Raw genomic sequence first — 286,995 nt, 5'->3', positions numbered from 1 at the left:
ACAATGGTTCCTGCTATATTCTTTGGAAAAATGGCTCCTGACAGTTCCTCAGTTCTCGGAGAATGCGTCTGTGTTGCTTTCCTATTATACAAACATTTGCTGATGAGGGAGTGACTTTTTATAAAATCTAACAGTGGATCAGCCTATATACAGTAAGGAATGGAATGTTAATTATGTTACAGGCATTGTTGTGCTTTCCTGTCCCTTAAAGGGACAAGCCACGCCCACTCCCATTACCTCTGACCTGCCCACACCATCTTGCCCCTTCCCTCTTCTGTTTCTTCGGCGTGTGCACGCGTTTTCTCTGGCTCTTTCCCTCTTTCTCTTCTCCCTCTCTCTCTGCCTCTCTCCCCCAATAAAATGCTTTATGCCTATCTTTGTGTTTATGTATCTGGTACCCACCGCCACCGGCCGCACGGCGCGTGCCCTCCCGCTGGTGGGAAACTGTCGCCGCTTGTCGCTGGCTCCACCAGCCCGCCTCAGGGAACGTTTTAAGAATAAGAGGCATTCCTTATAATCCTCAAGGAGCATGTAAAACATTAAAACAATTATTGAAAAATAAAAGAGCTGGGCAGTGATAGTGTGGGCCTTTAGTCCCAGAAGTTGGGAGGCAAAGGCCAGCCTACAGAGAATGTTCCAGAATAGCCAGAGTTGTCAGAACCAGCTGGCCTGTTGAATGTGTCTGAAAAGGGGAGTGAGGATTGAGAAAAGGAAACGATACGAGAAAGAAGGTAGAAGACAGAGTCAGGAGGGCTCTCAGTGAATACTGTAGCAGCCTCGAGTTTATGGCTCATCATTCTTTTATACCCAAAGCAAAGGAGGGGGAATAGTTCCCATGATACAAGGAAAAAAAAAGTGTAGTTACCTCCTTAATACTTGAAACATCTAATACCACACCCTTAGTCAAACATCCTGTTATTTGACCTTGACAAACTTGAACTCTCTGACCTAAAATCAAGATGGAAATAGAGTAGCTGTGGGCTCCCACACAGAGAGAAACCCTGTCTCAAAAAACTGAAGAAAAGTAAATTAAAAAAAAAAGGAGCACCAAAAGGCATTCCCGCACTTATTTACTCTTCTTTGCGGCGGGGGGGGGGGTCAAGACAGGGTTTCTCTATGTCACTTTGGAGCCTGTGTAGGCATGGCTGGCCTTGAACTCATAGAGACCCACCTGCCTCTGCCTTCCAAGTGCTGGGATTAAAGGAGTATGCTACCACTACGTGACTTACTCTTGATTTTTGATTTTTAAAATCTGCCTTCAGGTGATATATGTTTGAGACCTAAAAATCATTTCTTTACAGAGCATTCTGAGCTGCCTTTAAATTGCCCTGTGTGGTTTAAACAATTTGAGATGTGGAATCTCAGTTGGCTGAAGAAAATTGGGAAGTGGATGCATCTGTCATTAGCAATTTATGCACTGAATCATTACAGATTCCTCTTCAGCTACTCTGGCTCCTGGCCATCAAGGACAATGGTAGAGGGTGAGAAGATAGTGGAAGTCACCAGAAAGATAGCCAACCTCCATCTAAAGGGCAAAGCAGACATTGAACATACCATCAGTATTCATATCTACCCACCAGAGGCCAATTTAAGGCCCTATACACAAATGGAGTAGTTAGCAGGGAGGTGGTGGCGCACGCCTTTAATCCCAGCACTCGGGAGGCAGAGGCAGGCGGATCTCTGTGAGTTCGAGGCCAGCCTGGTCTACAAGAGCTAGTTCCAGGACAGGCTCCAAAATCACAGAGAAACCCTGTCTCGAAAAACCAAAAAAACAAACAAACAAAAAACAAACAAACAAAAAAAAAAAAAACAAATGGAGTAGTTATTCCATGAAATACACAGAACCCATGTCACCTGAGAATCTTTTCTGGCGATATGACCTGCTTCAACCTGTGCATCTGTGGTGAGTGCCTCTGAACAGGTGTGTTGAGCTTATGTTCCTGTACTTCAGCTTGTAGGTTGGATGGATCCAGCTCCTGTTATCTTTACTAAAGTGTTTACGGTTCAACCTTGGGTCCATAATAGACTCATTCATCCATCTGAAGAAGGGATTGTATTTAATCCTTTGGATTCAAATCTCTTCCCATTTGCGTAAGGCATCATTACATTAGTAGTCCTATTAAAAACACGTATAAGCTTATAAGGTAGCAGAACTGCTAATCATATGGGTCTCATTCAAGTTGTTCCCTAGAATGATCTCTAGGTCATATGTTAATAGTCTCCTCTGAAACCCCTTGAGCCAGTAACTCATAGTCCAAATCACCCTTAGCACTCTCTTCCATGTTCCTACTAGAATCAGCACTTAAAGCAGTCAGCTGCTTTTTAACCCAAAGTTCCAAGGTCTTCATTCCTCCAAACAAAAGCAAGGTTTGTCCTATTATAGGAATACCCAGTCCTTAGTACCAACTTCTGTCTTAGTTAATTAAGTTCCTATTGCTGTGAAGAGGAACCATGACCATGCCAACTCTTAGAAAGGAAACATTTAGTTGTGGCCAGTTTACAGTCCAGAGGTTTAGTCCTTTATCATCATGGAGGTTGGCATGTGGGCAGACATGGTGCAGAGAGGCACCTGAGAGTTCTAAATCCAGATCAGCAGGCAGCAGGAAGACATAGTGACACACTGGCCAGGAATGACCATCTGAGACCTCAGAACCCACCCTCAGTAACACACTTCCTCCAGCACAGTCACATTTCCCAATAATGCCACTCCCCGTGAGCCTATGGGGGCCATTTTTATTCAAATCACCATGGTATGCACAGATCTGAGGCTATGAAAGCCCAAGTGTACAAATTACAAAGGCAACAAATGGTTTCAGATTTCTTTCCCCCTCTATGCTATGCTCATACTAAAACTTGTTTAAAATTCAACATCGACCAATGGAGTTCTGACAAACTGGGAAAGCACAGAGCACTCTTATCAGTCAGAAGCTCAAGATGTTAAATTTGCTTTGGTTGTCTCCTGTGTGTAGACGTAAAAGTGCTTGTCACTTGTGTTAAAAGATGAAGGCGCAAGTCATAAACAATCCCACACCAGTTTGGAATTGTGATTAATAGGGTGGTATTTATTTAAAAGGGAATAAACTTACAGATCACCGTCCCAGACAACAGCCCTCTGCGCACGCAATTAGGAAGACGTCTAGTCGCCGAACCGGAGCAGGAAGTAAAGAGAGAGAGGAGGGAAGTAGCCGCTTTTTTTAAAGGGAAAGATACCACGCCCCAATGGGCTGGTATCTCGGCTGCTATTGGCTGGAGGAGCGGAAGGACCTCCCGCAACACCTCCCCGTTTTATTTAAGTAAGAGAGTTCTAAACCTACTATGAAATTATATACAATAAGTACAAATATCCTATTCTAACTAGCTTAGGTCTTATATAATAAATAGCTTGGCTAAGTCATGAGTCGAAAGTAACTACATTTATATAGTCTTCAACCCCATCGAAGATCTGAGAAGGGAAATAATGTTACCTGAGTAATTAGGAAGTGCAATCAAACAACTTCTAAAACATGCAACAAATCACAGAGACAACTAGCTACCTGGGCAATCACCCAAGGTCACGTTTGCAGCGTTGAAGCAACCAAATTTGGCTAAGGCCTAACATAACTGACACACCATTTTCAAAGGCAAGAAACTTGTCAAAACTATCTTACCCTGTCTTGGCAGGATATGACAGTACTGTTTTTTCCATTCACAGATACTCTGTATTTCTGTCAGTGGTTGAGATATGGGCATTTCTTTACCCAAAGGCCAGTTCAGCCAAGAAGAAAGGCTCCAGGTGGAGTGTCTTTGGTGCTCAACATTCTCTCAGGAATAGAGCGGTGTTGCCAGGAGCAATTGTGTCTCACTACCACAAAACTCTGAGTTAGATTAAAGGCCATTTTCTACAGCTCTTTGAAGAGGTTGAAGATTATCTATCTATACTGAGTATAATCTCTATGTATCTAAAGAACCTGATTAGTCTAATTATAAATGACAAACTTAGAATACTATTGATCTATATAATTCTCAATACCTATCTAACTTAAAGACTCAGACAATAAACAACTGTGAAACAAATGAGGACAATGACCTCCAAATATAAACAATGTACAAGTATACATTGCAGTATGGTAAATATATATCAATACACAAGCAATATGTAAGTATCTTAATCAGAGGTAGAAATGTACACTGCAATATGGTAAATATATACAATATATATCAATACAATATATGTCAATACATAAAAATGTTTTTAAACAGAGGTAGAAACATGCATGCATACAATAGTCAATATAATTTCACTTTGTATCAATATATAAGAATCGATACCAATACATTTGTCTCAAAACAATAACTCACAAGTACCAACAAGTACCAATCTATTATTCCTCTTTTTTTTTTAAATTATCCCTGAGCTTATAAAATTCCTTCCCCAACCCTCAACCATATACCAATTTATAATCAACCCCTAAATGATGTCCCTAAACCCAAGGGCAAACTTTATTGGGAGAGGGGACGTCGTCCTCTAGAGTTACTTCCAGCTGTCATGGGGGTGACGTTCTTTCTGGGGGGATCCTGTGAAAGTAAAATGATGGTTAAATTTCAAGATCGATGTCTTTTAAAATTGCAAATAGTCTCTGAGTATTTTGTGCAGGTCTGGCCAGAATGTTGTATAAGAGGTGCAACATTTCAGCTAACCAAGTTGGGATCATCTTGTGCAGCTGGTACCCAAAACAGGTCTTGTAGTAGTGCTATCAGTATCATGACGTCATATCAACCAGGTGGAGTCGTTGTTATGGGGCCCCATCTTCTTCCCGGAAACTTTAAATGTCACTTCAGGAAAAACTCATTGTTCATTGTGAAAAACTTAAACATTAATCATATAGACATATATACACACACACACACATATATATATATATATATATATATATATATATATATATATATTCAATGAAAGGAATGATAGATATATTCAATGAAAAGTATGATAGATATGAAGAAAAGCAAAGATGTTTTCTAAACTCATATTTCTTTCTGTCCCCTATCATGGCTTTTGACATGAGACAGAAACTCCAGAAACTCTGGGTTTTTCTCTTACCAACAGGCTTGGAATTGGAGAGGGACTGAGCCAGAGTCCAACTTCAAAACCAGCTCTATAAATTTAGAAATATGGTTTAGTATATTTTACTTACACAACTTATTCAGTTTTCTTGATAGTTCCTATTGGGCAGGTATTTTTCCATCTGTCAGTATCCAAACATCCAGGATCCCTTGAATTTTTCAAAGATGAGTGTTTTCCTGTAGAGATAAGAACAGAACCCTGCCCCCATTCTATATGTTTTTCTTACCACCTGTAGGAATATCATCATTGTGGATGAGTTGTCATTTCTCCTTTCCAAGAGGTTTCTCCTCTTCAAATCGAACCTTTATTAATTTTGATGGTATCCACAATTTTTCTTCTCCTGTGGAAACAAGAGCAAAACCCCTTCCCCAACGTAGCACATCTCCTGGCTTCCATTGAGAGGTCAGCACATCTTTGAAATAAATTGGTTGATTTAGTTCAGCAGACTTTTCTATTATCCAATGTCTTTCTGCTGCTGTCGTTCCTTTCTCATTAGCGTTAAGAAAATTCAAGGTCAATAAAGCATTATGTAATCTATTTCTGGGGGTATTTTTGGTCCCTTTCTGTTTGTTCAGCATATCTTTTATAGTACGATTTGATCTTTCTATAACTGCCTGACCTGTGGGATTATGTGGTATACCTGTAATGTGTTTTATATTATAATAAGCAAAAAAGCGTTTCATTTTCTTAGATACATATGCTGGACCATTGTCTGTCTTTATTTGTGCAGGTATTCCCATGATGGCCATAACTTCCAATAGATGTGTGATTACTGAATCAGCCTTTTCTGAGCTCAGGGCAGTAGCCCATTGAAAACCTGAATACGTATCTATGGTGTGGTGTACATATTTTAATTTACCAAATTCCATAAAGTGGAACACATCCATCTGCCAGATTTCATTTCTCTTAGTACCCTTTGGGTTACTCCCTGCAGGCAACGGTGTTTGATTATAGAAAGAACAAGTAGGACATCTCTTTATAATGTCCTTAGCTTGTTGCCATGTAATGGAAAATTCTTTCTTTAGGCCTTTACTATTGACATGATGCTTCTTATGAAATTCTGAGGCCTGCAACATGCTTCCAATCAATAATTGATCAATCTCAGCGTTGCCTTGTGCTAGAGGACCAGGCAGACCTGTATGGGACCGGATGTGTGTTATGTACATCGGACAAAGCCTGTTCCTGATTATGTCTTGTACCTGAATAAACAATGAAGTCAACTCTGTGTCATCTGGTATAAATTCAGCGGTTTCAATATGCAAGATAACTCTTTCTGCATATTGTGAATCTGTAACTATATTAAGAGGTTCTTTAAAATCCCTTAGCACCATAAGAATGGCATATAATTCTGCCTTCTGGACAGAATTATAAGGGCTTTGTTCCACCTTACTCAATTCATCTGACTTATAACCTGCTTTCCCTGATTTATTTGCATCAGTATAGAATGTACGGGCTCCAGTTTTTGGAGCATCACGTACAATTCTAGGAAGAATCAAAGAAGTTCTCTTTATGAGGTTAAGTCTACCACTTTTGGGATAGTTGCTATTAATTTCTCCCAAAAAAATTAGCACAAGCTCTTTGCCATGGTTCATTGTCTTCCCATAATTTTTTATTTCTTCAGTAGTAAAAGGCACTATAATTTCTGCTGGGTCTATACCTGCTAGTTGACGAAGTCTCAGTTTACCTTTTATAATTAATTCAGAGACTTTTTCCACATAAGTTTTTAATTTTTTACTTGGTTTATTAGGTATAAATATCCACTCTAAAATAATATCTTCCCTCTGCATTAGAATCCCTGTAGGAGAAATTCTGGAAGGCAATATGACTAGGATGCAGCTAAGATTTGGGTTCACCCTATCCACATGTGCCTCCTGTAATTTTTCCCCAATCATTGTCAGTTCCTTTTCTGCTTCAGCTGTCAGTTTTCTTGGACTATTCAAATCTTTATCACCATCTAAGGTTTTGTTTAAATGAACTATTAGATCAGGTGTTATCCCAACAGCTGGTTGTAGACTGGAAATGTCTCCTAACAATCTTTGGAAGTCATTAAGAGTCTTTAACTGGTCTCGCCTAATTTGTGCCTTTTGTGTTTTAATTTTCTCTAACCCTATTCTGTAACCTAGGTAATTAATAGAATTTCCTCTTTGAATCTTTTCGGGGGCAATTTGTAATCCCCACCTAGGCAAGACTTTCTTTACTTCTTCAAACATCCTTTCTAAAGTATCTTTATTTGAATCAGATAACAAGATGTCATCCATGTAATGGTAAATTATGGACTTGGGGAATTGTTTACGAATTATTTCCAATGGCTTACTTACAAAATATTGGCACAATGTAGGACTATTGAGCATACCCTGTGGGAGGATAGTCCATTGATATCTCCTATTAGGCTGAGAATTATTATAAGTAGGCACTGTGATGGCAAATTTTTCTCTATCCTTTTCTTGTAACGGTATGGTGAAAAAACAATCTTTCAAATCAATAACTATAAGAGGCCATCCTTTTGATAATAGAGAAGGCAAAGGAATTCCAGATTGTAGTGGGCCCATAGGTTGAATTACCTTGTTGACAGCTCTTAAATCTGTCACCATTCTCCATTTACCGGATTTCTTTTTTACAACAAACACAGGAGAATTCCAAGGGCTGGTTGATTCTTCAATATGGTGAGCATCTAGTTGCTTTTGCACCAGCTGTTCCAATGCCTGTAATTTATCTTCAGCTAGAGGCCACTGTTTGATCCATATTGGCTTCTCAGTTAGCCATTTTAAAGGTAGGGCTGTTGGTACCTCTAAAGGTTTGGTATTTGCTGTATGTTCTTGTACAGCCTGAATGGCTGGTGACCTTTTCCCATAATATCTCATCATGTCCTTCCCAGAATTATGAGTTCCTGGAACTACAGGAATGTTAATCTGGGTATTCCATTGCTGTAGCAGGTCACGGCCCCATAAATTTATTGCGATATTGGCAATATATGGCCTTAGTCTTCCTATTTGCCCTTCAGGCCCTATGCATTCAACCCATCTTGTGCTTTGTTTTACACGAGATAGGGTTCCAATTCCCAGGAACTGAACATCTACCTCTTGAAGAGGCCAATTCGGATGCCAAGATTCTGGAGTAATGATACTTACATCCGCACCTGTGTCTAATAAGCCTTCAATAAAAGTGCCATTTATACAGACTCTTAGCTTTGGTCTTTGATCATTAATAGAAGTCTGCCAAAATATACGTTTACTCTGTCCTACTGGGTTTTTTGACTCATCCTCCATGCATAATTCATCATTTAGACCAGTAATATTTTTTACAGCAGAAATTGGAGCTTTTAATTTTCTTGGTGAGGCACGTTCTCTACTGTGACTGGGAATGACTGAGCCACTGTTGGCTTGGGGGCATGCAAGAGGCCCCTCAAGGAGTTTCCCGATGGTATCGGGTTGCCTTGTCTGTCTGTTGTTGACCTGCATTCGTTGGACCAATGTCGGCCTTTACCGCATCTCCTACATATACCTGAAGGCCGAGGTCTCCTATTTTTGTCATTCCCAGAAGGGATATTATTCCTAGAAATCCTTTGCCTGCAATCCCTTTTCAGATGTCCTAATTTACCACAATTAAAACACCTGGCAGTTTGATGTCTCCTCGTTGCTTTGGAAATCGCTTCTCCTACCTAAGATTCATCATTATAGCTAAACGTCTCAACATTCATTGTATGCTGAATCCATTCATCCATAGGTGCTGATCTAAACTTTAAAGGCCCAATTATCTTTTTGCATTCTATGTTTGCATTCTCAAAAGCGAGAGATTCAAGAAGTAGTCGTCTAGCTTCTGGGTCTGTTACCCCTATGTCCAGAGCCTTAATTAATCTTTGCAAAAAGTCAATAAAGGGTTCTCTCTGTCCCTGCCTAATTCTGGTATATGATTCAACCCTTTTTGCTGGATCTTGTAGCCTATTCCAAGCATTTAAAGCTGCTTGGTGACATAAACACAGTACTTCATCATCATAAAGAGCTTGGACCTGTGGATCAGCATATTCTCCTACACCAAGAATTTGATCTTGGGAAACCTCCACACCTTTTGCTCTTCCTTGCTGTTCCATATGTTTGGATTCTTCTCTGAAATAGATTCCAAACATCAAGGAAGGTCCATTATCTAAAACTGCAGACACTAACTGATGGAAATCGTGGGGGGTAGCTCTAGCATTAGAAGCCCAAGTCCTTATCATTTCCTTAACATATGCAGAGTGCAAGCCAAAGGTAACAATAGCTTGCTTAATTTCTTTTGGATCATTCATTGCTATTGACATCCATCTAGCTTCTCTGACTCCCTTTGAGCCTTTAGAAGTTGACGCTTTGTCAGAATGAATTACAGGGTATGTCGCTAAAACCCTGGGTAAGCCAGATCTAATAGCTGGTGGTGGCATTGTATCCTGTCCTTGTGCCTTCTTACTCTGTTCACCAGCTCCAATAATTTCTTCAATCATTTCAAGTCTTTTTATCATTGTCTCTCTTAAATCCTGAATCTCCTGAGCTACATGTGTTTCTAGTGATTTCACTGAGGTATCAATTTTTTGGTCCTCATTCTGCACCTGTGATTTCAAAGCTTTTGAATCCTGAATCTCCTGACCTGTATTAGTTTCTGGTAAAGATTGTATGGTTCTTAGGACCATATTTTTCCTAAATAATAGAATATTCAAAAGAATACTGAAACCTAGTAACCAGTAAATTAAGTTATCTCCATAGTCATATAAACCTTGCATGAAAAAAACCCATTGTTTTGGTAGTCAAAACAGTAAAATTCATGTTGGAAACGAAAACTGCCATATTACCTATTATCCAGCAGGTGGCGCTGTTCCCAAGTCGCGATGAAAACGGGGTCCTGTTTCAGTGTCCGCCTAGTATTTGTTAAAAACTGGGAAATGCAAGTTGCTCAACAAAGTAAATGTAATTAAATCAATTCCGTACACGGAACCATAAACCCAGAATCCAGGGGTAGAGAAGAGTAACCGGGAAGCCATGTATGCCTCCACATGACAGAGTCGTCCCAAGGGGTTGCAGCTTTCCGCAACCGGTAACCGCGTGCTCTGGTTCGCTCCGCTTAAGAGCTGCGCTTGCAAGGGAGATTTGAAAACGATTCAGAAAAGAGCAAACCACATGGGCAGAGACTACGCGGGCCTGTGGAATTTAAATCCACGTAGCGAGGCAAACGATAGGCTGCGTGGGGACTTGAAGTCAATCTGAGGTGTCTAAAGGGAAAATATAAAGAACTGCAGCAAGAAAAGCCACTGCGTGATGATTTATGTTAAACTGCTGGCTCCACGCACAAGGCACAGGCCGCAAGGCACAGGCCGCGGCCGAACTGGCGGCCGGCAGCCGAGCGGGGGGAAGGAGGGGTCCTAAAACCAAACGTTGGGTGCCAGATGAAGGCGCAAGTCATAAACAATCCCACACCAGTTTGGAATTGTGATTAATAGGGTGGTATTTATTTAAAGGGGAATAAACTTACAGATCACCGTCCCAGACAACAGCCCTCTGCGCACGCAATTAGGAAGAAGTCTAGTCGCCGGAACGGGAGCAGGAAGTAAAGAGAGAGAGGAGGGAAGTAGCTGCTTTTTTTAAAGGGAAAGATACCACGCCCCAATGGGCTGGTATCTCGGCGGCTATTGGCTGGAGGAGCGAAAGGACCTCCCGCAACAGAAACTCCCTTGTTTCTGACAAGCAGGGGTGCGGTCACAGGGCATGCATAGAACTGTAAACTCTGTATTTCTGTCTGAAAAGATAAACCCCCATATCTTTCCTTTCTCTAATACAACCCGACATTTGAAGTGGGCATCAGCGAGCAGATGTCAGAGTGAAAATGGGCTGTTGGTCTATAGTACAGTAGGTAATACCTGTCAGGGGTCACAGAGATGCAGCAGGTGACAACTGGTGTTTAACAGGCTGACCTACCAGATGAGTTATTCTCAGATAGGGAGCCCCACCTTGCAAGACCTACCAGACGAGTGATTCTCTGATAGGGAGCCCCACCTTGCAAGGCCATGGAGTTACTGGCTGTGGAAACCAGTTGCTCCTGTGTAATTTATCTCATGAGTCACTTCATTTCTTCCCTAAGAATATCCTTGGGTGCGTTCCCAATGCTTGTATGTGTATCTCATGAAAATATTCTATCTGTTGGGCCTATGTATCTGTGAGTGGTCAGAAAGATGACTTTTCAGTTGACTGTGTAATTTTGATATGTAGTGTTGTCTGAAGTTTTCTGTCCTGCCTGGTTCCCGCAGTTGTTAATTCCTTAAAGAAATCACACAGAGTCTACATTAGTTATAAACTGATTGGCCTAGTAGCTCAGACTTCTTATTTACTAATTCTTTTAACTTATATTAGCCCATTATTCATGTCTATGTTAGCCACGTGGCTTGCTACCTTATTCGGCGAGGCAGTCACTTCTTGCTTCTGTGGCTGGGTCGCAACTGAAGACTAGGACTTCCTTCTTCCAGAATTCTCCTGTTCTCATTGACCCACCTCTACTCCTGTCTGGCTATCCCGCCTATACTTCCTGCCTGGCTAATGACCAATCAGTGTTTATTTAAAATATAATTGACAGAATGCAGATCATTGTCCCACACCAATGTAGTATATGTCCTGGAACATGCTTCATAACTGGATCTATTTATCCCAAAAGGACTGGACACTTAAAAACCTGCTTTGTTATTTTGCTCGGACTAGCTGCACACAAGTAGCACACATTTAACTCAGAGCAAGTTCAAACTGGACTGAAGACTTTTTGGAAATAGATCATAAGCTTAAAACATACAGCTTGCACAAGGTCTGGGTTGCAGATAAATAGCCAGGTTGCTGTGCAGAGCACCCTATGAAGTGCATGCCGGGTTTTTCACTTGCCAGGCTATTACCAGTGGATCTGTATCTCACAGTTGTCTTTGGGCAAATGTGACTTCTGCTTTCTTTATCTGGCTGTTGTAATTTCGTTTTGTAGTGCCAGCTCTCTTCATTGCTTTAGGAGTGGAGAGAATCACCTTTTAGGGTCCTTTTCAGGTTACTTCCATTGTTATTTGATTCCTTGCTTGACACAGACAGTATCATTTACCTTGTTTTGTTTTTTTTTTTTGAAAAAAAAATTTTCAGCCTCCTCCCCGCCTCCCATTTCCCTCCCCCTCCTCCCACCTCTCTCCCCCTCCCCCCACTCCTCTTCTACTCCCTCTCCAGTCCCAGGAGCAGTCAGGGTTCCCTGCCCTGTGGAAAGTCCAAGGTCCTCCCCCCTTCATCCAGATCTAGGAAGTTGAACATCCAAACTGTCTAGGCTCCCACAAAGCCAGAACCTGAAGTAGGATCAACACCCCGTGCGATTGTCCTTGGCCTCTTGTCAGGTCTCATTGTCCGCCATGTTCAGAGAGTCCGGTTTTATCCCATGCCTTTTCAGTCACAGTCCAGCTGGCCTTGGTGAGCTCCCAATAGATCGGTCTGACTGTCTCAGTGGGTGGGTGCACCCCTCGTGGTCCTGACTTTGTTGTACATGTTCTCCCTCCTTCTGCTCCTCATTAGGAACTTGGGAGCTCAGTCCGGTGCTCCAGTGTGGGTCTCTGTCTCTATCTCCATCCATCGCTAGATGAAGTTTCTATGGTGATATGCAAGATATTCATCAGTATGGCTATAGGATATGTTCATTTCAGGTTCCCTATCCTCAGGTGTCCAAGGAACTAACTGGGGACATTTCCCTGGGCATCTGGTAGCCACCCCAAGTTCAAGTCTCTTGCCAACCCTTAGGTGGTTCCCTTAACTAAGATGTGAGTTTCCCTGCTCCCCTATCCAACCTTCCTATATCCCCAATCATCCCGTTTCCCCAAGTTCTCCTCATCCTCTCCTTCACACTTTTCTTTCTCCATCTCCCCTTACCCCCATCCCACCCTACCCCCAAGATTCCAATTTTTTGCCCGGCACTCTTGTCTACTTCCCATAGCCAGGAGGATAACTATATGTTTTTCCTTGGGTTTGCCCTCTTGTTTAGCTTCTTTGGGACCACATATTATAGACTCAGAGGCCCCCTATCCATAGCTAGAAACCAATTATGAGTGAGTACATCCCATGATCTTCTTTTTGGGTCTGAGTTACCTCACTCAGGATAGTATTTTCTATTTCCATCCATTTGCATGCAAAATTCGAGAAGTCATTGTTTTTTACTGCAGAGTAGTACTCTAATGTGTATATATTCCACACTTTCTTCATCCATTCTTCCATTGAAGGACACATAGGATGCTTCCAAGTTCTGGCTATTACAAATAATGCTGCTATGGAACATAGTTGAACAAATGCTTTTGTCATATGATAAGGAATATCTTGGGTATATTCCCAGGAGTGGTATTGCTGGGTCCAGGGGTAGGTTGATCCCAATTTTTCTGAGAAACTGCCAGACTGATATCCAAAGTGGTTGCACAAGTTTGCAGTCCCACCAGCAATGGATGAGGGTACCCCTGTCTTCACAACCTCTCCAGCAAAGGCTATCCTTGGTGTTTTTGATTTTAGCCATTCTGACAGGTGTAAGATGATATCTCAAAGTTGTTTTGATTTGCATTTCTCTGATCGCTAAGGAGGTTGAGCATGACCTTAAGTATCTTTTGGCCATTTGAACTTCTTCTGTTGAGTATTCTCTGTTCAGTTCAGTGCCCCATTTTTTAATTGGGTTAATTATCCTTTTAAAATCTAGTTTCTTGAGTTCTTTATATATTTTGGAGATCAGACCTTTGTCTGTTGCGGGGTTGGTGAAGATCTTCTCCCAGTCAGTAGGGTACCTTTTTGTCTTCGTGACAGTGTCCTTTGCTTTACAGAAGCTTCTCAGTTTCAGGAGGTCCCATTTATTCAATGTTGCCCTTAATGTCTGTGCTGCTGGGGTTATACATAGGAAGCGATCTCCTGTGCCCATATCTTGTAGGGTACTCCCCATTTTCTCTTCTATCAGGTTGAGTGTGTTCAGATTGATATTGAGGTCTTTGATCCATTTGGACTTGAGTTTTGTGCATGGTGATAGATATGGGTCTATTTTCATTCTTCTACAGGTTGACATCCAGTTGTGCCAGCACCATTCGTTGAAGATGCTTACTTTCTTCCATTGTACACTTTTAGCTCCTTTATCGAAAATGAGGTGTTCATAGGTTTGTGGGTTAAAATCCGGGTCTTCTATATGATTCCATTGGTCGACTTCTCTGTTTTTATGCCAGTACCACGCTGTTTTCATTACTGTAGCTCTGTAAAAGAGTTTGAATTCAGGGATGGTAATGCCTCCAGATGTTCCTTTATTGTATAAGATTGTTTTGGCTATCCTGGGTTTTTTGTTTTTCCATATAAAGTTGATTATTGTCCTCTCAAGATCTGTGAAGAATTTTGATGGGACCTTGATGGGGATTGCATTGAATCTATAGATTGCCTTTGGTAGAATTGCCATTTTTACTATGTTGATCCTCCCAATCCAAGAGCAAGGGAGATCCTTCCATTTTCTGGTATCCTCTTCAATTTCTTTCTTCAAAGACTTAAAGTTCTTGTCAAACAGATCTTTCACCTCCTTGGTTAGAGTTACCCCAAGATATTTTAAGCTGTTTGTGGCTATCGTGAAAGGTGATGATTCTCTTATTTCCCTCTCTGCTTCCTTATCCTTTGTGTATAAGATGGCAACTGATTTTTTGGAGTTGATCTTGTATTCTGCCACATTACTAAAGGTATTTAATAGCTGTAGAAGTTCTTTGGTGGAGTTTTTGGGGTCGCTTAAGTACACTATCATATCATCTGCAAATAATGCAAGTTTAACTTCTTCCTTTCCAATTCGAATCCCCTTGATCCCCTTATGTTGTCTTATTGCTATTGCTAAAACTTCGAGAACTATATTGAAGAGGTATGGGGAGAGTGGACAGCCTTGGCGTGTTCCTGATTTTAGTGGGATGGCTTTAAGTTTCTCTCCATTTAATTTGATGTTAGCTGTTGGCTTGCTGTAAATAGCTTTAATTATATTTAGGTATGGCCCTTGTATCCCTAATCTCTCCAAGACTTTTATCATAAAGGGATGTTGAATTTTGTCAAATGCTTTTTCAGCATCTAATGAAACTATCATATGGTTTTTTTTCTTTCAGTTGATTTATATGATGGATTACATTGATAGATTTGCGTATGTTAAACAAGCCCTGCATCTCTGGGATGAAGCCTACTTAATCATAATGGATAATTTTTCTAATGTGTTCTTGGATTCGGTTTGCCAGTATTTTGTTGAGGATTTTTGCGTCGATGTTCGTGAGTGAGATTGGCCTGTAATTCTCTTTCTTGGTTGAGTCTTTGTGTGGTTTTGGTATCAGAGTTACTGTAGCTTCATAGAAGGAATTTGGCAATGACTCTTCTGTTTTTATATTGTGAAATACATTTAGGAGTATAGGTATTAGGTCTTCTTGGAAGTTCTGGTAGAATTCCGCATTGAAACCATCTGGTCCTGGACTTTTTTTGGAAGGGAGGTTTTTGATAACAGCTTCTAATTCTTCACGACTCACAGGTCTATTTAGGTTGTTTACCTGGTCCTGGTTTAACTTTGGTAAATGGTATTCATCTAAAAAAGTGTCTATTTCTTTTACATTTTCCAGTTTTGTGGCATACAGGCTTTTGTAGTAAGATCTAATGATTGTCTGAATTTCCTTTGTGTCTGTGGTTATGTCCCCCTTTTCAATCTGATTTTATTAATGTGCAAATTCTCTCTCTGCCGTTTGATTAGTTTGGATAGGGGTTTATCAATCTTGTTTATTTTCTCCAGGAACCAGCTTTTTGTTTCATTGATTCTTTCAATTGTTTTCTGTGTTTCTATTTTGTTGATTTCAGCCCTTAGTTTGATTATTTCCAGTCTTCCACTCCTTCTAGGTGAGTCTGCTTCTTTTTTTTTCTAGAGCTTTCAGGTTGGCTGTTAAGTCTCCAATGTGTGCTTTCTCTGTTTTCTTTAAGTGTGCAGTTAGTGCTATGAACTTTCCTCTCAGGACTGCTTTCATAGTGTCCCATAGGTTTGAGTATGTTGTTTCTTTTTTTTCATTGAATTCAAGGAAGACTTTAATTTCTTTCTTTATTTCTTCCTTAATCCAGGTATGGTTCAGTAGTTGACTGTTCAGTTTCCCTGAGTTTGTAGGCTTTCTGGAGATAGCATTGTTGTTGAATTCTAGCTTTAATCCATGGTGATCTGATAAGATACAGGTGGTTACAGATATTTTTTTGTAACTCTGGATGTTAGCTTTGTTACCGAGTATGTGGTCAATTTTTGAGAAGGTTCCATGAGCTGCAGAGAAGAAGGTATATTCTTTCCTATTTGGGTGGAATATTCTATACATGTCTGTTAAGTCCATTTGATTCATTACCTCCAATAATTCTCTTATTTCACTGTTAGGTTTCTGTCTAATTGACCTGTCCATTGGTGAGAGAGGAGTGTTAAAGTCTCCTACTATTAATGTGTGTGATTTGATTGCTGCCTTGAGTTTTAGCAATGTTTCTTTTACGTACGTGGGTGCTTTTGTATTAGGGGCATAGATATTCAGGATTGAGACTTCATCCTATGAATTGTTCCTGTTATGAGTAGAAAATGTCCCTCTCCATCTCTTCTGATTGATTTAAGTTTGAAGTCAACTTTGTTAGAAATTAGTATGGCCACACCTGCTTGTTTCTTAGGTCCATTTACTTGATACACCTTATCCCAACCCTTTACTCTGAGTAGGTGTCTGTCTTTGTAGTTGAGGTGTGTTTCTTGTGAACAGCAGAATGTTGGATCCTGTTTTCGTATCCAATCTCTTAGTCTGTGCCTTTTTATAGGTGAGTTGAGTCCATTGACATTAAGTGATATTAATGACCAGTGGTTGTTAACTCCGTTCATTTTTTTAGTAGTAAATTTTGTGTGTTTCCCTTCTTTGTGTTGCGCTGGTGAAGGGTCTCTAGTTGTCTGAGATATTGTGGTCATTGGTGGACTCCTTGGTTAGTGATTTTCCTTCTATTACTTTCTGTAAGGCTGGATTTGTGGCTGCATATTGTTTAAATTTGTTTTTATTCTGGAAAATTTTGTTTTCTCCATTTATAGTGAACGAAAGTTTGGCTGGGTATAGTAGTCTGGGCTTGCATCCACCGTCTCTTAGTTTCTGCAGTACATCTATCCAGGACCTTCTGGCTTTCATTGTTTCCATAGAGAAGTCAGGTGTAAGTCTGATAGGTTTACCTTTATAAGTAACTTGGCTTTTTTCCTTTGCAGCTCTTAATATTCTTTCTTTGTTCTGTATGCTTTGTGTTTTGATTATTATATGGCGAGGGGATGTTTTTTTTTTTTTTTGATCCAGCCTATTCGGTGTTCTGTATGCTTCTTGAACCTTCGTAGGTATATCTTTCTTTAGGTTGGGAAAGTTTTCTTCTATAATTTTATTAAATATATTTTCTGGACCATTGAGATGCGCTTCTTCCCCTTCTTCTACTCCTATTATTCTTAGGTTTGGTCTTTTTATTGTGTCCCATATTTCCTGAATGTTTTGTGATGAGAGTTTCTTGGCCTTGCTGTTTTCTTTGATCAGCGTGTTTATTTTCTCTATGGTATCTTCAGAATCTGAGATTCTTTCTTCTATCTCTTGTATTCTGTTGGTTATGCTTGTTTCTGTAGACTCTATTCATTTACCTAGATTTTCCATGTCCAGCCAGCCTTCTGTTTGTGTTTTCTTCTTTGCCTCCAATTCAGTTTTCAAGACTTGAACTGTTTCCATTATCTGTTTGATTGTTTTTCCTTGGTTTCCTAGGGTATCATTCACTGATTTACTCAATTCTTCAAACTTTCTGTTATACTTCTCATCCATTTCTATAAGGGCATTTTTTACATGCTGTTTAAGGGCGTCAATCACTTTCATAAAGTTAATTTTTTCTACTTCTTCATGATTAAGGTGTTCATGTCCTCCTTTTGTGAGGTCGCTGGGTTCTGGTGGTTTCATATTATTTTTCAGATTGTTGGGTGAATTCTTGCATTGGCGCCTGCCCATCTCTTCCTCCGAATGCTCTCCTATGGATCTTCTTTTACAGGATCAGGTCTCCTTGCCTACTGTTGTACCTTCCCAGTGATGGTACTCCCCAGTGATGGTTCTCCTGGTGCTCCAGTGATGTCTCTCCTGGTGACAATATCAGATCTCCGTGCCCAATGATGGCTCTCCTGGTGCCAAGATCAGCTCTCCTTGCTGGTTGGGTAGTTCGTAAACAAAGCGCCTACCTTGCTTGGTGCAGGCAGGCCAGTGAAACAAAGGAACTCCCGCCCGCCTGTTTGCCCTGAGGATTCGCCCCCAGAGCCCAGACAGGCCAGTGAAACAAAGGAACTCCTGCCCAGCTGTTTGCCCTGAGGATTCGCCCCCAGCGCCCAGACAGGCTGAGCTAGGTGGTGTTATGTGCCCAAAGAAGGAAGGGGGCAGAAGGAAGAAGGGTTCTGGATGCAAGCTGGGTGGGATAGGAACAGAGAGGCAGTCTGCAGGGAGTAGAGTCTCTGCAGGGAGCCCAGGAGGGATGGGGGTGGGTGAGGAACTTCTGAGTTCCCTGTCCGGGGCTGCTGCCGCGTCACAAACTCACCCCAATGATGTCTCTCCTGGTACCGAGTTCAGATCTCCGTGCTGGTTGGGTAGTTCGTAAACAAAGCGCCTACCTTGCTTGGTGCAGGCAGGCCAGTGAAACAAAGGAACTCCCGCCCGCCTGTTTGCCCTGAGGATTCGCCCCCAGTGCCCAGACAGGCTGAGCTAGGTTGTGTTATGTGCCCAAAGAAGGAAGGGGGCAGAAGGAAGAAGGGTTCTGGATGCTAGGTGGGTGTGATAGGAACAGAGAGGCAGTCTGCAGGGAGTAGAGTCTCTGCAGGGAGCCCAGGAGGGGTGGGGGGTGTGAGGAACTTCTGAGTTCCCTGTCTGGGGCTGCTTCCGCGTCACAAACTCACCCCAATGATGTCTCTCCTGGTACCGAGCTCAGATCTCTGTGCTGGTTGGGTAGTTCGTAAACATAGCGCCTACCTTGCTTGGTGCAGGCAGGCCAGTAAAACAGAGGAACTCCCGCCCGCCTGTTTGCCCTGAGGATTTGCCCCCAGCGCCCAGACAGGCTGAGCTAGGTGGTGTTATGTGCCCAAAGAAGGAAGGGGGCAGAAGGAAGAAGGGTTCTGGATGCAAGCTGGGTGGGATAGGAACAGAGAGGCAGTCTGCAGGGAGTAGAGTCTCTGCAGGGAGCCCAGGAGGGATGGGGGGGGTGTGAGGAACTTCTGAGTTCCCTGTCCGGGGCTGCTGCCACGTCACAAACTCACCCCAATGATGTCTCTCCTGGTACCAAGCTCAGATCTCCGTGCTGGTCTATCATTTACCTTGTAGAAGGGGAAATGGGTGCTAGACTCAGGTCAGCTGGGTCTCTAGGATAGCCCAATGGATGGTCATTATGGAGGACTGGAGTTGCCTGTAGTGACTTGAGGGTTAGACTGTTCTGCCAACTGTACATCTCTGAGCCTGGGAAGCAGATAAACCTGGGGGAGATTTATCAAACATAAACTCATAGGGGGTAAATATCTCATTATGTGTTGTGCAGCTGGCAGAATCAAAGCAAAGGAAGGAGGTCTCTCCATTCTTTGGTAGACTCTTTTTAAGGTGTTTGTTAAAGGTCTATTTTATTTTATTTTATTTGTTCTGTTTATTCTTATCTCACCAGAACTCTGAGGTTTGTAAGTACAATGAGATTTTCAATCTCTATGTAAAGCTTTGACTATTAATTGAGAGATTTTTGGCTAAGAAAGCTAGGCCATTGTTGGACTCCATTGCTGGGGAAGGGGTTCCCAAATCATGAGACCAGTTCCTGGAGAAGCCTTTTAAGTTACTATTTGAGTTGTTTTAGACAGTTTTATCAACCAAAAAGCGGTATCTATAAAAACTTGCAAGTACGGTTATCCTCCCTGGGTAGCACAGGTCTTTGTGAAGTTTCTTTTCCCAGAGTTCTTGGGGGTCTTGCTCTGTCATTTGGACACTTTCCTGTGTAAGGGCTCTCTGTTTTGGATTCACTTGAGTAAAAGCCTGATATCTGGTTGAGACACGCCTTGCTAGGCTGTCCAGTCTATGGTCTACACATACTAAACCCTGGTCTGAACAACTCAGAATGCTTTGTGAGCCCCAGATGAGTATCCTGGTGAAGGTTACTTGTTTCTGGGAGCGTGACCCTTCCCTCTGGTGTCTGTTGCAAGGAGAGGGCCCTCTTGTCCACCTCGGCCAACTTAGCCCCGACATAACCACATAGAAATTGTATTAATTAAATCACTGTTTGGTCCATTAGCTCTAACCTCTTATTGGTTAACTCTTACATCTTAGTTTAACCCATTTCTATTAATCTGTGTATTGCTACATGGCAGTGGCTTACAAGGAAAGATTGGCATGTCTGTCTCAGGCAGCTCTATGGTCTCTCTCCTACTCCGCCTTTCTTCCTCCCAGCATTCAGTTCTGTCTTCCCCGCCTACCTAAGTTCTGCCCTATCAACTAGGCCAAGGAAGTTTCTTTATTCATTAACCAATGAAAGCAACACACGGACAGCAGGAGCTCCTACACCAGGTCCTCCATCATCCTGTGGATTTGGACTTTTTTTTAAGCATAATAATGTCTCAGGCAGTAAGGGGTCATGATATGTCATGAGACATTTACTTGACAACCCCCTACCCCTGCCCTGGTTTCAAAATATTAACAGGCCCCACTGGTTTAGAGAGCTGGGCCAGAAGCCCAGCAGTGGAGGACAACTATTTGTAGGGGAAGCCAAATAGCCTGTAGGAGGGCCAAGATTATAAGTCCTTTTCCCAGTGCTGTGAAGCCCTCTTTCTAGATCACACTGTAGACACAGCAGACAGTATGAGTGTAGTGACTGTCCATGTGGATGGTGGAGGGTGGGCTTTCCTTTGTCCTTATCCGAGAGCCTAGTTCAGATGGATCAGTGCTGCTCTCTGGGCTGAGGTTCCTGGTGTGCGTCCTTATTTTTCCAGTCAATGGAACTGCTACGGCTCCCATGTACCTGGTTTTGTCTTTCATTCTTGACAGTCATGGACAACCACCTGTGTCATCAGAAGAGGGCAGCCTCAGGCATGCCGTGGTGTGCTGTGAGTACAAGATCTTGACCCAGAATTTTTTGTTGTTTTTCTCTCATTAATCTAGCACTAGCTGTCACTGTGCTTAGACAGATGGGCCAACCTCTGGCTACAGGGTCCAGTCATTTGGACAAGGACTTCACAGGACATTTCCATGCCTAAAGCTTAGATGAAAACCCCTTTTGTTAGACCCATGGCCTGGGTCTGAAAAGGCATGGAATAAAACCGGACTTGCTGAACATAATGGACAATGAGGACTACTGAGAACTCAAGAACAATGGCAATGGGTTTTTGATCCTACTGCATGTACTGGCTTTGTGGGAGCCTAGGCAGCTTGGATGCTCACCTTACTAGACCTGGATGGAGGTGGGTGGTCCTTGGACTTCCCACAGGGCAGGGAACCCGGATTACTCTTAGGGATGATGAGGGAGGGGGACTTGATGGGGGATGGGGAGGGAAATGGGAAGTGGTGGCGGGGAGAAGGCAGAAATCTTTAATAAATAAAAAAAGAGACACTGAAAAAAAAACCTTTTGTCTTGTGTTTTGTGGACAAACAGGTTTTGAGACATCTGGAAATTCTCTGGCTGGAGTGGAAATCACTGCTGTTTTTAAAGTCGTGCATGGCTTTTGTTTAGTCTCAGTCCACATTAGGTGCCCAGGGCCCAGTTTGTGCTGGTGTATAGAGGCCTCACCATTTCCAGAAACTCTGGTATCCAGACACAGCATTATTCTGCTGCACCTAAAAACTTCTGTACCCATTTCTTAGTCTTTGGAGTTGGGATCTGAAGGATGGCAGCAGTCCTCTGAGACAGGCTCCTTTTGTTTCCCCCTTTGGTTGGCAGCCAGATATGCAGCTTCTACAAAGTTGGGCTTTCTTAGCTAACATTTTGTAGGCAAAGGTCTGTAAACTCTCAGGAGTCCCTCTGTGGTCTTTCTAATCTGTTTTCCCAGGTTAGTTGCCGACTATGACCTCCCACTGGATCTGTCCAGTTACAGACAAAGATGGTTGACGAATCACTGCCAATGGGGGGATGACGAGTGCATCTTCCAGGTCCAAGCCAGTACACATGCTTCTCTGGAAGCAGGCTCACGAGAATTAGCAGTACCAGGACTCCTCGTAGGCAGGAGCCACATGATCCAGTGTGACTGGCAGGCCAGGATGCTTGCCTCATCAACCAGGCAATATGAACTTCATTTACCCGTTTTGTTTCCAGGGTATTTGATATTATTTATCTTTTAATTGGAGGCCTAACTTCCAGCTAGGAGATAGTCTTCTGACAGAGGGTAGGATACCAAAATTTTTGCTGGGTATCCCTAAGTCTAACCTTGTGCAGAAGTGGGAAGCCAGGGAAGGCACACAGTGCAAATCCTGCCCACGTGGTTTCTGTCCTGGGATCATGGTCGCTCTGCCATGACCCCATGGGAAACTCCTTGGGTGACTTCTGTTAATGAGACCAGCTACTGAGCCGCTCTACCATGCTTCACTCTGGCCCCACCTTAGACCTCCCTCGGGCTGACTCAGCACCAGCAGCCACAGCCTCTACACACCATACTGAAGAACAATGGCTCCTTCCCATCTCATTCCAGACCCTGATGAGCTACCCATGGGGTCACTGGTGCTCTTCATGGCTCCTGCCACCTTAGCGACAGTTGGCTCGACTGCTCCGTCTGCATAGGAACACCAAGGTGCCTGACCTAATAATTCATGTAAACAAAGCATTAGATGGTGATAAAGATTCGAATAGTCCCAGAGAATCACAGCTGAAGCAGAAAAGGAACTGACGATGGTTGAGAAAAAATTTCAGGAGGCACATGTGGATAGGGTGAGTCGAAATCCTAGTGGTGCTCTTGTCATACTGCCTTCCAGAATTTCTCCTGTGGGGATTTTAATGAAGAGGGGAGATATTATTTTAGAATTGATCTTTTTACACATAAACCAAGTAAAGAATTAAAAACTTATGTGGAAAAAATCTTTGAACTAATTATAAAAGGTAAATTGAGACTTTGTCAGCTAGCAGGTGTAGACCTAGCAGAAATTATAGTGCCTTTCACTACTGATGAAATAAGAAAGTTATGGGATGAAAATGAACCATGGCAAAGAGCTTGTGCTAAATTTTTGGAGAAATTAATAGCAACTATCCCCAAAGCGATTGGCTTAACCCCAGAAAGAGGAATTCTTGGATTCTTCCTCATATCATATGTGATGCTCTGATAACTGGAGCCCATACATTTCATACTGATGCTAATAAATCAAGGAAGGCAGATTACAAATCAGATGAATTGAGCAAGGTGGAAAAAAGCCCTTATAATTCTGTCCAGAAGGTGAAATTATTTGCCATTCTTATGGTGATAAGGGATTTTATAGAATCTCTTAATATAATTACCAATTCACAATATGCAGAAAGAGTTATCTTGCATATTGGAACCGCTGAATTTCTACCTGTTAATAGAGAATTGACTTCATTGTTTATCCAGGTGCAAGACATGATGAGGAATAGGCTTTGTCCTATGTACATGACACACATCTGATCCCATACGGGTCTGCTAGGTCCTCTAGCACAAGGTAATGCAGAAATTGATCAATTATTGATTGGAAGCCTGTTGCAGGCCTCTGAAATTTATAATAAAAAATCACGTCAATAGAAAAGGTTTAAAGAAAGAGTTTTCTATCACATGGCAACAAGCTAACAAGATTATAAAGAGATGTCCTACCTGCTCTTTCTATAATCTGCTGACAGAAGGAAAAATGATTATCCACTAAGAGGCATCTAGAAAACAAAATATGGTTTATGAATCCAGGTACTGTTTATACTTACAATTTATACACACACACACATATGTGTGTATACCTGGTTTTGAAGTGGCTTTGTACCTCTCTAAATCCAAGCTTGTTAAAATGAACATTCATAGTTTCTGTCTCATATCAGGAGCCATCTGTTATAAAACAGAAGGAAGACTTTAGAAAAAAATCTACTTTCTCCATGATTATTTTGTCTATATCATATTCTTCATTGTATATATGTTTATATGAATGATGTTTAAGTTTTCCATGATGAACAATAGATTTTCCTACAGATCCTTTTCCTGCTGTAAACTTTGAAGTTTCCAGGAAGAAGATGAGGCCCTACAGCAACCACTGTACCTAATTGAGATGACATCGTGATATAGACAGTGCTACTCTAAGACCGCTTTTTTGGGTACCAGCTCCTGAAATGGTGCACCTTCTTATATTCTGGCAGAACTCCAAATGAGAACTTTGAAAACAAAAACAAAAATTGCTCAGAAATTTTTGCAACTATGCTAGACAGTAATTTTGGTACTTAACCACCACTTAATTTTTGCAGGATTCTATTTAGAGAATATCGCTCCCATGACAGCAGGAAGTAATTCTAGAAGATGATGTCCCCTATACCCAAAAAGTTTGTCCTTAGGGTTGGGAACACTGTTTAGGGGTTGTTATTATTACTCATACTAGATAGACGGTTGGGGTGAAATCTATGTTTGTTCAAAGAAAAGAGGGGGGCAGTAATAGTGGGTAATAGAGTGAATACTTGTGAGCTATTATTTATGGATAATTTACATTGCTATAGTTTTTGTATATTGATACAAGTTCAAATTATATTTGTTACTTTTGTTTACATTATTTATACATCTATACAAAGTTCTTTTGTCAGATTGTATGTATGTGTGTTTCTGTCTCAGTTTAGGACATTTTGTATACTGATACAACCTTTAGGGTATATATTCATATTGTATTATATATTACTGCTACCTCTGATCAAGATACTTATAGACTGTTTATATTTTGAGGCCATTATTCTCATTTGTTACAGATTTGCTTACAGATTATTTAATATTCTGTCATGAAGTTTTAGTCTTTAAGTTATACAGGCATTAATTATTATAGGTCAATAGTTGTTCATGTTTGGTGTACATACAGTCAGATAAATTAGGTTCTTTAGATAAATAGAGATTATATTCTATCCAGTTAGGTAATCTTCAACCACTTCAAGGATCTGTGGAACATGGCATTTTAATAATTTAGGGTTCTTTTTTTTTTTTTTTTTTTTTTTTTTTTTTTTGATATTCACACATTCCATTTTTTTTTTTCTTTTATTTATTTTTTTATTCTTTTTTAATTAAAATTTCCACCTGCTCCCCGTTTCCCATTTCCCTCCCCTCCTCCCAAATATTGCCCCCTCCCCCCACTCCCCTCCCCCTATCCCCACTCCTCTTCTCCTCCCCCCACACCATTCCCCCTCCCTCTCGATACTGAAGAGCAGTCCAAATTCTCTGCCCTGCGGGAAGACGAAGGTCTTCTATCTACGTCCAGGAAGGTGAGCTTCTAAACAGGCTAAGCTCCCACAAAGCCAGTTCATGTATTAGGATCGAAACCTAGTGCCATTGTCCTTGGCTTCTCATCAGTCTTCATTGACCGCCATGCTCAGAGAGTCCGGAATCAACCCATGCTTATTCAGTCCCAGACCAGCTGGCCTTGGTGGGCTCCTAATAAATCAGTTCCACTGTCACAGTGGGTGGGTGCATCCCTTGTGGTCCTGATTTTTTGCTCTTGTTCTCCCTCCTTCTGCTCCTCATTTGGACCTTAAGAGCTCAGACCGTTGCTCCAAATTGAGAATCTGTCTCTACCTCGATCCATCGCCAGATGAAGGTTCTAAGGTGATATGCAAGAAATTCATCAGTATAGGATAGGGTCATTTCAGGTTCCCTCTCCTTAGTTGCCCAAGGTACCAGCTGGGGACATATTCCTGGACACCTGCGAACCCCTCTAGAGTCAAGTCTCTTGCCAGCCCTAAGATGGCTCCCTTAGATAGGATATATACTTCGCTGCTCCCGTATCCATCCTTCCTATATCCCAACCATCCCAATCCCCCGAGCTCCTCCCATCCTCCCCTTCTCATATTTCTCATCCCATTTCCCCTTTGCCCCATGCCACCTCACCCGCAAGTTCCCAGTTTTTGCCCTGCAATCTTGTCTACTTCCCCCTCTCCATGCGGATGACTATATGATTTTCTTTGGGTTCACTTTCTTATTTAACTTCTATAGGATCACACATTATATGCTTAATGTCTTTTATTTATGGCTAGAAACCGATTATGAGTGAGTACATCCCATGTTCCTCTTTTTGGGTCTGGGATACCTCACTCAGGATAGTGTTTTCTATTTCCATCCATTTGCATGCAAAATTCGAGAAGTCATTGTTTTTTACTGCTGAGTAGTACTCTAATATGTATATATTCCACACTTTCTTTATCCATTCCTCCATTGAAGGGCATCTAGGTTGTTTCCAGGTTTTGGCTATTACAAACAATGCTGCTATGAACATAGTTGAACAGATACTTTTGTCATTTGATGTGGCATCTCTTGGGTATATTCCCAATAGTGGTATTACTGGATCTTGGGGTAGGTTGATCCCAAATTTCCTGAGAAATCGCCACACTGATTTCCAAAGTGGTTGCACAAGTTTGCATTCCCACCAGCAATGAATGAGTGTGCCTCTTTCTCCACAACCTCTCCAGCAAAGGCTATCATTGGTGTTCTTGATTTTAGCCATTCTGACAGGTGTAAGATGGTATCTCAAAGTTGTTTTAATTTGCATTTCCCTTATCGCTAAGGAGGTTGAGCATGACCTTAGGTGTCTTTTGGCCATTTGAATTTCTTCTGTTGAGAATTCTCTGTTCAGATCAGTGCCCCATTTTTTTATTGGGTTCATTAGCATTTTAAAGTTTAGTTTCTTGAGTTCTTTATATATTTTGGTGATCAGACCTTTGTCTGTTGCAGGGTTGGTGAAGATCTTCTCCCAGTCAGTGGGTTGCCTTTTTGTCTTAGTGACAGTGTCCTTTGCTTTACAGAAGCTACTCAGTTTCAGGAGGTCCCATTTATTCAATGTTGCCCTTAATGTCTGTGCTGCTGGGGATAAACGTAGGAAGTGATCTCCTGTACCCATATGTTGTAGAGTACTTCCAACTTTTTCTTCTATCAGGTTCAGTGTGTTCAGACTAATATTGAGGTCTTTAATCCATTTGGACTTGAGTTTTGTGCATGGTGATAGATATGGATCTATTTTCATTCTTCTACACGTTGACAACCAGTTCTGCCAGCACCATTTGTTGAAGATGCTCTCTTTTTTCCATTGAATACTTTTAGCTCCTTTATCAAAAATTAGGTGTTCATAAGTTTGTGGGTTGAAATCAGGGTCTTCTACTCGGTTCCATTGATCAACTTCTCTGTTTTTATACCAATACCAAGCTGTTTTCAATACTGAGGCTCTGTAATAGAGTTTGAGGTCAGGGATGGTAATGCCTCCAGACGATCCTTTATTATATAAGATTGTTTTGGCTATCCTGGGTTTTTTGTTTCTCCATATAAAGTTGATTATTGTCCTCTCAAGATCTGTGAAGAATTTTGATGGGATTTTAATGGGGATTGCATTGAATCTATAAATTGCCCTTGGTAGAATTGCCATTTTTACTATGTTGATCCTCCCTATCCAAGAGCAAGGGAGATCCTTCCATTTTCTGGTATCCTCCTCAATTTCTTTCTTCATTGACTTAAAGTTCTTGTCAAATAGATCCTTTACTTCCTTGGTTAGGGTTACCCCAAGATATTTTATGCTATTTGTGGCTATCGTGAAGGGTGATGCTTCTCTGATTTCCATCTCTGCTTCCTTATCCTTTGTGTATAGGAGGGCAACTGATTTTTTGGAATTGATCTTGTATCCTGCAACGCTACTAAAGGTGTTTATCAGCTGAAGGAGTTCTTTGCTGGAGTTTTTGGGGTCGCTTATGTACACTATCATATCGTCTGCAAATAATGAAAGTTTAACTTCTTCCTTTCCGATTTGAATCCCTTTGATCCCCTTATGTTGTCTTATTGCTATTGCTAGAATTTCAAGCACTATATTAAAGAGGTATGGAGAGAGTGGACAACCTTGTCGTGTTCCTGATTTTAGTGGAATAGCTTTGAGTTTCTCTCCATTTAATTTGATGTTAGCTGACGGCTTGCTATAAATTGCTTTTATTATATTTAGGAACGACCCTTGTATTCCTAATCTCTCTAAGACCTTTATCATAAAGGGATGTTGAATTTTGTCAAATGCTTTTTCCGCATCTAATGAAATGATCATATGGTTTTTTTCTTTCAGATTATTTATATGATGGATTACATTGATAGATTTTCGTATGTTGAACCAGCCCTGCATCTCTGGGATGAAGCCTACTTGATCATAATGGATAATTTTTCTAATGTGTTCTTGGATTCGGTTTGCCAGTATTTTATTGAGTATTTTTGCGTCGATGTTCATGAGTGAGATTGGCCTGTAGTTCTCTTTCTTGGTTGTGTCTTTGTGTGGTTTTGGTATCAGAGTAACTTCAGCTTCATAAAAGGAATTTGGCAATGACTTCTCTGTTTCAATATTGTGAAATACATTAAGGAGTATAGGTATTAGGTCTTCTTGGAAGTTCTGGTAGAATTCTGCATTAAAGCCGTCTGGACCTGGGCTTTTTTTGGTGGGAAGGTTTTTTATAACAACTTCTAATTCTTCGCGACTAACAGGTCTATTTAGATTGTTCACCTGGTCCTGGTTTAACTTTGGTATATGGTACTTATCTAAAAAAGTGTCCATTTCTTTTACATTTTCCAATTTTGTGGCATACAGGTTTTTGTAGTAAGATCTAATGATTCTCTGAATTTCGTCTGTGTCTGTGGTTATGTCTCCCTTTTCGTTTCTGATTTTGTTAATTTGCGTATTCTCTCTCCGCCGTTTGATTAGTTTGGATAGGGGTTTATCAATCTTATTGATTTTCTCCAAGAACCAGCTTTTTGTTTCATTGATTCTTTGGATTGTTTTCTGTGTTTCTATTTTGTTGATTTCAGCCCTCAATTTGATTATTTCCAGTCTTCTACTTCTCCTAGGTGAGTCTGCTTCTTTTCTTTCTAAAGCTTTAAGGTGGGCTATTAGGTCTCCAATGTGTGCTTTCTCCGTTTTCTTTATGTGGGCACTTAATGCTATGAACTTTCCTCTTAGCACTGCTTTCATAGTGTCCCATAGGTTTGAGTATGTTGAGTCTTCGTTTTCATTGAATTCAAGAAAGACTTTAATTTCTTTCTTTATTTCTTCCTTGATCCAGGTGTGGTTCAGTAGTTGACTGTCCAATTTCCATGAGTTCATAGGCTTTCTGGGGATAGCATTGTTGTTGAATTCTAACTTTAATCCATGGTGATCTGATAAGACACAGGTGGTTACCGATATTTTTTTGTAACTGTGTAAGTTTGCTTTGTTACCGAGTATGTGGTCTATTTTCGAGAAGGTTCCATGAGCTGCAGAGAAGAAGGTATATTCTTTCTTATTTGAGTGGAATGTTCTATAGATGTCTGTTAAGTCCATTTGATTCATTACCTCCCTTAATCCTCTTATTTCTCTGTTAGGTTTCTGTCTGATTGACCTGTCCATTGGTGAGAGAGGAGTGTTGAAATCTCCTACTATTAGTGTGTGTGGTTTGATGACTGCCTTGAGTTTTAGTAACGTTTCTTTTACATAAGTGGGTGCTTTTATATTAGGGGCATAGATATTCAGGATTGAGACTTCATCCTGGTGAATTGTTCCTGTTATGAGTAAAAAATGTCCATCTCCATCTCTTTTGATTGATTTTAGTTTGAAGTCAACTTTCTTAGAAATTAGTATGGCCACACCTGCTTGTTTCTTAGGTCCATTTGCTTGATAAACCTTTTCCCAGCCCTTTACTTTGAGTAGATGTCTGTCTTTGTGGTTGAGGTGTGTTTCTTGTAAGCAACAGAATGTTGGATCCTGTTTTCGTATCCAATCTCTTAGCCTGTGCCTCTTTATAGGTGAGTTGAGTCCATTGATATTAAGTGATATTAATGACCAGTGGTTGTTAACTCCGGTCATTTTTCCTTTCTTTCTTTCTTTCCTTCTTTTGGTAGTAGAGTTTGTGTGTTTCCCTTCTTCAAGTTGTGCTGGTGAAGGGTCATTAGATGTCTGAGTTATTGTGGGCATTGTTGGACTCCTTGGTTTGTGATTTTCCTTCAATTACTTTCTGAAGGGCTGGATTTGTGGCTACGTATTGTTTAAATTTGTTTTTATCCTGGAAAATTTTGTTTTCTCCATTTATAGTGAATGAAAGCTTGGCTGGGTATAGTAGTCTGGGCTTGCATCCATGGTCTCGTAGTTTCTGCAGTATATCTATCCAGGACCTTCTGGCTTTCATGGTTTCCATAGAGAAATCAGGTGTAAGTCTGATAGGTTTACCTTTATAGGTAACTTGACCTTTTTCCTTTGTAGCTCTTAATATTCTTTCTTTATTCTGTATGTTTTGTGATTTGATTATTATATGACGAGGAGATGTTTTTTTTTGATCCAGTCGATTTGGTGTTCTGTATGCTTCTTGGACCTTCAAAGGAATATCTTTCTTAAGGCTGGGAAAGTTTTCTTCTATAATTTTATTAAATATATTTTCTGGACCATTGAGCTGTACTTCTTCTCCTTCTTCTATCCCTATTATTCTTAGGTTTGGTCTTTTTATTGTGTCCCAGATTTCCTGAATGTTTTGTGATGAGAATTTGTTGGTTATGCTGTTTTCTTTGATGAGAGTGTTTATTTTCTCTATGGTATCTTCAGTGTCTGAGATTCTTTCTTCTATCTCTTGTAATCTGTTGGTGGTACTTGTCTCTGTAGTTCCTGTTCGTTTATTCAAATTTTCCATCTCCATCCTTCCCTCGGTTTGTGTTTTCTTTATTACTTCCACTTCATTCTTCAAGTCTTGAACCGTTTCCCTTACCTGTTTGATTACTTTTTCTTGTTTCTCTTGGTTTTCTTGGGTATCTTTGAGAGATTTATTCATTTCCTCTACCTTTTTGTTTGTAATCTCTAATTGGTTGTGGCAGTTTTTCACCTCCTGTTTAAGGTCCTCTATTATTTTCATAAAATTCACTTTTGAGTCGAATTCTTCTAATTCTTCTGGATTAGGGTGTACACTTCTCATTTCGGTATTCCTGGATCCTGGTGATGTCACGTTGCCTTTCAAGTTGTTGGGGGAATTCTTGCATTGGCGCCTGCCCATCTTTTCCTTCAAATGGAGCCAGGAGAGGCCTGATGTCTTGGACCAGTCTTTGCTGTGACGAACTCTCTAGGTGTATCTCCTCAGTGTAGGGGCAGGAACCGTTCCCTTCCAGATGAACTCCTCAACACCAAAACATGGATGCGTGGTATTCCAATGACCCGCGTAAAGAAGGCCGAATGCAAGGGGTCGGGCGGGGTCGAGTAGAACACAGGCGACACTGCAGTACAAGCTGGAGGTGCCTGCACTCCCTTTCGGGGGTTGCTGAGGCCTGCCCGCTAGGCAGGCACTCACTGCTCTGGTTGGGTAGCCTTAGTGTAGGGGCGTTTGTGCTCTCTACCGGGACCGTCCGCCCCAGGATAGTACACACTCACCCGTCCCGATGAAACTTCTCGGCACCTACACAGGAACTCCTGGATGCCCCAATGAGCCAGGGACAAAGGGAAGTAGGGCGCAGGCAGAGCAGGTCCAGGAGATCACAGCAGAGACTGCAGCCCCAGCAGCAGGGGCCCGCTTTCCCTGGCGGGGACCTTGAGGCCTGCCCTCTAGTCAGGCACTCACTGCTCTGGGCTGGTAGCCTTAGTGAAAGGGCAGGAAACTGTTCCACAGCTAAGGACCTTGCAGACAAGGCAGGCTTGGGGGTGGGGGTGGGGGGCGGGTGTGTAGGAAAGAAAGCCTTGCAGCAGGAGCTGGGGGGGGGCGTTTGTGCTCTCTACCGGGACAGTGCGCCCCAGGATAGCACACACTCACCCATCCAGATGGGACTTCTCAGCACCTATGCAGGGATTCCTGGTGGCCCCAATGAGCCCGGGACCAAGGGAAATAGGGGGCAGGGAGAGCAGGTCCAGGAGATCACAAGCAGAGACTGCAACCCCAGCAGCAGGGGCCTGCTTCCCCTGGTGGGGACCTTGAGGCCTGCCCTCTAGTCAGGCACTCACTGGTCTGGGCTGGTAGCCTTAGTGAAAGGGCAGGAAACTGTTCCACAGCTAAGGACCTTGCAGACAAGGCAGGCTTGGGGGTGGGGGTGGGGGCGGGTGTGTAGGAGAGAAAGCCCTGCAGCAGGAGCTGGGGGAGGGGCGTTTGTGCTCTCTACCGGGACCGTCCGCCCCAGGATAGCACACACTCACCCGTCCCGATGAAACTTCTCGGCACCTACACAGGAACTCCTGGATGCCCCAATGAGCCAGGGACAAAGGGAAGTAGGGCGCAGGCAGAGCAGGTCCAGGAGATCACAGCAGAGACTGCAGCCCCAGCAGCGGGGGCCCGCTTTCCCTGGCGGGGACCTTGAGGCCTGCCCTCTAGTCAGGCCCTCACTGCTCTGGGTTGGTAGCCTTAGTGAAAGGGCAGGAAACTGTTCCACAGCTAAGGACCTTGCAGACAAGGCAGGCTTGGGGGTGGGGGTGGGGGGGCTAATTTAGGGTTCTGTTGATATGAGACATGATTGCTTCTGACAGCACCAATCTATTCCCGAGAGGATGATGAACACCGAAGACACTCTACTTGGAATTTGTGTTCTTCTTGGCAAAATTGAACAAGGAACTGACAATCCCTCAACTACTGACAAGTTACATAGTATCCGGAAATGGATAAGCAGAACTGTCAAACCTTACTAAGACAGGGTAAGACGGTTTTGAAAAATTTCCTGCCTCTTAAATGGTCTGTCAGTTAAGCTAGGCCTTAGCCAAATTTGATTGCTTCAACGTTGCAAAATGAGACTTTGGGTGATTGCCTAGTAGGCTATTTGTGTCCCTTATATATTGCTTGCTTTGGAAGCTACTTGATTGTACTTCCTGCCTGCTCAAGTAATATTATCTCCCTTCTCAGACCTTCGATGAGGTTGAAGATTAGATAGTTGTAGTTACTGTACTCTTATGATCTAGCCAAGCCATTTCCTATAGAAGACTTAGACTCCATAAGATAGACTGTTTATTAAAACACTTAGCAAATGTTCTTTGCTTAATATTGTTTATGCTGGGTGTAATTCTATTTATTCTTGATATCTTTTCCTAGTGTATATAGTTTTGTATTGGGTTTGGAACTCTCTTATTTAAATAAAAAGGGGAGGTAATGTGGGAGCACATTCTGCTCCTTCAGCCAGTAGCCTTGAAGATACCAGCCCATTTGGGCATGCCCTCTTATACGATAAAAGCAGCAGTAACCGCGAGCCTGCTCTCTCTTCTGGCTCTGTTACTCTTCACTCAGAGGGCTGTAGTCAAGGTCAGTGATCTGTAAGTTTTACCCTTAAAAATAACCCTTTTATTATCCCTAATTCTGAATTGGTGTGGCATTATTTTCTGAATTATGCCTTCAAAGAATGAAGAAAATGTGGTGCGTTTACACGGTGGAGAATTGCTCAGCCAATGCAGTATGTATCAACTTATATGTGGATGTTACATATGAAGTCAGCGATAACCATGCTATAATCCATAGAAATACAGAGGGTAGGTATAGAATAAGGGACTAAAGGGAACAGATACACTTTATAATGAATGGAAAACAGGATAGATATGGATGGGCAGGTGGCTGAAATGGGGTGAGCAGATGAGGCAGAGGAGGTGACAAGGGGTTGTAAGAGGGAATACAGGAAGAGACAGCTAAAATTAATGGATCTTTGAGGGATAGTATGGAAAGCTAATACAGAAGAAACTTCCTAAAATATATGCATATATGAAGTCAATCTAAATGAAATATCCAAATAATGGGGATGGGGAAACAGAGTCACCACTGGTAATTTCCTGTTACACAATGAAGCTTTCAGAATTGGTTACAACTCATTGAACTGTCAGAGAAAAGCGTCCATGGGAATCCCCAAACAACTCAGGCTGTTGCCAAGACTGTAGCTTGCTCTCCACATACTAACAGCAAAGGCTCTTGCTGAAGCCAACACATACATTGAACAAGGAAATATTGAGTCTTCACTCCTATGTTCCAGCATATTTTATGCAAAAAGATCCTCTGCATGCTATCAAAAGAAAATATAAATACCAGGCCAGTCACAAACTCTTTAATAGTGCCCTACCTGCAAGATGGGTCAGGACAATGGTGGGCAAAGCTTGTGGGAGTTATCAAACAACTGATCTGATAATCACCTACATCATATAATTCAGCACAAAAATAAGATTCCTTGGGATCCATCATGGTGACTGGCATGCATTTCTCAATTGAGTATGCAGGACAACAGTGAGAATTTTTTTTATTTTATTACTTTAAAAAAATTCCAATCCAAATTCCCACTTCCTCCCTTCCTCCCACGTCCCGCCCTCTCCCTCCATAACCCGCCTCTCACCACCTAAATTATCACAATATCATGTATAATAGAGAGAAGCAGCTAAGGGTTCAGACATGGAGAAAGTGATGACACCCAAGGTAGAGAGTTTATTTCATAGGAGCTTTGAACATTTTCTGGCATCAACAGGCTTTTGTTTAATTCCACGAGTTGGTTTCACTGCATGTTAGAAAAGGTGCATTCTGGCAGGTGGATAAGCAAACATTAAATCCTGTCATTTTTTTGTGCCTGGTTGCATTTATACCAGACACTTTATGTCAGAGTTTTATTTTGTTTTTAAAAAAATTTTAACTAGTTGTTTGAGAGTTTTGAGCTTTGTAAGATGTGTTTTGACCATATTTACCCCATTCAACTCTTCCAAGACCCACTTTCTCTTTATCATCCAAGTCACTTAACAACAAAATTTTAAAGTAACTATTATTTAAGAATATATAATGATGCCTGAAAGTGTCTTAATTTCTTTCTTGATTTTTCATCTCCAAGGGTTTTTGAAGATGTTGAGGAGCCTGATCAAATGTCAAAATCTACAAGAACAAAATTAAACTATGCATAATTTAAAATACATATTTAGAACAGATAATGAAATACATGGTGGGAGTTAATGGAATCTTAATATAAAGTCTTTGATGTGGTGATAAAGATGCTTCTAAGAGAATAGTGTTGGACTGATCTATATACTTCATGGATCAGGCCCTAGATACTTTCCTTTGGCTCTTTATAATCTCATACACACATAATCTTTTTGCTTTAAGATAACTGGCCCTAAAACTTTTGCCTATGTACTTACTTAAAGATTACAGCTTATTTTTCACAACTGAATAACATATATTCTTTACTATTATTATTATTTTATTTATTTATTTATTTTATTCTTTTTTAATTAAAATTTCCAACTGCTCCCCGTTTCCCATTTCCCTCCCCCTCCTCCCACATATTGCCCCCTCCCCCCACTCCCCTCCCCCATCCCCACTCCTCTTCTCCTCCCCCCAGTCCATTCCCCCTCCCTCTCGATACTGAAGAGCAGTCCAAATTCCCAGCCCTACAGGAAGACCAAGGTCCTCCCACTTCTATCTAGGTCCAGGAAGGTGAACACCCAAACAGGCTAAGCTCCCACAAAGCCAATTCATGTATTAGGATCGAAACCTAGTGCCATTGTCCTTGGCTTCTCATCAGCCTTCATTGTCCACCATGTTCAGAGAGTCCAGTTTCAACCCATGCTTATTCAGTCCCAGTCCAGCTGGCCTTGGAGAGCTCCCAATAGATCAGTTCCACTGTCACAGTGGGTGGGTGCACGCCTCGTGGTCCTGATTTCCTTGCTCATGTTCTCCCTCCTTCTGCTCCTCATTTGGACCTTAAGAGCTCAGACCGTTGCTCCAAATTGGGTCTCTGTCTCTCTCTTGATCTATTGCCAGATGAAAGTTCTTGTGCCATTCTCCTTGGCCTCTCGTCAGCTCTCATTGCCCGCCACATTCAGAGAGTCCGGTTTTATCCCATGTTTTTTCAGTAGCAGTCGAGCTGGCCTTGGTGAGCTCCCAATAGATCGGCCACACTGTCTCAGTGGTTGGCTGCACCCCTCATGGTCCTGACTTCCTTGTTCATGTTCTCTCTCCTTCTGCTCCTCATTATAACCTTGGGAGCTCAGTCCGGTGCTCCAGTGTGGGTCTCTGTCTCTATCTCCATCCATCGCTAGATGAAGGTTCTATGGCGATATGCAAGATATTCATCAGTATGATTATAGGATAGGTTCATTTCAGGTTCCCTATCCTCAGGTGCCCCAATGAACTAACTGGGGACATTGCCCTGGGCATCTGGTAGCCATTCCAGGTTCAAGTCTCCTGCCAACACTTAGGTGGCTCCCTTACCTAAGGTATGAGTTTCCCTGCTCCCCTATCCAACCTTCCTTTATCTCCAATCACCCCGATTCCCCCAGTTCCCCTCATCTTCTCCTTCACACTTTTCTCTCCCAATCACCCCTCATCCCCATCCCACCCCACCCCCAAGATTCCAATTTTTTGCCCATCAATCATGTCTATTTCCCATAGCTGGTAAGATATCTATATGTTTTTCCTTGGGATTACCCTCTTGTTTAGCTTCTTTAGGATCACAAATTATAGACTCAGTGGCCCCTATCCATGGCTAGAAACCAATTATGAGTGAGTACATCCCATGTTCTTCTTTTTGGGTCTGGGTTACCTCACTCAGGATCATATTTTCTATTTCCATCATTTTGCATGCAAAATTCGAGAAGTCATTGTTTTTTACTGCAGAGTAGTACTCTAATGTGTATATATTCCACACTTTCTTCATCCATTCTTCCATTGAAGGGCATCTAGGTTGCTTCCAGGTTCTGGCTATTACAAATAATGCTGCTATGAAAATAGTTGGACAAATGCTTTTGTCATATGCTAGGGCATCTCTTGGGTATATTCCCAAGAGTGCTATTGCTGGGTCCAGGGGTAGGTTGATCCCAATTTTTCTGAGAAACCGCCACACTGATTTCCAAAGTGGTTGCACAAGTTTGCAGTCCCACCAGCAATGGATGAGGGTACCCCTTTCTCCACAACCTCTCCAGCAAAGGCTATCCTTGGTGTTTTTGATTTTAGCCATTCTGACAGGTGTAAGATGATATCTCAAAGTTGTTTTGATTTGCATTTCTCTGATCGCTAAGGAGGTTGAGCATGACCTTAAGTATCTTTTGGCCATTTGAACTTCTTCTGTTGAGAATTCTCTGTTCAGTTCAGTGCCCCATTTTTTAATTGGGTTAATTATCCTTTTAAAGTCTAGTTTCTTGAGTTCTTTATATATTTTGGAGATCAGACCTTTGTCTGTTGCGGGGTTGGTGAAGATCTTCTCCCAGTCAGTAGGCTGCCTTTTTGTCTTAATGACAGTGTCCTTTGCTTTACAGAAGCTTCTCAGTTTCAGGAGGTCCCATTTATTCAATGTTGCCCTTAATGTCTGTGCTGCTGGGGTTATACATAGGAAGCGATCTCCTGTGCCCATATGTTGTAGGGTACTTCCCATTTTCTCTTCTGTCAGGTTCAGTGTGTTCAGATTGATATTGAGGTCTTTGATCCATTTGGACTTGAATTTTGTGCATGATGATAGATATGGGTCTATTTTCATTCTTCTACAGGTTGACATCCAATTGTGCCAGCACCATTTGTTGAAGATGCTTTCTTTCTTCCATTGTATACTTTTAGCTCCTTTATCGAAAATCAGTTGTTCATAGGTTTGTGGGTTAAAATCCGGGTCTTCTATACGATCCCATTGGTTGACTTCTCTGTTTTTATGCCAGTACCACGATGTTTTCATTACTGTAGCTTTGTAATAGGATTTGAAGTCAGGGATGGTAATGCCTCCTGAAGTTCCTTTATTGTATAAGATTGTTTTGGCTATCCTAGGTTTTTTGTTTCTCCATATAAAGTTGATTATTGTCCTTTCAAGATCTGTGAAGAATTTTGATGGGATTTTAATGGGGATTGCATTGAATCTATAAATTGCCCTTGGTAGAATTGCCATTTTTACTATGTTGATCCTCCCAATCCAAGAGCAAGGCAGATCCTTCCATTTTCTGGTATCCTCTTCAATTTCTTTCTTCAATGCCTTAAAGTTCTTGTCAAATAGATCTTTCACTTCCTTGGTTAGAGTTACCCCAAGATATTTTATGCTTTTTGTGGCTATCGTGAAAGGTGATGATTCGCTAATTTCCCTCTCTGCTTCCATATCATTTGTGTATAAGAGGGCGACTGATTTTTTGGAGTTGATCTTGTATCCGGCCACATTACTAAAGCTATTTATCAGCTGTAGGAGTTCTTTGGTGGAGTTTTTGGGGTCGCTCATGTACACTATCATATCATCTGCAAATAATGCAAGTTTAACTTCTTCCTTTCCAATTTGAATCCCCTTTATCCCCTTATGTTGTCTTATTGCTATTGCTAAAACCTCGAGAACTATGTTGAAGAGGTATGGGGAGAGTGGACAATCTTGGCGTGTTCCTGATTTTAGTGGGATGGCTTTAAGTTTCTCTCCATTTAATTTGATGTTAGCTGTCGGCTTGCTGTAAATAGCTTTAATTATATTTAGGTATGGCCCTTGTATCCCTAATTTATCATAAAGGGATATTGAATTTTGTCAAATGCTTTTTCAGCATCTAATGAAACTATCATATGGTTTTTTTCTTTCAGTTTATTTATATGATGGATTACATTGATGGATTTGCGTATGTTAAACAAGCCCTGCATCTCTGATATGAAGCCTAATTCATCATAATGGATAATTTTTTAATGTGTTCTTGGATTCGGTTTGGCAGAATTTTGTTGAGGATTTTTGCGTCGATGTTCATGAGTGAGATTGGCCTGTAATTCTCTTTCTTGGTTGGGTCTTTGTGTGGTTTTGGTATCAGAGTTACTGTAGCTTCATAAAAGGAAGTTGGCAATGACTCTTCTGTTTCTATATTGTAAAATACATTAAGGAGTATAGGTATTAGGTCTTCTTGGAAGCTCTCGTTGAATTCCGCATTGAAACCATCTGTTCCTGGACTTTTTTTGGAAGGGAGGTTTTTGTTAACAGCTTCTAATTCTTCATGACTAACAGGTCTATTTAGGTTGTTCACCTGGTCCTGGTTTAACTTTGGTATATGGTATTTATCTAAAAGAGTGTCCATTTCTTTTACATTTTCCAGTTTTGTGGCATACAGGCTTTTGTAGTAAGATCTAATGATTCTCTGAATTTCCTCTGTGTCTGTGGTTAGGTCCCCCTTTTCATTTCTGATCTTATTAATTTGCAAATTCTCTCTCTGCCGTTTGATTAGTTTGGATAGGGGTTTATCAATCTTGTTGATTTTCTCCAGGAACCAGCTTTTTGATTCATTGATTCTTTCAATTGTTTTCTGTGTTGCTATTTTGTTGATTTCAGCCCTCAGTTTGATTATTTCCAGTCTTCTACCCCTTCTAGGTGAGTCTGCTTCTTTTTTTTCTGGAGCTTTCAGGTGGGCTGTTAATTCTCCAATGTGTGCTTTCTCTGTTTTCTTTAAGTGGGCAGTTAGTGCTATGAACTTTCCTCTCAGGACTACTTTCATAGTGTCCCATAGGTTTGAGTATGTTGTTTCTTTATTTTCATTGTCTTCAAGGAAGACTTAATTTCTTTCTTTATTTCTTCCTTAATCCAGGTATGGTTCAGTAGTTGACTATTCAGTTTCCATGAGTTTGTAGGCTTTCTGGGGGTAGCATTGTTGCTGAATTCTAGCTTTAATCCATGGTGATTTGATAAGATACAGGTGGTTATTAATTTTTTTTGTAACTGTGGATGTTTGCTTTGTTACCGAGTATGTGGTCGATTTTTGAGAAGGTTCCATGAGCTGCAGAGAAGAGGGTGTATTCTTTCCTATTTGGGTGGAATATTCTATGGATGTCTATTAAGTCCATTTGATTCATTACCTCCATTAATTCTCTTATTTCTCTGTTAGGTTTCTGTCTAATTGACCTGTCCATTGGTGAGAGAAGAGTATTAAAGTCTCCTACTATTAATGTGTGTGGTTTGATGGCTGCCTTGAGTTTTAACAATGTTTTTTTTTACGTACGTGGGTGCTTTTATATTAGGGGCATAGATATTCAGGATTGAGACTTCATCCTGATGAATTGTTCCTGTTATGAGTAGAAAATGTCCCTCTCCATCTCTTCTGATTGATTTAAGTTTGAAGTCAACTTTCTTAGAAATTAGTATGGCCACACCTGCTTGTTTCTTAGGTCCATTTACTTGATAAGCCTTATCCCAACCCTTTACTCTGAGTAGGTGCCTGTCTTTGTGGTTGAGGTGTGTTTCTTGTAAACAGCAGAATGTTGGATCCTGTTTTCGTATCCAATCTCTTAGTCTGTACCTTTTTATAGGTGAGTTGAGTCCATTGATATTCAGTGATATTAATGACCAGTGGGTGTTAACTCCGGTCACTTTTTTAGTAGTAAATTTTGTGTGTTTCCCTTCTTTGAGTTGCGCTGGTAAAGGGTCTCTAGATGTCTGAGTTACTGTGGTCATTGTTGGACTCCTTGATTATTGATTTTCCTTCTATTACTTTCTGTAAGGCTGGATTTGTGGCTACGTATTGTTTAAATTTGTTTTTATCCTGGAAAATTTTGTTTTCTCCATTTATAGTGAACGAAAGCTTGGCTGGGTATAGTAGTCTGGGCTTGCATCCACAGTCTCTTAGTTTCTGCAGTACATCTATCCAGGACCTTCTGGCTTTCATGGTTTCCATAGAGAAGTCAGGTGTAAGTCTGATAGGTTTACCTTTATAAGTAACTTGACCTTTTTCCTTTGCTGCTCTTAGTATTCTTTCTTTATTCTGTATGCTTTGTGTTTTGATTATTATATGGCGAGAGGATGTTTTTTTTTTGATCCAGCCTATTCGGTGTTCTGTATGCTTCTTGAACCTTCATAGGTATATCTTTCTTTAGGTTGGGAAAGTTTTCTTCTATAATTTTATTAAATATATTTTCTGGACCGTTGAGCTGCGCTTCTTCCCCTTCTTCTATTCCTATTATTCTTAGGTTTGGTCTTTTTATTGTGTCCCATATTTCCTGAATGTTTTGTGATGAGAGTTTCTTGGCCTTGCTGTTTTCTTTGATCAGCGTGTTTATTTTCTCTATGGTATCTTCAGAATCTGAGATTCTTTCTTCTATCTCTTGTATTCTGTTGGTTATGCTTGCTTCTATAGTCTCTATTCGTTTACCTAGATTTTCCCTGTCCAGCCGGCCTTCTGTTTGTGTTTTCTTCTTTGCCTCCATTTCAGTTTTTAAGTCTGAACTGTTTCCATTATCTGTTTGATTGTTTTTCCTTGGTTTCCTAGGGTATCATTCACTGATTTACTCAATTCTTCAAACTTTCTGTTATACTTCTCATCCATTTGTATAAGGGCATTTTTTTACATGCTGTTTAAGGGCGTCAATCACTTTCATAAAGTCAATTTTTTTCTATTTCTTCATGATTAAGGTGTTCATGTCCTCCTGTTGTGAGGTCGCTGGGTTCTGGTGGTTTCATATTATTTTTCAGATTGTTAGGTGAATTCTTGCATTGGTGCCTGCCCATCTCTTCTTCCGAATGCTCTCCTATGGATCTTCTTTTACAGGATCAGGTCTCCTTGCCTACTGTTGTACCTTCCCAGTGATGGTACTCCCCAGTGATGGTTCTCCTGGTGCTCCAGTGATGTCTCTCCTGGTGACAATATCAGATCTCCGTGCCCAATGATGGCTCTCCTGGTGCCAAGATCAGCTCTCCTTGCTGGTTGGGTAGTTCGTAAACAAAGCGCCTACCTTGCTTGGTGCAGGCAGGCCAGTGAAACAAAGTAACTCCCGCCCGCCTGTTTGCCCTGAGGATTCGCCCCCAAAGCCCAGACAGGCCAGTGAAACAAAGGAACTCCTGCCCAGCTGTTTGCCCTGATTATTCACCCCCAGCGCCCAGACAGGCTGAGCTAGGTGGTGTTATGTGCCCAAAGAAGGAAGGGGGCAGAAGGAAGAAGGGTTCTGGATGCAAGCTGGGTGGGCTAGGAATAGAGAGGCAGTCTGCAGGGAGTAGAGTCTCTGCAGGGAGCCCAGGAGGGATGGGGGGGTGAGGAACTTCTGAGTTCCCTGTCCGGGGTTGCCTCCGCAGGTCACAAACTCATCCCAATGATGGCTCTCCTGGTACCGAGATCAGATCTCCGTGCTGGTTGGGTAGTTCATAAACAAAGCGCCTACCTTGCTTGGTGCAGGAAGGCCAGTGAAACAAAGGAACTCCTGCCCGCCTGTTTGCCCTGAGGATTCGCCCCCAGTGCCCAGACAGGCCAGTGAAACAAAGGAACTCCTGCCAGCCTGTTTTCCCTGAGGATTCGCCCCCAGCGCCCAGACAGGCTGAGCCAGGTGGTGTTATGTACCCAAAGAAGGAAGGGGGCAAAAGGAAGAAGGCTTCTGGATGCAAGCTGGGTGGGATAGGAACAGAGAGGCAGTCTGCAGAAAGTAGAGTCTCTGCAGGGAGCCCAGGAGGGATGGGGAGGTGAGGAACTTCTGAGTTCCCTCTCTGGGGCTGCTGCCGCGTCACAACTCACCCCAATTATGGCTCTCGTGGTACCAAGCTCAGATCTCCATGCTGGTTGGGTAGTTCGTAAACAAAGCACCTACCTTGCTTGGTGCAGGCAGGCCAGTGAAACAAAGGAACTCCCTCCTGCCTGTTTGCCGTGAGGATTTGCCCCCAGAGCCCAGACAGGCCAGTGAAACAAAGGAACTCCCACCAGCCTGTTTGCCCTGAGGATCGGGAAAGTTTTCTTCTGTAATTTTATTAAATATATTTTCTGGACTGTTGAGCTGCACTTCTTCTCCTCTTCTACTCCTATTATTCTTAGGTTTGGTCTTTTTATTGTGTCCCAGATTTCCTGAATATTTTGTGATGAGAATTTGTTGGATTTGCTGTTTTCTTTGAGCAGTGTGTTTATTTTCTCTATGGTATCTTCAGAATCTGAGACTCTTTCTTCTATCTCTTGTATTCTGTTGGTTATGGTTATTTCTGTAGACTCTATTCATTTACCTAGATTTTCCATGTCCAGTCGGCCCTCTGTTTGTGCTTTCTTCCTTCCCTCCATTTCATTTTTCAAGTTTCCATTATCTGTTTGATTGTTTTTCCTTGGTTTCCTAGGGTATCATTCATTGATTTACTCAAATCTTCAAACTTTCTGTTATACTTCTCATCCATTTCTATAAGGGCATTTTTTACATGTTATTTAAGGGTCTCTATCCCTTTCATAAAGTCAGTTTTTTCTACTTCTTCTTGTTTAATGTGTTCATGTCCTCCTGATGTAAGGTTGCTGGGTTCTGGTGGTTTCATGTTGTTTTTTGGATTGTTGGGTGAATTCTTGCATTGGTGCCTGCCCATCTCTTCCTCCGAATGCTCCCCTATAGATCTTCTTTCACAGGATCAGATCTACATGCCCACTGTTGTACCTTCCCTGTGATGGCAATCCCCAATGATGGCTCTCCTGGTGCCTAGATTGGATCTCCATGCTTGTTGGGTAGCTCATAAACAAAGGGCCTCCTTGCTTGCTGCAGGCAGGCTATTGAGACAAAGGAACTACCGCCCACCCTCTTGCCCTCACGATTCAGTCCCAGAGCCCAAACAGGCTGAGCTGGGTGATGTTATGTGCCCGAAGAGGGGAGCGGGCATAAGTAATTTTATAGTTAAACATGGAACGTGTAAGGTTAAGTAGTGTTCTGGGAACTTTTCTTGTGGCATCATAGGGGGATGAATGGATCTACAAATGTTTAAAGAAACTGGAGACTTAGGATAAGTTTATATTAAAAATAAATATGTCATTACACCTGTATTATAGAGTTTTAAGGAATTTTATACTCTTTTTTATTATACTTCCCTCAAATTAATGATTAGGCCTATTGCTCGAATTTAAAGGTACTTCTGAAAAGTGTTTGGAGACAGATGAACATTGAGTGTATAATTGGCTTAAAAATAACTTTGTCGGGGGTGAGTTTGTGACCTGTGGCGGAAGCAGCCCTAGACAGGGAACTCTGAAGTTCCTCATCCCCCACCCTACACTCCCTGGGCTCCCTGCAGAGGCTCTACACCCTGCATACTGCCTCTCTCTTCTTGTCCCACCCAGCTTGCATCCAGAACCCTTCTCCCTTCTGCCCCCTTTTCTCTTTGGGCACATAACACCATCCAGCTCAGTCTGTCTGGCACTGGGGGCAAATCCTCAGAGCAAGTAGGCAGGCAAGACTTCCTTTGTTTCACTGGCCTGCCTGCACCAAGCAAGGTAGGCGCTTTGTTTACGAACTACCCAACCTGCACGGAGATCTGATCTCAGCACCAGGAGAGACAGCAGTGGGGTGAGTTTGTGACCGGCGGTGGAAGCAGCCCTGGACAGGGAACTCTGAAGTTCCTCATCCTCCACCCTATACTCCCTGGGCTCCCTGCAGGGGCTCTACACCCCACATACTGCCTCTCTCTTCTTGTCCCACCCAGCTTCATCCAGAACCCTTCTTCCTTCTGCCCCCTTTCCTCTTTGGGCACATAACACCATCCAGCTCAGTCTGTCTGGCGCTGGGGGCAAATCCTCAGGGCAAGTAGGCAGGTGAGACTTCCTTTGTTTCACTGGCCTGCCTGCAACAAGCAAGGTAGGGGCTTTGTTTACGAACTACCAAACCTGCAGGGAGATTTGATCTTGGCACCAGGAGAGCCATCAGTGGGAGAGCTAATCTGGGTACCAGGAGAGCCGTCTTTGGGCACGGAGATCTGATATTGGTACCAGGAGAGACATCACTGGAGCACCAGGAGAGCTATCACTGCAGAGTGCCATCACTGGGAAGGTACATCAGTAGGCAAGGAGACCTGATCCGGTAAAAGAAGATCCATAGGGGAGCATTCGGAGAAAGAGATGGGCAGGCGCCAATGCAAGAATTCACCCAACAATCTGAAAAACTATATGAAACCACCAGAACACAGCGACCTCACAACAGGAGGACATGAACACCTTAATCATGAAGAAGTAGATAAAATTGACTTTATGAAAGTGATTGATACCCTTAAACAGTATGTAAAAAATGCCCTTATAGAAATGGATGATAACTATATGATTTTCCTAGGGTTTGTCCTCTTGTTTAGCTTCTTTAGGACCATAAATTATAGACTCAGTGGCCCCTATCCATGGCTAGAAACTAATTATAAGTGAGTACATCCCAAGATCTTCCTTTTGTGTCTGGGTTACCTCACTCAGGATAGTATTTTCTATTTCCATCCATTTGCATGCAAAATTCGAGAAGTCACTGCTTTTTACTGCAGAGTAATACTCTAATGTGTATATATTCCACAGTTTCTTCATCCATTCTTCTATTGAAGGACACCTAGGATGCTTCCAGGTTCTGGCTATTACAAATAATGCTGCTATGAACATAGTTGAACAAATGCTTTTGTCATATGGTAAGGAATCTCTTGGCTATATTCCCAAGAGTGGTATTGCTGGGTCCAGGGGTAGGTTGATCCCAATTTTTCTGAGAAACCGCCACACTGATTTCCAAAGTGGTTGCACAAGTTTGCAGTCCCACCAGCAATGGATAAGGGTACCCCTTTCTCCACAACCTCTCCAGCAAAGGCTATCCTTGGTGTTTTTGATTTTAGCCATTCTGACAGGTGTAAGATGATATCTCAAAGTTGTTTTGATTTGCATTTCTCTGATCTCTAAGGAGGTTGAGCATGACCTTAAGTATCTTTTGGCCATTTGAACTTCATCTGTTGAGAATTCTCTGTTCAGTTCAGTGCCCCATTTTTTAATTGGGTTAATTATCATTTTAACGTCTAGTTTCTTGAGTTCTTTATATATTTTGGAGATCAGACATTTGTCTGTTGCCTGGTTGGTGAAGATCTTCTCCCAGTCAGTAGGCTGCCTTTTTGTCTTAGTGACAGTGTCCTTTGATTTACAGAAGCTTCTCAGTTTCAGGAGGTCCTATTTATTCAATGTTGCCCTTAATGTCTGTGCTGCTGGGGTTATACATAGGAAGCGATCTCCTGTGCCCATATGTTGTAGGGTACTTCCCATTTTCTCTTCTGTCAGGTTCAGTGTGTTCAGATTGATATTGAGGTCTTTGATCCAATTGGACTTGAGTTTTGTGCATGGTGATAGATATGGGTCTACTTTCATTCTTCTACAGGTTGACATCCAGTTCTGCCAGCACCATTTGTTGAAGATGCTTTCTTTCTTCCATTGTACACTTTTAGCTCCTTTATCGAAAATGAGGTGTTCATAGGTTTGTGGGTTAAAATCCGGGTCTTCTATATGATTCCATTGGTCGACTTCTCTGCTTTTATGCCAGTACCATGCTGTTTTCATTACTGTAGCTCTGTAATAGAGTTTGAAGTAAGGGATGGTAATGCCTCCTGAAGTTCCTTTATTGTATAAGATTGTTTTGGCTATCCTGGGTTTTTTGTTTTTCCATATAAGGTTGATTATTGTCCTTTCAAGATCAGTGAAGAATTTTGATGGGGCCTTGATGGGGATTGCATTGAATCTATAGATTGCCTTTGGTAGAATTGCCATTTTTACTATGTTGATCCTCCCAATCCAAGAGCAAGGCAGATCCTTCCATTTTCTGGTATCCTCTTCAATTTCTTTCTTCAAAGACTTATAGTTCTTGTCAAATAGATCTTTCACTTCCTTGGTTGGAGTTACCCCAAGATATTTTATGCTGTTTGTGGCTATCGTGAAAGGTGATGATTCTCTTATTTCCCTCTCTGCTTCCATATCCTTTGTGTATAAGAGGGCGACTGATTTTTTGGAGTTGATCTTGTATCCAGCCACTTTACTAAAGGTATTTATCAGCTGTAGAAGTTCTTTGGTGGAGTTTTTGGGGTCGCTGAAGTACACCATCATATCATCTGCAAATAATGCAAGTTTAACTTCTTCCTTTCCAATTCGAATCCCCTTGATCCCTTTATGTTATCTTATTGCTATTGCTAAAACTTCAAGAACTATATTGAAGAGGTATGGGAAGAGTGGACAGCCTCTGTGTGTTCCTGATTTTAGTGGGATGGCTTTAAGTTTCTCTCCATTTAATTTGATGTTAGCTGTCGGCTTGCTGTAAATAGCTTTAATTATATTTAGGTATGACCCTTGTATCCCTAATCTCTCCAAGACTTTTATCATAAAGGAATGTTGAATTTTGTCAAATGCTTTTTCAGCATCTAATGAAGCTATCATATGGTTTTTTTCTTTCAGTTTATTTATATGATGGATTACATTGATAGATTTGCGTATGTTAAACCAGCCCTGCATCTCTGGGATGAAGCCTACTTGATCATAATGGATAATTTTTTAATGTGTTCTTGGATTCCGTTTGCCAGTATTTTGTTGAGGATTTTTGCGTCGATATTCATGAGTGAGATTGGCCTGTAATTCTCTTTCTTGGTTGAGTCTTTGTGTGGTTTTGGTACCAGAGTTACTGTAGCTTCATAAAAGGAATTTGGCAATGACTCTTCTGTTTCTATATTGTGAAATACATTTAGGACTATAGGTATTAGGTCTTCTTGGAAGCTCTCGTCGAATTCCGCATTGAAACCATCTGGTCCTGGACTTTTTTTGGAAGGGAGGTTTTTGATAACAGCTTCTAATTCTTCACGACTCACAGGTCTATTTAGGTTGTTCACCTGGTCCTGCTTTAACTTTGGTATATGGTATTGATCTAAAAAAGTGTCCATTTCTTTAACATTTTCCGGTTTTGTGGCATACAGGCTTTTGTAATAAGATCTAATGATTCTCTGAATTTCCTCTGTGTCTGTGATTATGTCCCCCTTTTCATTTCTGATTTTATTAATTTGCAAATTCTCTCTCTGCCGTTTGATTAGTTTGGATAGGGGTTTATCAATCTTGTTGATTTTCTCCAGGAACCAGCTTTTTGATTCATTGATTCTTTCAATTGTTTTCTGTGTTTCTATTTTGTTGATTTCAGCCCTCAGTTTGATTATTTCCAGTCTTCTACTCCTTCTAGGTGAGTCTGCTTCTTCTTTTTCTAGAGCTTTCAGGTGGGCTGTTAAGTCTCCACTGTGTGCTTTCTCTGTTTTCTCTAAGTGTTCACTTAGTGCTATGAACTTTCCTCTCAGGACTGCTTTCATAGTGTCCCATAGGTTTGAGTATGTTGTTTTTTTATTTTCATTGAATTTAAGGAAGACTTTAATTTCTTTCCTTATTTCTTCTTAATCCAGGTATGTTTCAGTAGTTGATTGTTCAGTTTCCATGGGTTTGTAGGCTTTCTGTGGGTAGCATTTTTGTTGAATTTTACCTCTAATCCATAGTGATCTGATAAGATGCAGGTGGGGAAACGGGATGATTGGGCATATAGGAAGGTTGGATAGGGGAGCAGGGAAACTCATATCTTATTTAAGGGAACCACCTAAGTGTTGGCAAGAGACTTGAACTTGGGGTGGCTACCAGATGCCCAGGGCAATGTCCCCAGTTAGTTCCTTGGGCACCTGAGTATAGGGAACCTAAAAGGAACCTATCCTATACCCATACTAATGAATATCTTGCATATCACCATAGAACTTTCATCTATTGATGGATGGAGATAGATACAGAGACCCACACTGGAGCACCGGACTGAGCTCCCAAGGTCCTAATGAAGAGCAGAAGGAGGGAGAACATGTACAACGAAGTCAGGACCACGAGGGGTATACCCACCCACTGAGACATTGGGGCCGATCTATTGGGAGCTCACCAAGGCCAGCTGGACTGTGACTGAAAAAGCATGGGATAAAACTGGGCTCTCTGAACTTGTCTGACAATGAGAGCTGACCAGAGGCCAAGGACAATGGCACAGGGTTTTGATCCTACTTCAGGTTCTGGCTTTGTGGGAGCCTAGAGAGTTTGGATGTTCAGCTTCCTAGATCTGGATGGAGGGGGGAGGACCTTGTACTTTCCACAGGGCAGTAAACCCTGACTGCTCCTGTGACTGAAGAGGGAGGAGAAGAGGAGTGGGGTGAAAGGGAGAGGGGCGGGAGGAGGGGGAGGGAAATGGGAGGCGGGGAGGACGTGGGAAATTTTTTTTCAATAAAAAAAAAAAGAAAACTTTCCCAACCTAAAGAAAGATATACCTATGAAGGTTCAAGAAGCATACAGAACACACACACAAAAAACATCCCTTCATCCATATAATAATCAAAACACAAAGCATACAGAATAAAGAAAGAATCTTAAGAACTGCAAAGGAAAAAGACCAAGTTACTTATAAAGGTAAACCTATCAGACTTACACCTGACTTCTCTATGGAAACCTTGAAAGCCAGAAGGTCCTGGATAGAGGTACTGCAGAAACTAAGAGACCATGGATGCAAGCCCAGACTAATATACCCAGCCAAGCTTTCATTCACTATAAATGGAGAAAACAAAATTTTCCAGGATAAAAACAAATTTAAACAATACAAAGCAACAAATCCAGCCTTACAGAAAGTAATAGAAGGAAAATCACAAACCAAGGAGTCCAAAAATGTCCACAATAACTCAGAGATCTAGAGACCCTTCACCAGCACAACCCTAAGAAGGGAAACACACAAACTCTACTACCAAAAAAGTGACCAGAGTTAACAACCACTGGTCATTAATATCACTTAATGTCAATGGACTCAACTCACCTATGAAAAGACAAAGGCTAAGAGATTGGATACGAAAACAGGATCCAACATTCTGCTGTTTACAAGAAACACAACTCAACCACAAAGACAGGCACCTACTCAGAGTAAATGGCAGGAAAAGGCTTTTCAAGCAATGGACCTAAGAAAGAAGCAGGTGTGGCCATACTAATTTCTTTTTTTTTTATTCTTTTTTAATTAAAATTTCCACCTGCTCCCCGTTTCCCATTTCCCTCCCCTCCTCCCAAATATTCCCCCCTCCCCTTACTCCCCTCCCCCATCCCCACTTTTCTTATCCTCCCCCCACACCATTCCCCCTCCCTCTGGATACTGAAGAGCAGTCCAAATTCTCTGCCCTGCGGGAAGACAAAGGTCTTCTATCTACGTCCAGGAAGGTGAGCATCTAAACAGGCTAAGCTCCCACAAAGCCAGTTCATTTATTAGGATCGAAACCTAGTGCCATTGTCCTTGGCTTCTCATCAGCCTTCATTGTCCGCCATGCTCAGAGAGTCCAGTTTCAACCCATGCTTATTCAGTCCCAGACCAGCTGGCCTTTGTGGGCTCCCAATAAATCAGTTCCACTGTCACAATGGGTGGGTGCATCCCTCGTGGTCCTGATTTCCTTGCTCATGTTCTCCCTCCTTCTGCTCCTCATTTGGGCCTTAAGAACTCAGACCTTTGCTCCAAATTGAGTCTCTGTCACTACCTCGATCCATCGCCAGATGAAGGTTCTAAGGTGATATGTAAGATATTCATCAGTATAGGATAGGGTCATTTCAGGTTCCCTCTCCTCAGTTGCCCAAGGTACCAGCTGGGGACATCTCCCTGAACACCTGCGAACCCCTCTAGAGTCAAGTCTCTTGCCAACTCTAAGATGGCTCCCTTAGTTAGGATATATACTTCGCTGCTCCCGTATCTACCCTTCCTATATCACAACCATCCCAATCCCCGAGCTCCTCCCATCCTCCCCTTCTCACGTTTCTCATCCCATTTCCCCTTTGCCCCATGCCACCTCACCCGCAAGTTCCCAGTTTTTGCCCTGCAATCTTGTCTACTTCCCCTCTCCAGGCAGATGACCATACGATTTTCTTTGGGTTCACTTTCTTATTTAGCTTCTCTAGGATCACAAATTATATGCTCAATGTCCTTTATTTATGGCTAGAAACCAATTATGAGTGAGTACATCCCATATTCCTCTTTTGGAGTCTGGGATACGTCACTCAGGATATTGTTTTCTATTTCCATCCATTTGCATGCAAAATTCGAGAAGTCATTGTTTTTTACCGCTGAGTAGTACACTAATGTGTTTATATTCCACACTATCTTCATCCATTCCTCCATTGAAGGGCATCTAGGTTGTTTCCGGGTTTTGGCTATTACAAACAATGCTGCTATGAACATAGTTGAACAGATACTTTTGTCATTTGATGGGGCATCTCTTGGGTATATTCCCAATAGTGGTATTACTGGATCTTGGGGTAGGTTGATCCCAAATTTCCTGAGAAATCACCACACTGATTTCCAAAGTGGTTGCACAAGTTTGCATTCCCACCAGCAATGGATGAGTTTGCCCCTTTCTCCACAACCTCTCCAGCAAAGGCTATCATTGGTGTTTTTGATTTTAGCCATTCTGACAGGTGTAAGATGATATCTCAAAGTTGTTTTAATTTGCATTCCCCTTATCGCTAAGGAGGTTGAGCATGACCTTAAGTGTCTTTTGGCCATTTGAATTTCTTCTGTTGATTCTCTGTTCAGTTCAGTGCCCCATTTTTTTTATTGGGTTAATTAGCATTTTAAAGTCTAGTTTCTTGAGTTCTTTATATATTTTGGAGATCAGACCTTTGTCTGTTGCGGGGTTGGTGAAGATCTTCTCCCAGTCAGTGGGTTGCCTTTTTGTCTTAGTGACAGTGTCCTTTGATTTACAGAAGCTACTCAGTTTCAGGAGGTCCCATTTATTCAATGTTGTCCTTAATGTCTGTGCTCCTTGGGATAAACGTAGGAAGTGATCTCCTGTACCCATCTGTTGTAGAGTACTTCCCACTTTTTCTTCTATCAGGTTCAGTGTGTTCAGACTAATATTGAGGTCTTTAATCCATTTGGACTTGAGTTTTGTGCATGGTGATAGATATGGATCTATTTTCATTCTTCTACACGTTGACAACCAGTTCTGCCAGCACCATTTGTTGAAGATGCTCTCTTTTTTCCATTGAATACTTTTAGCTCCTTTATCAAAAATTAGGTGTTCATATGTTTGTGGGTTAAAATCAGGGTCTTCTACTCGGTTCCATTGATCGACTTCTCTGTTTTTATGCCAATACCAAGCTGTTTTCAATACTGAGGCTCTGTAATAGAGTTTGAGGTCAGGGAGGGTAATGCCTCCAGACGATCCTTTATTATATAAGATTGTTTTGGCTATCCTGGGATTTTTGTTTCTCCATATAAATTTGATTAATGTCCTCTCAAGATCTGTGAAGAATTTTGATGTGATTTTAATGGGGATTGCATTGAATCTATAAATTGCCCTTGGTAGAATTGCCATTTTTACTACGTTGATCCTCCCAATCCAAGAGCAAGGCAGATCCTTCCATTTTCTGGTATCCTCCTCAATTTCTTTCTTCATAGACTTAAAGTTCTTGTCAAACAGATCCTTCACTTCCTTGGCTAGAGTTACCCCAAGATATTTTATGCTATTTGTGGCTATCGTGAAGGGTGATGCTTCTCTGATTTCCATCTCTGCTTCCTTATCCTTTGTGTATAGGAGGGCAACTGATTTTTGGAATTGATCTTGTATCCTGCAACGCTACTAAAGGTTTTGATCAGCTGAAGGAGTTCTTTGCTGCAGTTTTTGGGGTCGCTTATATACACTATCATATCGTCTGCAAATAATGAAAGTTTAACTTCTTCCTTTCCAACTTGAATCCCTTTGATCCCCTTATGTTGTCTTATTGCTATTGCTAGAATTTCAAGCACTATATTAAAGAGGTATGGAGAGAGTGGACAACCTTGTCGTGTTCCTGATTTTAGTGGAATAGCTTTGAGTTTCTCTCCATTTAATTTGATGCTAGCTGACGGCTTCCTATAAATAGCTTTTATTATACTTAGGTACGACCCTTGTATTCCTAATCTCTCTAAGACCTTTATCATAAAGGGATGTTGAATTTTGTCAAATGCTTTTTCAGCATCTAATGAAATGATCATATGGTTTTTTCTTTCAGTTTATTTATATGATGGATTACATTGATAGATATGTGTATGTTGAACCAGCCCTGCATCTCTGGGATGAAGCCTACTTGATCATAATGGATAATTTTTCTAATGTGTTCTTGGATTCGGTTTGCCAGTATTTTATTGAGTATTTTTGCGTCGATGTTCATGAGTGAGATTGGCCTGTAGTTCTCTTTTTTGGTTGTGTCTTTGTGTGGATTTGGTATCAGAGTAACTGTAGCTTCATAGAAGGAATTTGGCAATGACTCTTCTGTTTCTATATTGTGAAATACATTAAGGAGTGTAGGTATTAGGTCTTCTTGGAAGTTCTGGTAGAATTCTGCATTGAAGCTGTCTGGACCTGGGCTTTTTTTGGTGGGGAGGTTTTTTATAATAACTTCTAATTCTTCACGACTAACAGGTCTATTTAGGTTGTTCACCTGGTCCTGGTTTAACTTTGGTATATGGTACTTATCTAAAAAAGTGTCCATTTCTTTTACATTTTCCAATTTTGTGGCATACAGGTTTTTGTAGTAAGATCTAATGATTCTCTGAATTTCCTCTGTGTCTGTGGTTATGTCTCCCTTTTCGTTTCTGATTTTATTAATTTGTGTATTCTCTCTCCACCATTTGATTAGTTTGGATAGGGGTTTATCAATCTTATTGATTTTCTCCAAGAACCAGCTTTTTGTTTCATTGATTCTTTGGATTGTTTTCTGTGTTTCTATTTTGTTGATTTCAGCCCTCAATTTGATTATTTCCAGTCTTCTACTTCTCCTAGGCGAGTCTGCTTCTTTTCTTTCTAAAGCTTTCAGGTGGGCTATTAAGTCTCCAATGTGTGCTTTCTCTGTTTTCTTTAAGTGGGCACTTAGTGCTATGAACTTTCCTCTTAGCACTGCTTTCATAGTGTCCCATAGGTTTGAGTATGTTGAGTCTTCGTTTTCATTGAATTCAAGAAAGACTTTAATTTCTTTCTTTCTTTCCTCCTTGATCCAGGTGTGGTTCAGTAGTTGACTGTCCAGTTTCCATGAGTTCATAGGCTTTCTGGGGGTAGCATTGTTGTTGAATTCTAACTTTAATCCATGGTGATCTGATAAGACACAGGTGGTTACCGATATTTTTTTGTACTGTGTAAGTTTGCTTTGTTACCGAGTATGTGGTCTATTTTCGAGAAGGTTCCATGAGCTGCAGAGAAGAAGGTATATTCTTTCTTATTTGAGTGGAATGTTCTATAGATGTCTGTTAAGTCCATTTTATTCATTACCTCCCTTAATCCTCTTATTTCTCTGTTAGATTTCTGTCTGATTGATCTGTCCATTGGTGAGAGAGGGTTGTTGAAATCTCCTACTATTATTGTGTGTGGTTTGATGACTGCCTTGAGTTTTAATAACGTTTCTTTTACATAAGTGGGTGCTTTTATATTAGGGTCATATATATTCAGGATTGAGACTTCATCCTGGTGAATTGTTCCTGTTATGAGTAAAAAATGTCCCTCTTCATCTCTTTTGATTGATTTTAGTTTGAAGTCAACTTTCTTAGAAATTAGTATGGCCACACCTACTTGTTTCTTAGTTCCGTTTGCTTGATAAACCTTTTCCCAGTCCTTTACTCTGAGTAGATGTCTGTCTTTGTGGTTGAGGTGTGTTTCTTGTAAGCAGCAGAATGTTGGATCCTGTTTTCATATCCAATCTCTTAGCCTGTGCCTCTTTATAGGTGAGTTGAGTCCATTGATATTAAGTGATATTAATGACCAGTGGTTGTTGACTCCGGTCATTTTTCCTTTCTTTCTTTCTTTCTTTCTTTCTTTCTTTCTTTCTTTCTTTCTTTCTTTCTTTCTTTCTCTCTCTCTCTCTTTCTTTCTTTCTTTCTTTCTTTTGTTAGTAGAGTTTGTGTGTTTCCCTTCTTCAAGTTGTGCTGGTGAAGGGTCATTAGATGTCTGAGTTATTGTGGGCATTGTTGGACTCCTTGGTTTGTGATTTTCCTTCTTTTACTTTCTGTAAGGCTGGATTTGTGGCTACGTATTGTTTAAATTTGTTTTTATCTTGGAAAATTTTGTTTTCTCCATTTATAGTGAACGAAAGCTTGGCTGGGTATAGTAGTCTGGGCTTACATCCGTGGTCTCTTAGTTTCTGCAGTACCTCTATACAGGATCTTCTGGCTTTCAAGGTTTCCATAGAGAAGTCAGGTGCAAGTCTGATAGGTTTACCTTTATAAGTAACTTGGCCTTTTTCCTTTGCAGCTCTTAATATTCTTGCTTTATTCTGTATGCTTTGTGTTTTGATTATTACATGGTGAGGGGATTTTTTTTTGATCCAGTCTATTCGGTGTTCTGTATGCTTCTTGAACCTTCATAGGTATATCTTTCTTTAGGTTGGGAAAGTTTTCTTCTGTAATTTTATTAAATATATTTTCTGGACTGTTGAGATGCACTTCTCCTTCTTCTATTCCTATTATTCTTATGTTTGGTCTTTTTATTGTGTCCCAGATTTCCTGAATGTTTTGTGATGAGAGTTTGTTGAATTTTCTGTTTCCTTTGATCAGTGTGTTTATTTTCTCTATGGTATCTTCAGAATCTGAGACTCTTTCTTCTATCTCTTGTATTCTGTTGGTTATGGTTATTTCTGTAGTCTCTATTCATGTACCTAGATTTTCCATGTCCAGTCGGCCCTCTGTTTGTGCTTTCTTTTTTCTCTCCATTTCAGTTTCAAGTTTCCATTATCTGTTTGATTGTTTTACCTTGGTTTCCTAGGGTATCATTCACTGATTTACTCAAATCTTCAAACTTTCTGTTATACTTCTTATCCATTTCTGTAAGGGCATTTTTTACATGTTGTTTAAGGGTCTCTATCCCTTTCATAAAGTCAGTTTTTTCTACTTCTTCTTGTTTAATGTGTTCATGTCCTCCTGATGTAAGGTTGCTGGGTTCTGGTGGTTTCATGTTGTTTTTTGGATTGTTGGGTGAATTCTTGCATTGGTGCCTGCCCATCTCTTCCTCCGAATGCTCCCCTATAGATCTTCTTTTACAGGATCAGATTTCCTTGCCCAATGATATACCTTCCCAGTGATGGGACTCCCCAATGATGGCTCTCCTGGTGACTAGATCGGATTTCCATGCTGGTTGGGTAGTTCTTAAACAAAGGGCCTACCTTGCTTACTGCAGGCAGGATATTGAGACAAAGGAACTACCGCCCACCCTCTTGCCCTCACGATTCAGTCCCAGAGCCCAAACAGGCTGAGCTGGGTGATGTTATGTGCCCGAAGAGGGGAGCGGGCATAAGTAATTTTATAGTTAAACTTGGAACGTGTAAGTTTAAGCAGTGTTCTGGGAACTTTTCTTGTGGCATCATAGGGGGATGAATGGATCTACAAATGTTTGTAGAAACTGGAGATTTAGGATAAGTTTATATTAACAATAAATATGTCATTACACCTGTATTATAGAGTTTTAAGGAATTTTATACTCTTTTTTTTTATACTTCCCTCAAATTAATGATTAGGCCTATTGCTCGAATTTAAAGGTACTTCTGAAAAGTGTTTGGAGACAGATGAACATTGAGTGTATAATTTGCTTAAAAACAACTTTGTCCTAAACCTAGATTTTTCCAGGCTTGTATACACTATAAGTTTTTTTCAGTTTTATTTTTTTAAAAGCATCAGATAATTCTTTTCTTTCTGAGACAGGGTCTCAATATGCAGCCCTGACTTACCTGGAATTTGCTAAGTAGACCAGGCTGGCTTCAACTCGCAGAGATCCAACTGCCTCTGCTTTTCAAGTGTTGGGATTAAAGGTATAAGCTTCCACAGTGTCAAGTTTTAGATGTCTTAAGAAGTAGTTGTTCTCACATGAATTTAGTTTAGACATTTTGTATATATTTGATTTAAAAATCTTGTTCTTCTCTAGATTCCATATTATAATTATTGAAAATATTTCAAAGTTTATATTTTTATAAATAATATAATGCCAAGTTCATTATTCTTTTTAAATTTGACATTATGAACATTAAAAAATATAAGCTTATAACTCAAAATTAGTTCTTGATGGCTGTAATATAGTATGCTTATCTACCTGATTTTTTGTGTTGAATATTTAGTTCATTTCTCGTGTCTGCTTTAGAGAATACTGATAATAACTTTTCTACAAATGGACTGAAATTTACTTTGAATCTTTTCGACAAATTTCCCAAGATTATATTACGGAATAAAAAGACTGAAGGTTTTAATATATATTTTAATACATATATATATATATATATACATGTATATGTATAAATACATAGATATTCTTCATATTTATTAGTATAAGCATATTTAAATATGTATAAATATATTTAGATAATAAAATGTATTTATTACAAATGTAGTATTTTATTTATTTTCATAAATACTCAATAGTGGCAGACAAGTAAAATAACTCAGAGTCACAAAGCTAGGTGGCTCCAGGGTCCAAGTTTTCTTTGTAATCCTACCTGTTTTGATGATATTGCCAAGTGGCTCTTTCAAATGAGTATCACACCTGTTTTCAGTCAATTTCATTGTAACAATTAGTATCCAATAATCTTTTTTAACACTAAATTTAATAGATAAAAATGATACATGTTTATTCCCTAGACGTACTTGATAAGAAAGATTAACTTATAAGTTAAACTATGTTCATTGGAAATGCTTTCCTGTGTGATAGGTATGGTTCATGACCACATACAAAACAGTGAAAATTGGCTATGGCTACATATCATGGAGGTTTCTAGAATGAATTAATCTTTGGGACAAGCAATGATTATTGTATTAGAAAACTGGAAAGAAATACATGTAGGTTCAGATTTACACAATTTAGAATAAGTCAAATAACTGTTTCTTAAACAATGATTTTTATTGAATAAAATTTGGAGTAAAAAGAAAAAATTCTTTGGGGACTTGCCATGTTGTTTATTAATTTTAAAAATAGCTTTTAACTTTAACATAATAAAATTACATATAACAAAATAGGTATTAGGCAAAAATTACAATATTTCTATTTACTTTACCTTTTATCATAACTAAGGAAAACTATAACTATTTTTTTTCAACGATATCAAAGACTCCAGAAAGATAAAATATTACCTACGAAAAAAGGAAGTACCTTGTAAGCAACTTTCAAAACTCTAGAAATGACAGAGACATCTCTCTGTCTGGACAGTTACCAAAGTTCTTCTCTACCATTATGGCATCCATCTTCAGCCTACAGGCCGATAGTATCCAGCAGACTTTTTCATGAAGCATGAAATTTCAAAGACAATTCTGCCTGTATTGGTAGTTTGCCAGTCACCTTCTTCTGTATTCTGCAGAATATCTTGCAGATTCTTTCATGAAACAGGAACCCCAAAGGATCGTCTCACCTTTAGGCAAGTTCAGCAGTCATTTCTCTGTGGGTTCTGCATGTCCAGTTCAACTAGCAAACTCCATAAGGAGCCTTTTCGATGCCCATCATTTTCTTAAAGAAGCTGATGCTGCCAGGAGAAGATGTGTCTCACTGTTATGAAAAGTCTTAAGTCCGTTTACATTTTAAATGTCTCTGAAAGATCTGAAGAATACCCATCTAACAGAAATACATCTCTGTACATCTAGAAAGTCTAACATGACTACAAGCTTATCTATTATAGATAAGTATCTATTAACATATATTTCTTAATTATACATTACATTTTTAAATGAGCTATACAAAACAATACCTTAATCAAGATCATATATATATGTGTGTGTGTGTGTGTGTGTGTGTGTGTATAACAATATTTACCTTAAATTTGTATCAATATAGCTAGATCCATACCAATGCAAACTACCCCCCTCTATAGCTTATCCCCCTCTAAGTGTAAAGAGGCATTTACAAACAATATTTGAGAATATGGGCACAGTACTGTCCGAACTCCTTTCTGCTTTTTATAGGGAAAAGAATTTTTTTTGAGGCGGTCTTTACAGCAACCTTTCAGGAGGTCTTGATCCATTAAACCATATTGGTCTGGGAGCAATCCACAGGTTCTCATCTTCTTTGAAAACTTAAGAAGAACCTCCTTTCAAAAGAAACATATCCTCAGACTCAGATTTTGGAATCAAGATACCTTTATATTGGTTTAACTTAGCAGTCCATACAATGAAATGTCTCTCTGTACTTAGCTCTTTCACAGCCAAAAAATTCAAAGAAAACACAATAATATACATAATCTAAACTCTTCTGTGAATTTTCCAACTTTACATGGCTTATTTTTCTTTACTCCTTTTAATCTATTACTGTCTATACTCTGTATCTTTAAAGACTTTTTTCACTTCTTTTTCAACTCTCTTTTTTCTCTCTTCCAAGCCTACATACATTTATCCAACACTGTGAGCCATTTAGAGTTCTATTTGTCTGAATCTTTCCTTATTGCCTTATCTGTAATTCTTTACTGTCTGGAAGAGCTTTTCAAATGGTAAGCAGATCAGTTGCACCTGCTCTGGATGCTGGCTCTGCCCCTCTCCACTTTCAAAGTGGTAGACATGCCATTACTGCCAGATCTCAGAAGAGCTGCGCTTAGCACTTTAACTCTGAGAATGAATGTGCAGCAAATGAACCCTTTTTATCTGAGTGACAGCTAAATCTGCAATACAACACACTGCGCCGCCTGGAAATATCTCTGTGTATGGTGGCTGGAATCTGCCATGCTCTCCTGCTTGTGTGCACACCTAGTAGAACTGATCCCACCAACTGCCTAGGAGGAGAGCGCTGAGCCATGGGCATGGTTGCAGTTTCTTTCCTCCAGACCCTGAGTAGACACACAAACACCTGGGCCCACAAATGCCATTAAAAAGCTCCATAGCTAGAGTTTGCTCTGGCAGCATGGAATAACCACACAGAAACTATATTAATAAAATCACTGTTTGGCCCATTAGCTCTCACTTGTTATTGGCTAACTCTTACATATTAATTTAACCTTTCTCCATTAATCTCTGTATCACCATGAGGTCGTGGCCTACCAGTGAAGATTCAGCACATCTATGGTGGCAGACCCATAGCATCTCCCTGACTCTATCCTTCTTTCTACCAGCATTCAGTTTAGTCCTCCCTGCCCTATCAACAGGCCAAGCCAGTTTCTTTATTCCTTAATTGTAATCACATTCCCACAGAGGAGACTCCCACATCACCCTCCTGAAGGAAAGGGCATTTTCATGAGGTTCACAGAACTCACTACCCTTCAATAGCTCCACTCAAGACTCTTCCCCTCCCAAAAATAACATAAGAGGTAAATCATCAACTCCAGTAGAATGTCACTAGTAAAGATGTGAATAATTAGACGAAAAAATATTCCAAAGGATTTAGCTGCCTTGGAGCGCCCATACTCCTAGTTGTAACACAAATAATATTACCAGTCTATCAAGCTATACTTGGTTGAAATTCTTTCTTTGGTCACTCAGTACCCTTCTGTTTAGGAAGAAAATTCACACAATAATTATAACTTTAAAAAGACGTTTCCTGTTAATTTCATTGGACTAAAAGAACTACATTTATTTTGAGCAGGTCAAATAATCAGCCAACCTGTTCTCAAAATCCCAGTGCTGTATCCATGTTATATCGTGTTCAGTATGACATTTACACTCAGTGAGATCTGCCTTAGAGAAATCCATTCCATTGTGTACTTTGTTTCAAGTAGAAGTGATGTTTAGCTCAAAGTGGGTTTTCCATATCGCTGGTGATGACTTATAGAAAATTGATAAGCCTCTTACAGATAAAATGATGCAAAGAAAGAAGATCCAGATCATGTGATGATGCCCTCATTATACTGAACCCCTGGATTTCAACAAAACCCTGTAGTGAATATGTGTAATAATAATAGTAAAGAATATGTGTTACTCAGTTGTGAAAAATAAGCTGTAATCTTAAAGTAAGTACATAGGCAAAAGTTTTAGGGCCAGTTATCTTAAAGCAAAAAGATTATGTGTGTATGAGATTATAAAGAGTCAAAGGAATGTCTTTAGGGTCTGATCCATGAAGTATATAGATCAGTCCAACACTATTCTCTTAGAAGCACCTTTATCACCACATCAAAGACTTTATATTAAGATTCCATCAACTCCCGCCATGTATTTCTTTATCGGATCTAAATATATATTTTAAATTATGCATAGTTTAATTTTGTTCTTGTAGTTTTTGGCATTTGATCAGGCTCCTCAACATCTTCAAAAACCCTTGGAGATGAAAAATCAAGAAAGAAATTAAGACACTTTCAGGCATCATTATATATTCTTAAATAATAGTCACTTTAAAATTTTGTTGTTAAGTGACTTGGATGATAAAGAGAAAGTGGGTCTTGGAAGAGTTGAATGGGGTAAATATGGTCAAAACACATCTTACAAAGCTCAAAACTCTCAAACAACTAGTTAAAATTATTTTAAAAACAAAATAAAACTCTGACATAAAGTGTCTGGTATAAATGCAACCAGGCACAAAAAAATGACAGGATTTAATGTTTGCTTATCCACCTGCCAGAACGCACCTTTTCTAACATGCAGTGAAACCAGCTCGTGGAATTAAACAAAAGCCTGTTGATGCCAGAAAATGTTCAAAGCTCCTATGAAATAAACTCTCTACCTTGGGTGTCATCACTTTCTCCATGTCTGAACCCTTAGCTGCTTCTCTCTATTATACATGATATTGTGATAATTTAGGTGGTGAGAGGCGGGTTATGGAGGGAGAGGGCGGGACGTGGGAGGAAGGGAGGAAGTGGGAATTTGGATTGGAATTTTTTTAAAGTAATAAAATAAAAAAAATTCTCACTGTTGTCCTGCATACTCAATTGAGAAATGCATGCCAGTCACCATGATGGATCCCAAGGAATCTTATTTTTGTGCTGAATTATATGATGTAGGTGATTATCAGATTAGTTGTTTGATAACTCCCACAAGCTTTGCCCACCATTGTCCTGACCCATCTTGCAGGTAGGGCACTATTAAAGAGTTAGTGACTGGCCTGGTATTTATATTTTCTTTTGATAGCATGCAGAGGATCTTTTTGCATAAAATATGCTGGAACATAGGAGTGAAGACTCTTTGTAGACATCGGCTCAATATTTCCTTGTTCAATGTATGTGTTGGCTTCAGCAAGAGCCTTTGCTGTCAGTATGTGGAGAGCAAGCTACAGTCTTGCCAACAGCCTGAGTTGTTTGGGGAGTCCCATGGACGCTTTTCTCTGACAGTTCAATGAGTTGTAACCAATTCTGAAAGCTTCATTGGGTAACAGGATATTACCAGTGGTGACTCTGTTTCCCCATCCCCATTATTTGGATATTTCATTTAGATTGACTTCACATATGCATATATTTTAGGAAGTTTCTTCTGTATTAGCTTTCCATACTATCCCTCAAAGATCCATTAATTTTAGCTGTCTCTCCCTGTGTTCCCTCTTACAACCCCTTGTCACCTCCTCTGCCTCATCTGCTCACCCCATTTCAGCCACCTGCCCATCCATATCTATCCTGTTTCCCATTCATTATAAAGTGTATCTGTTCCCTTTAGTCCCTTATTCTATACCTACCCTCTGTATTTCTTTGGATTATAGCATGGTTATCACTGACTTCATATGTAACATCCACATATAAGTTGATACATACTGCATTGGCTGAGCAATTCTCCACCGTGTAAACGCACCACATTTTCTTCATTCTTTGAAGGCATAATTCAGAAAATAATGCCACACCAATTCAGAATTAGGGATAATAAAAGGGTTATTTTTAAGGGTAAAACTTACAGATCACTGACCTTGACTACAGCCCTCTGAGTGAAGAGTAACAGAGCCAGAAGAGAGAGCAGGCTCACGGTTACTGCTGCTTTTATCGTATAAGAGGACATGCCCAAATGGGCTGGCATCTTCAAGGCTACTGGCTGAAGGAGCAGAATGTGCTCCCACATTACCTCCCCTTTTTATTTAAATAAGAGATTTCCAAACCCAATACAAAACTATATACACTAGGAAAAGATATCAAGAATAAACAGAATTACACCCAGCATAAACAATATTAAGCAAAGAACATATGCTAAATGTTTTAATAAACAGTCTATCTTATGGAGTCTAAGTCTTCTATAGGAAATGGCTTGGCTAGATCATAAGAGTACAGTAACTACAACTGTCTAATCTTCAACCTAATCGAAGGTCTGAGAAGGGAGATAATATTACTTGAGCAGGCAGGAAGTACAATCAAGTAGCTTCCAAAGCAAGCAATATATAAGGGACACAAATAGCCTACTAGGCAATCACCCAAAGTCTCATTTTGCAACGTTGAAGCAATCAAATTTGGCTAAGGCCTAGCTTAAGTGACAGACCATTTCAGAGGCAGGAAAATTTTCAAAACAGTCTTACACTGTCTTAGTAAGGTTTGACAGTTCTGCTTATCCATTTCCGGATACTATGTAACTTGTCAGTAGTTGAGGCATTGTCAGTTCCTTGTTCAAAGGTCAGTTTTGCCAAGAAGAACACAAATTCCAAGTAGAGTGTCTTCGGTGTTCATCATCCTCTCGGGAATAGATTGGTGCTGTCAGAAGCAATCATGTCTCATATCAACAGAACCCTAAATTATTAAAATGCCATGTTCCACAGATCCTTGAAGTGGTTGAAGATTACCTAACTGGATAGAATATAATCTCTGTGTATCTAAAGAACCTAATTTATCTGACTGTATGTACACCAAACATGAACAACTATTGACCTATAATAATTAATGCCTGTATAACTTAAAGACTAAAACTTCATGACAGAATATTAAATAATCTGTAAGCAAATCTGTAACAAATGAGAATAATGGCCTCAAAATATAAACATCTATAAGGATCTTGATCAGAGGTAGCAGTAATATATAATACAATATGAATATGTACCCTAAAAGTTGTATCAGTATACAAAATGTCCTAAACCGAGACACAAACACACATACATACAATCTGACAAAAGAACTTTGTATAGATGTATAAATAATGTAAACAAAAGTAACAAATATAATTTGAACTTGTATCAATATACAAAAACATAGCAATGTAAATTATCCATAAATAATAGCTCACAAGTATTCAATCTATTACCCACTATTACTGCCCCCCTCTTTTCTTTGAACAAACATAGATTTCACCCCAACCCTCTATCTAGTATGAGTAATAATAACAACCCCTAAACAGTGTTTCCAACCCTAAGGACAAACTTTTTGGGTATAGGGGACATCATCTTCTAGAATTACTTCCTGCTGTCATGGGAGCGATATTGTCTAAATAGAATCCTGCAAAAATTAAGTGGTGGTTAAGTTCCAAAATTACTGTATAGCATAGTTGCAAAAATTTCTGAGCAATTTTTGTTTTTGTTTTCAACGTTCTCCTTTGGAGTTCTTCCAGAATATAAGAAGGTGCACCATTTCAGGAGCTGGTACCCAAAAAAGCGGTCTTAGAGTAGCACTGTCTATATCACGATGTCATCTCAATTAGGTACAGTGGTTGCTGTGGGGCCTCATCTTCTTCCTGGAAACTTCAAAGTTTACAGCAGGAAAAGGATCTGTAGGAAAATCTATTGTTCATTATGGAAAACTTAAACATCATTCATATAAACATATATACAATGAAGAATATGATATAGACAAAATAATCATGGAGAAAGTAGATTTTTTTCTAAAGTCTTCCTTCTGTTTTATGACAGATGGCTCCTGATATGAGACAGAAACTCTGAATGTTCATTTTACCAAGCTTGGATTTAGAGAGGTACAAAGCCACTTCAAAACCAGGTATACACACGTATGTGTGTGTGTATAAATTGTAAGTGTAAACAGTACCTGGATTCATAAATAATAGTTTGTTTTCTAGATGCCTCTTAGTGGATAATCATTTTTCCTTCTGTCAGCAGATTATAGAAAGAGCAGGTAGGACATCTCTTTATAATCTCTTTAGCTTGTTGCCATGTGATAGAAAACTCTTTCTTTAAACCTTTTCCATTGACGTGATTTTTTTATATAAATTTCAGAGGCCTGCAACAGGCTTCCAATCAATAATTGATCAATTTCTGCATTACCTTGTGCTAGAGGACCTAGCAGACCCGTATGGGATCAGATGTGTCATGTACATAGGACAAAGCCTATTCCTGATCATGTCTTGCACCTGGATAAACAATGAAGTCAATTTTCTATGAACGGGTATAAATTCAGCGGTTTCAATATGCAAGATAACTCTTTCTGCATATTGTGAATTGGTAGTTATATTAAGAGATTCTATAAAATCCCTTATCACCATAAGAATGGCAAATAATTTCACCTTCTGGACAGAATTATAAGGGCTTTTTTCCACCTTGCTCAATTCATCTGATTTGTAATCTGCCTTCCCTGATTTATTAGCATCAGTATGAAATATATGGGCTCCAGTTATCTAAGCATCACATATGATATGAGGAATAATCCAAGAAGTCCTCTTTCTGTGGTTAAGTCACTCGCTTTGGGGATAGTTGCTATTAATTTCTCCAAAAATTTAGCACAAGCTCTTTGCCATGGTTCATTGTCTTCCCATAACTTTCTTATTTCATCAGTAGTGAAAGGCACTACAATCTCTGGTGGTTCTATACCTGCTAGCTGACAAAGTCTCAATTTACCTTTTATTAATTCAATTCAAAAACTTTTTCCACACAAGTTTTTAATTGTTTACTTGGTTTATGTGGTAAAAAGATCCATTCTAAAATAATATCTTCCCTCTTCATTAAAATTCCCACAGGAGAAATTCTGGAAGGCAGTATGACAAGAAAGACACTAGGATTTCGACTCACCCTATCCACATGTGCCTCCTGCAACTTTTTCTCAACCATCGTCAGTTCCTTTTCTGCTTCAGCTGTGATTCTCTGGGACTATTCGAATCATTATCACCATCTAATGCTTTGTTTACATGAATTATTAGATCAGGCACCTTGGTGTTCCTATGCAGACGGAGCAGTCCAGCCAACTGTCGCTAAGGCGGCAGGAGCCATGAAGAACACCAGTGACATCATGGGTGCTCATCAGGGGCTGGAATGAGATGGGAAGGAGACATTGTACTTCAGTATGGTGTGTAGAGGCTGTGGCTGCTGGTGCTGAGTCAGCCCGAGGGAGGTCTAAGGTGGGGCCAGAGTGCAGCATGGTAGAGCAGCTCTGTAGCTGGGCTCATTAACAGAAGTCACCCGAGGCGTTTCCCATGGGGTCATGGCACAGCGACCAAGATCCCAGGACAGAAACCATGTGGGCAGGATTTGCACTGTGTGCCTTCCCTGGCTTCCCACAGCCTCTCTGCCCTTCGTCATCCTGACTCTGGTGAACACACCATACAAACGAAGGTTCTACTGCAGAGATGACTCTATCCGGTACCCCTACCGTCCAGACACGATCACCCAAGGACTCATGGCTGGGGTCATCATCACAGCCACCATCATCCTTGTAAGGCGGAAAAGTGCTCAGGTGGGGGCCAGCTGAGCCCTGTCCTGAGGTAGGTAGGGCCCAGCTCCCTAGCAGGATGCACCCTGGGAGCGGTGTCTGCCGCGCACTCTGCAGCTGTTCCATTGGCAGGTCTCATCAGGGGAGGCCTACCTGGTGTACACAGACCGTCTCTATTCACGATCCGACTTCAACAACTACGTGGCCGCCATCTACAAGGTGCTGGGGACCTTCCTGTTCGGGGCCGCCGTGAGCCAGTCTTGGACCGACCTGGCCAAGTACATGATTGGCCGGCTGAGACCCAGCTTCTTGGCTGTCTGTGACCCTGACTGGAGCCAGGTCAACTGCTCTGACTATGTGCAGCTGGAGGTGTGCAGGGGCAGCCCTGCCAACGTCACTGAGGCCAGGTGGGTACTGACTGCAGCCCAGGCAAGGCTCTGAAGGACAGAAAATCTGGGGCTTGGTGAATGGAGAAAAACTGTCAGCAGAGGCAGGTGGAGAAGCTGGTCATGGGTTTTCCTCTGTGCTGTGTGCAGGCACATAGTGGGCAGGTAGTCTCAGGATTCAGTTGTCTGGGAGGCAGTGGCCTGCCCTGCAGGGGTGGACTGGCTGCTGTTTGTGCCTCAAGGTTTGTGACTGAGTTCTTTCCTCTTCAGGGTCCTCTGTGGTGAGCTTGTTTGCTCTTGGCACCATTTCCCTGCCCATCCTGCTCTTCTGAGCTCTGCTTTTCATGCCTGGTGTGGCCTGTGTGTCCGTACCCACACTCTGTCATCTCCGCTGACCCCTCTCTGTCTGTTGGCTCCCATCAGCCATAAGTCCTTCCAGTGCTTTTTCTCCTTCAATACTACGGGCATTTTCACACCTATAATGCCATTTTAGATTTTTGAGACAGGATCTCACTGTGTAGCCCAGAATGACCTCAAACTTCTCAGCTTCCTGCCTTAGTCTCCTGAGTGCTGGGGTGACAGGCTTGTGTCACTATGGCTGGCGTAGACTGTCTCCTCAGCTTCTGTTTCTTCCTTCCGTCCTCACAGATGTTCTCATCTCTGGATATTTCCGGTGACTGGTTGAAGTGTCTGTCCCCTAAGCTTGGCAATTGTGTTTCCGTATGGACTGCTTTATATGCGTGTGTTAGTGTGTCCACATGTGTGTTTAGGCCAGTAGTCAGCCAATAGCAAGTGTCTTCCTCAATTGCTCTCCACCATACGTAAATGTGTGTTTTCCTGCATGTATGTGTGTACACCACATTTGTGCAGGAGTCCATGAAGGTCTGAAGAGGACATCAGATCCCCTTGAACTGGAGTTACAAGAGGTTGTTACCAGCTGTGTGGGTGCTGGGAACTGTACCCTGGTCCTCTGCAAGGGCAGGAAGTGCTCTTAACTCCAGAGCCACCTCTCCAGTCCCTCTCCACATTTTATTTTAAGACAAGGTCTCTTACTGACGCTGGAGCTGTACAATTCTAGACTGGCCAGCAAGCTCCAGGGAGCCATGTGTCTCCAGCTCCCCAGGCCAGGGATTACGGGCGTGCTCCACACCTCACTTTCCCCATGAGTGCTAGGATGGAGTCTGTGGTCTGGGATTACGGGCGTGCTCCACACCTCACTTTCCCCATGAGTGCTAGGATGGAGCTCAGGTCCTCATTCAAACAGAGCAGCCTCCTCACTGACCATCATCCCAGCTCCTTAGACAGCTTGTGTATTAGTCATGTTATGTGTGTGTGCATGTGTGTTTTCTCCGCATGTGCCCTTTCTCTCTCTCTCTCTCTCTCTCTCTCTCTCTCTCTCTCTCTCTTTGTCTCTCTCTCTCTCTGTATGTATGAATATATCTATGTATATATCTAACTCTACCTATTTTCCTATAAAACAGTGATTTTTGTCTCTTTATGGCCATACTGATGTTCAAATCAATGGCTTGACTCACACATGCCAGGCAAGTCTCTCTAACACCAAGTTCCAGGGGGGAATGGACAGTGCTCCCCATCTACTTAGTGACCCCCCTGAGGGAACAATGTGGACGGCCATGTCGTGAGGGTCTGTTGTCAGCGTAGGGATTGACAGGATTGACATACATTTCTCTGTTTTCTGGGTGCTAGGGTGGAGCTAGGGGCTCTGTCTTAGCCCTACTTTGTCTGCCAAGGTTGTGGAGTGGCTCTGGGGGTGCACTGGGGGTGCCTGGTCCTTCTGAGCCTCCAAAGCATAGCCCCCAGGTTCCTGCTTGAGCTCTGAGGCAGCGGTGACTGATATCTTTATAAGTTGAGGTGATATCAGTACCCCGGACCACCAGCTGTCGCAACAGTGGCCGTGACAGTATTGGGTGACAGTACTGGGTTACAGTGGCCGTATTGGGTGATTGCCACCCTCAGTGTGGTCTTGCTGGCCAGGCCTGCTCCAGGAGCAGGTAGGAGCAGGTCGGGGAGTTGGAGTTGGTGAAGTGAGAGTGAGGAGGGGAGATGTTCACTCCATGGTGAGTGTCCTGTGTGTGTAAGCCTTCCCTCAGGCTAAGAGACCAGAGAGATGGCTCAGTGCTTAGGACCCCTGGCTGCTCTTCAGAGGACCTCAGTTAGATTCTCAGAACCCACAAGGCAGCTCACAACCATTTGTAGCCTCAGTTCCAGGGAATATGATGCGCCCTTGTGGCCACTTTCAGGCACTGCAGGAATGTGGCAGACATAGATGTAATTTAAACACCATATACATAAAGATATATAAATCTTAAAGATGATTTATTTTTGGTCTCTCTCTCTCCCTCCCTCCGTCCTACCCTCCCCCCTCCCTCCCTCCCTCCATTTGTGCACGTGCATGTAAGTGCTGGTGCCCTCAGAGCATCAGATCTTGTGGTAGTTGTGAGCAGCTGGTGTAGGTACTGGATGATGTAGGTACTGGGAACTGAACTTGGGTCATCTGCAAATGCAGTCAGGACTCGTAGCTGCTGAGTCATCTCTCCAGTCCTGCTTCCCATAGTTTAGAGTTGCACCCCTCTGTGGCTGCCAGCCCCTCAAGGAGCCCTTAGCTCTGCCTTCTGGGTTCCACTCACCAGCTTGCCCTCCCTCCCAGGCTCTCCTTTTACTCCGGACACTCCTCCTTCGGCATGTATTGCATGTTGTTCCTGGCGGTGAGTGTCTCCCTTCCTCCCAGGGAACCTTGCCCAGCCTCCCCTCCCCTGGGCCTGGGTCTTCCCGCTGCACAATGGAGTACGTTGAAGAGGCCCTGAGTGTAGGGGGTTTACGACTCTTGCGTTGGGCTGGGCAGGGAGAGGACGCCCATGGGCCCAGCTAATGCAGGCTGATGCCCCCACAGCTCTATGTGCAGGCCCGCCTCTACTAGAAGTGGGCACGGCTGCTGAGGCCCACGGTTCAGTTCTTCTTGGTGGCCTTTGCAATCTATGTGGGCTACACCTGTGTGTCAGACCACAAGCACCACTGGAGTGATGTCCTCGCCGGCCTCCTGCAGGGAGCCCTGGTAGCGTGCCTCATGGTGAGCCCTGTCTGCCTCATCCTATAGGACCTGTTCAGCCTGAGCCCAATGTTCCTGTGACCTCTGCCTGCTTATCTGTGTCCCAGAGCTTGCTCCTCACCACTGGCCCGGTTTTCTTTACTACCCTCATTGGCTCCTCCCTCATTGGGTCCTCCCTCTGGTCTTCTGCCTTGGCTTTATGCACTGCTTTCCCCTCCCCCACTTGTCCACTATGTCTCAGACTTCTTCAAATCCTGGCCGCCCCAGCCCTGCCAGGAGGACCAGGAACCAGAGCACAAACCCAGTCTGTCCCTGATGCTGACTCTCAGCGATGGACCTTAGCCACTATGAGTACCCAGTCTCTTCCCGGAAGTCACCTGTGGGTCAGTCACGTGTTGACCCCTTGGCCCTGGTCAGGCACTACTGACTTTGGGGCTGCCCTAGGGTCCCAGATGGTGACCATTGATCAGGGTCTTGGGTACCTGACTGGCCCTGAGTGTGGGCAGGATCCATCCTCATTGCTCTCTGAGTGCCCCAGAAAGATAAGATTAGGTCCTGCTCCGAGGGCTGTCTCCAACCACAAAGGGCTTTTCGTTGAGAGTCATCCCTGCATGGCCCCAGGAATGGACCGGTCTATGATGGTTTATGAAGTCGGCATCCTCCCTGTGGGTCCTGCGGGGACAGACCGCTTGTTTGCCTGGGTGGAGCAGTTCTCCTTGGCCTGGGTCAGGGATCACAAGTGTGAAAAGGGTTGCTAAACCTTGGGCTGCCTAGGAACAGACACACGTGACTTTTGTCTGAATCCTGTTCTCAAGCCTGCAGAAGATTCCTGCCTGAGCCCTCCAAGGCCCTCCCTCAAAGCTTGCTGTCCAGTCCGGCCTCCACTACCCAGCATGGACCGGATGTGTAGCCAGGCTTTGGGAGTGGTCCTAGGTCTGCCGTTCCCATCTATTTCAGAACACTTAAAGTTACCTTCATGGGAGGGTGAGCTATAAACTTTGTACCAAAGGTCTTGGCCATGAGTGTTGATTTTAAGCTCTCCTGGTGAGATGGCCCTGCTGCACCTACCTTCTTGCCCAGTGCACTGTGTTGGACCTGCCCAGTCTCAGCATTGACTTAGGGGACAGAGACCTGGCCTGGTTGTTCTGTATACAGCCCAAGATGGAGGCCTTATAGCCACTGTGGCCTTCCTTGGTGTTTGGTGGGCGCTTATGCTAAGTCCACTTTAGAACACAGAGGCCCTTCATGGACCATGTTACTATATGCCCAAAGATGCTCCCATGGTGCCTTGCTGGTCATCCAGGGGCAGCAGGAGTGGTGGCAGGCCTTGCTGTATCCCAGGACAAGGTGTGTGTCTGTCTGGGAATGGGCAGGCTCCTTGGGCCAGAGAGCATGGCGGGACAGTTAGGGACACCCCATCTCACTCCTCTCCTTAGAGACCGGGTCAGGATTGAGTCTAAGTCCTGTACACCAGATTCCTATAGGGATCAGGTGCCCCTGCTCACTGCTAGCAAACAGAGCCCATTAAAAAAAATGCAGCTACCAAGAAGCTACACTAAACTCTGTTTTAAGTCTAGAATTTCTTTTTTTTCTTTTTTTCTTTTTTTTATTACTTAAAATATCAATCCAAATTTCAAATCCCTATCCTCCTCCCAGGCCCCTCCATCTCCCTCTACAGATTATCCCCCCTCCAACACTAAGTGAGTACCAGGAACCCTGCTCTGTGGATAGTCCAAGGCCCTCCCTACTACGTCTAGGTTGAGCAAGGCTTACATCCAAAGAGAATAGGGTCCCATGAATCCAGTATATGCAGTAAAGACACATCCCAGTGTCACTATCAGTGGCCCCTCAGTCTGCCCCAGCTGTCAACCCCCTTCAGAGGGGCTGGGTTGTTCCCATGCTCGTTCATTCCCAGTCCAGATGGAGTTGGTGAGCTCCCATTTGCTCAGGCAAACTGTCTCAGTTGATGATCCCCTCATGATCTTGAATTCCTTGTTCATACTCACTCCCTCCGTGCTTCAGCTGGATCTTGGGAACTCAGTCCAGTACTCAGATGTGGGTCATTGCCTCTGTTCCCATCTGTTGTTGGATGAAGGTTCTATGGTGATATTTTAGATAATCATCAGTCTGACTACAGGATAAGGTCAGTTCAGACACCTTCTCCTCTATTCCTTAGGGTCTCAGCTGGGTTCATCCCTGTGGGTTCTTAGGCCTTTTCCTAGAGACTGGCTTCTTGTTAACTCCATAGTGGCTCCCTCAATCAAGATATCTCTTTCCTTGCTCTCATATCTGTCCTTCTTCCATCTCGACTATCCCATTCCCTCAAGTTCTCCTCAATCTCCCTTTCTCCCCCATCTACTCCTCACCACCCTGCTCCCAAATTTTTGTCTGATTCTAATTTCCAAGTGGGTGTATATATGTTTTTCTTTGGGTTCACCTTATTACTTAGTTTCTCTAGGATCCTGAACTATAGGCTCGTTGCCCTTTGTTTATGACTAGTATCCACTTATGAGTGAGTACATACCATACTCATTTTTGGGGGAGTGGGTTACCTCACTCAGGATGATGTTTTCTAATTACGTCCATTTGCCTGCAAAATTCAAGCTGTCATTAATTTTTACTGCTGAGTAGAACTCTAATGTGCAAATGTGCCACACTTTCTTTACCCATTCTTCCATTGAGGGGCATCTAGGTTGTTTCCAGGTTCTGGCTATTATGAATAATGCTGCTATGAACATAGTTGAACAAATGCTCTTGTAATATGATTGAACATCTTTTGGGTGTATTCCCAAGAGTGGAATTGCTGGATCCTGAGGTAGGTTGATTCCCAGTTTTCTAGAATTTCTTTTTTAACCTCTCTTAGGTTTTATGTGGATGCAGTCAGCCCACTTTGGTACTCCAATTTGTAGCATATTCCTGGCTAATCCTTAATATTATTTATTAATATTAATATTTAATATAACAATAATTTAATACATAAATTAACCCATTTCTATTATTTTATATAGGCTTGTGGTTTACTTTTAAGGTTCTGGGGCCTCTGTCTCTTTCAGCAACTACATGGCATCTCCCCGACTCTGCCTACTTTCTCTCTACATCTCTGTTCAGATTTTCCTCCTGGCTTTACTCTGTTAATCCATTGGCTAAAAGTAGCTTCTTTATTAACTACTGGCAGTAAAAGATAGTCAATACCATACAAAGGAAAATCCCCCATCCTACCAACACCATTTTGGTGCAGGACAATTGTATTCTATCAATTATGCTTTAAATAAACGCTGATTGGCCAGTAGTCAGGCAGGAAGTATATGTGGGACAACCAGACAAGAAGAGGAGGGGCAATGAGAAAAGGAGTATTCATGGAAGAAGGAAGCTCTTCCCACAGTCCTGTCCAGACACTGAAAAAGTAGGATGTGACCTGCTCCACTGAAAAAGGTACTGAGTGATGTGGCTAACATAGATAAAAATAATGGGTTAATATAAGTTATAAGAGTTAAGAAGAAGCCTGAGCTAATGGGTCAATCAGTTTATAATTAATATAGAACTCTGTGTGATTTTCTTTGGAACTTGATTGCAGAAACCTGGTAGGACAGAAATCCTTCAAGAAAGCCATCATTTACACTATTTGTAGAAGATTGTCTTTTTTCCATTGTATAATTTTGGCTTCGTTTTTGTACTGGCTGGTTTTGTATGTCAACTTGACACAAGCTAGAGTTACCAGAGAAAGGAGCTTCAGTTTAGGAAACACCTCGATGAGATCCAGCTGTAAGGCATTTTCTCACTTAGTGATCAGTTGGAGAAGGACCAGTCTATGGTGGATGGTGCCATACCTGGGCTAGTGGTCCTTGGTTCTATAAGAACATGGGGTGAACAAGCCATGGAGAGCAAGCCAGTAAACAGCACTCCTCCATGGCCTGTGTGTCTTACCTCCTGCCTCTGGGATCCTTCCCTGTTTGAGATCCTGTCTTGACTTCAGGGATGAAGAGCAATGCTGAGGAAAAGCCTATTAAACCCTTTCCTCCACCCACCTTCCTTTTGGTCAGGGTGTTTCATCACAGCAATAGAAACCCTAACTAAGACATTTATAAAAAATATCACGTGTCCATAAGTGTTTGGATTTATGTCTAGGTCATTGATTCAACTGCATTGATCAATATGTCTGCATTTATGCCAATACCATGTGACTTTTTTTTACTGCAGCTCTGTAGTAGAGCTTGAAGTCAGGAATGGTGATACCTCTGGAAGTTGTTTTATTCGTTAGGATTGTTTTGGCTATCCTTGGTTTTTAATTTTTCTATATGAAGTTGAGTACTGTTCTTTAAAAGTCTGTAAAGAATTGTGTTGGAATCTTGATGGGGATTTTACTGAATATATAGATTATTTGCAGTGGAATGGCCATTTTTACTGTTAATTCTACTGATCCATGAGCATAGGAGATCTTTCCATCTTCTGCTATCTTCTTCAACTTTTTTGTTCAAAGACGTGAGGTTTTTATCACCAAATCTTTTAATTGCTTGGACAGAGTTATCCCAAATTATTTTGGATAAGTTGAAGCTATTGTGAAAAGTGCTGATTCTATGATTCCTTTCTCAGTCTGTTTGTTTTTTTTATATAGGAGGGCTACTAATTTTTATGAGTTAATTTTGTATTAAGCTACTTGGCTGAAAGTCTTTATCAACTGTAGAATTTCACCAGTGGAATTTTTAGGGACATTTGTGTGTACTATAAATCCATCTGAAATAATAATACTTTGACTTCTTCATTTCTGATTTGTATATTCTTTTTTTTAGTTTTTTTAAAATTTTATTTCTTTTTATTACTTTATAAATGATACCAATCAAATACCCACTTTCTCCCCTCCTCCCACTTCCATCCCGCTACCCCACACACTCTTCCCAAACCCCTCCAGTCCTAAGAGAGGGCATGATACCCTGCCCTGTGGGAAGTACAAGGCCCTCCCCCCACATCCAGGCTTAGGAAGGTTTGCATTTAATGAGAATAGGATCACCCCCAAAAAACTAGTACGTGCAGTAGAGACAAATCCCAGTGCCATTATCATTGGCTTCAAAGTCTGCTCCAATTGTTAACCACATTTAGAGTGTCCAGTTTGATCCCATGCTCGTTCATTCCCAGTCCAGTTGAAGTTAGTGAGCTCCCATTAGCTCAGGCACACTGTCTCATTGAATCAAACAGCCCCTCATGGTCCCGACTTCCTTGTTCATATTCTATCTTCTTCTGCTCTTCAACTGGACCTTGGGATCTCAGTCTAGTGCTCTGATGTAGGTTACTGTCTCTACCTCCATCCATTTGTGGATGAAGGTTCTATGGTGACATTCAAGATAGTCATCAGTCTGACTAGAGGAAAAGGCCAGTTCAGGTACCCTTTCCTCCAGTGCCCAGAGCCAAGCCTCTTGCCAAATCCAAAATGGCTCCCTTAGTTAAGATATCTTCTCCCCTGCTCCCATATCCATCCTTCATCCATCTCAACCATCCCAATTCCCCAAGCTCTCCCCAATCCTCCCCTTCTCCCTTCTCTCTCCCCATCTTCCTTTACCCCCTCCCCACCTACCCCCACCCCCATGCTCCCAGCTTTTGCCTGGTGATCTTGTCTGCTTCTGACTTCCAGGAGGTACTATATATGTTTTTCTTTGGTTTCACCTTATTACTTGGCTTCTCTAGGATCATGAACTATAGGCTCAATGTCCTTTGTTTATGGCAAGAATCAACTACTAATAAGTGAGTACAAACCATATTCATCTTTGGGGTTTGGGTTATCTCACTCAAGACAGTGTTATCTACTTCCATCCATTTGCATGCAAAATTCAAGATGTCATTTTTTTTTTTACCACTGTGTAGAACTCTAATGTGTAGATGTGTCACACTTTATCCATTTGTCCATTGAGGGGCATCTAGGTTGTTTCCAGGTTCTGGATATTACAAGTAATGCTGCTATGAATATACTTGAACAAATGCTTTTGTAGTATAAATTGTCATCACTTGGGTATATTCCCAAGAGTGGTATTGCTAGATTCTGAGGTAGGTTGAAACCCAATTTTCTAAAAAACTGCCACACTGATTTCCAAAGTGGTTGCACAAGTTTGCATTACCACCAGGAATGGATGAGTGTTCCCCTTACACCACATCCTCTCTAGCATAGGTTATCATTGGTATTTTTGATCTTGGCAATTATGACAGGTTTAAGATGGTATCTCAAAGTTGTTTTGATTTGCATTTTCCTGATACCTAATTTAATATGTCCTTAAGTGTCTTTTGGCCATTTGAAATTCTTCTCTTCAGAATTCTCTGTTCAGTTACGTACCCCATTTTTAATTGGGCTATTTAGAAATTTAGTGCCTAGTTTCTTAAGTTCTTCATATATTTTGGAGATCAGACCTTTGTCTGCTGTGGGGTTGGTGAAGATCTTCTCCCATTCAATAGGCTGCCTTTTTGTCTTAGTGACTGTGTCCTTTGCTTTATAGAAGCTTCTCAGTTTCAGGAGGTCTCATTTATTAATTGTTGCTCTTATTGTCTGTGCTATTAGGGTTATATTTAGGAAGTGGTCTCCTGTGCCCATGCATTGCAGGCTACTTCCCACTTTCTCTTCTATCAGGTTCAGTATTTTCAGATTTATATTGAGGTCTTTAATCCATTTGGATTTGTGTTTTGTGCATGGTGATAGATATGGATCTATTTTCATTCTTCTACAGGTTGACATCCAGTTATGCCAATACCATTTGTTAAATATGCTTTCTTTCTTCCATTGTATACTTTTAGCTTCTTTTTCAAAAATCAGTTGTTCATAGCTGTGTGGTTTAATCCGGGTCTTCGATTTGATTCCATTGGTCAATATCTCTGTTTTTATGCCAATACCAAGCTATTTTCATTACTGTAGCTCTGTAATAGAGTTTGATGTCAGGGATTGAAATGCTCCCGGAAATTCACTTATTGTATAGGATTGTTTTGGTTATCCTGGGGTTTTTGTTTTTCCAAATATAGTTGATCATTGTTGTTTCAAGGGCTGTGAAGAATTTGTTGGGATTTTGGTAGGGATTGCATTGAATCTATAGATTGCTGTGGTAGAGTTGCCATTTTTACTATTTTGATCCTGCCAATCCAAGATCATGGGAGATCTTTCCACTTTCTGGTATCCTCTTCAATATCTGTCTTGAAAGCCTTAGTGTTATTGTCAAATACGTCTTTCACTTCTTTGGTTAGTGTTAAACCCAGAAATTTTATGTTATTTGTGGTTATTGTGAAAGGTGATGCTTCTCTGGTTTTCCTCTAAGCTTCTTTATCCTGTTTTTAATTGGAGGTCTACTGATATTTTGGAATTGATCTTGTTGTATCCTGCCACGCTACTAAAGGTGTTTATCAGCTGTAGGAGTTCTTTGGTGGAGGTTTTGGGGTCGCTTATATACACTATCATATCATCTGCAAATAATGAAAGTTGGACTTCTTCCTTTCCAATTTGAATCCCCTTGATCTTCTTATGTTTTCTTATTGTTATTGCTAAAACTTCAAACACTATGTTGCGGAGATATGAAGAGAGTGGACAGCCTTGCCTTGTTCCTGATTTTAGTAGAATCACTTTGAGTTTCTCTCACTTTAATTGATATTAGCTCTTGGCTTGCTGTAGATTGCTTTTATTATATGTAGATTTGATTCTTGTATCTCTAATATTTTTAAGACCTTCATCATGAGGGGTGTTGAATTTTGTCAAATGCTTTTTCAGCATCTAATGAAATGAGCATATGTATTTTTTTCTTTCAGTTTATTTATATGATGGGTTACATTGATAGATATTCATATGTTAAACCAACCCTGAACTCTGGAATGAAGTATACTTGATCATTATGGATGATTTTTAATGTGTTCTTGGATTCAGTATTTGCCAGAATTTTATTGAGAATTTTTGCATTGATGTTCATGAGTGAGGCTGGTCTATAACTCTCTTTCTTGGTTGAGTCTTTGTGTGGTTTTGGTATCAGGGTAATTGTAGCATAATATAAAGATTTTGGGAGTGATCTTTAGGTTTCTATTATGTGTAATGCTTTGAGGAGTATGGTCTTCTTGTAAGTTCTGGTAGAATTCTGCACTAAAACCTTATAGCCCTGGGCTTTTTTTGGTTGGAGGTTTTTGATGACAGCTCCTATTTCCTCACAGCTTACAGGTCTATTTAAATTGTTCAATTGGTCTTGATTTAATTATGGTATTTGTTATCTATCTAAAAATTGTCAATTTCTTTTACATTTTTCAATTTTGTGGAGTACAGGGTTTTGTAGTATAACCTAACAATTCTCTGAATTTACTTCATGTCTGTGGTTATGCCTCTTTTTTGTTTCTGATTTTGTTAATTTGGGTGTTCTCTCTGTGCCTTTTGATTAGTTTGGATAAGGGATTGTCAATCATGTTGATTTTCTCAAAGAACCAGCTCTTTGTTTCATTGATTCTTTTTTTCTAGAGCTGTTAGGTGTGCTGTTAAGTCTCTGATGTGAGCTTTCTCCATTTTCTTTATGTGGGCACTTAGTGCTATAAACTTTCCTCTTAGCACTGCTTTCATAGTGTCCCATAGGTATGGGTATGTTGTGTCTTCATTTTTGTTGAATGCAAGGAAGAGTTTAATTTCTTTCTTTATTTTTTCCTTGACCCAGGGGTGGTTCAGTAGATGAGTGTTCAGTTTCCATGATCTTGTAGGCTTTCTGGGGGTGGAATTGTTGTTAAATTCTAGCTTTACTCCATGGTGATCCATTGATTACTCCATTTTTTTGATTCTGTGGATGTTTGCTTTGTTACCAAGTATGTGATCAATTTTTGAGAAGGGCCCATGAGGTGCTGAGAAGAAAGTATATTCTTTCATGTTTGGGTGAAACGTTCTAAAGATGTTTGTTAAGTCCATTTGATTCATGGCTTCTGTTAGTTCTCTTATTTCTGTTAAGTTTCTGTCTGATTGATCTGTCTATTGGTGAGAGAGGAGTGCTGAAATCTAATATTAGTGTGTGGGTTTTGATGTGTGATATGAGTTTTAGCAATGTTTCTTTTACATAAGTGGGTGATTTATATTAGGGGCGTAGATATTCAGGATTGAGACTTCATCCTGATGAACTGTTCCTGTCATGAGTATAAAGTGTCCCTCTCCATCTCTTTGGATTGATTTTAGTTTGAAATCAATTTTGTTAGATATTAGTACAGCCACACCCGCTTGTTTCTTTGGATGATTTGATTGGAAAACCTTTTCCCAACCTTTTCCTCTGAGGTTGTGTCTGTCTTTGAGGTTAAGGTGTCTTTCTTGTAAACAACAGAAGGCTGGATCCTGTTTTCATAGCCATTCTCTTAACCTTTGTCTTTTTATATGTGAATTGAGTCCACTGATATTAAGCAATATTAATGATCAGTGGTTGTTAGCTCCAGTTATTTTTTGGTGGTAGTGTTTGTGTGTTTTCTTTCTTTGGGTTATGCTGTTGGGGGTTATCAGATGTCTGTTTTACTGTAGGTGTAGCTAGCTTCCTTGGGTTGAGGTTTTCCTTCTAGTGCTTTTTGTAAGGCTGAGTTTGTGGATACATATTTTTTAGATCTGTTTTTGTCCTGGAATATCTTGTTTTCTCCATCGATGGTGAATGAAAGCTTTTCCAGGTACAGTAGTCTGGGCTTCATCCATGGTCTCTTAGTGTTTGCAGCACATCTATCCAGGACCTTCTGGCTTTCATGGTTTACACAGAGAAGTCAGGTGTAATACTGATAGATAGTTCTTTCTTCTATCTCTTGTATTCTGTTGGTTATACTTGTCTCTGTAGTTCCTGTTAATTTACCCAGATTTTCCATATTTAGCCATCTCTTGGTTTGTGTTTTCTTCATTACCTCCATTTTGGTTTTCAAGTCTTGTACTGTTTCCTTTACCAGTTTGATTGCTTTTTCTCGATTTTCTTGGGAATCATTGAGGGATTTATTAATCTTTTAACTGTTTTTTTGTCTTCTCTTCAATTTCTTCAAGGGAGTTTTTCACCTCCTTTTTAAGGGTCTCGATCATTTTCATAAGGTTATTTTTAAAGTTGATTTCTTCTACTTCTTCTGGGTTAGGATTTTCAAGTCTTCCTGTTGCATGTTTGCTGGATTCTGGTGTTATGTTGCTTTTCAGGTTGTTGGAAAAATTCTTGCATTGGCGGCTGCCCATCTCTTTTTGTCTGGATACTCTCAGCACAGGAGCAGGGACCTCTTGCCTGGCTCTAAGGACCTCAAGGACAAAAGGATGGGCTTGGGATGCTGGGTAGGGTGGTACAAAGAAACGTTAGTGGCAAGGATACTCCCACTGGCTCCCCAACCTCTCAGCACCGGAGCAGGCTGAGTTAGGGGATCCAAAGACCTCACAGATGAAAAGGGGTACTTGGGGGCAGGCTGGAATGTGCTAAAGAGAGCCAACAGCCAAGAAACACCCCACTGGATGGGCAGAAAAGCTTAGGGAGTTGGAGGAGGCCTGTACTCACTTTCATGGGGATCTTCCGGCCATGGGATCACTTACTCACCTATCTGGATCCTCTCAGCATAGGAGCAGGGACCTCTTGCCTTTTATAGTATTTTCATCTGTCAAGGTATAAAATTAATTGTCATTTAACAGTTTATTTTATTTACTTAATAACTTATTATTATGTTATTACTTAAAAAATACCAGTACAAATTCCCACTTCCTCCCATCCTTCAACTTCCCTCTCACCCTCCACAGACCCTTCTCCCCAACCCCTCCAATCATAAGAAAGGGCAAGGTACCCTGCCCTGTGGAAAGTCCAAGGCCCTCCCCATTATATCCAGGTTGAGCAAGGTATACATCCAAAGAGAATCGGATCCCAAAAAGCCAGGAAATGCAGAAGAGACAAATCCCAGTGTCACTGTCATTGTCCCCTCTGTCTTCCAGAACTGTCAACCACATTCAGACAGACTATTTTGGTCCCATACTTGTTCATTCCCAATTAAGTTGGAGTTGGGCATCTCCCATTATTCAGGAACACTATCTCAGTGGGTGAACCCCTCATGGTTTGACTTCCTTGATCACACTGTCCATCCTTCTGCTCTTCAACTGGACCTTGGGAACTCAGTCCCAACCTAAAGAAGGATATCCCTATGAAGGATCAAGAAGATAACAGAACAGCAAATAGACTGGATCAAAAAAAAGCCCTCAACATGAAATAACCAAAACAAAAAACATACAGAAAAAATAAAGAATATTGCCGGGCGGTGGTGGCACATGCCTTTAATCCCAGCACTCGGGAGACAGAGGCAGGTGGATCTCTGTGAGTTCAAGGCCAGCCTGGTCTACAAGAGGTAGTTCCAGGACAGGAACCAAAAGCTATGGAGAAACCCTGTCTCGAAAAGTCCGAAAAAAAAAAAAAAAGAATACTAAGAGCAGCAAAGAAAAAAGTTCAAGTAACATATAAAGGGAAACATATCAGAATTACACCTGACTTTTCAATGTAAACCATGAAAGCCAGAAGGCCTTGGATAGATGTGCTGCAGACACCAAGAGACCAGGGATGAAGCCCAGACGACTATACCCAGAAAAGCTTTCATTCACCATCGTTGGAGAAAACAAGATATTCCAGAACAAAAACAGATTTAAACAATACGTAACCACAAAGCCAGCCTTACAGAAAATACTAGAAGGAAAACCACAAACCAAGGAAGCCAACAACACCCATAATAACACAGTCATCTGACAATCCTCCACCAGCACAACTCAAAGAAGGGAAACACACAAACACTACCACCAGAAAGATAGCCAGAGTTAACAACTGCTGGTCATTAATATTGCTTAATATCAATGGACTCAATTCACATATAAAAAGACACAGCTTAAGAGAATGGATACGAAAACAGGATCAACATTCTGTTATTTACAAGAAACACACTTCAACCTCAAAGACAGACACTACCTCAGAGTAAAGGGCTGGGAAAAGGTTTTCCAAGCAAACAGAAGCATGTGAGTGTGGCTATACTAATATCTAACAAAATTGATTTCAAACTAAAATCAATCAGAAAAGATGGAGAAGGACACTTTATATACATAACAGGAACAATTCATCAAGATGAAGTCTCCATCCTGAATATCTATGCTCCTAATATAAAAGCACCCACATATGTAAAAGAAACTTTACTAGGACTCAAAGCACACATCAAACCCTAAATATTAATAGTAGGAGATTTCAGCACTCTTCTCTTACCAATGGACAGGTCAACCAGACAGAAACTTAACAGAGAAATAAGAGAACTAACAGAAGCCATGGATCAAATGGAATTAACAGACATCTATAGAACATTTTACCCAAACAGGAAAGAATATACCTTCTTCTCAGCATCTCATGGAACCTTCTCAAAAATTGATCACATAACCAGTAACAAAGCAAAATCCACAGATACAAAAAAATTGTAGTAACCACCTGTGTACTATCGGATCACCATGGAATAAAGTTAGAATTCAACAACAATTCTACCCCCAGAAAACCTACAAGCTACTGAACAGTCAACTACTGAAACACCCATGGGTCAAGGAAGAAAGAAAGAAAGAAAGAAAGAAAGAAAGAAAGAAAGAAAGAAAGAAAGAAAGAAGTGAAAGCCTTTTTTGAATTCAACAAAAATAGACATGACATCCCCAAACCTATGGGACACTATGAAAGCAGTGCTAAGAGGAAAGTTCATAGCATAAGTGCCCACATAAAGAAAACGGAGATAGCTCACATTAGAGATTTAACAGCACACCTGAAAACTCTAGAACAAAAGAAGCAGACTCACCAGGAGGAGTAGAAGACTGGAAATAATCAAACTGAGGGCTGAAATCAACAAAATACAAACAGACAACAATCCAAAGAATCAATTAAACAAAGTGCTGATTCTTTGAGAAAATCAACAAAATTAACAAATCCCTATTTAAACTAATCAAAGGGTGGAGAGAGAACACGCAAATTAGCAAGATCAGAAATTAAAAGGGGGATGTAACAACAGACACTGAGGAAATTCAGAAAATCATTAGGTCTTACTACAAAGACCTATATGCCACAAAGTTGGAAAATGTAAAAGAAATGGACATGTTTTTAGATAAATATCACATACCAAAACTGAATCAAGACCAGGTGAACAATTTAAAGAGACCTATAAGTCACGAGGAAATAGAAGCTGTCGTGAAAAACCTCCCAACAACAACAAAAAAAAGCCCAGGACCAGACGGTTTTAGGGAAGAATTCTACCAGACCTTCCAAGAAGAGCTAATACCTATACTCCTTAATGTGTTCCACATAATAAAGCAGAAGAGTCATTGCCAAATTCTTATTATGAAGCTACAGTTACCCTGATACCAAAACTGCACAAAGACTCAACCAAGAAAGAGAATTACAGAACATCGATGCAAAAATTCTCAATACAATACTGGCAAACAGAATCCAAGAACACATCAAAAAAAAATCATCCATTATGATCAAGTAGGCTTTATCTCAGAGATGCAGGGCCGGTTCAACATACGAAAATCTATTAATGTAATTCATGATATAAATAAACTGAAAGAATAAAACCATATGATCATTTCATTAGATGCTGAAAAAGCATTTGAAAAATTCAACACCCCTTTATGATAAAGGTCTTAGAGAGATTAGGGATACAAGGTTCATATCTAAATATAAGAAAAGCAATATACAGCAAGCCGACAGCCAACATCAAATTAAATATAAGGAAACTCAAAGCTATTCCACTAAATTAGGTACAAGACAAGGCTGTCCACTCTCTCCATATCTCTTCAACAAGGTGCTTGAAGTTCTAGCAATAGCAATAAGACAACATAAGGAGATCAAGGGGATTTGAATTGGAAAGGAAGAAGTCAAACTTTCATTACTTGCAGATGATATGATAGTGTATATAAGTGACCCCAAAAACTCTATTAGAGAACTCCTACAGGTGATACATACCTTCAGTGATGTGGCAGGATACAGGATCAACTCAAAAATGACAGTAGCCCTCCTATATGCAAAGGATAAAGAAGTGGAGAGGGAAATCAGAGAAACGTCATCTTTCATGATAGCCATAAATAACATAAAGTATCTTTGGGTTACACTAACCAAGGAAGTGAAAGATCAATTTGACAAGAACTTTAAGTCTTTGAAGACAGAAATTGAAGAGGATATCAGAAAATGGAAGGATCTCCCATGCTCTTGGATGGGTAGGAACAACATAGTAAAGGTGATCTTTAATTTTAATACCAATCCCTACCAAAATCCCAACAAAATTCTTCACAGACCTTAAGAGAAAAATAATCAACTTTATATGGAAAAGCAAAAAACCCAGGATAGCCAAAACAATTCTGTACAATTAAAGGAACTTCCAGGGGCATTACCATTCCTGACATCAAACTCTGTTACAGAGCTACAGTAATGAAAACAGCTTGGTATTGGCATGAAAACAGAGAATTCGACCAATGGAATTGAATAGAAAACATGGATATTAACCCACAAACCTATGAACACCTGATTTTTGACAAAGGAGCTAAAAATGTACAATGAAAGAGAGAAATAATCTTCAACAAATGGAGCTGTCATAACTGGATGTAAACCTGTAGAAGAATGAAAATAGATCCATATCTATCACTGTGTACAAAACTCAAGTTCAAAAGGATTAAAGACCTCAATATAAATCTGACCACACTGAACCTGATAGAAGAGAAAGTGGGAAGTAGATGTAACACATGAGCACAGGAGACCACTTCCTAAATATAACCCCAGTAGCACAGACAATAAGAGCAACACTGAATAAATGGGACCTCATGAAACTGAGAAGCTTCTTTAAAGCAAAGGACATTGTCATTAAGACAAAAAGGCATCCTACTGAATGGGATAAGATCTTCACCAACCCCACATCAGACAAAGGCTTGATCTCCAAAATACATAAAGAACTCAAAAAACTGGACATTAAAATTCCAATTATCTCAATTAAAAAATAGGGTACTGTACTGAAAAGAGAATTCTCATCAAAAGAAGTTCAAATGGCCAAAAGACACTTAAGATCATGTTCAACCTCTTTAGCGATCAAGGAAAGGCAAATCAAAACAACTTTGAGATACAATCTTACACCTGTCAGAAAGGCTAAAATCAATGATAGCCTACGCTGGAGACGATGTGGAATAAGGGGAACATTCATCCATTGTTGGTGAGAATGCAAACTTGTGCAACCACTTTGGAAATCAGTGTGGCAGTTTCTCAGTAAATTGGGAATCAATCAACCTTGGGATCCAGCAATACCACTCTTGGGAATATGCTCAAGAGATGCCCAATCATACTACAAAAGGATCTGTTCAACTATGTTCATAGCAGTATTATTTATAATAACTAGAACCTGGAAACAGCCTAGATGCCCCTCAATGGAAGAATGGATAAAGAAATTGATGGAAATAGAAAACACTATCCTGAGTGAGATAACCCAGACCCAAAAAGATGAACACGGTATGTACTCACTCATTAGTGGACTCTAGCCATAAACAAAGGACATTAAGCCTATAGTTCGCCAGCCTAGAGAAGCCAAATATCAAGGTGCACACAAAGAAAAACATATATAGATACTCCTGGAAATTGGAAGCAATCAAGATCGCCAGGCAAAACTTGGGATCATGGGGTGGGGGTAAGGGTGGGTACTGGGAGGGGGGAATGAGAGAGGGGGAGAGGGAAGGGACAAGGGAAAGACTGGAGATAGCTTGGGGGAGTGGGAGGGTGGAGATGGAGGAAGGGCAAATATAGGAGCAGGGAAGAAGATATCCACATTAAGGGAGCCATTTTAACGTTGGCAAGAGACTTGCCTCTAGAGAGGATCCCAGGTGTCCACAGGGATGTCCCCAGCTAGGTCCTTGGGCAGCAGAGGAGAGGATGCCTGAACTGTCCTTGCCCCACTATCACACTGATGATTATCTTGAATATCACCATAGAATCTTTGTCTGGCAATGGATGGAGATAGAGACCCTCATCAGAGCAACGGACTGAGCTCTCAAGGTCCAGTTGAAGAGCAGAAGGAGGGAGAAGATGAGCAAGGAAGTCAGGACTGCAAGGGGTTGGTCCACCAACTGAGACAGTGTGCCTGTTCTAATGGGAGCTCACCAAATCCAGTTGGACTGGGACTGAAGGAGCTTCTGATCAAACCAGACTCCCTGAATGTGGCTGACAATGGGGCTGATTGAGAACCCATTGATAAAGGCACTAGGACCTGTTTCTACTGCATGTACTGACTTTTTGAGACCCTAGTCTATTTGGACGCAAAGCTTCCTAGGCCTGGATGTAGGGGGAAAGGCCTTAGACTTCCCACAGGTAGGGTTCTCTGCCCTCTCTTAAGGAGGGAAGGGGAGAGAGGAGGATGAGTGGGGGAGCGGGAGGGGAGTGGGAAGAGGGGAGAAAGTGTAAATTTTTGAATGGAAAAAAAATAAAGAATTAAATAAAGATACCATCTTACACCTGACAGAATGGCTAAAATAAAAAACACCAATGATAACCTATGGTGGAGAGGATGTTGAGTAAGGGGAACACTCATCCATTGCTAGTGTGAATGCAAACTTGTGCAACCACTTGGAGATCAGTGTGGTGGTTTCTCAGAATATTGAGAATCAACCTACCTCAGGACCCAGCAATACCAATCTTGGAAATATACCCAAGACATGCCCAATCATACTACACACATTTGTTCAACTATGTTCATAGCAGCATTATTTGTAATAGTCAGAACCTGGAAGAATGGATAAAGAAAGTGTGGCACATCTACACATTAGAGTTCTACTCAGCAGTAAAAATCAATGACATCTTGAATTTTGCATGCAAATGGATGGAAGTGGAAAACACCATCCTGAGTGAGGTAATCCAGACCCAAAAAGATGAATATGGTTTGTACTCACTCATTAGTTAATTCTAGCCACAAACAAAGGACACTGAGCCTATGGTTCACAATCCTAGAAAACCTAAGTAAGAAGATGAAACCAAACAAAAACATATATAGATCCTCTTGGAAATTTGAAGCAGACAAGATCACTAGGCAAAAGTTGGGAGCATGGGTGTGGATGTGGGGTGGGGGAAGTGGAGATGGGTGAGAGAGGGAGAAAGGAAGGGTTGGGGAGAGCCTGGGGGAGTGGGATGGTTGAGATGGAGGAAGGACAGATATGGGAGCAGGGAAGAAGATATCTTAATTAAGGGAGGCATTGTGGGGTTGGCAAGAGGTTTTACTCTAGAAGGGGTCCCAGATGTCCACTGGGATGTCCCCAGCTAGGACCCTGGGCAGCAGAGGAGAGGGTGCCTGAACTGACCTTGTCCCATAGCCAGACTGATGACTATCTTTAATGTCACCATAGAACCCTCATCCGGTGACAGATGGAGATAGAAACAGAGAACCACATGGGCGTACTGGAATTGCTTCCCATGGTCCAGTTGAAGAGCAGAAGGAGGGAGAATATGAGCAAGGAAGTCAGGACTGCGAGGGGTTGGTCCACCCACTGAGACAGTGTGCCTGAGCTAATGGGAGCTCACCAAAGCCAACTGGACTGGGACTGAACAAGCATGGGATCAAACTGGACCCTCTGAATGTGGTTGACAATTGGTGCAGGCTGAGAAGCCAATGATAATGGCACTGGGATTTGTGTCTACTGCATGGACTGGCTTTTTGGGATCCTAGTATTTGGATGCACACCTTCCTAAGCCTGGATGGAGGGTGGAGTGCCTTGGACTTCCCACAGGGCAGGGTACCCTAAACTCTCTTAGGACTGGAGGGGAGGAAGAAGGGTTAGTGGGGAACTGGGAGAGAAGTGGGAGGAGAGGAGGAAGTGGAAATTTTGATTCCTAGTATTAATAAAGTAAAAAAAATCCAAGTTGATTGTAGTGATTACAGGGGAAAAAGAAAGAAAAAGAAGCTGCTAGCCAACCATAAGAAGGTGCCATCGAGCCTCTTTCAGTTTTGATTATATCCTACAGACCTTTCTAACTAATCCCCAAGGCTGAGGGACTTGATCATGTCCATACAGGGATGATGAGATAACAGAACAATCTATTTGGGTTGAAGTTTCAGTTGTTCAAACAATTTTTCCATAATAGCTCAATTTGGGGGTCATGATTTTACATGAATTCCACTCCCTGTCTCCTCTTCATTGTCAACATAGACTAAATGACCTGATAATTTTTATAATTTCCAAAGTGAGGGTGTTTTCTACACGGTGGTTTGAAATATGAGAAAGAGGGAAACAAGTATTGTTTATGATTTAGAAAATGTCACAAGCTAATGCTGCCTTTAATCCTTGTGTAAGTGTAGTCCCAGAGGTATGAATTTTTATTTCTGTATTTCAACTGAGAACATTTTCAGCGCCCCTTTTCCACACCTCATCAGATAATCACAGCCTGGGCAGAATGGTTTCTACCCACCAGTGTGTTGACTTTATTTTTTATTTTTTTTAAATTATTTTTATTCTTTTTTAATTAAAATTTTACCTGTCCCCGTTCCCCATTTCCCTCCTCCCAAATATTGCCCCTCCCCCCACTCCCCTTTCCCTATCCCCACTCCTCTTCTCCTCCCCCCACTCCATTCCCCATCCTTCTCCATACTGAAGAGCAGTACAAATTCCCTGCCCTGCGGGAAGACCAAGGTCCTCCCACTTCTATCTAGGTCCGGGAAGGTGATCGTCCAAACAGGCTAAGCTCCCACAAAGCCAGTTCATGTATTAGGATCGAAACCTAGTGTCATTGTCCTTGGCTTCTCATCAGCCTTCATTGTCCGCCATGTTCAGAGAGTCCAGTTTCAACCCATGCTTATTCAGTCCCAATTGTTACTCTTGTCCTGCAACTCTGAAGCCACCAGAGAGCGCACATCTGTAATGCTCCTAAATTTTTACTCTTGTCTTGCACCTCTGACGCCACCAGAGGGGGCACATCTGTAACTCTCCTTGCCAGACACAAATCCTTTGTGCACTCCAGGGTTGGTCTTCTGGAGTTGATCCAGCACCAAGTTTAAAGAAACACTTAAAGGCCATTGCTAACAGATCCAAGTTTTCCTGGTGGCTGCCTTGACTTACCCCTGAACACCAAGAACAGAAAGGAAAGGAGGTAACTCTGGAGAAAGTCGCCTCAGGAGATTTAAAAAGCTTTGTCTTAACAGTTGTAAGCAATCAGCCCAGCATCTGCTTGTTCTTGCTGACCTGTCATTGTGTTTGGCTACAGACAGAGTGCCTTCAAAGCCAACGGAGTGAGCTGGACTGAACCTGCTTGCAAAAGGCAAGATGCAGAGCACCATGTAATTGCAGAACAGTTTGGGTGGTGGTGGTGGCAGGGCGGGGGGTGTCAACAAGTCCACGTCTTTGCCAAATCAGTGAAGTCACCTGTAAAGAATATTGTTAAGAGCACATTTTTATTGTTAAAACATTGTCTCATAATGTGTGTGTGTGTGTGTTTGTGTAGACCAGGAGAACACCTTGCAGGTATTGGTTCTCTCTCTGTGTCATATGGGTCCCAGGGTTCAAACACAGGGCTTAAGGACGCTAGATTACTTTTCTTTACTCTGAGTCATCTCACCAGCCCCAATGTTTTTTATTATGAATGAAATTTTCACATTTATTCTTTTTTTTCTTTTTATACTTTTTTAATTAAAATTTCCAACTGCTCCCCGTTTCCCAATTCCCTCCCCTCCTCCCAAATATTGCCCCCTCCCCTCACTCCCCTCCCCCTATCCCCACTCCTCTTCTCCTCCCCCAACACCATTCCCCCTCCCTCTCGATACTGAAGAGCAGTCCAAATTCCCTGCACAGCAGGAAGACAAAGGTCTTCTATCTAGGTCCAGGAAGGTGAGCGTCCAAACAGGCTAAGCTCCCACAAAGCCAGTTCATGTATTAGGATCGAAACCTAGTGCCATTGTCCTTGGCTTCTCATCACCCTTCATTGTCCACCATGCTCAGAGAGTCCAGTTTCAACCCATGCTTATTCAGTCCCAGACCAGCTGGCCTTGGTGGGCTCCCAATAAATCAGTTCCACTGTCACAGTGGGTGGGTGCACCCCTCGTGGTCCTGACTTCCTTGCTCATGTTCTCGCTCCTTCTGCTCCTCATATGGACCTTAAGAGCTCAGACCGCTGCTCCAAATTGAGTCTCTGTCTCTACCTCGATCCATCGCCAGATGAAGGTTCAAAGGTGATATGTAAGATATTCATCAGTATAAGGGTCATTTCAGGTTCCCTCTCCTCAATTGCCCAAGGTACCAGCTGGGGACTTCGCCCTGGACACCTGCGAGCCCCTCTAGAGTCAAGTCTCTTGCCAAACCTAAAATGGCTCCCTTAGTTAGGATATATACTTCGCTGCTCCCGTATCTACCCTTCCTATATCACAACCATCCCAATCCCCAGGCTCCTCCCATCCTCCCCTTCTCACGTTTCTCATCCTATTTCCCCTTTGCCCCATGCCACCTCACCCGCAAGTTCCCAGTTTTTGCCTGGCAATCTTGTCTACTTCCCCTATCCAGGCGGATGACTATACGATTTTCTTTGGGTTCACTTTCTTATTTAGCTTCTCTAGGTTCACAAGTTATATGCTCAATGTCCTTTATTTATGGCTAGAAACCGATTATGAGTGAGCATATCCCATGTTCCTCTTTTTGGGTCTGGGATACCTCACTCAGGATAGTGTTTTCTATTTCCATCCATTTGCATGCAAAATTCGAGAAGTCATTGTTTTTTTTACCGCTGAGTAGTGCTCTAATATGTATATATTCCACACTTTCTTCATCCATTCCTCCATTGAAGGGCATCTAGGTTGTTTCCAGGTTCTGGCTATTACAAACAATGCTGCTATGAACATAGTTGAACAGATACTTTTGTCATATGATAGGGCATCTCTTGGGTATATTCCCAAGAGTGGTATTACTGGATCTTGGGGTAGGTTGATCACAAATTTCCTGAGAAATCGCCACACTGATTTCCAAAGTGATTGCACAAGTTTGCATTCCCACCAGCAATGGATGAGTGTGCCCCTTTCTCCACAACCTCTCCAGCAAAGGCTATCATTGGTGTTTTTGATTTTAGCCATTCTGACAGGTGTAAGATGGTATCTCACAGTTGCTTTAATTTGCATTTCCCTTATTGCTAAGGAGGTTTAGCATGACCTTAAGTGTCTTTTGGCCATTTGAATTTCTTCTGTTGAAAATTCTCTGTTCAGTTCAGTGCCCCATTTTTAATTGGGTTAATTAGCATTTTAAAGTCTAGTTTCTTGAGTTCTTTGTATATTTTGGAGATCAGACCTTTGTCTGTTGCAGGGTTGGTGAAGATCTTCTCCCAGTCAGTGGGTTGCCTTTTTGTCTTAGTGACAGTGTCCTTTGCTTTACAGAAGCTACTCAGTTTCAGGAGGTCCCATTTATTCAATGTTGTCCTTAATGTCTGTGCTACTGGGGATAAACGTAGGAAGTGATATCCTGTACCCATATGTTGTAGAGTACTTCCCACTTTTTCTTCTATCAGGTTCAGTGTGTTCAGACTGATATTGAGGTCTTTAATCCATTTGGACTTGAGTTTTGTGCATGGTGATAGATATGGATCTATTTTTATTCTTCTACAGGTTGCCAACCAGTTCTGCCAGCACCATTTGTTGAAGATGCTTTCTTCCATTGAATACTTTTAGCTCCTTTATCAAAAATTAGGTGTTCATATTTTTGTGGGTTAAATTCAGGGTCTTCTACTCAGTTCCATTGTTCGACTTCTCTGTTTCTATGCCAATACCAAGCTGTTTTCAATACTGAAGCTCTGTAATAGAGTGTGAAGTCAGGGATGGTAATGCCTCCAGACGATCCTTTATTATATAAGATTGTTTTGGCTATCCTGGGTTTTTTGATTTTCCATATAAAGTTGAGTATTGTCCTCTCAAGATCTGTGAAGAATTTTGATGTGATTTTAATGGGGATTGCATTGAATCTATAAATTGCCCTTGGTAGAACTGCCATTTTTACTATGTTTATCCTCCCAAATCAAGAGCAAGGGACCTTACATGCTGCCAAATTACATCCCTATATCCTGAATAGATCACAACCACATAACTTGACAAATGACAACCCTACACTTGGAGAGATGACAAACAACATTATACTCTGACAAATGACAACCAACCTTATACCCTGAAAGATGAAAACTCTATACCTTGACAGATTGCAAACCTATACCCTGACAGATGACCACATTATACCTAACAGATGACAAACAATTCAACACCTGATAATTGAAAACAAACCCTATATCCTGACCATTTACAACCCTATACCCTGATGTAAGACAACCCAATACCTTGACAGATGACAATCCAATCAATCCTATACACGTACAGATTACAACACTATACCTTGACAGATGACATCCAACCCTATACCCTGACATAAGACAACCCTATAATGTGAAAGACAACAAAGAAACCTATAGCCTCATAGATGACAACCTGATACCTTGACAGATGACAACAAACCCTATACCCGAGGGATGATAATCCTATACCCTTTCAGATTGCAAACCTAACCCCTGTCAGATGATAACCCTATATCCCAACAAATAACTACCAACTCTGTACCCTGACAGATGACAACCATATACCATGATGGATGACAACAAAATATTCTGATAAAAGATAATCCTATAACCTGATAGATTACAACCATATACCGTGACTACAGATGACATCCAACCCTATACCATGACAGAAGCCAATTCCATGTCCTGACAGATGGCAAAAACATCCCTTTACCCTGACAGATGACATCCAATCCTATACCATGACAGATGCAAACTATATTCTGACAGATGACAACTTTATACAGTGACAGATGATGAACTTATACCCTGACATATGACAATCAAACCTGTACTCTGATAGATGGCAACCCTATACCCTGAAAGGAGACAACCAACTTTATACCCTCAGAGATAACAACCTTATACCCTGTCAGATGCTGACACTATACCCTGACAGATGACAACCAAACTTATACCCTGCCAGATAACAACCTTATACCTTGACAGAATACAAGCAACCCTATACCCTGAATGATGACATACCTATACCCTGACAGATGACAACTTACCCTATACCTGAGGTATTATAAGACTATACCCTGTCGATTACAAATCTAAACCCCTGACAGATAACTCTATACCCTGACAGATGACTACCAACCATATATTCTGACATTATGACAACCAACTATATTCCCTGACAGATGACAACTATATCAACACTCTACCCAGACAGATGACCACCAACTCTATACCCTGACAGTTGACAAACATATACCTTTACAAATGCCAACTATATACCCTGACAGATGACAACCGACACTCTACCCAGACAGATGACCACCAACTCTATACCCTGACAGTTGACAAACATATACCTTTAAAAATGCCAACTATATACCCTGACAGATGACAACCAACATTCTACCCAGACAGATGACCACCAACTCTATACCCTGACCGTTGACAAACATATACCTTTAAAAATGCCAACAATAGACCCTGACAGATGACAACCAACCCTATACCATGAAAGATGACAATGCTATACCCTGACAGATGACAACTTTATTTCATGACAGATGACAACTTTCTTCCCTGACAGATGACAACCTTAAACCCATACAGAGAACAATCAACCTTATATCTAATGGATGAAAAACAACCCTATAACCTGATAGATGACAACCAAACACACTCTGAAAGATGACAGTCTTATACCCTGACATTTTACAACCAGCCCTATACCATGACAGATGACAAACAACCTGATACCCTGACAGAAAATAACCATATACTCTGACAAATGACAACCCTATAACCTTACAGATGTCAACCCTTTATCCTGATATATGACAGACCAATCAACCCTATACACTTACAGATGACAACACTATACCTTGACAGATGACATCCAACACTATAACCTGACAATTTACAACTATAAACCCTCAGAGATAATATGTCTATACTCTGACAGATGACAACCTTATACCCTTACAGATGCCACTTCTATTCCTTGACATATGACAACTTTATACCCTGACAGATGACAACCCTAAACAGAGACAGATGTCAAGTAACATTATACCATGACTGATGACAACTAATCATATAGCCTGCCAGATGGCAACCAAACCTATTACCCAACAGATGACAACCAAACTTAGACCTTGACAGAAGACCATCCTATTCCCTGACAGATGACAACCAACCCTATCCCTGACAGATGAGAACCCTATACCCTGAAAATGACAATCCTATACCCCTCACAAATGACAAACCTAAACTTTGACAGATGATACCCAGCTCTATACACAGATAAATGACAACCAAATCTATACCCTGACAGATGACAACAATCCCTATACTCTGAAAGATGACAACCCAATACCCTGTAGAACACAACCAACTCTATACCCTGACAGATAACAAACAACACTATACCCTGAGAGATGACAATCCTATTCCCTGACAGATGACAATTATCCCTATACCCTGTCAAATGGCAACCCTATATCCTTTGACAACCCTATACAGATGACATCTCTATACCCTGTCATATGACAACTTTATACCCAGAAAGATGACCACCAACATTAAGAGACGAAAATCCTACCCATCTCTACCCACATATACTATAATCAGCACTGATGGTGGCTGTCACTATCCTGACCATCTCTACCCAAGAACGCTATGATCAGCCCTGATTTGTAGTGTCACTGTCCTGACCCATCTCTACCCATAGAATCTATGGTCAGTATCAATAGGGGTTGTCACTGTCCTGACCCATCTCTACCCATAGAATCTATGATCAGTATTGATAGGGGCTGTCACTGTCCTGACCCATCTCTACCCAGAGAATCTATGGTCAGGCCGGGCACTGGTGGCACACGCCTTTAATCCCAGCACTAGGGAGGCAGAGTCAGGTGGATCTCTGTGAGTTTGAGACCAGCCTGGTCTACAAGAGCTAGTTCCAGGACAGGCTCCAAAACCACAGAGAAACCCTGTCTTGAAAAAACAAAAACAAAACAAAACAAAAAAAAATCTATGGTCAGTTTTGATAGGGGCTGTCCCTGTCCTGACCATTTCTACCCACATATACTAGGGTCAGCATTGATTGGTACTGTCACTATCCTGACCCATCTCTACCCATGGAATCTATGGTCAGTATTGATAGGGGCTGTCATTATCCATACCTGTATGGACTGTGTAAGTCATCTGTGGAAGAGGTTGCAATGAAACTCTTGCCAGGCTCCCCATTCCTGTCCAAACTCAGAAAGTTCATCTGTAGAAGAGGGGGATAGAGCTTTCCTAGCAAGGCTTCCCGGAACTGTCCAGACCTGCAGTGGCCATAAAAGGGCGTCACAGCGTCCGTGGCCTGGGTCCCCAGGTCATTTCCAGAACTGCAGAGGCCAGACATAGAAGAAGGGTGGCACAGCTACCCCAGGCGAGCTCATGAGGTCCTGACTCTCCCTGAGGAGTCCAACCGTGTAAGAATGGTGCAGATTCACAGACTGGTTCCCCAGGGCCTATTGGGCCATGTGAAGGACAGCTATGGAAGAGGGTTGTACAACATTTCTGCCATGGCTGTGCAATGCCTGTCCTGTCTTGGGGAGGCCATCCATGGTTGAGGGGGGCTCAGATTCCTTGGTATGGATCCCCAGGGCCTGTCCTGTCCTGGGAGTTTAGTCGTTGAAATGGAGACAGATTCCCTTGCCTGGTAGTCCTTGGGAATACTAGCCGTGGAAGAGAGTCACAGCTTACCCAATCTTGCAGATCTTAGGGATATCAGTAATGGAAGAGAAAGCACAGGTCAGACATGGAAAAGGGGGTGATATTTCCATGCTCTGTCTCCCTAGGGATTGTCTGACCTAAGGAGCCAGAAGTGGAAGAGGGGATGCAGCCTTTTCCAGCAGACTACCCATGGCCTGTCTGACCTGCAGAGGCCGACCTTGAAAGAGGTGGACATAGTGTGCCCAGTCTGAGACTCCCAGGTTTGTATGGCACTACGGAGCTCAGCCATGGAAAAGGGGTCTGCAGCTCCCCCTGCCTGTCTCCCCAGTGCATGTCTGAACCTGCAGAGGCCAGCCTTGGCAGAGGTGGATGCAACTTTATGGCCTGGCTCCTCAGGGCCCTACAGCCCTGCAGACTGCAGCCACAGAATTGGAGAGTGCTCCTGCCCCAGCATGGCTCCCCAGGCCATGTATGGCAAGTCATAGTACATCTGTGGAAGAGGGGACACAGACCCCCTGCCAGGCTCCTATTTCTGTCTGCACCTGAAGAGACGAGCTCTGGAAGGGGTAGGGCAAAGCTTTCCAAGATGGGCTTCTCAGGGCCTGTCTCAGCCTGCCAGGATCAGTGGTTGGCTTCTCTGGACTGGCTTCCCAGGTCCTTTTAGGATATGCAAAGTCCAGCCATAGAAGAGAGGAGCACAGAGTCATGGAAGTTCAGGCTATGTGGTCCTTGCCCTGGCAGGCCCTGGGGAGGCCATTTGTTAAAGATGGGACAGTGGATGGCCATGGAAGAGGTAGCACAGCTCCCCTGGCTTGGTACCCTAGGGCTTAGGCTGTCTTTGGGAGGCCAGTCATAAAATTGGGGGTACAGCTTCTCCAGCATGGCTTTGGGGAATGTCCAGGTCTGTGGTGGGCAGCCACAGAAGTGGGTGGCACAGCAACATCCCCAGTCTGGTTCCCCGGGGCTTGTACAGCACTGCCTAGGCCAGTAATTGAAGAAGGGGTGCAGATTCCCCAGTCAGACTCCCCATTCCTGTCCACACCTGAAGGGACCAGTCACAGAAGTGGTATACACAGCTTCTTGGGCATGGCTCACCAGAGACTGCCAAGCACTGTGGAAGACAGCTGTGGAAAAGGGAGCACAGTTTTCCTGGCCAGGCTTCCCAGGGCCTGGCCAGCTCCGTGACAGTCGTGGAAGAGAGGCAGCGATTTCCCCAGCCTGGCTTCCCAGGGTGTGTCTGGCACTGAAGAAGCCAACCATGGAAGAGGAGACACAACTTATGCAACTGTCTCCCCAGCATCTACCTGGCCTTGCAGAGGCCATCTGCAGAAGAGGATGGTGCAGCTTCCCCCACTTGTTTCCCCATGGCCTGTCTGGCCCAACAGAGGCCAGACATGGAAGACAAGGACGCAGTAACACTGTCTGACTACCCATGGTCTGTCCAGCACTGCATAGTGTGGACATAGAAGAGGGCTGTGCAGATTCCCTGGCCTCACTCCCCAAGGAATGACCAGCCCTGGGCATGACAGCCTTGGAAGAGGGGGTTGCAGCTTACATGGCCTGACACCCCAGGGTTTGACCGACCCTGGTGAGGCCAGATAAGGAATAGTGTGTGCACCTTCCCTGGCCTGGCTCCCCATGCCCTGTCCAGTCCTGCAGAGGCCAACTGTGGAAGGGGAACACAGATTCTCCAGCCTGGTTTCCCATGGCCTGAACTGCACTGCAGAGGCCACTTCCTTCCACAGAGAGGAGGAGGGGGAAGCAACTAGCTTGGACAGACTCCCCAGGTCTTGTCCTGTCCTGGGGACACCAGCCATGGAAGAGGTGTGTGCAGCTTCTCTGTCCTGAGAGTCCCCGAGGAGGCTAGCCATAGAAGACAGGGTACAGTTCCCTTGTTATTATTATTTTTTTCTTACTTTAAAAATAATGCCAATCAAAATTTCCACTTCCTCCCCTTCTCCCACTTCCATCCCACTCCCCCCCACACCCATCCCCTCCAGTCCTAAGAGAGGGTAAGCTGCCCTGCCCTGTGGAAGAAAGTCCAAGGCCCTCCCCACTACATCCAGGCTGAGCAAAGTATGCATCCAAAGAGAATAGGATCCCAAAAAGCCAGTCCATGTAGCAGAGACAAATCCCAGTGTTATTGTCATTAGCCCCTCAGTCTGCCCAACTGTAAGTCATATTCAGAGGGTCCAGTTAGATCCCATGTTCCTTCATTCCCAGTCCAGCCTGAGTTGGTGAGGTCCCATTAGTTCAGTTACAGTGTCTCAGTGGTTGGACCCACCCCTCGTGATCCTGACTTCCTTGCTCATGTTCTCCCTCCTTCTGCTTTGCAACTGGACCTTGAGAGCTCAGTCCAGTGCTCTGATGTGGGTCTCTGTCTCGATCCGTTGCTAGACAAAGGTTCTATGGTGACATTCATGATTGTCATCAGTCTGACTATGTGACAAGGCCAGTTCAGGCAACCTTTCCTCCACTGCCCATGGTCCTAGCTGGTGTCATCCCCGTGGACTCCTCGGAACCCCCCCAGAGTCAAGAATCTTGTCAACCCCAAAATGGCTCCCTCGATTGAGGTGTCTTCTTCCCTGCACACATATCTGTCCTTCATATTCCTCCATCTCTACCATCCCAGTCCCACAAGCTTCTCCCAAACCTCTCCTTCTCCCCTATTCACCTCACTCTCCCCCTGCCACCCATCCTCCCAACTTTTGCCTGGCAATCTTGTCTGCTTCCAATTTTCAGGAAGATCTATATATGTTTTGCTTTGGGTTCACCTTATTACTTAGTTTCTCTAGGATCATGACTACAGGCTCAATGTCTTTTGTTTATGGCTAGAATTCCCTAATGAGTGAGTACATACCATATTCATATTTTTGGGTCTGGGTTATCTCCCTCAGGACGGTGTTTTCTATTTCCATCCATTTGCATGCAAAATTCAAGATGTAATTGTTCTTTTTACTGCTGAGTAGTACTCTAATTTGTATATGTGCCACACCTTCTTTATACATTCTTTCATTAAGGGGCACCTAGGTTGTTTCCAGGTTCTGGTTATTAAAAATAATTTTGCTATAAACATAGTTGAACAAATGCTTTTGTAATATGATTGGGTATCTCCTGGGTATCCCAAGAATGGATCCCGAGGTAGGTTGACTCCCAGTTTTCTGAGAAACAGCCACACTGATTTCCAAAGTAGTTGCATATTAGTAATGGATGAGTGTTCCCTTACTCCACATCCTCTCCAGCATAAACCGTCACTAATGTTTTTGACTTTAGCCATTCTGACAGGTGTAAGATGGTATCTCAGTGTTGTTTTGATTTGCTTTTCCCTGGTAGTTGAGTAAGTTGAACATGTCCTTAAGTATCTTTTGGCCATTTGAAATTTTCTGTTTAGTTCAGTACCCCATTGTTAAATTGGGTTATTTAGAATTTTAATGTCTACTTTCTTGAGTCTTTTTATGTATTTTGGAGATCAGGCCTTTGTCTGATGTGGGGTTGGTGGAGATCTCCCATTTAGTAGGTTGCCTTTTTGTCTTAATGACTGTGTCCTTTGCTTTACAGAAGCTTCTCAGTTTAAGGAGGTCCCATTTATTCACTGTTGCAGCTTCCTTGGTGTTATTGGGCCTTAAGGATGCCAGTTGTAGAAGAGGGGGTGCATCTTCAATGGCCTGAATCCTTGGGACTTATGCAGTCCTGTGGAGGCCAACCTTTAAAGAGGGAGGTGACTGCCCTGTCATGACTTCCCAGGACCTGTAGGTCTGTCGTGGAAAGGAGGCATACCTTACCTGGCTTGTCCTGTCCTGGTGAGGCCAGCTGTGTAACAGAGGGCACGGCTTCCAGAGACCAGCTGTGGAAGAGGGGATGCAGCATTCACAACCTTACACCCAAGGGCATGGCTGGTCCAGGGAGAGGTATGCAGCTTACCCCACCTGGCTTCCCAGGGCCTGCCCTGTCTTGGTGATGTCAGCTGCAGAAGAGGAAGCACACCTTTCCCAGTTTTGTGGGCCCTGTGGAGGCTTGCTGTGGAAGAGAGGCCAGCTTCAACTGGCTTGCAGGCCCCAGGGGAACAGTAATGGAAAATGCATTTCAGGGAAATCCTGGGAGAAGGGGAACAACTTACATGGTCTTGCACCCCAGAACATGGCTGGTCCAGAGGATGCTCACATGGTCTGGCTCCTTCATTTAGGCTGGTATTTGGGAGGCCAGCCATGGTAGTATGGTTGTGGCTTAAATGGCCAGGGAACCTCACACAGCATTGCCAGGCCTGATGAGGCCAGACATTAAAGGGGGGGCACAGTTTCCATGGCCTGGTTCCCCAGGGCATATCCTATACTAGGGAATTCAGCCGTAGAAGAGGGGGCACAGATTCCGCAGGCTATCTCCTCAGGGTCCGTCCTGTCCCAGGAGAAAAGCCATGGAAGAGGTAGCACAGCTTCCCTCTCCTGGCAGGCCCTGGGGAGGCTAGCCATGGAAGGTGTGGCACAGGCCAGCCATGGAAGAAGGTCCCAACATTGCAGTCCTGGCTCCACAGGGCTTGTGCAGCATGCCAGAAGCCAGCTATGGAAGAGAGGGCTCAAGTTGCCCCAGCCAAGCTCACAGGAAATTGCACAGCCCTGGGTAGACCAGCTGTGGAAAAGGAGGTTACATCTTACATTACCTGGAACCCGAGGTCTTGGACAGCCCTTGTGAGGCCAGTCATGGAACGGGGTGCAGCTTCCCTTGCCTGGATCCCCAGGGCCTGTTCCGTCTCAGGGAAGCAAGCTGCAGAAGATGGGGCACACCTTCCCTGAGGAGGCTAGCTGTGGAGAGGGTGCAGCTTCCATGAGCCTGCAGGCTGTGGGGAGGGTAGTAGTGGAAGAGGGGGCTCAGGCCATTCGTGGAAGAGCAGATGCAGATTCCATGGCATTGCAGCCCAGGACATTCCAGCATAGGTGATGCCAGCCATGGAAAATTTGGGAACAGCTGACCAAGCTTGGCTCCCATGTTTGTGTGTCCCTGTGAAGGTCAGCTGTGGAAGAGGGAAGCACAGCTCCCCACTTGTTTCCAAAGGTTCTTTCCAGCCCTGCAGTGGCCATCTGTGAAAGAACTGGGTGGACTTTTCCCCACTTGGTTCCCCAGGGCCTGTTTGGCTTTGCAGAGGGCAGTCATGGAAGATGGGGGTCCAGCATCCACATTCAGGTTCTCCAGGGAATGCCTGGCCCAGCATTGGCCAGCTGTGGAAGAGGGGTACAGCTGCTCTGGCCTGATCCCACAGGACATGACTGCCACTGGGGAGGCAAGACATGGAAGAGTCGGGTGCATATTACATGGGTTGGCCCCCAGGTCGTGGTGGCCCTGATGACTCCAGTGGGTGAAGAGCAGGCTCAGCTTCCCCAGTCGGCAAGACGCTGAGGACGCTAGACGTGGAGGAGGAGGCACAACTTCCACAGGCTTGCAGGCCCTGGTTAGGACAGATGTGGACGTGGGAGGCACAGCTTTCCCCAGCATGGCTCCCTAGTCCATGGCTTGCCCTGGGGAACCCAGCAGAGGAAGAGAGGTCAGAACTTAACTGGCCTGGAATCACAGGGCACAGGTGGCCCCGGTGAGTACAGCCATTGAAAGAGGAGTCCACAGCTTCCCTGGCCTTGTTCCCCAGAGCCTGTCCTACCCCACAGAGGACAGCCATAGAAGAGTGGGGTGCAGCTTCCCTTGCTTGGCTCTCTAGTAACTGGCTTATCCCGGGAGGTCAGCCATCAAAGAGGGGGCGCAGCTTCTCGGGCTTGCCAGGAGGCTAGCTGTGGATGAAGAGGCACAGCTTCCCCAATTTTAAAGTTCCTGGTGATGCCAGTAATGGAAGAGGGGCACAGCTGCCATGGCCTAGCTTCTGGGGGCTTGTCCAACCCTGCGGAGGTGAGCTGAGCACTGGCCTAAATCCCCATAGTCTACGTGGCCCTGTGGAGCTCAGCTATGGAAGACAGGTCATAGATTTTCCAGAAGGACTCTCTAGGGACTGTCTGGTCCCGAGGAAGCCATAAGGGTGTGGTTCAGCTTATATGGCATGGTATCCCAGGGTTTGGTCAAGCTGGGAAAGGCCAGCTGTGAAAGAGGTGGGCACAGTTTCCCCTGTCTCACTCTCCAGGACATGTCCTGTGTTAGGGAGGCACACCATGGAAGAGGCCATGCACCTTCCTCAGCTTGGTAGGCCCTGTGGAGGCAAGCATTGGAAGAAGGGGTGCAGTATCCTTGTCCTGATCCCCAAAATTTATCTAGCCTTGTGAATACCCGTCATGGAAAGTGAAGTGAAGATTCCCCCATAGGGTTCCTCAGGGCCTCTCTGGAAAGGCAGAGGCTATCCTTGGAAGAGGCTGAGGCCTGATGCCCTGCAGAAGCTATCCATGGAAGAGCAGGGTGCAGCATCCCTGGTCTGGCTCCCCAGGACCTGTCTGGCCCTGCTGACCCCAGACGTAGTAGAGGGGGGTGCAGGTGACCCAGCATGGCTCCTCCTTAGGCATTGCAGAGGTGATCTGTGGAAAAGGAGGACACAGTTTCCCCAGCCAGCCTTCCCATTACTGTCTGCTTTTGAGGAGGGCAGCTGTGGAAGAGGGTGTCACTTCTTCTCTGGCCTGCATCCCTACAGTCTGTTCAGTGCTACAGAGGCTATCCATGGTAGATCGGGCTGCAGCCTCCCTCGCCTGGCTCTCCAGGGCCTGTTCATCCTTTCAGAGGTGATCCATGGGTGAGGTGTTGGAGCTTCCCCCGACTGGCTCCAAGGTCTGTCTGGACCTGAAGATGCCAGCCATGGAAGATGGGGGTTAAGCTACCCTGCCGTTGCTCTCCAGGCCCTGTATGGCACTGAGGGGACCCATCGTGGAAGGGAAGAGGAGAGCACAGCATCCCTGTCGTGGCATCCCAGGGCCTCTCTTTTCCTGTGGAGGCCATCTGTAGAAAAGGTGAGCCCAACGTCCCCAGCCTGGTTCCTCAGAACCTGACTAATCCTGGGGAAGTCAGCCAAGGACAAGCAGGGCATAGTGTTCCATGCTTGTCTTCCCAGAGCTTGTCCAGGCCTGCTGAGGCCAGCCATGAAAGGGGCATGCACCTTTGGTAGCCTGGCACCACAGGCAGTGGCTGGCTCCTGGGAGGCCATCCATGGAAGAGTGGCTGGCTCAGCTTCCCAGGCCAAGCACCCCAGGGCCTGCTGTTCTGGAGAGATGGAAGAGGTGGTACAAATCCCCAGCCTGGCAGGCACTATGGAGGATAGACATGGACAGGTGGGTGCAGATTTACCAAGCTTGCATATGCTGGCGTGGCCAGTTGTGGAAGGGTTGACACAGGCCAGCCATGGAAAAGGGAGTACAGCTTTTACAGCCTGGCAGCCCAGGGCCTAACCTGTCCTGGGGAGGCCAGGACACAGCTTCCCCAGCATAGATCCCCAGGGCATCTACAGTCTTTTAGGGGACAGCTATGGAAGATGATGGCATAGATTTCCCCACCTGGTCCCCATATTCTGTGTGCCACTGCAGAAGCCAGCTGTGGAAGACGGTAGCACAGCATCTGCATCCCTAGGGCCAATCCTGCCCTGAGAGGACCAGCTGAGGAAGAGGGGAGTACAGTGTCCCTGGCCTGACTCCTGGTAAGAAGGGTTGCTACTTACATGGCCTGGCCCCAGGCAATGGCCGGCCCTAATGAGGACAATTGAGTAAGAGGGGGACACAACTTCCCTGGCACTGCTTCCCAGGGCCTGCGCTTTCCTGGAGAGGCCAGTCATGGAAGAGGTTGGCACAGATTCCCAGGGATGTCTCCCCAGGAGCTGTTCTGTCCTGGGAGGCAAGCCTTTGAAGAAATTTAACAGAGAAATAAGAGAACTAACCGATGTAATGAATCAAATGGACTTAACAGACATCTATAAAACATTCCACCCAAATAGGACAGAATATATCTTCTTCTCAGCATCTCATGGAACCTTCTCGAAAATTGTTCACATAATTGGTAACAAAGTAAACATCCACACATACAAAAAAATATTAGTAACCACCTGTGTCTTACCAGATCACCTTGGAAGGAAGTTAGAATTTAACAACAATTCTACCCCCAGAAAGCCTACAAACTCATGGAAACTGAACAGTAAACTACTGAACCATTGTTGGGTCAAGGAGAAATAAAGGAAAAAATTAAAGTCTTCCTTGAATTCAACAAAAATAAAGACACAACATACCCAAACCTAGGGGACACTATGAAAGCAGTGCTAAGAGGAAGGTTCATAGCACCAAGTGCCCACATAAAGAAAACGGAGAAAGCTCACATTAGAGACTTAACAGTACAGCTGAACACTCTAGAGAAAAAAGAAGCAGACTCACCTAGGAGGAGTAGAAGATTGGAAATAATCAAACCGAGGGCTGAAATCAACAAAACAGAAACACAGAAAACAATCCAAAGAATCAATGAAACAAAGAGCTGGTTCTTTGAGAAAACCAACAAGATTGACAAACCCCTATCCAAACTTATCAAAAGGCAGAGAGTGAACACTCAAATTAACAAGATCAGAAATAAAAAGGGGGACGTAACAACAGATACTGAGGAAATTCAGAGAATCATTAGGTCTTACTACAAAAGCCTGTATGCCACAATATTGAAAAATGTGAAAGAAATGGACATTTTTTTAGATAAGTACCATATACCAAAATTAAATCAAGACTAGGTGAATAATATAAATAAACCTATAAGTCACAAGGAAATAGAAGCTGTCATCAAAAACCTTCCAATCAAAAAAAAAAAGAGCCCAGGACCAGATGGTTTAAGGCAAAAAAACTACCAGAACTTCCAAGAAGAGCCGATACCTATACTCCTTAAGGTGTTTCACAAAATAGAAACAAAAGAGTCATTGCCAAATTCTTTTTATGAAGTTACAAAACTACACAAAGACTCAACTAAGAAAGAATTACAGACCAATCTCACTCATGAACATCGATGTAAAAATTCTCAATAAAATACTGGCAAACCGAACCAAGAACATATTTTAAAAAATGATCCATTATGAACCAGAGAGGCAGAGCTGTTTCAACATACAAAAATCCATCAATGTAATCCATCATATAAATAAACTGAAAGAAAAAATATGATCAGTTTATTTGATGCTGAAAAAGCATTTGACAAAATTTAACACTGCTTTATGATAAAGGTCTTGGAGAGATTAGGGATACAAGGATCATACTTAATATATACAGTAAGCCGACAGCCAACATCAAATTAAGTGGAGGGAAACTCAAAGCCATTCTACTAGATTCAGGAACAAAACAAGGCTGTCCACTGTCTCCATATCTCTTCAACATAGTGCTTGAAGTTCTAGCAATAGCAATAAGACAACATAAGGAGATCAAGGAGATTTGAATTGGAAAGGAAGAAGTCAAACTTTCATTATTTGCAGATGATATGATAGTGTACATAAGTGACCCCAATAACTCTGCCAAAGAACTCCTACAGCTGATAAATACCTTCAGTGATGAGGCAGGATACAAGATCAACTAAAAAAAAAATCAGTAGCCCTTTTATACACAAAGGATAAAGAAGCAGAGAGGGAAATCAGAGAAACATCACCTTTCACAATAACCACAAATAGCATAAAGCATCTTGAGGTAACACTAACCAAGGAAGTGATAAATATATTTGACAAGAACTTTAAGACTTTGAAGTAAGAAATTAAAGAGGATACCAGAAAATGGAAGGATCTCCTATTCTCTTGGATTGGTAGGCTCAACATTGTAAAAATGGCAATTCTACCAAAGGCAATCTATAGATTCAATGCAATCCCTATCATAATCCCAACAAAATTCTTCAGTCATTGAGAGAAGAATAACCAACTTCATATGGAAAAACAAAAAACCCAGGATAGCCAAAACAATCCTATATAATAAAAGTACTTCTGGAGGCATTACCATTCCTGATTTCAAACTCTATTACAGAGCTACAGTAATTCAAACAGTTTGGTACTGGCATAAAAACAAAGATGTTGATCAATGGAATTGAATTGAAGACCTGGATACTAATCCACAAAACTATGATCACTTGATTTTCGAAAAACTAGCTAAAATTATACAATGGAAGAAAGAAAACATTTTTAACAAATGGTGCTGGCATAATTGGATGTCAACCTGTAGAAGAATGAAAATAGATCTATGTCTATCACCATACATAAAACTCAAGTCCAAATTGATTAAAGACATCAATATAAATCTGTCTGCACTGAACGTGATAGAAGAGAAAGTGGGAAGTAGTCTGCAACACATGGGCACAGGAGACCACTTCCTACATATAACCCCAGTAGCACAGACAACAAGTGAATAAATGGGACCTCCTAAAACTGAGAAGCTTCTGTAAAGCAAAGGACACAGTCATTAAGACAAAAAGACAACCTACTGAATGGGAGAAGATCTTCACCAACCCCGCATCAGACAAAGGTCTGATCTCCAAAATATATAAAGAACTCAAGAAACTAGACATTATTTTTTTTTTTGCATTTCAACTTTTATTTGAAAACAACTTAAATTTTTAGACAAATGATTTTAGTATATAAATTTGATTTTGATTTTATACAGAATATAAATATTTCCCTCATTAATCTTCCATGCGTAGGGAATTACAGGCCAGAAGAAAGATGCACTCTGCACACAAAGTACACCTCATATGTGTGGCACTGGAGACAAACAGTGTCGTGCTCCTGCACATAAATTAGGACCAAGTGGTGACATCACACATTAAGGGGGAGGAGAAAGATTCTAGCCAATCAGATTCAAGAAGCGAACAGGACACAGAATCTGCAAATAAGACCAAGTCAGCAACTTTTGTCAGGACAGTGCAGGTCTATGGGGTTTGTGAGGCTACCATGTGTATATGGATGCAACACGGAGAGTTAGGTAGAGAGGCTCAACGAGGGAGTTTTCACTAAAGCAAATAAAAAACTTCTTGTCAACTGTCAAAACAAAACAAAATGAAAGGGAGCCTGTGAGTGTTAGAACACCCAGGGAGTGTTAGAACAGCGCCCGTGCAGCATGCTAAGTGAGTTACAGCTTCTTCATTGGTGTGGAGCAATCATTAATGGTCTTGTTTTGCCTCTTCTTTCCAAACTCAGGCATGTCTTATTTTAGATGGAGTATAGCTTTTATCTATTATTTCATCCTGTAAAAAAATGTTTAGACAATGTTCATTCTGGGCCAGAGAATGACCAGCGACCTTGTTTATAAACTGTTCCAGCCCTTGCTTCCTTTCCTCGATGAAATTGTCATCAAATATTCCATCATCTCCTCTAAAAGGAAGCTGCCACAAAAACGCTTTCCCAGGGAGTGGGGGAACTACAACCTTGCTCTCTCTTTCTAGTTCACTTGGAAGCCACTCAAAGTCACTGTATCTTCTTCTAACAGTAGATTCCTTCAGCTTGAAGATAGGAAGATTTGTCTTGACCCTGATCTCGTAGATGGTGAACCGGCCCCAGCCGACCCCCATGGTCTGCAGGTAGCTCACATTGATCTCGAGGAAGTTGCTGGGCGGCCCGTAGGCATCATTCAGGTTCTGTGGCTTGGTGATCTGCCGCCGGGTGTCCGCTACGGTCTCCACCATTTTGCTGTGTGACATTAAAATTTTAAATAACCCAATTAATAAATAGGGTACTGAACTGAACAAAGAATTGTCAACAGAAAAAGTCCAAATGGCCAACAGATACTTAAGGACATGTTTAACTTCCTTAGCTATCAGGGAAATACAAATCAAAACAATCATCTTACATCTGTCAGAATGGCTAAAATCAAAAACACCAATGATAGCCTATGCTGTAGAGAATTGGAGTAAGGGGAACACTCATCCATTGCTGGTGGGAATGCAAACTTGTGCAACCACTTTGGAAATCAGTGTGGCGGTTTCTCAGGAAACTGGGAATCAACCTACCTCAGGATCCAGCAATTCTACTCTTGGGAATATACCCAAGAGATGCCCAATCATACTACAAAAGCATTTGTTCAACTATGTTCATAGCAGCACTTTTTGTAATAGCCAAAACCTGGAAACAACCTAGATACCCCTCAATGGAAGAATGGATACAGAAGGTGTGGGACATTTACACATTAGAGTTCTACTCAGCAGTAAAAAACAATGGCATCTTGAATTTTGCATGCAAATGGATGGAAGTAGAAAACAGTATCCTGAGTGAGATAACTCAGACCCAAAAAGAGGAATATGGTTTGTACTCACTCATTAGTGGACTCTCGCCATAAACAAAAACATTGATCCTAGAGAAGCTAAGTAATAAGGTGAATCCAAAGAAAAACATATATAGATCCACCTGCAAATAGGAAGTAGACAAGTTTGCCGGGTGAAAGTTGGGATCATTGGGGTGGACGGTTGGGTAGGGGGTAAAAGAGAGGAGGAGAGAGAAGGGAAAAGGGAAGGATAGGGGAGAGCTTGTTGGAGTGGGATGGTTGAGATGGAGTGAGGGCAGGTACGGGAGCAGGGAAGAAGATATCTTAATTAAGGGAGCAATTTTAGGGTTGGCGAGAGACTTGGCTCTGGAGGGGTTCCTCAGAGTCCATAGGTATGACCCCAGCTAGGATCCTGGGCCATGAAGGAGAGGGTGCCTGAACTGGCCTTGTCCTGTAGTCAGACTGATGACTACCTTGAATGTCACCATAGAACCTTTGTTCTGCAACAGATGGAGACAGAGACCCACTCCAGAGCACTGGACTGAGCTCCCAAGGTCCAGTTGAAGAGCAGAAGGAGGGAGAACATGAGCAAGGAAGTCAGGACCACGAGTGGTTGGTCTACCCACTGAGAAAGTGTGCCTGAGCTAATGGGAGCTCACTAAAGCCAGCTGAACTGGGACTGAATGAGCATGGGATCAAACTGGACTTCTGAATGTGGATGACAATGGGGGCTGACTGAGAAGCCAATGATAATAGCACTGGGATTCTATTCTACTGCATGTACTGGCTTTTTGGGATCCTAGTCTGTTTGTGTGCATACCTTCCTAGGCCTGGATGTAGTGGGGAGGGCCTTGGACTTCCCTCAGTGCAGGGTACGCTGCCTGGACTGGAGGGGGTGGTTAGTGGGGGAGCGAGAGAGAAGAAGGAGAAGGGGAAGAAGTGGAAATTTTGAATGGTATTATTTATAAAGTAATAAAAATTAAAAAAATAGAAAATTGTATTATATTAGGACTTTGGGAGCTCAGTCCGGTGCTCCAGTGTGGGCCTCTGTCTCTATCTCCATCCATCGCTAGATGAAGGTTCTATGGTGATATGCAAGATATTTATCAGTATGGCTATAGGATAGGGTCATTTCAGGTTCCCTATCCTCAGCTGACCAAGGAAATAACTGGGGACATTGCCCTGGCACCTGGTAGCCACTCCAGGTTTAAGTCTCTTGCCAACCCTTAGGTGGTTCCCTTAACTAAGATATGTGCTTCCCTGCTTCCCTATCCAACCTTCCTGTATCTCCAATCATCCCGTTTCCCCAAGTTCCCCCATCCTCTCCTTCACACTTTTCTGTCCCCATCTCCCCTTACCCCCATCCAACCCCACCCCAAGATTCCAATTTTTTGCCCAGCAATCTTGTCTACTTCCCATATCCAGGAGGATAACTATATGTTTTTCCTTGGGCTCTTATTTAGCTTCTTTAGGATCACAAATTATAGACTCAGTGGCCCCTATCCATGGCTAGAAACCAATGAGTGATTACATCCCATGATCTTCTTTTTGGGTCTGGGTTACCTCACTCAGGATAGTATTTTCTATTTCCATCCATTTGCATGCAAAATTCAAGAAGTCATTGTTTTTTACCGCAGAGTAGTACTCTAATGTATATATATTCCACACTTTCTTCATCCATTCTTCCATTGAAGGACATCTAGGTTGCTTCCAGGTTCTGCCTATTACAAATAATGCTGTTATGAACATAGTTGAACAAATGCTTTTGTCATATGATAGGGCATCTCTTGGGTATATTCCCAAATGAGGAGAAGAAGGAGGGAGAACATGAGCAAGGAAGGCAGGACCACGAGGGGTGCACCCACCCACTGAGACAGTGGGTCTGATCTATTGGGAGCTCACCAAGGCCAGCTGGACTGTGACTGAAAAAGCATGGGATAAAACTGGACTCTCTGAACATGGCGGACAATGAGAGCTGATGAGAGGCCAATGACAATGGCATGGGGTTTTGTTTTTTTTTTTATTTTTTTATATTAATTAATTTATTTAATTATTAAAGATTTCTGCCTCTTCCCCGCCACCACCTCCCATGGGGACTGGTAGGATCGCGTTTCTTGAGCTTGGAATGAGCTCAGAGATTGGTTGGATTTCATGCTTTGGGTTTGGTTTTCATGCTTAGGGATTGGTTGGATTTCAATTTCTGAATGGGTTAGCGGCAGGGTGTGTTTCCTTGGCTCTGGTCTCAGGTCTAGGGTGTTCTTTCACCAGCCTCTTTTACCATACATCCCCCCATTTTTTGTTTATAATTAATCAACAAGGGCTTGGAATGGGCTTTCATTATCATTAGACTTCTTCCTGTTGAACGGGGCCATTTAGGTTCCTGGGCAATCGTTATTTTTTGTCAGGATGTAACTGGATAGTTCAGGTCTCTGTCTCCATTCCTATGGATTGGTAAACCTGTAATAGAAACTGGTTAAAAGTCTGGTTTATAAATCTTTTGGATCTGATGTTGAAGAAATTTAGACAAGAAGTTTATGAGGCAGAGTACAATCAGTGGGATTAAGAAATAGAAGAGAAGAGGGGTTAAGATGGGTAGCATCCAGTCCCATATCTGACTATCAGTGAGCCACTTGCCAGAGGTTTCAAGCTGTTTGTTTTTGAAGATCCATCTGGAGTTGTTGGATCTTGTGCTTCACTCTACCTAGTTGGTTAACATAGAAACAACATCCCTCCCTGAGGAAGAGACAAAGACCATCTCTCTCTACTGTGAGTTAATCTAATTCTCTCCTATTTTGTAGTACTATGCTGGCTAGAGAGTCTACTTAACCTAAAGGGTAAGGATACTTTGAGCCATGTTTATAAACCTGGGTGAATTGCAAGGAAAACTGATGGTAAATAGCTAGGAAGTAGCAAGTCCCACTGCTCAGTGGTGACCCCATCAGTTATTCCCAGGGTTGCTAGAACGGGTCTGACCTGAATTTGTTATACCACGCTGCTATGAACCTAGTGATGAGAACTGGCAAGGGCTCTTTACTGGGTACCACACCTAATTCAGGAAAAAGGAATACCAGGGCATACATCCCAGACCACTTAGCAGGTAGGTTCCAACAAACATGAATGTCACAGCAAATCGAGTCATTGTGAATGTTTGGACAGAGGGGCTGGGTGGTAGTACTATGGGTTATGGTATTATTGCAGTCTGTGGAATCCGGGGTCCACAGGTGTGTTCCTGAGGAGTTAAAGCAGTCTGTGGAACTGAATAGAGAGATATGAAAGAGATAAGGTGGTAGTGATATTTGGCTCCAGGCAGTAAGGTGAAGTAATCTAGTAAAATAATGGAGGCCACAACTGGTGGTTTTGTGTTTGACATTGGAGGGACACACAGCCAGCATTCTCCAAAGTGGTCACTGTCAATATTATTCAATAGCTGATATGCAAAGATTAAGGTCTCAAACAAGAGATGGTGTGGCAAGGAGGTGGGGATCAATATTGTCAAAGAGGGTGATATTAGAGATGCAAGAACTTTCGAGAAGCTATGAACCATTTCTACTGTGTCTATATGTAGGGTTTGAGAGAGTAGCACGTGCACCTATCACTCTTGTGACGACCAGCTTCAGCAGCCCAGAGATAGAAGGAAAGCCACAGAGTCAATGGATTAATCACTCAATTTGATTTTGTATCTGAGCGAGTAAAAGTTGATTATCTGGGTCTTGTTCAAAAGGGGAAATGAACACACAGACATAAACACACACACCATCATCTTTTTTATCTCTTATTTCTTTTCTTATATATATCCAGGTATATCCAGATGTTTCTCTTCTTTCACTCTTGATGTTTTCCTTCTAACCAATTTAATTTTTTTCCTTTACAGCTTATATATCCCAGCAATTTTTTTCAATCAGTTAAAAAATTATCATGTGGTTACAAGAAATGTCTAAGTGAATGATTATCCTGAATTCAAATAAAAAGCAACATGTTTTCCATATCCCTTACAGGGTTGAACCTTTTCTGTATTAAAGGTGAAAAACAAGTTGTCCCAAGTGACCACATACATTGGTACCCAAGCAAATTGTTATAGATTATCAGAGTCTAAGCAAGCTTTCTCAGCTAGTTCTTTTGTTGGCAGGATGCATTTTGTGCTTACAATGGCAGGATCGATTATTATTTTAGCATTCATCTCAAAAGCTAATCTTATAAAAAATGATCCTACAAGTTTTTTATCTATTTATTTATTTATTTATTTATTTTTATTCTTTTTTTAATTAAAATTTCCAACTGCTCCCCGTTTCCCATTTCCCTCCCCCTCCTCCCACATATTGCCCCCTCCCCCCGTTCCCCTCCCCCTATCCCCACTCCTCTTCTCCTCCCCCCAGTCCATTCCCCCTCCCTCTCGATACTGAAGAGCAGTCCAAATTCCCTGCCCTACAGGGAGACCAAGGTCCTCCCACTTCTATCTATGTCCAGGAAGGTGAGCATCCAAGCAGGCTAAGCTCCCACAAAGCCAGTTCATGTATTAGGATCGAAATCTAGTGCCATTGTCCTTGGCTTCTCATCAGCCTTCATTGTCCGCCATGTTCAGAGAGTCCAGTTTCAACCCATGCTTATTCAGTCCCAGTCCAGCTGGCCTTGGAGAGCTCCCAATAGATCAGTTCCACTGTCACAGTGGGTGGGTGCACGCCTCGTGGTCCTGATTTCCTTGCTCATGTTCTCCCTCCTTCTGCTCCTCATTTGGACCTTAAGATCTCAGACCGTTGCTCCAAATTGGGTCTCTGTCTCTCTCTCGATCCATCGCCAGATGAAAGTTCCCGTGCCATTCTCCTTGGCCTCTGGTCAGCTCTCATTGTCCGCCACATTCAGAGAGTCCGGTTTTATCCCATGTTTTTTTAGTAGCAGTCCAGCTGGCCTTGGTGAGCTCCCAATATATCGGCCCCCCTGTCTCAGTGGTTGGGTGCACCCCTCATGGTCCTGACTTCCTTGTTCATGCTCTCTCTCCTTCTGCTCCTCATTATAACCTTGGGAGCTCAGTCCGGTGCTCCAGTGTGGGTCTCTGGCTCTATCTCCATCCATTGCTAGACGAAGGTTCTATGGCGATATGCAAGATATTCATCAGTATGATTATAGGATAGGTTCATTTCAGGTTCTATAAATTGCCCTTGGTAGAATTGCCATTTTTACTATGTTGATCCTCCCAATCCAGGAGCAAGGGAGATCCTTCCATTTTCTGGTATCCTCTTCAATTTCTTTCTTCAATGCCTTAAAGTTCTTGTCAAACAGATCTTTCACTTCCTTGGTTAGAGTTATCCCAAGATATTTTATGCTTTTTGTGGCTATCGTGAAAGGTGATGATTCTCTTATTTCCCTCTCTGCTTCCATATCCTTTGTGTATGAGAGGGCGACTGATTTTTTGGAGTTGATCTTGTATCCGGCCACATTACTAAAGGTATTTATCAGCTGTAGGAGTTCTTTGGTGGAGTTTTTGGGGTCGCTCATGTACACTATCATATCATCAGCAAATAATGCAAGTTTAACTTCTTCCTTTCCAATTTGAATCCCCTTTACCCCTTATGTTGTCTTATTGCTATTGCTAAAACTTCGAGAACTATATTGAAGAGGTATGGAGAGAGTGGACAGCCTTGGCTTGTTCCTGATTTTAGTGGGATGACTTTAAGTTTCTCTCCATTTAATTTGATATTAGCTGTCGGCTTGCTGTATATAGCTTTAATTAAATTTAGGTATGACCCTTGTATCCCTAATCTCTCCAAGACTTTTATCATAAAGGGATGTTGAATTTTGTCAAATGCTTTTTCAGCATCTAATGAAACGACCATATGGTTGTTTTTTTCAGTTTATTTATATGATGGATTACATTGATAGATTTGCGTATGTTAAACCAGCCCTGCATCTCTGGTATGAAGCTTACTTGATCATAATGGATAATTTTTCTAATGTGTTCTTGGATTCGGTTTGGCAGAATTTTGTTGAGGATTTTTGCGTCGATGTTCATGAGTGAGATTGGCCTGTAATTCTCTTTCTTGGTTGGGTCTTTGTGTGGTTTTGGTATCAGAGTTACTGTAGCTTCATAAAAGGAATTTGGCAATGACTCTTCTGTTTCTATGTTGTGAAATACATTAAGAAGTATAGGTATTAGGTCTTCTTGGAAGTTCTGGTAGAATTCCGCATTGAAACCATCTGGTCCTGGACTTTTTTTTTGGAAGGGAGGTTTTTGATAACAGCTTCTAATTCTTCACGACTAACAGGTCTATTTAGGTTGTTCACCTGGTCCTGGTTTAACTTTGGTATATGGTATTTATCTAAAAAAGTGTCCATTTCTTTTACATTTTCCAGTTTTGTGGCATACAGGCTTTTGTAGTAAGATCTAATGATTCTCTGAATTTCCTCTGTGTCTGTGGTTATGACCCCCTTTTCATTTCTGATCTTATTAATTTCCAAATTCTCTCTCTGCCATTTGATTAGTTTGGATAGAGGTTTATCAATCTTGTTGGTTTTCTCCAGGAACCAGCTTTTTGATTCATTGATTCTTTCAATTGTTTTCTGTGTTTCTATTTCGTTGATTTCAGCCCTCAGTTTGATTATTTCCAGTCTTCTACCCCTTCTAGGTGAGTCTGGTTCTTTTTTTTTCTAGAGCTTTCAGGTGGGCTGTTAAGTCTCCAATGTGTGCTTTCTCTGTTTTCTTTAAGTGGGCAGTTAGTGCTATTAACTTTTCTCTCAGGACTGCTTTCATAGTGTCCCATAGGACTCACCCTACTGCTGTCTCTCCTGGTGCCGAGATCAGATCTCCGTGCAGGTTGGGTAGTTCGTAAACAAAGCGCCTACCTTGCTTGTTGCAGGCAGGCCAGTGAAACAAAGGAAGTCTCGCCTGCCTACTTGCCCTGAGGATTTGCCCCCAGCGCCAGACAGACTGAGCTGGATGGTGTTATGTGCCCAAAGAGGAAAGGGGGCAGAAGGGAGAAGGCTCATTTATTTTTTAAATTGAAAAAATTTCCGCCTACTCCCTCCCCCCCCATTTCCCTCCCCCTCCTCCCACTCCTCTCCCCTACCCCACTCCTCTCCTCCTCTCCCCCTCCCCCCCGCTCCTCTCCCCCTCCCCCACTCCATTCCCCCTCCCTCTCCAGTCTGAAGAGCAGTCCTGGTTCCCTGCCCTGTGGGAAGTCCAAGGTCCTCCCCCCTCCATCCAGGTGCAGTAAGGTGAGTATTCAAACAGGCTAGGCTTCCACAAAGCCCGTTCTTTCAGTAGGGTCAAAACCCAGTGCCACTGTCCTTGGCTTCTCATCAGCCCTCATTGTCCGCCATGTACAGAGAGTCCGGTTTTATCTCATGCTTTTTCAGTCCCAGTCCAGCTGGCCTTGGTTTGCTCCCAATAGATCAGAACCACTGTCACAGTGGGTGGGTTCACCCCTCGTGGTCCTGACTTCCTTGCTCATGTTATCCCTCCTTCTGCTTTTCATCTTGGCCTTGGGAGCTCAGTCCGGTGCTCCAATGTCCAAAGGACATTGAGCATATAATTTGTGATCCTAGAGAAGCTAAATAAGAAGGTGAACCTAAATCTATGAGGCAATTTGAAGCTCACTAAGAATGATTTTGCTGGTCACCGGCAGGCAGGCCTAGGCGGCGGAAGCACCGGTGCACAGACAGTTCCGGGCGGCGGAGGCACCGGCAGGCAGGCCCTGGTGGCGGAGGCACCGGCAGGCACCCCTAGGCGGCGGAAGCACCGGCGCGCAGGCAGGCCCGGGCGGCGGAGGCATCGGCAGGCAGGCCTAGGCGGCGGAAGCACCGGCGCGCAGGCAGGCCCGGGCGGCGGAGGCACCGGCAGGCAGGCCCGGGTGGCGGAGGCACCGGCAGGCAGGCCCGGGCAGCGGAGGCACCAGCACGCAGGCAAGTCCAGGCGGCGGAGGCACCGGCGTGCAGGCGGGCCCGGGTGGCGGAGGCATCGGCAGTCAGGCCCAGCAGGCAGGCCTAGGCGGCGGAAGCTCCTGCGCGCAGGCAGGCCCAGGTGGCGGAGGCACCGGCAGGCAGGCCTAGGTGGCGTAAGCACTGGCGCGCAGGCATGCCCGGCAGGCGGAGGCACCGGCAGGCAGGCCCGGGTGGCGGAGGCACCGGCAGGCAGGCCTAGGCGGCGGAAGCATCGGCGCGCAGGCAGACCCGGGCGGCGGAGGCACCAGCACGCAGGCAAGTCCAGGCGGTGGAGGCACCGCCGTGCAGGCGGGCCCGGGTGGCGGAGGCACCGGCAGGCAGGCCCGGCAGGCAGGCCTAGGCGGCGGAAGCTCCGGCGCGCAGGCAGGCCCAGGTGGCGGAGGCACCGGCAGGCAGGCCTAGGCGGCGGAAGCACCGGCGCACAGACAGTTCCGGGCGTCGGAGGCACCGGCAGGCAGGCCCGGGCGGTGGAGGCACTGGATGCAGGATAGTGCGGGCAAGAAACAGTGAAGCCTGCACTGAGAGCAGATTGCCCCGCTACAATTAAATCAAACCCAATAGATAGCATCGGTAAGAGGAGATGGGCAGACGCCAAGGCAAGAATTCACCCAACAATCTGAAAAACAACATGAAAACACCAGAACCCAATGATCTTACAACACAAGGACTTGAACACCCTAACACAGGAGAAGAGGAAAAAACTGACTTTTTGAAAGCAATAGAGTCCCTTAAACAACATGTAAAAAACGCCCTCATAGAAATGGATGAGAAGTATAACAAAAAGTTTGAAGAAATGAGTAAATACGTAAATGATACCCTGGGAAGCCAAGAAAAAACGATCAAACAGGTCATGGAAACAGTCCAAGAATTGAAAACTGAAATGGAAGCAAGGAAGAAAACACAAAGTGAGGACCAGCTGGATATGGCAAATATAGGTCAATGAGCAGAGACTACAGAAACAAGCATAATCAATAGAATACAAGAGATAGAAGAAAGAATCTCAGATTCTGAAGACAACATAGAGAAAATAAACAGACTGATCAAAGAAAACACCAAAACCAACAAATTCTCATCACAAAACATTCAGGAAATATGGGACACAATAAAAAGGCCAAACCTAAGAATAATAGGGATAGAAGAAGGAGAAGAGGCACAGCTCAAAGGTCCAGAAAACATTTTTAACAAAATTACGGAAGAAACCTCCCCAACATAAAGAAAGATATTCCTTTGAATATTCAAGAAGCATACAGAACACCAAACAGACTGGATCAAAAAAAAAAAACGTCCCCTCGCCATATAATAAACAAAACACAAAATATACAGATTAAAGAAAGAATATTAAGAGCTGCAAAGGAAAAAGGCCAAGTAACTTATAAAGGTAAACCTATCAGACTTAAACCTGACTTCTCTATGGAAACCATGAAAGCCAGAAGGTCCTGGATAGAGGTACTACAGAAACTAAGAGACCATGGATGCAAACCCAAACTACTATACCCAGCCAAGATATCATTCACTATCAATGGAGAAAACAAGACATTCCAGGATAAGAACAAATTTAAACAATACGTTGCCACAAATCCAGCCCTACAGAAAGCAATAGAAGGAAAATCACAACCCAAGGAATCCAACATTGCCAACACTGCCTACAATAACCCAGGCATCTAGCGACCCTTCAACAGCACAACTCAAAGAAGGGAGACACACAAACTCTTCTACCAAAAGCAATAAGAATAACCGGAGTTAACAACCACTGGTCATTAATATCACTTAATATTAATGGTCTCAATTCACCAATAAAAAGGCACAGGCTAAGAGATTGGATACGAAAACAGGATCCAACAGTCTGCTGTTTGCAAGAAACTCATCTCAACCACAAAGACAGGCATCTACTCAGAGTAAAGGGTTGGGGAAAGGTTTTTCAAGCAAATGGTGCTAAGAAAAAAGCAGGTGTGGCCATACTAATTTCTAACAAAACTGACTTCAAACTAAAATCAATCAGAAGAGATTGACAAGGACACTTTATACTCATAACAGGAACGATTCAGCAGGATGAAGTCTCAATCCTGAATATCTATGCCCCTAATATAAAAGCACCCACTTATGTAAAAGAAATACTGCTAAAACTCAAGGCAGACATCAAATCACACACACTAGTAGTAGGAGAATTCAACACACCTCTCTCACCAATGGACAGGTCAATCAGACAGAAAACTAATAGAGAATTAAGAGAATTGTTGGAGGTAATGAATCAAATGGACTTAACAGACATCTATAGAACACTCCACCCAAATAGGAAAGAATACACCTTCTTCTCTGCAGCTCATGGAACCTTCTCAAAAATTGACCACATACTTGGAAACAAAGGAAAACTCCACAGATACAAAAAAATATCAGTGTCCACCTGTGTCTTATCAGATCACCACGGATTAAAGTTAGAAGCCACCAACAAAGCTACCCCCCGAAAGCTGACAAACTCATGGAAACTGAACAGTCAACTACTGAACCACACCTGGGTCAAGGAAGAAATTAAGAAAGAAATTAAAGTCTTCCTTGAATTTAATGAAAACAAAGAGACAACATACTCAAACCTATGGGACACGATGAAAGCAGTGCTAAGAGGAAAGTTCATAGCACTAAGTGCCCACTTAAAGAAAACGGAGAAAGCATACATTGGGGACTTAACAGCACACCTGAAAGCTCTAGAAAAAAAAGAAGCAGACGCGCCCAGGAGGAGTAGAAGACTGGAAATAATCAAATTGAGGGCAGAAATCAACAAAATAGAAACACAGAAAACAGTCCAAAGAATCAATGAAACAAAAAGTTGGTTCTTGGAGAAAATCAACAAGATTGACAAACCCCTATCCAAACTAATTAAACGACAGAGAGAGAACACGCAAATAAATAAGATCAGAAATGAAAAGGGGGACATAACCACAGACACAGAGGAAATTCAGAGAATCATTAGATCTTACTACAAAAGCCTGTATGCCACAAAACTGGAAAATGCAAAAGAAATGGACACTTTTTTAGATAAGTACCATATACCAAACCAAAACCAAGACCAGGTGAACGATCTAAATATACCTGTTAGTCGTGAAGAATTAGAAACAGTTATCAAAAATCTCCCTTCCAAAAAAAGCCCAGGGCCAGATGGTTTCAATGCAGAATTCTACCAGAACTTCCAAGAAGAGCTAATACCTATACTTTTTAATGTATTTCACAATATAGAAACAGAAGAGTCATTGCCAAATTCCTTTTATGAAGCTACAGTTACCCTGATACCAAAACCACACAAAGACCCAACCAAGAAAGAGAATTACAGGCCTATCTCACTCATGAACATCGATGCAAAAATTCTCAATAAAATACTGGCAAACCGAATCCAAGAACACATTAGAAAAGTTATTCATTATGATCAAGTAGGCTTCATTCCAGAGATGCAGGGCTGGTTCAACATACGCAAATCTATCAATGTAATCAACCATATAAATAAACTGAAAGAAAAAAACCATATGATCATTTCATTAGATGCTGAAAAAGCATTCGACAAAATTCAACACTCCTTTATGATAAAGGTCTTGGAGAGATTAGGGATAAAAGGGTCATACCTAAATATAATAAAAGCTATTTACAGCAAGCCGACAGCTAACATTAAATTAAATGGAGAAAAACTCAAAGCCATCCCACTAAAATCAGGAACACGACAAGGATGTCCACTCTCTCCATACCTCTTCAATATAGTGCTTGAAGTTCTAGCAATAGCAATAAGACAACATAAGGGGGTCAAGGGGATCCATATTGGAAAGGAAGAAGTTAAGCTTTCATTATTTGCAGATGATATGATAGTATACATAAGCGACCCCAAAAACTCTACCAAAGAACTCCTACAGCTGATAAACACCTTTGGTAATGTGGCAGGATACAAAATCAACTCCAAAAAATCAGTTGCCTTCCTATACACTAAGGATAAGGAAGCAGAGAGGGAAATCAGAGAAGCATCACCTTTCACGATAGCCACAAATAGCATAAAATACCTTGGGGTAACTCTGACCAAGGAAGTGAAAGATCTATTTGGCAAGAACTTTAAGTCTTTGAAGAAAGAAATTGAAGAGGACACCAGAAAATGGAAGGACCTCCCTTGCTCTTGGATTGGGAGGATCAACATAGTAAAAATGGCAATTCTACCAAAAGAAATCTATAGATTCAACGCAATCCCCATCAAAATTCTTCACAGATCTGGAGAAGGCAATAATCAACTTTATATGGAAAAACAAAAAACCCAGGATAGCCAAAACAATCTTATACAATAAAGGATCGTCTGGAGGCATTACCATCCCTGACTTCAAACTCTATTACAGAGCTACAGTACTGAAAACAGCTTGGTACTGGCATAAAAACAGAGAAGTCGACCAATGGAACAGAATAGAAGACCCTGACTTTAGCCCACAAACCTATGAACACCTGATTTTCGATAAAGGAGCTAAAAGTATACAATGCAAAAAAGAGAGCATCTTCAACAAATTGTGCTGGCAAAACTGGAAGTCAATCTGTAGAAGAATGAAAATAGATCCATATCTATCACCATGCACAAAACTCAAGTCCAAATGGATTAAAGACCTCAATATCAGTCCAAACACACTGAACCTGATAGAAGAGAAAGTGGGAAGTACTCTACAACACATGGGCACAGGAGACCACTTCCTACGTATAACCCCAGCAGCACAAACACTAAGGACATCATTGAATAAATGGGACCTCCTGAGACTGAGAAGCTTCTGTAAAGCAAAGGACACTGTCACTAAGACAGAAAGGCAACCCAATGACTGGGAGAAGATCTTCACCAACCCCACAACTGACAAAGGTCTGATATCCAAAATATACAAAGAACTCAAGAAATTAGACTGTAAAAGGTTAATCAATCCAATTATAAAATGGGGCACTGAGCTGAACAGAGACTTTTCAACAGAAGAAGTTCAAATGGCCAAAAGACACTTAAGATCGTGCTCAACTTCCTTAGCAATCAGGGAAATGCAAATCAAGACAACATTAAGATACCATCTTACACCGGTCAGAATGGCTAAAATCAAAAACACCAATGATAGCCTCTGCTGGAGAGGTTGTGGAGAAAGGGGCACTCTCATCCATTGCTGGTGGGAATGCAAACTTGTGCAACCACTTTGGAAAGCAGTGTGGCGGTTTCTCAGGAAAGTCAGGTTCAACCTACCTCTCGACCCAGCAATACCACTATTGGGTATATACCCAAGAGATGCCCTAACATACAACAAAAGTATATGCTCAACTATGTTCATAGCAGCATTGTTTGTAATAGCCAGAACCTGGAAACAACCTAGATGTCCTTCAATGGAATAATGGATGAAGAAAGTATGGAATATATACATATTAGAGTACTACTCAGCAGTAAAAAACAATGACTTCTTGAATTTTGCATACAAATGGACGGAAATTGAAAACACTATCCTGAGTGAGGTAAGCCAGACCCAAAAAGAGGAACATGGGATGTACTCACTAATATTTGGTTTCTAACCATAAATAAAGGACATTGAGACTATAATTCGTGATTCTAGAGAAGCTAAATAAGAAGGTGAACCCAAAGAAAAACATATAAGCATCCCCCTGAATATTAACCTTCATCAGGCGATGAAAGAAGAGAGAGACAGAGACCAACATTGGAGCACTGGACTGAAGTCTCACGATCCAAAGGAGGAACAGAAGGAGAGTGAGCACGAGCAAGGAACTCAGGACTGCGAGGGGTGCACCCACACACTGAGGCAAAGGGGATGTTCTATCGGGAACTCACCAAGGCCAGCTGGCCGGGGACTGAAAAAGCATGGGACAAAACCGGTCTCGCTGAACATAATGGACAATGAGGACTACTGAGAACTGAAGAACAATGGCAATGGGTTCTTGATCCTATTGCATGTAATGGCTTTGTGGGAGCCCAGGTAGTTTGGATGCTCACCTTAATAGACCTGGATGGAGGTGGGTGGTCCTTGGACCTCCCACAGGGCAGAGAAACCTGCTTGCTCTTTGGGCTGAGGGGGAAGGAAGACTTGATTGGGGGAGGGGGAGGGAATGGGAGGTGGTGGCGGGGAAGAGGCAGAAATCTTTAATAATTAAATAAATTAATTAATAAAAAAAAGAAAAAAGAAAAAAAAGAATGATTTTGCTTTTTTTTAGTTTTTTTGTATTCTGTAATGCATAATGTGACATGCCCCCTACCTCTCTATCTCCTGTGCTCCAGTCTATGACAGTTGTTCACCCAGTGGAAAACATGGGGAAAACGTTCCTACTTTCACTTTATAACCAAGACCTTGTGGAAAATCCAGAAGTTCAGAATGTCAGAATCTACATGCAATTTTTCTAAATGATTCTAGGTTCCTGATTCTCCACTAGGATTTGAATTGCATGTTCTTCAGTATGTGGTTCAGCTAAGAAGGATGCATGTCTGATTATGGACATGACCATTTGTTAAAAGAAAGAAAAATGGAATTATGTCATGTTCACTTTTTCATTAATGTGTTTTTCAACATGAAACATGGTTATATGCTGGTAAGAGTAAAAAATGAACGATTACAGTGAATTAACCAAACTATCCTTGCATTATGTGAACAGAGTGTTCAGATAAGTCTCTGGTTCACTATGCATTCAAATGGTTTTCAGTGTGATCACCAAAGTTTGTGATGATTCTTTTCAACTATGCACCTGACACAATCTAAAATATCCTGGGAGAGAAGTCCAGTGAAGAGTTACCTAGATTAATTTGGCCTCTGAGAGATTATGTAACTTGGGTTAACTGGGGCAGAAAGACCCACCATGACTTTAAATAGAATCATTTAATGAACTGGGCCTGGACAGAATATATTGGAATGAGCCACTTGATCAATAGGATCTATGGAATAACCCACTGGTCTCTTCTCTTCACTGTTGATGGTGATGTAACAAGCTGTTTCAATCAGTTCTGGCTGCCTGGAGTTCCTTGGGATAATGGACTGTAAACTGGAAATGTGAGCCACATAATTCTTTTCTCACTTAAGTAGCTTCAATCCACATATTTTATTTTAGAAAAAGGAAATAAACAGTGTTTATAGCAGATATCGTGCTGTGAGATAATTTAAATACTCTACATTATTTAGGATCCTGAAATGACAGGTTCTCCTCGTTCATATTTAGAAACTTTGTGGGAAGAGTTTAGGGTTTTTCTGTTGAGAACATTACAAGGGCAGGATACTGATGGCTTTTTGAACAAATTTTTTTGCCCTTGGTTCTTAAGTATTTCCTATTATGACATTGGCACCTAAATTATGATTTTCACCCAGGTCTACATGCTTGAGTCAAATAGTAAAACAGTCTATAAAATTTCTCTTTAGAAGAAGAATCCCAAGACTCCTTTTTAGAGTACTTGTAGGGCCATTTAATTACATTCCCTTGGTAACAATTTGTACCATCTCAACAAAAAGTTATTACCTTCCAGGGAGGTAATTTCATTTCCCTACATTTTTTATTGCTTGCATGTCTCTGTGTTACATAAGCAGCATGCACAGCATTGTGTACATGGTAACTGGCTTTGCTCATGGTTGTATCAACATGGTACCAAGGTAACCAACCATTTCAAGGAACCTCTTAATGAACAATTTTCTACTGGAAGCATCAGAGAGTGGACAGATAAAATAAATCTCCCACGATCTTGCAAGGAAAATATCTTCTGGAATTTTGGAAGGGGTGACTGTCTTTACAAAATCTTTGAAAGTACAAAATCTTGTCACGGTGTTGTGATAAAATGAGAGTCCCTTGAAATGAGTCAAGAACGAAATGTCTCATAAAAATAATGATTTCCCATTGAGAAGTGGTGACTAAGATTCTCCATGTGAGTATCTATTCTAAAATGTTGAAGTATGTACTTAGTGTTGAATCAGTGTTACCATACATGATCATAATCTCTGCTGAGTTCTTCACAACTGGGCTAATGTAGACATGCTCGTCTTTTGTGGAGGATATCCAAATAACTGGAATCATTTCCAATAAGACAACACAAGCTCTTTTTCTTTCCTTCTCTGGTGTCAGTTCAGAGGCAAACTAAGCACCATTCCCTTCTTCTGAGATGACCAGCCCCACCCAATTCCATCTAAAATAGACCATCAATGAGATCATACATAAGGCCAGAGAAGAGTCCTTGGTGGCCATCTGATACAGAGAAGAAAACTTCAAAGGGTCATTCAAATTTGTGTCAAAAGTTCGAAAACCATCTAAAGAAAAGAGAACAGGGAGTGACACGAAGGAGGAGGTTCCAGAATTTGCAGACTCGAAGAATTGGAAATAGTAGCTTAAAGCTCTAGAAAGTCAGACTTGTATTTAAAGCTAACTCCAACATCTTGAGCTCATTCCAGAAACTGACATGAAATATTCACTTCTGTCATAAATAATTGTCTGCATGTCTTGCCATTCAGGTATACTTCACAAAAGATATGTGGATATCCCAATAAATCCCAGAGTATGTAGCTTTAAAGACAATGTATTTCTTAGTTTCTGCAGCACATCTATCCAAGTCCTCTGGCTTTCATGATTTCCATAGAGAAGTCAGGAGTAATTCTGATAGGCTTCCCTTTATATGTTACTTGACCTTTGATCTTTGCAGCTCTTAATATTCTTTCTTTATTCTGTATGTTTCATGTTTTGATTATTATATGGCGAGGGGATTTTTTTTAGTCCAGTCTATTTGGTGTTCTGTATGCTTCTTGTACCTTCATAGGAATAGCCTTCTTTAGGTTGGGAAAGCTTTCTTCTATGATTTTGTTGAATATATTTTCTGAGCCTTTGAGCTGTAATTCTTCTCCTGCTTCTACCCCTATTATTCTTATGTTTGGTCTTTTCATGGTGTCCCAGATTTCCTGGATGTTTTGTGTTAAGAATTTGTTGCATTTGCTGTTTTCTTTGATCAGTGAGTTTATTTCGTCTATAGTATCTTCAGTCTGAGATTATTTCTTCTATCTCTTGTATTCTGTTGGTTATACTAGTATCTGTAGTTTCTGTTCATATACCCAGATTATTCATATCCTGCCATCTCTCGGTTTGTGTTTTCTTCATTGCCTCCATTTCAGTTTTCAAGTCTTGAACTGTTTCCATTACATGTTTGATTGCTTTCTCTTGGGTATCTTTGAGGGATTTATTTATTTTTTTCTAACTTTTTGTTAGTCTTCTCATCCATTTTAAAGGAGTTTTCTACATCCTGTTTAATGGTCTTTAACATTTTCATAATGTTACATTTAAAGTCTATTTCTTCTACGTCTTCTGGATTAGGGTATTCACATCTTCATGTTGTATGTTCGCTGGATTCTGATGTTATCATGTTGCTCTTCATATTGTTGGAGGAATTCTTGTATTGGCACCTCCCCATTGCTTCCTTCAAATGCTGTTAGGAGAGTCTTGGAGGCTTGGTCCAATCTTTGCTGTGGCTAACTGTGTACTTGGTGGTTTTCCTTGGTCTTCCCTCTCTTAGGTCCCCTCACACTGGAGTTGTCTCTCAGATCCTCTCCACCCTAAAGAAGGCTGTGGTGGTGGATCTAAGGACCCACCAAATGGGTAGAAGTGCTTTGGGGCAAGCTGGGATGGGATAAATAGAGAAAGGCAGTAGCCAGGGAGATGCACTGCAGAATGGCCAGGAAGTTTAAGGGATTGGGGGGTACCTGTGCTCCATTCCTAGGGTGTCCAGCCGGCCAGTCCGGTACTCACTTACCCATCACGATGGAACTTCTGCTACAGGAGCAGGGCCACTTGCTTACCAGGGACCTTGCAGACAAAAGGGAGGGCTTTCTGGGTGCAGGCTCAGTGGAACAAAGAAACTCCTGCAGCAGTTTCACTCACTACTTCGTCCCCAGACGCTTAGCCCCTAATCAGACTGAGTTGGGGGATCCTATGACCCTGCAGATGGAAAGGGGTGCTTGGGGGGAAGCTAGGGTGGGATAAGAAAAGAAAGGAAGTAGCTGGGGAAAATCCCCAATTGAATGGCCAGAAAGTTTAGGGGATTGGAAGGTGCCTGTGCTCCCTTTCCGGGGCATCAGGGTGGCCGGTCAGGCACACCCTCATCCCTCAGGAAGGATCTTCTGGTACAGGATCAGGGTCACTTGCTGACCAGGGACTCCACAGACAAGCAAACTGAAAAATAAAAATCACATGATCATCTCATTAGATGTTGAAAAAGTATTTGACAAAATTCAACACCCCTTTATGATAAAGGTCTTGGAGAGGTTAGGGATACAAAGGCCATATCTAAATATAATAAAAGCAATATACAGCAAGCCAACAGCTAATATCAAATTAAATGGAGAGAAACTCAAAGCCATTCCACTAAAATCAGGAACAAGACAAGGCTGTCCACTCTCTCCATATCTCTTCAACATAGTGCCTGAAGTTCTAGCAATAGCAATAAGACAACATAAGAAGATCGGGAAGATCAGGGAGATTCGAATCGGAAGGGAAAAAGTCAAACTTCATTATTTGCAGATGATATGATAGTGTACATCAGTGACCCCAAATCTCTACCAGAGAACTCCTACAGCTGATAAACACCTTTGGTAATGTGGCAGGATACAAGATCAACTCAAAAAAATCAGTAGCCCTTTTATACACGAAGGATAGAGAAGCAGAGAGGGAAATTGGAGCAACATCACCTTTCACAATAGCCACAAATCACATAAAATATCTTGGGGTAACTCTAACTAAGGAAGTGAAAGATCTATTTGACAAGAACTTTAAGACTTTGAAAAAAGAAATTGAAGAAGACCCCAGGAAATGGAAGGATCTCCCATGCTCTTAGGTGGGTAGGATCAACATAGTAAAAATTGCAATTCTACCAAAGGCAATCTATAAATTCAATGCAATCCCAATCAAAATCCCAAAAAAATTCTTCACAGACCTTGAGAGAACAATAATCAACTTTGTAGGGACATAGCCCCACCCATTGGGGGCGTGTTCACCTCGGGCTAATGTTTACGTATAAATCTGCCGGGCGTGAGCCCAGCAGCCCTTTTCTTTTGCTCCGCTTTTCCTGTTCTCCGCGGGAACCTGTGGTCCTGTAAGTCTATTTCCTTATTAAAGCTGTATATATCTATATAATCTGTCTACATTCATTTACGCCACCACACAACTTTATTTGGAAAAACAAAAAAAAAATTCTAGGATAGCCCAGAACAATCCTATACAATAAAGGAACTTCCAGAGGCATTACCATCCCTGACTTCAAACTCTATTACAGAGCTACAGTAATGAAAACAGCTTGATATTGGCATAAAAACAGAGATGTCGACCAATGGAATCAAATTGAAGACCCAGATATTAACCCACAAACCTATTAACACCTGATTTTCGACAAACGAGCTAAAAGCATACAATGGAAAAAAGAAAGCATCTTCAACAAACGGTGCCGGAATAACTGGATGTCAACTTGTAGACGAATGAAAATAGATCCATATCTATCACCATGCACAAAACTCAAGTCCAAATGGATTAAAGACCTCAATATAAAACTGACCACACTGAACCGATAGAAGAGAAAGTGGGAAGTAGACTGCAACACATGGGTGCATGAGACCACTACCTACGTATAACCCCAGTAGCGCAGACAATAAGAGCAACACTGAATAAATGGGACCTCCTGAAACTGAGAAGCTTCTGTGAAGATGGAGGAAGGGCAGATATAGGAGCAAGGAAGAAGATAAATACATTAAGGGATACATTTTAGGGTTGGCAAGAGACTTTTCTCTAGAGGGGATCACAGGTGTCCATGGGGATTGCCCCAGCTAGGTCCTTGGTCAGCAGAGGAGAGGGTGCCTGAACTGTCCTTGCCCCACTATCACAGTGATGATTAACTCGAATATCACCATAAAATCTTTATCCGGCGACTGATGGAGATAGAGATAGAGACCCTCATCAGAGCAACAGACTGAGATCCCAAGTCCGGTTGAAGAGCAGAAGGAGGGAGAAGATGAGAATGGAAGTCAGGACCATGAGGGGTTGGTCTACCCACTGAGACAGCGGGACTGATCTAATGGGAGCTACCAGATCCAGCTGGACCAGGACTGAAAGAGTATGTGATCAAACCGGACTCTCTGAACGAGGCTGACAATGGGGGCTGACTGAGAATGCACTGGGACTGGTTTCTATTGCATATACTGGCTTTTGGGGACCCTAGTCTATTTGGATGCACAGCTTCCTAGGCCTGGATGTAGGAAGTAGGGCCTTGGACTCCCCACAGGGCAGGGTTCCCTGCCTGCTCTTAACTCCTTAAAGGGGAGGGAGGAGGGTAAGTGGGGGAGAAGGAGGGGAATGGGAGGAGGGGAGGAAGTGTAAATTTTTGAAAGGAAAAATAAACAGCAACAACAACATAAAAACTACATATTTCCAAAGATTGTTTAGTTGCTCGTGTGGATGTGTGTTCATGAAATGTATCTGGAAAAGTTTGTATATGTGTACACTTGTGTATATGCCTATGAAGGCTATAAGAGGAAAATGTGTGTTCTCTATATTTCTCAATGTATTCTTCTTGAGGCAAGTCTTCATTCTTTATCTGCTGTGATGTCATGAGGACATGTGTGGTGCTTTCAATCCCCTACTGTCATGATGCACAGCATGCATGCTTGCCTCCTGCATCATAATCTAGACACAGACTATATAATTTGAATTATGTGCAAATGGAGTCTTCTCCTTTGTACTTTTTCTTGATAATCAAATGTTGGCATTAAGGAGAATTTTTTATTTGTTCCCATTTATACAATATCACCTGTGGTTATTTATAAAGTGCCAGAAATGTGCCAATTAGGGAAGAAATTTCCAATGTTGCTCGTGTAATTGCAGCCATAGATTTTTCCTGTTTTCTGCAGGTGTAGTTCAGGATGGTTTGTTCTCTGTGAGCCAGAAGTGAAAAGTAAAATATGTCCCTTGATGATCTGGCCCAGAAGTGTAGATACCATATCCCAGAGACACATTAGGTAAAAGAAAGACATTCCTTTTGATCTCCTCAATGGCAAAATTCAAGGCTACTGTAAATTGGTAGTGGTTGGTATTGATTCTGTGTAGGATAACTAGCTATCATTACAAAACAATCTTCAATTACCATTGTCTTACAAATGAATACAGTAACTGTCACACACTAAATGAAAGCTTACCCTTACATTTCCCATGTTGAAACCACATCTTGTTATTTGATGGTGTTACAATATAAGATCAATTGGAGGTCAGTAGAATGGGTCGTGATCATATTTAACAGTTTATTTGGAGATTACTGCATTTTAATATTAGAAAAATTATTCATAAATTTCCTGTATGAGTATAGAGCAAGAAGACCATCTTCTATTCATGAAGCAGGCAGTCACTACATGATTGTCACAAGGCTTTATCTTGCAATGCCTATCCTTCTTAAAAGTGATAAATGTATTTTGTGTGATTCTAGGGATGGGGAATATTTTTGCTATGGGGAGTCAGAGTGAACTAAGACTTTCTAAGAAACCCTTATGAAAGGAGAGAAGGACATACAGTTCTACATCCTTGTCCAAGGTTGCACTTGGCTGGAGCCAGTGCAACAGGTAAGTCAAACTTGAGTTTCCTGGCCAGGTCTTCTGCATGAATTGTGGTTACCATTCCCAAGGCTTCTGGTTCTGAGACTTCCTGTGTTTTCTTTGGCAACATTGTCTACCTTAGTTCTCTGCTTTCTGTGATCCCTTTTCCACTTCAGAAAGACTATAGGATTCTGTACTTTTTCACAGATTTGTTAGGCTTAAGTCGTCAGTTTATTCAAAAATTTCAGCTCCCAGTTATTGCTTTTGTCATTTGTATTTCTCATCCTCATCCCTTGACACCTTGCCATTTTTGACCATTTTTGTTTCTAATTTTTTTCTGGTTCATGTCAATATGTTGTATTGTATATGATACATGCGCATATATATGCACATGTGTGTATGTGTGTGTTGTGTGTATATATGTGGTGTGTACATGTGAATGTGGTATATGTATGCATATACAGTGTATAAGTGTGAATGTATTAGTGTGAGTTTGTGTATGTATGCATGTGTGAAATATCCAGATATGTTCAAAGCAGAGGCCAGAGGTGAAAGCAAGGCATCTTTTTCTATCAGTGTCTTAAAATAAGGTTGGTCCCTCAGTGAACTTGAAGCTTGTATTTTCAGCTACCCTGTTTACCCAGGAAATTCTTGGTTTGCTCTGCTTTCAAAGCACAGGCGCATGCAATTGTACAGTGTTTTACAGTGGGCTTTAGAGACTCTAACTCATGCTTTTCCAGAGTATGTTCCCCACTGACCCATTTTTCCAGCTTGAAGACAAGGTTGAACAAGGATCAACTCAGGATCAAGTTACTCTACTTGTGGAGATGTCTGGCTCACAAATACTTCATATTATAAATAAGGAAAATAACACAAATTTTCTCTCACTCTTTTTGTCTCTTTAACTTGTTTTTAAGTTATGTCACGGCATAGCATTCAATATAGAAATGATCAGATTTTTGCTTTGTTTTATAATAAGTATGCCATTCAGATTATAATTTGGAGTTTTAGGTGTATTCTAACTTCCTTACATCCTTTCGCCCACATGTGTTTTGTTGGCATCTGCAATATACTATCTGACTCTCACATATAATTTGGCATTTCATGTGGTCAGGATATACTCAGATCTGGCATTCCCATGTTATTCTATAGTCTATAGGTAGCCAAGGTATTTATTTGCACTAACTGTGATTTTGAATGTACTTGTTTACCATATTTTACTTTGAGATTTTCATATATTTAATTGTGTATTTAAATTAATTTATTATTATATATGTACATGGAATGTATAATGTATGCCCACATATATACTGGATGCACACCTGTGAATATTCATGAAGAGGATAGAGGGGGTCATCTTGTGCCCTGTTTGCTCACTCTGCACCTTATTCCCATGACATAGACTCCAGCTGAACCTGGACCTCCTCTGGCATCCAGTCAGACTCAGCCACCTTGACTCTCTGTCTCACAGTGCGGGAGTTGCAGGTGCATATCAAGGACACCAAACTTTAACCTGGGTGCAGGGGATAGGAACTCAGGTCTCATAACTGATGGAGAAGTGGAAGCCATGGAACCAGCTGTGCCATCCACTTGTAGTGTAGCTTCACTAGCCCTCTGCCATCCACATGCGGTCGCACTGCCAGTCTGGATAAATGACACCGTCTGCAGCATGCTCAGTGGTTGTTTCATTTTTTTCTCTCCTCGAATGACTTAGTTTTCTTTTTTTTAATATTTATATATTATTATGTATACAATAATCTGTCTGCATGTATGTTTGCAGGCCAGAAGAGGGCACCAGATCTCATTACAGATGGTTGTGAGCCACCATGTGGTTTCTGGGAATTGAACTCAGGACCTTTGGAAGAGCAGGCAATGCTCTTAACCACTGAGCCATCTCTCCAGCCCCTGACTTAGTTTTCATGTTCCATATATCATTTTATATTTCTCATTCTAGCCTTTTTAAATAGTTTACCTTTTGTGGATTCCTAGTCTTAATATTCTAGATCTATATTTTCTTGTCTGTTAAACTTTGGTTGTCATCATTCACTTCTGATTTAGTATCCAACACTGAAATACTTTTGTTTCCTTTAATTTTGAATTAGATATAACTACAGCATTCCCCCTTTTCTTTTTTCCCCAGATTTCCCTCTATTCCCCTCCTTGTTCTTTTAATGTATTGCCTTTTATTTATCTTTTAATCTAAGTTTTTAAAAGAAAACAAACTATCATATTTCATTTTACATACCAATCCTAGTTCCTATTCCCTCCCCTTGTCCCATTCCGACCACCTACACTGTGAAAACATCACCTCATCCACTCCTCAGAGAGGGTAAGGAACATTGCTTTGTGGAAGGTCCAAGACCCTCTCCCTACTCTATCTAGGCTGAGCAAGGTATCCATCCAAAGAGAATGGGTTCCCAAAAAGCCAGTACATGCAACAGGGATAAATCCTGGTGCCACTGCCAGTGGCCCCACAATCTGGCCCAGCCATACAATTATCACCCACATTCAGAGGGTCTACTTTTGTCATATGCTTGTTTCTTTCCTGTCTGGCTGGAATTGGTGTGCTCCCATTAGCTCAGCTGAACTGTTTCAGTGGATGTACCCATCATGGTCTTGACCTCTTTGTTCATATTCTCACGTCTCACCTTCTTAAGCTGGTCTTTGGGAGCTCAGCCCAGTGCTCCGCTGTGGGTCTCCACCTGTTTCCATCAGTTGTTGGATGAAGGTTCTATGATGACACTGAAGATATTCATCAATCTGACTACAAAGCAAGGCCAGATCAGGCACCCTCTCCTCTATTACTTAGGGTCATCGCTGGGGTCATCTTGTGGATTCCTGGGAATTTCCCTAGTGTCAGGTTTCTTGTTATTCCCACAATGGCTCCCTGAATCAAAATATTCCTTTCCTTGCTCTCATCTTTGTCTTCCTCCTTCTCAACTATCACATTCCTTCAAGTTCTCCTCCCTGTTCCATTCTTCCCTCCTCTTCCCCTTCCATTCTCCTTTCTCCCTACACCCCATACTCCCAATTTTGTGAGGTGATCCTATCTATTTCCCCTTTCTAAGGTGGATCTATGTATGTTTTTCTTAGAATTCACCTTGTTTCTTAGCTTCTCTGGGATCATGGACTATAGACACATTATCCTTTGCTTTACAGTTAATATCCACTTATGAGTATATACCATGTCCATCTTTCTGAGTATGGGTTACCTCACTCAGGATGGTTTTTTCCAGTTCCATATATTTGCTTGCTAATATCAAGATGTGGTTACTTTTTACCCTTGAGTAGTACTCCATGGTGTGAATGTACCACATTTTTCTTACCCATTCTTTGGTTGAGGGGCATCTGATTTTTTCCAGGTTTTGGAAATAAACAAATAATGTGGCTATGAATATAGTTGAACAAATGTCCTTATAGTATGGTTGAGCATCCTTTGGGTATATGCCCAAGAGTGGTATTGTTGTGTCTTGAGGTATGTTGATTCCCAATTTTCTGATAAACCACCATACTGATTTCCAATGTGGTTGTACAGGATTGCATTCCCACAATCAATGGAGGAATGGTCCCCTGAGTCCATATCCTCTCCAGCATAATCTATCATTAGTGTGTTTGATCTTAGCCATTCTTACAGGTGTAAGATGGTATCTCAGAGTTGTTTTGATTTGCATTTCTCTCATGGCTAAGGATGTTGAACCTTTCCTTAAATGTCTTACAGCCATTTGAGATTCTTCTGAGAATTCTGTGTAGTTCTGTACCCCATTTTTAATTGAATTATTTATCTTACATGTGGTTCCAAGCTTTGAATTTTCAGATAAATGTTTTTAATTTGGAGTGTCTGTAAAACTCAAAGCATGAAATGGATCATAGTGGAGAACAGGCCTGGAGGGAAGTGGGATAGCAGAGGAAATGCACTGTGGAAGGGGTAAGGAAACCTTGCAAGTGGAAAGTTTTCATCAGCGATGGGAGAAGCGTGGTGGTGGGGAAAGTGTTAACCAAAATTAAGCATGGAGGAAAAATCCTTTTGGAAAAATACTACATTTGAAGTCCTTTAAAACCATTTTAGGGGCTGGTTAAATAGTTTAGCATGTAAAGGTGCTTGCTGCCAGCCATATGCTGTTGAGTTTGATGTTGGGAAACCACACAGTAGAAGGTAAGAAAATGATCCATAAAATGATGCTCTGACCTCTATGCATGGACCATGGCTTACCACCAAGCCTAATGAATGGAGTTGCATCCCTGGAAGCCTAAGTAAAGCAACTGAATGAAGGAGCCCTGCACGCATGGGTAAAGTTAGTCCCAAAGATTAAGTTGACTAAACAAATGTTCCAATACTCTGAGATAGTGTAATCTGATGTGAAGAAAGGGGGCTCCTGTCAAACATTACAGGTTGCTGCCAATGTCCTCACTATACATGAGAAATAGATTGTTGGACGATTCTGAACACACTAAACACTTGGGATATAGGACATTTAAAGGTCATGTTATATTTGTGCTGGCCAGTTTCTATGCAAGCTACTGGATGAGGAAAGTTCGCCATGATTCTACCCATCTGTAAATGGAGCAGCGGGCTAATTCCTGCCACCCGGCTAGCTTTACACCTGAAATAATTACATGGAAACTGTATTCTTTTTTTTTGTATTGAAGCTTTTAATTATTCTTTTATCAATAAAAAACTCAGGAGTCAGATACGGGGTGAAAACATGACTGATCAGAGAAGTGTTGGAGAAATAACCAATGACCTCTTCTCTCTCTCCTTCCTTAAGGGCCTGGCTTCTTTCTAAGCCACTCGCTACTACTTCCTGTATCTCTACATGTCCTGGGTCTTCCAAAACATCTATGGCTAATTTTGGTCAGCTAGTAGCCAGCTCTGCCCTCTGACTCAAGGTAAACTTTATAGTCAGTCTCAGGAGTTTCAGAGTGCAATCAAAATATTTCATACCGTTTCCCCCTTTTTGTCTAAATAAAAAGGAGAGGTTTTACCTCTAACACAGTAAAACAATATACAATAAGTACAGTTATCATAACTGAATTACATTCACAATGTTCAGTCCATTTACATTTGGCAAATTTAGAGAAAATGCTCTATTATCTATCCTATCTTGGTGAGTCCTAAGTTTTTGTTTTGTTTTGTTTTGTTTTTTATTTTTTTATTTATTATTATTATTTTTTATTTTATATTAATTAATTTATTTAATTATTAAAGATTTCTGCCTCTTCCCCGACACCACCTACCATTCCCTCCCCCTCCCCCAATCAAGTCTTCCTCCCTCCTCAGCCCAAAGAGCAAGCAGGTTTCTCTGCCCTGTGGGAGGTTCAAGGACAAGAACTTTAAGGCATTGAAGAAAGAAATTGAAGAGGATACCAGAAAATGGAAGGATCTCCCTTGCTCCTGGATTGGGAGGATCAACATAGTAAAAATGGCAATTCTACCAAGGGCAATTTATAGATTCAATGCAATCCCCATTAAAATCCCATCAAAATTTTTCACAGATCTTGAAAGGACAATAATCAACTTTATATGGAGAAACAAAAAACCCAGGATAGCCAAAACAATCTTATATAATAAAGGAACTTCTGGAGGCATTACCATCCCTGACTTCAAACTCTATTACAGAGCTACAGTAATGAAAACAGCGTGGTACTGGCATAAAAACAGAGCAGTCGACAAATGGAATTGTATAGAAGACCCGGATTTTAACCCACAAACCTATGAACAACTAATTTTCGATAAAGGAGCTAAAAGTATACAACGGAAGAAAGAAAGCATCTTCAACAAATGGTGCTGGCACAATTGGATGTCAACCTGTAGAAGAATGAAAATAGACCCAAATCTATCACCATGCACAAAACTCAAGTCCAAATGGATCAAAGACCTCAATATCAATCTGAACACACTGAACCTGATAGAAGAGAAAATGGGAAGTACCCTACAACATATGGGCACAGGAGATCGCTTCCTATGTATAACCCCAGCAGCACAGACATTAAGGGCAACATTGAATAAATGGGACCTCCTGAAACTGAGAAGCTTCTGTAAAGCAAAGGACACTGTCATTAAGACAAAAAGGCAGCCTACTGACTGGGAGAAGATCTTCACCAACCCCGCTACAGACAAAGGTCTGATCTCCAAAATTTATAAAGAACTCAAGAAACTAGACTTTAAAAGGATAATTAACCCAATTAAAAAATGGGGCACTGAACTGAACAGAGAATTCTCACCAGAAGAAGTTCAAAGGGCCAAAAGATACTTAAGGTCATGCTCAACCTCCTTAGCGATCAGAGAAATGCAAATCAAAACAACTTTGAGATATCATCTTACACCTGTCAGAATGGCTAAAATCAAAAACACCAAGGATAGCCTTTGCTGGAGAGGTTGTGGAGAAAGGGGTACCCTCATCCATTGCTGGTGGGACTGCAAACTTGTGCAACCACTTTGGAAATCAGTGTGGCGGTTTCTCAGAAAAATTGGGATCAACCTACCCCTGGACCCAGCAATAGCACTCTTGGGAATATACCCAAGAGATGCCCTATCATATGACAAAAGCATTTGTCCAACTATGTTCATAGCAGCATTATTTGTAATAGCCAGAACCTGGAAGCAACCTAGATGCCCTTCAATAGAAGAATGGATGAAGAAAGTGTGGAATATATATACATTAGAGTACTACTCTGCGGTAAAAAACAATGACTTCTCGAATTTTGCATGCAAATGGATGGAAATAGAAAATACGATCCTGAGTGAGGTAACCCAGACCCAAAAAGAAGATCATGGGATGTACTCACTCATAATTGGTTTCTAGCCATGGATATGGGCCTCTGAGCCTATAATTTGTGATCCTAAAGAAGCTAAACAAGAGGGTAAACCCAAGGAAAAACATATAGATATCCACCCAGCTATGGGAAATAGACAAGATTGATGGGCAAAAAATTGGAATCTTGGGGGGTGGGGTGGGATGGGGATGAGGAGTTATGGGGAGAGAAAAGTGTGAAGGAGAGGATGAGGGGATCTGGGGGAATCGGGGTGATTGGGGTTAAAGGAAGGTTGGATTGGGGAGCAGGGAAACTCATACCTTAGGTAAGGGAGCCACCTAAGGGTTGGCAGGAGACTTGAACCTGGAATGGCTACCAGATGCCCAGGGCAATGTCCCCAGTTAGTTCATTGGGGCACCTGAGGATAGGGAACCTGAAATGAACCTATCCTATAATCATACTGATGAATATCTTGCATATCGCCATAGAACCTTCATCTAGCGATGGATGGAGATAGAGACAGAGACCCACACTGGAGCACCGGACTGAGCTCCCAAGGTTATAATGAGGAGCAGATGGAGAGAGAACATGAACAAGGAAGTCAGGACCATGAGGGGTGCACCCAACCACTGAGACAGGGGGGCCGATCTATTGGGAGCTCACCAAGGCCAGCTGGACTGCTACTGAAAAAAACTTGGGACAAAACCGGACTCTCTGAATGTGGTGGACAATGAGAGCTGACGAGAGGCCAAGGAGAATGACACAGGAACTTTCACCTGGCGATGGATCGAGAGAGAGGCAGAGACCCAATTTGGATCAACGGTCTGAGCTCTTAAGGTCCAAATGAGGAGCAGAAGGAGGGAGAACATGAGCAAGGAAATCAGGACCATGAGGCGTGCACCCACCCACTGTGACAGTGGAACTGATCTATTGGGAGCTCTCCAAGGCCAGCTGGACTGGGACTGAATAAGCATGGGTTGAAACTGGACTCTCTGAACAAGGCGGACAATGAAGGCTGATGAGAAGCCAAGGAAATGGCACTAGGTTTCGATCCTAATACATGAACTGGCTTTGTGGGAGCGTAGCCTATTTGGATGCTCACCTTCCTGGACCTAGATAGAAGTGGGAGGACCTTGGTCTTCCTGTAGAGCAGGGAATTTGGACTGCTCTTCAGTATCGAGAGTGAGGGGGAGTGGACTAGGGGGAGGAGAAGTGGAGTGGGGATAGGGGGAGGGGAGCGGGGGATGGGGCAATATGTAGGAGGGGGAGGGAAATGGGCTCCCTGCAGGGGCTCTACACCCTGCATACTGCCTCTCTCTTCTTGTCCCACCCAGCTTGCATCCAGAACCCTTCTTCCTTCAGCCCTCTTTCCTCTTTGGGCACATAACACCATCCAGCTCAGTCTGTCTGGCGCTGGGGGCAAATCCTCAGGGCAAGTATGCAGGTGAGACTTCCTTTGTCTCACTGGCCTGCCTAAAACAAGAAGGTAAGGGCTTTGTTTACAAACTACCCAACCTGCAGGGAGATCTGATCTAGGCACCAGGAGAGACAGCAGCCCGGTGAGTTTGTGACCAGTGGCGGCGGAAGCAGCCCTGGACAGGGAACTCTGAAGTTCCTCATCCCCCACCCTATACTCCCTGGGCTCCCTGCAGGGGCTCTACACCCTGCATACTGCCTCTCTCTTCTTGTCCCACCCAGCTTGCATCCAGAACCCTTCTTCCTTCTGCCCCCTTTCCTCTTTGGGCACATAACACCATCCAGCTCAGTCTGTCTGGCGCTGGGGGCAAATCCTCAGGCCAAGTAGGCAGGCGAGACTTCCTTTGGTTCACTGGCCTGCCTGCACCAAGCAAGGTAGGGGCTTTGTTTATGAACTACCCAACCTGCACAGAGATCTGATCTTGGCACCAGGAGAGCCATCAGTGGGAGAGCTAATCTGGGTACCAGGAGAGCCATCTTTGGGCACGGAGATCTGATATTGGTACCAGGAGAGACATCACTGGAGCACCAGGAGAGCTATCACTGCAGGGTGCCATCACTGGGAAGGTACATCAGTAGGCAAGGAGACCTGATCCGGTAAAAGAAGATCCATAGGGGAGCATTCGGAGAAAGAGATGGGCAGGCGCCAATGCAAGAATTCACCCAACAATCTGAAAAACTATATGAAACCAACAGAACCCAGCGACCTCACAACAGGAGGACATGAACACCTTAATCATGAAGAAGTAGATAAAATTGACTTTATGAAAGTGATTGACGCCCTTAAACAGCATGTAAAAAATGCCCTTATAGAAATGGATGAGAAGTATACCAGAAAGTTTGAAGAACTGAGTAAATCAGTGAATGATACCCTAGGAAACCAAGGAAAAACAATCAAACAGATAATGGAAACAGTTCAAGACTTACAAACTAAAATGGAGGCAAAGAAGAAAACACAATCAGAAGGCCAGCTGGACAGGGAAAATCTAGGTAAACGAATAGAGACTACAGAAGCAAGCATAACCAACAGAATACAAGAGATAGAAGAAAGAATCTCAGATTCTGAAGATACCATAGAGAAAATAAACACGCTGATCAAAGAAAACAGCAAGGCCAACAAATTCTCATCACAAAACATTCAGGAAATATGGGACACAATAAAAAGACCAAACCTAAGAATAATAGGAATAGAAGAAGGAGAAGAAGCGCAGCTCAACGGTCCAGAAAATATATTTAATAAAATTATAGAAGAAAACTTTCCCAACCTAAAGAAAGATATACCTATGAAGGTTCAAGAAGCATACAGAACACCGAATAGGCTGGATCAAAAAAAAACATCCTCTCGCCATATAATAATCAAAACACAAAGCATACAGAATAAAGAAAGAATACTAAGAGCAGCAAAGGAAAAAGGCCAAGTTACTTATAAAGGTAAACCTATCAGACTTACACCTGACTTCTCTATGGAAACCATGAAAGCCAGAAGGTCCTGGATAGATGTACTGCAGAAACTACGAGACCATGGATGCAAGCCCAGACTACTATACCCAGCCAAGCTCTCGTTCACTATAAATGGAGAAAACAAAATTTTCCAGGATAAAAACAAATTTAAACAATACGTAGCCACAAATCCAGCCTTACAGAAAGTAATAGAAGGAAAATCATTAATCAAGGAGTCCAACAATGACCATAGTGTGTTGAATCTTATAGGAACAATAAAGTTTGTGATTTGATTTTAGGTCTACCACACAGTAGGGAACTCTTGGCTGGTTCTGTAAACCTGGTTCAGAGCCCAATGACTGAGGCCATGGTGATGTAATATGGAAATCTCTCTGATTCTAGAGACTGGAACCTTTGCTGGACATCACAGCCAGAGTTCATAACATGCTTTGAGGTCATTTAAGATATAAGGCTGCTATCTTACTGTGTACTCAAACTGATTGTTAACCCATTTTTGAGAAAACAATGTAACAATGACCACTACTTTCCTTGGTCTTCTGACATAGCCACCTTTTACTAACTAAACTAAGACTTAACTGTAATCTTAAATTATTTTCGTCTGTACCCCTAGAACCAGAACAAATATGTATCATTTGTATAAAACAGCAAATATAGAGGTTAAAAACACTCTTAAATGAATAGTCACCAAATCAGTTGAACACAGCAGCATTACTGGGCAAACATAGTGTTTGTGATTTTTTTTGTTGTCTGGGTGAGTTGGGATCAGTTGCAGTTATTACCTTCATCCCTTGTAAGACTCCACAAATTATTCTGTAAAGTACCCCAATCCTTCCCCAGATGATTCTTATGGGGAAATTCAATAAAAGGGTGAGCAACAAAAGGGGCAGATATACGTTTACACACAGAGACAGATGTAGGGACAGACAGACATAGGCACAGACACAGACATGAAAACAGGCACAGGGACAGACAGACTTCTTCAGGAAGGCACAGATTTAGATTCATGCAACAGAGAAGGGAAGACAGGGAACATGTAGAAAATTCAAATCTGGAAATGAATCCCAGTGGAAGTGCTTTTATTTCTTTCCTTAATGCCACACTGATGAAGTATTGGTGACCCTGAGTTTATCACTGATGTGTTGAATCCACACACTAGTCCCTCTGTTGTTGTTTTGTTAAACTTACATAGAATCAAGCTGCCTCCTAAGTACTCTCGCTGACACCTATACATTCGAGCAACTGTGATCCCTAATGACAGAGGCGTCTTTAGTCAATGGGCTCTGGTGAATGCATAGACTCACACCTGGCCAAAGTTTAGAGAATGCATAACTGTGCAGTTCTCAGACCTCAGCAGGACATCTGAACCACAACACCCTACAAGGCTCCTCAGGGACTACTCTGGAAGAGAGAGGCAGAGGTTGTAGATGGTTTCCGTGAAATGGTGTCAAGGACACAATGATCATCACACACAGGAAGGAGCTCGTAAGGCCCCATCCTCAGTGAGGGACTTTTCTCACTTAATTTGTGCTGGGGGATGGGATGCCATAAAAATTACAGAAAAAGGAAATTCAGGTAAGCAGCCACACTTTAACTCTTTGGATGTTAAGGCCAATAGAGTAGTTTGGGTGGTGTTTTTTACTTATGTTAGAGTTGAGTATGGAAACCTCAACAAGGCTGGTCTGTGACTTAGAAAATCCACTAAAATTTATTGACGCCTATTATTGAACTCCAGTTCCCAACACTGTAATGGCAGGCTCATATACCCAGAAATGGGCTCAACCTGGACTTTGGAGGATTTTGGAGGATAGATAAAAGCAAACATTCCTTAAAAACTTGTGAGGCTATTTCCTCTACCCAAAGTTGTCATTTCTCTTATCACTGGAAGTAGGGAATATTGGCTGCCTGCGGTGTCTATTACCATAATAAGGTACAGACCGGCCTCCAGGCTCCTTCAGTAGCACAAATATCTGCTGTACAGTCCAAAGCCCATGCTAGTGTTCTATATCTTCTACCCTCCTGCCCTCCCCTAACCTTCCTCTAGTTCAGAAGCATCCCTACACCAGCTTCTCATTCTCTTTCTAAGCCTATCTCTCTGTCTCCTCCTGTCTCTATGTTCCTCTCCCTCTCTCTGTGTCTCCTCCTCTGTCTCTCTCCCTCTGCCTCTCTGCTTTTGCTTCTTTCATAGTCAGGTGTTCAGCCAACATCTATTCCTGCTCTGTCTGATTTGATATGCCACTATCTGTTCTATCTCTGATAGGTACTATTGAAGCTTTCTCCTTAAACATGTCACCAAGACATTATCTCAACAGTTTGTACAATACCAAGAAACAGTTTAAAATATTTTTATGGCACGCGCCGGGCAGAGACCAGGCGGGCAGATGCAGGTGGCAGAGACCCAGCGTGCAGATGCACTCGGCGGAGACCAGAGTGCAGATGCACGCAGCGGAGACCCGGCGTGCAGATGCAGCGGATGTGGGATAGTCCAAGCATGAAACAGTGAAGCCCACACTGAGAGCAGATCGCCCCACTACAATTAAATCAAGTAGGTTTCTTGGGGCCTAACCTGCAGAGTGGGAGGCCTTTTATTGCCGAGGTCCACTGGTCTGTCCCTGAAGACCCTCCTGGGTGGGGAGAGTGTTCTTGGCCCCCGGCTGGTCACAGGAAACAAAGCAGGGGCATTCCCCAACCCCCTTGACCCTCCGGTTAGTCTGTGAGGGCTGGTCCCCTCTGCTGGGGCTGCTCCTCCTCTGCTATGACCTCTCTCTCCCTGGCCCATCCCAGCTTGTGCCCAGGGGCCCCCTTCACTCTCCCTCCCTTCCATGGGGCCGCAAGATCACCCAGTTTAGCCTGTTTGGGCTCTGGGTCGGGAGCTCGGGACAGAGGGCAGTGGGAGTTTCTCTGTTTTGGTGGCTGGCCTACAGAGTGGTAGGCCTTTTGTTGGCGTGGTCCCTGGAGGACGGGGAGCCTGGTCCTGTTTCTGAAGACCCTTCTGAGGGGTGAGAGGGATCTTGGCCCACGGCGGGAACCAGGCAAAGGAGCGAAGGCATCTTGTAAGTGGGGGCCCTGGCCAACAGGGAAACCTGATCCTGCTTTAAAAGACCCATTAGATAGCATCGATAGGAGGAGATGGGTAGGCGCCAAGGCAAGAATTCATCCAACAATCTGAAAAACAACATGAAAACACTAGAACCCAAGGATCTTACAACAGAAGGACTTGAACACCCTAACACAGAAGAAGTGGGAAAAACTGACTTTATGAAAACAATGGAGTCCCTTAAACAACATGTAAAAAATGCCCTTATAGAAATGGATGAGAAGTATAACAAAAAGTTTGAAGAAATGAGTAAATACGTAAATGATACCCTGGGAAACCAAGAAAAAATGATCAAACAGGTAATGGAAACAGTTCAAGGACTGAAAACTGAAATGGAAGCAAGGAAGAAAACACAAACTGAGGACCAGCTGGATATGGAAAATCTAGGTCAACGAGCAGAGACTACAGAAATAAGCATAATCAATAGAATACGAGAGATAGAAGAAAGAATCTCAGATTCTGAGGACACCGTAGAGAAAATATCTGTTCTATCTCTGATAGGTATTATTGAAGCTTTCTCCTTAAACATGTCACCAAGACATTATCTCAACAGTGTAGGGACATAGCCCCACCCATTGGGGGCGTGTTCGCCTCGGGCTAATGTTTACGGATAAATCTGCCGGGCGTGAGCCCAGCAGCCCTTTTTTGTCTTTTGCTCCGCCGCGGGAACCTGTGGTCCTGTAAGTCTATTTCCTTATTAAAGCTGTATATATCTATATAATCTGTCTACATTCATTTGCTCCGCCACATTTGGCGCCCAACGTGGGGCTATTTTGCCCCCGACCCGGCACAGGGGGGGCACAAGCTCCACCTTTCCCGGCTAGTTGCCTGAGCTCAGGAAGGCGATTTACAGCGTGCTCCCTGCTCGCTTTCCCTTCCCCCACTCCAGGCCACTACGGTCGCAGAGCAGCAACCCCCACAGAGCAGTTAATAGCTCCCTGTTTCTTCCAAACCTTCACTGCCTGATTTAAGTGAAGCACCCGCGGTTTTGAAGTAAAAGCCACCAACCCCTTTCCTTAACAGGCAGTACAATAATTTTTGTTTTGAGTTAATTGTTTCAGACCGGCTCTGGCTTAGACCACGTGGACTCAGGTGCATTTCTTTAGCCACCACTGGCAGGAAAACTTCATTACAGGTACATAATTTTCTTTTATAAATAAAAAAAATGTCTAAAAACATTACCATTCAAGACTTTAACAGCCTTTTCAGTTGTACCATGTGGGAGATTTTACAAAAAATGTCTGTCAGCCCACAGATATGGATCTTTCTGGGATTCATAGTTTTCCTTGGTACTGTATGGTTTGACAATAAAAATATGATAAAGTCTTTACGAAAAAAAAAAAAAAGAGAGAAGAGGAAGAAGAAGGGGGATTAACTGGTTTTTTGGGATGATTGGTATTTGTGAATTACTGTTTATAGAAAATTGTACTGGTACTGTTTCTTGTATACTGATATGTTAAATATTAAATGTGAATGTTCCTACCTCTATTTTTGTATGAGTATGCTTATAACTTTGTCTATATTGTATTGATACTTCTACCATATTACATTGTACATTTCTACCTCTGATACTATGACATTGTTTACAGTTAAAGATCATTGTCTTCATATATTACACAGTTGTTTATTCTTTTAGTCTTCAAAGTTAGATAGGTATTAAGAATTATATGTTTGTCATATTTATTTTTAAGTTTATCAGGTCTTTTAGTTACATAAAGATTATATTTAGTATAGATAATATGATCTTCAGCCTCTTCAAAGAGCTGTAGAAAATGGCCTTTAATCTAACCTAAAATTTCTATGCCAAAGAGACACAATTACTCCTGACAACACCACTCTACTCCCAAGAAAACGTTGAGCACCAAAGACACTCCACTGGGAGTTTGTCTTCTTGGCAAAACTGGCCTTTGGGTTAAAAAAAGCCCATACCTCAACTTCTGACAAAGATACAAAATATCCCTAAGTGGATAAAACAGGATTGTCTTATCTTGCCAAGACAGGGTAGGATAGTCCTAAAAAAGTTCCTTGCCTTTAATAATGGTATGCCAGTTATGTTAGGCCTTAGCCAAAGTTGGTTGACTCAACATTGCAAACGAGACTTTGGGTGATTGCCCAGGTAGTCAGTTGTCTCTGTCAATTGTTGCACATTTTGGATATCTCTCGATTGTTAAGTAATCTTTATTCCCTTCTCAGATCTTTGACGGAGTTAAAGATTATATAATTGTAGTTACTCTCTATGTTATTTAAACTCCTTAAAATAAAATGTTTAACAAAAGTTTTGTTCTCAATATTGTTTGTTATATTTATTATTTGTTATTATTGTATATAGTTGTATTTGGTTTGGTTCTATCTTATTTAGACAAAAGGGGGAGATGTAGGGACATAGCCCCACCCATTGGGGGCGTGTTCGCCTCGGGCTAATGTTTACGGATAAATCTGCCGGGCGTGAGCCCAGCAGCCCTTTTTTGTCTTTTGCTCCGCCGCGGGAACCTGTGGTCCTGTAAGTCTATTTCCTTATTAAAGCTGTATATATCTATATAATCTGTCTACATTCATTTGCTCCGCCACACAACAGTTTGTACAATACCAGGAAACAGTTTAAAATATTTTTATAATATATTTTAATGAAAATACTATTATAACCATATATACTGAAATCAATATATATGGTGTCAAGAGATATTTAACATTAAACTTTATAAATTTTCTAAAATATTCCAGAAATTGTCACTGTTGTCAGTAGTAGCTCCTCATAGGCTTCAGCAGCAACTAGAAAGAAAAGCAAGAATTATCAGTAGTATCAAGAACATCATTGGTGGCAGCGACAGGATGAGCAGTAACAGAGGCATCACCAGTAGAATCTTATGTAGTGTCATGTCACAATGAATGTCATTGTAGTTGAGAAGTGGTGACAATGTGGAGTCTTATTTCATTGGCTTTATTCTCACATGTTGGTTCTTTGGGGATGGTTATTTCCAAAATGATGCTATCCACATAAGTCACAGTGTATGGACAGAGAAAAATAGAAATAATATCTAACAGTTACATTTCTCTGATTAGCCATTCAGACAACACAAGTTCCATGTTAGATGTATTTTCAATATGATTGGAAAAGATAAGCATTTTTTCTAGTTTTAGGTAATGACTAAAGAGTCCTAAATATAGCACAAAATTTATTTATGATATGTATTGGAGCCAAAGAGAAATGGATTTCTAGTGCATAAATCAGCATCTATTTTAAACCACTGCTGTGGTCTAACTTACCTTGTTAAACTCATTTTAATGCATGTCACGTGTTAAATTAGGTTGAATACCCACATCATCACTGTTGACACAAATTTCAGAAACCATATTCCTGTTGTTATCATGAGCAGTGCCATGGTTGCTTCCCAAAGGGGCAGAAACTTGGAGTGAGTTGCATAGTGGGTGTATTCAGCTGGACTGGTAGCACTGAAATACTCATTAGCACTCTGAGGGTCGAAAGCGTCACCTGGAACATGAACAAGAGCAGATTCCTGATCAGTAGTGAAGCTACCACACTTGTGTTCTCTTCTAAGCAAGTTTCAAGAACAGGGTCAGAATGTTGCTGAGGGGGGAGAGAACGAGGAAGAAGGAGGAGAAAATGGCATTCACAGATTACAGTACCTACAGCCAAGCTGCAGCCCAGCAGGGCTACAGTGTTTACACAGCCCAGCCAACTCAACGATATGCACAGAACAACCAGGCATATGGGAAACAAAGCTATGGAACCTATGGACAGCCTACTGATGTCAGCTCTACCCAGGCTCAGAGCACTGCCACCTACAGGCAGACTGCATATGCAACTTCTTCTGGACAGCCTCCCACTGGTGATACCACTCCAACTGCCCCCAGGCATACAGCCAGCCTGTACAAGGATGTGGCACTGGTGCTTATGACACCACCACTGGTCCAGTCACCACAACCCAAGCCTCTTGTGCAGCTCAGTCTCCATATGGCACCCAGCCTGCCTACCCAGCCTATGGCCAGCAGCCAGCAGCCGCTGCACCTGCAAGACCACAGGATGGTAACTGCCCACTGAGACTAGTGAACCTCAATCTAGCACAGGGGGTTATAAACAGCCCAGCCTAGGGTATGGACAGAGAAATTACAGATAGCCCCAGGTACCTGGGAGCTACCCCATGCAGCCAGTCACTGCACCTCCACCCTATCCTCCTACACATCCTATCTTCCTCTTCACAGCCAACTAGTTACGATCAGAGCAGTTACTCTCAGCAGAACATCTGTGGGCAACCTAGCAACTATGGACAGCAGAGTAGCTATGGGTCAACAAAGCAGCTATATGGGCAGCAGCCTCCCACTAGTTAACCCCCTCAGACTGTTTCCTATAGCCAGGCTCCAAATCAATATAGCCAACAGAGCAGCAGCTACGGGGAGCAGAGTTCATTCCGACAGGACCACACCACATGGTGTCAGGGGCAGGAGTCTGGAGGATTTTCCGGACCAGGAGAGAACCAGAGCATGAGTGGCCCTTACAACTGGGAGAGGAGAAGGAGGGGATTTAATCATGGAGGCATGAGCAGAGGTGGGCGGGGAGGAAGACTCGGTGGAATGGGCTCTAGAGAGCGAGGTGGCATCAGTAAGCCCGGTGGACCCATGGATGAAGGACCAGGTCCTGATCTAGGCCTTCCTATAGATCCTGATGAAGATTCTGACAACAGTGCAATTTATGTGCAAGGTTTAAATGACAATGTGAGTCTGGATGGTCTGGCAGACTTCTGTAAGCAGTGTGGGGTTGTGAAGATGAACAAGAGAACTGGGCAACGCATGATCCACATCTATTTGGATAAGGAGAGAGGAAAGCCTAAAGGTGACGCCACAGTGGCCTAGGAAGATCTGCCAACTGCCAAGATTGCTGTGGAATGGTTTGATGGAAAAGATTTTCAAGGAAGCAAACTTAAAGCTTCTCTTGCCCAAAAGAAGCCTCCAAAGAATAGCATGTGGAGTGGCATGCCACCTCGTGAGGGCAGAGGGATGCCACCACCATTCCGTGGAGGTCATAATAGCCCAAGAGGTCCCAATGGACCCATTGGTCACATGGGAGGCATTGGAGGAGACAAGGGGGCTTCCCCACCATAAAAACCGTGGGGCTCCTGAGGGACCCCCTCCGGAGGAGGAAATGTCCAGCACTAAGCCGGAGATTGGCAGTATCCCATGCAGGGCTGTGGAACCCAGAACTTGACCTGGAGAACAGAATGCAACCAGTGTAAGAACCCAAACCTTAGGGATTCCTCCCTCAACCCTTCCAACCTCCTGGATGTGATCGTTGCCAAGGTGGCAGTGGTGGCATGCAGGGAAGAAGAGTTGGACTATTGGATTGTGGTGGTCCTGGAGAAATGTTAGGGGTAGCAGAGGTGGAGAGAAACGTGACTTCTGAGGTGTCCATAGCTTGGACTGAGATGAACGTGGTGGAGAAATACGACATGTTCCTGGGGGTCCTCCTGGATCATTAATGGAACAGATGGAATGAAGAAGAGGTAGACATGGAGAACATGGAAGACCAACGTAATGGATAAAGGCAAGCACGGTCAGGAACTTAGAGACCAGCCCTACTAAAGACCTGCAGAGTTGCATGGATGACCAGATTCATTTTTTAAAACAAGAAAATGTTTTAATTTTGAATTCCATATTTATAATGTTGGCCACAACATCATGATCATTACTGTCTGTACTATAGTGTTTACACCATTTGTGAAGAAATATTAAAACAAGTTAAATGGTAGTTTGCTGAGATTTTTTGTTCTTTTAAGGATCTTTCTTTTACCTTAACAATGGGAACTCTTATGAGCAAACTCAGTATCATTGTGGAAAACCAAGAGGGCCCCTAATTGTAACAAAGTTCATGGTTGTGATTGTCTTCAAAAACATTTCAAATGCTTATTAACTGACAAAAAATGATGTTGCAGAGGGTCAATGATGTCACCAGTGTGGCTACCAGGAGCAAGTTCAGCATCAGCATGTCTTCTTCCCCTTAACGCCCAGTGTAAGTCCTAAAGAAAGTGTGTGATTCATTGTGGTGTCGTGAAGTGTAGCTTCTAAGATTCCAAAGAGTGTCAACACTGTGACTTGTACCTGGAAATGTAGGTAATTCAGTGTCGCCGGTAGGTTGGGGCACAATGCCGTCGTCATAATTTGCAGGAAGAAATCCTTCCGGCTTGGTTTCTTCAACCTTAAGGAAATTTTGAGATGTTAGTTTTCATTAAATATGTCACTGATTATTATTCACTTTAGAAGAACTTATCTTTTAATGCCAGGACTTGACTTATAGTCCTCAAATAATTCTTTGCTCCGGGAAATTTTATAACAGTAACCACTGATATCGTGTAATTTTTGCTTCCTTTCTGTGTGATTCAAAGCCCCGAGTTTGAGAATCGTAAAAGTGGACCTGCTCAGCTTTATGTGTGGGTGTCTGTGTGTGTGTGTGTTGGGGGGCGTGGGCTGAGAATAACCTTCATAAGGTGGCTCTCTGTTTTCACCTGGTGAGGCTGCCCTGGTGGCATGCAGCGAGGATCAGGCGGACTTATGGACCGTGGTGGTGCTGGAGAAATGTTCCCAGGTGGCAAAGGTGAAGACAAAAATGGCTTCAGAGTTGTCAGTATCTTGGACCGAGATCGTTTTGGTGGAGGAATATGACGTGGTCCTGGGTGATGGAGGAAGGTCATTGATTAATTACTAAATAAACTGCCTGGCCCTCATGGGTTTGAACATAGGTGGGTGGAGTAAACAGAACAGAAAGCTGGGAGGAAGAGGAAGTGAACTCAGATGCAGGGCAGCTCCTCTCAGAGCAGATGCCATGAAGCTCTGACCCAGGATGGAAGTAGGCTAGAATCTTCCCGGTAAGCGCACCTTGGGGTGCTACACAGATTACTAGAAATTGGCTAAATTAATACGTGAGAATTAGCCTAGAAGGGGCTAGATATAATGGGCCAGGCAGTGTTTAAAAGAATACAGTTTGTGTGTTGTTATTTTGGGGCATGAGCTAGCCAGGTGGTCAGGGGCAGGGTGGCAGGAACGCAGCCCGCAGCTCCCACTACACCTGGAGTCCTCCTGGACCACTGAAGGAACAGATGGAATGAAGAAGGGGTGGACCTGGAGGACCTGGAGGGCCTGCGTAAACGGATAAAGGTGAGAACAGTCAGGAACTTAGAGACCGGCCCTACTTGGGAGACCTGCACAGCTGCATGGATGACGATATTTATTTTTTAAAACCAGAAAATGTTTTAAATTTAGAATTCCATATTTATAATGTTGGCCACAACATCATGATTATTATTGTCTGTACTTTAGTATTTTCACCATTTGTGAAGAAACATTAAAAAAACTTAAATGGTAGTTTGCTGAGGTTTTTCTTTTAAAGATGGTTGTTTTAAGACTCGACAATGGGAACCCCTTGTGAGCATATGCATAATCATTGTGGAGAACCAAGAGGGACCCTAATTGTAACAAAGTTCATGGTTGTGATTATTTTCAAATACATTCCAAATGTTTATTAACTGTCAAAAAATAATGTTGGAGAGGTTCCATGGTGTCACTAGTGTGGCTACCAAGAACAAGCTCAGCATCAGCCTGTGGTCTCCCCCTTGCATGTCCAATGGAAGTCCTAAAGAATGTGTGTGATTCATTGTGGTGTCGTGAAGTGTAGCTTCTCAGATTCCAAAGAGTGTCAACTCTGTGATTTGTACCTGGAAATGTAGGTAATTCACTGTCGGCTGTAGGTTGGGGCACAATGCCGTCGTCATAATTTGCAGGAAGAAATCCTTCCGGCTTGGTTTCTTCAACCTTTAAGGAAATTTTGAGATGTTAGTTTTCATTAAATATGTCACTGATTTTTATTCACTTTAGAAGAACTTATCTTTTAATGCCAGGGTCTTGATTTATAGTCCTCAAATAATTCTTTGCTCCGGGAAATTTTATCACTGTAACCACTGAGATCGTGTAATTTTTACTTCCTTTCTGTGTGATTCAAAGCCCCGAGTTTGAGAATCTTAAAAGGGGACCTGCTCAGCTTTATGTGTGTGTGTGTTTATTGGGGGGCGTGGGCTGAGAATAACGTTCATAAGATGGCTCTCTGTTTTCACCTGGAGAGGCTGCCCTGGTGGCATGCAGCGAGGATCAGGCGGACTTATGGACCCTGGTGGTGCTGGAGAAATGTTCCCAGGTGGCAAAGGTGAAGACAAAAATGGCTTCAGAGTTGTCAGTATCTTGGACCGAGATCGTTTTGGTGGAGGAATATGACGTGGTCCTGGGTGATGGAGGAAGGTCATTGATTAATTAATAAATAAACTGCCTGGCCCTCATGGGTTTGAACATAGGTGGGTGGAGTAAACAGAACAGAAAGCTGGGAGGAAGAGGAAGTGAACTCAGATGCAGGGCAGCTCCTCTCAGAGCAGATGCCATGAAGCTCTGACCCAGGATGGAAGTAGGCTAGAATCTTCCCGGTAAGCACACCTTGGGGTGCTACACAGATTATTAGAAATTGGCTAAATTAATACGTGAGAATTAGCCTAGAAGGGGCTAGATATAATGGGCCAGGCAGTGTTTAAAAGCATACAGTTTGTGTGTTGTTATTTTGGGGCATGAGCTAGCCAGGTGGCCAGGGGCAGGGTGGCAGGAACGCAGCCCGCAGCTCCCACTACACCTGGAGTCCTCCTGGACCACTGAAGGAACAGATGGAATGAAGAAGGGGTGGACCTGGAGGACCTGGAGGGCCTGCGTAAACGGATAAAGGTGAGAACAGTCAGGAACTTAGAGACCGGCCCTACTTGGGAGACCTGCACAGCTGCATGGATGACCAGATTTATTTTTTAAAACCAGAAAATGTTTTAAATTTAGAATTCCATATTTATAATGTTGGCCACAACATCATGATTATTATTGTCTGTACTTTAGTATTTTCACCATTTGTGAAGAAACATTAAAAAAACTTAAATGGTAGTTTGCTGAGGTTTTTCTTTTAAAGATGGTTGTTTTAAGACTCGACAATGGGAACCCCTTGTGAGCATATGCATAATCATTGTGGAGAACAAAGAGGGACCCTAATTGTAACAAAGTTCATGGTTGTGATTATTTTCAAATACATTCCAAATGTTTATTAACTGTCAAAAAATAATGTTGGAGAGGTTCCATGGTGTCACTAGTGTGGCTACCAAGAACAAGCTCAGCATCAGCCTGTGGTCTCCCCCTTGCATGTCCAATGGAAGTCCTAAAGAATGTGTGTGATTCATTGTGGTGTCGTGAAGTGTAGCTTCTCAGATTCCAAAGAGTGTCAACTCTGTGACTTGTACCTGGAAATGTAGGTAATTCACTGTCTGCTTTAGGTTGGGGCACAATGCCGTCGTCATAATTTGCAGGAAGAAATCCTTCCGGCTTGGTTTCTTCAACCTTTAAGGAAATTTTGAGATGTTAGTTTTCATTAAATATGTCACTGATTTTTATTCACTTTAGAAGAACTTCTCTTTTAATGCCAGGGTCTTGATTTATAGTCCTCAAATAATTCTTTGCTCCGGAAAATTTTATCAATGTAACCACTGATATCGTGTAATTTTTACTTCCTTTCTGTGTGATTCAAAGCCCCGAGTTTGAGAATCGTAAAAGGGGACCTGCTCAGCTTTATGTGTGTGTGTGTTTGTTGGGGGGCGTGGGCTGAGAATAACGTTCATAAGGTGGCTCTCTGTTTTCACCTGGTGAGGCTGCCCTGGTGGCATGCAGCGAGGATCAGGCAGACTTATGGACCCTGGTGGTGCTGGAGAAATGTTCCCAGGTGGCAAAGGTGAAGACAAAAATGGCTTCAGAGTTGTCAGTATCTTGGACCGAGATCGTTTTGGTGGAGGAATATGACGTGGTCCTGGGTGATGGAGGAAGGTCATTGATTAATTACTAAATAAACTGCCTGGCCCTCATGGGTTTGAACATAGGTGGGTGGAGTAAACAGAACAGAAAGCTGGGAGGAAGAGGAAGTGAACTCAGATGCAGGGCAGCTCCTCTCAGAGCAGATGCCATGAAGCTCTGACCCAGGATGGAAGTAGGCTAGAATCTTCCCGGTAAGCGCACCTTGGGGTGCTACACAGATTACTAGAAATTGGCTAAATTAATACGTGAGAATTAGCCTAGAAGGGGCTAGATATAATGGGCCAGGCAGTGTTTAAAAGCATACAGTTCGTGTGTTGTTATTTTGGGGCATGAGCTAGCCAGGTGGCCAGGGGCAGGGTGGCAGGAACGCAGCCCGCAGCTCCCACTACACCTGGAGTCCTCCTGGACCACTGAGGAACAGATGGAATGAAGAAGGGGTGGACCTGGAGGACCTGGAGGGCCTGCATAAACGGATAAAGCCGAGAACAGTCAGGAACTTAGAGACCGGCCCTACTTGGGAGACCTGCACAGCTGCATGGATGACCATATTTATTTTTTAAAACCAGAAAATGTTTTAAATTTAGAATTCCATATTTATAATGTTGGCCACAACATCATGATTATTATTGTCTGTACTTTAGTATTTTCACCATTTGTGAAGAAACATTAAAAAAAACTTAACTGGTAGTTTGCTGAGGTTTTTCTTTTAAAGATGGTTGTTTTAAGACTCTACAATGGGAACCCCTTGTGAGAATATGCATAATCATTGTGGAGAACCAAGAGGGACCCTAATTGTAACAAAGTTCATGGTTGTGATTATTTTCAAATACATTCCAAATGTTTATTAACTGTCAAAAAATAATGTTGCAGAGGTTCCATGGTGTCACTAGTGTGGCTACCAGGAGCAAGCTCAGCATCAGCCTGTGGTCTCCCCCTTGCATGTCCAATGGAAGTCCTAAAGAATGTGTGTGATTCATTGTGGTGTCATGAAGTGTAGCTTCTCAGATTCCAAAGAGTGTCAACTCTGTGACTTGTACCTGGAAATGTAGGTAATTCACTGTCGGCGGTAGGTTGGGGCACAATGCCGTCGTCATAATTTGCAGGAAGAAATCCTTCCGGCTTGGTTTCTTCAACCTTTAAGGAAATTTTGAGATGTTAGTTTTCATTAAATATGTCACTGATTTTTATTCACTTTAGAAGAACTTATCTTTTAATGCCAGGGTCTTGATTTATAGTCCTCAAATAATTCTTTGCTCCGGGAAATTTTATCACTGTAACCACTGATATCGTGTAATTTTTACTTCCTTTCTGTGTGATTCAAAGCCCCAAGTTTGAGAATCTTAAAAGGGGACCTGCTCAGCTTTATGTGTGTGTGTGTTTGTTGGGGGCGTGGGCTGAGATTAACGTTCATACGGAGGCTCTCTGTTTTCACCTGGTGAGGCTGCCCTGGTGGCATGCAGCGAGGATCAGGCGGACTTATGGACCGTGGTGGTGCTGGAGAAATGTTCCCAGGTGGCAAAGGTGAAGACAAAAATGGCTTCAGAGTTGTCAGTATCTTGGACCGAGTTCGTTTTGGTGGAGGAATATGATGTGGTCCTGGGTGATGGAGGAAGGTCATTGATTAATTAATAAATAATCTGCCTGACCCTCATGGGTTTGAACATAGGTGGGTGGTGTAAACAGAACAGAAAGCTGGGAGGAAGAGGAAGTGAACTCAGATGCAGGGCAGCTCCTCTCAGAGCAGATGCCCTGAAGCCCTGACCCAGGATGGAAGTAGGCTAGAATCTTCCCGGTAAGCGCACCTTGGGGTGCTACACAGATTATTAGAAATTGGCTAAATTAATTCGTGAGAATTACCCTATAAGGGGCCAGATATAATGGGCCAGGCAGTGTTTAAAAGAATACAGTTTGTGTGTTGTTATTTTGGGGCATGAGCTAGCCAGGTGGCCAGGGCCAGGGTGGCAGGAACGCAGCCCGCAGCTCCGACTACACCTGGAGTCCTCCTGGACCACTGAAGGAACAGATGGAATGAAGAAGGGGTGGACCTGGAGGACCTGGAGGGCCTGCGTAAACGGATAAAGGCGAGAACAGTCAGGAACTTAGAGACTGGCCCTACTTGGGAGACCTGCACAGCTGCATGGATGACCAGATTTATTTTTTAAAACCAGAAAATGTTTTAAATTTAGAATTCCATATTTATAATGTTGGCCACAACATCATGATTATTATTGTCTGTACTTTAGTATTTTCACCATTTGTGAAGAAACATTAAAAAAACTTAAATGGTAGTTTGCTGAGGTTTTTCTTTTAAAGATGGTTGTTTTAAGACTCGACAATGGGAACCCCTTGTGAGCATATGCATAATCATTGTGGAGAACCAAGAGGGACCCTAATTGTAACAAAGTTCATGGTTGTGATTATTTTCAAATACATTCCAAATGTTTATTAACTGTCAAAAAATAATGTTGCAGAGGTTCCATGGTGTCACTAGTGTGGCTACCAGGAGCAAGCTCAGCATCAGCCTGTGGTCTCCCCCTTGAATGTCCAATGGAAGTCCTAAAGAATGTGTGTGATTCATTGTGGTGTCATGAAGTGTAGCTTCTCAGATTCCAAAGAGTGTCAACTCTGTGACTTGTACCTGGAAATGTAGGTAATTCACTGTCGGCGGTAGGTTGGGGCACAATGCCGTCGTCATAATTTGCAGGAAGAAATCCTTCCGGCTTGGTTTCTTCAACCTTTAAGGAAATTTTGAGATGTTAGTTTTCATTAAATATGTCACTGATTTTTATTCACTTTAGAAGAACTTATCTTTTAATGCCAGGGTCTTGATTTATAGTCCTCAAATAATTCTTTGCTCCGGGAAATTTTATCACTGTAACCACTGATATCGTGTAATTTTTACTTCCTTTCTGTGTGATTCAAAGCCCCGAGTTTGAGAATCGTAAAAGGGGACCTGCTCAGCTTTATGTGTGTGTGTGTTTGTTGGGGGGCGTGGGCTGAGAATAACGTTCATAAGGTGGCTCTCTGTTTTCACCTGGTGAGGCTGCCCTGGTGGCATGCAGCGAGGATCAGGCAGACTTATGGACCCTGGTGGTGCTGGAGAAATGTTCCCAGGTGGCAAAGGTGAAGACAAAAATGGCTTCAGAGTTGTCAGTATCTTGGACCGAGATCGTTTTGGTGGAGGAATATGACGTGGTCCTGGGTGATGGAGGAAGGTCATTGATTAATTAATAAATAAACTGCCTGGCCCTCATGGGTTTGAACATAGGTGGGTGGAGTAAACAGAACAGAAAGCTGGGAGGAAGAGGAAGTGAACTCAGATGCAGGGCAGCTCCTCTCAGAGCAGATGCCATGAAGCTCTGACCCAGGATGGAAGTAGGCTAGAATCTTCCCGGTAAGCGCACCTTGGGGTGCTACACAGATTACTAGAAATTGGCTAAATTAATACGTGAGAATTACCCTAGAAGGGGCTAGATATAATGGGCCAGGCAGTGTTTAAAAGCATACAGTTTGTGTGTTGTTATTTTGGGGCATGAGCTAGCCAGGTGGCCAGGGGCAGGGTGGCAGGAACGCAGCCCGCAGCTCCCACTACACCTGGAGTCCTCCTGGACCACTGAAGGAACAGATGGAATGAAGAAGGGGTGGACCTGGAGGACCTGGAGGGCCTGCGTAAGCGGATAAAGGCGAGAACAGTCAGGAACTTAGAGACCGGCCCTACTTGGGAGACCTGCACAGCTGCATGGATGACCAGATTTATTTTTCAAAACCAGAAAATGTTTTAAATTTAGAATTCCATATTTATAATGTTGGCCACAACATCATGATTATTATTGTCTGTACTTTAGTATTTTCACCATTTGTGAAGAAACATTAAAAAAACTTAAATGGTAGTTTGCTGAGGTTTTTCTTTTAAAGATGGTTGTTTTAGGACACGACAATGGGAACCCCTTGTGAGCATATGCATAATCATTGTGGAGAACCAAGAGGGACCCTAATTGTAACAAAGTTCATGGTTGTGATTATTTTCAAATACATTCCAAATGTTTATTAACTGTCAAAAAATAATGTGGCAGAGGTTCCATGGTGTCACTAGTGTGGCTACCAGGAGCAAGCTCAGCATCAGCCTGTGGTCTCCCCCTTGCATGTCCAATGGAAGTCCTAAAGAATGTGTGTGATTCATTGTGGTGTCATGAAGTGTAGCTTCTCAGATTCCAAAGAGTGTCAACTCTGTGACTTGTACCTGGAAATGTAGGTAATTCAGTGTCGGCGGTAGGTTGGGGCACAATGCCGTCGTCATAATTTGCAGGAAGAAATCCTTCCGGCTTGGTTTCTTCAACCTTTAAGGAAATTTTGAGATGTTAGTTTTCATTAAATATGTCACTGATTTTTATTCACTTTAGAAGAACTTATCTTTTAATGCCAGGGTCTTGATTTATAGTCCTCAAATAATTCTTTGCTCCGGGAAATTTTATCACTGTAACCACTGATATCGTGTAATTTTTACTTCCTTTCTGTGTGATTCAAAGCCCCAAGTTTGAGAATCTTAAAAGGGGACCTGCTCAGCTTTATGTGTGTGTGTGTTTGTTGGGGGCGTGGGCTGAGATTAACGTTCATACGGAGGCTCTCTGTTTTCACCTGGTGAGGCTGCCCTGGTGGCATGCAGCGAGGATCAGGTGGACTTATGGACCGTGGTGGTGCTGGAGAAATGTTCCCAGGTGGCAAAGGTGAAGACAAAAATGGCTTCAGAGTTGTCAGTATCTTGGACCGAGTTCGTTTTGGTGGAGGAATATGATGTGGTCCTGGGTGATGGAGGAAGGTCATTGATTAATTAATAAATAATCTGCCTGACCCTCATGGGTTTGAACATAGGTGGGTGGTGAAAACAGAACAGAAAGCTGGGAGGAAGAGGAAGTGAACTCAGATGCAGGGCAGCTCCTCTCAGAGCAGATGCCCTGAAGCCCTGACCCAGGATGGAAGTAGGCTAGAATCTTCCCGGTAAGCGCACCTTGGGGTGCTACACAGATTATTAGAAATTGGCTAAATTAATTCGTGAGAATTACCCTATAAGGGGCCAGATATAATGGGCCAGGCAGTGTTTAAAAGAATACAGTTTGTGTGTTGTTATTTTGGGGCATGAGCTAGCCAGGTGGCCAGGGGCAGGGTGGCAGGAACGCAGCCCGCAGCTCCGACTACACCTGGAGTCCTCCTGGACCACTGAAGGAACAGATGGAATGAAGAAGGGGTGGACCTGGAGGACCTGGAGGGCCTGCGTAAACGGATAAAGGCGAGAACAGTCAGGAACTTAGAGACTGGCCCTACTTGGGAGACCTGCACAGCTGCATGGATGACCAGATTTATTTTTTAAAACCAGAAAATGTTTTAAATTTAGAATTCCATATTTATAATGTTGGCCACAACATCATGATTATTATTGTCTGTACTTTAGTATTTTCACCATTTGTGAAGAAACATTAAAAAAACTTAAATGGTAGTTTGCTGAGGTTTTTCTTTTAAAGATGGTTGTTTTAAGACTCGACAATGGGAACCCCTTGTGAGCATATGCATAATCATTGTGGAGAACCAAGAGGGACCCTAATTGTAACAAAGTTCATGGTTGTGATTATTTTCAAATACATTCCAAATGTTTATTAACTGTCAAAAAATAATGTTGCAGAGGTTCCATGGTGTCACTAGTGTGGCTACCAGGAGCAAGCTCAGCATCAGCCTGTGGTCTCCCCCTTGAATGTCCAATGGAAGTCCTAAAGAATGTGTGTGATTCATTGTGGTGTCATGAAGTGTAGCTTCTCAGATTCCAAAGAGTGTCAACTCTGTGACTTGTACCTGGAAATGTAGGTAATTCACTGTCGGCGGTAGGTTGGGGCATAATGCCGTCGTCATAATTTGCAGGGAGAAATCCTTCCGGCTTGGTTTCTTCAACCTTTAAGGAAATTTTGAGATGTTAGTTTTCATTAAATATGTCACTGATTTTTATTCACTTTAGAAGAACTTATCTTTTAATGCCAGGGTCTTGATTTATAGTCCTCAAATAATTCTTTGCTCCGGAAAATTTTATCACTGTAACCAGTGATATCGTGTAATTTTTACTTCCTTTCTGTGTGATTCAAAGCCCCGAGTTTGAGAATCTTAAAAGTGGACCTGCTCAGCTTTATGTGTGTGTGTGTTTGTTGGGGAGAGTGGGCTGAGAATAACGTTCATAAGGTGGCTCTCTCTTTTCACCTGGTGAGGCTGCCCTGGTGGCATGCAGCGAGGATCAGGCGGACTTATGGACCGTGGTGGTGCTGGAGAAATGTTCCCAGGTGGCAAAGGTGAAGACAAAAATGGCTTCAGAGTTGTCAGTATCTTGGACCGAGATCGTTTTGGTGGAGGAATATGACGTGGTCCTGGGTGATGGAGGAAGGTCATTGATTAATTAATAAATAAACTGCCTGGCCCTCATGGGTTTGAACATAGGTGGGTGGAGTAAACAGAACAGAAAGCTGGGAGGAAGAGGAAGTGAACTCAGATGCAGGGCAGCTCCTCTCAGAGCAGATGCCATGAAGCTCTGACCCGGATGGAAGTAGGCTAGAATCTTCCCGGTAAGCGCACCTTGGGGTGCTACACAGATTATTAGAAATTGGCTAAATTAATACGTGAGAATTAGCCTAGAAGGGGCTAGATATAATGGGCCAGGCAGTGTTTAAAAGAATACAGTTTGTGTGTTGTTATTTTGGGGCATGAGCTAGCCAGGTGGCCAGGGCCAGGGTGGCAGGAACGCAGCCTGCAGTTCCCACTACACCTGGAGTCCTCCTGGACCACTGAAGGAACAGATGGAATGAAGAAGGGGTGGACCTGGAGGACCTGGAGGGCCTGCGTAAACGGATAAAGGCGAGAACAGTCAGGAACTTAGAGACCGGCCCTACTTGGGTGACCTGCACAGCTGCATGGATGACCATATTTATTTTTTAACACCAGAAAATGTTTTAAATTTAGAATTCCATATTTATAATGTTGGCCACAACATCATGATTATTATTGTCTGTACTTTAGTATTTTCACCATTGGTGAAGAAACATTAAAAAAACCTAAATGGTAGTTTGCTGAGGTTTTTCTCTTAAAGATGGTTGTTTTAAGACTCGACAATGGGAACCCCTTGTGAGCATATGCATAATCATTGTGGAGAACCAAGAGGGACCCTAATTGTCACAAAGTTCATGGTTGTGATTATTTTCAAATACATTCCAAATGTTTATTAACTGTCAAAAAATAATGTTGCAGAGGTTCCATGGTGTCACTAGTGTGGCTAACAGGAGCAAGCTCAGCGTCAGCCTGTGGTCTCCCCCTTGCATGTCCAATGGAAGTCCTAAAGAATGTGTGTGATTCATTGTGGTGTCGTGAAGTGTAGCTTCTCAGATTCCAAAGATTGTCAACTCTGTGACTTGTACCTGGAAATGTAGGTAATTCACTGTCGGCGGTAGGTTGGGGCACAATGCCGTCGTCATAATTAGCAGGAAGAAATCCTTCCGGCTTGGTTTCACCAACCTTTAAGGAAATTTTGAGATGTTAGTTTTCATTAAATATGTCACTGATTTTTATTCACTTTAGAAGAACTTATCTTTTAATGCCAGGGTCTTGATTTATAGTCCTCAAATAATTCTTTGCTCCGGGAAATTTTATTACTGTAACCACTGATATCGTGTAATTTTTACTTCCTTTCTGTGTGATTCAAAGCCCCGAGTTTTAGAATCTTAAAAGGGGACCTGCTCAGCTTTATGTGTGTGTGTGTTTGTTGGGGGGCGTGGGCTGAGATTAACGTTCATAAGGAGGCTCTCTGTTTTCACCTGGTGAGGCTGCCCTGGTGGCATGCAGCGAGGATCAGGCGGACTTATGGACCGTGGTGGTGCTGGAGAAATGTTCCCAGGTGGCAAAAGTGAAGACAAAAATGGCTTCAGAGTTGTCAGTATCTTGGACCGAGATCGTTTTGGTGGAGGAATATGATGTGGTCCTGGGTGATGGAGGAAGGTCATTGATTAATTAATAAATAATCTGCCTGGCCCTCATGGGTTTGAACATAGGTGGGTGGAGTAAACAGAACAGAAAGCTGGGAGGAAGAGGAAGTGAACTCAGATGCCGGGCAGCTCCTCTCAGAGCAGATGCCATGAAGCCCTTACCCAGGATGGAAGTAGGCTAGAATCTTCCCGGTAAGCGCACCGGGGTGCTACACAGATTATTAGAAATTGGCTAAATTAATACGTGAGAATTAGCCTAGAAGGGGCTAGATATAATGGGCCAGGCAGTGTTTAAAAGAATACAGTTTGTGTGATGTTATTTTGGGGCATGAACTAGCCAGGTGGCAGGGGCAGGGTGGCAGGAACGCAGCCCGCAGCTCCCACTACACCTGGAGTCCTCCTGGACCACTGAAGGAGCAGATGGAATGAAGAAGGGGTGTACCTGGAGGACCTGGAGGGCCTGCGTAAACGGATAAAGGCGAGAACAGTCAGGAACTTAGAGACCGGCCCTACTTGGGAGACCTGCACAGCTGCATGGATGACCAGATTTATTTTTTAAAACCAGAAAATGTTTTATATTTAGAATTCCATATTTATAATGTTGGCCACAACATCATGATTATTATTGTCTGTACTTTAGTATTTTCACCATTTGTGAAGAAACATTAAAAAAACTTAAATGGTAGTTTGCTGAGGTTTTTCTTTTAAAGATGGTTGTTTTAAGACTCGACAATGGGAACCCCTTGTGAGCATATGCATAATCATTGTGGAGAACCAAGAGGGACCCTAATTGTAACAAAGTTCATGGTTGTGATTATTTTCAAATACATTCCAAATGTTTATTAACTGTCAAAAATAATGTTGGAGAGGTTCCATGGTGACACTAGTGTGGCTAACAGGAGCAAATTCAGCGTCAGCCTGTGGTCTCCCCCTTGCATGTCCAATGGAAGTCCTAAAGAATGTGAGTGATTCATTGTGGTGTCATGAAGTGTAGCTTCTCAGATTCCAAAGAGTGTCAACTCTGTGACTTGTACCTGGAAATGTAGGTAATTCACTGTCGGCGGTAGGTTGGGGCACAATGCCGTCGTCATAATTTGCAGGAAGAAATCCTTCCGGCTTGGTTTCACCAACCTTTAAGGAAATTTTGAGATGTTAGTTTTCATTAAATATGTTACTGATTTTTATTCACGTTAGAAGAACTTATCTTTTAAAGCCAGGGTCTTGATATATAGTCCTCAAATAATTCTTTGCTCCGGAAAATTTTATCACTGTAACCACTGATATCGTGTAATTTTTACTTCCTCTCTGTGTGATTCAAAGCCCCGAGTTTGAGAATCTTAAAAGGGGACCTGCTCAGCTTTATGTGTGTGTGTGTTTTTGGGGGGCGTGGGCTGAGAATAACCTTCATAAGGAGGCTCTCTGTTTTCACCTGGTGAGGCTGCCCTGGTGGCATGCAGCGAGGATCAGGCGGACTTATGGACCGTGGTGGTGCTGGAGAAATGTTCCCAGGTGGCAAAGGTGAAGACAAAAATGGCTTCAGAGTTGTCAGTATCTTGGACCGAGATCGTTTTGGTGGAGGAATATGATGTGGTCCTGGGTGATGGAGGAAGGTCATTGATTAATTAATAAATAAACTGCCTGGCCCTCATGGGTTTGAACATAGGTGGGTGGAGTAAACAGAACAGAAAGCTGGGAGGAAGAGGAAGTGAACTCAGATGCCGGGCAGCTCCTCTCAGAGCAGATGCCATGAAGCCCTGACCCAGGATGGAAGTAGGCTAGAATCTTCCCGGTAAGCGCACCTTGGGGTGCTACACAGATTATTAGAAATTGGCTAAATTAATACGTGAGAATTAGCCTAGAAGGGGCTAGATATAATGGGCCAGGCAGTGTTTAAAAGAATACAGTTTGTGTGTTGTTATTTTGTGGCATGAGCTAGCCAGGTGGCCAGGGGCAGGGTGGCAGGAACGCAGCCCGCAGCTCCCACTACACCTGGAGTCCTCCTGGACCACTGAAGGAGCAGATGGAATGAAGGGGTGTACCTGGAGGACCTGGAGGGCCTGCGTAAACGGATAAAGGCGAGAACAGTCAGGAACTTAGAGACCGGCCCTACTTGGGAGACCTGCACAGCTGCATGGATGACCAGATTTATTTTTTAAAACCAGAAAATGTTTTAAATTTAGAATTCCATATTTATAATGTTGGCCACAACATCATGATTATTATTGTCTGTACTTTAGTATTTTCACCATTTGTGAAGAAACATTAAAAAAACTTAAATGGTAGTTTGCTGAGGTTTTTCTTTTAAAGATGGTTGTTTTAATACTCTACAATGGGAACCCCTTGTGAGCATATGCATAATCATTGTGGAGAACCAAGAGGGACCCTAATTGTAACAAAGTTCATGGTTGTGATTATTTTCAAATACATTCCAAATGTTTATTAACTGTCAAAAATAATGTTGGAGAGGTTCCATGGTGTCACTAGTGTGGCTAACAGGAGCAAGCTCAGCGTCAGCCTGTGGTCTCCCCCTTGCATGTCCAATGGAAGTCCTAAAGAATGTGTGTGATTCATTGTGGTGTCATGAAGTGTAGCTTCTCAGATTCCAAAGAGTGTCAACTCTGTGACTTGTACCTGGAAATGTAGGTAATTCACTGTCGTCGGTAGGTTGGGGCACAATGCCGTCGTCATAATTTGCAGGAAGAAATCCTTCCGGCTTGGTTTCACCAACCTTTAAGGAAATTTTGAGATGTTAGTTTTCATTAAATATGTCACTGATTTTTATTCACGTTAGAAGAACTTATCTTTTAAAGCCAGGGTCTTGATTTATAGTCCTCAAATAATTCTTTGCTCCGGAAAATTTTATCACTGTAACCACTGATATCGTGTAATTTTTACTTCCTCTCTGTGTGATTCAAAGCCCCGAGTTTGAGAATCTTAAAAGGGGACCTGCTCAGCTTTATGTGTGTGTGTGTTTGTTGGGGGGCGTGGGCTGAGAATAACCTTCATAAGGTGGCTCTCTGTTTTCACCTGGTGAGGCTGCCCTGGTGGCATGCAGCGAGGATCAGGCGGACTTATGGACCGTGGTGGTGCTGGAGAAATGTTCCCAGGTGGCAAAGGTGAAGACAAAAATGGCTTCAGAGTTGTCAGTATCTTGGACCGAGATCGTTTTGGTGGAGGAATATGACGTGGTCCTGGGTGATGGAGGAAGGTCATTGATTAATTAATAAATAAACTGCCTGGCCCTCATGGGTTTGAACATAGGTGGGTGGAGTAAACAGAACAGAAAGCTGGGAGGAAGAGGAAGTGAACTCAGATGCAGGGCAGCTCCTCTCAGAGCAGATACCATGAAGCTCTGACCCAGGATGGAAGTAGGCTAGAATCTTCCCGGTAAGCGCACCTTGGGGTGCTACACAGATTATTAGAAATTGGCTAAATTAATACGTGAGAATTGGCCTAGAATGGCTAGATAAAATGGGCCAGGCAGTGTTTAAAAGAATACAGTTTGTGTGTTGTTATTTTGGGGCATGAGCTAGCCAGGTGGCCAGGGGCAGGGTGGCAGGAACGCAGCCAGCAGCTCCCACTACACCTGGAGTCCTCCTGGACCACTGAAGGAGCAGATGGAATGAAGAAGGGGTGTACCTGGAGGACCTGGAGGGCCTGCGTAAACGGATAAAGGCGAGAACAGTCAGGAACTTAGAGACCGGCCCTACTTAGGAGACCTGCACAGCTGCATGGATGACCAGATTTATTTTTTAAAACCAGAAAATGTTTTAAATTTAGAATTCCATATTTATAATGTTGGCCAAACATCCTGATTATTATTGTCTGTATTTTAGTATTTTCACCATTTGTGAAGAAACATTAAAAAAACTTAAATGTTAGTTTGCTGAGTTTTTTTTTTCTTTTAAAGATGCTTGTTTTAAGACTCAACAATGGGAACCCCTTGTGAGCATATGCATAATCATTGTGGAGAACCAAGAGGGACCCTAATTGTAACAAAGTTCATGGTTGTGATTATTTTCAAATACATTCCAAGGGTTTATTAACTGTCAAAAAAATTATGTTTCGGGGGTTCCATGGTGTCACTAGTGTGGCTACCAGGAGCAAGCTCAGGGTCAGCCTGTGGTCTCCCACTTGCATGTCCAATGGAAGTCCTAAAGAATGTGTGTTTCATTGTGGTGTCGTGAAGTGTAGCTTCTCAGATTCCAAAGAGTGTCAACTCTGTGACTTGTACCTGGAACTGTAGGTAATTCACTGTCGGCGGTAGGTTGGGGCACAATGCCGTCGTCATAATTTGCAGGAAGAAATCCTTCCGGCTTGGTTTCATCAACCTTTAAGGAATTTTGAGATGTTAGTTTTCATTAAATATGTCACTGATTTTAATTCACTTTAGAAGAACGTATCTTTTAATGCCACGGTCTTGATTTATAGTCCCCAAATAATTGTTAGCTCTGGGAAATTTTATCACAGTAACCACTGATATCGTGTAATTTTTTTCTTCCTGTGTGAATCAAAGCCCCGAGTTTGAGAATCTTAACAGGGGACCTGCTCAGCTTTATTTGTGTGTGTGTATGTGTGTGTGTGTTTGTGTGTGTTTGTGTGTGTGTGTTTGGGGGCGTGGGCTGAGAATAACCTTCATAAGTTGGCTCTCTGTTTTTACCTGGTGAGGCTGCCCTGGTGGCATGCAGCGAGGATCAGGCGGACTTATGGACCGTGGTGGTGCTGGAGAAATGTTCCGAGGTGACAAAGGTGAAGACACAAATTGCTTGAGACTTGTCAGTATCTTGGACCGAGATCGTTTTGGTGGAGGAATATGACGTGGTCCTGTGTGATGGAGGAAGGTCATTGATTAATTAATAAAAAAACTGCCTGGCCCTCATTGGTTCGAACATAGGTGGGTGGAGTAAACAGAACAGAATACTGGGAGGAACGGGAAGTGAACTCAGATGCAGGGCAGCTTCTCTCAGAACAGACGCCATGAAGACCTGACACAGGATGGAAGTAGGCTAGAATCTTCCTGGTAAGCGCACCTTGGAGTGCTACAAAGATTATTAGAAATTGACTAAATTAATATGTGAGAATAGCTTAGAAGGGGCTAGATATAATGGACCAGGCAGTCTTTAAAAGAATACTATTTGTGTGTTGTTGTTTTGGGGCATGAACTAGCCAGGAGGCCAGGAGCAGGGTGTCAGGAACGCAGCCCGCAGCTGCCACTACACCTGGAGTCCTTCTGGACCATTGAAGGAACAGATGGAATGAAGAAGGGGTGGACCTGGAGGACCCGGAGGACCTGCGTAAACAGATAAAGGCGAGAATGGACAGGAACTTAGAGACCGGCCCTACTAGGGAGACCTGCACAGCTGCATAGATGTCCAGATATATTTTTTAAAAACAGAAAATGTTTTAAATTTAGAATTCCATATTTATATTGTTGGCCACAACATCATGATTATTATTGTCTGTACTTTAGTATTTTCACCATTTGTGAAGAAACAGTAAAAAAACTTAAATGGTAGTTTGCTGAGTTTTTTTTTTCTTTTAAAGATGCTTGTTTCAAGACTCGACAATGGGAACCCCTTGTGAGCATACTCAGTATCATTGTGGAGAACCAAGAGGGACCCTAATTGTAACAAAGTTCATGGTTGTGATTGTTTTCAAATACATTCCAAATGTTTATTAACTGTCAAAAAAATAATGTTTCAGGGGTTCCATGGTGTCACTAGTGTGGCTACCAGGAGCAAGCTCAGCATCAGCCTGTGGTCTCCCCCTTGCATGTACAATGGAAGTCCTAAAGAATGTGTGTGGCCAGGCGGTGGTGGCGCACGCCTTTAATCCCAGCACTCGGGAGGTAGAGGCAGGCGGATCTCTGTGAGTTCGAGACCAGCCTGGTCTACAAGAGCTAGTTCCAGGACAGGCTCCAAAACCACAGAGAAACCCTGTCTCGAAAAAAAAAAAAAAAAAAAGAATGTGTGTGATTCATTGTGGTGTCATGAAGTATAGGTTCTCAGATTCCAAAGAGAGTCAACTCTGTGACTTGTACCTGGAAATGTAGGTAATTCAGTGTCGGCTGTAGGTTGGGGCACAATGCCGTTGTCATAATTTGCAGGAAGAAATCCTTCCGGCTTGGTTTCATCAACCTTTAAGGAAATTTTGAGATGTTAGTTTTCATTAAATATGTCACTGATTATTTTTCACTTTAGAAGAACTTATCTTTTAATGCCAGAGTCTTGATTTATAGTCCCCAAATAATTGTTTGCTCTGGGTCATTTTATCACTGTAACCACTGATATCGTGTAATTTTTTTCTTCCTGTGTGAATCAAAGCCCCGAGTTTGAGAATCTTAAAAGGGGACCTGCTCAGCTTTATGTGTGTGTGTGTGTGTGTGTGTGTGTGTGTGTGTGTGTGTGTGTGCGTTTGTGTGTGTTTGTTGGGGGGCGTGGGCTGAGAATAACGTTCATAAGGTGGCTCTCTGTTTTCACCTGGTGAGGCTGCCCTGGTGGCATGCAGCGAGGATCAGGCGGACTTATGGACCGTGGTGGTGCTGGAGAAATGTTCCGAGGTGACAAAGGTGAAGACACAAATTGCTTGAGACTTGTCAGTATCTTGGACCGAGATCGTTTTGGTGGAGGAATATGTCGTGGTCCTGGGTGATGGAGGAAGGTCATTGATTAATTAATAAAAATACTGCCTGGCCCTCATTGGTTCGAACATAGGTGGGTGGAGTAAACAGAACAGAACGCTGGGAGGAAGGGGAAGTGAACGCAGATGCAGGGCAGCTCCTCTCAGAGCAGACGCCATGAAGCCCTGACCCAGGATGGACGTAGGCTAGAATCTTCCCGGTAAGCGCACCTTGGGGCGCTACACAGATTATTAGAAATTGGCTAAATTAATACGTGAGAATAGCTTAGAAGGGGCTAGATATAATGGGCCAGGCAGTGTTTAAAAGAATACAATATGTGTGTTGTTATTTTGGGACATGAACTAGCCAGGAGGCCAGGAGCAGGGTGGCAGGAACGCAGCCCGCAGCTCCCACTACACCTGGAGTCCTCCTGGACCATTGATGGAACAGATGGAATGAAGAAGGGGTGGACCTGGAGGACCCGGAGGACCTGCGTAAATGGATAAAGACGAAAATGGATAGGAACTTAGAGACAGGCCCTACTAGGGAGACCTGCAAGCTGCATGATTGACTAGATTTATTTTTCAAAACCAGAAAATGTTTTAAATTTAGAATTCCAAATTTATAATGTTGGCCACAACATCATGATTATTATTGTCTGTACTTTAGTATTTTCACCATTTGTGAAGAAACAGTAAAAAAACTTAAACGGTAGTTTGCTGAGGTTTTTCTTTTAAAGATGCTTGTTTTAAGACTCGACAATGGGAACCCCTTGTGAGCATACTCAGTATCATTGTGGAGAACCAAGAGGGACCCTAATTGTAACAAAGTTCATGGTTCTGATTGTTTTCAAATACATTCCAAATGTTTATTAACTGTCAAAAAAAGTATGTTTCAGGGGTTCCATGGTGTCACTAGTGTGGCTACCAGGAGCAAGCTCAGGGTCAGCCTGTGGTCTCCCCCTTGCATGTCCAATGGAAGTCCTAAAGAATGTGTGTGATTCATTGTGGTGTCGTGAAGTGTAGCTTCTCAGATTCCAAAGATGTCAACTCTGTGACTTGTACCTGGAAATGTAGGTAATTCAGTGTCGGCGGTAGGTTGGGGCACAATGCCGTCGTCATAATTTGCAGGAAGAAATCCTTCCGGCTTGGTTTCACCAACCTTTAAGGAAATTTTGAGATGTTAGTTTTCATTAAATATGTCACTCATTTTCATTCACTTTAGAAGAACGTATCTTTTAATGCCACGGTCTTGATTTATAGTCCCCAAATAATTGTTAGCTCCGGGAAATTTTATCACAGTAACCACTGATATCGTGTAATTTTTTTCTTCCTGTGTGAATCAAAGCCCCGAGTTTGAGAATCTTAAAAGGGGTTTGCTCAGATTTATGTGTGTGTGTGTGTGTGTGTGTGTGTGTGTGTGTGTTTGGGGGCGTGGGCTGAGAATAACCTTCATAAGGTGGCTCTCGGTTTTTACCTGGTGAGGCTGTCCTCGTGGCATGCAGCGAGGATCAGGCGGACTTATGGACCGTGGTGGTGCTGGAGAAATGTTCCGAGGTGCCAAAGGTGAAGACACAAATTGCTTGAGACTTGTCAGTTTCTTGGACCGAGATCGTTTTGGTGGAGGAATATGACGTGGTCCTGGGTGATGGAGGAAGGTCATTGATTAATTAATAAAAAAACTGCCTGGCCCTCATTGGTTCGAACATAGGTGGGTGGAGTAAACAGAACAGAATGCTGGGAGGAACGGGAAGTGAACTCAGATGCAGGGCAGCTTCTCTCAGAACAGACGCCATGAAGACCTGACCCAGGATGGAAGTAGGCTAGAATCTTCCCGGTAAGCGCACCTTGGAGTGCTACACAGATTATTAGAAATTGACTAAATTAATATGTGAGAATAGCTTAGAAGGGGCTAGATATAATGGACCAGGCAGTGTTTAAAAGAATACTATTTGTGTATTGTTATTTTGGGGCATGAACTAGCCAGGACGCCAGGAGCAGGGTGGCAGGAACGCAGCCAGCAGCTCCCACTACACCTGGAGTCCTTCTGGACCATTGAAGGAACAGATGTAATGAAGAAGTGGTGGACCTGGAAAACCCGGAGGACCTGCGTAAACGGATAAAGGCGAGAATGGACAGGAACTTAGAGACCGGCCCTACTAGGGAGACCTGCACAGCTGCATAGATGACCAGATATATTTTTTAAAAACAGAAAATGTTTTAAATTTAGAATTCCATATTTATAATGTTGGCCACAACATCATGATTATTATTGTCTGTACTTTAGTATTTTCACCATTTGTGAAGAAACAGTAAAAAAACTTAAATGGTAGTTTGCTGAGTTTTTTTTTCTTTTAAAGATGCTTGTTTCAAGACTCGACAATGGGAACCCCTTGTGAGCATACTCAGTATCATTGTGGAGAACCAAGAGGGACCCTAATTGTAACAAAGTTAATGGTTGTGATTGTTTTCAAATACATTCCAAATGTTTATTAACTGTCAAAAAAATAATGTTTCAGGGGTTCCATGGTGTCACTAGTGTGGCTACCAGGAGCAAGCTCAGCATCAGCCTGTGGTCTCCCCCTTGCATGTACAATGGAAGTCCTAAAGAATGTGTGTGGCCAGGCGGTGGTGGCGCACGCCTTTAATCCCAGCACTCGGGAGGTAGAGGCAGGCGGATCTCTGTGAGTTCGAGACCAGCCTGGTCTACAAGAGCTAGTTCCAGGACAGGCTCCAAAACCACAGAGAAACCCTGTCTCGAAAAACCGAAAAAAAAAAAAAAAAAAAAAGAATGTGTTTGATTCATTGTGGTGTCGTGAAGTATAGGTTATCAGATTCCAAAGAGTGTCAACTCTGTGACTTGTACCTGGAAATGTAGGTAATTCAGTGTCGGCTGTAGGTTGGGGCACAATGCCGTCGTCATAATTTGCAGGAAGAAATCCTTCCGGCTTGGTTTCATCAACCTTTAAGGAAATTTTGAGATGTTAGTTTTCATTAAATATGTCACTGATTATTATTCACTTTAGAAGAACTTATCTTTTAATGCCAGAGTCTTGATTTATAGTCCCAAATATTTGTTTGCTCTGGGTCATTTTATCACTGTAACCACTGGTATTGTGTAATTTTTTTCTTCCTGTGTGAATAAAAGCCCCGAGTTTGAGAATCTTAAAAGGGGACCTGCTCAGCTTTATGTGTGTGTGTGTGTGTGTGCGTTTGTGTGTGTTTGTTGAGGGGCGTGGGCTGAGAATAACCTTCATAAGGTGGCTCTCTGTTTTCACCTGGTGAGGCTGCCCTGGTGGCATGCAGCGAGGATCAGGCGGACTTATGGACCGTGGTGGTGCTGGAGAAATGTTCCGAGGTGACAAAGGTGAAGACACAAATTGCTTGAGACTTGTCAGTATCTTGGACCGAGATCGTTTTGGTGGAGGAATATGACGTGGTCCTGGATAATGGAGGAAGGTCATTGATTAATTAATAAAAAAACTGCCTGGCCCTCATTGGTTCGAACATAGGTGTGTGGAGTAAACAGAACAGAATGCTGGGAGGAAGGGGAAGTGAACTCAGATGCAGGGCAGCTCCTCTCAGAGCAGACGCCATGAAGCCCTTACCCAGGATGGAAGTAGGCTAGAATCTTCCCGGTAAGCGCTCCTTGGAGTGCAACACATATTATTAGAAATTGGCTAAATTAAAACGTGAGAATAGCTTAGAAGGGGCTAGATATAATGGGCCAGGCAGTGTTTAAAGGAATACAATTTGTGTGTTGTTATTTTGGGGCATGAACTAGCCAGGAGGCCAGGAGCAGGGTGGCAAGAACGCAGCCCGCAGCTCCCACTACACCTGGAGTCCTCCTGGACCATTGATGGAACAGATGGAATGAAGAAGGGGTGGACCTGGAGGACCCGGAGGACCTGCGTAAACGGATAAAGATGAAAATGGACATGAACTTAGAGACCGGCCCTACTAGGGAGACCTGCAAGCTGCATGGATGACCAGATTTATTTTTCAAAACCAGAAAGTGTTTTAAATTTAGAATTCCAAATTTATAATGTTGGCCACAACATCATGATTATTATTGTCTGTACTTTAGTATTTTCACCATTTGTGAAGAAACATTAAAAAAACTTAAATGGTAGTTTGCTGAGGTTTTTCTTTTAAAGATGCTTGTTTTCAGACTCAACAATGGGAACCCCTTGTGAGCATACTCAGTATCATTGTGGATAACCAAGACGGACCCTAATTGTAACAAAGTTCTTGGTTGTGATTGTTTTCAAATACATTCCAAATGTTTATTAACTGTCAAAAAAATAATGTTTCAGGGGTTCCATGGTGTCACTAGTGTGGCTACCAGGAGCAAGCTCAGCGTCAGCCTGTGGTCTCCCCCTTGCATGTCCAATGGAAGTCCTAAAGAATGTGTGTGATTCATTGTGGTGTCGTGAAGTGTAGCTTCTCAGATTCCAAAGAGTGTCAACTCTGTGACTTGTACCTGGAAATGTAGGTAATTCAGTGTCGGCGGTAGGTTGGGGCACAATGCCGTCTTCATAATTTGCAGGAAGAAAATCTTCCGGCTTGGTTTCTTCAACCTTTAAGGAAATTTTGAGATGTTAGTTTTCATTAAATATGTCACTGAATTTTATTCACTTTAGAAGAACATATCTTTTAATGCCAGGGTCTTGATTTATAGTCCCCAAATAATTGTTTGCTCTGGGTCAGTTTATCACTGTAACCACTGATATCGTGTAGTTTTTTTTTCCTCTGTGATTCAAAGCCCCAAGTTTGAGAATCTTAAAAGGGGACCTGCTCAGCTTTATGTGTGTGTGTGTGTGTGTGTGTGTGTGTGTGTTTGTGTTGTGGGGCGTGGGCTGAGAATAACGTTCATAAGGTGGCTCTCTGTTTTCACCTGGTGAGGCTGCCCTGGTGGCATGCAGCGAGGATCAGGCGGACTTATGGACCGTGGTGGTGCTGGAGAAATGTTCCGAGGTGCCAAAGGTGAAGACACAAATTGCTTGAGACTTGTCAGTATCTTGGACCGAGATCGTTTTGGTGGAGGAATATGACGTGGTCCTGGGTGATGGAGGAAGGTCATTGATTCATTAATAAATAAACTGCCTGGCCCTCATTGGTTCGAACATAGGTGGGTGGAGTAAACAGAACAGAAAGCTGGGAGGAAGGGAAAGTGAACTCAGATGCAGGGCTGCTCCTCTCAGAGCAGACGCCATGAAGCCCTAACCCAGGATGCAAGTAGGCTAGAATCTTCCCGGTTAGTGCACCTTGGGGTGCTACACAGATTATTAGAAATTGGCTACATTAGTACGTGAGAATTAGCCTAGAAGGGGCTAGATATAATGGGCCAGGCAGTGTTTAAAAGAATACAATTTGTGTGTTGTTATTTTGGGGCATGAACTAGCCAGGTGGCCAGGAGCAGGGTGGCAGGAACGCAGCCCGCAGCTCCCACTACACCTGGAGTCCTCCTGGACCATTGATGGAACAGATCGAATGAAGAAGGGGTGGACCTGGAGGACCCGGAGGACCTGCGTAAATGGATAAAGGCGAGAATGGACAGGAACTTAGAGACCAGCCCTACTAGGGAGACATGCACAGCTGCATGGATGACCAGATTTATTTTTTAAAACCAGAAAATGTTTTAAATTTAGAATTCCATATTTATAATGTTGGCCACAACATCATGATTATTATTGTCTGTACTTTAGTATTTTCACCATTTGTGAAGAAACATTAAAAAAACTTAAATGGTAGTTTGCTGAGTTTTTTTTTTCTTTGAAAGATGCCTGTTTCAAGACTCGACAATGGGAACCCCTTTTGAGCATATGCATAATCACTGTGGAGAACCAAGAGGGACCCTAATTGTAACAAAGTTCATGGTTGTGATTGTTTTCAAATACATTCCAAATGTTTATTAACTGTCAAAAAAATAATGTTGCAGGGGTTCCATGGTGTCACTAGTGTGGCTAACAGGAGCAAACTCAGCGTCAGCCTGTGGTCTCCCGCTTGCATGTCCAATGGAAGTCCTAAAGAATGTGTGTGATTCATTGTGGTGTCGTGAAATATGGCTTCTCAGATTCCAAAGAGTGTCAACTCTGTGACTTGTACCTGGAAATGTAGGGAATTCAGAGTCGGCGGTAGGTTGGGGCACAATGCCGTCGTCATAATTTGCAGGAAGAAATCCTTCAGGCTTGGTGTCTTCAACCTTTAAGGAAATTTTGAGATGTCAGTTTTCATTAAATATGTCGCTGATTTTTATTCACTTTAGAAGATCTTTTCTGTTAATGCCAGGGTCTTGATTTTAGTCCCCAAATATTCGTTTGCTCAGGGAATTTTTCTCACTGTAACCACTGATATCGTGTAACCTTTCTTTCCTTTATGTTTGGTTCAATGCCCAGAGTTTGAGTATCTTAAAAGGGTCCTGCTCTGGTTCATTTGTATGTGTTTTTGTGTCTGTATATGTGTGCATGTATATTTGTGTTTCTGTTTGTGAGGGGCAAAGAAGAACCTTCAGGAATGACTCTCTTTTTTTTTCCTGTTGTGAGATGATTTTTCAGTGATTCAGCTGCTTTTCGTTTTTCACTCTGACTGGTTTGTAGGTTTCAGGGCTGTTCTACTCTCCGCCTCTAATCTAGATATCTGTGTGTTGGGATTATGTATGGCAAACACTTGCTGTTGTTGTGTTCTCTGAGATCTAACTCAATACATTAGAGTTACAAGGTTAGTGCTCTGACCTGTTCGCATGTGTGTATGTGTTTCTGTGTTTGTGTGTGTTCTCGCTTTTTAATGAAAAGATGACTGTGTTTGATAGGGGAGAGAGTTGAAGATAGAGACAGAGATTGGTTTTTAGCAGTTCAGAATGAATATGGAGTAAACTCATTGAGATGTGAGGTTTTTCTTTTTCCTAGGCATAGCATCATCTTTGTGCCTTTGTGGCCTGTGTCCTTTCTCCGCATGCCTGGCTGGACCTCTTCATGAAGTCTCCTACTTAATATTCTGTTAGCATCAGGAACCAACATTATCTCGCTGGGGTTGGTGATTTTATACTCACTATGCTGCAATTGCCAGATAATGGATTCTGGAGAACTCATGTGTTAATATCATTTTATGCAACTCTAACCTCAGAAAAGTGATGTCTGCTTTTATTTCGGTCGCATCTTTGAAGGATAGAAACCACTGATGTTTTGCTTTAGTTGCCTCAAGAATATGCTAATATCTTAATCTGTTAGTGATATTGTGGTTTGTAGTCTAACCTTTGCATATCCATGATGTTGTTCCCTTCATGCCAAGGGAAACACTCCATGGTTGCCACACTCATCACATTACCATTGACTTTCTGTATCAGCCTAAAACTTCTGCATTAGTCTAATACTTCTATTTATATTAATCATGTTACTTTTTATGCTAATGAATTTTCACTGAAATCTTGGAAGATGTCTGGCAAGTGAATGTCTGCTCATTAAAATCTCTTGAGATCTATCTCCCTGCTAAGGCCTCCCTTGACCAATTACTCATTTGTTCATACTTAATAGCTAATAATAATTTAGAAAGCAAATTGGATTAGGCCTAAAAGACAGAACACTTGAGTTTAGTTTTAAAAATATTAAAATTACAGCTACCAATGGTTTCATTAGGTGTAATAGTTATGTCGAATCTGTTCCTGTGTCTCCTAATGTTGAACTGAGATGCTTAAAGTTAATTAGGTAGCTCTTAAGCTATTGGAGATTGGTAAGTGGTGTAAGTAAGGTAGCTCTTTTACTTGCTTTATACCTTATCTTGAATTTTGAATGAAAATTGATGGAGCTAGAAAACATTATTTTGAGTGAGGTAACCCAGACACAGAAAGACAATTATCATACGCACTCACTCATAGGTGAATTTTAAACATAAAGCAAAGAAAGCCAGCCTACAAACCACAATCCCAGAGAACTTAGACAACAATGAGGACACTAAGAGAGACTTGTATAGATATAATCTTCATGAGAAGTAGAAAAAGACAAGCTCTCCTGAGTGAATTGGGAGCATGGGGACCTTGGGGGAGAGTTGAAGGGGGAGAGGCAGGAAGAGGAGCAGAGAAAAATGTAGAGCTCAATAAAAATCAATAAAAAACACAAAAGAAAATGACCATTTCTTTACATTTTCCAGTTTTGTGGAGTACAGGTTTCAAGTATGATCTGATGATTCACTGGATTTCCTCAGTGTCTGATGTTATGTCCCCCTTCTCATTTCTGATTTTGTTAATTTGGATATTCTCTGTTTTTCTTTTGGGTTCTTTAGATAAGGGTTTGTCTATATTGTTGATATTCTACAAAAAAAGCAGCTCTTTGTCCCACTGACTCTTTGTATTGTTTTCTTTCTTTCTGTTTTATTGATTTTAGTCCTCAATTTGATTATTCCCTGCCATCTCCTCCTCCTGGGTGAGTTTACTGTTTTATTCTACAGCTTTCTAGTGTGCTGTTAAGACTGTAGTGTGAGATTTTTTCAGCTTCTTTATGTGGTACTTGTTGCTAAGAATTTTCCTGTTCGTACTGCTTTCAAAGTATCTCAAAGAATTGGGTATGTTGTGCATTCATTTTTATTAAATTCTAGGAAGTCTTCCTTTATTTCTATTGAGAATTGTTCAGTATCCATGAGTTTGTGGGATTTTTGCAATTAGTGTTGTTGAATTCCAACTTTAAACCAAAGGTCATTCGATAAGATGTGGTTATTTCAATTTTTTTTATCTGTTGAGATTTGCTTTGTTACCGGGTATGTGGTTGAATTTAGAGAAACCCACAGAAATAGTTGACCAAAGAAAGTGGGAGCTCACTGGCTCTTGACTGACAACTGGGTAACGTGCATACGACCAAACTAGGCCCGGTGAATATGGGTGACAGTTATATGGCCTGGAGAGCTTTGTTGGGCCACAGGAAGTGGGACCAGGAATTATTTATCCCTAGTGTATGAACTGGCTTTTTTGGAGCCCATTCCCTATGGAGGGATACTTTGCTCAGTCTAGATACAGGGAGGATGGCCTTGGTCCTGCCTCAAGGGATATGACAGACTTTGTTGACTCCACATGGGAGACCTCATCCTCTCTGCAAAATGGATGGGGAGAGGGTGGGGGATGGTAGGGGGAGAAAGAGGGAGGGAAGGACAGGGATCTGGGATTGGTATGTAAAATAAAAAAGATTGTCCTAAAATAATAAAAGAAAAAAATGAATACAATAAATAAAAACACTAATGAAGGTTATTCCTTTTATACCTGCTGTGACAAAATGCTAACAGAGATTATTTAAGGAAGGAAGGAAGGAAGGAAGACTCATGGCTACAGGAAACTCCTGCTTGCCTTCCCTACTATAACTGAATGGCGTTCCCTCCAGCAGTTGAAGAAGGGAAAGCAAACAGAGAGGCTTTGTCTATGGCAGTGGTCTATTGCTTCTCACATGCTGGTAGACAGGGAAGCATACAACCCAGAACTGGTTCCAAATATAGGGATGACCTTAAGACCCACCACAGACAACATTCTGCTAGCTAGACCATATCCCAAAGGTTAACCAGTCTCCTAAATGATAACAAAAGTATTTAAACATTGAAACATGTGCTATCCCTTCATTCTCTGTCTTGCTCTTTCTCTTGCTTGGTGGTGGTGGTGGTGTGTGTGTGTGTGCACGTGCCTGTGTGCATGCATGTGTGAGTGTGTGCATGTGTATGTACATGCCTGCATGTAAAATTACAGTTATGAAGTTTTGAATTAGCAGCAAAAATCATTTTACGGTTAGGGTCACCACAACATGAGGAACTGTATTAAATGGTCACAGCATTAGAGAGATGAGATCTACTGCCTAAGAAGGTCACTAACTAGCATGGGTATTCCCAGGAGTGAGGGTATGAAGGAGGTGAAGGATGTATTTGTGACTGGGTTCCTCTTTTCTGACACTATTTGCAACTATGCAGACATAGATACACAAAGGCATCACTCCCCTCATAAGCAATTATGTTAATTTTCAAGTTATTGGGAATTACAATCAAGCATGTTTTTTTCTAGAGTATTCAGGCATTGCCTCTCCCAGAGAACTTAGGTTCATCACTGATTTTCTTAGAACTGCTTTTTCTCTCTTCTTTATTGTGGCCATCTTGTTAGAATATAGAAATTGTTTCTGTATGTTCTGCAATGAAAAGACAGAGGATCGACTTTCTTGGTTTGATTAGGAAATGAACTCTTTTGATTTGGGGTGCACAACTTCAAAACTACTTTATCCCTTACCAGGACAAGGTATTGAGACATGGAAAGTAGAAACTATTACTTAAAAGTAAAATATCTGCTTATATGCTTATCTATTTACAAATTACTATGATAAGTAAAAATATTTCTGCTAACTAGATTGAGAAAATCATGAACTGAGAAACTGGGTTTTTCCCTGTGACTGAGACTGAACTGAACTCACCATATTTTAAAATTTCTGAATCTCATGTGAGATGATTATTAATTTTAATAGGCCCCTTTCATCAGAGTTTCTCTTCTACGTTTGGGATGCAAAATGCATGTTATTTTCCATTTGTAAATAAACTCTCGCTTACTAGTGTCCTCCATATCATAGCATCTGTGAAACTGCTTTAGAGAAACCCACTGGTACACTGAGTCACACTCAAAAGTCATTAATATTCAACTTCTGATTCACACAAACCCTTACTTTAGGGCTCCAGGTTACAAACAGGTTTCCTAACCTCTAGCAGTGCATGGTGATGAGGACACTTTACTATGAATAGTTAAATGTCTGATTACAACCCTAAAATATTGTAAATGTGTGAACATGATTGTCAAATAGAGAACCAATATCCAGAAATCAAAGTGTTACTATATGGTAACTGAATCTGAACATCCACAGCTGCTGGCTAATGGGGAAAACACTTACTGTGTGACTGGAGGAAGAGTTCTCATTATCCTCCTAGTGGAATCAAATAGAAAACACGCTGTAATCTCTTCATAACGAAAACTTGGTTGAACACATTACAAATAGCTAAATTTCCACATTTTTTTTGCTAGTGTAAACACAGAAACAAAGAGACAAACAGAGTAGATGCTCTTATCTGTGATCCTGAAATAGGAATATCAAAGGGAAGAGAAAACCTACCTGCAATTATGCTGAAGGAAAAGGCACCTGGGTGATGCCTGGACCACTGCAATAACTGGACCAGTTAAAATGTATTCAGGTGCATCACCTCAGTCGTTTTTAAAATCAGTCTAATGTGTATTTATTTCTGCAAACCATCCTTGGTCAAACATCAGGCACCTTCCTGTGTTTCCAGCTCATTCTCCTATTGGGCCACTGCTACCTGCAAGGACTTACTGCTAACTGGAATTTATAGAAAGGATGGTTCACAAATACCAAACGCTTTTCTCTGACCAAATCTCCATATAAAACTGTGATAGGTAGACTGCTGCTGCATTTTAACAAAATTCATAAGAAAACGAATTTCACAAAGGAGAATTTTACCTTAATAGCAGAGGTACTGCCCTTGTCCTCTGTTCTAGATTCAGGCACATCAAGATTTTCAGAGATCCTTTAGAATACAAACATGTAGTGTTGGGTGAGTTTGGTCCTTAGAGAAACTCTGTTGAAAGATTTATTACCTGCCCTTCCAAGGTGTGCAGGTTTCAGGTGCCTAAGAGCCTAAAGCAGGCACAAAGTCCAGTGGTCTCCATGAAAGAAGAGCCTTAAGCAGTATGACCTCTGCCCTCCCTCAGGCTGCAGATCTAGAAAGTATGTTTCTCCCTGGTAGACCCTGACTGTCCCCAACATTTTCCACCCCTCCTGCCCCTCGCCCATCCCTGGGCCCCATTACCTGCCCCTCCTGTCGATTTCGTTTATGTGGTATTCGCTGCCATTTATGAATTTTTCAACTAATGCCACATCACCCACATTGGCCGCCCTTTGCAGCTGCCCCACAGGGTGATACAGTTGAAATTGCGGCCGTTTCCAAGCAAAGCACCCATGACCCGGGCATGCGGGCCACAGGCAGGTGTACCAGTGAGTCCGCTGAGGGGCTCTAAAAGTCAGGGCATCATCTTCGAAGTCATCCTGCATGTTGAGCCTCAAGGCTCTGCAGGTCCTCCGGGCCCTGGGGGCCCTCCCGGCCCTCCGGGCCCTCCCGGCCCTCCCGACCCTCCCTTCTTTCCCCTTTAGCTACCCGCACCCTCCCAACCCAACAAGAAATGTTCAAAACCCTAGTTACGTTTCCCCACTGAACCAAGTAAGCGTCCTGCTAGGGCAGATCCTTAGCTCAGTGTGAGCTGAACTCTGCTTCCTCCTTAGCAACAGAGTTCCATGGGCATAGTGATGCGCTGTGAGCACACAATGGTGCTCAGTAACTGTGCACCATGTGTGTTCTGCGTATGCCCATGTCAGACTCCACCAACAAAAGCATACAATACTCAGCACATGTAGACAAATATTGTATGTTTTCTCTTTTAAGGATGTTCCCTTTTCAGGTTCTGATATTTCAACTACAATCATAATACACAGAGGTTTGAAATCTACAAAGGGACCAGAAAGGAGGAGAGTATCTCTCAAGGAAAGGAAGTAGTCTATAGTGTTTGGAAACTAAAAGGAAAACTAGAATTGGATGGTTTAATAAAAGGGGGATGGGACAGAAAGGTAAAGAAGGGAAAATAGAGAGGGACAAGCAATACTAAAGGTTCTTTGAAAACCTATATGGAAACCGAGTACCCTAAAAGCTTCCTATACATAGGTGAAAGGAACCCACAGTGAGACAAAAAAAAAACAGCAGGGGAGAGAAGGCTTCAGCTAGACAACTGTGCCACCAAATGAAACCTCCAGTGCCAGGAACAGGTTACAGCCTGTTGAGTCATTAACCAGAGACCCACGGAAACCAGCAAACAGCACAGCTATTGCCAAGGCTCTTGGTTGCTCACAAAACCTGATGTTAGGGTCTTGTTTCTGAAGGTGACACTTCTGTCACTGAATATGGAGAAGTTGAACTACTGTCTAACTAGATTATTCACCTACTAACCAGAGTTCAGGGTACTGGAAGGCACTCTGCAGGCTCCTGGAGGAGAAAGGCAGTCCTCAGTACCTCAGCACAAACCCTTCAACCTACAACCACACCTACATGGAAGGAAGCTCACAGACATCTGTAAATTTATTTCTAGGGGATCTAGCACCCTCTTGTGTCTTTGCAGGCACCAGACTTGCACACATACATGCATGCAGACATATATATATGTACACATACATACATGCAGACAAAACATACATAGACATGAAAGAAATGTGATCTATAAATATTGAGAAGTAATTTATGCAGTAAGTTCACTCTTTTAAAGTATGCAACCTAATAGTTTTTTAGTATGTTGTTAAAATTATGCAACCATCACCCTATTTATTTATTTATTTATTAAAGATTTCTGCCTCCTCCCTGCTGCCGCCTCCCATTTCCCTCCCCCTCCCCCAATCAAGTCCCCCTCCCTCATCAGCCCAAAGAGTAGTCAGGGTTCCCTGCCCTTTGGGAAGTTCAAGGACCTCCCACCTCCTTCCAGGTCTAGTAAGGTGAGCATCCAAACTGCCTAGGCTCCCACAAAGCCAGTACGTGCAGTAGGATCAAAACCCAGTGCCATTGTTCTTGACTTCTCAGCAGTCCTCATTGTCCGTTATGTTCAGCAAGTCCGGTTTTATCCCATGCTTTTTTCGACCCAGTCCAGCTGGCCTTGGTGAGCTCCCGAAAGATCATCCCCATTGTCTCAGTATGTGGGTGCACCCTATTGATTTTTAAAACATTTTCATTGTTTGAGACAAAAACCCTTTATTCGTCAGTAGTTACTCTTTGTTCATCCAGACCCAAGCCCCTATCAGTTACAAATATAACTTTTTGCTTCAAGTTGTCTTATTCTGGTATTTAATAGAAATCAAATCATCTAATAAAGAAGTGTCCCATTCTTCATTCCTTTAGCTACTTTCGACTGAGATTAATGTTTGTGATGTTTATTCATGGTATAGGACGTATCAGTTCTCTACCCCTTTCCATGGCTAGAAACTAGACCATTGTATTAACACACCACCCTTCGTTTACCCACTCATCAAGCAGTAGGTAATTAGGGTTTCACCCTTCTTTCTTTTATAAATGATCAGGCGCTAGTGGCTGCACTATCTTCATCTACAATTACAGCAATGACATAGCAGGTTCCTGTTCTCCGGTATCTTTACACTTTCACCTGTGTCCCAGCATCTGTGCATGCAGACAAGTGCTCTACCTGTGACCCCAGCATGCAACATGTACTTCTCGATTTTTATACCAGATTTTGTTGACCAACTTCAACACACACACACACACATACACACACACACATGCTTTCCTCTACCAAGTGCTGGGATTGTAGAGCTGTGCCACCATGATTGACTCATATTTTGTATTTTCACCATCTTAATGATATCAAGTATCATCTCATTGAGTTTTAATTTGCAGTACTTGAGGGTTGATGGTGTTAAAGAACTCCCAGTGTGCCAATAGGACATTTGGAAATCTTTCCAGGTCCCATAGCACGTGGGTGAGGTTCAAACCACGGCTCATAAGGGAAAGACAAATATGCCATGCAGATGAAAGGGTTGTGTAAAGGAAAGGACAGGAGGAAGGGAGAGAAAGAGAGAGAGAGTGAGGAGGGAGAAAGAAAAGAGGCTGAGACCTGCTTGCCTCAGTGGGGAAAAAGAGAAAAAGAGAGAAGGGGAAGGTAGGGAGGGAGGGAAGGAGGGAGAAAGAGAGACCACTAGAGAGACTGGGAGTAGCCAGAGCATCTCTTAATGGGACAGGGTACCATTTGCTATACAGCCAGACATAGGGCATGAGGTGCTGTGACAGGGTGTGCCTAAATACTAACAAAATGTCTCTTGAGATCCATTGCCCTCTGTGACACTGGGCTCTCATTCTAGTGTTGAGTCATAACAAATCTATACATTCTGAAGAAAAATTCCTATAGGTCTATATATGGTTATATATAACACAAGGGAATAAATCCAACAGCAGGAGATATACAAATGATTTCTTCCAGACCCAAAGGAATAAGGAAAAGAGGGACTTGATCATCAGGTCCTTGTGTTTTATACAATTACTGACTGCACTGAAAAATATTTAGTTACCTTAAAATGTTCTTCTTTTTTTTTCAGTGTTAGAGAGAAGACCTGGACCCTTCCTTCCATGTATGAGGCAAGCTCACACTACGCCCAAGCTGCATGCACAGCCCTATGTTCTCCTTAATAGCTATCATTTTACAAGCACTTGTTTATTTAAGAGGGGAGAAGAATATAAGAAACAATTCTCTGTTTTACTTTTTAATGGAAAGAATGTTACCGGGAAGAAACCCTGAGAATAGGGCCACTGATGTCTCAGCACCTAAGACCATTTTCCATAAAAGCCTGATAACCTGAATTCCATACCTGGAATCCATGATATGAGAATTAAACCAACTCCCAGATGGTGTCATCTGACCTCTACATTTATACCTTGTCTTTCAACACACACACATACATATGCGCACATACATACACACAGAGAGAGAGAAAGAGAGAGAGAGACAGAGACAGAGAGAGACACACAGAGAGACACACAGAGAGAGACAGAGAGAGAGAGAGAGAGACAGAGAGACAGAGAGAGAGAGAGAAGCCAAGGAGGATCACTACTTATTGACCTGTTCCCTATAGATTTCTCAGCCTGCTTTCTTATTGGAATGAGGACCCTCTGTACAGATTGCTACTACCCACTTGCCTTGTCTACTCTACCAATGTATTTGGTGATATGGATAATATTTAAAGAGGTAGCACTTGGTTTGCATTTCCCTGATGGCTAAGGAAGTTGAGCATGACCTTAAGTGTCTTTTGGCCATTTGAACTTCTGTTGAGAATTCTCTGTTCAGCTCAGTGCCCCATTTTATAATTGGGGTGATTAGCCTTTTACAGTCTACTTTCTTGAGTTGTTTACACATTTTGGAGATTAGACCTTTGTCAGTTGCGGGGTTGGTGAAGATCTTCTCCCAGTCAGTGAGTTGCTTTTTTGTCTTAGTGACAGTGTTCTTTGCTTTACAGAAGCTTCTCAGTCTCAGGAGGTCCCATTTATTCAATGATGCCCTTAATGTCTGTGCTTAGGTTGTTATACATAGGAAGTGGTCTCCTGTGCCCATGTGTTGTAGAGTCCTTTCCACTTTTTCTTCTATCAGGTTCAGTGTGTTCAGACTGATATTGAGGTCTTTGATCCACTTGGACTTGAGTTTTGTGCATGGTGATAGATATGTATCTATTTTCATTCTTCTACATGTTGACAACCAGTTCTGCCAGCACCATTTTATGAAGATGCTTTCTTTCTTTCGTATACTTTTAGCTCCTTTATCGAAAATCAGGTGTTCATAGGATTGTGGGTTAAAATCTTGGTCTTCTATTCGATTCCATTGGTTGACTTCTCTGTTTTTATGCCAGTACCACACTGTTTTCAGTACTGTAGCTCTGTAATCTGTAATAGAGTTTGAAGTCAGGGATGGTAATGCCTCCAGAAGTTCCCTTATTGTATAAGACTGTTTTGGCTATCCTGGGTTTTTTGTTTTTCCATATAATGTTGATTATTGTCCTCTCAAGATCTGTGAAGAATTTGATGGGACCTTGATGGGGATTGCATTGAATCAATAGATTGCCTTTGGTAGAATAGCCATTTTTACTATGTTGATCCTCCCAATCCAAAAGCATGGGAGATCCTTCCATTTTCTGGTATCCTCCTCAATTTCTTTCTTCAATGCCTTAAAGTTCTTGTCAAATAGATCTTTCACTTCCTTGTATAGAGTTACCCCAAGATATTTTATGCTATTTGTGGCTATTGTGAAAGGTGATGCTTCTCTGATTTCCCTCTCTGCTTCCTTATCCTTTGTGTATAGAAGGGCACCAAATTTTTTGGAGTTGATCTTGTATCCTGCCATATTACTAAAGGTGTTTCTCAGCTGTAGGAGTTCTTTGGTGGAGTTTTTGGGGTCGCTTATGTATACTATCATATCATCTGCAAATAATGAAAGTTTAACTTCTTCCTTTCCAATACGAGTCCCCTTGATCCCCTTATGTTGTCTTATTGATACTGCTAGAACTTCAAGCACTATATTGAAGAGGTATGGAGAGAGTGGACAGCCTTGTCTGGTTCCTGATTTTAGTGGGATGGCTTTGAGTTTTTCTCTGTTTAATTTAATGTTGGCTGTCGGCTTGCTGTAAATAGCTTTTATTATATTTAGGTATGACCCTTCAATCCCTAATCTATCCAAGACCTTTATCATAAAGGGGTGTTGAATTTTGCCAAATGCTTTTTCAGCATTTAATGAAATGATCATATGGTTTTTTTCTTTCAGTTTATTTATATGGTGGATTACATTGATAAATTTTCTTATTTTGAACCAGCCCTGCATCTCTGGGATGAAGCCTACCTGATCATAATGGAAAATTTTTCTAATGTGTTCTTGGATTCGGTTTGCAAGTATTTTATTGAGGATTTTCGCATCGATGTTCATGAGTGAGATTGGCCTGTAATTCTCTTACTTGGGCAGAAGGACTGGTACTGAGGGATGAGCTTGAAAGAAACAAGCATGCACTCGAGCAGAAACTAGACAGAAAAGTTCAACGTCAACACTACATTCCAAAATGAGAAGAATGCAATATGCCAATGGTTGCACCCAGAATTTTTTATCATCTAGCTAAATGCCGGATAGTTTTCCATTGTTATCTATTCAACAACCATGTACTAGGACAAGCAGTAGACTCATGACAAGATCCATTATACAGAAACCATAAGATATGAACTGAGTAAGTGGATTCAAGTGCACCACGACACCTACTGGCAGGCAACAGTTACTGCATCTACTCCAGCTGATTAAACCACAGGTGAGATTTATTATTCTAACTATAGTCCATAAGTTACTGATCTAAAACAGGCAATACGTCAGACAATCTAGTCATCCAATCTTTCAATAGCCTTTTCATTTAAAACATGTCTGAGGTCTTACAAGATGCGTATGATGTCCCTCCTACATTGCTATCCTTATTTCTAGGGTTTAGATTTGAACTCAATATTTTTTTACTGAAAAATATGGTTGGACAATAGGAAAAGGAGCAACCTTTAGAGACTGAACCTTGCCTTCTAAAGAAAGAAGTTGAAAATCTAAAAAAAGACACAACCGCCGGGCGGTGGTGGCGCACGCCTTTAATCCCAGCACTCGGGAGGCAGAGGCAGGCGGATCTCTGTGAGTTCGAGACCAGCCTGGTCTACAGAACTAGTTCCAGGACAGGCTCCAAAAAACCACAGAGACAACCTGTATCGAAAAACCAAAAAAAAAAAAAAAAAAAGACACAACCACCTTAACTAACAATTGTCAAGTCAGCTGAGGTACTTTTAAACACTGTATAAACTGGTACCAAGCTTCTTAAAGAGGAGGTCATACATCTACAAGAGAAAACAAACACTTTGAATACCAAAACCCAGTCGAATGAGGTGCTTTCAGAAGTGGTACAGACTAATAACAAACTTTGTGAAAAAGAGATTGCACATCTGAAGGAGGATACTAGGACTTTGCTTAACAAGACTCGGTCAACTGAGATATCTTTGGAAAAGGTACAGTCTGATAGCAATTTATTTAAAGAGAGATTCAACACTCTGCAGAAAGAAAAAGCTAATTTGGCATATAATAGTACTTCATTTAAAGAGATTCCGCATTCTGGAGGAGGAAACAGCTGATTTGACACATATAAGTAGTTCATTTAAAGAGAGATTAAGCACTCTGGAGAAGGAAACAGTTGATTTGGCACATAAAACTTAGTCATGGCACTGGGTGCGGAAACATAAACATTATTTTAGAGAATTGGCACTGTTGAATGTATTAATCGCACTCTGTTGAAGTGGTATGACAGATTGACTTATAGAATGTCTCTCCGAGAAGGTAAAATGCATGCCATGGAGATTATGTCCAAGGATGAGACATTATCTCTACTGGACAGACTTTATACCTTAGAATCCTCAATGAGGGCATTAGAGCACAATACTCGACAGGAGGTCTAGACTTTCAAAGGGCAGTGGTAACCTGATTTGAAAAGATTGTGGGAATCATCAACTTTGATGACCAGGAGCAAAAGGTATAAAGGCAAAATTTAACTTCATCAATATGTAAAACTCTCCAGGATAGCTTTCCCAGAGTTATACCTGACTTTCCAGTAATAACATCAGAAAAGGTATCCAGCTCCAAATACCCTAAGCTTGTAAAGGAATATACATGGGAGCCCATACGTAACACCGATTAAAAAGAAATTAAACAAGCAATTGTAGCTTACAGACTACATTCATCTTATGTTAGGGAAATGGTTAAAACGTTGGCTTTCAGTAGCAAAGCCACACCTCATGATTGGGCTCGGTTAATCTTAGCTGTTCTAGAACGTGGACCACAATTGCATTGGAGATGCTTTCTTAAAGAGGAAGCAAGAATTTTAGAGCAACAAGAAAAAGCAAAAGGAACTGGGATTTCCATACATCAAATTCTAGGTGAAGGACTTTACTCTGATCCTCAGGACCAAGCTCTCTATAATGACCTCTCCTTGTCCCTATGTACCGCAGCAGCTTTAAAGGCTTGGGATAGAATTCAGGAACTAGGAAAGGGAGTTGAGTCATATCTTATGGTTAAAAAGGGTCAGAGAGAAACTTTTAGTGAGTTTTTGCAAAGATTAACTAGGGATGTAGAAACAGGGATAACTGACCCAGAAACTAGACATATAATAATTGAATCTCTGGCTTATGAGAATGCCAACATCGAGTGCAAAGAGATCCTAGGGCCTTTAAAGATCAGATCAGCACCCATGGATGAATGAGTTTTACAAACATTGAATGTCGAGACACTTGACTATGGTACTGAAGCGTGGGTAGGAGAATCAATTTACAATGGTAAGAGAAGACATCAAAATACCAGATGTCTTAATTGTGGCAGAATGGGACCCATGAGAAGGGACTGCAGGCCATGGATTTCCAGGAATAATCCCTCTTCTGGCAGTGACAGAAATAGGAGGACTCAGCCTTCAGGCACACGTAGGAGGTGTGGCAAAGGCTGACATGGGACCAATGAATTTAGGTCAACAAAAGATAGACAAGGCAACCTGATACCATTCAGAAATGGCATGGGGGGGCCTTTCACAGGCCCCCATGACAAACGTGGTCCAGTCATTCCCAGTTACTGTGGAGAATGTGTCTCGTCAGGAAAATTAAACAGTCCCATGCTTGCTGTCAAAAGTAATACTGGTCTGAATGATGAGATAAATGTGGAGAATGAGTCAAGAGCTCTGCTGAGACAGAGGAAAGGTATATTCTGACAGACTTCTGTAAATGACCAAAGACCAACGCTAAACATGTGTAGAAATGGCATTTTATTGAAGGCTTATTAGACACAGCGTGGATGTAAGTATCATTAATACAAAATCTTGGCAGCCGAATTGGCCTCTTCAGGAGGTAGATGTTCAGTCCATGGGAACTGGAACCCTATCTTGGGTAAGACAAAGCACAAGATGGGTTGAATGCACAGGGCCAGAAAGGCAAATAGGAAAACTAAGGCCATATATAGTCAATATTGCAGTGAATTTGTAGGGTCATGACCTATTGCAGCAATGGAATATCCAGATTAATATTCCTGAAGCCCCTAAAGCCTATGTTTCTGAGGAAAATGTTAGAAGATATTACAGATGATGAACAGCAGCCTTTTGGGCTGTACAAGGACATAAAGCAATTGATAACCCTTTAGATGTACCAACAGCCCTGCCTTTAAAATGGTTCACTGAGAAACCAATATTGGTTAAGCTATAGCCCCTAGCTGAGGAATAGTTTCAGGCCTTAGAATAGCTGGTACAAGAGCAATTAGATGCCTGACATATAAAAGAATCTATCAGCCCTTAAAGTTCTCCTTTATTTCTTAAGGAAAAAATCTGGAAAATGGAGAATGGTGACAGATCTTAGAGCTATCAACAAGGTTATTCAATCAACGGGCCCTCTGCATCTGGAATTCCTCTCCATTACCAAAGTGATGGTCTCTCATTTATTGATTTAAAGGATTGTTTCTTCCCTATACCTTTACAAGAAAAAGATAGAGAAAAGTTTATCTTCACAGTGCCTACTTGTAATAATCCTCAGCCTACTAGGAGGTACCAATGGACTGTCCTCCCACAAGGAATGCTCAACAACCCCACCCTGTGTCAATACTTTGTAAGTCAGCCATTCGAAATAATATGTAAGCAATTTCCTATAATTTATCCTTACATGGGCCTGCCCTGCTGTGTGCTAGGGCCTCTGCTCAAGAACAATTTTCCTGCTCCTACACTAAGGCTACCCACCCAGAGCGGTGACTGCCTGCCTACCAGGCAGGCTTCAAGGTCCCCCTCCCCCACAAGGGAACGTGGGTACCTTCAGCTTGGGCTGGAGGGTCTCCTGTGCTCTACTGGACCCTGCCCTGCCTGCCACGTTCTTCCCTTTGTCCCCGACTCATTGGGCTACCAGGAGTCCCTGTTTAGGTCCTGAGGGGTTCCATCTGGACGGGTGAGTGTGAGCTATCCAGGAGCAGACTGTCCCAGAAGAGAGCACAAACACCACTCCCCCAGCTCCTCCTGCAGGGCTTTCTTTCCTATACACCCCCCAACAAGCCTGTCTTGCCTGCAAGGTCCTTTGCTGAGAAACAGTTTCTTGCTCCTACACTAAGGCGACCCACCCCCCGCAAGGGAGCGCGGGCACCTTCAGCTTGGGCTGTAGGGTCTCCTGTGCTCTACTGTACCCTGTTCTGCCTGCCACATTCTTCATTTTGTCCCCGGGTCATTGGGCTACAAAGCGTCCCTCTTTAGCTACTGAGGAGTTCCATCTGGACAGGCTTATTGGGCTACCAGGCGTCCCTGTTTAGGTGCTGAGGAGTTCAATCTGCACAGGTGAGTGTGTGCTATCCAGGGGCTGACTGTCCCGGAAGAGAGCACAAACCCCCCTCCCCCAGCTCCTGCTGCAGGGCTTTCTTTTCTACACATGACTCCACACCCCCCCCCCCGCAAGCCTGCCTTGTCTGCAAGGTCCTTTCGTCCACGGATCATTAGACTACCAGGCATCCATGTTTCGGTGCTGAGGAGTCCATCTGGAAGGAAACGGTTTCTGTTCCAACACGGAGGAGATACACCCAGGGAGTCAGTCACAGCAAAGACTGGACCAAGACACCAGGACTCTCCTGGCTCCATTTGAATGAAGAGATGGGCAGGAACCAATGCAAGAATTACTCCAACAACCTGAAAGGCAACATGACATCACCAGAATCCAGGAATCCCAAAATAAGAAGAATTGTACACCCTACTCCAGAAGAATTAGAAGAATTCGACTCAAAAGTGAATTATATGAAAATAGTAGAGGACCTTAAACAGGAGGTGAAAAACTGCCATAAACAATTAGAGATTACAAACAAAAAGGTAGAGGAAATGAATCAATCTCTCAAAGATACCCAAGAAAACCAAGAGAAAAACAAAGAGCAATCAAACAGGTAAGGGAAATGGTTCAAAACTTGAAGAATGAAATGGAAGTAATGAAGAAAAGACAAACCGAGGGAAGGATGGAGATGGAAAATCTGGGTAAATGAACAGGAACTACAGAGGCAAGTACTACCAACAGATTACAAGAGATAGAAGAAAGAATCTCAGACACTGAAGATACCATAGAGAAAATAAACACACTGATCAAAGAAAACAGTAAAACCAACAAATTCTCTTCACAAAACATTAACAAAATCTGGGACACAATAAAAAGACCAAACCTAAGAATAATAGGGATAGAAGAAGGAGAAGAAGTACAGCTCAATGGTCCAGAAAATATATTTAATAAAATTATAGAAGAAAACTTTCCCAACCTTAAGAAAGATATTCCTTTGAAGGTCCAAGAAGCATACAGAACACCAAATCGACTGGATCAAAAAAGAACATCTCCTCACCATATAATAATCAAAACACAAAACATACAGAATAAAGAGAGAATATTAAGAGCTGCAAAGGAAAAAGGTCAGGTTACTTATAAAGGTAAACCTATCAGACTTACACATGACTTCTCTATGGAAACCACGAAAGCCAGAAGGTCCTGGATAGAGGTACTGCAGAAACTAAGAGACCATGAATGCAAGCCCAGACTACTATACCCAGCCAAGCTTTCATTCACTATAAATGGAGAAAACAAAATTTTCCAGGATAAAAACAAATATAAATAATACCATGCCACAAATCCAGCCTTAAAGAAAGTAATTGAAGGAAAATCAGAACCCAAGGAGTCCAACAATGCCCACAATAACTCGATATCTAATGACCCTTCACCAGAACAACTCGAAGAAGGGAAACACACAAACTCTACTACAAGAAAGAAAGAAAGAAAGAAAGAAAGAAAGAAAGAAAGAAAGAAAAAATGACCGGAGTTAACAACCACTGGTCATTAATATCACTTAATATCAATGAACTCAACTCACCTATAAAGAGGCACAGGCTAAGAGATTGGATACGAAAACAGGATCCAGCGTTCTGCTGTTTACAAGAAACACACCTCAACCACAAAGACAGACATCTATTCAGAGTAAAGGGCTGGGAAAAGGCTTATCAAGCAAATGGACCTAAGAAACAAGCAGGTGTGGCCATACTAATTTCTAGCAAAGTTGACTTCAAACTAAAATCAATCAGAAGAGATGGAGAGGTACACTTTTTATTCATAACAGGAACAATTCATCAGGACAAAGTCTCAACCCTGAATATCTATGCCCCTAATATAAAAGCACCCACTTATGTAAAAGAAACGTTACTAAAACTCAAGGCAGTCATCAAACCACACACACTAATAGTAGGAGATTTCAACACTCCTCTCACACCAATGGACAGGTCAATCAGACAGAAACCTAACAGAGAAATAAGAGGATTAAGGGAGGTAATGAATCAAATGGACTTAATAGACATCTATACAACATTCCACCCAAATAGGAAAGAATATACCTTCTTCTCTGCAGCTCATGTAACCTTCTTGAAAAATGACCATATACTTGGTAACAAAGCAAACTTACACAGTTACAAAAAAATATTAGTAACCACCTGTGTCTTATCAGATCACCATGGATTAAAGTTAGAATTCAACAACAATGCTAGCCCCAGAAAGTCTACAAACTCATGGAAACTGGACAGTCAACTACTGAACCACACCTGGATCAAGGAACAAATAAAGAAAGAAATTAAAGTCTTTCTTGAATTCAATGAAAACAGAGACTCAACATACTCAAACCTATGGGACACGATGAAAGCAGTGCTAAGAGGAAAGTTCAGAGCACTAAGTGCCCACTCAAAGAAAATGGAGAAAACACACATTGGAGACTTAACAGCCCAACTGAAAGCTCTAGAAAAAAAGAAGCAGATTCACCTAGGAGGAGTAGAAGACTGGAAATAATCAAACTGAGGGCTGAAATCAACAAAATAGAAACAGAAAACAATCCAAAGAATCAATGAAACAAAAAGCTGGTTCTTGGAGAAAATCAAAAAGATTGATAAACCCCTTTCCAAACTAATCAAACGGCAGAGAGAGAATATGCAAATTAAAAAGATCAGAAATGAAAAGGGAGATATAACCACAGACACAGAGGAAATTCAGAGAATCATTAGATCTTAATCATTAGATCAAAAGCCTGTATGCCACAAAACTGGAAAATGCAAAAGAAATGGACACTTTTTTAGATAAGTACCATATACCAAAGTTAAACCAGGACCAGGTGAACAATCTAAATAGACCTGTTAGTCGCTAAGAATTAGAAGTTGTTATCAAAAACCTCCCTACCAAAAAAAGCCCAGGTCCAGACGGCTTCAATGCAGAATTCTACCAGAACTTCCAAGAAGAGCTAATACCTATACTCCTTAATGTATTTCCCAATATAGAAACACAGAAGTCATTGCCAAATTCCTTTTATGAAGCTGGAGTTACTCTGATACCAAAACCTCACAAAGACTCAAACAATAACGAGAATTATAGGCCATTCTCACTCATGAACATAGATGCGAAAATCCTCAATAAAATACTGGCAAACTGAATCTAAGAACACATTAGAAAAATTATCCATTATGATCAAGCAGGCTTCATCCCAGGGATGCAGGGCTGGTTCAACATACGAAAGTCTATCAATGTAATCCATCATACAAATAAACTGAAAGAATAAAACCATATGATCATTCCATTAGATGCTGAAAAAGCATTTGACAAAATTCAACATCCCTTTATAATAAAGGTCTTAGAGAGATTAGAGATACAAGTGTCGTACCTAACTATAATAAAAGCTATTTATACCAAGCCGACAGCTAACATCAAATTAAAAGGAGAGAAACTCAAAGCCATCCCACTAAAATCAGGAACACGGCAAGGCTGTCCACTCTCTCCATACCTCTTCAATATAGTGCTTGAAATTCTAGTGATAGCAATAAGACAACATAAGGGGATCAAAGTGATTCAAATTGGAAAGGAAGAAGTTAAACTTTCATTATTTGCAGATGATATGATAGTGTACATAAGCGACCACAAAAACTCCAGCAAAGAACTCCTACAGCTGATAAACACCTTTAGTAGCGTGGCAGGATACACGATCAATTCAAAAAAATCAGTTGCCCTCCTATACACAAAGGTAAAGAAGCAGAGAGGGAAATCAGAGAAGTATCACCCTTCACGATTGCCACAAATAGCATAAAATATCTTGGTGTAACTCTAACCAAGGAAGTGAAAGTTCTATTTGCTCTTGTCATAAGCTACTTCAAGAAAATGATGGGCATTGAAAAGGCTTCTTATGGAGTTTGTTAGTTGAACTGGACATGCAGATCCCACAGAGAAATGACTTCTGAATTTGCCTAAAGGTGAGACGATCCTTTGCGGTTCCTGCTTCATGAAAGAATCTGCAAGACATTCTCCAGAATACAGAAGAAGGTGACTGGCAAACTACCAATATAGGCAGAATTGTCTTTGAAATTTCATGCTTCATGGAAAAGTCTGCTGGGTACTATCGGCCTGTAGGCTGAAGATGGATGCCACAATGGTAGAGAAGAACTTTCGTAACTGTCCAGACAGTGAGGTGTCTCTGTCATTTCTAGAGTTTTGGAAGTTGCTTACAACGTACTTCCTGTTTTCTTAGGTAATATTATATCTTTGTGGAGTCTTTAATATAGTTGAAGAAAAAATAGTTATAGTTTTCCTTAGTTATGATAAAAGGTAAAGTAAATAGAAATATTGTAACCGTAATTCTTGCTTGATACATTTTCTTATATGTAATTTTACTATGTTACAATTAAACGCTACTTTTTTATTTAAACAGTAAAGGGAAGTGATGTGGAAGTTCCCTCTGTGCTGTGACTACCATTAATGAATAAAAAAACTGCCTTGGCCTGTTGATGGGGAAGAACTTCAGTAGGCGGGGAATGGGCTGAATGTTGGAAGAAAGAAGGGTAGAGTCAGGGAGACACTGTGAATCTGCTGCCAGAGATAGATATGCTGAAACTTTGCTGGTAGGCCATGACCTAATGGTGATACACAGATTAATGGAGAAGGATTAAATTAATATGTAAAAGTTAGCCAATAAGAAGTTAGAGTTAATGGGCCAAGCAGTAATTTAATTAATATCGTTTCTTTTTATTGCTTTATAAATAATACCATTCAAAATTTCATCTCCTCCCGTTTCCCTCCTACTCCCCCACTCACCCCAGAGGAGTGCTAGTTGTGAGATTCAGGGAGACATCAGTGGCATTTACATAACTTTGTTAATTACTAGATATAACTAGCACTCAAAGTATTTCCTACCTCACTAAAATGCTTTTGGGGAGGGTGTGTAGTTATGACAAACATTTGCAAATTTTTTAATTAGAGATATCTCAATGAATTGTTAGTAATCTTTATATTTCATTCAATTACCTGAAAAATAGAGTTTAGTACAAATTAATATATAATAATAAAGGGAATGGCAACCATGTGCATTTGACAGGCAACTATGAATTTTTTAATAATTTGTTGATAGTACAATCAGAGATTCAATCGGTTATTAGCAAAGTGGAATCAGAAGGTTTTCCTCACTTTTCATGGACTTTTCTCCTCAAACCACCTTCTAGGGAACAGTCTCTCTTCACTAGCACATGGTCAGATAGAGAGTGTCAGAGAGTGATGACAGTCCTAAGCACAAAACCTGATGAGCATTCCACAATTCCAGGTAGTGATAATGAGAAAGTGAGATACTATCACATAAAGGCTCTTTTTGTCAAATAGTGAGAAGCCATGGGTAGAAAGTAGAGCCCAAAGAAATGCAAACTCTTCTTACAAATAGGGAATGTTCCTCAGAGACAGGGCTCAGAAGGTTAAAGTGCCTATTGTCAAACCCAATGACTTCAGTTCAATTCCTGAAACTAACTCTTGCAAGGCTAAAAGATGTTTCACTACAACTCTACAAAATAACATGTTCTCTATTCAACTGGAAACTTTGGTTCTATTTTCTCATTTGACTTGACAAGGTCAAGAGTTTTTTTTTTACATGCTAATCTACAGGCACCTATCCCAGACAAGTTTTGCTAAGGCTGTGAGTAGGAACAATCTTGTCACCACAGAATCCTTATTCAACTTTCATACACTCTCTTGTGAATGGCTAACCTGAGAAACAATGAGAACTAATTAAGATACAGCTTCAGATGCTTTGAAAAACGGTATGTAATGAGGGAAACAAATTTCAGAAGACAAACTGCTATAGGGTAGAAATATTCTGTTACAGATGTATTAAGAGGGGCATAAGAAAGTTAAGCATGGTAGCACTCTCTATAATCCCAACACTCAGGAACTTAATATAGGAGGGCCGCAAAGTCAAGACTAGTCCAGGCTACTAAGACTCTTGTCACCAGAATAAAAAGAGGGGTACAATGAATGGCCAAGAGTAGAAGAAATGTCCCCCAGGAAAGCACCCTGGACCCTATACCTCTCTGGCCATTTTCAGTCACTTTACAGAACTTTGTGCTTTATAATCAATTTCAGCCTGGTGGTGGTGGTACCCACCTTTAGTCCCAGCACTCGGGAGGTGGAGAAAGGTGGATCTCTGTGAGTTCGAAGCCAGCCTGGTCTACAAGAGCTAGATCCAGGACACACTCCAAAAACTACAGAGAAAATCTGTCTCAAAAATTAAAAAAAAAATTCAATTTCATTATTTGTAGCCCTCAATTCCTTCACCCCAGCATAGCTATAGCGGTCAATACTCTCACACAGCACAGCTACAGCAGTACACATGTACATGTGTGTGCACGCACAAACACACACATGCACATGCGTGCACGCGCGCACACACACACAGCAACCCTCCTCCTAGGACAGAGATCTCAAGACCTGATGGCATGTTTGAGGCAGACTCACTACCAATGGGGAAGGCCCACTAAAAACATTTCATACCAAGAGCTGCTGCACGGTAGAGTCAATGGGTCAAATCCAGCAAGCAGGAGATGTGGCAACCACTCTTTATATTTTGCTTGTGCTTTAACTGCATAACATAAATTCAGATGTATAATTCAAAGAAGCCAATAGGCAAACTTTCTTCAAAAAGCAGCAAAACGTTAAAAACATCTTATACATGAGGCAGTATGCCAAGTGAAGTTCATTTAACTGAGTTCCATATGTTAATAGAATATTCAAAATTCCAGAGAAGTCACAGCTTCACTGAAAAGTAAAATGAGATAGGAACAAAGACGTTTAAAAGACTTCTACATAACAAATAGTTCCTAAGATGTTGTTAATAGTAGTTACAACTGTGAACAAGAATGGTAGTTGGACACCCAGTGGCTTCTTCATGCAATGAGTTGAAATGAGGCCATAAAAATGAAAACATTTGTATCTCAATCCCGACAGACTATTATGCTTTTATGTATAAGATTCCTTAAAATATATTGACAAAGAATCCTTTTTTCAAGCTATAATGTTTTTTACAATTAAGTATTCATGTGGGAGAGTCTTCTGTTTTGTGTTGATTTCATTGGTTAATAAAGAAACTGCCTTGGCCCTTCAATAGGACAGAAAATTAGGTATGCGGAGTAGACAGAACAGAATGCTGGGAGAAAGAAGCCGAGTCAGGCAGTCGTCATGATTCTCCTCTCCGAGACAGGTACACGTTAAGATCTTTCCTGGTAAGCTACCAACTTGGGGTGCTACACAGATTATTAGAAATGGGTATCAAGATGTGAGAGTTAGCCAATAAAAGGCTGGAACTAATGGGCCAGGCAGTGTTTAAAAGAATACAGTTTCAGCCGGGCGGTGGTGGCGCACGCCTTTAATCCCAGCACTTGGGAGGCAGAGGTAGGCGGATCTCTGTGAGTTAGAGACCAGCCTGGTCTACAAGAGCTAGTTCCAGGACAGGCTCCAAAGCCACAGAGAAACCCTGTCTCGAAAAACCAAAAAAAAAAAAAAAAAAAAAAAAAAGAAAGAAAAAAAAGAATACAGTTTCTGTGTAATTATTTTGGGTAAAGCTAGCCGGTGCCAGGAGCCCAGAGGCAGGAACACAGCCCCATAGCTCCTTCTACAAAGTATTTCTCCTACTATTTTTTAAAGGTAATAAACAACATGGCAATTCCCCAAAGATTAATTCATTCTAGAAACCTCCATGATTTGTAGCCATAGCCAATTTTCACTGTTTTGTATATGGTCATGAACCATACCTATCACACAGGAAAGCTTTTCCCATGAACATAGTTTAACTTATAAGTTAATCTTCCTTATCAAGAACTTCTAGGGAATAAACATGTATCATTTTTATCTATTAAATTTCCTGTTAAAAAGATTATTGGATACTAATTGTTACACTGAAATTGATTGAAAACAGGTATGATACTCATTTGAAAGAGCCACTTGGCAAGATCATCAAAACAGGTAGGATTACAAAGAAAACTCAGATCTTGGAGCCACCTAGCTTTGTGACTCTGAGTTATTTAACTTGTCTGCCACTATTCGGTATTTATGAAAACAAATAAAATACTACATATATAATAAATATATTTATTTATGTAAATATATTTAGACATATTTAAATATGCTTATGAATAAATATAAAGTATATATGTATTAACATATATAATAAAACTTAAAGACTTTTTATTCAGTAATATAATCTTGGGAAATTTGTCCAAAGGGTAAAATTCAAAATAAATTTCAGTCCATTTGTAGAAAAGTTATTATCAGTATTCTCTATAGCAGACATTAAAAACAAACTACATATTCAACAACAAAAAAATCAGGTAGATAAGCATAATATATTACAGTCATCAAAAACTAATTTTGAGTTACATGCTCATATTTTTAAAAATGTTCAAAAGGTCCAATTTTAAAAGAATAATAAGCTATTATTTCACTGTGAACATAACTGAAAAAGAAGGCATAGAGGAATAAAGTCATTCTCCATTTGAAGTTGGCATTATATCATTTAAAAAACTATAAACATTAAAATATTTTCAATAATTATAATATGGAATCTAGAAAAGAACAAGATTTTTATATCAAATAAATACAGAATATCTAAACTAAATTCATTTGAGAACAACTACTTCTTAAGAAATCTAAAACTTGACAAATGTGGTAGCTGATACCTTTAATCCCAACACTTGAGAAGCAGAGTCATTGCATCTCTGAGAGTTGTGGCCAGCCTGGTCTACTTAGCAAATTCCAGGTAAGCCAGGGCTGAATATTGAAACCCTGTTTCAGAAAAAATAAAATTATCTAATGATATTTAAAAAAAAAAAACTGAAAAAAGCTTATAGTGTATCCAAGCTTGGAAAAATCTAGGTATGGGACAAAGTTATTTTAAAGCAAATTATACACTCAATGCTAATCAATATCTAAACATTTTTCAGGAGTACCATTAAATTCAAGCAATCGGCCTAATCATTAATTTGAGGGAAGTATAATAAATGAGAGTATAAAATTCCCCCTCCCCAAGCCTGCCCTGCTGTCTGCTAGGTCCTTTGCTCAAGAACAGTTTTCCACTCCTACACTAAGGCTACCCACCCAGAGCGGTGAGTGCCTGACTACTAGGCAGGCCTCAAGGTCCCCCGCAAGGGAGCGCAGGAACCTTCAGTTTGTCCTGCAGGGTCTCCTGAGCTCTACTGGACCCCGCCCAGCCTACCACGTTCTTCCTTTTGACCCCGACTCATTGGGCTACCAGGTGTCCCTGTTTAGGTGCTGAGGAGTTCCATTTGGCCGGGAACGGTTCCTGCTACAACACTGAGGAGATAAACCCAGGGAGTCAGTCACAGCAAAGACTGGAACAAGACACCAGGCTTCTCCTGGCTCCATTTGAAGGAAGAGATGGGCATGCGACAATGCAAGAATTCCTCCAACAACCTGAAAGGCAACATGACATCACCAGAATCCAGGGATCCCAAAATAAGAAGAATTGAACACCCTACTCCAGAAGAAATAGAAGAATTCGACTCAAAAGTGAATTATATGAAAATAATAGAGGACCTTAAACAGGAGGTGAAAAACTGCCACATAAAATAGAGATTACAAACAAAAGGGTAGAGGAAATGAATAAATCTCTCAAAGATACCCAAGAAAACCAAGAGAAACAAGAAAAAGCAATCAAACAAGTAAGGGAAACAGTTCAAGACCTGAAGAATGAAATGGAAGTAATGAAGAAAAGACAAACCGAGGGAAGGAAGGAGATGGAAAATCCAGGTAAATGAACAGGAATTACAGAGGGAAGTACTACCAACAGATTACAAGAGATAGAAGAAAGAAACTAAGACACTGAAGATACCATAGAGAAAATAAAAACACTGATCAATGAAAACAGCAAATCCGACAAAGTCCCATCACAAAACATTCAGGAAATCTGGGACACAATAAAAAGACCAAACCTAAAAATAATAGGAATAGAAGAAGGAGAAGTACAGCTCAATGGTCCAGAAAATATTTTTAATAAAATTATAAAAGAAAACTTTCCCAACCTAAAGAAAGATATTCCTTTCAAGGTTCAAGAAGCATATAGAACACCAAATAGACTGGATCAAAAAAAAAAAAAAAAACACCTCCTCGACATATAATAATCAAAACACAATACATACAGAATAAAGAATATTAAAAGTTGCAAAGGAAAAAGCTCAAGTTAATTATAAAGGTAAACCTATCAGACTTACATCTGACTTCTCTATGGAAACCATGAAAGCCATAAGGTCCTGGATAGATGCACTGCAGAAACTAAGAGACCATGGATGAAATCCCAGACTACTATACCCAGCCAAGCTTTCATTCACTATAAACGGAGAAAACAAAATTTTCCAGGATAAAAACAAATGTAAACAATACATAGCCACAAATCCAGCCTTACAGAAAGTAATAGAAGGAAAATCACAAACCAAGGAGTCCAACAATGCCCAGAATAACACAGACATCTATTGACCCTTAACTAGCACAACTCAAAGAAGGGAAACACACAAACTATACTACAAAAAAAAAAAAAGTCCGGAGTTAGAAACCACTGGTCATTAATATCACTTAATATCAATGGACTCAACTCACCTATAAAAAGGCACAGGAAAAGAGATTGGATACGAAAACAGGATCCAACATTCTGCTGCTTACAAGAAACACACCTCAACCACAAAGACAGACATCTACTCAGAGTAAAGGGCTGGGAAAAGGATTATCAAGCAAATGGACCCAAGAAACAAGCAGGTGTGGCCATACTAATTTCTAACAAAGTTGACTTCAAACTAAAATCAATCAGAAGAGATGGAGAGGGACATTTTCTACTCATAACAGGAACAATTAAACAGGTTGAAGTCTCAACCCTGAATATCTATGCCCCTAATATAAAAGCACCCACTTATGTAAAAGAAACATTACTAAAACTAAAGGCAGTCATCAAACCACACACACTAATAGTAGGAGACTTCAACACTCCTCTCTCTCCAATGGACAGGTAAACAGACAGAAACCTAACAGAGAAATAAGAGGATTACTGGAAGTAATGGATCAAATGGATTTAACAGACATCTATAGGACATTCCACCCAAATAGGAAAGAATATACCTTCTTCTCTGAAGCTCATGGAACCTTCTCGAAAATTGACCACTTACTCGGTAACAAAGCAAACTTCCAGAGTTAGAAAAAAATATTAGTAACCACCTGTGTCTTATCGGATCACCGTGGATTAAAGTTAGAATTCAACAACAATGCTACCCCCAGAGCCTACAAACTCATAGAAACTGGAAGTCAAGTACAGAACCACACCTGGATCAAGGAAGAAATAAATAAAGAAGTTAAAGTCTTTCTTGAATTCAATGAAAATAAAGAGACAACATACTCAAACATATGGGACACTATGAAAGCAGTGCTAAGAGGAAAGATCATAGCACTAAGTGCCCACTTAAAGAAAACGGAAAAGGCATACATTGGAGACTTAACAGCACACCTGAAAGCTCCAGAAAAAAAGAAGCAGACTCACCTAGGAGGAGTAAAAGCCTGGAAATAATCAAATTGCCGGCTGAAATCAACAAAATAAAAACACAGAAAACAATCCAAAGGATCAATGAAACAAAATGTTCGTTCTTGGAGAAAATCAAAAAGATTGATAAATCCCTATCCAAAATAATCAAACGGAGGAGAGAGAATACACAAATTAACAAGAGAGAAATGAAAAGGGAGACATAACTATTGACACAGAGGAAATTCAGAGAATCATTAGATCTTACTATAAAAGCCCGTATGCCACAAAATTGGAAAATGTAAAAGAAATGGACACTTTTTTAGATAAGTACCATATACTAAAGTTAAACCAGGACCAGGTAAACAATCTAAAGAGACCTGTTAGTTGCAAAGAATTAGAAGCTGTTATCAAAAAACTCCCTACCAAAAAAATCCCAGGACCAAATGGATTCAATGGCGAACTCTACCAGAACTTCCAGGAAGACCTAATACCTATACTCCTAATGTATTTCACAATATAGAAACAGAAGAGTCATTGCCAAATTTTTTTTATGAAGCTACAGTTACCATGATACCAAAACCACACAAAGACTCAAACAAGAAAGAGAATTACAGACTAATCTCACTCATGAACATCAACGCAAAAATCCTCAATAAAATACTGGCACACCGAATCCAAGAACACATTAGAAAAATTATTCATTATGATCAAGTAGGCTTTATCCCAGAGATGCAGGGCTGGTTCAACATACGAAAATCTATCAATGTAATCTATCATATAAATAAAATGAAAGAAAAAACCATATGATCATTTCATTAGATGCTGAAAAAGCATTTGACAAAATTCAACATCCTTTTATGATAAAAGTCTTGGAGAGATAGGGATACAAGGGTCATACCTAGTTATAATAAAAGCTACTTACAGCAAGCCGAGAGCTACCATCAAATTAAACAGAGAGAAACTCAAAGCCATCCCACTAAAATCAGGAACATGACAAGGCTGTCCACTCTCTCCATACCTCTTCAATATAGTGCTTGAAGTTTTAGCAATAGCAATAAGACAACATAAGGGGATCAAGGGGATTTGAATTGGAAAGGAAGAAGTTAAACTTTCTTTATTTGCAGATGATGTGATATACATAATTGACCCCAAAAACTCCACCAAAGAACTCCTACAGCTGGTAAAATTCTTTAGTAATGTGGCAGGATACAAGATCAACTCCAAAAAAATTAGTTGCCCTTCTATACACAAAGGATAAGGAAGCAGAGAGGGAAATCAGAGAAGCATCACCTTTCACAATAGCCACAAATAGCATAAAATATCTTGGGGTAACTCTATACAAGGAAGTGAAAGATCTATTTGACAAAAAGTGTAAATCTTTGAAGAAAGAAATTGAGGAGGATACCAGAAAATGGAAGGATCTCCCATGCTTTTGGATTGGGAGGATCAACATAGTAAAAATGGCTATTCTACCAAAGGCAATCTATTGATTCAATGCAATCCCCATCAAGGTCCCATCAAAATTCTTCACAGATCTTGAGAGGACAATAATCAACATTATATGGAAAAACAAAAAACCCAGGATAGCCAAAACAATCTTATACAATAAGGGAACTTCTGGAGGCATTACCATCCCTGACTTCAAACTCTATTACAGATTACAGAGCTACAGTACTGAAAACAGTGTGGTACTGGCATAAAAACAGAGAAGTCAACCAATGGAATCGAATAGAAGACCAAGATTTTAACCCACAATCCTATGAACACCTGATTTTCGATAAAGGAGCTAAAAGAATATGAAAGAAAGAAAGCATCTTCATAAAATGGTGCTGGCAGAATTGGTTGTCAACATGTAGAAGATATGAAAATAGATACATATCTATCACCATGCACAAAACTCAAGTCCAAGTGGATCAAAGACCTCAGTATCAGTCTGAACACACTGAACCTGATAGAAGAAAAAGTGGAAAGGACTCTACAACACATGGGCACAGGAGACCACTTCCTACATATAACCCCAGTAGCACAGATAATAAGGGCAACATTGAATAAATGGGACCTCCTGAAACTGAGAAGCTTCTGTAAAGTAAAGGACACTGTCACTAAGACAAAAAGGCAACCCACTGACTGGGAGAAGATCTTCACCAACCCCACAACTGGCAAAGGTCTGATCTCCTAAATATATAAAGAATTAAAGAAACTAGACCGTAAAAGGCTAATCACCCCAATTATAAAATGGGGCACTGAGCTGAACAGAAAATTCTCAACAGAAGAAATTCAAATGGCCAAAAGACACTTAAGGTCATGCTCAACCTCCTTAGCGATAAGGGAAATACAAATTAAAACAACTTTGAGATACCATCTTACACCTTTCAGAATGGCTAAAATCAAAAACACCAATCATAGCCTTTGCTGGAGAGGTTGTGGAATAAGGGGCACACTCATTAATTGCTGCTGGGAATGTAAACTTGTGCAACCTCTTTGGAAACCAGTGTGGTGGTTTTTCAGGAAATTCAGGATTAACCTACCCCAAGATCCAGTAATACCACTTTTGGGAATATACCCAAGAGATGCCCTTCATAAAAGAGATGCCTACAAATGCATTTGTTCAACTATGTTCATAGTAGCATAATTTGTAATAGCCAGAACCTGGAAACAACCTAGATGCCCTTCAATGGAAGAATGGATGAAGAAAATATGGAATATATATATATATAATATTATAATTATATAATATTCTAATATATATTAGAATAATAATAATATTATTAGAATAATAGTGGTAAAAACAATGACACCTTGAATTTTGCATGCAAATAGATAGAAATAGAAATCACTATCCTAATGAGGTATCCCTGTCCCAAAAAGATGAACATGGGATGTACTCGCTCATAATTGGTTTCTATGCGTAAATAAAGGACATTGAGCATATAATTGTGATCCTAGAGAAGCTAAATAGGAAGGTGAACCCAAAGAAAAACATACAGTTATCCTTCTGGATATTGGAAGTAGACAAGATTGCCAGGCAAAAATTGGGAAGTTGGGGGTGGGGTGAGATGGGGGTTAGGGGAATTGGGAGAGAAAAATGAGAAGTGGAGGATGGGGGTGTTTGGGAGAATGGGATGGTTGGGATAAAGGAAGGTGGATATGGGAGCAGGGAAATATATATCCTAATTAAGGGAGCCATCTTAGGGTTGGCAAGAGACTTGACTCTAGAGGGGCTCGCAGGTGTCCAGGGAGATGTCCGCAGCTAGTTCCTTGGGCAGCTGAGGATAGAAAGTCTAAAATGTCTCTATCCTATAGCCATACAGATGAATATCTTGCATATCAACACAGAACCTTCATCTGGCGATGGATGGAGTTAGAGACAGAGACCCACATTGGAGCACCGGACTGAGCTCCCAAGGTCCAAATGAGGAACAGAAGGAGGGAGAACATGAGCAAGGAAGTCAGGATTGCAAGGGGTGCACCCACCCACTAAGACAGTGAGGCTGATCTAATGGGAGCTCACCAAGGCCAGATGGATTGGGACTAACGGAGCATGTGATCAAACCGGACTCTCTGAACATAGTGGACAATGAGGGCTGACTGAGAAGCCAAGGAAAATGGCACTGGGTTTTGATCCTACTGCATGAACTGCCTTTGTGGGAGCCTAGCCAGTTTGGATGCTCACCTTCCTAGACCTGGATGGAGGGGGTAGGACCTTGGACTTTCCACAGGGCAGGGAACCCTGATTGCTCTTTGGACTGAGGAGATGGAGGGAGAGGGGAGCGGGGGGGGGGAAGAGGGAAATGGGAGGCGGAGAGGAAGTGAAAATTTAAAAAAAATAATAATAATCAAAATTATTCACAGATCTTGAGAGGACATTAATCAACTTTATATGGAAAAACAAAAAACCCAGGATAGCCAAAACAATCTTATATAACAAAGGACCATCTGGAGGCATTACCATCCCTGACTTCAAACTCTATTACAGAGCTTCAGTATTGAAAACAGCTTGGTATTGGCATAAAAACAGAGAAGTCGATCAATGGAATCGAGGAGAAGACCCTGATTCTAACCCACAAACATATGAACACCTGATTTTTGATAAAGGAGCTAAAAGTATTCAATGGAAGAAAGAAAGCATCTTCAACAAATGGTGCCGACAGAACTGGTTGTCAACCTGTAGAAGAATGAAAATAGATCCATATCTATCACCATGCACAAAACTCAAGTCCAAATGGATTAAAGACCTCGATATCAGTCTGAACACACTGAACCTGATAGAAGAAAAAGTGGGAAGTACTCTACAACATATGGGTACAGGAGATCACTTCCCACGTATATCCCCAGCAGCACAAACATTAAGGACAACGTTGAATAAATGGGACCTCCTGAAACTGAGAAGCTTCTGTAAAGTAAAGGACACTGTCACTAAGACAAAAATGCAACCCACTGACTGGGAGAAGATCTTCACCAACCCTGCAACAGACAAACGTCTGATCTCCAAAATATATAAAGAACTCAAGAAACTAGACTTTAAAATGCTAATTAACCCAATTAAAAAATGGGGCACTGAACTGAACAGAGAATTCTCAACAGGGGAAATTCAAATGGCCAAAAGACACTTAAGGTCATGCTCAACCTCCTCAGCGATAAGGGAAATGCAAATTAAAACAGCTTTGAGATACCATCTTACACCTGGCAGAATGGCTAAAATCAAAAACACCAATGATAGCCTTTGCTGGAGAGGTTGTGGAGTAAGGGGCACACTCATCCATTGCTGGTGGGAATGCAAACTTGTGCAACCACTTTGGAAATCAGTGTGGTGATTTCTCAGGAAATTCAGGATCAACCTACCCCAAGATTCAGTAATACCACTCTTGGGAATATACCCAAGAGATGCCTTGTCATATGACAAAAGTATATGTTCAACTATGTTCATAGCAGCATTGTTTGTATTAGCCAGAACCTGGATACAGCCTAGATGCCCTTCAATGGAAGAATGGATGAAGAATGTGTGGAATATATACATATTAGAGTACTACTCAGTGGTAAAAAACAATGACTTCTCTAATTTTGTGTGCAAATGGATGGAAATAGAAAACACTATCCAGAGTGAAGTATCCCAGACCCAAAAATATGAACATGGGAAGTACTCACTCATAATTGGTTTCTAGCCATAAATAAAGGACATTGAGCATATAGTTTGTGATCCTAGAGAAGCTAAATAAGAAAGAGAACCCAAAGAAAAATGTATAGTCATCTGCCTGGATAGGCGAAGTAGACAAGATTGCCGGGAAAAAACTGAGAACTTGTGGGTGAGGTGGCATGGGGCTAAGGGGAAATGAGGTGAGAAACATGAGAAGGGGAGGATGCGGTGAGCTTGGGGAAATGGGATGGTTGGGATATAGGAAGGTTAGATATGGGAGCAGGGAAGTATATATCCTAATTAAGGGAGCCATCTTAGGGTTGGCAAGAGACTTGACTCTAGAGGGGCTTGCAAGTGTCCAGGGAGATGTCCCCAGCTGGTACCTTGGGCAACTGAGGAAAGGGAACCTGAAATGACCCTATCCTATACTGATGAATATCTTGCATATCACCTTAGAACCTTCAACGAGATAGAGACAGAGACCCAATTTGAAGCAACGGACTGAGCTCTTAAGGTCCAAATGAGGAGCAGAAGGAGGGAGAACATGAGCAAGGAAGTCAGGACCACGAGGAGTGCACCCACCCACTGTGACAGTGGAACTGATCTATTGGGAGCCCACCAAGGCCAACTGGACTAGGACTGAATAAGCATTGGTTGAAACCGGACTCTCTGAACATGGCAGACAATGAAGGCTGATGAGAAGCCAAGGACAATGGCACTAGGTTTCGATCCTAATACATGAACTGGCTTTGTGGGAGCTTAGCCTGTTTGGATGCTCACCTTCCTGGACCTAGATAGAAGTGGAAGGACCTTGGTCTTCCCGCAGGGCAGGGAATCTGGGTTACTCTTCAGTATTGAGAGGGAGGGGGAATGGAGTGGAGGGAGAGGCAATATGTGAGAGGGGGAGGGAAATGGGAAATGTGGAGGAGGCGGTAATTTTAATTAAAAAAGCATAAAATAAAAAAGTAAAAAAACTCCAATAAATAAATAATAAAAGAAATAAATAATAAAAAATAAAATTAAAAAAAAAACTCCCAACAACAACAAAAAAAAGCCCAGGGCCCTTTGGTTTTTGTCCTGAATTCTACTAGAACTTTCAAGAAGAGCTAATACTTATACTCCTCAAAGTGTTCCACATGATAGAAACAGAGGGCTCATTTCCAAACTCTTTTTACAAAGCTACAGTTACCCTGATACCAAAACCATACAAAGACTCAGCCAAGAAAGACCAGTCTCACTCATGAACATGGATGCAAAAATTCTCAATAAAATTCTGGCAAATGGAATCCAAGAACACATCAAAAAAAAATCATCCATTATGACCAAGTAGGTTTCATCCCAGAGATGCAGGGCTGGTTCAACATATGAAAATCAATCAATGTAATATAAATAAACTGAAAGAAAAAATATATGATCATTTCATTGGATGCAGAAAAAGCATTTGACAAAATTCAACACCCTTTCATGATAAAGGTACTGGAGAGAATACGTACAAAAGGATCATATCTAAATATAATAAAAGCAAGCTGAGAGCCAACATAAAATTAAATGGAGAAAAACTCAAAGCAATTCCACTAAAATCAGGAACAAGATAAGGCAGTCCACTCTCTCCATATCTCTTCAACATAGTTCTTGTAGTTTTAGCAATAGTAATAAGACAACATAAAAAGATGAATGGGTTTCAAATTGGAAAGGAAGAAGTTAAACTTTCATTATTTGCAGATGATATGATAGTGTTATAAGTGACCCCAGAAATTCTACCAGAAAACTCCTACAGCCGATAAATACTTTCATTTAAGTGGCAGGATACAAAATAAACTCAAAAACACCAATACCCTCCTATGCACAAAGGATAAAGAAGCTGAGAGGGAAATCAGAGAAGCATCACCTTTCACAGTAGCCACAAATCACATAAAATATCTTGGGGTTAACACTAACAAAGGACATGAAAGACCTGTTTGATAAGAACTTTATGTCACTGAAGAAAGAAATTGAAGAAAGTACCAGAAAATGGAAAGATCTCCCATGCTCTTAGATAGGAAGGATCAACATAGAAAAAAGGCAATCTTACCAAAGGCAATCTATAGATTCAATGCAATCCCCATCAAAATCCCAACACAGTTCTTCACAGACCTTGAAAGAACAATACTCAACTTCATATGAAAAAAAACAAGAAACCCAGGATAACCAAAACAATCCTGTACAATAAAGGAACTGCTGGAGGCATTATCATCCCTGACAATCAAGCTCTATTACAGAGCTACAGTAATGAAAACAGATTGGTATTGGCATAAAAACAGAGACACTGACCAATGGAATAGAATTGAAAACCCGGATATGAATTCACACACCTATGAACACCTGATTTTTGACAAAGAAGCAAAAAAGATACAGTGGAAAAAATGAAAGCATATTCAGTAAATGGTGCTGGCATAAGTGGGATGTCAACCTGTAGAAGCATGAAAATGTATCCATTATCTGTCACCATGCACAAAACTCAAGTACAAATGGATTAAAGACTTCAATATAAATCCGACCACACTGAACCTGATAGAGGGGAAAGTGGGATAGTAACCTTCAATGCATGGGCACAGGAGACCACTTCCTAAATATAACCCCAGTAGCACAGACAATAAGAGCATCAATAAATAAATGGGGCTTCCTGAAACTGAGAAGCTTCTGTAAAGCAAAAGACACAGTCAATTAAGACAAAAAGGCAGTCTACTGAATGGGAAAAAAATCTTCACCAACCCCACATCAGACAAAGAACTTATTTTCAAAAATATATAAAGAACTCAAGAAATTAGACATTAAAATTCTAAATAATCCAAATAAAAAGTGGTGTACTTAACTAAACAGAGAATTCTCAACAGAAGAATCCCAAATAGCCAAAAGATACTTGAGGACATGTTCTTCCTTAGATATCAGGGAAATGCTAATCAAAACAACTTTTAGATTCCATCTTACACCTGTCAGAATAACTAAGATCAAAAACAGTAATGATAACTTATGCTGGAGAGGTTGTGGAGCAAGGGGAACACTCATCCATTGCTGGTGGGAATGCAAAGTGGTGCAACAACTTTGGAAATCAGTGTGATGGTTTCTCAGAAAACTGGGAATCAACCTGCCTCAGGAACCAGCAATACCACTCTTTGGAATATACTCAAAAGATGCTCAATCATACTATAAGAGCATCTGTTCAACTATGTTCTTAGCAGCATTATTTGTAATAGTCAGAACCTGGAAACAACCTAGATGCCTCTCAACTGAAGAATGGATAAATAAAGTGTGGCACATCTACACATTAGAGTACTACTCAGCAGTAAAAATAATGACACCTTGAATTTTGCATGCAAATGGAGAAATTAGAAAACATTATCCTGAGTGAGGCAATCCAGACCCAAAAATATACCAAATATGGTATGTACTCACTCATAATGGATACTAGTCACAAACAAAGGGCAACAAGCCTATAGTTCAGGATCCTAGAGAAACTAAGTAATAAGGTTAACCAAAAAAATCATATATAGACGCACCTGTAAATTGGAATCAGACAAAAATTTGGGAGCAGGGGAGCAAAGGGTAGAAGGAAGGGGAGAAGGGGTGTTGAGGAGAACTTGAGGAAATGGAATAGTCGAGATAAAGGAAGGACAGATATGAGAGCAGGGAAAGTGATATCTTGATTTAGGGAGCCATTATAGATTTAGCAAAAAACCTGGCTGTAGAAAAATGCCCAAGAACCCACAGGGGTGACCCCAGTTAAGACCCTCATCAATAGAGAAGAGGGTGTCTGAACTAACCTTATCCTGTAGTCAGACTGATGATGATCTTAAATATCACCATAGAACCTTTGTCCAAAAACAGATGGGAACTAGGCAATGACCCACATCAGAGCACTGGACTGAGCTCCCAAGATCCAGTTGAAGAGTGGAAGGAGAGAGAATATGAGCAAGGAATTCAAGACCATAAGGGGGTCATCCACTGAGACACTTTGCCTGAGCTAATGGTAGCTCACCAACTCCAACTGGACTGGAAGTGAATGAGCATGGGAACAACCCAGCCCCTCTGAAGGGAGTTGACAGCTGGGGCAGATGAGGGGCCACTGATAGTGACACTGGGATGTGTCTCTACTGCAGATACTGGATTGATTCATGGGATCCCATTCTCTTTGTTTTTTAAAATTTATTTATTTATTTATTAAAGATTTCTGCCTCCTCCCCGCCACCGCCTCCCATTTCCCTCCCCCTCCCCCGATCAAGTCCCCCTCCATCGTCAGCCCTAAGAGCAATCAGGGTTCCCTGCCCTGTGGAAAGTCCAAGGACCACCCACCTCCATCCAGGTCTAGTAAGGTGAGCATCCAAACTGTCTAGGCTCCCACAAAGCCAGTACGTGCAGTAGGATCAAAAACCCATTGCCATTGTTCTTGAGTTCTCAGTAGTCCTCATTGTCCGCTATGTTCAGCGAGTCCGGTTTTATCCCATCCTATTCTCTTTGGATGTAAACCTTTCTCAACCAAGATGTAGTAGGGAAGACTTTGGACTTTCCACAGGGCAGGGTGCATGGAACTCCCTTAGGGTTGGAGGGGTGGGGTGGGAGGGTCTGTGGAGGGAGAGGGAGGGGACTGGGAGAAAGGGAGGGAGTGGAAATTGGGCTTGTTATTTGTTTAAGTAATAATAAAAATAAAAAGTAAAAAACAATCACTGGTCATTAACATACCTTAATATCAATGGACTCAACTCATCTAAAAACGACACAGGCTAAAGAATGGATATGAAAATAGGAGCCATCCTTCTGCTGTATACAAAAAACACACCTCAACTTCATAGACACATTACCTCAAAGTAAAGGGTTGGGAAAAGAGTTTTCAATTAAATGGACCTAAGAAACAAGCAGGTGTAACTATCCTAATATCTAGCAAAATAGACTTCAAACTAAAATTAATCAAAAGAGATGGAGAAGGGCATTCCATATTCATCACAGGACAAATACATCAAGATGAACTTTCAATTCTGAGCATCTATGCTCCAAATAAAAGAGCACCCACATTTGCAAAAGAAACATTCCAAAATCTTAAATCACTTATCAAATCCCATACACAAATAGCGCAGACTTTAACACCCCACCCTCATGAATGGTCACAGTCACAGGCTATGAAGCATCTCAGCAAATATCTCAGTCCCAGGATTCGCAGCATCTCTGACACTGTCAGAGTCCTAGTCTTCCCAGAAAACTGCCTCTGCAGCATCAAATACACCATCAGTATCCAGGGCTTCTTCAGAGCATCCCTGGCTTCAGAGCATCCCTGACCCCATCAGCTTCCATGGATTTTTTTAGCATCTTCAACACTTTCACCATCCTTGGCTTTGCTGAATCCTCGATCAGCAACATAGGCACAGTCCCAGCCTCTGCAGCATCTCAGAAATTGTCACAGTCCCATGATTCACATCCTCTTTGACACCATCAGACTCCTATGATTTGCAGCATCTCTACCTCTGTGGGAGGTCCTTCTATGTGTTGTTTTCATTGATTAATGAATAAAGAAACTGTCTTGGCCTGTTGATAGGGCAGAATTTAGGTAGGTGGGGAAAACTAAATGGCATTATGGGGTAAAGGAGACAGAGTTAAGAAGAGGCCATGGAGCCACAGAAGACAAATGCTGGGAATATACCCGGTGAGCCACAGCTACGTGGTGATATACAGATTAATAGGAATGAGTTAAAGTAATATAAGAGTTAGCCAATAAGAAGTTAGAACTAAAGGGCCAAGCAGTGTTTTAATGAATACAATTTCAGGGCTAAGCTAGCCAGAGAGCTGGGCGAAACAAACTGGCCCTACCACTACAGACATCATTAAATTCAGGGCTTCCCAGCATCCCTGATCCCCAAAAGTCAGTGTCCTTGGCTTTTCAGCATCCCCATCCCCAACAACATCACCATTCCAGTCTTTGAGGCATCTGTGACATCATCAGTGTCCCAGGCTTTCAGCATCTCTTTCTTTGCAGCATTCCTAATGCCATCACCATCATGGGCTTCAAACAATCCCCATCTTCTTCAGAGTCCAGACCTTCACAGCATCCCTGGATTTGCAGCATTAACAATTCCACCATCATCCAGGACTCTGCAGCATCTCCAACAACTTCACTGTTCTGAGCTTCAGAGCATTCCTGACACCTTCAGCGTCCAGGGCTTTACAGCATCCCTGATCCCCAACACCTTCAGCATCCTTGGCTTCAAAACAGCCACAATCACTGACAGTCAGTGTCCAGGATTCGCAGCATCCCCAACACCATCAGCATTTCCTGCTTGGCAGCATCCCCAACAACATCAATGTCCAAAGTTTCACAGCATCTCCTATTCCCAACACAGTCACCATCCCAGACTTAGCAGCATGCCCGACACCTTCAGTGTCCTGGGCTTTGCAGCATCTCAGACACATTCACTGTCCTGGGCTTCGCAGCATCCCTGGCATCATCAGCATGCAGGCTTTCACAGCATCCCTGGCTTCATAGCATCCCCGACACTATCAGTGTCGATGGCTTTGCAGCATCCCCAACAGTGTTAGAATCGCAGGCTTCACAGAACTAGTCACCATCAGAGTCCAGGGCTTCATAACATTCTTGGCTCTGTAGCATCACCAGCACTGTCAGGGTCCAGGGCTTCACAGCATCCGTGATCCCCAACAATATCTGTGTCCCAGGCTTTGCAGCATCCTGGGCTTTAAAACATCCTCTACACTGTCTCCATCGCAAGCCCAGCAGATTCCCTGACAATGTCACTGTCCTGGGCTTTGGAGCATCCCTGGCTTCTCAGCATCCATGATACTGTTAGTGTCCAGGCCTTCATAGCATCCCCACCAATGTTAGTGTCCAGTGCTTTGCAGCATCCCCACACCATTACACTCCTAACATTTCCCAGCATCCCAGATCCCTCACACAGTCACCTCTCTGGATTTCACAGCACCCAGACACCATCTGTGTCTTGGGCTTCACAGCATCCCTGATCCCCAACATTGTCTGCATCCCTGACTTTGCAGCATTCTGGACTTTACAGCATCACCAATACCATCTCCATACTGCGCTTATTTGCATCCCCAACACGGTCAACATCCTGGACATTCCAGCCTCACTGGTCCCCTTACGCAGTCACCTTACCAGCCTTTGGGGGGCATTCCTGACATCATCAGCACCCTGGGCTTCGCAGCATCTCCAGCACCATCACCGTCCCGGGCTTCTAAGCATGGCCAACATCATCAGCAACCAGCGCTTCATTCATAGCGTCCCTGTCTTTGCATCATCCCCAATCCCATCAGAGTCCAGGGTTTTGCGGCATCTCAGACATATTCACTGTCCTGTGTTTCACAGCATCCCTGACATCATCAGCATGCAGGCTTTCACAGCATCCAGGGCATCACAGCATCCTTGACACCTTCAGCATCCAGGGCTTTGCAACATCCCCAACAGTGATACCATCCTGGCTTCTCAGTATCTCCAATCCCCGACACAGTCACCTTCCAGGGCTTCACAAATTTCTGGCTTCTCTGCATTCCCAACACTGTCAACATCCAGGGCATCTTAGCATCCTTGAACCCTCAGCATCCAGGGCATCGCAGCATCCCTGACAAAATGCCCATCCTGTCCTTTGCAGTATGCTTGAAACCATCAGGGTTATGAGATTCATTGCATTGTGGACACCATCAGCATCCCCAGTTTCACAGCATCTCAGAAACAGTCACCATCCCAGGATTCACAGCATGCCCCAAATCATCAGCATTTTGGGCTTTCCAACATCCCAGACACTGTCAGCATCCTGAGCTTCACAGCATCCTGTCTGTGACACAGTCAGTGTTGGAGGCTTCACAGCATCCTCGACTTCATCAGCATCCAGGGCTTTGCAATATTTTCATCTTTGAAGCATCACCATCAGCATTCATGGTTCTACAGCATCCCTGACACTGTCAGCATCCCAGCTTCACCTCAGTCCTAACACCATCAGAATCCAGGGCTTCGTAGCATCCCCAAACGCTGACACAATCACTGACCTGATCTTTGTAGCATCTCTGCAGTTGACAGTGTCCAGGGTATTGCAGCACCGACAATACAGTCAGCATCCTGAGCTTTGCAGAATCTTCGACACCTTCATGGTCTTGGGCTTCACAACATTCTAGACACCATGAGTGTCTTGGGCTTTGCAGCATTCTCCAATCCCTGACAGAGTTATCTTCCCAGGTTTACTGCATTTCCTATATCATCAGAGTCCTGGGCTTTGCTGCATCCCAGACACCATCAGCATCCAGGATATTTCAGGATCCTCCACACTCTCAGCGTCCAGGCTTAGCATCATCCCAGACACCTTCAGAGTCGTGGGCTTTCAAACATCCCCTGCCTGGCCACCCTGTGGCATCCCCAGCCCAGTCCTCTCTCCACGACTGCTCACCTCTGGAACCCTTGCTCCTCGAAGTCAGCAGCTTCCTGGACACCTAGACAAGTGAACAGTCCCCAGTAGATGAAGAAGCTGTTCACAGACATTTGGAGCCCCTTACTTACAAAACAGTAGTGGAAATATGAACCCTGGTTGAGGGACCTGCAGGGGTCGGGAGTGGGGTGAAGGCAGCAAATGGCAGAAACTGGGAGCTGAAAGATAACAGTGAAGGAGCTGAATGGGACCTAGTGCATAGGGAGGGCTGAAGCCAAGTGCTGGGGAGGGGAGGGCACAGAGTGGACAGAGAACTATGCAAGATCACCTGGGTGCCTCATTTTCCCCTGTGGGGGTCCCAGAAAAGGTCTCCCTGTTATTGTTTTTAAAGGATCAGCAGAAAGAAATTAAGGACTTTTAGAATTTAATGAAAACGAATATACAATATACCCAAGCTTTCAGCCCACAATGAAATTGGTGTTAATAGAAAATTTAATGGCAGTAAGTGCTTATAAAAAAATGGAGGACTCTCCTAGCAACTTAAAAGCAGACCTGAAATCTCTAAAACTTCTTCAAGCACATCCAGGAGAAAGGGACCCAGGATGGAATAACCAGTCTGAGGGGAGATTCAAATCACAAATAATCCAAGACAACAATACAAAGAATCAGTGAAGCAAATAATAGGTTCTTTGGAAAAATCAACTAGATAGACAAATATTTATCCAAACTAAATAAAATACAGGGAGGTTATCTAAATTAATAAAATCAGAAACACAAAAGGGGACATAATAACAAACACAAATGAAATTCAAAGATTACTTAGATCACACTTTCAAAACAAATACTCCACAAAATTAGAAAATAAAAAAATGAATGGATACTATTCTTAGTATGTTCAATTGATAAACTTAAATTAAGATCAGAAAAACATTTTAAATAGACATATAATCACTGTGGAAATTGAAGCAGTCATTAAGTCTTTCTCAACATATAATAAATGCCCAGGGCTACCTGGTTTTATGGCAGAATTCTTTACGATTTTAAAGAAAAGGCAATGTCAATACTCCTCTAAAATATTCCACAAAATAATAACAGAAGGAACACTGCAAAATTTATTTTATGAAGTCACAGTCACCCTGATAGCCAAGTATACCACAAATGAACAAAGTAATTACAGAGCAATTCCTCTCATGAACATAGATACAAGAACACTAAAAACATATTCAAAACTGAATCCAAGAACACATCAAAAACCTCATCCATGATGACCTAAAAAAAGCTTCATCCTAGAGACACAGAGACAGTTGCTCAAAGTATGAAAATTAATAAATGTAATACACCACATAAATAAACTATAAAAAATATCACTTGACCTCATTTGGGTCAAAAAAAATCTCTAAAAAAATAAATAAATAAATAAATAAATAAATAAATAAATAAATCCCTGCTCTGCTTTATGAGAAAAGTCCTGGGGAGAGTAGGGATACAAGGAACATAGCTCATCATAATAGAAACAATTTACAGCAAAACTATAAACCACATAAAATTAAATGGAGAGATACTCAAAGTGATTCCACAAAAATCAGGAACAAGACAATGCTATCCATTCTTTCCATATGCATCAGTATATTACTTAAAGTAATGCAGGAGAGTCAAGACAACTGAAAGAGATAAAGGAGAAACAAATTGGAAAGGAAGAAGTCAAAATATCATTATTTGCAGATGATAGGATAGAATGTATAAGCAACACAAGAAATTTTACCAGAGAACTACTACAGCTGATGAACGCATTCAGAAAAACTAATGGATGAAGATTATCTAAAAATAAACTCAATATCCTTCTATATGCAAATAACAACTGGACTTAGCAGGAAATGAGGAAAATAACACCCTTGACCCTAGCCACAGCAATATAGAATATTTGGGGTAATCCTAGCCAAACAAGTGAAAGACTTGTATGACAAAAACCACAACTCTCTAAAGAAAAACCTTGAAGAGCACATCAGAAGGTGGAAAGATCTCCCGTGCTATTGGATCAGTGCGATTAACATAGTAAAAATGGTCGCTTGCCCTCACACTACATGTCAGAATGTTTCATGCAAACCAGCATGTGAAAAGTAAATGGTTATCGCTTTCCCTGTGTTCAGACTAGTGTTTACTGATTTTGAATGAAACACACATACATAAATTTTCTCCTCTCATACCTGGCAACCTGAGCAGTTTCCCTTCCCTTTACTCCTCCAAGTCCCACTCATCACCCACCACCAGATCAACTCATCCTTCATCTCCCTTCAGAAAACAACAGGCCTCCTGCAGTCTTACCCATTGAGTAGACTGGGTTTTAATCTTGATGGTAACCAACATCTGTCTCATTGAAAACGAGAAAAATCATGCCTAGTACACTGAGCCTGTCCAATATCCATAACTGGAGAGGCCCTACACCCTGGAACACATCCTATTACTGTGCTTCGTCTAAGCTCATGTCATTTCTAACTGTATTCTAAGTACTTATCTTAGACACACAATCATACACACGGCTAAGTGCAGCTGTCATCCATCATGAGAGAAGCTTCTTTTGGCAGTAGACAGATATATTTCCAGAGATCCACAGTGTTCAAAATGAAATCATAAGTAACTACTGCATGCTCAGCACAAACAGCTTCAGCCCTTGCACAGAAGACTTAGAAAAAAGCGCACTTGTGAGGAAAATAAACAGCAAGAACCAGCGTGAAAGAATGCCTGCTGCCATATAGGATCGTCTAGGCATGGCAATAATGTAGCCCCTTAAAATGTCAACAATATGGTTGTCTGAAGAAGATCTGCATAAAGACAACATCAGTTGACATACCTTACTTTGGATGGCAGAAATCTCACAGGGCACAGCCTCTAGCTGAAGAGATTTGGCAAATCATGGCTGTGGGGGAGTGTGAAGCCGTGTTTAGAAGGGATGAGTTTCCAAGTAGGTTATAACCAATGGCATGTGGTCAGCCATGAATATGCTACAGGAAATGGACTTTTGTGTTTCTGTGAAAATAATGAAAGATTACGGATTTCAGAGGGAATGGAGAATGTGTCTCACTGGCAACCACAGTCTAACTGTTGGATGAGAGTTGTTCCAGCTAACTTAGTGCTGCTTCAGTTCTGTCTTAGTTGTTAGGTGTTTACCAGAAAATTTTATTTTCTATGGCTGGTGTAGCTGGGATAATGTTTTAATCAGATATCCATCTAGTGGTCTTATAAATAAAGCATTCATATTACTGTTTGTTTTCATTACATTTTCAAATCCACATGTTTGTTTCTATCATAATTTCAAATGCATGCTTTGATGCTATAGTTATATTAAAGTAAAATTTCTTGAATGCTCCCAGAAGTATCCAGCTAGTTAATGATAGGGACTAATATTAATAACAGTGCTGAGTTTTATAAATAGAGTTGAATTATGCATAAATATTAGAGAATAATTAAAAATTAATTTCATATATAACCTACTCCATGATTTTGAGACGAACCCTAACTCTTATCCTCGTAGAATCATATGTGCGGAAACTAAGCTTGAATATTGAAGTGGAAAAAATGCTCAACTACAGATTCCAACAAATGAACTAAATTCATACTATGAAGCTTATTCTTTATCAAAACTGAAGGGAGAGTTTTAAAAATTTATATATACATAGCTACTCATTAGCATACTTGCTACTCTAATGCCCTGTTTCTAAAAGTTTTCTATTGAAAAAACATTTGATATTTGAATAAGACATTTGGCTTGCTAAGAGAACACAGCTATGTAAGATGCAGAACGATTAAAGTAGTATAAAATCAGCTTTGTTTAGAAAATCAAAGACTTACAAAGTAGACGAGTTGTGCTGAGACAAATCACGATTTGACATCTGGAGATATTAATAATCACTTATTGAAACCCAGTCATTATAAATGTTAAATAAAAATAAGTGGTTTGAAAAATACAGTGACAGAAACTGAAGGTGATTTAGCAGTTAAGAGCACATTTTGGTCTCACAGAAGACCAGGGCAGAAATTAGCAGCATGTCCATACTGGTTCATCACCATGAATATCTCCAGTTCCAGTGCCTACAATGTGTCCCTCTGAGCTTCAAGAGCCTCATATACATAAGTATATACATGTGCAAAGGCAGAAAAAAACACCATAAATAATAGGTATAACGCAGTATACTGTGACTACTGAGGAAATACATAAGATGGCAAGTCCTTTAGAAAATATTTCAGTACAGTAAAACACAGTGAGCAGAATAGGAGCAAAACACTGGCCATCCTAACATAATAATACAAATAATCTGTACAAATATCTAAGATTTAAGTTTTTGTGAAACTGTACACTTGAGACCCAAAAGGATAATTAGAAAAATGTGTACATGACACCAATTCTGCCCCCCACTTGGGGCTGATTTGGAATGAAATGGAATGTACTGGCTCATCCAAAGGTTAAATGTTTTGAACCTTCAGAAGAGAAGTAAGGGAGGCAACTCTGGACTGATATGTTCATGTCCCCTGCATTCATCCAAAAATTACCATAAATCTGAGACATTTATCCTTCACCCATTGCTACTTCCAATGAAATGTCCCTTTTGCTTGCTCTTTGACAAAAGGAGTTGAATAAAATACTTTTATCCCTAAGGGATTTAAACAATGAACTCCCATCTGGTGTAAAATACAACAGTTACAAGTATTCTGTGCTTAAATTTTGTCTTAATTAGCATTTTAATGTGTATACTTACACTTTGTGCTTTCCTGCTATAGCATGGGGCAATGCGCTTCATCCAAATGTACTCCTAAGGAAGTGATCCATGCCTTGATTCAATAAAGTTCAACAAGGCCTTTAGAATCCCATTTAAGTCCACATGTGAGTGTTGTTCTAGAATGACAGCAAATGAAACTGCAATTAACCTGATTGGCGGTGGCACACACCCTTAATCCCAGCAATCGAGAGGCAGAAGTAGGTACATCTCTGTGAGTTCGAGGCCAACCTGGTCTAGAAGAGCTAGTTCCAGAGAAACTACGTCTCGAAAAACCCATAAAAGAAAGAAGGAAAGAAAGAAAGAAAGACACAATTAAAACTGTTCATTGAATCTATTTTACAACTATAATGTTTGTTTGTATAGAATTGATCATTTAGTAATAGACTTAACTATCTTAAGGCTTACGTGTAATTTAATGTGGGAATTGGTTTGATTATGACACCATTTATTATATTTATTCAAAGGTTTACACGGCAAAGATTCCATACTTTCCTGTCAAGTAAGGAATGATTAAAGTAATACTAGTGATTTTATAAAATAATATTGTTTGTATAAAAGAATCAACAGAAAATTCAAATATTGACACTGATAAGCACAACTTGCATTGTGGTACTGGCTGGCCTCAAACTCACACAGATCTGCCTGCCTCTGCCTCCCAATTGCTAGGATTACAGGTGGGCACCAGCACACCCAAGCATAACAGATACTTTTAAAGTAACTGATGTTTTGTTAATATTTTCTAGTATATTACCATAATATTTTTATTTGAGTGACTTTTACTGTTCTAGACCATAAGCAGTGGTTAGAAAATTCAAAGTACAGTACCTTGGATAAAGATGACAGGTATGAATATTCACACCATGAGTTATTAAATGTTCTGCCATGAACCATTTCCTTTCTCATAGTGCAAGCAACTGAGGTGCAAAACCATCCTGCAATGCTATCAATTATTAAGTCACAATACTGTCTATTCCACAATTGAACTGAAAACCACATAGCTAGTCCTGTGAATAGGCTTTTTACAACAGTCTAGATAACAGTATAAATTTATTTCTCAGCCAGCTGCACAATGTCATGTTTCTAAGCATTGCAATGTTTCAACCCTGTCTCAAGTGTCACAAGACTTCTAGTCTTGAATTCACTATAGACTTCACTGACCATTTAACCAAAAGCAATTTATATTCAATAAAATCCCCATCAAGATACCAACACAATTCCTGTTTTCATTTTATTTTCCTCTCATAGACTATGAACATAGCCTGGGTTTAGAATAAAACCATGTAAGATTTCAGAGGACTCACAGAGTACTAAGTAAACAGGCATTATGGGCCTCTCTCTCTCTCTCTCTCTCTCTCTCTCTCTCTCTCTCTCTCTCTCTCTTTCTCTTTCTCTCTCTCTCTCCTCTCTCTTGTAAATGTGAGGTAAACAGCCATCTCAAGATTTTACCTCTGTTAATTTCCCAATAAAATGCAGTAACCTGTGATTGCAAAACAAATGAACATTTTAACAGGTCAAACAGACAGAACCTTAACAGATAAATAAGTGAAAATAACAGATGTCATGATTAAAATGAACTTAACAGACGTCTATAGAACATTCCACCTAAACACAAAGACTATACTGTCTTCTCAGCACATCATGGAACCATCTCTAAAACTGACCACATACTCGGTAAAAAAGCAAACCTCCACAGATTAAAAAAAGAAGAAGAATAGGAGTAACCCCCTGAATCTTATCAGATCACCATGGTTTAAAGTTAGAATTTAACAACACTATGCTTAGAAAGCCTACAATCTCATGTAAATTGAACAGTGAACTATTGAACCACTCCTGGTCAAGGAAAAAATAAACAAATTAAAGACTTCCTAGAATTCAAAAACATGAAGACACAATACCAGTTACTTAACAACACACCTGAAAGCTCTAGAATAAAAAGAAGACACACCAAGGAGAATTAGAGGACAAAAAAATAATCAAATTGAGGGCTGAAATCAATAAAGTAGAAACAAATAAAACAATACAAAGAATCGATGAGACAAAGAGCTGGTTCTTAGATAAAATCAACAAGATAGACAAACTCTTATCCAAACTAATCAAAAGGCGGGGAGAAAACATCCAAATTAACAAAATAAGAAATGAAAATGCGGACATAATAAGAGACACTGAGGAAATTCAAGGAATCATTAGGTCATACTATGAAAACCTGTACTCCACAGACCTAAACAGAGAACTCTCAAAGAGGAATTTAAAATGCTTGAAGACACTTAAGGAAATGCTCAACATCCTTAGTCATCAGAGAAATGCAAATCAAAACAACTCTGAGATTCGATTCCATCCTACACTTGTAAGAACACCCAAGATCAAAATGACTGATGAGGGGCTGGAGAGATGGCTCAGCAGTTAAGAGCACTGCCTGCTCTTCCAAAGGTCCTGAGTTCAATTCCCAGAAACCACATGGTGGCTAACAACCATCTGTAATGAGATTTGGTGCCCTCTTCTGGCCTGAAGGCATACATGCAGACAGAATACTGAGAATACTGTACACATAATAAATAATTAAATCTTAAAAAAAAAAAAAACACTGATGATAACTTATGCTGGAGATGTTGTGGGTAAAAGGGAACACGTCTGCATTGGTGGTGGGAATGCAAGATGGTGCAGCCCCTTTGGATATCAGTGTGGTGATTTCTCAGAAAAGTAGGAAACAACCTTCCTCAAGACCCAGTAATACCATTTTGGGTATATATCCAAAGGATGCTCAATTGTGCCATAAGGACATGTGCTCAACTATGTTCATAGCAGCTTTTTTGTCATATCCAGAACCTGGAAACAATCTAAATGCCCCTTGACCAAAGAATGGATATAAAAAATGTAGTACATTTACACAATGGAGTACTACACAGCAGAAAAAAATAACAACAGCTTGAATTTTGCAGGAAAATGAATGGAGCTAGAAAACATTATTCTGAGTGAGGTAACCCAGACATAGAAAGACAATTATTACAAGTACTCACTCATAAGTGCTTTTTAAACATAAAGCAAAGAAGACCAGCCTACATAATAACCCCAAAGAACTCTGGCAACAATGAGGACACTAATAGAGACTTATATAGATCTAATCTATATAATAAGTAGAAAAAGACAGTATCTCCTGATTAAGTTGGAAGCATAGGGACCTTGGGGGAAGGTTGAAGCAGGGGTGGAAGCAGGGAGGGGAGCAGAGAAATATGTAGAGCTCAATAAAAATCAATAAAAAAAACCTATACTCTACAGAAATGAAAAATATAAAAGAAATGGACAATTTTCTTGGTAAATATCACTTACCAAAGTTAAATCAAGACCATATAAACAAATTAAATAGACCTCTAAACTGTAAGGAAATAGAAGCTATCATCAAAAACCTAACCAAAAAAACAGCAAAAAGCCAATGGTTTTATTGCAGAATTCTACCAAAACTTTCATGAAGAGCTAATACCTATACACCTTAAAGTGCCCCACATAAGAAACAGAAGGAACATTGCCAAACTTTTTATGAGGCCACAGTAACCCTGATACTAAAAACACACAATGACAAAAAAGAGAATTACAGACCAATCTCACTCATGAACATAGATTCAAAAATACTCAATAAAATACTGGTAAACCAAATCCAATAACACATAAAAAGATCATCCACCATGATCAAGTCAGCTTCATCCCAAAGATGCAGGGATGGTTCAACATATGAAAATCTATCAATGTAATCAATTATATAAATAAGCTGAAAGTAAAAACCATATGAGCATCTCATTTGATGCTGAAAAAGCATTCAACAAAATCCAACACTGCTTTATTATAAAGGTCTGGGAGAGATCAGGAATACAAGAACATATATAAACATAATAAAAGCAATATGCAATAAGCCAACAGTCAATATCAAATTAAATGGAAAGAAACTCAAAGAGATTCCACTAAAATCAGGAGCAAGACAAGCTGCCCACTCTCTCCATATTTCTTACACATAGTTCGTGAAGTTCTGTCTAGAGCAATAAACAACAAAAAGGAGAGCAAGAAGATTCAAAGTGGAAAAAAAGTTAAGCTTTTGTTCTTTGCAGATGACATGGTAGTATATATAAATGACCTGAAAAACTCTACCAGGGAACTCCTACAGCTGATAAACATCTTCAGTATGCTGGGCAGTAGTGGCACACGCCTTTAATCCCAGCACTCAGGAAGTAGAGGCAGGCAGATCTTTGTGAGTTCTACGTCAGCATGATCTACAAGAGGTAGTTCCAGGTCAGGCCCCAAAGATACACAGAGAAACCCTGTTTTGAAAAACAAAACCAAAATTTAAAAAATAACGTCAGTAATGGGGCAGGATACAAAATCAACTAAAAAAATCAATAGTTTTCCTATACACAAATGATAAAGAAGCTGAGAAAGAAATCAGAGAAACATCACCCTTCACAATAGCCAGAAATAACAAAAAATATCTTGGGATTACACTAACCAAAGAAGTGAAAGACCTATTTGACAAAAACTTTAAATATTTGAAGAAAGAATATGAAGAAGATACAAGAAAATGGAAATATCTCCTGTGCTCTTTGATAGATAGGACCAACATAATAAAATTGCCAATCCTACAAAAAGCATTCTATAGATTCAATACCAACCCCATCAAAATCCCAAAACAATGCTTCACAGAACTTGAAAGAACAATACTCAATTTCATATGGAAAAACAAAAAACCAAGGATAAGCCAAAGTAATCATGAACATTAAAGGAACTTCCAGAGGGATCACTCTCCTTGACATCAAGATTTATTACAGAGCTACAGTAATGAAAACAGCATGGTATTGGTATAAGATCAGGGCAGTTTAGCAATCAAATCAAAGACCCAACTATTAATCCACGCACATAGTTACAAAGAAACTAAAATTATACAATGGAAAAAAGAAAGCATCTTCAACAAATGATTCTGGCATAAATGGATGTCAACATGTAGAAGAATAAAAATAGATCCAAATCTAGCACCATGCACGAAACTCAAGTCCAAATTGGTTAAAGGCCTCAATATAAATCTGACCACATTGAATGTGATAAAAGAGAAAGTGGGAAGTACCCTTCAATGCATGGACATAGGAGACCATTTCCTAAATATAACCCCAGACACTGAGAGTCACAAAAAATAAATGGGACCTCCTGAAACTGAGAAGCTCTGTAAATCAAAGGACATGGTCAATAAGACTAAAAGGCAGCCTACCGAATGGGAAAAGATCTTTACCAACCCCACATCAGACAAAGGACTGATCTCCCAAATATATAAAGCACTCAAGAAACTAGACATCAAAAATTCTAAATAACACAATTAAAAATGGGGTACAGAACTAAACAGAATTCTCAACAGAAGACTTTCAAATGACTGAAAGATTCTTAAGGAAATGTTAAACATCCTTAGTCATCAAGGAAATACAAATCAAAACAAATCTGAGATACTATCTTACGCCTATCAGAATGGCTGAGATCAAAAACACCAATGATAGCTTATGCTGGAGAGGATAAGGATCAAGGGGTGTGCACTCCTCCACTGCTTGTTGGAATGCAAACTTGTACAGCCACTTTGGAAATCAACCTACCAGAAAATTGTGAATCAACCTACCTCACATTCAGTGATACCATTCTTGGCCATATATTCAAAAGATGTTCAATCATACTACAAAGATATGTGTTCAACTGTGTTCATAGCAGCATTGTTTGTAATAGCTAGAAGTTGGGAACAAAGTTAGATGCCCTCAACCAAAGAATGGATAAAGAAAATACGGCACATTTACTCATTAGAGCACTACTCAGCGGTAAAAAAACAATTATGTCTTCAAATTTGCATGCAAATGGATGTAACTAGAAAACACTATTCTGCATGAGATAATCTAGACCCAAAAAGATGGATATGGTATGTACTCACTCATAAGTGGATATTAGCTATAAACAAATGATATTGAGCTATAGTCTATGATTGTAGAGAAGTTAGGAACTATGATGACCCTTAAGAAAGACATATATAGATCCACTTGAAAAGTTAATACGGAGAAGATCGCCAGACAAAATTGGGAACATGGATGTGGGGGAAGAAGAGACAGTGGAAGGGGAAGAGGAGGGGAGAAGGTGAAGGGGAAGGAGAAATTGAGGGAATAGGACAGTAGAGATGGAAGACAGATAGGTATGAGAGCAAGGAAAGATATTTCTTGATTGAGGGAGCTATTATTAGATGAGGAAGAAACCTGGCTCTAGAAAAATTCCCAAGAATTCAAAAGGATGACCCCAGCTAAGACCCTAAGTAATAAAGAAGAGGAGGCCCAATCTTGACTTGTCCTGTAGTCAGAATGATGCATATCTTAAATATCGCCATAGAACCTTCATCCAGGAACTGATGAAAACAGAGGCAGAGATCCACATTGGAGCACTGGAATAAGCTCCTGAAGTCCAGTGGAAGAGTGGGAGGAATGAGAATATTAGCAAAGAGGTCAAGACCATGATGGGTATATCCACTGAAACAGTCTATCTGAGCTAATGGGAGCTCACCAACACCATCTGGATTGGGAAGAAACAAGCATAGGATCAATCTAGTCCCTTTGAATGTGGCTGTCATGTCTAGGTGAAGACTAAGGAATCACTGGCAGTGGCACCAGGATTTATTCTTACTGCTTATACTTGCATTTTGTGAACCTATTTTTCTTGGATGAATACCATGCTCAGCCTAGATATAGTAGGGAGGGCCTTGGACCTTCCCCAAAAGTAAATGTGCCTTACCTTCTCTAAGGAGTAGATAGACGTGGGATGGAGGATATGTAGAGGGAATGGGAGGACGAGAAGGAATGGGAACTTGGATTGGTATGTATAATGAAAAAAGATGGATTTTTTCTTTTAAAATTTTTAAAAAAGGTGGCGGAGGCACCGGCAGGCAGGCCTAGGCGGCGGAAGCACGGCGCGCAGGCAGGCCCGGGTGGCGGAGGCACCGGCAGGCAGGCAAGTCCGGGCGGCGGAGGCACCGGCAGGCAGGCCTAGGCGGCGGAAGCACCGGCACGCAGGCAGGCCCAGGCGGCGGAGACACTGGCAGGCGGGCCCAGGCGGCGGAGGCACCGGCAGGCAGGCCCAGGTGGCGGAGGCACCAGCAGGCAGGCCTAGGTGGCAGAAGCACCGGCGTGCAGGCAGGGCCAGGCGGCGGAGGCACCTGCAGGAAGGCCTAGGCGGCGGAAGCACCAGCGCGCAGGCAGGCCCGGGCAGCGGAGGCACCGGCAGGCAGGCCTAGGCGGCGGAAGCACCGGCGCGCAGGCAGGCCCGGGTGGCGGAGGCACCGGCAGGCAGGCAAGTCCGGGCGGCGGAGACCTGGTGGGCAGGCCTAGGCGGCAGAAGCACCGGCGTGCAGGCAGGCCCGGGCGGCGGAGGCACCGGCAGGCAGGCAAGTCCGGGCGGCAGGGGCACCGGCGGGCAGGCGGGCCCAAGCGGCGTAGGCACTGGATGCGGGATAGTGCTGGCAAGAAACAGTGAAGCCCGCACTGAGAGCAGATTGCCCCGCTACAATTAAATCAAACCCATTAGATAGCATCGATAAGAGGAGATGGGCAGACGCCAAGGCAAGAATTCACCCAACAATCTGAAAAACAACATGAAAACACCAGAACCCAATGATCTTACAACACAAGGACTTGAACACCCTAACACAGGAGAAGAGGAAAAAACTGACTTTTTGAAAGCAATAGAGTCCCTTAAACAACATGTAAAAAACGCCCTCATAGAAATGGATGAGAAGTATAACAAAAAGTTTGAAGAAATGAGTAAATACGTAAATGATACCCTGGGAAGCCAAGAAAAAACGATCAAACAGGTAATGGAAACAGTCCAAGAATTGAAAACTGAAATGGAAGCAAGGAAGAAAACACAAACTGAGGACCAGTTGGATATGGCAAATATAGGTCAATGAGCACAGACTACAGAAACAAACATAATCAATAGAATACAAGAGATAAAAGAAACAATCTCAGATTCTGAAGACACCATAGAGAAAATAAACGGACTGATCAAAGAAAATACCAAAACCAACAAATTCTCATCACAAAACATTCAGGAAATATGGGACACAATAAAAAGACCAAATCTAAGAATAATAGGGATAGAAGGAGAAGAGGCACAGCTCAAAGGTCCAGAAAATATTTTTAACAAAATTATGGAAGAAAACTTTCCCAACATAAAGAAAGATATTCCTTTGAATATTCAAGAAGCATACAGAACACCAAACAGACTGGATCAAAAAAAAAAAAACATCCCCTCGCCATATAATAATCAAAACACAAAATATACAGATTAAAGAAAAAATATTAAGAGCTGCAAAGGAAAAAGGCCAAGTAACTTATAAAGGTAAACCAATCAGACTTACACCTGACTTCTCTATGGAAACCATGAAAGCCAGAAGTTCCTGGATAGAGGTACTACAGAAACTAAGAGACCATGGATGCAAACCCAAACTACTATACCCAGCCAAGCTATCGTACACTATCAATGGAGAAAACAAGACATTCCAGGATAAGAACAAATTTAAACAATACGTTGCCATAAATCCAGCCCTACAGAAAGTAATAGAAGGAAAATCACAACCCAAGGAATCCAACATTTCCAACACTGCCTACAATAAACCAGGCATCTAGCGACCCTTCAACAGCACAACTCAAAGAAGGGAGACACACAAACTCTTCTACCAAAAGCAATAAGAATAACCGGAGTTAACAACCATGGGTCATTAATATCACTTAATATTAATGGTCTCAATTCACCAATAAAAAGGCACAGGCTAAGAGATTGGATACGAAAACAGGATCCAACAGTCTGCTGTTTGCAAGAAACTCATCTCAACCACAAAGACAGGCATCTACTCAGAGTAAAGGGTTGGGAAAAGGTTTTTCAAGCAAATGGTCCTAAGAAAAAAGCAGGTGTGGCCATACTAATTTCTAACAAAACTGACTTCAAACTAAAATCAATCAGAAGAGATCGACAGGGACACTTTATACTCATAACAGGAACGATTCAGCAGGATGAAGTCTCAATCCTGAACATCTATGCCCCTAATATAAAAGCACCCACTTATGTAAAAGAAATATTGCTAAAACTCAAGGCAGACATCAAATCACACACACTAGTAGTAGGAGAATTCAACACACCTCTCTCACCAATGGACAGGTCAATAAGACAGAAAACTAATAGAGAATTAAGAGAATTGTTGGAGGTAATGAATCAAATGGACTTAACAGACATCTATAGAACACTCCACCCAAATAGGAAAGAATACACCTTCTTCTCTGCAGCTCATGGAACCTTCTCGAAAATTGACCACATACTTGGAAACAAAGGAAACCTCCACAGATACAAAAAAATATCAGTGTCCACCTGTGTCTTATCAGATCACCACGGATGAAAGTTAGAAGGCATCAACAATGCTACCCCCAGAAACCTGACAAACTCATGGAAACTGAACAGTCAACTACTGAACCACACCTGGGTCAAGGAAGAAATTAAGAAAGAAATTAAAGTCTTCCTTGAATTTAATGAAAACAAAGAGACAACATACTCAAACCTATGGGACACGATGAAAGCAGTGCTAAGAGGAAAGTTCATAGCACTAAATGCCCACTTAAATAAAACAGAGAAAGCATACATTGGAGACTTAACAGCACACCTGAAAGCTCTAGAAAAAAAAGAAGCAGACGCGCCCAGGAGGAGTAGAAGACTGGAAATAATCAAACTGAGGGCAGAAATCAACAAAATAGAAACACAGAAAACAGTCCAAAGAATCAATGAAACAAAAAGCTGGTTCTTGGAGAAAATCAACAAGATTGACAAACCCCTATCCAAACTAATTAAACGACAGAGAGAGAAAACGCAAATAAATAAGATCAGAAATGAAAAGGGGGACATAACCACAGACACAGAGGAAATTCAGAGAATCTTTAGATCTTACTACAAAAGCCTGTATGCCACAAAACTGGAAAATGCAAAAGAAATGGACACTTTTTTAGATAAGTACCATATACCAAACCTAAACCAGAACCAGGTGAATGATCTAAATAGACCTGTTAGTCGCGAAGAATTAGAAACAGTTATCAAAAATCTCCCTTCCAAAAAAAGCCCAGGACGAGATGGTTTCAATGCAGAATTCTACCAGAACTTCCAAGAAGACTTAATACCTATACTTTTTAATGTATTTCACAATATAGAAACAGAAGAGTCATTGCCAAATTCCTTCTATGAAGCTACAGTAACTCTGATTCCAAAACCACACAAAGACCCAAGCAAGAAAGAGAATTACAGGCCAATCTCACTCATGAACATCGACACAAACATCCTCAACAAAATTCTGGCAAACCGAATCCAAGAACACATTAGAAAAATTATCCATTATGATCAAGTAGGCTTCATTCCAGAGATGCAGGGCCGGTTCAACATACACAAATCTATCAATGTAATCAACCATATAAATAAATTGAAAGAAAAAACCATATGATTATTTCATTAGATGCTGAAAAGCATTCGACAAAATTCAACACCCCTTTATGATAAATGTCTTGGAGAGATTAGGGATAGAAGGGTCATACCTAAATATAATAAAATCTATTTACAGCAAGCCGACATCTAACATTAAATTAAACGGAGAAAAACTCAAAGCCATCCCACTAAAATCAGCAACACGACAAGGATGTCCACTCTCTCCATACCTCTTCAATATAGTGCTTGAAGTTCTAGCAATAGCAATAAGACAACATAAGGGGATCAAGGGGATCCATATTGGAAAGGAAGAAGTTAAGCTTTCATTATTTGCAGATGATATGATAGTATACATAAGCGACCCCAAAAACTCTACCAAAGAACTCCTACAGCTGATAAACACCTTTGGTAATGTGGCTAGTTACAAAATCAACTCCAAAAAATCAGTTGCCTTCCTATACACTAAGGATAAGGAAGCAGAGAGGGAAATCAGAGAAGCATCACCTTTCACGATAGCCACAAATAGCATAAAATATCTTGGGGTAACTCTGACCAAGGAAGTGAAAGATCTATTTGGCAAGAACTTTGTCTTTGAAGAAAGAAATTGAAAAGGACACCAGAAAATGGAAGGACCTCCCTTGCTCTTGGTTTGGGAGGATCAACATAGTAAAAATGGCAATTCTACCAAAAGAAATCTATAGATTCAACGCAATCCCCATCAAAATCCCATCAAAATTCTTCACAGATCTGGAGAAGACAATAATCAACTTTATATGGAAAAACAAAAAACCCAGGATAGCCAAAACAATCTTATACAATAAAAGATCGTCTGGAGGCATTACCATCCCTGACTTCAAACTCTATTACTGAGCTACAGTACTGAAAACAGCTTGGTACTGGCATAAAAACAGAGAAGTCGACCAATGGAATAGAATAGAAGACCCTGACTTTAGCCCACAAACCTATGAACACCTGATTTTTGATAAAGGAGCTAAAAGTATACAATGGAAAACAGAGAGCATCTTCAACAAATTGTGCTGGCAAAACTGGATGTCAATCTGTAGAAGAATGAAAATAGATCCATATCTATCACCATGCACAAAACTCAAGTCCAAATGGATTAAAGACCTCAAAATCAGTCCAAACACACTGAACCTGATAGAAGAGAAAGTGGGAAGTACTCTACAACACATGGGCACAGGAGACCACTTCCTACGTATAACCCCAGCAGCACAAACACTAAGGACATCATTGAATAAATGGGACCTCCTGAGACTGAGAAGCTTCTGTAAAGCAAAGGACACTGTCACTAAGACAGAAAGGCAACCCACTGACTGGGAGAAGATCTTCACCAACCCCGCAACTGACAAAGGTCTGATATCCAAAATATATAAAGAACTCAAGAAATTAGACCGTAAAAGGTTAATCAATCCAATTATAAAATGGGGCACTGAGCTGAACAGAGACTTTTCAACAGAAGAAGTTCAAATGGCCAAAAGACACTTAAGATCGTGCTCAACTTCCTTAGCAATCAGGGAAATGCAAATCAAGACAACATTAAGATACCATCTTACACCTGTCAGAATGGCTAAAATCAAAAACACCAATGATAGCCTCTGCTGGAGAGGTTGTGGAGAAAGGGGCACACTCATCCATTGCTGGTAGGAATGCAAACTTGTGCAACCACTTTGTAAAGCAGTGTGGCGGTTTCTCAGGAAAGTAGGGTTCAACCTACCTCTCGACCCAGCAATACCACTATTGGGAATATACCCAAGAGAAGCCCTAACATACAACAAAAGTATATGCTCAACTATGTTCATAGCAGCATTGTTTGTAATAGCCAGAACCTGGAAACAACCTAGATGCCCTTCAATGGAAGAATGGATAAAGAAAGTATGGAATATATACATATTAGAGTACTACTCAGCAGTAAAAAACAATGACTTCTTGAATTTTGCATACAAATGGATGGAAATTGAAAACACTATCCTCAGTGAGTTAAGCCAGACCCAAAAAGAGGAACATGGGATGTACTCACTCATATTTGGTTTCTAGACATAAATAAAGCACATTGAGACTATAATTCGTGATTCTAGAGAAGCTAAATAAGGTGAACCCCAATAAAAACATATAAGCATCCTCCTGAATATTAACCTTCATCAGGCGATGAAAGAAGACAGAGACAGAGACCAACATTAGAGCACTGGACTGAAGTCTCACGATCCAAAGGAGGAGCAGAAGGAGAGAGAGCACGAGCAAGGAACTCAGGACCGCGAGGGGTGCACCCACACACTGAGGCAATGGGGATGTTCTATCGGGAACTCACCAAGGCCAGCTGCCCGGGGTCTGAAAAAGCATGGGACAAAACCGGTCTCGCTGAACATAATGGACAATGAGGACTACTGAGAACTGAAGAACAATGGCAATGGGTTCTTGATCCTATTGCACATAATGGCTTTGTGGGAGCCTAGGTAGTTTGGATGCTCACCTTACTAGACCTAGATGGAGGTGGGTGGTCCTTGGAGCTCCCACAGGGCAGGGAAACCTGCTTGCTCTTTGGGCTGAGGAGGGAGGATGACTTGATTCGGGGTGGGGGGGAATGGGAGGTGGTGGCGGGGAAGAAGCAGAAATCTTTAATAATTAAATAAATTAATTAATTAATAAAAAAAAGAATCATAATAAAAAAAGAATTTTAAAAATCAGAATTTTAAGAGATTAAAGGTGCATCTGTGTATTCTAGTGCAGTCACAGGATTCTTTTAGGCAGAAAGGCGTGATAAAAGGTAAGACTTAAAAGCAGTGATAAAGGAAATAATTGGATACATTTTAAGTTGTTGTTTACATTTAGCATAAATATAAGTATGAAAATCAAAAAAAAGTTTTAAAAAATCGTATTGAGTGAGGTAATCCAGATCCATAAAGACAGATATATGTACTCATGCATATGTTGGTTTTAGACATAAAGCAAAAAAAAAAGTAATTCACAATCCCAGACAACAGAGGACCCTAAGAGAGACATACATGGATCTATGGGAAGTAGAATAAGACAGTATCTCGTGGGTAAACTGGGAGCATGAGGTCCACGGGAGAGGGTATAATTGGAGGGGAGAGAAAGGGAGGGGAGCAGAGAAAATATATAGCTCAATTAAAATAAAAATAATAAATTAATAAATATATTTTTATTTCATTTTTTTAGACTTAACAGTACAAATTCTTTTCTAAGGAGACTCAAGCATAAACAGAGCAGTAGTGTTTCTGTATGTTAAAAACTGAACTTCCAGTGTGACCCACAACTGGCATATTCTCCATCTCCCATCCATTTCAGACACACACTAGCACACACATCAGCATCTTTAGGCAAACATTCAGGAGAGAATATTTAGCCATGTGAAACTGGTCACTCGGAATTTTCTCAGCTATTTAATTTTGTTTTTGCTGTTGTCGGGTTTACAGTTCTCAATCACCAGGAAAACCATTCTGAATATTCTAATATCTCCTTTCTCATGATGGATTCCTTTCCATTTTAATGAGTCCCAAGAAAAATAGTAAGCTTTACAATAAAAATTCACTTCAATACTTTAGTCATCCTATGAAGCACACACCCACAAAATGAATCGCATTGTAAAAACGTGTTTTATTTTAGTTGCACAACCTCTTTTCTCTTCTGAATAATAAAGTCACATTTAATTTTTCTTTCACCTTCCTAAAGAGTGTTAGTGAACATCTAATCCTATGATGCAATGCAAGCCCCTGTTTGACAGTGGGAACGTTTCATGTAAATAATAAGGTGAATTTATTGGTTCCAAAAGCACCTGCATAGCTTTAATTGATAATTTGTACATGTTTTTCTGGTCTTAATTTCTTTCCAGACCATTTAAGCTTGTCTTCAAGATTCCGTTTTCCTGTCCTTGGCTAAGTCAGAATTATATTTCTGGTGTGTTGGCTGTTCATTCTTAAGCAGTGTTATTTTGAAAAGAACTCTGCTCACATGTTATTGTGGAGTGTTCTTTCCAGGAATACAACAAACAGAAAATGAAAACTGATATAGACTTTATTTTACTTCTTTTGGTTAATTACCTCAACCTTCTAATAGATGTGTTAACAGAAAAACTCATTAATTTTCAGTTGTTTCCTGCTAAAATGAGTAGTAAGCAGAACTCTCTAACAGCTTCATGTGCCTCCCACACCCATTAAAAGAAGGTGTCTCCAAAATATGTCGGCACTGAGCTACAATGCCCAGAGTGGGAGGAATCCTTTTCCCAGGGAAGCACTAAGTGGTCATCCAAAACCAAAGGGGCATCCCGGAAAACATCCACAGATGAAAAACATTCTATAGACTGAGAAGGCTATAGCTGTATAATTTTATGTGTGTAAATACATACATGTGTCAGCAATGAAGGGAAGATAGGCCATGAAAATGAAAGTGCTCAAGGAGGGACATGGGGGCATTTAGAGGGAAGGCAGGGGAGAAATGACATGATTATATTCTAATTCCAGAAATATTATTAAAGAAAGAAAATGTTTATGTCCCGAACTCCTGGGTTCAGAAGACTGATTTCTAAATAGCTTGAAATATGAGGTCCTGATGATGTTGTCCTAGTAAATGAGTTAACAAACATTAAAAGGGAAGATAATCATGATAAGGTCCACAGACCTACAGAGAGTAAGTAGCAAGGAGGGCTTAAGGGGTAGACACAACGACCTCCATTGGGAGGGGAAATAGAATAAATTTCCCTAGTCGGCTGGGGTTGGTGGGTTTGGAAACAGAAGGGAAAAAGCGGGGGGGGGAGAAAATATTAGGAGGAAGGATTGGAATTGGATGGGATTTCTTGGGGGGTGGAGAGAGAAGGAAAGGATATTGGCATAGGAACTGGGAGGAGAAGAGAGGGAGGCAACATTGGTTGGGATGTAAGAACAAAAACATAAATAAATAACAACAATAATAACAACCAAAAAAGAAAGAAGGAAGGAAGGAGGGAAAGAAAGACAGACTGACTTACACAAGTAATTTGAAAAAGAGGTTACAGACTGGCTCTAGGTATATGCGCAGCTGTACTCAAGATCTGTATGCAATCACTTGGTACCAGAAAATCCAATGAAACTGTGATACTTACACAGACATAAAATATACTTTTGACCACTGGCTCAGATCACTACCACAGGATTGAACACCCTTATGACAGCCTGTATCACTTTAGGAGTAAGCCTCCATGGCTGTAATCTCTCCTCTTATTTTAGAACAGCAGCCCAAGTACTCAGTTTTCAGGGGGAAATGATCACCATACCCCTTTCTAAGGTTCAGGGGTGATGGAGGAAGAAGGAGCATGGAGGCATTGAGATTTGGAGGGTGGGAAACTGGCTCCAGGACTGGTACTCTAACCTGTGTTTACTGTGGAGCAGCAGTTGCCATGGGGACCACCCAGAAACCCTTACTCAGAGGAGGCAATGTTGTAAGCATCAACACACAGTATGTCAAACGGCCGGATTAAGGGAAAGCTGTTACCATGTCCTGCAGGTAGCAGGGGCATGGTCCTACACTCAGGAAGGCTCCTAGAGGGATGCCTCATCCTCATACTTATAAAAATGCTGTACTCTGAGAGAGACAGAGACCCAATTTGGAGCAACGGTCTGAGCTCTTAAGGTCCAAATGAGGAGCAGAAGGAGGGAGAACATGAGCAAGGAAATCAGGACCACGAGGCGTGCACCCACCCACTGTGACAGTGGAACTGATCTATTGGGAGCTCTCCAAGGCCAGCTGGACTGGGACTGAATAAGCATGGGTTGAAACTGGACTCTCTGAACATGGCGGACAATGAAGGCTGATGAGAAGCCAAGGACAATGGCACTAGGTTTCGATCCTAATACATGAACTGGCTTTGTGGGAGTGTAGCCTGTTTGGATGCTCACCTTCCTGGGCCTGGATGGAAGTGGGAGGACCTTGGTCTTCCTGTAGGGCAGGGAATTTGGACTGCTCTTCAGTATCGAGAGGGAGGGGGAATGGACTGGGGGGAGGAGAAGAGGAGTGGGGATGGGGGAGGGGAGTGGGGGGAGGGGGCAATATGTGGGAGGAGGTGGAGGGAAATGGGAAACGGGGAGCAGTTGGAAATTTTAATTAAAAAAGAATAAAAAAAATGCTGTACTCTTTTATGCCTCTGCCAATTGCTAGCCCTGATAAAACAATCAAGACTGTCGAGTCAGAGCAGATACCCAAGTCACCACCACACTGAAAGCAAACTAACTGGAGAACCAGTCATTCTTTAAGCTGCTGGTACCATTACAATTTGAAGATGAGATTTACATGAATTCATAACATACAGCAACAGAGTGATAAAGCACACAGAGATCCATTAAAACTAAACCTCTTTACAGCAAGAGCAAAAAATCAGTGTCCCCTTACAGAATGTCAAATGCTGTCAGTTGCAAATCTTTAGAATGGAGCTTGGTTTCTTTGAATAAAATATGACCACCATGGTACTTTAAATGGCAGGGGCCCAATTATCCTGGGCTGCTCTCTAGTACCCAGTTCCTATAGAACAAACGGCAACACACCTTGGTACAGGCACAAACCAAAACCTATGTGTAACGAATGGCCTGATTTTAGTGAGGATGAGCTTCACTGAGTCACAGGCCACATTGTTCAGAATACACCAACTTGGGTAAATGGCTGCATGTAACCAATTGAGTCATTTCTTTCATATTTACCTTTTCAGTATTTAAGGGCACAATCCCTTCTGCGGTCTGAACCCTTTCTATTTAGAACACGCCCAGATTCGTCAATTTTTCTTTTTGATACTAAACAGCACAGGGACCAAGCAGCTCGTCACCCTGGGAACTGACTTTCCCCACAAGCCACCGGTGTGGAGCCCATCTCACTAAGGCAGCAACATTATTTTCGGTTTCAAAAAGAAGGAAAAATGCATTTAAAAAAAAACTGCAGGCAGGGGTTACTATGAGAAATCCTACTCCTTAGACAATGTCTTACACAGGCTAAGATTGATGTATTTGACTCTACGGTTTGACATGAGCCATGAAGACAGTCTGTCCCATCAAACAAGGGATTAATTAGCCTAAAGTGGGGGAGCACCCCCCGTAAATGGGAAGGCAGTACTTACAAGGGCTCCTTGCATCTGAACTCTAAGAGGAGAGGTCATCCTGGAACGAGGCGTAGAGCTGATAAGCAACTGGTCCCAGATACCTGAAAACACACACACTATTTACCCCATAAATACAGCTGAGCCAGTGCAATTCAGTGATGGGATAACCCTAGCACTTCAGAAGAGTGAGAGGGGACCATCAGTAACATTTACTGGGGCTGTCTTCAATCTGGACCTGATGGAGAAGGGACAAACACACTCTCTACAGCATTGTGATTCTTTATGTATATCCATCTCCCACTGTTCAGTCCACCTCACTCACCTCCATTACTCATCTGTAACAAATGTACATCAGATCCCATCTTCTGAATTAATAGTAGCAATAATAAATAATAAGGTAGCACAGTGGGCCAGACCTGTAATCCTGGCACTCAGAAGACAGGCAGGTGAGTCTCTGCGCTCTAGGATAGACAGGACCACACAGTGAAACCTTTTTAGCACTAGCTGCTCTTGCAGAGTACCAGGGATTGATTCCTGGAACCCACATGGTAGCTCACAATTGGTCTGCATCTTCAGTTCCAGAGGATCAGACACCTTGGGACGTCTTTGGGCATCAGGCATGCACAATACACATAAAAGCTTAGACAAAAAAAGTTAACAAAATGTGGACCTGTAATGATAGTCGTCACCGAGTTTATTAGGTAGGTTAAGAAAATCAGAAATGCACCAGGAGAGCCATCAGTGGGAGAGCTAATCTGGGTACCAGGAGAGCCGTCTTTGGGCATGGAGATCTGATATTGGTACCAGGAGAGACATCACTGGAGCACCAGGAGAGCTATCACTGCAGAGTAGCCATCACTGGGAAGGTACATCAGTAGGCAAGGAGACCTGGTCAGGTAAAAGAAGATCCACAGAAGAGCATTCAGAGAAAGAGAAGGGCAGGCGCCAATGGAAGAATTCACCCAACAATCTGAAAAACTATATGAAACCACCAGAACCCAGCAACCTCACAACAGGAGGACATGAACACCTTAATCATGCACAAAACTCAAGTCCAAATGGATTAAAGACCTCAATATTAGTCTGAACACACTGAACCTGATAGAAGAAAAAGTTGGAAGTACTCTACAACATATGGGTACAGGAGATCACTTCCTACGTTTATCCCCAGCAGCACAGACATTAAGGGCAACATTGAATAAATGGGACCTCCTGAAACTGAGTAGCTTCTGTAAAGCAAAGGACACTGTCACTAAGACAAAAAGGCAACCCACTGACTGGGAGAAGATCTTCACCAACCCTGCAACAGACAAAGGTCTGATCACCAAAATATATAAAGAACTCAAGAAACTAAACTTTAAAATGCTAATGAACCCAATAAAAAAATGGGGCACTGATCTGAACAGAGAATTCTCAACAGAAGAAATTCAAATGGCCAAAAGACACCTAAGGTCATGCTCAACCTCCTTAGCGATAAGGGAAATGCAAATTAAAACAACTTTGAGATACCATCTTACACCTGTCAGAATGGCTAAAATCAAGAACACCAATGATAGCCTTTGCTGGAGAGGTTGTGGAGAACGAGGCACACTCATTCATTGCTGGTGGGAATGCAAACTTGTGCAACCACTTTGGAAATCAGTGTGGCGATTTCTCAGGAAATTTGGGATCAACCTACCCCAAGATCCAGTAATACCACTATTGGGAATATACCCAAGAGATGCCACATCAAATGACAAAAGTATCTGTTCAACTATGTTCATAGCAGCATTGTTTGTAATAGCCAAAACCTGGAAACAACCTAGATGCCCTTCAATGGAGGAATGGATAAAGAAAGTGTGGAATATATACATATTAGAGTACTACTCAGCAGTAAAAAACAATGACTTCTCGAATTTTGCGTGCAAATGGATGGAAATAGAAAACACTATCCTGAGTGAGGTATCCCAGACCCAAAAAGAGGAACATGGGATGTACTCACTCATAATCGGTTTCTAGCCATAAATAAAAGACATTAAGCATATAATGTGTGATCCTATAGAAGTTAAATAAGAAAGTGAACCCAAAGAAAATCATATAGTCATCCGCATGGAGAGGGGGAAGTAGACAAGATTGCAGGGCAAAAACTGGGAACTTGCGGGTGAGGTGGCACGGGGCAAAGGGGAAATGGGATGAGAAATATGAGAAGGGGAGGATGGGAGGAGCTCGGGGGATTGGGATGGTTGGGATATAGGAAGGATGGATACGGGAGCAGCGAAGTATATATCCTATCTAAGGGAGCCATCTTAGGGCTGGCAAGAGACTTGACTCTAGAGGGGTTCGCAGGTGTCCAGGAATATGTCCCCAGCTGGTACCTTGGGCAACTAAGGAGAGGGAACCTGAAATGACCCTATCCTATACTGATGAATTTCTTGCATATCACCTTAGAACCTTCATCTGGCGATGGATCGAGGTAGAGACAGATTCTCAATTTGGAGCAACGGTCTGAGCTCTTAAGGTCCAAATGAGGAGCAGAAGGAGGGAGAACAAGAGCAAAAAATCAGGACCACGAGGGATGCACCCACCCACTGTGACAGTGGAACTGATTTATTAGGAGCCCACCAAGGCCAGCTGGTCTGGGACTGAATAAGCATGGGTTGATTCCGGACTCTCTGAGCATGGCGGTCAATGAAGACTGATGAGAAGCCAAGGACAATGGCACTAGGTTTCAATCCTAATACATGAACTGGCTTTGTGGGAGCTTAGCCTGTTTAGAAGCTCACCTTCCTGGACGTAGATAGAAGACCTTCGTCTTCCCGCAGGGCAGAGAATTTGGACTGCTCTTCAGTATCGAGAGGGAGGGGGAATGGTGTGGGGGGAGGAGAAGAGGAGTGGGGATAGGGGGAGGGGAGTGGGGGGAGGGGGCAATATTTGGGAGGAGGGGAGGGAAATGGGAAACGGGGAGCAGGTGGAAATTTTAATTAAAAAAGAATAAAAAAAAAAAAAAAAAAAAAAAAAAAAAAAAAAAAAGACCAAACCTAAGAATAATAGGAATAGAAGAAGGAGAAGAAGCGCAGCTCAACGGTCCAGAAAATATATTTAATAAAATTATAGAAGAAAACTTTCCCAAGCTAAAGAAAGATATACCTATGAAGGTTCAAGAAGCATACAGAACACCGAATAGGCTGGATCAAAAAAAAAAATCCTCTCGCCATATAATAATCAAAACACAAAGCATACAGAATAAAGAAAGGATACTAAGAGCAGCAAAGGAAAAAGGCCAAGTTACTTATAAAGGTAAACCTATCAGATTTACACCTGACTTCTCTATGGAAACCATGAAAGCCAGAAGGTCCTGGATAGATGTACTGCAGAAACTAAGAGACCATGGATGCAAGCCCAGACTACTATACCCAGCCAAGCTTTCGTTCACTATAAATGGAGAAAACAAAATTTTCCAGGATAAAAACAAATTTAAACAATACGTAGCCACAAATCCAGCCTTACAGAAAGTAATAGAAGGAAAATCACTAATCAAGGAGTCCAACAATGACCACAATAACTCAGACATCTAGAGACCCTTTACCAGCGCAACTCAAAGAAGGGAAACACACAAAATCTACTACTAAAAAAGTGACCGGAGTTAACAACCACTGGTCATTAATATCAATGTCAATGGACTCAACTCACCTATAAAAAGGCACAGACTAAGAGATTGGATACGAAAACAGGATCCAACATTCTGCTGTTTACAAGAAACACACCTCAACCACAAAGACAGGCACCTACTCAGAGTAAAGGGTTGGGATAAGGCGTATCAAGGAAATGGACCTAAGAAACAAGCAGGTGTGGCCATACTATTTTCTAACAAAGTTGACTTCAAACTTAAATCAATCAGAAGAGATGGAGAGGGACATTTTCTACTCATAACAGGAACAATTCATCAGGATGAAGTCTCAATCCTGAATATCTATGCCCCTAATATAAAAGCACCCACTTATGTAAAAGAAACATTGTTAAAACTCAAGGCAGCCATCAAACCCCACACATTAATAGTAGGAGACTTTAATACTCCTCTCTCACCAATGGACAGGTCAATTAGACAGAAACCTAACAGAGAAATAAGAAAATTAATGGAGGTAATGAATCAAATGGACTTAACAGACATCTATAGAATATTCCACCCAAATAGGAAAGAATATACCTTCTTCTCTGCAGCTCATAGAACCTTCTCAAAAATCGACCACATACTCGGTAACAAAGCAAACATCCACAGTTACAAAAAATATTAATAACCACCTGTATCTTATCAGATCACCATGGATTAAAGCTGGAATTCAGCAACAATGCTACCCCCAGAAAGCCTACAAACTCATGGAAACTGAATAGTCAACTACTGAACCATACCTGGATTAAGGAAGCAATAAAGAAAGAAATTAAAGTCTTCCTTGAAGACAATGAAAATAAAGAAACAACATACTCAAACCTATGGGACACTATGAAAGCAGTCCTGAGAGGAAAGTTCATAGCACTAACTGCCCACTTAAAGAAAACAGAGAAAGCACACATTGGAGACTTAACAGCCCACCTGAAAGCTCTAGAGAAAAAAGAAGCAGACTCACCTAGAAGGGGTAGAAGACTGGAAATAATCAAACTGTGGGCTGAAATCAACAAAATAGAAACACAGAAAACAATTGAAAGAATCAATGAATCAAAAAGCTGGTTCCTGGAGAAAATCAACAAGATTGATAAACCCCTATTTAAACTAATCAAACGGCAGAGAGAGAATTTGCAAATTAATAGGATCAGAAATGAAAAGGGGGACATAATCACAGACACAGAGGAAATTCAGAGAATCATTAGATCTTACTACAAAAGCCTGTATGCCATAAAACTGGAAAATGTAAAAGAAATGGACACTTTTTTAGATAAATACCATATACCAAAGTTAAACCAGGACCAGGTGAACAACCTAAATGACCTGTTAGTCGTGAAGAATTTGAAGCTGTTATCAAAAACCTCCCTTCCAAAAAAAGTCCAGGACCAGATGGTTTTAATGTGGAATTCTACAAGAACTTCCAAGAAGACCTAATACCTATACTCCTTAATGTATTTCACAATATAGAAACAGAAGAGTCATTGCCAAATTCCTTCTATGAAGCTACAGTAACTCTGATTCCAAAACCACACAAAGACCCAAGCAAGAAAGAGAATTACAGGCCAATCTCACTCATGAACATCGACACAAACATCCTCAACAAAATTCTGGCAAACCGAATCCAAGAACACATTAGAAAAATTATCCATTATGATCAAGTAGGCTTCATCCCAGAGTTGCAGGGCTGGTTTAACATACGCAAATCTATCAATGTAATCCATCATATAAAAAAACTGAAAGAAAAAAACCATATGATCGTTTCATTAGATGCTGAAAAAGCATTTGACAAAATTCAACATCCCTTTATGATAAAAGTCTTGGAGAGATTAGGGATACAAGGGTCATACCTAAATATAATTAAAGCTAAATACAGCACGCCGACAGCTAATATCAAATTAAATGGAGAGAAACTTAAAACCATCCCACTAAAATCAGGAACACGCCAAGGCTGTCCACTCTCTCCATACCTCTTCAATATAGTTCTTGAAGTTTTAGCAATAGCAATAAGGCAAAATATGGGGATAAAAGGGATTCAAATTGGAAAGGAAGAAGTCAAACTTGCATTATTTGCAGATGATATAATAGTGTACATAAGCGACCCCAAAACCGCCACCAAAAACTCCTACAGCTGATAATCATTTTAGTAATGTGGCAGGATACAAGATCAACTTCAAAAAATCAGTCGCCCTCTTATACATAAAGGATATGGAAGCAGAGAAGGAAATAAGAGAATCATCACCTTTCACGATAGCCACAAACAGCATAAAATATCTTGGGGTAACTCTGACCAAGGAAGTGAAAGATCTATTTGACAAGAACTTTAAGGCATTGAAGAAAGAAATTGAAGAGGATACCAGAAAATGGAAGGATCTCCCTTTCTCTTGGATTGGGAGGATCAACATAGTAAAAATGGCAATTCTACCAAGGGCAATTTATAGATTCAATGCAATCCCCATTAAAATCCCATCAAAATTCTTCACAGATCTTGAAAGGACAATAATCAACTTTATATGGAGAAACAAAAAACCCAGGATAGCCAAAACAATCTTATATAATAAAGGAACTTCTGGAGGCATTACCATCCCTGACTTCAAACTCTATTACAGAGCTACAGTAATGAAAACAGCTTGGTACTGGCATAAAAACAGAGAAGTCGACCAATGGAATCGTATAGAAGACCCGGATTTTAACCCACAAACCTATGAACAACTGATTTTCGATAAAGGAGCTAAAAGTATACAATGGAAGAAAGAAAGCTTCTTCAACAAATGGTACTGGCACAATTGGATGTCAACCTGTAGAAGAATGAAAATAGACCCATATCTATCACCATGCACAAACCTCAAGTCCAAATGGATCAAAGACCTCAATATCAATCTGAACACACTGAACCTGATAGAAGAGAAAATGGGAAGTACCCTACAACATATGGGCACAGGAGATCGCTTCCTATGTATAACCCCAGCAGCACAGACATGAAGGGCAACAGTGAATAAATGGGACCTCCCGAAACTGAGAAGCTTCTGTAAAGCAAAGGACACTGTCATTAAGACAAAAAGGCAGCCTACTGACTGGGAGAAGATCTTCACCAACCCCGCAACAGACAAAGGTCTGATCTCCAAAATATATAAAGAACTCAAGAAACTAGACTTTAAAAGGATAATTAACCCAATTAAAAAATGGGGCACTAAACTGAACAGAGAATTCTCAACAGAAGAAGTTCAAATGTCCAAAAGATACTTAAGGTCATGCTCAACCTCCTTAGCGATCAGAGAAATGCAAATCAAAACAACTTTGAGATATCATCTAACACCTGTCAGAATGGCTAAAATCTAAAACACCAAGGATAGCCTTTGCTGGAGAGGTTGTGGAGAAAGGGGTACCCTCATCCATTGCTGGTGGGACTGCAAACTTGTGCAACCACTTTGGAAATCAGTGTGGTGGTTTCTCAGAAAAATTGGGATCAACCTACCCCTGGACCCAGCAATAGCACTCTTGGGAATATACCCAAGAGATGTCCTATTATATGACAAAAGCATTTGTCCAACTATGTTCATAACAGCATTATTTGTAATAGGCAGAATCTGGAAGCATCCTAGGTGTCCTTCAATGGAAGAATGGATGAAGATTGTGTGGAATATATACACATTAGAGTACTACTCTGCGGTAAAAAACAATGAGTTCTCGAATTTTGCATGCAAATGGATGGAAATAGAAAATACGATCCTGAGTGAGGTAACCCAGACCCAAAAAGAAGATCATGGGATGTACTCACTCATAATTGGTTTCTAGCCATGGATAGGGGCCACTGAGTCTATAATTTGTGATCCTAAAGAAGCTAAACAAGAGGGTAAACCCAAGGAAAAACATATAGATATCCTCCCAGCAATGGGAAATAGACAACATTGATGGGAAAAAAATTGGAATCTTGAGGGTGGGGTGGGATAAGGATGAGGGTTGATGGGGAGAGAAAAGTGTGAAGGAGAGGATGAGGGGAACTGGGAGAATCGGGGTGATTGGGGATAAAGGAAGTTTGGATAGGGGAGCAGGGAATATCATACCTTAGTTAAGGGAGCCACCTAAGGGTTGGCAAGAGACTTGAACTTGGAATGGCTACCAGATGCCCAGGGCAATGTCCCCAGTTAGTTCATTGGGGCACCTGAGGATAGGGAACCTGAAATGAACCTATCCTATAATCATACTGATGAATATCTTGCATATCGTCATAGAACCTTCACCTAGCGATGGATGGAGATAGAGACAGAGACCCACACTGGAGCACTGGACTGAGCTCCCAAGGTCCTAATGAGGAGCAGAAGGAGAGAGAACATGAACAGGGAAGTCAGGACCATGAGGGGTGCACCCAACCACTGAGACAGTGGGGCCGATCTATTGGGAGCTCACCAAGGCCAGCTGGACTGCTAATGAAAAAACATGGGATAAAACCGGACTCTCTGAATGTGGCGGACAAGGAGAGCTGACGAGAGGCCAAGGAGAATGGCACGGGAACTTTCATCTGGGGATGGATCGAGAGAGAGACAGAGATCCAATTTGGAGCAACGGTCTGAGATCTTAAGGTCCAAATGAGGAGCAGAAGGAGGGAGAACATGAGCAAGGAAATCAGGACCACGAGGTGGGCACCCACCCACTGTGACAGTGGATCTGATCTATTGGGAGCTCTCCAAGGGCAGCTGGACTGGGACTGAATAAGCATGGGTAGAAACTGGACTCTCTGAACATGGCGGACAATGAAGGCTGATGAGAAGCCAAGGACAATGGCACTAGGTTTCGATCCTAATACATGAACTGGCTTTGTGGGAGCCTAGCCTGTTTGGATGCTCACCTTCCTGGACCTAGATACAAGTGGGAGGACCTTGGTCTTCCTGTAGGGCAGGGAATTTGGACTGCTCTTCAGTATCGAGAGGGAGGGGGAATGGACTGGGGGGAGAAGAGGAGTGGGGATAGAGGGAGGGGAGCGGGGGGAGGGGGAAATAGGTGGGAGGAGGGGGAGGGAAATGGGAAACAGGGAGCAGTTGGAAATTTTAATTAAAAAAGAATTTAAAAAATGAGAAAAAAAAGAGGGTAAACCCAAGGAAAAACATATAGATATCCTCCCAACTATGGGAAATAGACAAGATCGATGGGCAAAAAATTGGAATCTTGGGGTTGGGGTGGGATGGGGATGAGGGGTGATGGGGAGAGAAAAGTGTGAAGGAGAGGATGAGGGGAACTGGGAGAATCGGGGTGATTGGGGATAAAGGAAGTTTGGATAGGGGAGCAGGGAATATCATACCTTAGTTAAGGGAGCCACCTAAGGGTTGGCAAGAGACGTGAACTTGGAATGGCTACCAGATGCCCAGGGCAATGTCCCCAGTTAGTTCATTGGGGCACCTGAGGATAGGGAACCTGAAATGAAACTATCCTATAATCCTACTGATGAATATCTTGCATATCGCCATAGAACCTTCATCTAGCGATGGATGAAGATAGAGACAGAGACCCACACTGGAGCACCGGACTGAGCTCCCAAGGTTATAATGAGGAGCAGAAGGAGAGAGAACATGAACAGGGAAGTCAGGACCATGAGGGGTGCACCCAACCACTGAGACAGTGGGGCCAATCTATTGGGAGCTCACCAAGGCCAGCTGGACTGCTAATGAAAAAACATGGGATAAAACCGGACTCTCTGAATGTGGCGGACAATGAGAGCTGACGAGAGGCCAAGGAGAATGGCACGGGAACTTTCATCTGGCGATGGATCGAGAGAGAGAGAGACCCAATTTGGAGCAACGGTCTGAGCTCTTAAGGTCCAAATGAGGAGCAGAAGGAGGGAGAACATGAGCAAGGAAATCAGGACCACGAGGCGTGCACCCACCCACTGTGACAGTGGAACTGATCTATTGGGAGCTCTCCAAGGCCAGTTGGACTGGGACGGAATAAGCATGGGTTGAAACTGGACTCTCTGAACATGGCGGACAATGAAGGCTGATGAGAAGCCAAGGACAATGGCACTAGGTTTCGATCCTAATACATGAACTGGCTTTGTGGGAGCCTAGCCGGTTTGGATGCTCACCTTCCTGGACCTAGATACAAGTGGGAGGACCTTGGTCTTCCTGCAGGGCAGGGAATTTGGACTGCTCTTCAGTATCGAGAGGGAGGGGGAATGGACTGGGGGGAGGAGAAGAGGAGTGGGGATAGGGGGAGGGGAGCGGGGGGAGGGGCAATATGTGGGAGGAGGGGGAGGGAAATGGGAAACGGGGAGCAGTTGGAAGTTTTAATTAAAAAAGAATAAAAAAAGAGGAAAAAAAAAGAAAATCAGAAATGCCAGGAGGTAGTAGAACATGCCTAATACACAGAGACAGGTGGATTTCTCTATTCAAGACCAGCCTGGTCTAGAGAACAAATTCCAGGACAGACAGAACTACAGGGAAACACTGTCTCATGACACCAAAAAGAAAAAGAAGGCAGAAAATTGGGCCAAAGGAAAGGGTTTTATGGGCACAGGCACTTGCATGCCAAACCTGAAGACCTTAGTTCCACCCACTACCTCCATGGAAGGAGAGAACAGCCACCCCTCTACATATGCCTGTGTACATAGTACACACAGAGAGAACCAGAAACGGTTGTAAGTTATGCAGGATTGGGCAAATTACTGAACCACACTGAGCATGTCTCTTCTTTTATACAACAAACCTGTTTGCAAGAAGTCATTCTATCTGGAAAAAAATTAAAATACCCTTGGGAGAATTTTGTCCCTCCTGCACCTTTCAGCATACCCACTCCAAAGAAACCTACTGTCCAGCACATATGATCTTTAACACTAGACACTGAACACTCAAGCCTTTGGCTGCTATTCCTTTCATACACAGAAAAATCTTTCCTTTCTAAGTCAAAACTCCTGTCACTATCAATATACAGATGACCCAATAGCCTCTGAGGGCTCTTAAAGCCTAATGGGTTTGTTTTAGTGTTTGAGGAGAGGGTTTCTCTGTGTAACAGCTCTCTCTGTCCTGGAACTTTCTTCGTAGACCAGGCTGCCCTCCAACTCACCTGCCTCTGCCTCTAGAGTACTGGGATTACAGGCGTGCTCCATCACTGCATCTCCAACTCCATCAGTGTCACTGGTTTCGCAGCATCCCTGATATACTCAGCATCCAGGGCATCGCAGCATCGACTACGTGGTCAGCATTCTGGGCTTTTACAGCATCCTCAACACTGTCAGTGTCCAGGACTTCACAGCATCCCAAACAAGGTCAGTGTCCTTGATTTAGCAGCATCCCCTGCCCTGCCACCTGGTTGCATCTCCAGCCCAATCCTCTCTCTGCCACCACTTACCTCTGGAACCCTCGCTCTCCTTAGTCAGCAGCTCTCTGGACGCCAAGACAGGCACGCAGTCCCCAGAAGATGACGCAGTTGTGGGAAGAGACAGGAGATAGTTAGCTTTGGAGATCCTCACTTCTAAAGCAGCAGGAGAGAAATGAACCCAGGTGGAGGAAGACGCGGGGGGCGGGGGCGGGACCAAGGCGGCAGTTGGTGGAAACTCTGAGGTGGGCGGTGACAATGGGGGAGGGGGGAGAATCTCGTGCAGTGGGCATGGCTGAAACCTGGGTTGACTGAGGAGAGATGAGGGGGTGGACACAGGGTGGGCCGAACACTGCAGAAGTTCACCTGGGGACCTAGTCCGCCCCCACAGGGATCCAGCACAAAGGTCTCCCTTGTTATCCATAGAAAAGTGTCCATGGGGGCCTTGGTTTAACAAACAAATTCAAGATGAAGAATGTCCTGTGAGGACTTTGTGATTCTACTTTTGTTCTTTTTGGAGAGGTTTCTATAGTCTTGAGTTTGTGGCAATCCTGCTTGTCTCCAAAATTCCGGAATTATAAGTGAGAACCACCACACCAAACTTCTCTATCAAGTTGTGTGTGTGTGTGTATAATACGTACATATGATACATACACACACGCACACACACATACACACAACCTCAAGACTACAGAAAGAACAAAAGTAGAATCACAAAGGCCTCACAGGACATTCTTCATCTTGAGTTTGTTTTGCTAAACCAAGCCGCTCATGGACTCTTCCAGCAATAACAAGGGAGACCTTTGTGCTGGATCCCTGTGGGGGTGGACTAGGCCCCAGGAGAGCTTCGGAAGTGTTCCGCCCACGCTGTAGCCTCCTCTACCCTCGCATCCGGCCTCAGCTAACCCAGGTTTCAAACCTGCCCCCTGCAAGAGCTTGCCCCCTCTTCCCCCACTGTCACTGCCCACCTCTGAGTTTCCACCAATTCCCTGCATTGGTCCCGTGCCCTTCCCCTGCCCCCTTGCTTTTCCCCACCTGAGTTCATTTCTCTCCTGCTGTTTTGGGAGTGAGGATCTATCTCCAAGGTGACCTAACTCTACTCTCTTCCCACAGCTTTGTCTTCTGGAAACTGCATGCCTGTCTTGGTGTCCAGGGAGCTACTAACTGCTGTAAGCGAGGGTTCCAGAGGTGAGTTGTAGCTGAGAAAGGGTTGGGCTGGGGATGCAAAGGGTGGCTGGACCAGGGACACTGCTAAGCCAAAGAGACTGACCTTGTTGGGGATTCTATGAAGACCGGGATGCTGATGGTGTTGGGGTTGCTGTGAAGCCCTGAATGCCGACAGTGTCGCGGATGCTGCAAAGCCTTAGACACTGACAGTGTCTGGGATGCTTCAAAGCCAGAAATGCTGCTAAGTCCAGGATGCTGAGGATGTTGGGGATGCTCTGAAGGCAGGGAAGGTGACTGTGTCAGGGATGCTCCAAAGCCTTGGATGCTGACAATGTTGGGGATACTATTAAGCCAAGGATGGTGAATTTGTCAGGGATAGGGAACTCTGCATAGCCCAGGATGGTGATGGTGTTGGGGATGCTGGGAAGCCATGGACGCTGCTGGTGACAGGGATGCTGTGAAACCGGGGATGCTGACAAGCCCTGGACACTGATGGCATTGGGGATGCTGACAAGTCATGGATGCTATGGTCCATAGATGTTGGTGGTTTCAGGGATGCTGCAAAGATTTGGAATAAAATATTGTCAGGGAGTGAGTGGGGATGCTGTAAAACCCAGGACACTGATGGTGTTCAGGATGCTGCAAAGCCCTGGTTGCTGACGGTGTTGGGGTTGCTGCAAAGCCAGGGATGCTGCAAAGTCTGGAACTCTAAAAGTGCCAGAGATGCTGCAAATTTAGGAATGCTGTGAAGCCCAGGACACTGATGATGTCAGGGATGCTATGAAGCCCAGGATGGTGACTGGGTTGGGGGCAAGGGATTCTGCGAAGCCTAGGACTTGATGGTGTTGGGAATGCTGTGAAGTCCTGGATGTGAATGATGTCAGGGATGTTTTATACCCCAGGTCAGTGATGGTATGGGGGATGATGGAATGCCAGGGAAGGTGGCTGAGTCAGGGCTAAGGGATCTGTGATGCCCAAGATGTTTATGGTGTTATCCAGGGATGCTGTAAAGCCCTAGATGCCTGATGCTGATATTTTGAGGATGCTGTGAAGCCCAGGATGGTGAAGCTGTTGGGGATGTTGCAAGCTCAGGGATGCTGTGAAACCCAGGAAGGGGAATGTGCAAGGATGGTGATGGTGTCAGGGATGCTGTGAAGCTTCATAGTCAGGAACATTGATGGTGTGGGGTATGATGGGAAGCCAGGGAAGGTGACTGTGTAAGGGGGTTGGCGATGCTTCAAAGCCCAGGCAGTGTATCAAGGATTCCCTGAATCCAGGGATGCTGTGAGGCCATGGATGTGGATGATGTCGGGGATGCTTCAGAGCCTGGGACATTGATGGTATGGAGGATGTTGTGAAGTCAGGGAAGATGACTGTGTAAGGGGATCAGGGAAACTGAGAAGCCCAGTACATTCACTGAGTTGGGAAGAAGGGATTCTATGAATCCTAGGATGCTGAGAATTTGGGGGTTCAAGGAAGTTATGAAGCTCTGTGCATTGATGGTGGTGAGGAAGCGGCAAAGCCCTGCATGCTGAAGGTGTCTGGGATGCTGCAAAGTCAGGTACTTGGAAGGTATCAGAGATGCTTAGAATCCAGGGATACTGTGATCCCTGACCCTGATATTTCGGGGATGCTGTGAAGCCCAAGATGGTGAATGTTTTGGAAATGCTGCAAAGTCAGGGATGCTGTGCAGCATAGAAAGGTGACTATGTGAGATGATTGAGGATGCTGCAAAGCCCAGGACATTGATGATGTTAGGGATGCCGGGATCATGCAAGATGTGAAGCCCAATATGTGGATGATATTGGAAATGCCACATAGCCCCAGACATTGACAATATGTTGGATGCCGCGAAGCCAGGGAAGATGATTGTGTAAGGAGATCAGAGATGCTGAAAAGGATAGGAAGGTGACAGAGTGAAGCATAAGGGATTCTGGGAATTGGAGGACACTGATAGTTTTGAGGTTCAGGGATGATAGGAACTGATGGAGTTGAGGATGCAAAAAAAAAAAAAAAAAAAAAAAACAAACCTGAATGCTTAAGTTGTCCCATAGGCTGCAACACCATGGATGTCACAAGGCCTGGTACTCAGAAGGTGTCTGAGATGCTGCAAATCCAAGGATGTTGGGAAGCCCTGGACATTGATGATGTTGTGGAACTGTTAGCTCAGGACAGTGACTGAGTCATGCATGATAGATTCTGCATCAGCCAGAACTAGGATGGAGTTGGTAATGCTGTGATACCAGGGATGATGTGATGCTCTAGACCTGGATGATATTGGTGGTGCTTCATAGCTTGGGACATTGATGGTATAGGGGATACTCTGAAGCCAGGGAAGGTGTCTATGTACTGTGAAGCCCACGACTGTGACTGAGGTGGGAATAAGGGATTCTTTGAATCCCAGGACACTGAGATTTTTAGGGTTCAGGGATACAACGAAGCCCTGGATGCTCATGGTATTGAGGATTCTGACAAAACCTTCACTGTGATGGTGTCACTGAGGCTAAAATGCCAGAAGTGCAGCAAAATGAGGGACTCTGAAGGTGTCACAGATGCTGGTAATCTACAGATGCTGCAAAGGACTGAATACTAAAGGTGTCATGGATACTGCCATGCCAGGGATTCTGCAAAGCCTGGGACTTTGAAGCTGTCAGAGATACTGTGAATCCAGGGATGCTGTTTGCCCCTTACGATGATATTTTGGGAATGCTGTGATGCCCAGGATGGTGAAGGTGTTGATAATTCTGTGAAGCCAGGGATGCTCTGCATCCCCGGAAGGTGACTGTGCAAGTGGATTGGGATGCCTCAAAGCCCAAGATGGTAATGGTGTCAGGGATGCTGTGAAGGCAGGCATACTGTAAAGCCCACTAAGTGGATGATGTCTGGGATGCCACATATTCTGGGACATTGACGGTATCAGGGATGCTTTGAAGACAGGGAAGGTAACCGTAAAAGTGGATTGGGGATGCTGCAAAGCCCAGGACAGTGACTGAGAGAGGGATAAGGGATTCTGTCAGTCCCAAAATACTTAGAGATTTGGGGTTTAGGGAAACAACAAAGCTCTGGAAGCTGATGGTCATGAGGATGCTGAGAATCCCGGCATGCTGAAGGTGTCAGGGATGCTGCAAACCAGAAATACTGCAAAGCCTGGGATCTGAAGCTGTTGGAGATGCTGCAAATCCAGGGATTCTGTAATTCCTGAACATTTGGGGATGCTCAGAAGCCAAGGATGGTGAAAGTGTTTCGGATTCAGTGAATTTTCCTGTAGTAATCTTTGAAGTTTCTAGGAAGAAGATGGGGTCTGACAACAACTCCTCCACCTGGTTGATATGATGTCATGATGCTGATACCGCTACTGTAAGACCTGTTTTGGGTACCAGTTGCTCAAGATGGTTTCAACTTGGTTAGTTGAAATGGTACACTTTTTTTTTTTACAACATTCTGACCAGACCTCGAAATAGGAACCTCAGAAAAACCCTACTAAATACTCAGAGACTATTTGCAATTATACCAGACAGTAACCTTGGAACTTAACCATCATTTTTACCTTCACAGGATCTCATAGAAAGAACATTGCCTCCATGACAGCTGGAAGTAATTCTACAAGACAACAGTCCCTCTTCCAACAAAGTTTGTCCTCAGGGTTAGGGACATTATTTAGGGGTTGATTATAATTGGTAAGGGTTGGGGGTTGGGGGAAATTTTAAATGCTCAGGGATCTCTTTGAAAAAAAGGAAAATTCAGATGGGATATAGATTATTGTGAGCTTACACTAATAATAATAGTGAGTAATAGAGTGAATACTTGTGAGTTATTATTTATAGGCAATTACATTGGTATAGATTCTTGTATATTGATACAAATTAAGTTACATTGAGTGTTTTATGCATGCTTTTACCTTTGCTTAAAACATTTATATATATATTGATATATATATATATCATATTTCAAGGTACATTTCTACCTCTGATCACTAATACATTGTTTACATTTTGAGGTCATTGTCCTCATTTGTTGCACAGTTGTGAATTGTATAACATTCTAATATGAACTCTTAGTCTTTAAGTTATATATGTATTAAGAATTATAGATCAGTAGTCATCTACATTTGTTATACTTATTGTTAGACTAATCAGGGTCTTTAGATACACAGAGATTATATTCTGCAAAGATAAGAAAGTTTCAACCACTTCAAAGAGATGTAGAACATGGCATTTAAATAACTTCTAAGGTTCTGTTGAAGTGAGACATGATTGCTCCTGGCAGCACTTACCTATTTCTGAGAGAATGTTGAGCACCGAGACACTCCATTTGGAGTTTGTTTTCTTCTTGGCAAGAGTGGCCTTTGGGCCAAAAAAAAAATGCCCATGCCTAAAACAATGACAAGGTACATGGCATCTGGAAATGGATAAACAGGACTGTCAAATCTTGCCAAGACAGGGTAAGACGGTCTTGAAAAATTTCATGCCTCTGAAAATGGTCTGTCAGTTATTCTAGACCTTAGCTCAAGATGATTGCTTCAACGTTGCAAATGAATTTTGGATGATTGCCCAGGTAGCCAGTTGTCTCTGACATTTGTTGCACATTTTGAAAGTTGCTTGATGGCACTCACTGCTTATTCAATATATTATTTCCCTTCTTGGGTCTTCGATGGGGTTGAAGACCAGACAGTCGCAGTTATATTCTTCTCATGACTTGGCCAAGTTATTTATTATAAAAGACTTAAACTAGCTAGGATAGGATAATTATTGAATATCTTTGTTCTTATTATATATAATTTTGTATTAGACTTAGAACTCTCTTATTTAAACTAAAGGGGGAGGTGTTGTAGGAAGTCTTACAGCCAGTGGATACACACCCACTGGGGTGTGGCCTCTTATACTATTTATGACTATGTAGAACATGCATTCAGTCTCTTTTCCAGCTGTGGGATTCAGTTTCTGTTCTCCATTTCAGCAGGCTATTCTAATTTGTGAGTCTACCTCTAAATAAATAATTGTCTCTTTTTCTCAATTCTGAGCTAGTGTAGGATTTCTTTTAAGCGTTCTTCATCATTATGTTGCGTAGTGTCTTATTGCTGCAATGAAACACCATGACCCAAAGCAAATTGGGGTGGAAGAGGTTGATTTGACTTACATTTCTGCATTGTTGTTCATCCCTGAAGGACATCTGGACAAAAATCCAAACAGGGAAGGATTGGAGAGACCTAGGAGCTGATGCAGAGGGCATGGAGTGGAGATGCTTATTGACTTTCTCCCCATAGCTGGCTTTTTGTTGAGGTCTTTGATCCATTTGGATTTGAATTTTCTGCATGGTTATAGATATGGATCTATTTTCATTCTTCAACATGTTGAAATCCAGTTATGCCAGCACTATTTGTTAAATATGCTTTCTTTTCTCCATTTGATATTTTTTGCTTCTTTGTCAAAAATAAGGTGTTCTAAGGATTGTGGATTAATATCTGTGTATTCTATTCAGTTCTGTTCATCCTCCTGTCTGTTCTTATATGAATACCAGGCTGTTTTCAGTACTGTAGCTCTGTAATAGAGTTTGAAGTCAGGGATTTTGATGCCTCCAGAAGTTCTTTTATTGTACAGGATTGATTTGGCTATCCTGGGTTTATGCTTTTCCATATGAAGTTGAGTACCATTCTTTTGAGGTCTGTGAATAATTTTGCTGAGATTTTTATGGGCCTTTCATTGAATCTGTAGATTGCTCTTGGTAAGATTGCCATTTTTACTTTGTTAATGCTGTCTATCCAAGATCATGGGATATCTTTCCACTTTCTAGTGTCTTCTTCAATTTCTTTCTTCAAAGATTTAAAGTTATTGTCATACAAGTCTTCCACTTGTTTGGTTAGAGTTACTCCAAGATATTTTATGCTATCTGTGGCTATTGTGAATGGTGTTTTTTTTCTGATTTTTTCCCAGCCCTTTTATCATCTGTGTACAGGAGGAATACTGATTTTTTGTGTTAATCTTGTATCCCGCTACATTACAATAGAAAGTGTTTATGAATTGTAGAAGTTCCTTGGTAGAATTTTTAGATTGCTTACATAAGCTATCATATTATCATCAAACAGTGAGAGTTTGACTTCTTTTTTTTTTCTGATTTGTATCATCTTGATCTCCTTTTGTTGTCTTATTGCTCTAGCTAGGGCCTCAAACACTATATTGAATAAATATGGAGAGAGTGGACAACCTTGTCTTGTTCCTGATTTCAGTGGAATCACTGGAAGTTTCTCTCCATTTAGTTTGATGTTGGCTGTTGGCTTGTTGTATATTGCCTTTATTATGTTTAGGTATGTTCCTAGTATCCCTGCTCCCTCCAAGACCTTTATCATGAAGGGATGTTGTATTTTGTCAGAAGCTTTTTCAAAATCTAAAAAGATGATCATGTAGTTTTTATTTTTCAGTTTGTTTATATGGTGGATTACATTAACAGATTTTCATATGTTGAACCATCCCTGCATCTCTGGGATGAAGCTGACTTCATGAAGCTGATCAGATGGTGATGGTTCTGATGTGTTCTTGGATTCGATTTTATTTAATATTTTTGCATCCAATTTCATGAGTGAGATTGGTCTGTAATTGTCTTTCTTAGTAATGTCTTTCTGTGGTTGGGGTATCATGTAATTGTAGCCTCTGCTTCTATTGTGTGAAAAAATTTGAGGAGTATTGGTATTAGTTCTTCTTTGAAAGTCTTGTAGAATTCTGAGCTGAAACTATCTAGTTTGGGGCTTTGTTTTGGTTGGGTGAATTTTGACGACTGTTTCTATTTCTTCAGCAGTTATAGTTCTGTTTAATTTGCCTATCTGGTCTTGATTTAATTTTGGTAAGTGATATTTATCCAGAAAGTTGTCCATTTCTTTTAAGTTTTCCAATTTTGTGGAGTCTAGGTTTTCAAAATATGACATGATGATTATCTGCATTTCTTCTGTGCTTGTTGTTATGTCCCCATTTTCATCCCTGATTTTGTAAATTTGAATATTCTCTCTCTACTTTTTGGTTAATTTGAATAAAGGTTTGTCTGTTTTGTTGATTTTCTCAAAAAACCAACTCTGTCTCATTGATTCGTTGTATTGTTTTCTTTGTTTCTATTGTGTTTATATCATCTCTCAATATTATTATTCCCTGCCATCTACTTCTCTTAGGTGAGTTTGCTTCTTTTTGTTCCAAAGTTTTCAAATGTTTTGTTAATTCACTAGTGTGGGATTATTCCAGCTTCTTAATGTAGGTTATTTGTGCTATAAACTTTCCTCTTAACATTGCTTCCATTGTGTTCCATAAATTTGGGTATGTTGTGTGGTCATTTTCATTGAACTTTAGGAAGTCTTTAATTTCTCCCTTTATTTCTTCTTTGATCCATTAATGATTCAAGTGAGCATTGTTTAATTTCCATGTGTTTGTGGACTTTGGAATTAGTGTTACTGTTGACCTTGAGTTTTAAACCATGGTGATCTGGTACATTGGGTTATTCTAATTTTTTGCATTTGTTGATGTTTGTTTTGTTATTGAGTATGTGGTCATTTTTTGAGAAGGTTTTATGAGGTGCTGAGAAGCAGGTATATTCTTTTCTGTTTGGATGGAATATTATATAGATGTCTGTTATGCCTATTTGAATCATAACATCTATTAGTTCCCTTATTTCTCTCTTAAATTTTTGTCTGCTTGACCTGTCCAGTCATGAAAGTGGAGTGTTGAAGTCTCCCACTATTAGTGTGTGGGGTTTAATGTATGATTTAAGCTTTAGATGTGTTTCTTTTACATATGAGTGTGCTCTTCTGTTTGGGGTATAGATGTTCAATATTGAGATTTTTTTCTTGATGGATTTTTTTCCAGTGACTAATATGAAATGACCTTCTTTGTCTCTTTTGATTGATTTTAGCTTGAATACTATTTTGTTAGATATTAGGATAGCTACACCCGCTTGTTTCTTAGGTTCATTTGATTGGGATATTTTCCCAAACTTTTATTTTGAGATGATGTCTGCCTTTGAAGATGTGTTTATTGTATGCAGAAGAAGGATGGATTCTGTTTCTGTATCCATTCTGTTAGCCTGTGCCTATTTATAAATGAGTTGAGTCCATTTATATTAAGGGATATTAATGACCAGTGATTGCTATCTCCTGTTAATTTAGTTTTCATTGTTGGTGATGTTAATTTGTGTGTTTTTCCCTTCTGTGGGATTTGCTATGATGATACCATCAATTGTCTGTGTTTTGTTTGTGTAATCAAATCCCTTGGATTGAAGTTTTCCTTCTAGCATTGTGTAGTGCTGGGTTTGTGGGTAGGTATTGGTTAAATATGGTTTTGTCATGGAATATTTTGTTTTGTCCTTCTATGGTGATTGAAAGTTTTGCTGGGTACAGTAGTCTGGGCTGGCATCTGTGGTCTCTTAATGTCTGCATAATGCTAAACCTTGACTTTCTGGCTTTCATTGTCTCCAATGAGAAGTCAGGTGTGATTCTGATAGGTCTGCTTTTATATGTTACTTGGCCTTTTTCCTTTGCATCTCTTATTATTTTTTCTTTGCTCAGTATGTTTAGTGTTTTGATTATTATGTGGCGAAGGGACTTTTTTGGATACAGTCTATTTGGTGTTCTGTAAGCTTTTTGTATCTTCATAGGCATATCTTTCTTTAGGTTTGGAAAGTTTTCCTCTATGATTTTGTTAAATACATTTTATGTACTTTTGAGTTGAACTTTTCTACTTCTTCTATACCTATTATTCTTAGATTTGACCTTTTCATCATGTCCCATATTTCCTGGATATTTTGTGTTAAGCTTTCATTAGATTTAATATTTTCTTTAACTGATGAGTCTATTTCCTCGATTTTATCTTTAGTGCTTGAGAATTTTTTTTCTTCCCTCTCTTGTATTCTGCTGTTTATGTTTGCATTTGTGGTTCCTGATTGTTTTCTATGATTTGTTTCTATAATTCCCTTGGTTTGTATTTTATTTATTGTCTCTATTTTAGTTTTCAAGTCTTGAATAGTTTCCTTCATATGTTTGATTGCTCTTGATTTTCTTTAAGGAATTTGCCATTTTCTTCCATTTTTGCTTGTCTTTTCCTCCATTTCTTTGAGGGAATTTCTCATTTCCTCTTTAAGAGTTTCAAACATTCTTCTGAAATTATTTTTTCGGTCATTTTTTTCTGCTTCATCTATATTTGGTTGTTCAAGTCTTGCTATTGTAGGGTCTTTAGGTTTTACTGGTGTTGTGTTGATCTTTGTGGTGTTGTGTGTGTTCTTTTCTTTTCTACTCATCTTTTCCTTTAATAGGCATGGTTGGGACTGTCTGAGATTCTGTTGATTAATCTTTTAGTTGCCAGTGAATCCAAATCTCAGATGGTTGATCTTCGTGGTAAAGTCAGGGCTGCAATTCCAGTTACCCCATTGGTTACTCTGTATTCTTAGAGATAGCTCAGCACTCCTGGGCTTTGCTCCACTCTCCTGGACTTTGCTGTCTCAGGCTTACTTCGGCCTAGGTTACTGGCTTTGACCTATTTCTGCAAATCCTGGTCTGGAACCCCTCCTGCAGAAGTCCCTGGCTTGGATTTGGTCCTGTAAGGGTCTCTGGCTCTGGTCTACTGCTTTGGAGTTCCCAGGCTTGGGTGCACCCAGACCCATAGAGGACCTGGCTCTGGCTTTCTCCCTTGGAGGTCTCAGACTCATGCTCAGACACACAGAGGTTTCTGGTTCCTTCCTATTTTCTTGATGACCTAGACCAATGCCCAGACCGACAGAGGTCCTGGCTCAGGCCTACTCTCTCCGAGGTCCCAGACTCATGCCTGGCCCCACAGAGATCTCTTGTTTCTGCCTACGCCCTCAGAGGTCCTAGATTCATGCCCAGACTGGCAGAGGTCCTGGCTCAGTTCTAGTTCCACGGAGGCCCTAGACTCACGCTCAGACTCACAGGGGTCCTGGCTTAGGTCTACTCCCTTGAAGGTCTGAGATTCATGTCTGGACCCTCAGTGGTCTCTGGCTCTGGCTCACTCACTCAGTGGTTACTCCCTGGTATCGGTTCGAGTGGAATTTGCTGTTTCCTGTATGCTCTGGACCCGGTCTCTGGCTCAATCCTGGTCTACCAGTGTCTTGGGACTGGATTGGCACCCTGCTCCCACACCAATGGAGTGTGTGCTCTTAAAAGCTGAGCTTTCTCAGCAGTCAGAAATTCAAATATTAAATCTCTGTAATCTTAAAACAACAGGATTACTTTCTCAAACATTTAAATATTGATTCTTTTATCAATATTAATTTACTTAAACATGAGGATCATATGAGAATAATAAATTCACATGATACACAAGTTATCTTCAAAAATTACAATCAAGAGAGAAGTCTCCCTAGAACAAAGACTTTGTCAACTCCATACCGTATATACATGGAGTATCCATATTTATATTTGAAACCAGGTCCTTACTATGTACTGCGAGCTGGCCTCAAACTCACAGATTCATCTGCCTCTACCTACTGAGATCTAGGATTAAAGTCCTGAATTACCAATGTGGCTATATTTATAATCAATATGTAATATTTACATGAAATATCTTAAGATGATTTATTAATAAGAAAAAATGCCTCTTGATATCAAGTAAACATATAATGCACATTGTCTGCTTCTTTCTAACAGGGCCTGGAACTTCTCCCATAGATCCTATTTCAATATATGTTAATCCTTATTTGTTTATTTTGTTTTTATTGGTGCATGAAAGTATATGCTTGTCTACTTCTCTCAGATGCCAAAAGAAGGGATAGAGCCATTGGAATCATAGGCTTATGAGCCAACAGTCCTGGGTTTTAGGAACCAGGCTCAGGTACTCTGCAAGAGCAGCACACATTGTTGACAACTGAGCCTTCTATGCAGGTACTATAGGTTTCTGAAGTAGATAAGCCAGTACCTCTGGAAGATGAAATTATTTTACTTTTCTAATGACATAATTTTGACAGTCAAATAGCACTCAATCAGTGCTATCTGATATCTTCAAAAAGAGCAAGAGTCATTGTTGAATTCTAGGTCATAGTGGTCACATATCTACATTCATGCTCATGTATAAGATGGTGCTAATAAATAATGGGCTAACCAATTATACACAATAGGTTTCCACTGTATAATGAGTTGCTCACAGGCAGTAAAGCAGATGCTGTTACCTAAAACCATTACTGGAGTGGTTCTTCTCCCTACACCTTTCTTACCCAGAGGCATTGTGGTCTTTTGTTTTGGGGTGCACCAAGGTAACGATAGTAACAACTACTTGGTCCTCAACATGAGTGACAAACTGTCATCAGCTAAATTGTCAGTTGTCCTGTTTTTACTTTAAGTATGCTATTATCTTTTAAGTTGTAATAATATTGGTTGCCATATTCTGCTCACTGTTCATGAGGCTCTGCAATAAGGAAAGTAAAATGATATAGAAGGAGGAAATGTAGGATAAAATGCAGGCATGTCCTGGTAGTCAGCCTACCTCCTACACATTACTTTTAACTAACAGCATGGCTCATTATGATACTGAATAATCATGAAAACACACATGCACAATAAATAAATGTCATGAAGTATTTTATAAACAAGCCTAAAAATTATTAGTGCTTTTTTTCTTTCTGTAACTATCTCTTGATCTTACTGTATAGAGGAGGTTTGCCTCTGACTTCCCAGAGCTAAGGTTAAAATTGTATGTGATTGGGCACAGCCTCAGTGTTTCCTATTTAAATATCACAAACTGGAGAATGTAGCTTATGTTAGGGAAAAGTGCAAGGTGAACCCAGGCTACTTACTGACCTGAAGGCCAACCTAGACTACATGACACAAAGTCCTCCCAAAATAAAACTAGCTGTATGTGATGGTGCACAGGTGTAATACAAGGACTCAGGTGCAGATGCAGCATGATGGAAGCAAATTTAACCTAGTGTTTGCCCAGGGCTACTGACTAGTCAGGTTTAAATAAGCAGACCTAGTCCCTGATACCAAAGCCACAAAAGATGTCATGACCCACTAAAAAGAATATCGACAATTAGGCCAGGTACATGCTTCTGAAGTTCATGACCTAGTTCAATCCCCAGGACCCACAAAACAAAGTTGTTCTTTGTTGTGACATATATGGGTAACACTGAAGTCATCATACATGGAAATAGCATGCTGAGTCGGTGCTGAGGAGTTCCATTTGGACGGGGGAGTGTGTGCTATCCAGGGGCAGACTGTCCCAGAAGAGAGCACAACCACACCTCCCCCAGCTCCTGCTGCAGGGCTGTCTTTCTTACACACGACCCAGCCTCGCAGCCTCCCCCCAAGCCTGCCCTGCTGTCTGCTAGGTCCTTTGCTCAAGAACAGTTTCCTGCTCCTCCACCAAGGCTACCCACCCAGAGCGGTGAGTGCCTGTCTATCGGGCAGGCCTCAAGGTCCCCTGAAAAGGAGCACGAGCACCTTCAGCTTGTGCTGCATGGTCTCTGGTGTTCTACTCGACCCCGCCCTGCCCCCGAAGTTCTCCCTTTTGCCCACTGGTCATTGGACTACCAGGAATCCATGTTTCGGTGCTGAGGAGTTCCATCTAGAAGGGAACGGTTCCTGCTTCTACACTGAGGAGATACACCCAGAGAGTCAGTCACAGCAAAGACTGGACCAAGACACCAGGCCTCTCCTGGCTCCATTTGAAGGAAGAGATGGGCAGGCACCAATGCAAGAATTCCTCCAACAACCTGAAAGGCAACATGACATTACCAGAATACAGGGATCCTGAAATAAGAAGAATTGTGCATCCTACTCCAGAAGAAATAGAAGAAATTGACTCTAAACTGAATTATATGAAAATAATAGAGGACCTTAAATAGGAGGTGAAAAACTGCCATATAAAATAGAGATTACAAAAAAAAGGTAGAGGAAATGAATAAATCTCTCAAAGATACCCAAGAAAACCAAGAGAAACAAGAAAAAGCAATCAAACAGGTATGGGAAACGGTTCAAGACTTGAAGAATGAAATGGAAGTAATGAAGAAAACACAAACCGAGGGAAGGCTGGAGATAGAAAATATGGGTAAACGATCAGAAACTACAGAGACAAGTACTACCAATAGATTACAAGAGATAGAAGAAAGAATCTCAGACACTGAAGATACCATAGAGAAAATAAACACACTGATCAAAGAAAACAGCAAAACCAACAAATTCTCATCACAAAACATTCAGGAAATATGGTCCACAATAAAAAGACCAAATCTAAGAATAATAGGGGAAGAAGAAGGAGAAGTACAGCTCAATAGTCCAGAAAATATATTTAATAAAATTATAGAAGAAAACTTTCCCAACCTAAAGAAAGATATTCCTTTGAAGGTTCAAGAAGCATACAGAACACAAATAGACTGGATCAAAAAAAAAAAACATCCCCTCATCATATAATAATCAAAACACAAAATATACAGATTAAAGAAAGAATATTAAGAGCTGCAAAGGAAAAAGGCCAAGTAACGTATAAAAGTAAACCTATAAGACTTACACCTGACTTCTCTATGGAAACCATGAAAACCAGAAGGTCCTGGATAGAGGTACTGCAGAAACTAAGAGACTATGGATGCAAACCCAAATGACTATACTCAGCCAAGCTATCGTTCAGTATTAATGAAGAAAACAAGACATTCCAGGATAAGAACAAATTTAAACAATACATAGCCACAAATCCAGCCCTACAGAAAGTAATAGAAGGAAAATCACAACCCAAGGAATCCAACATTGCCAACACTGCCTACAATAAGTCAGGCATCTAGCGACCCTTTAATAGCAAAACTCAAAGAAGGGAGACACACAAACTCTACTACCAAAAGCAATAAGAATAACCAGAGTAAACAACCACTGGTCATTAATATCACTTATTATTAATGGTCTCAATACACCTATAAAAGGCACAGGCTAAGAGGTTGGATAAGAAAACAGGATCCAACATTCTGCTGTTTGCACGAAACACATCTCAACCACAAAGACAGGCATATACTCAGAGTAAAGGGTTGGGAAAAGGTTTTTCAAGCAAATTGTCCTAAGAAACAAGCAGGTGTGGCCATACTAATTTCTAACAAAACTAACTTTAAACAGGAACAATTCAGCAGGATGAACTCTCAATTCTGAATATCTATGCCGCTAATATAAAAACCACCCACTTGGGGCTGGAGAGGTGGCTCAGAGGTTAAGAGCATTGCCTGCACTTCCAAAGGTCCTGAGTTCAATTCCCAGCATCCACATGGTGGCTCACAACCATCTGTAAGGAGGTCTGGTTCCCTCTTCTGGCCTGCAGGCATACACACAGACAGAATATTGTATACATAATAAAAAATAAATATTTTTAAAAAAGCACCCACTTATGTAAAAGAAATATTACTAAAACTCAAGACAGACATCAAACCACACACACTAGTAGTAGGAGACTTCAACACACCAATCTCAGCAATGGACAGGTCAATCAGACAGAAACCTAGTAGATAATTAAGAGAATTGTTGGAGGTAATGAAGCAAATGGACTTAACAGACGTCTATAGAACACTCCACCCAAATAGGAAAGAATACGCATTCTTCTCTGCAGCTCATGGAACCTTCTCGAAAATTGACCACATACTGGGAAACAAAGGAAACCTCCACAGATACAAAAAAATATCAGTGTCCACCTGTGTCTTATCAGATCACCACGGATTAAAGTTAGAAGGCAACAACAATGCTACCCGCAGAAAGCTGACAAACTCATGGAAACTGAACAGTCAACTACTGAACTACACCTGGTTCAAGGAAGAAATTAAGAAAGAAATTAAAGTCTTCCTTGAATTTAATGAAAACAAAGAGACGACATACTCAAACCTATGGGACACAATGAAAGCAGTGCTAAGAGGAATGTTGATAACACCAAGTGCCCACTTAAAGAGAATGGAGAAAGCATACATTGGGGACTTAACAGCACACTTGAGAGATCTAGAAAAAAAAAGAAGCAGACGCACCCAGGAGGAGTAGAAGACTGAAAATAATCAAACTGAGGGCTGAAATCAACAAAATAGAAACTCAGAAACAGTCCAAAGAATAAATGAAACAAAAAGTTGGTTCTTGGAGAAAATCAACAAGATCGACAAACCCCTATCCAAACTAATTAAACGACAGAGAACACGCAAATAAATAAGATCAGAAATGAAAAGGGGGACATAACCACAGACACAGAGGAAATTCAGAGAATCATTAGATCTTACTACAAAGCCTGTATGCCACAAAACTGGAAAATGCAAAAGAAATGGACATTTTTTTAGATAAGTACCATAACAAAGCTAAACCAAGACCAGGTGAACAATCTAAATAGACCTGTTAGTTGCGAAGAATTAGAAACTGTTATCAAAAATCTCCCTTCCAAAAAAAGCCCAGGACCAGATGGTTTCAATGCAGAATTCTACCAGAACTTCCAAGAAGACCTAATACCTATACTCCTTAATGTATTTCACAATATAGAAACAGAAGAGTCATTACAAAATTCCTTTTATGAAGCTACAATTACCCTGATAACAAAACCACACAAAGACCCAACCAAGAAAGAGAATTACAGGCCTGTATCACTCATGAACATCGACGCAAAAATTCTCAATAAAATACTGGCAAACTGAATCCAAGAACACATTAGAAAAATTATCCATTATGATCAAGTAGGCTTCATCCCAGAGATGCAGAACTGGTTCAACATACGCAAATCTATCAATGTAATCCACCATATAAATAAACTGAAAGAAAAAAACCATATGATCATTTCATTAGATGCTGAAAAAGCATTCGACAAAATTCAACATCCCTTTATGATAAAGGTCTTGGCAAGTTTGGGGATACAAGGGTCATACCTAAATATAATAAAAGCAATTTACAGCAAGCTGACAGCCAACATTAAATTAAACGGAGAAAAACTCAAAGCCATCCCACTAAAATCAGGAACACGCCAAGGCTGTCCACTCTCTCCATACCTCTTCAATATTGTGCTTGAAGTTCTAGCAATAGCAATAAGACAACATAAGGGGATCAAGTGATTTGTATTGGAAATGAAAAAGTTAATCTTTCGTTATTTGCAGATGATATGATAGTATACTTCAGCGACCCCAAAAACTCTACCAAAGAAGTCCTACAGCTGATAAACACCTTTGGGAATGTGGCAGGATATAAGATCAACTCCAAAAAATCAGTTGCCTTCCTATACACTAAGGATAAGGAAGCAGAGAGGGAAATCAGAGAAGCATCACCTTTCACGATAGCCACAAATAGCATAAAATATCTTGGGGTAACTCTGACCAAGGAAGTAAAAGATCTATTTGACAAGAACTTTAAGTCTTTGAAGAAAGAAATTGAAGAGGACACCAGAAAATGGAAGGATCTCCCTTGCTCTTGGATTGGGAGGATCAACATAGTAAAAATGGCAATTCTACCAAAAGCAATCTATAGATTCAATGCAATCCCCATCAGTATCCCATCAAAATTCTTCACATATCTGGAGAAGACAATAATCAACTTTATATGGAAAAACAAAAAACCCAGGATAACCAAAACAATCTTTTACAATAAAGGACTGTCTGGAGGCATTACCATCCCTGACTTCAAACTCTATTACATAGCTTCAGTATTGTAAACAGCTTGGTAATGGCATAAAAACAGAGAAGTCGACCAATGGAATCAAATAGAAGACCCTGATTTTACCCCACAAACCTTTAAACACCTGATTTTCGATACAGGAGCTAAAAGTATACAATGGAAAAAAGAGAGCATCTTCAACAGATTGTGCTGGCAAAACTGAATGTCAATCTGTAGAAGAAAGAAAATAGATAAATATCTATCACCATGCACAAAAATCAAGTCCAAATGGATTAAAGACCTCAATATCAGTCTGAACACACTGAACTTGATTGAAGAGAAAGTGTGAAGTACTCTACAACACATGGGCACAGGAGACCACTTCCTAAGTATAACCCCAGCAGCATAGACATTAAGGGCCTCTTTGAATAAATGAGACCTTCTGAGACTGAGAAGCTTCTGTAAATCAAAGAACACTGTCACTAAGACAAAATGGCAACTCACTGACTAGGAGAAGATCTTCACCAACCCCACAACTGACAAAGGTCTGATCTCCAAAATATATAAAGAACTCAAGAAACTAGACCGTAAAAGGCTAATCAACCCAATTATAAAATGGGGCACTGAGCTGAACAGAAAATTCTCAACAGAAAAAGTTCAAATGGCCAAAAGACACTTAAGATCAAGCTCAATTTCCTTAGCGATCAGGGAAATGCAAATCAAGACAAGGGCACTGAGCTGATCTGAAAATTCTCAACAGAAATAGTTCAAATAGCCAAAAGACATTTAAGATCATGCTTAACTTCCTTAGCAATCAGGGAAATGCAAATCAAGACAACTTTAAGATACCATCTTACACCTGTCAGAATGGCTAAAATAAAAAACACCATTGATAGCCTTTGCTGGAGAGGTTGCTGGTGGGAATGCCAACTTGTGCAACCACTTTGGAAAGCATTATAGCGGTTTCTCAGGAAATTCTGGATCAACCTACCCCTGGACCCAGCAATACTACTCTTGGGAATATACCCAAGAGATGCCCTATCATACAACAAAAGTATATGCTCAACTATGTTCATAGCAGCATTGTTTGTAATAGCCACAACCTGGAAACAACCTAGATGCCCTTCAATGGAAGAATGGATGAAGAAAGTATGGAATATACACATATTAGAGTACTACTCAGCAGTAAAAAACAATGACTTCTTGAAAATTGCATACAAATGGATGGAAATAGAAAACACTATCCTGAGTGAGGAAAGCCAGACCCAAAAAGAGAAAGAGGAACATTGGATGTACTCACTCATATTTGTTTTCTAGCCATAAATAAAGGACATTGAGCCTATAATTCATGATCCTAGAGAAGCTAAATAAAAAGGTGAAGCCAAAGAAAAACATATAAGCATCCTCCTCAATATTAACCTTCATCAGGCGATGAAAGGAGACAGAGACCCACATTGGAGCACTGGACTGAAACCTCAAGGTCCAGATCAGGAGCAGAAGGAGAGAGAGCATGAGCAAGGAAGTCAGGACTGCGAGTGGTGCACCCACACATGGGGAAAATGGGGATGATCTATCGGGAACTCACCAAGGCCAGCTGGCCCGGGTATGAAAAAGCATGGGATAAAACCAGACTCGCAGAACATAGAGGACAATGAGTACTACTGAGAACTCAAGAGCAATGGCAATGGGTTTTTGATCCTACTGCATGTACTGGCTTTGTGGGAGCCTAGGCAGTTTGGATGCTCACCTTACTTGACCTGGATGGAGGTGCGTGGTCCTTGGTCTTTGCACAGGGCAGGGAACCCTGATTGCTCTTTGGGCTGATGAGGGAGGGGGGACTTAATCGGGGGAGGGGGAGGGAAAAGGGAGGTGGTGGCAGGGAGGAGGCAGAAATCTTTAATTAATTAATTAATTTAAAAAATCTCTATCTCACATAGCCTGTCATGGAGCTTTAGCGCTGTTTAAACCTGGGTCAGTTTGCTGATTTGTGGCATCTTTGCAATGGCTAGAACTCCTGAATTTGTCATGCATATGGCCAAACCACTTGAACTACAGTAGCTCTGAAAAGTCAGTGCACAGATTGCTTATCATGGTGGTAAGTTCCTAGTGAACCTGGTAGCCGTCCATATTTCACAGATTCTTTTTGAAAATATCTTTTTAAAAATATTGATTGCTTAGAATCCATATCTGAAGAGGGTGATGTATATAAAATAGTTGAATTATTGACCTCCTAGTATTCTGCTGATGTTTCACAGACACATCTGCTGGTTATTAGGATCGAACTGCAGACCCAGCCCTGGTGAGAGTGGCTGTCTGGGTTTGCAGCTGCAGTAACTCTAGGTCACTCCCCTCCCAAAAGTTTGGGTTTTAAATATTTTAAATCATTTAAAAGTTTCCATTCATGCTTACTATCCTTGAGCATGAGTTCTGGATTTGAGCTCCTTTGTCAGGAAACCGATGCAGCTGCCCTTAGCCCTCAAATGCAGAGCCTTCTAGGTCTTCACTCTGCATTAAGTGCTTCCACGAAACTAATCATTTTGTTTTATTAAACAGACAGTGTTTGAATAAATATGATTAAATATGGTCTTGATTTTTATAGTGTTGTGGCTTGTTATTACAGCAATTGAGAATGTAGTTTCACAGTTGTGAATGTAACTTCTTAAGAAAATCTATCTTTTGTCGTGAGAAGAGGCCCGTCATGGCATTATGTCACTTGTAAGGCAGATCTTAACTATATGCAGTGACTGTGGCTCTCAGTTTTTTCTGTTTGGAAACTGTCATGAAATATAGGTAGCTATTTGTGGTTTATAAGCTAAAATATACTGGTGATTAAATTTAATACAACCAATCTGTGATTGCCAACTTGTTTTCTGTACCTCGCCCACTGTCAACTTCTCAATGGTCATTTCCCTTGCAGGCTCCACTGCTTCTGCATTGCCCTTGGAAAGTGAGGAGCAGGTCGGACTGCAGGCCCAGAAGCGCCTGGAAGAATGGCTGCTAATGGACCCAGCAAAGCGCCATCGGAGAGGGTAAGTCTCCTGGGTTGAAGTACGAGCTGTGTGTTTCCTCTGTGTGAGCTCTGTAATGTAAGGTCCTTATTTACTTCTGGATTGTCCGGTCCACATCTGAGTTGTCTAGTTTCTCCGTCTCACCCTTTCCATTTGTGTTCTTTTCCAGCACTTTCTAGCACACGTTTAACTGCAGTGTTTGGAATGTTTGTCATCCTCCCCCCGCCCCTTCCCTGGGTCGCATTAATTTGTTATAATGTCATGACTGAAATTTTCCTGTGAGGGAAGGTTGTGCTGAGGCTGGAGAGATGGTACTGTCTGCTCTTCCAGAGCATCAGGGTTTGAATCCCAGCACCAACATGACAGTTCACAATCCTCTGTAACTCCAGATCCAAGGCCTCCATCACCCTCTTCTGACCTCCAGGGGCACCAGGCATGCAAATGGCACACAGATATGCATATAGGCAGAACACTTATGCACATAAAGTAAGAATAATTTTTTTTTTTCTTTTATTTATTTTTTTATTCTTTTTTAATTAAAATTTCCACCTGCTCCCCGTTTCCCATTTCCCTCCCCTCCTCCCAAATATTGCCCCCTCCCCCCACTCCCCTCCCCCTATCCCCACTCCTCTTCTCCTCCCCCCACACCATTCCCCCTCCCTCTCGATACTGAAGAGCAGTCCAAATTCTCTGCCCTGCGGGAAGACGAAGGTCTTCTATCTACGTCCAGGAAGGTGAGCTTCTAAACAGGCTAAGCTCCCACAAAGCCAGTTCATGTATTAGGATTGAAACCTAGTGCCATTGTCCTTGGCTTCTCATCAGTCTTCATTGACCGCCATGCTCAGAGAGTCCGGAATCAACCCATGCTTATTCAGTCCCAGACCAGCTGGCCTTGGTGGGCTCCTAATAAATCAGTTCCACTGTCACAGTGGGTGGGTGCATCCCTCGTGGTCCTGATTTTTTGCTCTTGTTCTCCCTCCTTCTGCTCCTCATTTGGACCTTAAGAGCTCAGACCGTTGCTCCAAATTGAGAATCTGTCTCTACCTCGATCCATCGCCAGATGAAGGTTCTAAGGTGATATGCAAGAAATTCATCAGTATAGGATAGGGTCATTTCAGGTTCCCTCTCCTTAGTTGCCCAAGGTACCAGCTGGGGACATATTCCTGGACACCTGCGAACCCCTCTAGAGTCAAGTCTCTTGCCAGCCCTAAGATGGCTCCCTTAGATAGGATATATACTTCGCTGCTCCCGTATCCATCCTTCCTATATCCCAACCATCCCAATCCCCCGAGCTCCTCCCATCCTCCCCTTCTCATATTTCTCATCCCATTTCCCCTTTGCCCCATGCCACCTCACCCGCAAGTTCCCAGTTTTTGCCCTGCAATCTTGTCTACTTCCCCCTCTCCATGCGGATGACTATATGATTTTCTTTGGGTTCACTTTCTTATTTAACTTCTATAGGATCACACATTATATGCTTAATGTCTTTTATTTATGGCTAGAAACCGATTATGAGTGAGTACATCCCATGTTCCTCTTTTTGGGTCTGGGATACCTCACTCAGGATAGTGTTTTCTATTTCCATCCATTTGCACGCAAAATTCGAGAAGTCATTGTTTTTTACTGCTGAGTAGTACTCTAATATGTATATATTCCACACTTTCTTTATCCATTCCTCCATTGAAGGGCATCTAGGTTGTTTCCAGGTTTTGGCTATTACAAACAATGCTGCTATGAACATAGTTGAACAGATACTTTTGTCATTTGATGTGGCATCTCTTGGGTATATTCCCAATAGTGGTATTACTGGATCTTGGGGTAGGTTGATCCCAAATTTCCTGAGAAATCGCCACACTGATTTCCAAAGTGGTTGCACAAGTTTGCATTCCCACCAGCAATGAATGAGTGTGCCTCTTTCTCCACAACCTCTCCAGCAAAGGCTATCATTGGTGTTCTTGATTTTAGCCATTCTGACAGGTGTAAGATGGTATCTCAAAGTTGTTTTAATTTGCATTTCCCTTATCGCTAAGGAGGTTGAGCATGACCTTAGGTGTCTTTTGGCCATTTGAATTTCTTCTGTTGAGAATTCTCTGTTCAGATCAGTGCCCCATTTTTTTATTGGGTTCATTAGCATTTTAAAGTTTAGTTTCTTGAGTTCTTTATATATTTTGGTGATCAGACCTTTGTCTGTTGCAGGGTTGGTGAAGATCTTCTCCCAGTCAGTGGGTTGCCTTTTTGTCTTAGTGACAGTGTCCTTTGCTTTACAGAAGCTACTCAGTTTCAGGAGGTCCCATTTATTCAATGTTGCCCTTAATGTCTGTGCTGCTGGGGATAAACGTAGGAAGTGATCTCCTGTACCCATATGTTGTAGAGTACTTCCAACTTTTTCTTCTATCAGGTTCAGTGTGTTCAGACTAATATTGAGGTCTTTAATCCATTTGGACTTGAGTTTTGTGCATGGTGATAGATATGGATCTATTTTCATTCTTCTACACGTTGACAACCAGTTCTGCCAGCACCATTTGTTGAAGATGCTCTCTTTTTTCCATTGAATACTTTTAGCTCCTTTATCAAAAATTAGGTGTTCATAAGTTTGTGGGTTGAAATCAGGGTCTTCTACTCGGTTCCATTGATCAACTTCTCTGTTTTTATACCAATACCAAGCTGTTTTCAATACTGAGGCTCTGTAATAGAGTTTGAGGTCAGGGATGGTAATGCCTCCAGACGATCCTTTATTATATAAGATTGTTTTGGCTATCCTGGGTTTTTTGTTTCTCCATATAAAGTTGATTATTGTCCTCTCAAGATCTGTGAAGAATTTTGATGGGATTTTAATGGGGATTGCATTGAATCTATAAATTGCCCTTGGTAGAATTGCCATTTTTACTATGTTGATCCTCCCTATCCAAGAGCAAGGGAGATCCTTCCATTTTCTGGTATCCTCCTCAATTTCTTTCTTCATTGACTTAAAGTTCTTGTCAAATAGATCCTTTACTTCCTTGGTTAGGGTTACCCCAAGATATTTTATGCTATTTGTGGCTATCGTGAAGGGTGATGCTTCTCTGATTTCCATCTCTGCTTCCTTATCCTTTGTGTATAGGAGGGCAACTGATTTTTTGGAATTGATCTTGTATCCTGCAACGCTACTAAAGGTGTTTATCAGCTGAAGGAGTTCTTTGCTGGAGTTTTTGGGGTCGCTTATGTACACTATCATATCGTCTGCAAATAATGAAAGTTTAACTTCTTCCTTTCCGATTTGAATCCCTTTGATCCCCTTATGTTGTCTTATTGCTATTGCTAGAATTTCAAGCACTATATTAAAGAGGTATGGAGAGAGTGGACAACCTTGTCGTGTTCCTGATTTTAGTGGAATAGCTTTGAGTTTCTCTCCATTTAATTTGATGTTAGCTGACGGCTTGCTATAAATTGCTTTTATTATATTTAGGAACGACCCTTGTATTCCTAATCTCTCTAAGACCTTTATCATAAAGGGATGTTGAATTTTGTCAAATGCTTTTTCCGCATCTAATGAAATGATCATATGGTTTTTTTCTTTCAGATTATTTATATGATGGATTACATTGATAGATTTTCGTATGTTGAACCAGCCCTGCATCTCTGGGATGAAGCCTACTTGATCATAATGGATAATTTTTCTAATGTGTTCTTGGATTCGGTTTGCCAGTATTTTATTGAGTATTTTTGCGTCGATGTTCATGAGTGAGATTGGCCTGTAGTTCTCTTTCTTGGTTGTGTCTTTGTGTGGTTTTGGTATCAGAGTAACTTCAGCTTCATAAAAGGAATTTGGCAATGACTTCTCTGTTTCAATATTGTGAAATACATTAAGGAGTATAGGTATTAGGTCTTCTTGGAAGTTCTGGTAGAATTCTGCATTAAAGCCGTCTGGACCTGGGCTTTTTTTGGTGGGAAGGTTTTTTATAACAACTTCTAATTCTTCGCGACTAACAGGTCTATTTAGATTGTTCACCTGGTCCTGGTTTAACTTTGGTATATGGTACTTATCTAAAAAAGTGTCCATTTCTTTTACATTTTCCAATTTTGTGGCATAAAGGTTTTTGTAGTAAGATCTAATGATTCTCTGAATTTCGTCTGTGTCTGTGGTTATGTCTCCCTTTTCGTTTCTGATTTTGTTAATTTGCGTATTCTCTCTCCGCCGTTTGATTAGTTTGGATAGGGGTTTATCAATCTTATTGATTTTCTCCAAGAACCAGCTTTTTGTTTCATTGATTCTTTGGATTGTTTTCTGTGTTTCTATTTTGTTGATTTCAGCCCTCAATTTGATTATTTCCAGTCTTCTACTTCTCCTAGGTGAGTCTGCTTCTTTTCTTTCTAAAGCTTTAAGGTGGGCTATTAGGTCTCCAATGTGTGCTTTCTCCGTTTTCTTTATGTGGGCACTTAATGCTATGAACTTTCCTCTTAGCACTGCTTTCATAGTGTCCCATAGGTTTGAGTATGTTGAGTCTTCGTTTTCATTGAATTCAAGAAAGACTTTAATTTCTTTCTTTATTTCTTCCTTGATCCAGGTGTGGTTCAGTAGTTGACTGTCCAATTTCCATGAGTTCATAGGCTTTCTGGGGATAGCATTGTTGTTGAATTCTAACTTTAATCCATGGTGATCTGATAAGACACAGGTGGTTACCGATATTTTTTTGTAACTGTGTAAGTTTGCTTTGTTACCGAGTATGTGGTCTATTTTCGAGAAGGTTCCATGAGCTGCAGAGAAGAAGGTATATTCTTTCTTATTTGAGTGGAATGTTCTATAGATGTCTGTTAAGTCCATTTGATTCATTACCTCCTTTAATCCTCTTATTTCTCTGTTAGGTTTCTGTCTGATTGACCTGTCCATTGGTGAGAGAGGAGTGTTGAAATCTCCTACTATTAGTGTGTGTGGTTTGATGACTGCCTTGAGTTTTAGTAACGTTTCTTTTACATAAGTGGGTGCTTTTATATTAGGGGCATAGATATTCAGGATTGAGACTTCATCCTGGTGAATTGTTCCTGTTATGAGTAAAAAATGTCCATCTCCATCTCTTTTGATTGATTTTAGTTTGAAGTCAACTTTCTTAGAAATTAGTATGGCCACACCTGCTTGTTTCTTAGGTCCATTTGCTTGATAAACCTTTTCCCAGCCCTTTACTTTGAGTAGATGTCTGTCTTTGTGGTTGAGGTGTGTTTCTTGTAAGCAACAGAATGTTGGATCCTGTTTTCGTATCCAATCTCTTAGCCTGTGCCTCTTTATAGGTGAGTTGAGTCCATTGATATTAAGTGATATTAATGACCAGTGGTTGTTAACTCCGGTCATTTTTCCTTTCTTTCTTTCTTTCCTTCTTTTGGTAGTAGAGTTTGTGTGTTTCCCTTCTTCAAGTTGTGCTGGTGAAGGGTCATTAGATGACTGAGTTATTGTGGGCATTGTTGGACTCCTTGGTTTGTGATTTTCCTTCAATTACTTTCTGAAGGGCTGGATTTGTGGCTACGTATTGTTTAAATTTGTTTTTATCCTGGAAAATTTTGTTTTCTCCATTTATAGTGAATGAAAGCTTGGCTGGGTATAGTAGTCTGGGCTTGCATCCATGGTCTCGTAGTTTCTGCAGTATATCTATCCAGGACCTTCTGGCTTTCATGGTTTCCATAGAGAAATCAGGTGTAAGTCTGATAGGTTTACCTTTATAGGTAACTTGACCTTTTTCCTTTGCAGCTCTTAATATTCTTTCTTTATTCTGTATGTTTTGTGTTTTGATTATTATATGACGAGGAGATGTTTTTTTTTGATCCAGTCGATTTGGTGTTCTGTATGCTTCTTGGACCTTCAAAGGAATATCTTTCTTAAGGTTGGGAAAGTTTTCTTCTATAATTTTATTAAATATATTTTCTGGACCATTGAGCTGTACTTCTTCTCCTTCTTCTATCCCTATTATTCTTAGGTTTGGTCTTTTTATTGTGTCCCAGATTTCCTGAATGTTTTGTGATGAGAATTTGTTGGTTATGCTGTTTTCTTTGATGAGAGTGTTTATTTTCTCTATGGTATCTTCAGTGTCTGAGATTCTTTCTTCTATCTCTTGTAATCTGTTGGTGGTACTTGTCTCTGTAGTTCCTGTTCGTTTATTCAAATTTTCCATCTCCATCCTTCCCTCGGTTTGTGTTTTCTTTATTACTTCCACTTCATTCTTCAAGTCTTGAACCGTTTCCCTTACCTGTTTGATTACTTTTTCTTGTTTCTCTTGGTTTTCTTGGGTATCTTTGAGAGATTTATTCATTTCCTCTACCTTTTTGTTTGTAATCTCTAATTGGTTGTGGCAGTTTTTCACCTCCTGTTTAAGGTCCTCTATTATTTTCATAAAATTCACTTTTGAGTCGAATTCTTCTAATTCTTCTGGATTAGGGTGTACACTTCTCATTTCGGTATTCCTGGATCCTGGTGATGTCACGTTGCCTTTCAAGTTGTTGGGGGAATTCTTGCATTGGCGCCTGCCCATCTTTTCCTTCAAATGGAGCCAGGAGAGGCCTGATGTCTTGGACCAGTCTTTGCTGTGACGAACTCTCTAGGTGTATCTCCTCAGTGTAGGGGCAGGAACCGTTCCCTTCCAGATGAACTCTTCAACACCAAAACATGGATGCGTGGTATTCCAATGACCCGCGTAAAGAAGGCCGAATGCAAGGGGTCGGGCGGGGTCGAGTAGAACACAGGCGACACTGCAGTACAAGCTGGAGGTGCCTGCACTCCCTTTCGGGGGTTGCTGAGGCCTGCCCGCTAGGCAGGCACTCACTGCTCTGGTTGGGTAGCCTTAGTGTAGGGGCGTTTGTGCTCTCTACCGGGACCGTCCGCCCCAGGATAGTACACACTCACCCGTCCCGATGAAACTTCTCGGCACCTACACAGGAACTCCTGGATGCCCCAATGAGCCAGGGACAAAGGGAAGTAGGGCGCAGGCAGAGCAGGTCCAGGAGATCACAGCAGAGACTGCAGCCCCAGCAGCAGGGGCCCGCTTTCCCTGGCGGGGACCTTGAGGCCTGCCCTCTAGTCAGGCACTCACTGCTCTGGGCTGGTAGCCTTAGTGAAAGGGCAGGAAACTGTTCCACAGCTAAGGACCTTGCAGACAAGGCAGGCTTGGGGGTGGGGGTGGGGGGCGGGTGTGTAGGAAAGAAAGCCTTGCAGCAGGAGCTGGGGGGGGGCGTTTGTGCTCTCTACCGGGACAGTGCGCCCCAGGATAGCACACACTCACCCATCCAGATGGGACTTCTCAGCACCTATGCAGGGATTCCTGGTGGCCCCAATGAGCCCGGGACCAAGGGAAATAGGGGGCAGGGAGAGCAGGTCCAGGAGATCACAAGCAGAGACTGCAACCCCAGCAGCAGGGGCCTGCTTCCCCTGGTGGGGACCTTGAGGCCTGCCCTCTAGTCAGGCACTCACTGGTCTGGGCTGGTAGCCTTAGTGAAAGGGCAGGAAACTGTTCCACAGCTAAGGACCTTGCAGACAAGGCAGGCTTGGGGGTGGGGGTGGGGGCGGGTGTGTAGGAGAGAAAGCCCTGCAGCAGGAGCTGGGGGAGGGGCGTTTGTGCTCTCTACCGGGACCGTCCGCCCCAGGATAGCACACACTCACCCGTCCCGATGAAACTTCTCGGCACCTACACAGGAACTCCTGGATGCCCCAATGAGCCAGGGACAAAGGGAAGTAGGGCGCAGGCAGAGCAGGTCCAGGAGATCACAGCAGAGACTGCAGCCCCAGCAGCGGGGGCCCGCTTTCCCTGGCGGGGACCTTGAGGCCTGCCCTCTAGTCAGGCCCTCACTGCTCTGGGTTGGTAGCCTTAGTGAAAGGGCAGGAAACTGTTCCACAGCTAAGGACCTTGCAGACAAGGCAGGCTTGGGGGTGGGGGTGGGGGGCGGGTGTGTAGGAAAGAAAGCCTTGCAGCAGGAGCTGGGGGGGGGGCGTTTGTGCTCTCTACCGGGACAGTGCGCCCCAGGATAGCACACACTCACCCATCCAGATGGGACTTCTCAGCACCTATCGTAAGAATAATTTTTAAAGGAAGTTATGTTGACATACAAAGCTGGAGTTTTTCCTTTATCCAAATATCACTCAGGCCATTTTGGAACTTCTAGTTAGTATATGAGGTAACAAACAAGAAAATTGGTGTTATTTGCAAGTTGATGATGCCTCGGAAGACGGTGAAAAATGAACTCCAAACCATTATTAGATATAATTTGGTTTAAGAAATTGTCTGTTGGAGGCTGGAGAGGTGGCCCAGAGGTTAAGAGCACCAATTGCTCTTCCAGAAGACCTGAGTTCAATTCTTGGCAACCACATGGTGCATCACAACCATCTATAATGAGACCTGATGCCATCTTCTGGCCTGCAGGAATGCATGCGTGCAGAACACTGTGTACATAATAAGTAAGTCTTTTGAAAAAAAAGAGAGAGAAGAAAAGAAAAGAAAGTGTTTATTATTATTATTTTTGAACAGAAAAGCCACGATATTTTATTTTGTTTTGTTTTGTTTTGTTTTAGCGACAGGGTTTCTCTGTAGCTTTGGCGCCTGCCCTGGAGCTAGCACTTGTAGACCAGGCTGGCCTCAAACTTACAGAGATCCGCCTGCCTCTGCTTCCTTAGTGCTGGGATTAAAGGTGTGCGCCACCACCACCTGGCCTATGGTTTTGTTTTTTGTTTTTTTTTTTTTTATTCTTTTTTAATTAAAATTTCCACCTTCTCCCCGTTTCCCATTTCCCTCCCCTCCTCCCAAATATTGCCCCCTCCACCCAGTCCCCTCCCCCATCCCCACTCTTCTTCTCCTCCCCCACACCATTCCCCCTCCCTCTCGATACTGAAGAGCAGTCCAAATTCTCTGCCCTGCAGGAAGACGAAGGTCTTCTATCTATGTCCAGGAAGGTGAGCATCTAAACAGGCTAAGCACCCACATGAGAAGGGGAGGATGGGAGGAGCTCGGGGGATTAGGATGGTTGGGATATAGGAAGGGAGGATACGGGAGCAGCGAAGTATATATCCTAACTAAGAGAGCCATCTTAGGGTTGGCAAGAAACTTGACTCTAGAGGGGTTAGCAGGTGTCCAGGGAGATGTCCCCAGCTGGTACCTTGAGCAACTAAGGAGAGGGAACCGGAAATGACCCTATCCTATACTGATGAATATCTTGCATATCACCTTAGAACCTTCATCTGGCGATGGATTGAGGTAGAGACAGAGTCTCAATTTGGAGCAACGGTCTGAGCTCTTAAGGTCCAAATGAGGAGCAGAAGGAGGGAGAACATGAGCAAGGAAACCAGGACCACGAGGGATGCACCCACCCACTATGACAGTGGAACTGATTTATTGGGAGCCCACCAAGGCCAGCTGGTCTGGGTCTGAATAAGCATGGGTTGAAACTGGACTCTCTGAGCATGGCGGACAATGAAGGCTGATGAGAAGCCAAGGACAATGGCACTAGGTTTCGATCCTAATACATGAACTGGCTTTGTGGGTGCTTAGCCTGTTTATTTTGGTTTTTTTAATGGGAAAAAATTAGTACTTATCCTACCGTGATCACGTGGAAAAGATAATTTACAACAGTAAAAATGATTTAAAAATATCTAGGAATTAAAATGATAATAAACAATTTAAAATGGAGCAAGAGTTCCGCATAGTTGGGTGTTTTGTCACAGTTACATTAGTACCAAGATGGAGGCAAGGGGATCACAAGCTAGAAAGAAAGAAAGAGAGAGAGAGAGAGAGAGAGAGAGAGAGAGAGAGAGAGAGAGAGAGAGAGAAAGGTGGAGGGAGGGAGGGAGGGATAGGAAAAAGAAAAGAAAAAAGCACTTGTATTCAGTTCTTGACAACTGTGTAATGTCTGTCTCTGACACAGATGTTTGAGTGAGGAATTACATTTATTCCTTTATGTATGTAGAGCCTTCTCTGCATGCCTGGAATGAAGGCAGCTTGATCAATGAGATTTGATTGCCCTGATCAGTTCTTGAATTCTGTAAGAAAGTCACAATTTTTTTAATTTACTTATTTATTAAAAATTTCCACCTCCTCCCCTCCTCCCATTTCCTTCCCACTCCCCCATCCCTCTCCCCCTCCCTCTCCAGTCCTAAGAGAAGTGAGGGTGCCCTGCCCTGTGGAAAATTCAATGCCCCCTTCCATCCAGGTCTAGGAAGGTGAGCATCCAAACAGGCTAGGCTCCCAAAAAGCCAGTACATGCAGTAGAATCAAAACCCAGTGCCATTATCATTGGCTTCTCAGTCAGCCCCCAATGTCAGCGACATGCAGAGAGTCCAGTCTGATCACATGCTCGTTCAGTCCCAGTCCAGCTGGCCTTGGTGAGCTCCCATTAGATCAGTCCCACCGTCTCAGTGGGTGGACGCACCACTCGCGGTCCTCCCTTCCTTACTCATGTTCTCCCTCCTTTTGCTCTTCATCTGGACCTTGGGAGCTCAGTCCAGTGCCCCAATGGGGGTTTCTGTCTCTATCTCCATCCATTATTGGACGAAGGTTCTATGGTGATATTCAAGATATTCATCAGTGTGAATATAGGACAAGGCCAGTTCAGGCACCCTCTCCTCTGCTGACCAAGGACCTAGCTGGGGACATCTCCTTGGACACCTGAGAACCCCTCTAGAGCCAAGTCTCTTGCCCACCTTAAAATGGCTCCCTTAATTAAGATACCGTCTTCCCTGCTTCCATATCCACCATTTCTCCATCTCAACCATCCCATTCCCCATGCTCTCCCCAATCCTCCCCTTCTCCCTTCTCTCTCCCCATCTCCCCTTCCACCCATCCCACCCCAACACCCATGCTCCCAACTTTTGCCCGGTGATCTTATCTACTTCCAATATCCAGGAGGATAAATATATGTTTTTCTTTGTGTTCACCTTATTATTTAGCTTCTCTATGATCATGAACTGTAAGCTCAATGTCCTTTGTTTATGGCTAGAATCCACTAATGAGTGAATACATACCATATTTATCTTTTTGGTTTGGGTTAGCTAACTTAGTAAAGTGTTTTCTATTTCCATCCATTTTCATGAAAAATTCAAGATGTCATTGTTTTTTACCGTTGAGTAGAACTCTAATGTGTACATATTCCACACCTTCTTTATCCATTCTTCCATTGAGGGGCATCTAGGTTGTTTCCAGGTTCTGGCTATTACAAATAGTGCTGCTGTGAACATAGTTGAATAAATGTTTTTGTAGTATGATTGGGCATCTCTTGGATATATCCTCAAGAGTGGAATTGCTGGATCCTAAGTTAGGTTGACTCCCAGTTTCCTGAGAAACTGCCACACTGATTTCCAAAGTGGTTGTACAAGTTTGCATTCCCACCAACAATGGATGAGTGTTCTCCTTACTCCACATCCTCTCTAGCATAGGCTTTCATTGGTGTTTTTGATTTTAGCCATTCTGACAGGTGTAAGATTTTATTGAGAATTTTTGCATCAATGTTCATGAGTGAGATTGGTCTGTAATTCTCTTCCTTAGTTGAGTCTTTGTGTGGTTTTGGTATCAGGGTAACTGTAGCTTCATAAAAGGAGTTTGGCAATGACTCTTCTGTTTCTATTTTGTGAAACACATTAAGTATAGGTATTAGCTCTTCTTGGAAGTTCTGGTAAAATTCTGCATTGAAACCATCTGGTCCTGGGCTTTTTTTTTTTAGTAGGGAGGTTTTTGATGGCAGCTTGTATTTCCTCGTGACTTACAGGTCTATTTAAATTGTTCACCTGGTCTTGGTTTAATTTTGGTATATGGTACTTATCTTTTAAAAAGTGTCCATTTCTTTCACATTTTCCAGTTTTGCGGCATACAGGCTTTTGTAGCAAGATCTATTGATTCTCCGAATTTTCTCTGTATCTGTGGTTATGTCCCCCTTTTCATTTCTGATCTTATTAATTTGTGTGTTCTCTCTAAGTCTTTTGATGAGTTTGGATAGGGGTTTGTCAATCTTGTTGACTTTCTCAAAGAACCAACTTTTTGTTTCATTGATTCTTTGGACTGTTTTTGTGTTTCTATTTTGTTGATTTCAGCCCTCAGTTTGATTATTTTCAGTCTTCTATTCCTCCTGGGTGAGTCTGCTTCTTCTTTTTTCTATAGCTTTCAAATGTGCTGTTAAGTCTCTAATGTGAGCTTTCTCTGTTTTCTTTATTTGGGCACTTGCTGCTATGAACTTTCCTCTTAGCACTGATTTCATAGTGGCCCATAGATTGGTGTATGTTGTGTCTTTATTTTTGTTGAATTCAAGAAAGACTTTAATTTCTTTCTTTATTTCTTCCTTGAAAAGAAAGAAGTTGTCTTTTTGGTTCAGTAGTTGACTGTTCAGTTTCCATGAGTTTGTAGGCTTTCTGGGGGTAGAACTGTTGTTGAATTCTAACTTTATTCCATGGTCATCTGATAGTATACAGGTGGTTACTATTTTTTTTTGTATCTGTGGATGTTTGCTTTGTTACCGATTATGTGATCAATTTTTGAGAAGGTTCCATGAGATGCTGAGAAGAAGGTAAATTCTTTCCTATTTGGGTGAAATGTTCTATAGATGTCTGTTAAGTACATTTGGTTCATTACATCTGATAGTTCTCTTATTTCTTTGTTAAGTTTCTGCCTGATTGACCTGTCCATTGGTGAGAGAAGAGTATTGAAATCTCCTACTATTAGAGTGTGGGATTTGATGTATGCTTGGAGTTCTAGTAATGTTTCTTTTACATAAGTGGATGCTTTTATATTAAGGGCATAGATATTCAGGATTGAGACTTCCTCCTGATGAATTGTTCCTGTTATGAGTATAAAATGTCCTTCTCCATCTCTTCTGATTGATTTTAGTTTGAAATCAATTTTGGCAGATATTAGTATAGCCACACCTGCTTGTTTCTTTGGCCATTTGATTGGAAAACCTTTTCCCAAGCCTTTACTCTGAGGTAGTGTCTGTCTTTGAGTTTGATGTGTGTTTCTTATATGCAGCAGAATGTTGGATCCTGATTTTGTATCCATTCTCTTAACCTGTGCCTTTTTATAGGTGAATTGAGTCCATTGATATTAAGTGATATTAATGACCAGTGGTTGTTACCTCCGGTTATTTTTTTTTTTTTTGTGGTAGTGTTTGTGTGTTTCCCTTCTTTGAGTTTTGTTGATGGAGAGTTGTCAGATGCCTGTGTTTTTATGGGTGTTGTTGGTTTCCTTGGTTTGTGGTTTTCCTTCTAGTACTTTCTGTAAGGCTGGGTTTGAGGCTATGTATTGCTTAAAATGTTTTTGTCCTGGAATATCTTGTTTTCATCATCAATGGTGAATGAAAGCTTTGCTGGGTATAGTAGTCTGGGTTTGCATCCATGGTCTCTTAGTTTCTGCAGTACATCTATCCAGGACCTTCTGGCTTTCATGGTTTCCATAGAGAAGTCAGGTGTAAGTCTGAAAGGTTTACCTTTATAAGTAACTTGGCCTTTTTCCTTTGCAGCTCTTAATATTTTCCTTTGTTCTGTATGCTTTGTGTTTTGATTATTATATGGCGAGGGGATGTTTTTTTTTTTTTTTTGATCCAGCCTATTCGGTGTTCTTTATGCTTCTTGTACCTTCGTAGGTATATCTTTCTTTAGGTTGGGAAAGTTTTCTTCTATAATTTTATTAAATATATTTTCTGGACTGTTGAGATGCGCTTCTTCCCCTTCTTCTACTCCTATTATTCTTAGGTTTGGTCTTTTTATTGTGTCCCATATTTCCTGAATGTTTTGTGATGAGAGTTTGTTGGCCTTGCTGTTTTCTTTGATCAGCGTGTTTATTTTCTCTATGGTATCTTCAGAATCTGAGATTCTTTCTTCTATCTCTTGTATTCTGTTGGTTATGCTTGTTTCTGTAGACTCTATTCGTTTACCTAGATTTTCCCTGTCCAGCTGGCCTTCTGTTTGTGTTTTCTTCTTTGCCTCCATTTCAGTTTTCAAGACTTGAACTGTTTCCATTATCTGTTTGATTGTTTTTCCTTGGTTTCCTAGGGTATCATTCACTGATTTACTCAATTCTTCAAACTTTCTGTTATACTTCTCATCCATTTCTATAAGGGCATTTTTTACATGTTAAGGGCGTCAATCACTTTCATAAAGTCATTTTTTTCTACTTCTTCATGATTAAGGTGTTCATGTCCTCCTGTTGTGAGGTCGCTGGGTTCTGGTGGTTTCATATTATTTTTCAGATTGTTGGGTGAATTCTTGCATTGGCGCCTGCCCATCTCTTCCTCTGAATGCTCTCCTATGGATCTTCTTTTACAGGATCAGGTCTCCTTGCCTACTGTTGTACCTTCCCAGTGATGGTACTCCCCAGTGATGCTTCTCCTGGTGCTCCAGTGATGTCTTTCCTGGTGACAATATCAGATCTCCGTGCCCAATGATGGCTCTCCTGGTGCCAAGATCCGCTCTCCTTGCTGGTTGGGTAGTTCGTAAACAAAGCACCTACCTTGCTTGGTGCAGGCAGGCCAGTGAAACAAAGGAACTCCCGCCTGCCTGTTTGCCCTGAGGATTCGCCCCCAGCGCCCAGACAGGCTGAGCTAGGTGGTGTTATGTGCCCAAAGAAGGAAGGGGGCAGAAGGAAGAAGGGTTCTGGATGCAAGCTGGGTGGGATAGGAACAGAGAGGCAGTCTGCAGAGAGTAGAGTCTCTGCAGGGAGCCCAGGAGGGATGGGGGTGGGTGAGGAACTTCTGAGTTCCCTGTCCGGGGCTGCTGCCGCGTCACAAACTCACCCCAATGATGTCTCTCCTGGTACCGAGCTCAGATCTCCGTGCTGGTTAGGTAGTTCGTAAACAAAGCGCCTACCTTGCTTGGTGCAGGCAGGCCAGTGAAACAAAGGAACTCCCGCCAGCCTGTTTGCCCTGAGGATTCACCCCCAGCGCCCAGACAGGCTGAGCTAGGTGGTGTTATGTGCCCAAAGAAGGAAGGGGGCAGAAGGAAGAAGGGTCCTGGATGCTAGGTGGGTGGGATAGGAACAGAGAGGCAGTCTGCAGGGAGTAGAGTCTCTGCAGCGAGCCCAGGAGGGGTGGGGGTGGGGTGTGAGGAACTTCTGAGTTCCCTGTCCGGGGCTGCTGCCGCGTCACAAACTCACCCCAATGCTACTGTGTCACAAACTCACCCCAATGCTGTCTCTCCTGGTACCGAGCTCAGATCTCCGCGCTGGTTAGGTAGTTCGTAAACAAAGCACCTACCTTGCTTGGTGCAGGCAGGCCAGTGAAACAGAGGAACTCCTGCCCGCCTGTTTGCCCTGAGGATTCGCCCCCAGCGCCCAGACAGGCTGAGCTAGGTGGTGTTAAGTGCCCAAAGAAGGAAGGGGGCAGAAGGTTCTGGATGCAAGCTGGGTGGGATAGGAACAGAGAGGCAGTCTGCAGGGAGTAGAGTCTCTGCAGCGAGCCCAGGAGGGGTGGGGGTGGGGTGTGAGGAACTTCTGAACTTCTAAGTTCCCTGTCCGGGGCTGCTGCCGCGTCACAAACTCACCCCAATGCTGTCTCTACTGGTACTCTTATTTATTTATTTTTAAAATGGTGTTTTACATACAGTTTAACTTTTTTATTACTTTATCAATAATACCAATAAAACTTGCCACATCCTCCTCCCACTACCCTTCTGCTCCCCCCCTATATTCTCCCCCACCCTCCTAGGAGAGGGCAGGGTACCCTGCCTGGGGGAAGTCCAAAGTCCTACCCCCCTACACCCAGGCTTAGGAGGGTATGCATCCAAATAGAATAGGATCCCAAAAAAACAGTACATGCAGTAGGGACAAATTTCAGTGCCATTATCATTGGCCCCCAAGTCTGCCCCAACTGTGAACCACATTCAGAATGACCAGTTTGATCCCATACTCGTTCAGGACCAGTCCAGCTGGAGTTGGTGAGCTCCCATTAGCTAAGGCACACTGTCTCAGTGGGTGAACTCCTCATGGTCCTGACATCCTTGCTCATATTCTCTCTCCTTCTGCTCTTCAACTGGACCTTGGGAGGTCAGTCCAGTGCTCCAATGTGGGTCTCTGCCTCTGTCTCCATCTGTCACCAGATGAAAGTTCAAGACAGTCATCAGTCTAACTACAGAACAAGGCCAGTTCAGGCACCCTCTCCTCCACTGCCCAGGGTCCTAGCTGGGGTCATCCCCGTGGAAACCTGGGAACCCCTCCAGAGCCAAGCCTTTTGCCAAACCCAAAATGGCTCCCTCAATCAAGATATCTACTTCCCTGCTTCCATATCTATCCTTCCTCCATCTAAATCATCCTACTCCCCCAAGCTCTCCCCAACCCTCCCCTTATCCCCTTACCTTTACCCTGCCCCATGTTCCCAACTTTTGCCTGGTGATCTTGTCTGCTTCCAATTTCCAGGTGGATCTATATATGTTTTGGGGGGTTCACCTTATTACTTAGCTTCTACAGGATCATGAACTATAGGCTCAATGTCCTTTGTTTATGGCTAGAATTCACTAATGAGTGAGTACATACCATATTCATATTTTTGGGTCTGGGTTATATCACTCAGGATAGTGTTTTCTACTTCCATCTATGTGCATGAAAAATTTAAGAAGTCATTTTTTTTTACAACTGAGTAGTACTCTAATGTGTAAATGTGCCACACTAGAAAGAATTATCCATTCTTCCATTCAGGGGCATCTAGGTTGTTTCCAGGTTCTGGCTATTACAAATAATATTGCTATGAACATAGTTGAACAAATGCTTTTGTATTATGATTGGGCATCTCTTGGGTATATTTCCAAGAGTGGTATTGCTAGATCCTGAGGTAGGCTGACTCCCAGTTTCCTGAGAAACCAACACACTGATTTCCAAAGTAGTTGCACAAGTTTGCATTCTCACCAGCAATGGATGAGTGTTTTTCTTACTCCACAACCTCTCCAGCAGAAGCTATCATTAATGTTTTTGATTTTAGCCATTCTGACAGGTGTAAGATGGTATCTCAAAATCGTTTTGATTTGCATTCCATGGTAGTTAAGGAAGTTGAACATGTCCTTAAGTATCTTTTGGCCATTTGAATTCTCTGTCTAATTTAGTACCCAATTTTTTTTTAAATTTGGTTATTTAGAATTTTAATGTGTGGTTTCTTGAGTTAATTATTTTGGATATCAGTCCTTTGTCTGATGTGGGTTGGTGATGATCTTCTCCCATTAAGTAGGCTGCATTTCTGTCCTATTTACTGTGTCCTTTGTTTACAAAAGCTTCTTAGTTTCAGGAGGTCCCATTTATTCATAGTTGCAGCTTCCTTAGTGTTATAGAGTCTTCAGGATGCCAGTCATGGAAGAAGGAGGGGTGCATCTTCAACGGCCTGAATCCTTGGGACTTATGCAGTCCTGTGGAGGCCAGCCTTGAAAGAGGGAGGTGACTACCCTGTCATGACTCCCCAGGAACTGTCCAGCCCTGGTGAGTCCTGTCGTGGAAAGGGGGTATATCTTACCTGGCTTGGCCTGTCCTGGTGAGGCCAGCTGTGTTCCAGAGGGCACGGCTTCCAGGGGCTTGCATGCCCTACAGAGACCAGCTGTGGAAGAGGGGATGCAGCATTCACGACCTTACACCCAAGGGCATGGCTGGTTCAGGGAGTGCCAGCCATAGAGGAGGTGTGCGGTTTACCCCACCTGGCTTCCCAGGGCCTGTCCTGTCTTGGGGATGTCAGCTGAAGAAGAGGAAGCATGCCTTCCCCAGTTTTGTGGGCCCTGTGGAGGCTTGCTGTAGAAGAGAGGAGAGTTTCAAGTGGCTTGCCGGCCCCAGGTTCATAGTAATGGATAAAAGGTTTCAGAGAAATCATGGGAGAAGGGGACCAACTTACATGGCCTTGACCCCAGGACATGGCTGGCCCAGGGGATGCTAACCATGGAAGATGGGGCACAGCTTACATGGTCTGGCTCTTCTGTTTAGGCACTTGGGAGGCCAGCCATGGTAGTATGGTTGTGGCTTAAATGGCCAGGGAACCTCACACCGCATTGCCAGGCCTGATGCAGCCAGACGTGAAAGCGGGGGACTCAGCATGCATGGCCTGGTTCCCCAGGGCCTATCCTATACTAAGGAATTCAGTCATAGAAGGGGGCACAGAATCCGCAGACTGTCTCCTCAGGGTCTGTCTGTCCCAGGAGAAAAGCCATGGAAGTGGTAGCACAGCTTCCCTCTTCTAGCAAGCTCTGGGGAGGCTAGCCATAGAAGATGTGGTATAGGCCAGCCATGGAAGAAGGTCCCAACATTGCAGGCCTGGCTCCACAGGGCTGTGCAGCATGTCAGAAGCCAGATATGGAAGAGGGGGGTCAAGTTGCTCCAGCCAAGCCCACAAGAATTTTCACAGTCCTGGGTAGGCCAGCTGTGGAAAAGGAGGTTACAACTTACAATACCTTGAACTCAAGGTCTTGGACAGCCCTTGTGAGGCCAGTCATGGAAGGGGGTGCAGCTTCCCTTGCCTGGCTCCCCAGGGCCTGTTCTGTCTCAGGGAAGCAAGCTGCAGAAGATAGGACACACCTTCCCTGAGGAGGCTAGCTGTGGAGAGGGTGCAGCTTCCATGAGCCTGCAGGCTGTGGGGAGGGTAGTAGTGGAAGAGGGGGCTCAGGCCATTCACGGAAGAGCAGATGCAGATTCCATGGCATTGCAGTCCAGGGCTGATGGAGGTGGGTCTTGTAAGCCGGGCAGGTGGCTGGGTGCTGGTGACACAGCCCTGCCATTCCTCATCACAACAGAGTGGCGCTCAATGTGATTAGCTAATGCTACGTAAGACCCAAGAGGGCTTAAAAAGGAGAGGAAGAGAATTTAAGGCAGCTTTATGCTGTTTGTGGGTGGTGTGATGCAAAGAAATTGTCCTGACTCAGCAGCAGGAAAAAACTGGCTGTTTTAAAATGCCAGCTTTCTGGGCTGTGCTGCCATTGCAAACTCTGTCTGGCACCTGCGAAAGACAGAGCTTTTGAATGGAGCATTTGAAGTAAAGTGCTACTGCCTGTTTGATGGCAATGTGGACTGCAGTTTGCCTGGAAATGTGTGTGGCTCAGGGGCACCAAATGGCTCTGAGACAGGAGTGGCTCAGCTCCACCATGCTGAACTGTGCTGGTATCAGGCAGGAACTACCGTAATTACCATAATGATAGCACAGTTAAGGTTTAGACTGGGCAGGACACAGGTAATACCCTATTACTTGTACATGGTGCAACTTAAGTTTTTAAAAATGCTTAACATTTTAAGAAATGCTCCTGGATAGTAAAAAAATTACAGATTCACAATAAAACAGATTCAGACATAAAAGACAACTAAATGATTCACAGTGTTGGATGAATGTACGTAGGCTTGGGAGAGAGAAGAAAAAGAATATAAAGAATACAGATAGTTATAGATTAAAAGAAAGAAAAAAAATAAGCCACGTAACAATGGAAAATTCACAGAGAGTCTGGATTA

General features: G+C 41.9%; 1 protein-coding gene and 2 pseudogenes across 1 annotated transcript; 2 read left to right on the top strand and 1 right to left on the bottom strand.

Moving 5' to 3' along the window:
• The first annotated feature begins 66,320 nt into the window (after positions 1–66,320).
• On the top strand, positions 66,321–70,163 carry LOC130876135 (phospholipid phosphatase 2-like; annotated as a pseudogene).
• A 36,463-nt stretch (positions 70,164–106,626) lies between these two features.
• On the bottom strand, positions 106,627–107,149 carry LOC130876178 (sorting nexin-3-like). The gene is made up of 2 exons (XM_057772629.1): positions 106,894–107,149; positions 106,627–106,768 (listed from the first exon to the last, which is right to left on the bottom strand). Exons 1-2 carry the CDS (start codon positions 107,147–107,149, stop codon positions 106,737–106,739), a joined length of 288 nt encoding a protein of 95 aa, XP_057628612.1. The 3' UTR covers positions 106,627–106,736.
• Positions 107,150–145,630: 38,481 nt separating this feature from the next.
• On the top strand, positions 145,631–267,792 carry LOC130875644 (RNA-binding protein EWS-like; annotated as a pseudogene).
• Positions 267,793–286,995: the final 19,203 nt, after the last annotated feature.

Source organism: Chionomys nivalis, chromosome 6 (genome assembly GCF_950005125.1).
Source record: "Chionomys nivalis chromosome 6, mChiNiv1.1, whole genome shotgun sequence".
Classification (NCBI taxonomy): Eukaryota; Metazoa; Chordata; class Mammalia; order Rodentia; family Cricetidae; genus Chionomys; species Chionomys nivalis.
The sequence above is the reverse complement of the archived record's forward strand: the minus strand, read 5'-3'. Positions and strand labels throughout refer to the sequence as shown.

Bases quoted from the DNA above. Each gene is read 5' to 3' on its own strand.
- LOC130876178 (XM_057772629.1), bottom strand. From the start codon at position 107,149: ATGGTGGAGACCGTAGCGGACACCCGGCGGCAGATCACCAAGCCACAG. The intron at 106,769-106,893 runs AGGTTGTAGTTC...CAGTTTATAAAC, and splicing joins TGAACTAGAAAGAGAGAGCA to AAGGTCGCTGGTCATTCTCT.